Source organism: Oryctolagus cuniculus, chromosome 9, assembly GCF_051225735.1.
Source record: "Oryctolagus cuniculus isolate XC-2025 breed Fujian yellow rabbit chromosome 9, ASM5122573v1, whole genome shotgun sequence".
Lineage (NCBI taxonomy): Eukaryota > Metazoa > Chordata > Mammalia > Lagomorpha > Leporidae > Oryctolagus > Oryctolagus cuniculus.
Window position 1 is genome coordinate 67,902,023 of NC_142875.1, and position 288,358 is coordinate 68,190,380.

Consider the following 288,358-nt stretch of genomic DNA (forward strand, 5'->3'; position numbering starts at 1 on the left):
GTGGTCACTTCAGTTAGTGAAAGGGACATACGAGGAAGTCATTGTGGGGAAGAATCCATGCAATGGTTTAGATATGAGTTTGAGCGTTCCCCCAAAAGTCCATGTGCTGAAGCCTGGGTCTCTAAAGTCACATGCTAATGATTAATGGATTATGTTAGTGGTTAATAGATTAGGGTAGAAACTTGATCCAATTATGGTGTTTAGGAGGTGGCTGTGGGAGTCCTTGGGTCACTGGGGCCTTGCCTTGGAAGGTAGTTCTTGCTAGAGGGTTGGTTACATAAGGCAAATTTGGTCTCTCTCTGCTTCCTGGCTCACCCTATGATTTCTCTCCCACACAAGCTCCACCATAGTCATCTTCCAGCCTCACCAGACAGATAAACCAAGGACACCACCTGACCTTGCACTGTGAACCTCCAGAACCGTGAACCCAAATCAGCCTCCTTCCTTCATACGTAGCTTGTCTTAGGCATTGAGTTGTAGAAGCACAAGCTGACTGATACAAAGGAAGCCTCTGCTTGGAGTATGTTGAATCTGAGATGTTTGTGAAATAGGCAAAAAGAAGTGCTGTCCCATTGCAGGCTAAGGCTGGCGAGGAGAAGCATGGCAGGCCTGGGGAGGTCAGGGCCTTCAGCACTTCCTGGTAGCTGAGGTCAGAGGAACAAATGAGCACACTAAGAGCTGTGAGAACTGAACAGGAAAGAAGGCCAAGGACAGAACCTCAGGGAATACCAAACTAAGGGACAGGCATGGAGAACAGGAGGCTGGAAAGGTGATGAGAAGATAAGAAATACTGAAAAGATGAGAAGTGAATAAAGAGCTCACTACCAAGGAAGCCAAGAGCAAGATCAGTTTAAGCAGTGGTTGATGAGGGTGAAAAAGTGTCAGGGATTTAGCAACAAGAGGATCAGAGAGGTGGTGTGGAAGCCGACGGGCAGGGCAAGGAGTAGCAGCTGAGGCTGTGACTGCCATAATGGGAGAGGATGCTCTGAGCTCTACAGTAGATGCACGGGATGTTTGCTGGAGGAAAAGCTTGAGCCACAGAGGCATGCGTACATCTCTGGAGACAACTTTCATTCCCTCTCGGCCCATCTCCCTCATGTGACTTCAGGTCCTCCATGTGGGTGGCAAGAACCCAACAGCTTGAGCCATCACTGCTGCCTCCCAGGGTCTGATTAGCAGGAAGCTGGAGTCGGGAGTCAGAGCCAGCTATCAAATGCAGGCACTCTGCTGAGGGCTGTGCACCTTTCACCTTGGCTCTTAAAACACTAGGACAAACACATTCCTCTCACTCACTTTGAAACCTTCACTCCTGCCCTGACTTCTGCAGCCCTGAGGCCACGTGGTTTTTCATTTGCTGACTGCTCAGCCCATCGGAATACACTGTCAGTTCTCCCTCACTCTATTGTGGGTGCCCCATGGAGCCCCACCATGGTCCTCAGCTTGCCTCTTTTTACTCCCTCCAAGGATGCACCTGCAGAGGAGAGTCTGCCATGGTCTCCCTGTCCCTGCCTTCCAGATGTATCTTTAAACAGCTCATCTTTCCATATTTGCAAATAATTTTCTTCTCTGTTCTATCTTGCTCCATGTGACAGTCTCTTAGACAGGCTGAGTTGGCATTGTTTTTACAATTTTACAAATAAAGAAAAAGAAATCAGAGACCAGGAGACCTCACGGGGATTTCCTGAATTGTAACCTACACTATGTTCCCACTCTTTCAGTTGCCTACAGGATAGTCTTCCTTGAGGATTCCACTTCTACCTTAGATCTCACCTGAACTCATTCTTCTCGTCAAACCAGTTCCACTCAGCTTGTGACTACTGTTGTGATATTTTAATTCTTCTGCCCTTTACACCTCACATTACTACTCTGAACTGGTACAGTCATCTCCTTTGTTTTGCTTTGATGTGCTTGCTGGTATTTATCCATGTACACTGCACGTACACTCTTCCTGTCCTAACCTTGAACTTAATGGCTGAAGCTCTAAAACTGTGGGCGTCTTCTGACCTCTACACCATTGCTGGCCATTCTCACTTCACTGCAAACCAATAATTGTCCATCAGACAAAAATCAAGTGCCTCCATCAGAAATACAAGCCTTCCACCACTTGGCCCCCTATGTACTTGGATTCTCAGTCATGAGTCAGCACCAGCAGGTGCAGCCATGCAGTGTGTTGGCAAACAACAGAAAGAGCACAGAGGACTGGGGCCTGGTCTGCTGCTTTCTGACTGGGTGGCCTTGGAAGGGCCATCACTTAGCATCTTTGAAAAAGTTTACTCCAGGGGCCGGCACTGTGGTGTAGTAGGTTATGTCTCCACCTGCAGTGCCAGAATTCTATATGGGCCCTGGTTCGAATCCCGGCTGCTCCTCTTCCAATCCAGCTTCCTTCTAGGGCCACAAAAGGAGTGGAAGATGGCCCAAGTGCTTGGGCCCCTGGACCCACATGGGAGACCTGGAAGAAGCTCCTGACTCGTGGCTTCGGATTGGCTCAGCTCCGGCCGTTGCAGCCATTTGTGGAGTGAACCAACAGAATGAAGATCTTTTTCTGTCTCTCCCTTTCTCTGTCCATAACTCTGCCTCTCAAATAAATAAAACAAAATATTAAAAAAGAAGAGGTTTACTCCAAAATGGAAGTAACAATGCCCCAACGTCCTATCTATGGAAGGCTCTGAGAGGAGCATAGTCATGTGTGAAGCTGGCATTCCTGTGATGGTTTTCCTGCTCCTCAAGTCCAAGTAGCCCACTGCTGGGTTTCATCTTTGTGGTGTTCCTGTGCCTGCCACATGGCTCTCTTTAGTTCTGCCATACCACTTTCCCTCTCTCCCCTCTCCTCAAACTGGTAAGCTGCCTAACTCTTGCCAAGCCAAACTCTTTTCCTTCATGCATGTCAGCTTTGTCTCTGGGTGTTGTTCTACTCAACTGACACTTACCCATGGTCCCATCTGATTTCGTTGTTGTCATTCCTACAGCACTGGTGGATAAACTCCTGTAGGCCAATCTTAGCTCTGCAAAGGCATTGTTAGGTGTGTGTTAGGCAGATACCTGGGCTGACGTCTCCAGCTGGTCAGATTGGTTCAGAAGGGACAGTTTTCTACTAATTTGGGATATCCTATTCTGCCAAATGCATATTTGAGGGTGGTTAGCAAATCATCAGCACTAGACAGATGAGGGTTGGTTACCATAGCACACTCTTAAAGCATGTGTGTTAGACACAGAACCATGCCATTTGCTGGTCCAGGAGAATTCGTAGTCCCACTGCATGTTTCCTTCTCCTCATCACTTAGGTCTGGCTGCCCAGTCATTGGCCTTTCTTACCCTTCAGTTCATAGCAATGCTCTTCATGTTGTCTAGTAACTTTAACTCCCAGGACTACTGTGGAACTGCAAAGAGGATAGTCTTTTTATGGGTCACAGAAATGCCCAGAGGAGAGGGTTGGTGTAGGGTGATAGAGCAAAACCTGCCACATATCAGCTTCAGGACCTCAGGCAAGTGTCTTATTGTCTCTGGGTCTCAATTTCCTCTCCTCTACAAGGTGTAAGGAATGTGAAGTGTCTCACATGGGTTGAGCACTCCATGGTGTTAACTGGTGCATTAAATCCAAATTTGAGACTTCAGACAAGTATCAAGGAGGCAAAATCTGCCTAGAGCATCAGTAAAAATATAAAGGCAAGGGCTGAGACATAATTTACTGTTTTTAAAAAAATAGTGAAAGGGCTGGTGCTGTGGCTCAATAGGCTAATTCTCCGCCTAAGGTGACTTCAGAATTTCATGATCTTGGTTTCCCATTTTTATTCCCAAAACCAGATGACATTTCACAGGATACTGTAAGTTTTTTAGTTAGAACATTCCCGGAATCATAGTGATATGTACTCAGCTTTCCAATGATTTCTCCCACATCTGATCCTCAAATGCCGTCTGACTTCCATGTGCTTCCTTCTCTGTCTAGTACTTTCTCGGAATCCTGAAAAACTCAAAGGAGCTCCCAGACCCTTCCTTGCCTGGACCCTGCCCAAGGCTGCTGGGGCTTCCTGAAAGACTGACTGTTGGGCCCATCGCGGGGTGGGGCTGCAGCTGGCCTTCTTCCACTGAAAGGAGAACTTGCCCAGGCCACAGAAATCATGATAACGTGATATCCCGCACCACAAGTATACTACCTCAGGCATCTTCAGACGGAATAAGAGACAGCACAAGAAGATGTGTAATTATTGTGCAATGTCAGAGCTACTGTTACAGCAGGGATCTGCACGGGAGAAAAATGACAGCTTGGCAATGGTCTGCATGGCCAAAATGTCGGGTGCTGTAAGTATAGTCACATGTCAATCACATTTTGGTGAATCATGGTCCTGCAAAATCATACCCCCTTGTGACATCTCACTTAGTTTGGGTAACGAACTCTGTGATGTCTGATGTTCTGACAGAGATGAAATTAGCCAGGACATGTTTCCCAGAGTGTGTCCCATTGCTAAGAGACGCAGGAGTCAACTACATGAGCATCACTGGTATTTATACTGGTGTGAGTGGCACTGGTCTTCCTGGATTACCGGCTTAGCAAATGCTGCCTCTTGCTCTCTGCTGCTGACAACCCCTTCCCCTGTGTTGTCTTGACTGGTGACTTTGCACGTTCTCCACTGAAATTTCTTCCTTGAGAACTGCCCTGGGCAAAAAGGAGCCTGTGGGTCATAGGCACATTTGAGGATAACTATCCCCTTAAAACAGTAGTCTTTTCACAGTTCACTCTTTCCTGTGCTATTTTGAGGAGACAAATGCTCCCACGGAACAACTTACTCCCAGGGATGTGGCAGGGGTGGAAACCCGGCAGAAGGTTGGCACCCAAACGTGTGAGGTCACCTCTGCCTCCAAGAGCAGGTGCCCGGCCTTCTCTCCGACATCCTTCCTTCCACCTCGGTCTCTGCTAAGTCCCCTTGTTTCTTTCTCTATCACTCTCTAAGAGTCAGCCTTTTTTCCATGTTCATCCCTAACCACTAGCCTCCAGCTACCACAATAAACAAACACACAGAAATTCAACACAAAGGAAACTGAATGTGTATAGACAGCTCAGCTGCTTGGAGATAGGATTTCATTTTTTTTTTTAAAAAAAGCATTATTTTGACTAAGTACTGTCTTCTCTCTGGCTCTCATAACTTTGTTCAGCTCTCCTTGGTATGAGTCTTTGATGCTATGGATTTAAAATATGCAAAATACTCAACAATTTTTTCCAGTATTCTAAAGCATTTTATCAGTGTACTAAGGAAGTTTGAAGTGGTTATTAGGCCAATTCTGGATCTAAGTGAAGCTGCAAGATTGTTCTGCAGCTGGGTCTCTGACTCCCGGTTGTCTGCTTCTCCAGGCGGAAGAGGAAACACAGAAGATCAGCAAGTGCTTTCTTCAAAATTGTGATTTTGCTTGTTCAGAAAAATCTTCAGGGACTGGCCTGCATCAGGACTCTCCCTCTGCATAGACAAGGCAACTCTCCCCAAGCCCACTTATTCAGTTAAAACTGCCTCTCTTTCTCCTCTCTCCCTACCTAGGCTTTCCAATTTCACCATTAAATGCATTTCTTAGAGCAAAGGAATTATTTTCAAAGGTTGTTTGTGAAATACCAAATGATATAGAGGCATTGTGATATCATGAAACAAATCTTTGGAATAAACCTAAACTGGATCCAAATTCTCACTCTACCCTTCGCTAACTGTGTGATCAGCAGCAGCGAATCAGTCTCAGGGAGTCATGGCAAGGAGCAGAAGAAGTGAGACAGGTGCCAGCTTCAGGCACTGTGCTTGGTGCATACACATTCAATGTATGATCATTCCTGCTGCCACCCTGTTCCCAAGGAAAGAGAAGCCTAAGAATTCTTCGTGTGCCAGGTGTAAGATACTTATAAAGACTAGTTTAATGATGTCCAGAAAAATTAGAATCTAAGAGAATTGTCAGGGAAAGTGCCCCTGGCAGCTGCTGGTAGCATAGGAGCGTTTATCTACAACCTAAAGGCGAGAGGGATTTAGGCTGTTGTGTGCTGCTGTAACAGAAGACCCGAGACTGAGAGGTTTATTAAGAACACAGATGTATTTATTTTATTTTTTAGCTCTGGGGGCTGGTGTGGAGGGAGAGACAGAGAGAGAATGGAAGGGGTCAAACTCTCTCACCCATTCCCTCAGAGCTCCAGCTCATGACTGCTCTCTTTCACCCAATCTCAAGTTTCTTCATACAGAAACATTGAGATGAGAGCAGTACATGTTGCAGGGTCAACAGGAAAGGGGTCGGGCATCCAGGAGATGTGCAGTCAACCAGCTATTGTCAGAGCATCAGAGAGAAAGGCAGAAGTGGCTCTAACAGCCAGGGCTGGGCAGGGCTAAAAATAAGAGCCAGGCATTCCCTCTGTGTCAACAACATGGGTGGCAGAGTCCCAGATCCTTGGACCATCTTCTGCTGCCTTCCCAGGCACATTTGTAGGAAGCTGGGTAGGAAGAGGTGAAGCAAGAACTTGAACCAGCACTCCAATATGAGATGGTGGCACTTCAAGTTGGGGCTTATTGTGCTGCACCACAACAGCATGCCCTAAAATTTTAAAGTTGTTTATTTAAAAGCATAGATACAAGAGATTGCCCATCTGCTAGTTCATGCCTCTACTTCTCAGAACAGACATGGCTGGGGAAAGCTGAAGCTGGGAGCCAGAAATTCAAATCTGGTTTCCCAAGTGGGTTGCAGGGACCCATCACCTGCTGCCTCCAGGCTATGCACAGACAGGAGGCTGGAATCAGGAGTTGAGCTGGGACTTGAATCCAGGCACTCTTATAGGATGTGGGTGTCCCAAGTGGCATCTTAACTGCTATGCCAAAGCTGCACCATCCTTTAAATTTCTGATAAAAAAAAGACAAAAAAAAAAACCCAACATTCTATTAAAGTCTCCTCCTCGTGTCTCTAATGGGTACAGTTGTTAGAGCAACATAATGAGGAATAAAGGGAGGAATCCACACGGGTTATCCTCTTTAAGGTATAATGGCAATTCTTTTGCCAATTGTTATAAGCTCAATTTATAATAAACCAGAAAATCCTAAGTCACCATTCTTTATTGCCCTTACTCAATGTGATTATTTCAAAACTACATGAGACTCAACTGTTGCATGATGCTCAAGGTCCATGCCAGAGGACTGTGTTCTACGTTACAAAGAATTAAAAATACATCCGGAGTGTGATGATAATGTACTCCCTGTGAAGTTTAATATGAGTATGCTCAGTACCTTGAATATGACAGGTCCTTAATAAGTGCTGATCTACTTAGGAACAATCATCAACCTGTGCAAATGCAAGACACAATTTCTGGAGGCTCAGATACTTTAAAGTTGATTGACACAGCTATATGTAGGACAGAAGTTGTAAGATTCAGTAAATGTTAATGCACTAGATCATAGCCAAAAGGCCGAGAAACAATTAGATTCAGTAAGTGTTAATGAAGATAGCTAAGAAATAAGTCGTCTCCCATCTACATGTCTCTAACTCAATCAGGAAATCGTTTATGCAAAAGCATTTATTACTTCGATATGAAGGTTATTATTCCAAAGAACATTTTACCCATATATGGAAACTCATTCTGAATACAGAAGTGTTCTACTTTGGAGTTTTGTTCTGTGAGGGTGAAAAAATGATATCACCATACACTACAACCCAACAGGAAAAAATATTTTGAAAATTATTCAGGTTAGAGTTAAGGTGGTTACAATTGCATGTGGCATGACTTGATATTCATCACATCCAACCCTACTCTGCTGCAAATCTGTACTGGCTTGAGTGGCATCCCAAGTCCTATAAGAAGACAGCTGAAGGAACATCTGACATACACTCCTGTGTATGTCAGATGCACGCACATTTAATGGATTTTGAAGGCATATGTTGGATTTCATGCAGAATTTTTATCCATTTGTGTCTGGATATAAACAATCAATAATCTTTGATTCATCACATGAGCAAAGTCCTTCAAATTAAAGACTTTGTACTGGTCCTGAAAAGTGGCTCTTACTAAAGTATACAGTTTTGTCCTTTCAAACACTGTGTTTGTACTGGAGAATAAATGTTAGATTATTTTGTGTAAGTTTCTAAACATTTCTGTAACCTTTATATTTACATGCTACTTGGCAAAGCAGTTTTATAGTTATTGGGAAGTTGTTTAGCCAAAAACATCAAATTCGTCCTTAAACACAGTATTTTATTATTGGGTTTTATAAAAGATTCATTTATTGGAAAGTTCTGAGACAGCACTATGGTGCAGTGAGGTAAAGCCCCTGCCAGAGGAGAGGGAGAGGAAGGGAGAGCGAAAGGAAGAGAGAGGTGCATCTTCCATCCTTAGTTCACTTCCCAAATGGCTGCAATGGCCAGGGCTGGGCCAGGCTGAAGGCAGGAAATAGGAACTCCATACAGGTCATATAGGCAGCAGATGCTCAAGCCACTGGGCCATTTTCTGCTGCCTTCCCAGGCCATCAGCAGGGAGTTGGAGCAAAAGTGGAGCATCCAGGACTCAAACCAGCACTCCAGTATGGGATGCCAGCATTGCAAGTGGTGACTTAATCTGCTGCACCACACTGCCAGTACCATTATTGGGTCTTATTACACATCTAGCATCTGGTGGACTTGCCATCTATGCAAACAGATGTTTTATCAATCTTGGATGTCATTAATTCCATAAATGGAGATGTTAAAAAAAAGACTCAGTAGGGGCTGGCACTGTGGCATAGCGGGTAAAGCCGCCGCATGCAGTGCAGGCATCCCATATGGGCGCCGGTTCGAGTCCCGGGTGTTCCACTTCTGATTGACCTTTCTGCTTGGCCTGGGAAAGCAGAGGTAGATGGCCTAACTCTTTGGGCCCCTGAATCCATTTGGGAGACCCAGAAGAAGCTCCTGGCTCCTGCCTTTGGACCAGCATAGCTCCAGTCATTACGGGCATCTGGGGATTGAACCAGGGGTTGGAAGGCTTCTCTCTGCCTCTCCTTCTAGATGTAACTCTGACTTTCAAATAAATAAATCTTAAAAAAAAAGAGTCCGTAGCATGTTGTCCCTGAGGTACTTGATAGAGAAGATGAAAGTATTCTGCCTTGGGGGCCCACAATGTGGCTCAGCGGGTTAAAGCCCTGGCCTGAAGTGCTGGCATCCCATATAGGTGCCAGTTCGAGCCCTGGCTGCTCCTCTTCCGATCTACCTCTCTGCTATGGCCTGGGAAAAGTAGTAGAAGATGGCCCAAGTCCTTGAGCCCCTGCACGCACATGGGAGACCCAGAAGAAGCTCCTGGCTCCTAGCTTCGGATCAGTGCAGCTCCTGCCGTTGAGCCATCTGAGGAGTGAACCAGGGGATAGAAGACCTCTCTATCTGTCTATACCTCTCTCTGTAACTCTGTCTTTCAAATAAATAAAAATAAATCATAAAAAAGAAAGTGTTCTGCCAGAGATATGGAGGAATCCAACTAAAACACAAAAAAGGCTGAGGTTCTACATGTGGTGGGCAAGCGTTTTCATGAAGGCCAAGGGGGCTTACTGCAGGGCTTGACTGTTAGCTCTAAAATAGAATGTAATGTGTGCTTGCTTTTCCCCCTTAGGCTTTACCTATGAAGAAATGAACTGGACAATCCTCATAAACAAACAACATGGAAAATCTACGGCCCACGGTTTGCAGTGGAGATTCATTTTGATAAGATAGGAACTAGTTATGTTGTAGCTGGTACACATTTAACTGTACCTCGTCTTGTAGCATACTATCATACTTCCTAATCTGAGCCACACATTTATATTTTCCTAAGCCAGGTCTTTGTAAACCAACTTTTGACTATGTATATTGTACATAATTCTTAAGACATTAAGTATCAATGGTGTTTTCTTTCCTTTTTAACTTATTTATTTGAAATGCAGAGCAACACAGAAAGAATGAGTGAAAGAGAAAGAGAAGGAGGGAATATTTTCCATCCATTAGTTCACTGCTCAAATGGCAAGAGAGTCAAGGCCAGGAGCCCAGTACTCTATCCAGATTCCTATGTGGATGGCTCGGGTCCAGGCACTTGGGTCATCTTCACTTTCTTCCTAGGCACATTAGGAGGACGGTGGATCAGATGTGGAGCAGCCCGGACTTAATCAGCGCTCCAACATGGGATGCCAGTGTTGCAAGCCCCCACTGCACCACAATGCAGAGCTCAGTTTCCTTCCTTTTTGAAGGAATATACTTCATGCTGTTTCCACCCTGTATTGAGATAAATGTGGAACAGGGGGTAAAGGAGCATTGGTGTTTCATTTTGAATAACTTGAGATAATGAAACTTTCCTATCAAATGACTGATTTTAAAACTTTTCTCGCCCAGCTCAGCGCGTCCTCGGGCTCCACCAGTTTTCCAGGCGCGATGTTAACAGGCACAGCTGCCCCACATCCAGAGACCACGCCCTCTCAACTTGAGGTGGCCGCTGTCCAGGGTGCTCTCTTCCACCTCCTCACCTCCGGAGGCGGCCGCAGCCAAGACAGAGGGCGGCGGCGAGCCCTGGCCCCGCAGCCCTGGGGGAAGGCGGCAGCAGGCAGGTGTCTGAGGGACATGGGCTGGGGCTGAACGTTGCTTTGTGCGCGTTCTCGCCTCAGCGCCACGGGTGCACCCTGAAGTCGCTGATGTCGGGGCTGGTGGGGATGCGGGGCGGCGGCCGCGGCAGCTCCCCTGAGCCTCCGCACGCTGGCTTGATGGGGGGCCGTCCTGACTACGGAAACCAGCAACCGCTGCGGGGAGTCCTGGAAGATGATGACAGGTGGTGGCTGGGGCAGTTGTCTGGCATCAGCGCCTCCATGCCTCGGATCACCGCCCGAACGCGATCCGCAGCTCCAGCGGCCCAGGCTGCCCTACGGGAGCCTGGGTCTGGGCCCTCGCCACCCGACCGCGCCGCTCCGAGTCGCCGGCTCCGGGCCCGCGGAGGTTTCCCCGAATCCTTCGCGGCTACCTCCAGAGGAGTTGAGCGGCCGGGCGCGGGTCGGGAGCGGGAGGGCCGGGCCCCAGGTCAAGCCTGCCCTTAGCTCTTTGGACAGCCCCAGCGCAGTCTGCAGAAGCAGGAGCAGCCCACGGCCTGGCTTTTGAGTCTCACAAAACAGCACACGGGGCGCTCAGCCCCCCAAATCTCAACCTGTAGCCGCCATCCCCGCTGTTATTTTCCAGGGTTACGATTCGCGCCTGAGCGGAACCAATCAATGCGAGGTCCTTGTCGGATGGCCACAGCAGCGAGTGACATCTCCACAGCCAATGGCCGGGCTTGTCTCTAGGCGAACGGGGCGGGGCCGGGCCCTGAGCGCGAGTCCTTTCTGCCACGCCATTGGCCGCCGCTCTTAGGATTTTTTCTCCGGCTCGAGGGCCAAATGCGTTGGAAACTTCAGGGGAGGGGACCGCGTCCGCTTGCGCCCTGACACCCCATCGGGGCCCCCGCCCATTTCAGCACCCTCGCAGGCTGCCGGGGTGCGGCTCTGGAAGGGAGGTGAGCGAGGGGGTGATTGGAAAAGCGTCCGAGCGGGCGGGCCTGGGCCGTCGTTGGCCGGCGGCTCGCGCTCCGCTCGGCTCCGCCCCACCGGCCGCGGCCTCCTGAGGCGGTTGGGCTGCGGTGCCCGCGCGCCCAGCGTTTAAAGGGCCGGGGCCTGGACGTCTCCGGCCCTCGCCGCCCGCCGCGCCCCCTGCGGGCCAGTGCAGGAAGCGCTCTCCAGGGCCCGGCGCTGCGCACAGCGCCCCGCACCGCCTCGCCGGTTCCCTGAGCGTCTCCTCAGCGGGCCTTGCCCTCTGGTCAGCCCCAGCCTGCCCACGCCTGAAGACACCGCGCGAGGCACCGGCGTCGGTGCGGCGAGGGGGTCGGGGGTGGGGGTGTGCAAATGGCCAAACACCAGCCCGACGCAGAGACGCCCGTTAAAGGAATCCTAGAGGGAGGGAAGAGCCGACAGTTAGAACTGAATGTCTGGAACCAGGCTTCCATGTGCTTCAGAGGAAACAAACGGAAACCTAGGAGCACTTTACAAGATGTTTGTAAGGGGGCCGGTGATGTGGCGGAGCTGGTTACAGTCTCGGCCAGCAGTGCGGGCATCCCACATGGGCAGCGGTTCGAGTCCTGGCTGCTCTACTTCCGATCCAGCTCTCTCCTTATGCCTGGAAGGCAGTAGAAGATGACCCAAGTCTTGGGCCCTGCACATTTATTCCTTCAAAAAGGAAAGAAACGGAGGTCAGCATTGTGGTGCAGTGAGTGCTTGCAACAACACTGGCTTCCCTTGTTGGAGCACCGATGAAGTCCCTGCTGCTCCACTTCTGATCCACCGTCCTCCTAATGTGCCTTGGAAGGGAGTGACGGTGACCCAAGTACCTGGATTCCTGCCATCCACGTAGGAGACCGGGATGGAGTACTGGGCTCCTGGCCTTGACTCTGTGGCCATTTGAGCAGTTAACCAGCAGATAGAAGCTCCCCCACCCCGCCCACCCCACCTCTCTGTAACTCTGCCTTCCAAGTAAATAAATAAATATTAAAAAGACATTTGTAAGATAAAAAATTGGAAAAACAGGCAATAAAGTGAGTCTGTTCGTGGAAAATTTTTAAATGGGAGAAATAATAAATATGCATCCTCGCTATTTGGTGTATAAAGCACCTGACAAGATAGAGGAAACTGATATACACTACATCAGGTGGCTTCAAGGAAGGAAATAGTGGCTGGGGAGTGGAAATGAAAAGATTTCACAAGACACAATATGTAATTGCCCCTTGGGAACTTGGAACCAAATGAAAGCATCATTTCAAGAAATAAGACCATGTGTGACCTCCACAGGCCTGCTGTAATGGTAACAGCTGGCTGCTGATACATATATGGACAGTGTGTGCGAATACTCACAGTCTACCCTCAGAACTTTGCCAAGTAGGTATTCCTGTTTTCATAAAATCACAAAACTCACAAGAAATCCTTGGGAGGAAAGGCCGGCTCAGAAAACAGTCTTCAAATTGTAGTTTACAGCCTGCTGGAGAAAATGAGGGAAAGCCTGAAAAATCCCCCTCCCTCTAGATTTTGGAGTTCCATTTTTCATAGGTCTCCAATATTTATGAGAAAATCCATTTTGGAATTCAATAAATAGTTAACCTGGAAACATGAAAAAAAAACTTAAAAAACTTGTCTCATCTGGCCGGCGCCGCAGCTCACTAGGCTAATCCTCCGCCTTGCGGCGCCGGCACACCGGGTTCTAGTCCCGGTCGGGGCGCCGGATTCTGTCCCCGTTGCCCCTCTTCCAGGCCAGCCCTCTGCTGTGGCCAGGGAGTGCAGTGGAGGATGGCCCAGGTGCTTGGGCCCTGCACCCCATGGGAGACCAGGAAAAGCACCTGGCTCCTGGCTCCTGGCTCCTGGCTCCTGGCTCCTGCCATCGGATCAGCGCTGTGCGCCGGCGGCAGCGCGCCAGCCGCGGCGCCCATTGGAGGGTGAACCAACGGCAAAGGAAGACCTTTCTCTCTGTCTCTCTCTCTCACTGTCCACTCTGCCTGTCAAAAAAAAAAAAAAAAAAAACTTGTCTCATCAATACCCATTTACTTACATAGTTTTGGATATTTAACCCTGATTTGTTTCACATTTGTAACTTTAGATTTTCAAAAAGCTAATTTCTATTTTCTTCCTCTACTTCACTTGCAAACTCTCTGTTTCCAAACATCAGCTCAGCAGCAAAGACTAAAATTTAAACGCAGGGAAGAGAAATATTTCACACACAGCAGTCCCCAGCACTGACACCCTGTTCTCTTGTTCCAAGCACTGCACAGGTAGCTTATGTGACAAACTTCAGTTACACACACACACACACACACACTCACACAGCAGGAGGGTAAGAGAATCCGCTAAACACAGAGAATAAAAGAATTTTCACTAACTGTGATTTTTGTGTGCAAAAGACAAAAGCAGTACTGAATAATCTGTATTGTTTTAAAATCCATCAGCCCTGCTCAGACCAGCTTCAACCAGGCTTGGGGAACTCTGGAAGAAGACAGCCCTGTGGCTACAGGAAATCATGTTTTCTTGACTACTGTTACTTTAAATACATTCATTAATATTTATTGTATTTTCATTAAATTTTTAGTATGACATTTTTATTTACATTGTAGTCAAAGGCTTAATGATTCTACTAAATTAGAAGTTCAGAAAATATATAAGAATATAGTCTCGCAAGAAAATAGAAAGACCTCTAAACAATAACCAAGTGAAAAGATGTCCAAATTTGCTCATATAAAGCAAACTTTAAAAGTCACAAAAACAATACTGTTAGAGCATATAATTCTTATCAATCTGTTGGTCAAATGTTTAAAGCAGAGTTTGACAAAACACTGTATTTGCAGCAGAACTTATTCACACAGGTATATTTTCTTTTACACTTTCCATTTCCCTTCCTTTTCCTTCCTCTTCCTTCCTTTTTTTAAATTTTAGCTCCCACATAAAAAGGAGAACACGTGGTATTTATCTTACTATGTCCAGCATATTTGAATTAACATGATGTTTTTCAGTTCAAACCATTTTGCTGCAAATGATAGAATTTCATTCTTTTTTTAATAGCTGAATAATATTCCAGTGTGGGTATGTGCATGTGTAACACCTTTTTTCCAGTCATCTGATAATGAACACCTTGGTTGATTGCATATTTTGGCTATTGTGAACAGTGCTGCCATAAACATGATGGAACATATATGTCTGATAAAATGAGTTAATGTCTTTGAGGTATATATCCAGGAGCGTGATTGCTGGTTCCTAGGGCAAGTGTAATTCTAGCTTCTAAGAAAATTTCCATACATTTTCCACAGTGGCTGCAATAAATACATTCCCACAGACAGCATAAAGAGTTCCCCTTTCTCATAATCACCCCCAGCATTGTTGTTCTGTCTTTTGGGTAACAGCCATTCTGACAGGGGTGAGTTGATGTCTTATTGTGATGTTGATTTGCATTTCCCTAATGTCTAGTGATGTTGAGCATTTTTTCATGTATTTCTTGACAATTTATGTTTCTTCTTTTGAAAACTGTCTATTCAGATCCTCTCCCATTTCTTCACTGGATTGATTGTTATTGTTGAGTTTTTTTGGTCTGTTTGCCTTCTAAATAAATACGTAGATTTTTTTTTAAAAGATTTTGAATAAATGGGTATGTGAGCATGTACTTAGCATGTGTGTGTATTTCAGAAAGATTCTGTCTATATCAATGAAATTCAAACATAAGTATTTTGTTGGAAACATTTTTGGAACTTACATAAACACTTATATATGTATATACATACATCAATATTTCATCAAAAAGTACACAATCCTCTTCAAACACAAATTAACCCAAAATAATGATAGAAAAAATAGGGTTGAGATTTGTAAAACTTATTCTCCCTGGAAAACTAGTGGCTTAGGCACTCTCCAAATGTTACTGTAGGATCTGTGGAGTACTTTCTGTTTTCCTAAGATGCAATTACACATAAGACACACTGTTTGTACTTAGAATAACTGTAATGATTAGACAACAACAACAACAACAAAAAACTTGTTAAAATCATGCATCCTGGGGACAGCGCCGTGGTACAGTGCATTAAAGCCCTGGCTTGCAGTGCAGGCGTCCCATATGGGCAGCAATTGAGTCCTGGCTTTTGAACTTCTGATGCAGCTCTGTGCTATTATGCCTGGGAAAGAGGTGGAAGATGACACAAGGACTTGGGCTCCAACATCCACGTGGGAGGCCCAGAAGAACCTCTTGGCTACTGGCTTCAGATCAGCTCACCTCCAGCCATTGCAGCCATTTGGGGAGCAACAGTGGATTGAAGACCTCTCTCTCTGTCTCTACCTCTCTTTGTAACTCATGTCTTTCAAATAACTAAAATAAATCTTTAAAAAATAAAGGATTTGTCCCTTAAAAAGTCTCATGCATTGTTCCTGACAGTTTCCTTTTTCATTCATTATTGGCATATGAAACTCATTTCTGATGAGAAATAGCAATGCCATACAAATAGTTACATAAAATGGAACTTCCAGAACTTGTGAAAAATGTATTTAAAGATTTGGAACTATGTATAAAAGGGATCTTCAAAAGTTTAAGGTAAAAGCATGAGGAATATTATAATGCATGGATTTAAAAATTATTTTGTGCTAAGAAAACTTACCTATTAATTTCACTTCCACAATTTTTTTGACAGCGACTAAAACACATGGGTAAAAACCAAGAGAGGGAGAGACAGAAAGAAAGGTCTTCCTCCTGTTAGTTCACTCCCCAAATGGCCGCTATGCTGGAGCTACGCCGATCTGAAGCCAGTTTTTATCTAGAGCTACTGTAGTTATATGATACAAAAAATTTAACATCATGCCTTTATAACTATGTAATTTTATCTCTTGGCCCACACTCAAATGAACTGGAGTCTATATGTATGTTGAAGATGTTACGAAAGTGTGAGTACAAATTACTTCAGAAGATATGTATGTGAACCTGTAGACATTTGTTTATATAGGCAATTATACATGCATCTAGATATTTCTGTCAACACTCACCAAAAACATCACAGAATGAAAGATGTTGACATTTTAAAATTTGTTCTTGATAGTATCATTGGCAACACAGCATGCCTTTAACACTTTCTAAATCTTCTTACAGTGTGGCCTGTAGCAAACTTTCCTTTTTCTGAGTTCAAATTATACATAGGAGACATTGATCAAGAAAGGCATGCCTCTTCCAGGCAGTGCATTTGTTCCCCTTTGTAGCAGCAATCCCTTAGGAAATGGTCAGGTGTCTCATTTACTAGTCTCCACTGAATCATCCAGTGAAGAAAAGAATTTTATTTGGAGCAAAGACAGGCAGTAGTAGAAAGGGAGAAGTGGAGCCTTTCAAGACATGATAAGGAAGGTCTACTGGAAGGTGGAATTGTTCCTCAGCTTCCAAGCTCTGCCACCATGTGAGGCTGGTGCTCAGAATGCAGTATCATTTGGTGAAATCCTATGCTCAGGCCTGCAGCTATTAAATCCTATCTCGTGGAAAGAACAGAATTAAGAAATAAGAAATAAGGAGGTGGGGGCCGGTGCTGTGGCTTACTTGGTTAATCCTCCGCCTGTGGCAACGGCATCCCATAAGAGCACCTGGTTCTAGTCCTGGTTGCTCCTCTTCCAGTCCAGCCCTCTGTTGTGGCCAGGGAAGGCAGTGGAGGATGGCCCAAGTGCTTGGGCCGCTGCACCTGCATGGGAGACCAGGAGGAAGCCCCTGGCTCCTGGCTTCAGATTGGTGTAGTTCCAGCATAGTGGCAATTTGGGGAGTGAACTAATGGGAGGAGGACCTTTCTCTCTGTCTTTCTCTCTCTCTCTCTCTCTTTCAATGTCTAACACTATCTGTCAAATATATTTTTTTAAAAAAAAGAAAAAAAGTCGATGCATGGATTTGAGAGTTAGGACTTTAGACAGGATAAGAGGATTGTTTCCTATAACCTACAGTTAAACCTGAAATAAATGCAACAACAGAAATATTTCATACCTTGAGATTCAATTATGTTACATCACTACAGATACATTTCTAGTTTCACAGATCTGAGATATTCATTACCAATATATAAAGTCATTTTTAATAAAGAAGTCAAGAAGTTCAAATTATTGATACACATGGTGCATGTACATATCAATAGTTCATGGATAGTAGAATACTTTTAACTACTTGAATAAAAAATAATTTCAATTTACATTTTGTGTGTATATTTAAATTCTTTAGTATCAGCCAATATGAATTTATATCTGTCTCCTGGGATCAAGCTCCTACTAAAATATATGGCATAAATAAATAAATATATATAAATATATATATAAAAATATATAAATCAATATATATATGGATAGTTCACATTGTCAGATACATATAGATAAAAACTAATGATACGTACACATATATACAAGATACAAATAGGGACACTCACATAAGAAAATATACAAGAGAAAGGAGAAGATTGATATGTGGGAAAATTCTTAAAAACGGTATGGCAAGAATCTTAGACATTCTTTGAATTTGTTCTCACAGTAAGATATGTAGATACTTTTCCTATGTTCTTGCACAGATTTTGATAAAAGAGGAGCACGTCATAAGAGGAATACCTCTTCCTCCTGGTAGTATCAACTGTGTGTAACACATAAACAATGCTCTAAGGAAATTTTCAAAATGACTGTTTGTCAGACTTTACTGACAGATGAAAGGCACAAGTTTATTGAATAGGCTGTCCTTACTCCAGGGATTGGTTTTGGATCCTTGATCAAATATGAGTTGGCTGTAGATGTTTGGATCGATTTCTGGTGTTTCAATTCTGTTCCATTGGTCTATCCATCTGTTTCTGTACCAGTACCATGCAGTTTTGATTACAACTGCCCTGTAGTATGTCCTGAAATCTGGTATTGTGATGCCTCCAGCTTTGTTTTTGTTGTTAGATTTCCACGTGCAGAATCATGAAGCAAGACCCCTACCTTTCACCTTACACAAAAATTCACTCAACATGGATTAAAGACTTAAATCTACGACCTGACACCATCAGATTATTAGAGAGTATTGGAAAAACCCTGCAAGATATAGGTACCGGCAATGACTTCTTGGAAAACACCCCAGAAGCACAGGCAGTCAAAGCCAAAATTAACCTTTGGGATTGCATCAAATTGAGAAGTTTCTGTACTTCAAAAGAAGCAGTCAGGAAAGTGAAGAGACAACCGACAGAATGGGAAAATATATTTGCAAACTATGCAACTGGTAAAGGGTTGATCACCAGAATCTACAAAGAAATCAAGAAACTCCACAAGATCAAAACCAACAACCCACTTAAAAGATGGGCCAAGGACCTCAATAGACATTTTTCAAAAGAGGAAATCCAAATGGCCAACAGGCACACGAAAAAATGTTCAAGGTCACTAGCAATCAGGGAAATGCAAATCAAAACCACAATGAGGTTTCACCTCACCCCGGTTAGAATGGCTCACATACAGAAATCTACCAACAACAGATGCTGGCGAGGATGTAGGGAAAAAGGGACACTAACCCACTGTTGGTGGGAATGCAAACTGGTGAAGCCACTATGGAAGTCAGTCTGGAGATTCCTCAGAAACCTGAATATAACCCTACCATTCAACCCAGCCATCCCACTCCTTGGAATTTACCCAAAGGAAATGAAATTGGCAAACAAACACATTAATGTTTATTGCAGCTCAGTTCGCAATAGCTAAGACCTGGAACCAACCCAAATGCCCATCAACAGTAGACTGGATAAAGAAATTATGGGACATGCACTCTATCGAATACTATACAGCAGTCAAAAACAACCAAACCCGGTCATTTGCAACAAGATGGAGGAATTTGGAAAACATCATGCTGAGTGAAATAAGCCAGTCCCAAAGGGACAAATATCATATGTTCTCCCTGATCGGCAACAACTAACTGAGCACCAAAGGGGAAACTTGTTGAAGTGAAATGGACACTGTGAGAAACAGTGACTTGATCACCTCTTGTCCTGACGGTTGATGTACAATGTAATACTTTATCTATTTTAGTATTTTTTTTGTTCTAGTACCATTGGTTGAACTCTGTAATTAACACACAATTATTCTTAGGTGTTTAAATTTTAACTAAAAAGTGATCCCTGTTAGGAATTTGGAAAACATTATGCTGAGTGAAATAAGCCAATCCCAAAGGGAAAAATACCACTTGTTCTCCTTGATAGGCGACAACTAACTGAGCACCAAAAAGGAAACCTGTTAAAGTGAAATGAACACTATGAGAAACGGTGACTTGATCAGCCCTCACCCTGACTGTTGATGAACCACTTGATATGTTATCCCTCTTAGTATTTTTCTTGTTTGTTCTACTTAATACTTTTGGTTGAATACTGTAATCAATACACAATTCTTCTTAAGTGCTGAAACTTAACTGAAAAGTGATTGCTGTTAAATATAAGAGTGGGAATAAGAGAGGGAAGAGATGTGCAATTTGGGACATGCTCAAGCTGACTTACCTCAAATGGTAGAGTTAGAAACATACCAGGGGATTCCAATTCAATCCCATCAAGGTGGCATGTACCAATGCCATCTCACTAGTCCAAGTGATCAATTTCTGATCACAATTGATCATAATGATAGGACTAAGAACCAAAGGGATCACATAAACAAGACTAGTGTCTGCAAATACTAGCTGATAGAATCAAAAAGGGAGAGAACGATCCAACATGGGAAGTGAGATACACAGCAGACCCATAGAATGGCAGATGTCCTAAACAGCACTCTGGCCTCAGAATCAGCCCTTAAGGCATGCAGATCCGGCTGAAAAGCCCATGAGAGTATTACAGGCATGGAAAGCCAAGACACTCTGGAAAAACAAAAAACCTAAATGAAAGATATCCACGAGTGAGATCCCAGTGGAAAGAACGGGTCATCAAAGAAGGAGGTACCTTTCTCTGAAGGGAGGAAAGAACTTCCACTTTGACCATGGCCTTGTCTAAAAATTATCAGAGTCAGTGAACTCAGGGGGCTTCCATAGCCTTGGCAGCTCATGACAAGAGCCTAGGGTGATTACTGATGCCATAAACAAGAGTGTCAATTTGTTAAGTCAACAACAGGAGTCACTGTGCACTTACTCCTCATGTAGGATCTTTGTCCTTAGTGTGCTGTACATTGAGATTTAATGCTATAACTAGTACTCAAACAGTATTTTTCACTTTATGTTTCTGTGTGGGAGCAAACTGTTGAAATCTTTACTTAATGTATGCTAAAGTGATATTTCTGTATATAAAGAGAATCGAAAATGAATCTTGATGTGAATGGAAGGGGAGAGGGAGTGGGAAAGGGGAGGGTTGTGTGTGGGAGGGACGTTATTGGGGGGAAGCCATTGTAATCCATAAGCTGTACTTTGGAAATTTATATTCATTAAATAAAAGTTTTTTTAAAAAAAGAAAGGCACAAGTTTAATTTGGAGCTGGGAGGTAGTGCCAGTGGATAGGGCAAAGAGGAGCCTGTAGCAGAGAAGAATGGAGCATTTGGAGTCTGGGTGTGCTCCTCATCTTACAGATCTCTACCACCATATGAACTTGGTGCCTGAAAGCAAGCTTATCATCAAACTGGATGGAGCCATGCACACATAAATTTGCTTGACCATCCCTGAGGGGCAGGCAGGATAGCCATTTGGAATGAAAGTAAGCAAGTGAGGTGTGCTTAGGAAGCTCAGCATTTAATGAGGTAAGAGCAATGTATAACTATAAAGTGAAGTTGAATTTGAGATAAATTCTACCACAAAAGCCTTTTACACATTGGTGTTAAAAAAAAAGAACATACAACTGGAGTAGCCTAAGGAAATCATTACCACTATATAAACTCAATCTTTATTTTTAAAAGCCAGATTCAAATTAGTAACACAGAGATGTATATTAAATATCAACTTTTAGTATAAACATGATAACTCTACCAAAAAGTAAGACATAGTCACATGATTTGTGTCTGTGTGATACTCTTTAATCCTTTACAACCCACATGAATGAATTGACAGCAGATAGGTATGAAGAACCGAATAGTGAAATGTAAGTTATATATAAATTAAAAAAGATACTTGAAAAAATTTGAGGAAGGGGACAAGTGTTGTGGGGCAGAGGTAAGCTGCCACTTGTAATGTCACATCCTACATCAGAGTGACCTTTCAAGTCCTGGCTGCTGTGCTTCCAATCCAACTCCCTAATAATGCTAGCAGTGGAAAGATGTCTCAAGGACTTGGGCCTCTGCCACCCATGTGGGAGACCAGGATGGAGTTCCTGGCTCCTAGTTTTGGCCCATACTAGCCCTGGCTATTGTGTCCATCTGGGGAGTTAATCAGCATCTTTGTCCATATTCCCAAGCATCCAGAACACAAAACAGCACCCAGACTGCCTGGCAGCATCACAGGTGTCATCTTTACCCACTGTGCCCCAATGCTGGCCCCTGACTATATACTATTTTTTTATTCTTTATTTAAGTCATACAAGTTTCATATATTTCATACACATAGATTTAGGAACAAAGTTGGACTTGCCGTCCTCCCACTCATATTTCAACCTTTGCACCCATCCCTCTTGGATTCCCATTCTTAATTTTTATGATGATCTATTATCAGTTTACTTGGTGATCTTACAGTTAGCCCTACTCTAGAGGAGGTCAACAAATAGTATGAAGAGAAAGAAAACAAAAGAAAATTAAAACAAAACTAAACAATTGGGGCTGGGGCAGTGGTGCAGCAGGTTAACACCCTGGCCTGAAGTGCCGGCATCCCATATGGGTGCTGGTTCAAGACCCAAAGGCTCCACTTCTGATCCAGTTCTCTGTTATCCTCTGGGAAAGAAGTAGAAGATGGCCCAAGTCCTTGGGTCTCTGCACCTGCATGAGAGACCTGGAAGAAGCTCCTGGCTCCTGGCTTTGGATTGGTGTGGCTCGGGCTTTGCGGCCAATTGCAGACTGATCCATCAGATGGAAGACCTCTCTCTCTTTCTCTCTGCTTCTCCTCTCTTTGTGCAACTCTGACTTGCAAATAAATAAATAAATAAAAAGAAAAGTAAACAAAGATTGGTTCTCAGTGGAAGACACAAGAGCTGTAAATAATCATCAATTGTCCAAATGACTATCTTTCTCGACTACATTATATTTCAGATATTTTATTAGTTGCATCAGATCAGGGAAAACATGATATTTGTCTTTGTGGGACTGGTTTCTTTCACGAAGTGTAATGATTGCCAGTTGTGACCATCTTGTAGGAAAAGATATGATTTTGATTTTTTTAAAAGCTGAGTAGTACTACATTATGTGTGTGTATCTCTCTCCCTCTTTGTGTGTGTGTGTGTGTGTGTGTGTGTGTATTTCTTGATCTAGTCAGTAGTGGTAGAAATCTGTGTTGATTCCATATCTTGCTTATTTGCCCATTTCTTTACAAGGTTGTTTGATTTGTTGTTGTCGAATTTTTTGAGCTCTTTATATATTCAGAATGTTCACCCTTTATCAGTTACACAGTTTGCAAATATTTCCTCTCATTCTTTTGGTTGCATCTCCAGTTTGCTGAGTGTTTCTTTTACAGTGCAGAAGCTTCTAAGCTTATGTAAACCCATTTATCAATTTTGTATTCGATAACATGTACCTCTGGTATCTATTCCAAGAATACTTTGTCTATGCCAATGTCTTATAGAGTATCTTCCATATTCTCCAACACTTTGATGGTATCGGGTCATAGATTTAGGTCCTTGATCCACTTTGAGGTGATTTTTGTGCAGGGTGTAAGGTAGAGATCTAATTTCATATTTCTCTATGTGGAGATTCAGTGTTTCTAGCACTGTTTGTTAAAGACAGTTCTAAGCTCTACGGATTGGCTTTAGCTTTTTTATCATACATATATTGGTTGTAGATGCATAGACTGATTTTCCGAGTTGCTATTCTGTTCCGTTGGTCTGTAAGTCTGCTTTTGTGCCAGTATCAGGCTGTTTTGATTAGAACTGCTCAGTAGTATGTCTTGAAATCAGGTGTTGTGATGCCTTCAGCTTGTGTTTTGTGTGTGTGTGTGTGTATAAGATTGCTTTACCTATTTGGTAAACATGTTTCCATATGAACTTCAGCATTGTTTTCTCTAGGAATGTGAACAATTTCTTTGGTATTTTGATTGGAATCTCATTGAATCTGTAAATTTGCTCTTGGTAGTATGGACATTTTGATGATGTTGAATCTTCCAATCTTATGAACATGGAAGATGTTTCCATTTTTTTCATCTATCATTTCTTTAGTGTTTTGTAGTTTTCATTGTAGAGATTTTTGACATCCCGCCAGTGATTTGTTAAGATGGTCTGTCTCAGTGAATTGTTTTGTGCATGCCTGCAGGCCTCTGATTTAAAATGGCATTCCCCTAGCTTGGCTAATTTGCAGGTTCTATTTAGGATAGATTGGTTTGAATTAGCCATCCTCTTACTCCACTTCCACTAGTAGCACAGATGACTGCCATCAACTCTAGACTTGTGCCATTCTCTCTCTGTCTCCATGCCCACGGATTGGTTCAGACTGACCTCCCCATGCTATCTCAAAAATTCTACTGGCTCCAGATATGCACAGCAGCAGGTTTCTGAGTGTGTATTCTCAGCAACCATACAGGATTAAGATGTTTCCCCTCCCCTTCTGGGGCTTCCTGGCTGGTTTTTCTCCACATCTCCTCTGATCATGTACCTTCTACCCTATTCTCTGCACGGTTACCTCCTAGCCCTGTGAAGAATTTCACTCCACAATATGCCATTCCCCCACCCCACCCGGACTATATTTTTTTTTTTGACAGGCAGAGTGGACGGTGAGAGAGAGAGAGAGAGAGAGAGAGAGAAAGGTCTTCCTTTGCCGTTGGTTCACCCTCCAATGGCCACCGTGGCCGACGCACTGCAGCCGGCGCACTGCGCTGATCTGATGGCAGGAGCCAGGTACTTCTCCTGGTCTCCCATGGTGTGCAGGGCCCAAGGACCTGGGCCATCCTCCACTGCACTCCCTGGCCACAGCAGAGAGCTGGCCTGGAAGAGGGGCAACCGGGACAGAATCTGGCGCCCTGACTGGGACTAGAACCCGGTGTGCCAGCGCTGCAAGGTGGAGGATTAGCCCAGTGAGCCACGACGCTGGCCCCGGACTATATACTTTTATAATCCTTTAGCATACACCAAAATGTACTGACATCAGTAACCCACATGGTACCTATTAATAAGATATGCCACACACAAACACACACCCATACACTACAAACACAGTTCATAGGAAAGGGTCAAATTTTGGGTACAGAAATTGTCACCACTGGGGATGCTGGAACCCCTTAATATAGTGCCTAGTTTGCATCGTGTCACTTTCAGTTCAGCTTCCTGCTAATACATACCCTTGGATGTAGCTTGAGTTACTGCTGCCCAAGTGGAGACCTGGGTTGAATTCAGATTCCTGGCCTCAGCCTGGCCCAGTTGTGTGTGTTGTAGGCATTTGGAGAGTGAACCAGCCAAGAGAAGATGCTTTTCTGTTTTTCCCTCTTTCTGACTTCAAATTTAATGGAAAAAAATGGACTTGACGGATTGGGCATTTGACGCAGTGGATAACATATCACATGAGACCCAACTTCCCATGTGAAAGTGCCTGCATTTGGGTGTTGGCCCCACCTCTGGTTTCAGCTTTCTACTAATGCTGGAAGGTTGCAGATGACTGGTAGCTAGTTGGATCCTTCCAACCATGTTGGAGACCTAGATTGAGTTCCAGATTCCAAGCCTTGGCACAGGCCAGTTCTGGCTGTGGCAGGCACTGGGGGAATAAACTGTCTCTTTGTACAAAAACTGAATATGATCTTAAATAATTTTTTACAGGCCAAAGACATTCATTATAAATATACAAAGCTCATTTCCATGCAAAAGTGATATGTAAGTTTTCACATCATGGCCTTACATGGGAATAGATGTCAACCAGTGTACAAGTAACTGTAGAGGAATTTGAATGAAGAGTGAAGTCTAGGAAATCACATTGGTGTCTGAATATTGTCATTTTTAACTTTTAACAGTGTCCCATACGAATTCATATCAACAGCCTGGGAAGGAACTACCATTGACAGGTCAGATATAAATATACTGATAGATGGGGGCAAATGTTGTACAGCAGATTAGGCTACTGCTTGGGACACCCACAACCCATATTGAGGTGTCAGTTCAAGTCTTGGCTACTCTGCTTTCAATCTAGCTCCCTCTAATACTCCTGGTAACCAACAGATGATGGCTCAAGCGCTGGAGTCTTGTCACCCATGTGGGAGACCTGGATGAGTTACTGACTCCTGGGTTCATCTTGGTCCAGCCCCAACTATTATATCCATTTGGGGAAGAAACCAGCAGATGGAAGATCTCTCTCTCTCTCTCTCTTTCCTCCACACTGCTATTCAAATAGATAAATCTTAAAAAATAAAGATATGCAGATAAAGTTACACGATGGATATTTGTATTCACACTAGTTATATATGCATTTATACACAATGAGCATACATGAACACTTGTGCCCACACATATACACAGAGAGCAGAGCAAGAGGGGATTGAGTGATATGGGAAGTTCATAGTGAGTAGTTATGCTTTGGCAGTGGGTAACATATGCATTTACTAACATCTTATTGAATTGGTATCTTTATCATTATATAGTATCCTTCTTTGTCTCTTTTTACAGATTTGTCTCCAATTCAATTTGAGAAATTCAATAATTTCATATATTTTCATAATGATAGTTATCTATCTTTGTTTCAGTCTATAGAACTCTAAGCACTTTATAAAGCTGATCTGATATAGACAAGTTTCTTCTTTTTTGTCTTAGAATATCTCTATTTATCTTCATTGATGAAATATAGCTAAGCTGATTAAATAATCTGGTAGGCACTCTTTTTCAGAACTCAGAATATATCATTCTATTATTTCCTGGCCTGTATTGTTCTTTTGAAAAATATGTTACTCTTCTAATGGGGTTTCTCTTAAAGGTGACTTGACACTTTTCTCTTGCAGATATTAACATTCTTTGTGCTGTATTAGCCAGCACTGTGGTTCACTTGGCTAATCCTCTGTCTACGGCGCCGCCACACTGGGTTCTAGTCCTGACTAGGGCACTGGGTTCTGTCCCGGTTGCTCCTCTTCCAGTCCAGCTCTCTGCTGTGCCCCAGGAAGGCAGTGGAGGAAGGCCCAGATGCTTGGGCCCTGCACCCGCATGGGAGACCAGGAGGAAGCACCTGGCTCCTGGCTTCAGATGGGTACAGTGCACCGGCTGCAGTGCGCCAGCCATGGCGGCCATTTGGTGGGTGAACCAACGGAAAAGGAAGACCTTTCTCTCTGTGTCTTTTTCTCTCATTGTCTAACTCTGCCTCTACTTTTGAGAAATTGATTGTCATATGCCATTGTGAAGATCTTCTTTTTAGTCATCTTTATTTGAGGTGCTGTGGGCTTTCTATTTTTAGATGTCCATATTTTTCTCCAGATTAAAAAAAGAAATCTGGAAAGTGTTTAACCATTGTTTTAATGAGTAGATTTTCTTATCCATTAGTCCTTCACTCCTTTATAATTCTATTATTTCCAGACACGTAGTCCTATTTATATGATCACTTCAATGTTTTTTTCCTATCTATATGGTCACTTTGCAACTTAAACTTATTCATTTGATCCCTATCACACTTAAGCTGCTATTTTTTACCAGTGAGCTTAAGGGTATTTGGGGTTCTGTGGCAAGTTTTTAAACTTTACCCTTAGAAGTAAGTCCATAGGAATGTATGGAGAACTATACTCTTTGCAGTTACAAACTGTCGCTCCCCCTCTTCGTGGAGGAACGACACTAAACCCTGCCTAGGCTTCCTATCTGAGTCACGGCACCATTATGTCGCTCCCCGTCTTCGTGGAGGAACGACACAGGACCCTGCGCTATTCTTTCGTCTGCTCGGCCCTCCCCGGGTTTGCTGCTGGTTCTTCCCGGGTTGGCTACCGACCCTTCCACCTCCGTGGAAGGGCGGTTCCCCCTAGCCACTTTCCCCACTTCCGCGGGGGAGCGGCACACCGCCGGCCGGCTCTCTCGGGGGCTGCACAGGTGTTCCTTCAGATAGATGTTCCCTGATGCATGTTGTCTCTCTCCTCCTTTATAGTCCTCTTCCACCAATCCCAACTCTGCTACCCACACGCCGAGTATGCTGCTCTCCTCCAATCAGGAGCAGGTCCTACAGTTCACTGGTTGAACTGGAGGCAGCTGTGCAGAAGCTGTTTCCTCCTCTCCCAGCGCCATATTGTGGGAGAGCAGATGCATAGAATAAGTCTTAATTCCAGTAACTTAGTCTAGTCCGAGTTGCTCCCAGTTGCTCCCCACAACAAACTTCATACATTTCACATTTACAACTTCAGTATCTTGGTAATTCTTCCCATTGTGCCTGCCCTCCCACACACACTCCCACCCTTTCTTCCTCTTCCCTTTCTTAGTTTCACTCTTGTTTTTACTAAGATCTATTTTCAATTGACTTTATACACATATGATTAATTTTATGTTTAGTAAAGTGTTCAAAGATTAGTATGAAATAAAAAATTGTGAGGACAATAGGATAAAAGAAAGAAAATAAAAACAAAAAATCTTAAAAGAGAAAGGCTGTTCAATGTAATTGCTTTCAAAGTGTGAATATCATTTCTACAGGTTGCATTTTTTGTTCTCTATTAGTTATTGCAGATCAGGGTGAACATAAACATTTTGTTCCTATGAGCCTGGCTTATTTCTCTAAGTATGATGTTTTCAAATTCATTCACTTTGTTCCAAATGACCTGACTTATGTTTTTTATTCCTGTGTAGTATTCCATGGAGTACATATCCCATAATTTCTTTATTGAGTCTTCAGTTGACAGGCATTTGTGTTGATTCCATGTCTTTTCTATTGAGAATTGAGATGTGAAAAACACAGAGGTGCAGATTGCTCTTTTTTTTTTTTTTTTGACAGGCAGAGTGGACAGTGAGAGAGAGAGAGACAGAGAGAAAGGTCTTCCTATTCCGTTGGTTCACCCCCCAATGGCTGCTGCAGCCAGCGCACCACGTTGAACCGAAGCCAGGAGCCAGGTGCTTCTCCTCCTCTCCCATGTGGGTGCAGGGCCCAAGTACTTGGGCCATCCTCCATTGCACTCCCAGGCCACAGCAGAGAGCTGGACTGGAAGAAGAGCAACTGGGACAGAATCCGGTGCCCTGACCGGGACTAGAACCCGGGGTGCCAATGCCTCAGGCAGAGGATTAGCCTATTGAGCCGTGGTGCCGGCCAGTTGCTCTTTCATATGCTGTTTTCTTCTCCCTTGAGTAGAATCCCAGGAGTGGGATGACTGAGTCTTATAGTAGGTCTATATTCAGATTTCTGAGGTATCTTCATACTGATTTCCTAGTGGCTTTACCAATTTACATTATACCAATAGTGGATATACCAATAGTGGATTAGGATTCCCTTTCTCCCACATCCTCACCAGTATTTGTTGGTTATTGAATTCTGTATGAAAGCAAATCTAACTGGGGTGAGGTGAAACTTAATTGTGGTTTTGGTTTGCATTTCTTTGACAGTCAGCAATCCTGAGCATATTTTCATGAGTCTGTTGGTCATTTGAATTTCCTTTCATGAAAAACATCTAAGTCCATTGCCCATTTCTCCACTGGCTTGTTTTCTTGGTGTTATATTTCTTGATCTCTTTATATATTCTGGTTATTAATCCTTTATCAGCTGTATAGTTTGCAAATATGTTTTCCCATTCTGTCAGTTGCCCCTTCACTTTGTTAATTGTATCTTGTGCGTATAAAAGCTTTTTTTGTTTTTAAAGATTTTTTTATTTGAAAGAGTTACAGAGAAAGATAGAGACAGAGAGAGGGGTCTTCCATCTGCTGATTCAGTCCCCAGATGACTGCAATGGCCTGAACTGTGCCAATCCAAAGCCAGGAGCTTCTTCCAGGTCTCCCACATGGGTGCAGGGGCCCAAAGACTTGGGCCATTCTCCACTGCAATCTCAGGCCACAGCAGAGAGCTAAATCAGAAGAGGAGCAGCCGGGACTAGAACCGGCGCCTATATGGTATGCCAGTGCTTCAGGCCAGGGCTTTTTTTTTTTTTTTTTTTTTTTTTGACAGGCAGAGTGGACAGTGAGAGAGAGAGACAGAGAGAAAGGTTTTCCTTTTGCCGTTAGTTCACCCTCCAGTGGCCGCCACGGCTGGCGTGCTGCGGCCGGCGCACTGCGCTGATCCGATGGCAGGAGCCAGGTGCTTCTCCTGGTCTCCCATGGTGTGCAGGGCCCAAGGACCTGGGCCATCCTCCACTGCACTCCCTGGCCACAGCAGAGAGCTGGCCTGGAAGAGGGGCAACCGGGACAGAATCCGGCGCCCTGACCGGGACTAGAACCTGGTGTGCCGGCGCCGCAAGGCGGAGGATTAGTCTAATGAGCCACGGCACTGGCCCAGGCCAGGGCTTTAACCCACTGTGCCACAGCAATGGCCCAGATCTTTTCAATTTGATTAATCCCATTTGGCAATTTCGACTTTGATTGCCTTTGCCTCTGGGGTCTTTTCAAAGAACTCTTTGTCTATGCTGATAACTGGTATGGTTTCCCAATGTATCAAATAATTTAATGGTGTCTGGTCATGTATTTAGTTCTTTAATCCATGTGATTGGATTTTTGTTTAAGATGTAAGGTAGATGTCTTGTATCATGGTTTTACATGTGGCGATCCAGTTTTAATAGCACCATTTGTTGAAGAGACTGTCCTTACTCCAAGATTGATTTTAGCTACTTTGTCAAAGATAAATTGTTGTAAATGCTTAGATTTATTTCTAGAGTTTCTATTCTATTCCATTGTTCTAGCCATCTGTTTTTGTACCAGTGCCAAGCCGTTATGATTATAACTTCCCAGTAGTATGTCTTGAAATCTGGTATCATGAAGCTTCCAGGGATGCTATTTTTATATATGATTCCTTTAGCTATTTGGGATCTCCTATGTTTCCATATGAATTTCAACATTATTTTTTGCAGATTTAAGTAGAATGTCTGCTATTTTGATGATTTCACATGCTTTCAGTATGATGAACATTTTGATGACACTGATTTGTCCAATCCATGAACATATAAGATTTTTCCATTTTTTTGTTTCTTCTTCTATTTTTTCTTTAATGTTTTGCAATTCTCATCGTAGAGTAGTTTGACATTGATGGTTAAGTTTATTCCAAGGTATTTGATTTTTTTGGTGGCTATTGTGAATGGGATAAATCTTAGAAGCTCTTTGTCAGCTGAGGCAAAGGCTGTGTGTACAAAGGCTGTTGAAATTTGTGTATTGATTTTATACCTTGCTACTTTTTCAAACCATCCTATCAGTTCTAATAGTCTCTTAGTGGAGTCTTAGATTGCTGAGATATAGGGTCATGTCATCTGCAAATAGGGATAGTTTGACTTAGTCCTTCCTGATTTGTATCCCTTTGATTTCTTTTTCTTTTCTAATGGCTCTAAAACTTCCAAGACTCTATTGAAAAGCAATGCTGTGAGTGGGCATCCTTGTTTGGTTCCAGATCCCAGAGGGAATGCTTCCAACTTTTCCCCACTCAACAGGATGCTGGCAATGGGTTTTTCATAAATTCCCTTGATTGTGTTGAGGAATGTTCCTTCTATACCCAATTTGCTTAGAGTTTTCATCATTAAAGGGTGTTGTATTTTATCAAATGCTTTCTCTGCATCTATTGAGACAATCATATGGGTTTTCTTCGCAGTTTGTTAATGTGGTGTATCACATTGATTGATTTGTGAACATTGAACCATCCCTGCATACCAGGGAATAATCCCACATTGTCTGGGTGGATGATCATTTTGATGCGCTGTTGTATTCTATTGGCCAGAATTTTATTGAGGATTTTTGCATCTATGTTCATAAGGGAAATTGTTCTGTAATTCACTTTCAGTGTTGCATCTTTTTCAGGTTTAGGGATTAAGGTGATGCTGGATTTGTATAAAGAATTTGAGAGGATTCCCTCTCTTTAATTTTTTTGAATAGTTTGAGAATAATTGGAGTTATTTCTTCTTTAAATGTCTGGTTGAATTCAGCAGTGAATCCATCTGGCCCTGGGTTTTTCTTTGTTGGGAGGGCCTTTATTACTGATTCAATTTCTGAATCAGTTATGGGTCTGTTTAGGTTTTCTATGTCTTCATAGTTCGATTTAGGTAGGTTGTATGTATCCAGGAATCTATCCATTTCTGATAGACTTCTCAGTTTCTTGGCAAGCAACTCTTCATAGTAATTTCTGATGACTCTTTTTATTACTGTGGTGTCTATTGTTACATTCCCTTTTTCATCTCTGATTTTATTGATTTTGGTCTTCTCTCTCCTTTTTCTGGTTAGTTGGCCCAATGGTGTTCAATTTTGTTTATTTTTTTTACCAATATCCAGCTCTTCATTTAGCTGATCTTTTGTAATGTTTTATTCAATTCTGTTGATTCCTTCTCTAATTTTTATTATTTCTTTCTTAATACTAGTTTTGGGTTTGGTTTGCTGTAGTTTTTCTAGATCCTTGAGATGTATTGATAGCTCATTTATTTTGTGCCTTTCCAATTTCTTGACGTAGGCACCCATTGCTATAAACTTTCCTCTTAACACTGTTTTGCTGTATTCCATGTTTTGATATGTTGTGTTGTTATCTTCATTTGTTCCAGGAAGATTCAATTTCTCTTTCAATTTCTATGAACCACTGCTCATTCAAGAGCATGTTGTTTAGTCTGCATGTATTTGCATACGCTCTAGGGATTCCTGAGTTGGTAATTTCCAGCTTCATTCTATTGTGGTCTGATAAGATCCATGGTATGATTTTGATTCTTTTGAATTTGCTGAGACTTACTTTATGGCCTAGTATGTGGTCAACCCTAGAGAAAGTTCCATGCACTGCTGAGAATAATGTGTATTCTTGGGGCTGGTGCTATGGCACAGTGGGTTAACCCAACGCCCTTGTCTGAAGTGCCAGCATCCCATATGGACAGTGGTTCTAGTCTGGACTCTTCCTCTTCTGATCCAGCTCTCAGCTATGGCCTGGGAAATCAGTAGTAGTTCGCTCAAGTCCTTGGGCCCCTGCACCTGCATGGGAGACCTGGATGAAGCTCCTGGATCCTGACTTGGATTGGTGCAGCTCCGGCCATTGCAGCCAATGAGGGAGTGAACCTTCAGATGGAAGACCTCTCTCTCTATGCCTCTCCTCTCTCTGTGTAACTATTTCAAATAAATAAACAAATCTTTTTATTTTTTAAAAAGCATGTGTATTCTTCAACTGTAGATTGAAAAGTTCTGTAGATATCTCTTACATCCATTTGGTCTATAGTGTCGATTAAATCTGCTGTTTCCTTGTTGATTTTCTGTCAGGCTGATCTATCCATTGCTGAAAATGGAGTATTGAAGTCCCCCAATACTATTGTATTGGAGTGTAACTCTCTTTTTAAGTCTGCTAGCATATCTTTTAAATAGCCCAGTGCTGTGTAATTAGGTGCATATACATTTATAATAGTAACATCTCCCTGTTGAAATGATCCCTTAATCATTATATAGTGTCCCTCTTTGTCTCTTTTAACAGTTTTTGTGTTAAAGTCTGTTTTGTCTGATATTAATATGGCTATGCTCACTTTTGTGCTTTATGTTGGCATGTAATATTTTTCCAACCTTTCACTTTCAGTCTGCAGCCATCTTTGTTTGAAAGATGTGTTTCTTGTAAGCAGCAATTAGATGAGTTTTGTTTTTTTAATCCATTCAGCCAGTCTGTGTCTTTTAACCTGAGAGCTGACACCATTTAAATTCAATGTGACTATCGATAAGTAGTTACATTGCCCTGCCATTTTTCCAAATATATTTCTTTTTCTTTTCTTTCTTTTTTTTTTTTTTTTTTTGACAGGCAGAGTGGACAGTGAGAGAGAGAGACAGAGAGAAAGGTCTTCCTTTGCTGTTGGTTCACCCCCCAATGGCCGCCACGGCCGGCGCGCTATGGTTGGCACACCACACTGATCCAAAGGCAGGAGCCAGGTGCTTCTCCTGGTCTCCCATGGGGTGCAGGGCCCAAGTACTTGGGCCATCCTCCACTGCACTCCCAGGCCACAGCAGAGAGCTGGCCTGGAAGAGGGGCAACCGGGACAGAATCCGGCACCCCGACCGGGACTAGAACCTGGTATGCCGGCGCCGCAAGGCGGAGGATTAGCCCAGTGAGCCGTGGCGCCAGCCACCAAATATATTTCTAATATATACTTTGAACTTCCTGTGATCTCTTACTGAGAGAGTTTCTTCCTTTACCTTCTTCCATATTGATGACCATGTTTCTGTGTGTTAACACATATTTAAGCATCTTGTGCAGGATTGGATGAGTGGTGATAAATTCTTTCAATTTCTGATTTCTATGAAAGGTCTTTATTTCACCTTCATTCATAATGAGATAAAATATTCTGCAATGGCAGTTTTTTTCTCTTAGTACTTGGGCTATATCTCGCCATTCCCTCCTAGCCTGTAGGGTTTCTGATGAGAAGTCTGCTGTGAGTCTAATTGGAGATCCTCTGAGAGTAATCTGGCATTTCTCCATGGCACATTTTAGAATATTTATATTTCACTGTAGTGAGTTTGATTACAATGAGTTGTTGAAAGCATCTTTTCTGGACATGCTTATTGGGAGTTCTGTGTGCTTCCTGTACTTGGATGTCTCTTTCTCCAAAGCTGGGAAGTTTTCTGCTGGTATCTCACTAAAAAGTACTTCTAATCCTTTTTCTCCATGCCTTCAGGAACTCCCAGAACCTGAATGTTGGGTTTTTTAATAGTATCCTGTATATTCTCAACAATTTTTTTTTTTAGTTTTCTAATTTCCTCTTCTTGTCTTTGGTTTGACTATATACTTTCCTATGCCCTGTATTCTAAGTCCAATATTCTCTCTTCTGCCCCACCGAATCTGTTTTTATTGCTCTCAGCTGGAATGAATTCTTCATTTCATTTTCATTTCTCTTTAAGGTCTCAGTTTAATGGGAGAGATTTTCTTTCATGTCCTGCATGGATTTCAGTAGTTAATTTGTTTGTTTTTGATTACTTCTATGAAATCTTATGATCAATTTTTTTGATTTACCTTTTTGCATTTCTTCTGTCTTATCATCTTCATAATCTAGTATTGAAGTGTCATGTACTTTTGGGAGCATCAGAGTGTCTTCCTTATTCGTGTTTCTTGGATGGTTACGTTTGTTGTTCAGCATTTGTGAAGATACTCGTTGGATTCTTCCTTTTTCTCCACTGTGGTGGCTTTTTTCATTGTACTGTGACTCTGTAGAGAAGTGGACTGTCTGCTTTCAGTGAATCTCTAGAAGCTTGTGGAGGGTGTGCCTATAGACTGTTCAGTTCTTCAGGGTTAAAGGCATGCCTAAGGTGACACACCCAGATTTGGCATGGTATGTCTTCTCTATCTCTCTTATTTTTTAATCTGAAGGGATGTTATTCCACTCAGCTGAGCTCTTCTCCTCAATGGCGATCAGTGCCTGAGCACTAGCCCCAGTGGTTATAATATTTGTCTGTTCTGTCACAAGGACCATACAAAGGATCTGTGCAGACCTCAGTGTAATTTCAGATTCCCCTGCCACGTCTCCCACTGGGTAGCCAGGGCCGCCTGAGCTTGTGCCATCTTCCACCGAGACTACTCAAACTCTCAGCCACACCATGAGTTCTCCCACACCCCCTCTTTTTTTGTTTAACAATCTTGGTTCAGAAGCTCCACACAGTCACTACATTTTAGTCTCCTGTTATTATTCCCCACCAGAGTCAGGTTCCTCTGCTCTGCTGAATGCCAGGTACTGACAGCTGTTATGTGTGTCCAAAATGGCGCCAGCTCTATTGGCTCATATACCTTTGTAAGGTGATTGGAGAGACAGAATTATGTCCATACCATCCCTTTTATTTTTTCCCTCCTCTAGTTAGGCTAGTATACTTTCCCCATTGGGCTTCAAGCCTTGTCCCCTCTAGGCTCTTCATGCTATTATTCTACCAGTGTCTTGGGCTACTGATGTCTCGTCTCACCTCACTTTCCAGCACTGGTGCAGGGCTCTCAGCTGCTGGAGTCCCAAGCCATGGGCACCCATGCCCTCCACATAGGTCCACCATGTCCCTCTAATTATGGAAGAGTTTCCTCTGCAAATTTTTCCCTAACTGTTCCCTTAGACTACACTATCTCCACTTTTTTTTTAATCTCCACTTTTGTTATACTGTCTTCTCCTGGACTAGATCAGTAAGCTCCCTCTCTATTCTGCCATATTGGACTTCCAGAAATATTAAATAAATACATTTTTAATAAATTTTCATAGGTGGGTGACCAACTGCCTGTGTGCACATTGATGGGACATATGTCAGAAGGTTCTGACTCCCAGCAACTGGGCCTTTTTAGATTTTAGGAGGGCTTGGGATGAGGTGGGGGATAGGGGGCAGCAGGGGGAGGTAAATTCCTGGAACTGGTCTTTCAGGTGGCCCTGGGAGTAGGGGCTATGAAGGCAATAGTGTTTGACACCTGATTGAGAGACATCCTCAGTGGGCCTCCTCTGAAACCATCTTTCGTATCCTTCTAGATGGCTGCCCTTCCCACACCCTTGTTGTTCCATGCCACATCCCCTGAATTATCATCACAGTTGGCCCGCCATTTCAGCAGGTTCCTCAGCTGTGAACTTAGCATTTGTATTGTATTAGGTGCCATAAATCATCTAGAGATGAGTTAAATCATACAGGAGGATGTGCAAGTAATACGGCATTATGTACAAGGGATTGGAGCACCTGCCAGGAGTGGGTTTTGGAGCCAAACCCCCACAGACATCAAGGAACAAGAGAAAAGGTTTCTTCCTCCTCTGCTTGGACTGAGATTTCCCTGGGGTTGGTGGTGGTTTCTTTCACTTCTAAATGTCAAGGACTTAGTTTAGGTTGACACAGTGTCTCCCACATGGTAGGCGCTAAAGGAAACTTTGTTATTATACAATAATGACTTGTAGGGAGGAGTGAGGATGAGAAAGGCTGTTATGAGGTGGCTATGTCTTGGTGGATGGCAGGGATTTTATCAGGCAGAAATTATAGTGATCATCCTGCCCAATACAATATCGGGCTCATAAAATGATACTTCAGGCTCCAAACACAAAGAAAAGATAAGGAAATGCAAAGATTGTTTTCCTGGTATAGCTGGTTTAAGCTGTGTTTAGGTGTTGAAATGTTTCATCATACTCCTTAAAAAATGTGCAAGTATTACAGGTTAATCCACAATTTAAAAAAATGTAAGAGAAAGTTTGCAAGTACACTCACTTGCCTTCTAATTCAAAAAGGAAAAGAAAATAATACATCAAGACTTCACACCAAGAGCACCCAGGGGCAACAAGTTCTGGACGGTTTCTAAAGACCAGTTCTGTTGAGCAGGAGGGAAATCACCTGCCAATCTTCCTGTGCAGATGTCCTTAACTAAGCACAATTAAGCACATATCACAGAGAAGACACCAAACAGCAAACACCACACCCAGTGCTCGAGTGAACTATTCCAGGTCATGTGGGTTCTTCTGGCTGATTTGTTTCTCTAAAAATCATTTACTACCCCTCTAAAGCTGCCTGCAGCCTCCACTTCCCACCCCCTTAGGAAGACATTCTGTCAACTTCAACCCCTGGGCCCTTCCTTGGGACATATATTTTGGACTACCCTAGCCTGGAAGGGGAAATTCTCTCTCTTGCAGTTCCCTGCATTCCTGCCTGAGTGTGTACTATCCCTTTTCTTTCAATAAATCCCGATTTTCTGCTCAGCTTTACCTACATCTCTTGGTCGTATTCAGGAAAACAAGAACTTGGACTAAGCCTAGCTGGTGATTTCTCCAAGTACAGCAAGGGCTCTCGATCCCCACAGCAAGTGTTTTCTTTCTCTCCTCATACTGCTTGAAAACTACCAAGGAAAGTTACCTCTTTTCAAAATGCTGTTTGAGGGGCTGGTGCTGTGGCACAGTGGGTTAAAGCCCTGGCCTGAGGTGCCGGCATCCCATGTGGGTGCCAGTTCTAGTCCTGGCAGCTCCTCTTCTGATCCAGCTCTCAGCTATGGCCTGGGAAAGCAGTAGTAGATAGTCCAAGTCCTTGAGCCCCTGCACCCGCATGGGGAACCTGGAGGAAGCTCCGACCATTGCAGCCATCCGGGGAGTGAACCAGCAGATAGAAGATCTCTCTCTCTCTCTCTCTCTCTCTCTCTCTCTCTCTCTCTGTAACTCTTTCAAATAAATAAAATAAATCTTAAAAAAATAAAATGTCATTTGAACCACTCTTTCATCAGTTGTATATCACCCCTTTTATTCCACACAGACAGAAATCAGAACCTATATTTATTTCAAGTACAAATTCTACCTGATTCCAAAAAGGAGTTTAGCAAGTTTTCAACAAAACTTATGTTAGCACCCACAATCACTAATGGGAGTCAAAGTTTTTAGCCAACAGCCATTTTCTCTTCTTTTTCCTTAACTAAATGTACACTTGAATCAGAGATGTTCTATGGTTTTGACTTAATTTCAATTCCAAGAAATATTCTTTGTGAAACATACCTACCTGCCCTCTGCCACCACTCACTACAGAGCCAGTGGTATAGATGTCCCTAGCTTGTGCAGTCCAAGTACAGCAAGCAGCTACCTGGAGCAGAGATGCCAGTGTCTTGCCTTGTTTGCTGCTTTCAACCCAAGACTGAAATACTATTGGTCTGACCTACAAACAGCAGTGATTTGTCTCTAAAATGCTGTTCTCAAGAGGCCAAAGATTCCTAGATAATTTCCCCAGGACAAAGGTTGTGTGGACACTTTCTTTTTTTATTCCTTATTTTTTTTAAAGATTTATTTATTTATTTGAAAAGCAGAGTTACACAGAAAGGGAGAGGCAGAGAGAGAGAGAGAGAGAGAGAGAGAGAGAGAGAGAGGTCTTCCATCTGATGGTTCACCCCCCCAATTGGCTACAATAGCCAGAGCTGCACTGATCTGAAGCCAGGAGCCAGGAGCTTCTTCCGGGTGTCCCACGTGGGTGCAGGGGGCCAAGCATGGACTATCTTCTACTGCTTTCCCAGGCCATAGCAGAGAGCTGGATTGGAAGTGCAGCAGCCGGGTCTCAAACTGGCTCCCATAGGGGGTGCTGCTTCTTCAGGTAAGAGCATTAACCCATGCACCACGGAACCAACCTCTTTATTCTTTATTTTTATGGTTTTTAAAGATTTATTTGAAAGGCAGAGATACAGAGAGGCTGAGGCACAGAGAGGTCTTCCATCTGCTGTTCACTCCTCAAATGGCCACAATGACCACAGCAGAGCCGATCCAAACCCAGGAGCCTGGAGCTTCTTCCAGGTCTCTCACATGGGTGCAGGGTCCAAGGAGCTGGTCCATCTTCCTCTGCTTTACCAGGCACATTATCAGGGAGCTGGATTGGAAGTGGAGTAGCCTGGACTAGAATTGGTGCCCATATGGGATTCTAGCTCTTCAGTGGTAGCTTTACCTGCTGTGCCACAGAGCTGGCCCCTCTTTTATTTTTAAAGATTTATTTATTTATTTTAAAGGCATAGTTACAGAGAGAGAGACAGAGAGACAGAGAGACACAGAGAGAGATCTTCCATCCACTGTTTCACTCCCCAAATAACCAGACTGTGGCTGAGGATAGGCCAAATGGAAGCCAAGAACCAGGAGATTCCTCCAGATCCCCCATATTGGTGCAGGGATCCAAGTACTTGGGCTATTCTCTGCTGCTTTCTGAGGCATGTTAGCAGTTAGCAGGGAGCTGGATCAGAAGTGGAGCAGCCAGCACTCAAACTGGCATCCCCATGGGTTGCTGGTGCTGTATGTTTTACTTACTATGCCACAACATCAGCCTCCATACTGTCTCCTTTATTTTATTTTTTATTGATTAATTTTACAGACAGAAAGTAAGATACAGAGAAAGAGATCTTTCATCTGCTGATTCAACCCCTAAAAGACCTCAAAGGCCAGAGCTGGGGCAGGCTGAAGCCAGGAGCTCAGAACTCCATCTGAGTCTCTCACGTGGGAGACAGGGGGGTCAAGTACTTGGACTATCTCCAGCTGCCTTCCTAGGTGCATTAGCAAGGAGCTGGCTCATAAGCAGAGCAGCCAACCCTCAAACTGAGGCTCCACTATGCTGGTGTTGCAGATGCTGCTACAGCAGCCTTGTGGAGCAAAGTCATTCAAAGAGGTCCTTGATGTTGTTATTCTATGATGGGGATGTACAAAAGGTTAAGGGATTCACTAAAGGTCACAGGGACTTTTACACAAGCATCTGGGCTTGTGTTATAACCTATAATAGGAGAACTGGGGCCGTCCTCAGTTATATTTTGAGTCTCATTTTTCCTAGCCTGCAAAAGCCACGGCCCCAGGGCACAGGGCCAGGCCCTCAGCCCTCCAGGTTGCTATTAACTGCAGGTTCTACTGCAAGACCTCTTCCCTGCCTCTTAAGTTTGTCACATGTCACTCTGGGCAAGGCATCTAAAATCCCTGGTTTATTTCTGTGATTCAACCACTGTCCAGAAGCATATGTTCTGAAGCATTGGTTCTGATAAGGGCCACATTATCAGGCCCTGACTCCTTCATAGCATCACTTTGGACTAGGTCTTTTCAGTTGTGCAATAACTCAAGTCTGATATTTAAGTCATCAGTCTGGGCCAACATCATTTAAATTACATTGGCATCAACACAATGCTATATGCAAACAAGGCTGAAAGTTGTATAAGAAAATGACACCAGGTTTTAAGAAAGAAAACAGTTTATAGAATAAAATAAAAACAGGGCTTGCGCTACAGTGTAGTGGGTTAAGCTGCTGCCATATGGACTCAGGTTTGAGTCCTGGCTGCCGCACTTCTGATCTGGCTCCCTGCTAATGTGCCTGAGAAAGCAGGGGATGGCCCAAGTCTTTGGGCTCCTGAACGGATGTGAGAGACCCAGAGGAAGCACCTGGCTCCTGGCTTCAGGCTGGCCCAGCTTCAGCTGTCACAGCCACGGGGGGAGTGAACCAGAGGATGAATGATTTCTCTCTCTCTCCCTCTGCCTCTCTGTAACTCTGCCTTTCAAGTAAAATAAATAAAATACAAAATAAAAAATAAATAAAAAAATAAAAAAAATAATTAAAAACACAAAGGCCTAAGCAAAGCAATCGGAAGCCTGAGTATGAATGTGCATTGAGCAGCCCTCTCAAGTAGACTAGCCAATGTTAACTTTGTCTTAGGGCACTGAAGAAAATTAGTTTATTCCTGGTGTATAATAGCGTACTTGAATATTTTCAGTCATTTAATAAAAATACCAAAGAATTGTAGCTACCACCTATAGAATTCATGGTGAGGGGCCAGCGTTATGGCACAGTGAGTCAAGCCCCTGCCTGTGACACAGGCATCCCATATGGACATGGGTTTGAGTCCCAGATGCTCCAGTTCTGATCCAGCACCCTGATAATGTGCCTGGGAAAGCACTGGAGAATGGCCCAAGTGCTTGGGTCCCTGTAGCCATGTAGGAGACCCAGAAGAGGCTCCTGGCTTCCTAACCATTTGGGGAGTGAACCAGTAGATTGAATATCTCTCTTTCACTCTGCCTTTTAAATAAATAAATAAATCTTTTAAAAAATCAGTAACTAAAGCCGACTTGCAGTTAAAAGTTTTCAACAGAGTACTTTCTGGAATGTCAATGGTGTGTCAAGATTTCCTTTGGGGAGGGAATTTGGGAGTTACTATTAATTGCTGCAATAAGTGCATTTCTTTCTTTTTTTAAAAGATTTATTTATTTATTTGAAAGGCAGAATTACAGAAGCAGAAGCAGAGAGCTGACCTTCCACCTGCTGGTTCACACCGCAGATGGCTGCATGGCTGGAGCTGCAACAACCCGAATCCAGAAGCCAGGAGCTTCCTCCCAGGTGGGTGCAGGGGACCAAGGACTTGGGCCATCTTCCGCTTTCCTGGCGCGCGTGGGCATGGTGGGGCTCGCGTGTGGTGGCGGCCCAGGCGGCGGCAGTGGTGGCTGCAGGGGCCCTGGCCCTGCGGAGGCCTGCTCCCCCCAACTTCCCGGCTGTGGGGGCGCTCCAGCGGCTTGACTGTGCAGGAGGGCCTGAGGGAGGGCCGGCCACGAAGAAAGCGAGTGTTAGCGACCGCCCCAACTGTGGAGGGGAAGCCTAGCGCTGGAGGTGGAGCCAGAGCAGGATGGGGCCAAGAAGGCGCGGCTGCGGGGAGTCCGCTGTGAGGAGGGTGCGGAGCGCTAGGCGGGCCTGGGCGCCGGGCCACTTTAAGTTCCCGGGCGGCGGGGAGGCGGCCAGTCCTCTGCACACGTGCCGCGGGACCCGTGCGCTGGCGCCGGCGTGGCCGGTCGGACTCGGCGGAGGCGCTGGGCTCCTGGCGCTCTTCCCTCAGCGGCCAACTGGCTGGGGAGCGTCGTCCTCTTCTGCCCCCAGGAGGTGCAGCTGGGGTGCCCCGTGGCGCTTCTGAATGGAGATTCTCGCCTGCGGAGTGGGCTGCCAGGCACCGCTTTGCTTCCTCGACCTATTCCTCGCCAGTCCTCATAGGACACGCGCCTCGCTGGGCTCCATAGCGGCCAAACTGGTTTGCATCCCAGTGCTCGGGCGCCCAGCTTTGGCCTGAAGCTGGAATCTTCTCGCAGCACTCCGTGCCCCGTGGTGGGAAACTTCGACCTGATTGGGTTCTCCCATTGGATCAGTTCATTTCCCCATGGACCAGAGATACGCGTGGTCGCCAGCGCCTCTTACTGTCTCTCCAGAAGTCAGACAATGGAGAAGATTGCAAGCGGAGCAAAGGATGTTGAAAGGGTTGTTTTTCTATCAAGGGCTTGAGCCAACTCATTAGCAGTTGTAATACATGCTGCTCAATCTTGATGCCGCCACGCCCTGACTTGTCCAAGTCCTAGCTTCGCAGAATCTGAAGTTTTGCTCCCTTCATCTGGGTTGGTTAGCACCCATTGATGTCCTTTATAATTCTGTGATAATTATTGAAGGGTTGACCGTGTTTACCTGTGGCTTAAGGAAAGGGGTTGGAGTCACAAGGAACGTGTGGGTGGGTCTGATGTGCCTTTCCTTCCAAATTAAGAAGCGTCCAACCCACAAGATGTGAGCACATTGAGATTTATCTGAAGGCCCAGTGGCTGTCTGTGCGCGCACGTGGCAACCCAATTGCTTGCATTCTTTTTTTCTAAAATGAGGGCTGACTGCAGGACAGCACAAAGCACATGCAGCTTCAGTTTGAACAAGAGAAGTAGTGAAGCCATTAGTAGGGTGTGGAATGATGAGCATGGGACACTGTCCGTGTACTGGGAAGCTGCGTGCAGGTGCGCCTGTGTGCCTGGCTGGCTCCTGCCTCTTCCTGGTCTTAGGTTTAATTCTCTAAAGTGAAAAGGAAGTCCGTGTTGCAAGCAGTGTCTTTCTCCTGCAGGAAAGCTCCCCCGCAAGCCAGCTCTTCTAAGAAACCCATGTGTGTGAGAGTCTGCCTCAGCCCCTGGACAGCCCCCAGACAGCCCTCCTCACATCTTTCAGTGGCACAGAGCCTAGACCACCAGGGAGTAGGAAACCAGGACCAAGAGTGGAGGCCACCCTGATTTCCTGCTGATATTCAACACTGGTGAACCTTTAGGACCCTGGAATGTGGGAGGTCCCTTTGTGGTTTTGCTCGTAGTTTGGAGAAAGGTGGTAGGGGGCCTCTGCATAGGGCAGACAGGGGGCTTTTGGAAATCTGGAAGGGTGGTCCAGGAGGAACAGCAGGAAGCTGGCATTTAAAGGGTCAGGGAATCAGCTCAGGTCTTCCTGCTTGGGGAAGGATTGGCCACCTGAAGTGCAGACAGTGCTCTGTGAAGAGGAAACACTGTCAGGGCTGGGGTGGGGGTTGTGTCTTCTGAGTGTCCTGAACTCTCAGGCAAGTCTTCCTGGCTTTTTCTTACTCTTGAGCCTTCATCGGGCTGCAGGTTCAGAGTCTGCGGTGACCCACATGAGGTAGGATAACTACTTCTTTGATGTGTGTGCAACCCCCCGTGGTCTGGTCTGGGTTTGCAGCTTAGTCATTCCACCCAAAACACTTGAGTGTGCACATTTGCACTGCTTCACCTGCCCCTGGGGCCCTCACACCCTCTTCTTGCCCCTGTGTTGCTGAGGTCAAGGAGGTCATTGGCTGAACTAGCGAATCTTTACAATGCCATGACTTTCTGGTTAAAAATTTACCCTGAAAGTTCTGTGATGTGTATGGTTGCTCCAGGTTGGGTTTAGGGCATGGAGGAATGGCTTCAGAACCTATTTTATTTATTTTTTTGCAAGCATTTTTTTTACCTATTTGAAAGAGTGGCAGGGGAAGAGAGAGATGAGAGCGAGAGCAAGAGCAAGAGAGAAAGAGGTCTTCTATTTGTTAGTTCACTCTCCCAAATCTGCATCAAGCAGGGCTGGGCCAGGCCAAAAACCAGGAGCTCGTGCTGGGTCTCCCAGGTGGGTGACAGAGACTTGAGCACTTAGGCTCTCACCTGCTGCCTCCCAGGGTGCCATGAGCAGGAAGCTGGATGGGAAGCAGAGGTGAGACTCAATCCCAGACACCCCAGTATGGAATGTGGAGGTCCCAAGTTGTTGTTTGAACCTCTGTGCCACGATGCCTGCTCCAGAACCTGGTTTTACTTAAATCTTACCTGGCCGCTACACAGAAGTACGAACAATGTGTATTTTAGGGCAGTGTTTGTAGGACTCCGGGAAAATCTGTCAGTATTTTTGGCTTTATTTTATTTGCCACTGTGTGTGTCTTATCCTGAGCTGCTGTAACAAGACACTGTAGACTGGTGGCTTAAACAACAAGCATCTCTTAGCTCTGGAAGCTAGGAAGTGTTAAGATCAAGGCAGCAGCCAGCACCATGGTTCACTTGGCTAATCCTCTGCCTGTGGCGCCAGCACCCTGGGTTCTAGTCCTGGTTGGGGTGCCGGGTACTAGTCCCGGTTGCTCCTCTTCCAGTCAAGCTCTCTGCTGTGGCCCGGGAGGGCAGTGGAGGATGGCCTAAGTGCTTGGGTCCCTGCACCCACATGGGAGACTGGGACGAAGCACCCAGCTCCTGGCTTCGGATCGGTGCAGTGTCGGCCGTAGCAGCCATTAGGGGAGTGAACCAACAGGAGGAAGATCTTTCTCTCTGTCTCTCTCACTGTCTATAACTCTACCTGTCAAATAAAAAAAAATCAAGGCAGCAGCAGACCCTACTCCTGGTGAAGGCCCAGGTCCTGGTTCACAGACAGTGCCTTCTCTGTCTTTATGCAGCAGAGACTGAGCCAACTGTCTGCTTTCTCTGTTTTCTGTAAAGGTGAATCGTGTTGATGTGGGCAATGTATGTATTCATTTTTGACCAGGGCCTTGTCTCACACAGAGGGAGAAAACAAAGCAGAGACTGGTCTCATGTGCAAATGGGAATGGAGTTTATTCATAAGGGAGTAACGTACATCCACGTACGAGTGTGGGCTTCCCCACATTGAGAAATGCCCAGCAGGAGTGGGCCAAAGAATTGCCCATAAACTGCAGTAAAGAACAAGCAGAAATGGTGCCTATCACTGGGAAGTCCTGCCCAAGAGTACGGCCTGCCGAGGTGCACAGGAGAGCAGTACCATGCATTCCAGTGTATTCTGCGGTGGGAAGAGAGGAAAGGAGACAGTACCTCTGAGCAGGGTCCATGGCAGAAAGGGCTCTCTCCCCCTTCCACCTCTTTTTAGAAGAAAAGGGTGGTACCCCAATTAGATAGCAGACGAGGTGGGGTCTTGGCACGCGACCTGGTTGGGTTGGGACAGGGGCATCCTGGAGAGGTGGGTGTATCAAATGGACAATGAAAGAGACAGCATGGTTTTTCAGGGATCAGGAGTTCCAGCTCTTCACACCTAGATAGCCCCTTGCATTTACCCACAGCACCATGGTGAGGGCCCCACCCTCACAACCTCAGCTAGGCAGCCTTCCCTTGCTGTCACCTGGGGACTGGTTCCAGAACCCCTGTGGATACCAAACTCCATGGATGCCCATGTCCCTTGTAGAAAATGGTTTAGCACCCACACATAGCCTCCTGTGGACTCTTGAGTGAGCTCCAGATTACTTACAGTAAACTAATACAATATAAATATTATGTGAATAGTTGTCAACACTCTTAGGGAGTGATGACAAGAAAAAAAGTCAACATGCTCAGTAGCCATGATGTTCCCCCCACCCCCGGATATTTTCTGTGTGTGGTTGGCTGAATCGTGGATGAGAGGCCCCAGATGCAGGGGCCGTTGCACCTGATCGCTGCTCTAAAGCCATCGCCCTGTGCCATCACTCTGTGGGGTGGGCTTCACCACGGGAGTGTGCTGGGGGACAAGGACATTATCCTGTGTTGAACTCGGAGTCTGGACTTGGCAGTTGGGCAGACTCATGTAGGGATTCAAGCGCCGCCTCATGGTTGCTGTGGGACTTTAAACGCTGCAACTATCATCCACCATGTCCCCAGGTGGTGATAGGAGCCACAGCACACACCAGTGATCCTGGGTGTGCAGTAGAGCGTGAGGCGGTGAATAATGGGTAACAGGCCTCCTGTGCTTGCGCTTGCAGCGACCTGCGGAACGAGGCCGCTGACTCTTTCGCCTCCGCCTTTGCCGCGCTGGTGCTCTACTTTGTGGAGCTGGTGAAGTGCAGCCTCCAGGCCATGCAGGAGATGGAGACTTAGGGGAAGATTGTCAACAGCCAGAAGTAAGTGCCGCTCCCAGGAACCAGCTCCGGCTCTGTTGCCTTGGGGTAGCCAGTGTGGCTTTCACTGTGTTGTGCTAAAATGAAATCACACATGCGGAAGCAGATTGATCTGCTGTGAATCTAGATGCTGCCGCCCCAGTCCCAGTTGATGGCTTTCTGAGAGCTTGTCTCAGGGCCGTCCCAGCCCCTAGAATGTCTGAGGCCCATGTTTAACACCCCGGCAGTGGGGATTCACGAGCTCAGTTCCCCTTTGGGCCCCTGCGGTGCCTAAGGCACCATCCTGAACCAGAGACGAGCTGAGCCTTCCCAAGTGCCAGTTTAGAATCTGAGCCGGATATTCCATGCCCTCTCCCAAGTTTCACAGAGGGGTTCAGCCTGAGCACCCCAGATCCCATAGCTTTATCTCCCTCCCTCCCCAAGCCTTCCAGCCTACCTGCAAAGGGTCCGAGCTCTGAACACAGTCAGCAAAACCTTGGAAGTCTAGCAGCTCACTGGTGTTCAGATTGCTGCCCAACTCAAGTAGAGTGGGCCCTCATCACTTGCGAGGGTGCATGTGCCAGATGCAGCAGGACATCTGAATTAGAAAGTAGTTATTATCATTCCTAATCATAATCTTGACATCCGGCTGGCCAAAGTTCTGGTCAAGAACATTGCTGTGGCTAACTCGAAGCCTGCTGGGGAAAAGCAGTAGACAGAATGACAGACTGACAGCTGTCTATCTTCACCCAGCAGGAATGGGATTTGTGACGGTGCCCTGTTTTCTGCACCCTTGACATTCATTACATCCTCTTTGAATCTGTCCGTCATTGCTTGGAAGCCCAAGAGTGAAAGTCTTTTAAACAGTGCAGTACAGCATGCGGGCAGTGTCACAGACAGCCGTCACAGTGTGCAGTGCTAGCAATGTGACTTTTTAAGTGGTGCACAGAATAAGAGAGAGCACATTAACAGCACGCGGGTCCTGCTCTCAGGTTCCATGGCAGTGATTTGCAGATGAGGCAGTCGGCCCTAGGTATCTGTGGGGAAGTGGTTCCAGGACCCCCTCATAACACCAAAATCTGTGGGTGCTCTCGAGCCCTTACATACATGGCAGACTGTTTGCATAGTGCCTACACGTACCCTCTCAGTTGCTCTAAATCAGCTCTGGGTGGCACAATACCTAACACTATGGCAATGCTCCAGTACTTGCCATCTCACGATCTTGCATAGGGAGCAATGATGAGACCAAGAGTCTGTATGGCTGCCGCGGCCAGCGTGCTGCGGCCGGCGCACCACGCTGATCCGATGGCAGGAGCCAGGTAATTCTCTGGTCTCCCATGGGGTGCAGGGCCCAAGCACTTGGGCCATCCTCCACTGCACTCCCTGGCCACAGCAGAGAGCTGGCCTGGAAGAGGGACAACCGGGACAGAATCCGGCGCCCAGACCTGGACTAGAACCCGGTGTGCTGGCGCCACAGGTGGAGGATTAGCCTATGAGCTGCGGCGCCGGCCTCTATTTTTTATTTTTATTATTTTTTTATTTTTTTTTTATTTTTATTTTTTGACAGGCAGAGTGGACATTGAGAGAGAGAGACAGAGAGAAAGGTCTTCCCTTGCCGTTGGTTCACCCTCAAATGGCCGCCGCGGCCAGCGTGCTACGGCCGGCGCACCACGCTGATCCGATGGCAGGAGCCAGGTACTTATCCTGGTCTCCCATGGAGTGCAGGGCCCAAGTACTTGGGCCATCCTCCACTGCACTCCCTGGCCACAGCAGAAAGCTGGCCTGGAAGAGGGGCAAACAGGACAGAATCCAGTACCCCGACCGGGACTAGAACCCGGTGTGCCGGCGCCGCAAGGCGGAGGATTAGCCTAGTGAGCCGCGGTGCCGGCCCCCCACATTTTTTTTAAAGTTCTTACATTATTAGTGCAATTTCAGCATCCATGGCCCTTCCTGAAAGTAATAGTGTATTTCCACCAAGAAAGCTAATGTGGCAGACTGAAGTTGCTCTGATGCCCACTTTCATCACCCTTGTTTAATATAGTGTTGGAAGTTTGAGGCACAATTTGGGAAGAGAAATTGAACTTTGAAATTGCAAAGGAGGAAGTCAAAACAGCCATGTTGACATGGATGACATGTTGTTGTACATGGAAAAGCCTAAACACTCTAGCGAAAAGCATTTGAACTGATAAATAATACAGTCTAAGATTAGAAAACCAACATAAAAAAAGTAAATTTTTGTACATCAGTAATGAACTGGGCAAGAGGAATCAAGAAAAAGTCTCATTCACAATGGCCATCAAAAAATCAAATATTTAGGTATAAATTTACCAAAGAAGTGAAAAATCTCTACCATGAACATTATAAAATGAAAGAAATCATGAACACATACACACACACACACAAGTTCCTTGCTCATGGATAGAAAGAATCTTATTAAGATATCTGTACTACTCAAAGCAGTCTACAGAATGAACACAATTCCTATCAAAATACCAATGACATCATTTAAAGAAAAAATCTTAAAAATTCACTTGGAATTTTACAAAAGTCCCAGAATAGACAAAGCAATTGTGGGAAAAAAATGAAGTTGCAGGCATCACAGTGTCTCACTTCAAAGCATACTACAAAGCTATAGTAATAAAAGCAGCATGCTACTGGCATAAAAACAGGCACATAGATCACTGAAATGTAATAGAGAGACCAGAATTTAATCCCTATGAATACAGCCAGCTGATTTTTGACAAAAGTGCCCAGACCAGAACATAACATTAGAGAAAGGATAGTCTTTTCAATAAATGGTAATGGCAAAATTGGATATAGAATGAAGTTAGGTTCTTGTCTGTTGCCAGATACAAAACTCAACTCAGTTGGATTGAAGACTTAAATTTAAGACCTAAGACTATGAAATTGTTACAAGAAAACAAGGGAAATGCTTCAAGGTAATGGAGTAGTTGACAACTTCTTGAGTAAGACCTGAAATGCAGGCAACAAAAGCAAAAGTAAACAAAATGGGCTTGTATCAAACTCAGAAGCTTCTGCCCAGCAAAGGAAACAACAGAGTTAAGAGACATCCAACAGACTGGGAGGAAATATTTCTAAGCTACTTATCCAACAAGGGCTAGTATCTAAAATAGATCAGCAACTCTAAAAACTCAACAATAAGAAAACAACCAATTCATTGAAGAAATGGGCAGAGGATTTGAATAAACAGTTTTTAAAAAGTACAAATGGCCAACAAATAAATGAAAAAGTGCTCAGCATTACTAGCCATTAGGGAAATGCAAATCAGCACCACAATGAGACATCACCTCAGCTCTTTCATAATGGTTGTTATCCAAAAGAAAGAAAACAACAATGCTGGTGATGTTGACAGAGGGGCATTTTTTACACTGTTGGAGAGAATGTGATTAGTGCAGCCACTGTGGAAAATGTATGAAATTTTCCTTAGAAACTAGAAATAGACTTGCCGTAGGAACCAGCAATCCCACTCCTGGATATATACCTCAAAAACATTAATAACATTTTATCAGAGATACATGTTCCACCATATTTACGGCAGCACTGTTCACAGTAGCCATAATATGCAGTCAATCAAGGTTCCCAGTATTAGGGGACTGGATATAGAAAATGTGATAAACACACGCATATACCCAAATAGAATATTATTCAGCTATAAAAAATGAAATTGTATCATTTGCAGCAAAATGGTTTGAACTGAAAGACATCGTGTTGATCAAAATCAGCTGTATATAGAAAGATATATATCACGTTTGCCCTTATACGTGGGAGCTAAAGTTAAAAAAAGAAAAGGATGGAGGAGGAAGGAAAGGAAAGGGAAATGGAAAGGATTAAAAGAAAAATATACCTGTGTGCATCAGTTCTGTTGCAAATACAGTGTTTTGTTAAAGTTCGTATTAAATGTGACCAAAAGATTGATAAGAATTATGTGCTCCGATAGTATTAATGCTTCTGTGACTTTTTAAATTTGCTTTATATGAGTGACGTTGGACATCTTTTCACTTGGTTATTGATTATAGACCTTGCCTAATTTTCGGTTGCACTATGGTCTTTCTATTTTTTTTGAACTTTTTATTCAATAGAACATTAAACCTTTGACTGTAATATAAATTAAAAATGTCATCTCAAAAACTTTTAATAAAAGTACTTAAAGAAACAGTAGTCAAGAAAACGTGATTCCCTGTGGCCACAGGGCTGTCTTCTTTACAGAATTCTTCAGGCATGGATGAAGCTGGTCTGCGCAGGGCTGATGGATTTTAAAACAATACAGATTATTCAGTATTTCTTTTGTCTTTTGTATGCAAAAAGAAGTTACTGATAATTCTTTATTTGCTGTGTTTACCAAGATTCTGTTACCCTCCTGCTGTGTGTGTGTGTGTGTGTGTAACTGAAGTTTGTCACATAATCTACCTGTGCAGTGCTTTGAACAAGAGAATAGAGTGTCAGTGCTGGGGACTGGTGTGTGAAACATTTCTCTTCCCTGGGTTTAAATTTTAGTCTTTGCTGCTGAGCTGATGTTTGGTAACAGAGAGTTTGCAAATCAAGTAGAGGAAGAAAATAGAAATTAGCTTTCTGAAAAATCTAAATACTTCCCCAAAAATATGTAAGTAAATACATATTAATGAGACAATAAAATCAATCATTTGATATAAGAGTTTGGTATCTCAAAATTATCCAGAATGATAACCTAATGCTCCTTTGCCCTCTGTTCCACATTTATCTCATCATGAGGTGGAAACTTCTCATGAAGTATATTACTTGAAAAGGAAAGAAATATACGTCAGCATTGTGGTGTGGCAGGTTAAGCCATTGCTTGTAACTAGTGTCACCTATTGGAGTGCTGATTAAGTCCCAGCTGCTTCACTTCTGAATGAAGATAGCCTAAGGGAGTGAAGATAGCCCAAGTGCCTGGACCCCTGCCATCCATATAGGAGCCCTGGAAGGAGTACTGGGCTCCTGGCCTTGGCCCTGTGGCCATTTGAGCAGTGAACCAGTGGATGGAAGGTATGCTCTCTCACTCTCTCTTTTGCATACTCACTCTTTCTCTTGCTCTGTGTTTCAAATAAATAAATTTTTAAAAAATCACTATTGGCACTTTAATGTTTCATTTCTCAACTATATATAATTATATACATACACATAAGTTGGTCTATGTGCCTACAAATTGATAGCTTAGGAAAACATGTGTGGCACCAATTAGGAAGCATATGATGTGTGTTATAAGAGGAGGTACACTTAAAAGGGTACCAGCTACAGGATAATTACCTCATGTAGTATTGAAATAAATCTCAACTGCGAAACATGGACCATAGATTTTCCAGGCTTTTCGTTTGTGTGGGTTGTCCAATTCATTTCGTCTTAGATATAGCCTTGGGGGGAAAAGCAAGCACACATTACATTTTATTTTAGGGCTAATAGTCAAGCCCTGCAGTAGGGCCCCTTGGCCTTCATGAAAAGCCTTGCTCACCACATTTGGAACCTCAGCCTTTTTTTGTGTCTTCCTTGGCTTCCTCCACATCTCTCACAGAATACCTTCATCTTCACTAACAAGTACCTCAGTGACAACATACTACCAAATCTTTTAGCATCTCCTTGTATGGAATTAATGACATCCAAGATTGATAAAGCATCTGGTTGCATAGAAGACAAGTCCACCAGAGGCTGGACGTGTAATAATACCGAGTAACAGTGCCAGCATTGTGGTGTAGTGGATTAAGTTGCCACTTGCAATGCTGGCATCCCATATTAGAGTGCTGATTTGAGTCCTGGCTGCTTTGCTTTTGCTTCAACTCCCTGTTGATGGCCTGGGAAGGCAGCAGAAGATGGCCCAATGGCTTGGGCATCTGTTGCCTACATCATGCCTCTCCCTCTCCTTCTCTGTCTCTCTCTCCCTCTCCCTATCCCTCTCCCTCTCACTTTCCCTCTATGTCACCATTTCCCTCTCCATTCTCTCCCACCCTCTCCCTTGCCCCCTCTCCCTCTCTCCCTCTCCCTCTTCTCCCTATCTCCCCTCTCCCTGCTCTCCCTCTCCCTCTCCTTGGCAGAGGCTTTAACACACTGCCACAGAGCTATCTCTCACCTTTCAAAGAAATTAATCTTTAAACAATAATAAAACCCAATAATACAGTGTTTTTTTAAGAATGACATTGGTGTTTCTGATTAAACAACATCCTGATAGCTATAAAAACTGCTTTGCCAAGTAGTATGTACATGTAAAGCTTACAGAAATATTTAGAAACTTACATAAAAATGATCTAATGTTGCTTCTCCAGTATGAACACATTGTTTCAAAGGACAAAACTGTACACTGTAGTAACAGCCATTTTTTAGGAGTAGCACCAGGTTTCTCTATTTGAGGGACTTTGCTCATGTACTGAATCAAAGTTTATTGTTTGTTTATATCAGATATGAATGGATAAAAATTTGCCATGAAATCCAACATTTGCCCTCAAAATGCATTAAATGTGCATGCACACAGGAGTGTGTGTCTGATGTTCCCTCTGCTGTCTTCTTGTAGGGCTTGGGATGCCACTAGAGCCAGTTCAGATTTCCAGCAGAGTAGGGTTGGATGTGATGAATATCAAATAAAGCCACGTGCAATTGCAACCACCTTAACTCTAACCTGAAGAAGTTTCAAAATCTTTTTTCCTTTGGGTTGTAGGGTATGTTGATATCATCTTTTCACTCCCACAGAACAAAACCCCAAAGTAGAGCACTTCTAGATTCAGGAATGAATTTCCATATATGGGTAAAATGTTCTTTGGAGTAATAACCTTCAAATCCATTTAATAAATGCTTTTTAATAAAGTTTTCTGATTGAGTTGTTAGAGAAATGTGTAATTGGGAGACTATTAAATTATTTCTTGTCTCTCTTGATCCCTCTCTCTCTTATGCTCTCCTCCTCTCTTACCCTCTTGTGCTGTCTCCCCAGCCCATCTGGCTTCCCCCACCCAATAATAAACCTTTCCTCTAACTCTGGTGTCTGGTGTGTTTTGTGGCAGCCTTACATCAGTGCCATGACTCAGATCCAGGCTCCCCCATTGATCTTGCTCTCCCTTTGGGAGAGCCTCCAGAAATTGTGCCTTAGATTAGCACAGGTTGATGATTGCTCCTATGTGGATCAGCACTTATTGAGGACCTGCCATATCTTGAATTCAAGGTACTGAGCATAATCATATTGAATTTCACTGGGAGTACATTATTACCACACTCAGCATCTGATTTTAATCCTTTGTAACTTAGAACGTAGTCCTCTGGCATGGCCCATGAGGATCCTACAACAGTTGAGTCTCACATAGTTTTTAAATAATCACATTGAGCAAATGCAATGAAGAATGGTGGCTTAGGATTTTCTGGTTTATTATATATCGAGATTATAACAGTTGGCAAAAGAATTGCCATTATACCTTACACACAGGCATTGAAGGTTAAGCTATTTCTATTGGATTTATATTATATCCATACCTGTTGTTTTGTATGAAAGCTGTATTGAACCAGAAGAAGAATGCACATTTGTCATAATATTTGGGGAGATTCTAAAAAGACATGGTTAAAGAAAAAATGGTTATTTTCACAGTAAAATTGATACCAAGAACTAGTTCCAGAGGATAATCCCTTTGGATTCTTTCCTTTATTCTTCTATATATTGCTCTAACAACTGTACCCATTAAGTAGGCAGCACTCTACCCCTGATAATACACCTAGAGACACAAGGAGGAGACTAATAGAATGCTCTTGCTTTGTCTTTTTGTTTCTATCAGGAATTTCAAGGATGGCATGGGCTTTGGGCATAGCAGTTAATATGCCCCTTGGGACACCCACATCCTATATAAGAGTGCCTGGATTCAAGTCTAGCTCAGCTCCTGATTCTAGCCTCCTGTTAGTGCACAGCCTGGAGGCAGCAGGTGATGGGTCCCTGCAACCCATGTGGGAGATCAGATTTGAATTCCTGGCTCCCAGCTTCACCTTTCTCCAGCCATGGCTCTTGTGGGGAGTTGAGGCATAACCTAGAAGATGGGAAGTCTCTTCTCTCTGCCTTTCTTTTTTTTTACTTATTTGACAGGTAGAGTTAGACAGTGAGAGAGAAAGAGACAGAGGGAAAGGTCTTCCTTCTGTTGCTTCACCCCCCAAATGGCCGCTATGGCCAGCACTGTGCTGATCCAAAGCCAGGAGCCAGGTGCTTCCTTCTGGTCTCCCACGCAGGTGCATGTGCCCAATCACCTGGGCCATCCTCCACTGCCTTTCCTGGCCACAACAGAGAGCTGGACTGGAAGGGGAGGAGCCAGGACTAGAAACTCGTGCCCATATGGGATGCTGGCACCACAGGCGGAGGATTAACCAAGTGAGCCACGGCACTGGCCCCTTTTTTTGTTGTTTAATTTATTTGTTGAGGAATATAAATTTCATAAGCACTATGTTAGAAATATAGTTATTCTTCCCACCATACCCACCCTTCAACCCATACTCCCACACCACCACCACCTCCCTCTCCCCTTGCCAGTCTCATTCTCCATTAAGATTCATGTTCATTTAACTTTGTACACAGACCCACCATATGACCTATACTAAGTAGATTTCAACAATTTGCACACACACACAAACTGAGAACTAATATTATAGTTAACTCATAATGAAACTCATTGAGGCAGAAGTCCTACATGGGGTGTTAGTGTACAGTGACTCCTGTTGTTAATTTAACTACTAACACTCTTATGTATGATATCAGTCACCACCTGAAGCTCTTGACATGAACCGCCTAGGCTTTGGAAACCTTTTAAGTGCACTAATTGTCAGCATTTGGACAAGGGTGTAAGCAAAGTGGAAGTTTTCTCCATCCTTTAGAGAAAAGTATATCCTTCTTTGATGGCCACTTCTTTCTGCTGGAGTCTCACTCACAGAGTTCCTTCATGTAGAACATTTTTTGCCACAGTGTCTTAGTTTTCCATACCTGAAATGCTCTCATGTGCTTTTCAGCCAGACCAGGAACCTTAAGGGCTGAATCTGATGTCAGAGTGTTATTAAAGCATTGTCATTCTGTTAGTCTACTGTGTGGATTGCTTCCCATGTTGGAACACCCTCTCTTTTTTAATTCTATCTATTATTATTACCAGGCACTTGAACTTGATCCTATATATATATATATATATAGAGAGAGAGAGAGAGAGAGAGAGAGTTACTTTAACACTTACTATGATCACTTTAACAACTAAGATGGCATTTTTACCATCAAGCTTAATGGGATTTGGAGTCCCTTGACAAGTTTTTAAACTGTACCCTTACAATTAAGTCCACAGGAATGTATGTAGAATTATACAGCTTTACAGTTACAAACTTCCTCTTCCCTCTCTTATTCCCACTCTTATTTTTTACTGAGATCTATTTTCAATTGACTTTATATATATATACATATATAAAAATATATATTGTTAACTGTTAAGAGTTCAAAAAATAGTATGAAGGAAAAAAACAACAACAAAAAACTGTTTCTCGACAGTCAAGATTAGGGGAGCTCAAGTCATCTTCTCTTGAAGTGAATGTTGATTTCACTTGTACAGATTTTGTTTTAGGTGCTCTATTAGTTCTCACAGATCAGAGAGAACATATGATATTTGCCCTTTTGGGACTGGCTTATTTCACTAAGTATGATTTTTTCAAGATTCATCCACTTAGTTGCAATTGACCTGATTTCATTTTTTCTTTATTGCTGTGTAGTATTCCATAGTGTATGTATCAAATTATTTCTTCTTTTTAATTTATTTGACAGATAAAGTTAAACAGAGTGATAGAGAGACATAGAGAAAGGTCTTCCTTCTTTTGGCTCACCCCCAAAATTGCCACTATGGCTGGAGCTACACTGATCAGAAGCCAGGAGTCAGGTGCTTCCTCCTGGACTCCCATGCAGGTGCAGGGACCCAAGCTTTTGGGCCATCCTCCGCTGCCTTCCTGGGCCACAGCAGAGATCTGGACTAGAAGAGGAGCAACTGGGACTAGAACTTGGTGCTCATATGTGATGCCAGTGCTGCAGGTGGAGGATTAACCAAGTGAGCCACAGTGCTGGCCTCCCATTATTTCTTTATCCAGTCTTTGGTTGATGGGTATTTATTGTGATTGCATGCCTTAGCATTGTGAATTAAGCTGCAATAAACATGGAGGTGCAGATAACTTTTGTTTACTGACTTCATTTCCCTTGGGTAATTCCCAAGAGTCAGATGGCTGGGTCATATGTTAGGTCTATATTCAGATTTTTGAGGAATCTCCATACTGTCTTCCAGAGTGGCTTTACCAGTTTACATTCCCACCAACAAGGGAATAGGGTACATTTTCCCCCACATCCTTGACAGCATTTGTAGTTTGTTGATTTTTACAAAAGCCATTTGGGGCTGAGGTTAAAGCTCATGGATTTGATTTTCTATTTCACTAACAGCCTGATCCTTAACAATTTTTCATGTGTATGTTGGCCATTTTAAATTTCCTGTTTTGCAAAATGACTGTTTAAGTCCTTTTCCCATCTCTTAAATGGGTTGTGTGTTTTATTGTTGTGGAGTTTCTTGATCACTTTTTAGTTTCTGGTTATTATTCCTTTATCAGTTGCATAGTCTGCAAATAATTTCTCCCATTCTGTCAGTTGCCTCTTCACTTTGCTGAGTGATTCCTTTGCCATACAGAAACTTTTCAATTTGGTGTAATTATATTTGTTAATTTTGACTTTGACCGCCTGTGCCTCTGGGGTCTTTTCCAAGAAGTCTTTGCCTGTGCTGTTGTGAATGGGTTTGATCTTAGACGTTGAATATCAGCTGTGGCATTTTCTGTGTCTGCAAAATCTGTTGATTTTTGTGTATTGACTTTATATCCTGATACTCTCTATGACTTCCAATAGTCTCTTAGTGTTTTGGATCCTCTATATGTAGAATCATGTCACCTGCAAATAGGGATTCTTTTATTCCTGCTTCCCAATTTGTATCACTTTGATTTCTTTTTCTTGCCTGATTGTTCTGGCTTAACCTTTTAGGGCTATGTTGAATAATATTGGTGACAGTGGGCATCCTTGTCTGGTACCTGATCTCAGTAGGAATGCTTCCAACTTTTCCCTATTCATTTGGACACTGGTCATGGTTTATTCATAAATTGACTCAATTGTGTTGGGAAATGTTTCTTCTGTTTCCAGTTTCTTAAGTGCTGTCAGAAATTGCCTTGATTGTATTGAGGAATGTTACCTCTAAACCAACTTGCTTAGAGTTTTCACCATAAAAGGATATTGTATATCATCAAATGCTTTTTCTGCATCTATTGAGATAACATATGGTTTCTGTTCATCCTTTTGTTGATGTGATGTGTCACATTAATTGATTTGTGAATGTTGAACCATCCCTGCATACCAGGGATGAATCCAACCTAGTCTGGGTGGATGATCTTTCTAATGTGCTGTTAGATTCTATTGGCAAGAATTTTATTGAGGACTTTTGCATCTATGTTCATTAGTGAAATTGATCTGTAATTCTCTGTTGCATCTTTTTCAGGTTTAGGAATTAAGGTGATGCTGGCTTCATAGAAATAATGTGGAAGGATTCCCTCCCTTTCAATTGTTTTGAATACCTTGAGAAGAATTGGAGTTAGTTCTTCTTTAAATGTCTGGTAGAATTTGATATTGAAGCCATCTGGTTCTGGGCTTTTCTCTATTGAGTGGGCCTTTATTACTGATTCAATTTCCATCTTGGTTATGAGTCTGCAGTTATTCTGTGTTTTCATGGCTCAATTTAGGTAGCTTGTACGTGTCCAGGAATGTATCCATTTCTTCCAGGTTTCCCAGTTTGTTGGCATATAGCTCTTTGTAATAATTTCTGATGATTCTTTTTATTTCTGTGGTGTCTTTTGTTGCATTTCCTTTTTGATCTCTAACTTTGTTGATTTGGGTCTACTCTATCCTCTTTTTTTTTTTTTTGGTAAGCTGGGACAATCGTGGGTCAATTTTGTTTATTTTTTCAAAAGTAGTTCTTCCATTTGCTGATGTTTTGTATTGTTTTTTTGAATTCAATTTTGTTGATTTCTTCTCTAATTTTAATTAATTTTTCCTACTAGTTTTGAGTTTGGTTTACTGTAGTTTTCTAGATCCTTGAGATGCATTAATAGCTCATTTATTTGGTGCCTTTCCAATTTCTTGATGTAGGCACCTATTGCTATAAACTTTCCTCTCAACACTGCTTTGGCTGTTTCCCATAGGTTTTGATATGTTGTTTTGTCATCTTCATTTGTTTCCAGAAATTTTTTTATATCTCTGTTGATTATTCTATGACTCATTATTCATTCAGGAGCATGTTGTTCAGTCTCTATGAGTTTGCATATGTTCTAGAGATGCCTGGGTTGCTGAATTCCAGTTTCATTGTATTGTTGTCTGAGAAGATGCATGGTATGATTTCTATTTTTTTGTATCTGCTGAGACTTGCGTTATAGCTTGTATATTGTGAATCCTAGAGAAAGTTCCATGCACTGCTGAGAGGAATGTGTGTTCTGCAACTGTAGGATGAAAAAGTCCGTTGATATCTGTTAGGTACAGTTGGTCTATGGTGTCCAATAAATCTGCTTTTTCCTTGCTGAGTTTCTGTCTGGTTGATCTGTCCAATGCTGAAAGTGGAGTATTGAATTCCTCCAATACTACTGTACTGGAGTCTAAGTCTCTGTTTAGATCTCATAGCATTTCTTTTCCATAGCCAGGTGCCCTGTAATTAGGTGCATATACATGCTTTTATTTTTTATTTTTGACAGGCAGAGTGGACAGTGAGAGAGAGAGACAGAGAGAAAGGTCTTCCTTTGCCGTTGGTTCACCCTCCAATGGCTGCCGCGGCCAGCGCGCTGCAGCCGGCACACCACACTGATCCAAATGCAGGAGCCAGGTGCTTCTCCCGGTCTCCCATGGAGTGCAGGGCCCAAGCACTTGGGCCATCCTCCACTGTACTCCCTGGCCACAGCAGAGAGCTGTCCTGGAGGAGGGGCAACCGGGACAGAATCCGGCACCCCGATCAGGACTGGAACCCGGTGTTCCAGGGCCACTAGGTGGAGGATTAGCCTATGGAGCAGCGGCGCCAGCCCAGGTACATATACATTTATAATAATCACAGCTTCCTGTTGAATTGATCCCTTAATCATTACATAGTGACCTTCTTTGTCTCTTTTAAAAGTTTTTGTGTTAAAGTCTATTTTGTCTGATATTGGGATGTCTTACACCATCAGTTTTTTGGTTTCTTTTAGCATGGAATATCTTTTTCCATCCTTTCAATTTCAGTCTGCATGCATCTTGTTTGGTGAGATGTGTTTCTTATATGCGGTAAATAGATAGGTTTTGTTTTTAAATGGTTCAGCCAGTCAGCGTTTCTTATCTGGAGAGTTGAGACCATTTACATTCAAGGGGACTATTGATAAGTAACAACTTTGCCCTGCCATTTTTCCAAAAATATTCCTATTTTTTACTTTTAATTTCCAATGAACGTTTACTGAGAGATTTTCTTTCTTTACCTTCTTTCGTAGTGATGAGCGTGTTTCTGTGTTTCTGTGTGCAGCACATCTTATGCATCTTTTATAGGGCTGGAAGGGTGGTGACAAATTCTTTCAATTTCTGATTGTTATGAAAGGTCTTTATTTCACCTTCATTCATAAATGAGCACTTTGGAGGGTATAGTCTTCTGAGTTGTCAGTTGTTTTCTCTAATACTTGGAATATATCTCACCATTCTTTCCTAGCCTGTAGGGTTTCGGATGAGAAGTCTGCTGTGAGTTTAATTGGAGAAACTCTGAAAGTAATCTGGTTTTTCTCTCATGCACATTTTAGAATCTTTTATGTTTTACTGTGGTGAGTTTGATTTAAAATATGTTGTCGTGAAGATCTTTTCTGATCATTCTATTAGGTGTTCCTTGTATTTCTTGTACTTGAATGTCCCTTTTTTTCTCCAAATTAGGGAAGTCTTCTGTTATTATTTTACTAATCCTTTCTCTATTTCCACACCTTCATGAACTCCTAGAACCCATATGTTCAGTCATTTGATAGTATTGTATAGATTCCCAATGGTGTTTTTTTTTTAGTTTTTTTTTTTTTTATTTCCTCATCTTGTTTTTGGTTTCACTGTATAATTTCTTGTGCTTTGTCTTCTTCTTCTTCTTCTTTTTTTTGACAGGCAGAGTGGACAGTGAGAGAGAGAGACAGAGAGAAAGGTCTTTCTTTTGCCATTGGTTCACCCTCCAATGGCTGCTGTGGCCGGCACACCGTGCTGATCCAAAGCCAGGAGCCAGGTGCTTCTCCTGGTCTCCCATGCGGGTGCAGTGCCCAAGGACATGGGCCATCCTCCACTGCACTCCCGGGCCATAGCAGAGGGCTGGCCTGGAAGAGGGGCAACTGGGACAGAATCTGGTGCCCGTACCGGGACAAGAACCCGATGTGCCAGTGCCACAAGGCAGAGGATTAGCCTATTGAGCCGTGGCGCCGGCCGTGCTTTGTCTTTTAAGTTCGATATTCATTCTTCTGCTTTACTGAATCTGTTGTTTCAGGCTTTCCACTGCATTTTTATTCATTGTATTGAAGTCTGCATTTCATTTTATTTTTCTTTAAGATCTCAACTTTATGGGAGCAATTTTTTTCATGTCCTGTATGGATTTCAATAGTTCGTGCATTTGCTTCTGATTACTTCTATGTAATCTTATCATCATTTTTAATTCCATTTCTTGCATTTCTTCCATATCATTATCTTCACAATATTGTATTGAAGTGTTGTGTTCTTTTAGGTGTGTCACGTTATCTTCCTTATTCTTGTTTCTTCAATTAGTGCTTTTTTTTTTTTTTTTTTTTTTTTTTTTTGCTGTGATGGCCTTTATCTTTGTACTATGACTCTTTAGATAAGTGGAGTGTCTGCTTTCAGTGACTCTCTAGAGCCTTGTAGTGGGTGTGGTCAGGGAGCTCTTTTAAGTTCTCCAGGTAAAAGGACACATCTACGGTACATACCCAGGTATTGCCTGGTAAATCTCTCCCAATTATTTAATAGGGGAGGTTTATTCTGTTCAGATGAGATCCTCTCCTCAAAGGAGACCAGTGCCTGAGTTCTAGCCCCAGTGGGTATAATATTCATCTGCTCTACCCCTAAGAACACAAAGGATCTATGCAGTCCTCAGTGTAATTTCAGATACCACTGCATTGTACACCAGGTAACCATGGAGCCCTGAGCTTGTGGAGTCTCCTACTATAATTCCTAACCACACTGTAATTCCTCCCACACATCCTCAGTTTTTTTCCATAGTCCTTGCACAGAGGCTTCCCACAGTCACAAGCTCCTAGTCCCCATTAGTTCTCCCCACCAGAGTCAGGAGTCTCTAGTTTGCTGGTTGCTGGAGGTGGACACAAACTGGTGCATCTGTATGTATGTCCAAATTGGTGCCAGATCTATCTGCTTGTTACAGGATGGCATTCTAAAGTGATTGGGAAAAATGTGTCCCTCCTTTTTCTTTTTTCTCCTCTAGTTTGGCAGGTACACTATCACCCATGGGGCTCCAAGCCAGTTTCCTTCTAGGCTCTTCCTGAAACTTTATCACCAGCAGATTGGTTTGCTGTAGTCTGGTATCACCTCACTTTCTAAGACTGGTGCATAGGCTCTCAGCTTCTGGAGTCCTGAGTTGTGGGCATCCACGCCCTCCATGTCAGTCTACCATGTCCCTCTAATTTGTGTTTCCTCTGCCCTTTTTTTCTCTAACTCTTCCGTGAGGCTGAACTCTCTCCACTTTTTGTAAACTTTCTTCTCCTGGACTAGATCAGTAAGCTCCTTCCCTGCTACACCATCTTAGGACTCTTCCCTCTCTGCCTTTAAATATATAACTTTTAAAAATTTTAGGGGAATGGTGTTGTGGTGCAGCAGATTAAACACTGCTTGCAGTGCCACCACACCATGTTGGAGTGTTGCTTCAAGTTCTTGCTGCTCCTCCTCCTATCCAGCTTCCTACTAATGTGCCTAGGAAGGCAGCAGAAGATGGTCCAAGGATCTGCGGTCCTGCCATCCATGTTGTTGACCCAGAGGGAATTCCTGGCTTTTATTTGTATCATGTCCCTGACCTGGCTGTTAAGGCCATTACTGCCTCTCTCTGAGGCTCTGCCACCGGCTGGATGACTGAACATCTCCTGGATGCCCAACCCCTTTCATGTTGAAACTGCAAGGTATGCTGCTCTCTTCTCAATGGATCTGTGAATAATCAAAATGACTTTTGGGGTGGGCATTTAGTTTAATGGTTAAAATAGCTTCATCCCATACTGGAGTTTGATATCCATCTCTAGCTCCTGATTACACCTAGGGTAGACCCTTGAAACCAAAGTCATTCTGTTCCTGTCAAAGAATAGGAGACCTGGACTGACTTCCAGGTTCCAGGCTTCCACTCAGCCTCGTCATAGCCATTGTGGGCACTGGGAGCGTGAACCGCAAATGGGGCCTATCTGTCTTTCATATGTCTCTGCTTCTCAAATAGTTTTTTTTAAAAAACCTACTTCGTGTGTGTGTGTGCTTCCTCTGTTCTCTCCTGATCAACAGCCCTGGACTTTACTTTCAGTTGGTGTTCTCCTAGGGGGTTTCTATCTTGGTAGGACAAATTGGACAAAGTCCAACAAGAGCCACAAGGGCACTTGTCAGTGTGCTACTCAAGAGTTTTTAAAAAATGAATTCCTGTTGTATGCAAAAAAAATGGATGAAACTTGAAAACATCATACTTAATGAAATAAGCCCAGTCCCCAAAATACAAATGCCTTATGTTCTCCCTGATGTGTGATAACTAACAGAGTTCCTAAAGGTAATCTATAATAGTGAAATTGACACTTTGAGATGCAATGACTTTGAACAGCCCTTGTCTTGACTGTTGAGGAACACTTTTATTTTCCATACTAAATGTTGAACATTTAATTTAGTGTAGAGTTAATCAGATGAGTATAAAGTTAATTGAAAACAGATCTTAGTAAAAATTAGGAATGGGACTGAGAGGGAAGAGGAAGAGTGGTAGGAGTGTGGGTGGCCAAGCGCGTGTGGTGGCATAAATCACTGTGTTCCTGAAGTTGGAATTATGAAATGCATGAAGTTTGTATCCTTTAAATAAAAGATTCTGGGAAGAAAACAGGTTTCCTGGGAGAGCCACAGCTGCTGCTCACAGGCAGGCACTTAAGCATCAGGCATCTGCCAGGATAATGAAGCATCCTGTGAAAAGCACAGTGTAAACCTCCATGACCACCTCACCTGCAGACCTGTCAGGGCGGGCTACAGTTTACAGCCACCCTCCAGAGAGCCCTCAAGACCAAATTACTGGCATATTCAACAAATATCCCATTTCTATAAGGAACAGCTGCACTGAATAGTTAGCCCTACTTATTGAAGATGATACAGTGTTGATGATGATAGAAATATCTGACATTTTGAGTGCTTTCATAATCAAAGGCTGGATGTTACCCAAGTGCCCTGGGCCAATGACCTTTACACCATTGCTTCTACTTAGAAACCACTGTTTGAGTGAGAATTTAGAGCAGCTCCATTAGGTAGGAGGCCACCAGCCAGTGTGGTAACTACCCAGGTGACTTGTTTCAACTCAGTGACCACCTAAATACTTACAAATTTTTTCCAACAGGCAGCAATCAGGGGATGAAGGAAGGCACAAGAAATACATTTTAAGTGGCCCAACATACTTACCTGTTGGCAGTTCTGGTTGATGATTTCATAGGAAATTGAACTGAAACTATTGAGGATTATAAATTTGTTATGCAGAATAATATGCAAACACAACAATTTATGGCTGGTCAGTAGAAGTTATGCAGATATGTTCAAGTAAAGAAAATGAAAGGTATTCTTATTTCTTATAAGTTAAATATAGGCTTAATGTATACTATTTGTAATAAGCATCAATTTAGAGGAAAGCGAAGTCCCATTCACTTTATGGCAATGTATTTTAAAGGTATAAAACAAAGAAGTTGTCACTGCTATGTAGTAAAAACATATCTTTTTTTTAACACTTTGGTTTTTGGTTTTTGAATAGTAATATATATATATATATATGTACATATATATATATAAAGTAGAATTTAAAAACACAAATGAGCTTAATACATGTGAATTATATAGAATGTTTTTTTTAAAAGGGAAAAAAATCTGATTACATATGTTTTTCTTTTTTGAAAGTATGTTAATGATATGATGCTTTCTTCTCATTCATGGTTATAGATTGACATCTCTCATCTCTTCTCTTGGGATTTGTAGCAACAAACATCCTAAACCAAAATCAATCAAAAGAACAAACAAGTACAACAGCAGAAGTAATTTCTTGATTACTCACCCGAGAGAGAAATCTGACTTTAACGTCGTCATATAAGATGGGACAGTTCAACAATTCAAAAATGACTCTGTCAGTTTCGATATCATGAAATATCTGTGAATGCACACATGAAATTCAGAGCTAAAAAACTACCTGCTGATGGGATCTCTAAAACTGAAGTGTTTTCACTTATCCAGCCTTTCTGTATTTATCAAGTACTCTTAGCCTCATAGCAAACTCACTATATATATTAATAAATATAAACTGTTGGGGGCTGACACTGTGGCATAGCCAGTAAAGCCACCACCTGTGGTGCCAGCATCCCATATGGGTGCCGGTTGGAGTCCTGGTTCTCCACTTCTGAGCCAGCTCTCTGCAATGGTCTAGGAAAGCAGTGGACGATGGCCCAAGTCTTTGGGTGCATGGTTTCTGGGGAGACCCAGAGGAAACTCTTGGCTCCTGTCTTCGGATTAGCACAGATTGGCATTTACAGTTCCTAGGCTCATGAAAGAAGCTTTCTTATTGTTCCACAAAAGTCCTTATATAGTCTTAGGCATCACTTAAACATTTTACAAACCATTGACTACTAGGGTCCCATTGCTTTGGGTAAAAAGACTCCTCTTTCATCCATATGCTTGCATAGTTTCTCATAGTGCTAATCCACAGAACCGTTGAGTTAGAATCATCTGGAGCATTGCTAAAACTACAGATAGCTGAGACCTATACCAGATTTCCTGAATCATACCTTGGAGGCTCAGATGATGAATTTACATCTTTACAAACTCCTGGGAGATTTTCTGGTACACTACAATTTGAAATTTCAGTGCTGGACAGTAAAAGGTAAAATTACCAAGAGGAAAAAATATGGCTAAAAATAATTATAATCTGAAATGTTTTTTGACAGGCAGAGTGGGCAGTGAGAGGGAAGACAGAGAGAATGATCTTCCATTTTTCCACTGGTTCACCCCACAATGGCCGCTGTGGCCAGTGTGCTGCGGCCAGCACACCGTGCTGATCCAAAGCTAGGAGCCAGGTGCTTCTCCTGGTCTCCCATGCTGATTCAGGGCCCAAGTACTTGGGCCATCCTTCACTGCCCTCCCGGGCTACAGCAGAGAGCTGGAATGGAAAAGGGGCAACCGGGACAGAATCTGGTGCCCCAACCAGGACTAGAACCCGGTGTGCTGGCGCCACAGGCAGAGGATTAGCCTATTGAGCTGCAGCACCTGCCATAATCTGAAATTAAAATCTTGATAGATTGCTGGTTATATGCTCAACATTTTTGGGAACCTGAATGGCAAAGCCACAATTTAAAATGATATATATTTTAGAAAATACCCTGAACAAACCTTTTTTTTTTTTTTTTAAAGCAATTTGGTTATTTTAGCTCTGGTTTACATCCAAACTCTTGGTTTCCATGTTGGGTAGTAACTACAAAGCAACATAACATCTCCTTTGTGGTGAGTGATGGTTTGGGAAGGCCAACATGCTGATTTAAACATGAGCTTTAAAACAAACTTCAGAATTTTTACTTCATATGCTTTCTCTTACCTTACAGTTCTTAGAAGATGAGCATGAAAAGACTGTCTGTTGCATTGTTATGATTTGAATTTTTAGGTCACTTCCATCACCTTTCCCAACACCTTTATAAAATTAAAAAGATAGGCACACTAATGAGGAAACAGTAAAATATTCTAGCTGGTTCAAAGTACCACACACTGACAGGCAGATAGTAAATGATGCAGTGAACCTACAGCTAGATGCAAATGGGTCAGTAACCAATTGCAATCCACTGAGCATATCCAGGTTTCATTTCTTTGTACAAAAGTTGTTTGCATTATCACTTTTCTACAACTTACAAAGTAGTTGAAGAGCTCAAAGACAATGAAAGATGAAGATAATCCTAGAAAGCATGTAGTAACAGATAAGACATCACCCATTTCAAAGCCTCTCATTCTTTCTCCTCTCACTCTCCCCAGCTCCTCTCTCTTGTTGTCACAACCATTTGAAAGACTATTTTTATTCCAAAATCAGGCTGATCCCAGTAGGTCTGGCCTGGTTATCTACATGGGTGCAGGACAATTTTAACGTGCCCAACTGGCCTCTCTGAGTCATTCTAAAAGCTAAGACACATGGAAAGCTGAAACCTAGGGTCATGAAACCTCATATTCCTTTTTTTTAAAAAAATTATCTATTTATTTATTGTAAATGCAGAGTTACAAAGAGAGAGCGAGAGACAGAGAAAGATCTTCCATCTACTGGTCCACTTCTTCAAAATGGCCGCAATATCCATGGGTAGGCCATGCTAAGGCTGCACCCAGATCTCCATCTGAGTCTCCCACTTAGCTGCCAGGGACCCAAGCACTCAGGCCAACCTCTGCTGTCCTCCCAGGTGCTCCCACAGGGAGCTGGATTTGGACAAGCACTTACATGGATTGCTGACATTGTTGGCAATAGCTTAACCTTCTGTGCCACAATGCTGGCCCCTGAGATTGAGGTTTTTAAATCCTCTATTTTATGTTAGTCTGAAAGAAGGAAATCATGCCCATAAAATTCCACATGATTCACATCCACTAACTACTATTATAAATCTGGGCTAGTTCTTCTGTTTTCCAGATCTCTACCTTACACTTGTAAGCAAATCCAAAATAGTATTTTTGAAAGCTTTTATTTAATACATATAAATTTCATAGCTACAACTTTTTTTGTATAGCAGTTCTTCCCCCCACCTGCCCTCTTACCCTTACTCCCATCCCAGCTCCTACTCCCTCTCCCATCTCATTCTTCATTAAGATTCATTTTTAATTCTCTTTATATACAGAAGATCAACTCTATACTAAGTAAAGATTTCAACAGTTTGCACCCACACAGACACATAAGGTATAAAGTACTGTTTGAAGACCAGTCTTCATATTAATTCTCACAGTACAACTCATTAAGTACAGAGGTTCTACATGGGGAGCAAGTGTGCAGTGACTCCTGTGGTTGATTTAACAACTGACACTTTTATTTATGATATCAGTGATCACCCAAGGCTCTTGTCATGAGCTGCCAAGGCTATGGAAGCCTTTTGAGTCCACAAACTCTGAGATTATTTAGACAAGGCCATAATCAAAGTGGAAGTTCTCTCCTCTCTTCAGAGAAAGGTAACTCCTTCTTTGATGGTCCCTTCTTTCCACTAGGATCTATCACAGAGATCTTTCATGTGGGCCATTTTTTGCCACAGTGTCTTGGCTTTCCATGCCTGAAATGCTCTCATGGGATTTTTAGCCAGATCTGAATGCCTAAAGGTATGATTCTGAGGCCAGAGTGCTGTTTAGGCTTTGAGTTTTGAGAAACTATTCTCATTGTTCCTATGAGAGATAGGTGTTAAAACTTCATTAGGCTAAAATGCCCATTGACTTCCCTGAAATTGTTTAATACTCACCAGGATTTCTTTAGATACCCTAGAGTAAAGCTCATCTGTATACAGCCACCAGAAAATCTTCCCAAAGAATGGGAACATTGTCACTTCTGCCCAGTTTTTCAATTATACATAAAACACTTACTATGAATTGAATGAATGATGATTTTGTTTGGCTGGAGGATTTTTCTGGGTGGGAGAGTCCAGTGGTGGAGACGCTTCACCTTTTCAAAGTAGCCTACATATCTATGCTGCAAAGCAACAGAAGCTTCAAGTTAGATGGAGATGAAAAGCTGAAAGTCAGAAATTCCTATTGTGAGGGCAGGTCATAGAGCTTTGTAAGGGCAGCAAGATATTAAGGAAACACTTGCTGGATTCTGTTATAAAACAGGGTATTTTTATGTGTGTGGCATTACAACTGCATTAGGAAGCAATATTGAACTAAGTGCTATGGGAGGAAACCAGAAAGGAGTCAGGTCTGGCTTATAGGTTGATTATAATTATTATTGTACAACATATTGATGTGTGGATAGAAGCAAGGTTGTGACTGAGTTACAGGAAGCTTTGTGATTGGTGAAGAATTATCACTTGACATAAAGGAACCTCTGCCCCGGGGCCTTGCCAACAGAGTTCTCAGATCTGAAGTCTGCAAGTGAGTCCTTCTATTGCTACCCCAGTGAATCAGAAGATATTCAGGTGTAGCATATGGTATGCTAGTTCTGGACTAAAGTCTGGGAGACTGTGCATGACTACAGGAGAAATGGAAAAAAGGAGATGTATGGAGAGAGTCAGTGAAGGAGCTACATTTCACATGCCCTTGAATCCTGCTGCCAGATTCATGGCATGAGGACATAGTGTTGAAAAGCTGGGAAATGCAAAGGGTCTAACTGTGTTAGAGTATGGGATATGTGACAGCACTTAGTGGAGGAGAACATTTGAAAAATCCAATTGTAGAAGATCTTGAGAACCAGATTAGAACATAAATTTGCCAGGGAAACAGGGAGCCACCATGGATTTTGGGCATGGAAATGGTGTGATTAAAGATGGACTTCAGTAAGTTGGTATATTACTTTCAGCCTATGGTATGTGTGTATCTTGTTTTTTTTTTTTTTTTCAGCGTAGGTATGGGAGAAAAGTATTAGTGGGTAAGGCTGAATTCTTTTATCCTAACCAAAAACCTAGGGCAGGCAGTTACCATGTGCTGCTTTCAAAGCCCAGAGTAGCTATTCAGTTGCCATCACTTCAGTCAAAGAAAATCTCTCATTCACAGCTACATTCACATCTCCCTAAGAATTCTCAACCAGCTCTCATTTTGGTTTTAGGGGAACAATACAGAAGAGAAGCTGTCCACAGAATGGACTAAACTGGGCTTCAGAGTTTGAAAGATCCAGACTTCAGTACTTGGTTCCAGTGGTTAATTTCTCTGAACTTCAATTTCATAATCTAAAACAGGATTCATAATCACACCTACTCATGGAGTTATTGAGAATATTAAATGAGGAAATGAATATAAGGTTCTTAGCGTGTCTCAACAAAATCTAGACTGTTGTAAACTCCATCAGATAAATGCTTTGATTTCTGCAATAAACAAATCACAAGGAATAAAAATGAGATGGGAAACAGAAATGGAAAGAGACCTAAGAAAAGTGGTGTTCAAATGAAATGTCTGGGCCCTCTTTTATCCTAACTGAAACAGAGTTTTCTAAGACACTTAGGCAATTATGAAAATTTAAAAATAAGCTAGAAATTTGAAATTGTTAACTAAGATTTTTTAAGGCATGCCATTTTTAGATATGATAAATGGTAGTAAGAGTTTTGGATTCTTCTTGAGACCTTATGTTAGATGTCATACCAAAATACTTGTGAGATAAAAATGATCTGATGTCTGTAATTTGCTTCAGAATAACCCAGGTTTTGGGAAAGACAGCGTGGAGTAGGGTTGAGGAGTTTGAGTAGAGAGGGGAGGGAATGAATGAAACATGATTGGTTGGTTATGGGATAAAGTGATCATTGAAGTTGCATAATGAGTATAAAGGGATTTATTGTATAATTCTTTTTTGTATATGTTTGAAAATTTTCATAATCTTTTTAAAGCAAAAATATTACCAATCTCCACATGACTGTTAGGATTATTAAATGAGATACTTGTAAGTAGAGAATTGTTTGGTAGTTTTTTTTTTTTAATTTATGTATTATTTATTTGAAAGGAAGTGTCACAAGGAGGCAAAGGAAGAGAAAGAGAGGTCTTCCTTCAGCTCCTCCTCTCCAAATGGTTGGAGCTGGGCCATTGGGTGACCAGGAGCCAGGATCCTCTTTCCAGTCTCCCATGGGAGTGCAGGGGCCCAAACACTTGGGCCAAGTTCTGCTGCTTTCCCAGGCCACAGCAGAGAGCCAGATCAGAAGAAGAAATGTAAGGACCCAAACTGGTGCCCATAAGGGATGAGGTCACCACAGGCGGCGGCACCACCTGCTAGGCCACAGCACCAGTCCCAAAATAGAGGTTTTGAAAAGTGTTTATTTTCCTTTTTCTTTCACCTTCAAAATACAGTTTCTCCCTTTCCCTCCCCCTACACTCCCACATGGAAATCATCCAGAAGTAGTTCTTTCTTTCTTTTTTTTTTTTTTTGACAGGCAGAATGGACAGTAAGAGAGAGAGACAGAGAGAAAGGTCTCCCTTTTGCTGTTCGTTCACCCTCCAATGGCCACCGAGGCCGGCATGCTGTGGCCGGCGCACCGCGCTGATCTGATGGCAGGAGCCAGGTGCTTATCCTGGTCTCCCATGGAGTGCAGGGCCCAAGCACTTGGGCCATCCTCCACTGCACTCCCTGGCCACAGCAGAGAGCTGGCCTGGAAGAGGGGCAACCGGGACAGAATCCGGCACGCCGACTGGAACTAGAACCCGGTGTGCCAGCGCTGCAAGGCAGAGGATTAGCCTAGTGAGCTGCGGGGCCGGCCAGAAGTAGTTCTTGTGATGTGCTATGAGGGCTGAATTCCCCTGAGAGGGCTTGTGGAAAAACTCAGTTCTTCCTCAACAGTGAAATCAAAGGCAACTGACTTTTAGATAACCTTTAGGAGTCTGGAATCTTAGGTATTAGACTTGTCTATTACAGGAAAGTAATCAACTCCTGAACTCTGTGAAAAACAACAAATATCAAATGCTTTAGAGAGGACCCACTGCTCCTCAAGCCTGGGCAGCAACTGAGGTGCAGCTTTTGGTCCTGAGGAGGAGTTAAAGCCTGCTGCAGGACACCCAAGGGCCACTGCCTGATATCCAGCAGAGAAGAGTCTAAAGTGAAACCATGTGTCAAGGGCTAATCTTAACCCACTCCTCCCAAAGAAGTGCCCCCTTTAAAATGAAAACTTACTTGAGAGGGAGTTTCCACTCCTTGATATTTGGTGCTGGTGGTTTGATCTGTTCGTCGATGTCCAAAGAATGAAAGACTATCCTATAGAAAAAGGAACAATATAACAATGATTCATCTGCCACCTTCCCTTTCCCATAGTAGATGTTTTTTAAGTTTCTAAGGACAAATTATTTCCTTAAGGGAGCATTCTTTGAGGAGAGGTTGCTCAAAATAACAGTATTAAAAAGGCCACATCAGGCCGGCGCCCCGGCTCACTAGGCTAATCCTCTGCCTTGCGGCGCCGGCATACCGGGTTCTAGTCCTGGTCGGGGCGCCGGATTCTGTCCCGGTTGCCCCTCTTCCAGGCCAGCTCTCTGCTGTGGCCAGGGAGTGCAGTGGAGGATGGCCCAAGTGCTTGGGCCCTGCACTCCATGGGAGACCAGGAGAAGCACCTGGCTCCTGGCTTTGGATCAGTGCGGTGCGCCAGCCTCGGCGGCCATTGGAGGGTGAACCAATGGCAAAAGGAAGACCTTTCTCTCTGTCTCTCTCTCTCTCACTGTCCACTCTGCCTGTCAAAAAATAAATAAATAAATAAAAAGGTCACATCAAAGATATGTCTTCTTTGATTATTCCTACATGCATGGAATTTTAGAACTGGAAAACCCTTGGAAATTTGGTCCAACTCTTCTTCCTACACTTCCAATATACAAATGAGAAGACTGAGACCAAAAGAAAAACAAACAACCTGCTCTGGAGACAATGTGGCCAGTTGGATGCAGCACTAGTCCATGGCCCTCAGTCTAGGGCCCTGGACTATAATATTAATTTTTTAAAAAAATTTGAAACTCTGTGAGATCCCAGCAGAAAGAATGGGCCATCAAAGAAGGATGTACTTTTCTCTGAGGAGAGGAGAGAATTTCCACTTTGATTATAGCCTTGTCTAAATAAGGTCAGAGTTTGCGAACTCAAGAGGCTTCCATAGCCTTAGCAGCTCATGACAAGAGCCTTGGGTGATTACTGACATCATAAATAAGAGTGTCAATTGTTAAAACAACAATGGGAGTCACTGTGCACTTACTCCCCATGTAGGATCTCTGTCCTTAATGTGTTGTACAATGCGAATTAATGGTAACACTAATACTCAAACAGTACTTTATACTTTGTGTTTCTGTGTGGTGCCAACTGTTGAAATTTTTACTTAGTATATACTAAGTTGATCTTATGTATATAAAGATAATTGAAAATGAATCTTTTTTTAGGCTTTTATTTAATAAATATAATTTTCCAAAGTACAGTTTATGGATTACAATGGCCTTCCTCCCCATAACTTCCCTCCCACCTGTACCCCTCCCATCTCCAGCTTCCTCTCCCATCCATTTACATCAAGATGAAAATGAATCTTGATAAAGAATGGTATGGGAGAGGGAGTGGGAGATGGGATGGTTGCAGTTGGGAAGGAGGTTATGGGGGAAAAAGCCTCTATAACCCAAAAGCTGTAGTTTTAAAATTTATATTTATTAAATAAAAGTTTCAAAAATTATTAAAATAAAGGAAAATAGTTTGTCAGATGGAAAAACAAATTGAAACTATAATCCACATTAATAAACCCAGGAGACAGACAAGCACACACATAGACACACACACACACAGACACACACATCAAACATTGATATTTTCTATCTCCATTTTAGTAAGGAAACGTTACACACTAAGTTGCTTTTACAACTCACTGAAAAATAATGATGTTTGACTTAAACAGTGTCCTCGAAAACTTACTTTAAAACGTGTGTATCTTAAGTTATAAAGACAGAAGTGGCTAGATTAGAGGGCTGGCTGTTGTGCATAACCCTCAACTTGTCTTCTCTCTACTGCAGACCAGCAGACCAGAGCTGCTGGAAGTATGTGCGTAAGTGGCAGCTTCCCAACAATATCATGGCAGAAAATTAACGCTGCTTAAGACATGGGAGCAACTCACCTTGTTTTCTCAAGAGTTTCTATGTGTTACAGGTATTATGTCTATTGACTATGCAAAAATAATAACTAACCATTAGAGACTCAGTGGGAAAGCAAGATATTTTATCTATTTTTAGCATATTCAAGGGTAGCCAAGGTCCTCTGGAAAACTCATCTAATTAATCTTGATATTATCCCCATGAGGAAGGAAGAAGTCTCCCTAGTGGCAAGGATGCATCTCTTTTCCTGCAGTGCTCTGCATTTGTATAGTATGGCTTTTCTTACCTCACTAATCCTGCCCCTATTGGGACCCACCTGTATTTAAAAAGTTAATAGTATATACATCATGGCTTTTTAAAAAATTATTCTTATTTTTAAAATATTGCATTACAATTACCTTAACTACTGAGATTTTTGATATTCCCTTAAATTTTGTGCCTCACAAATTTCCCCCTAGTCCTGGTCCAGAGTAAGAAGTAGTCATTTATTAATTTCATAGTGGATATGAAACAAAGGAGCCAAAAAATACTTTCTAATGACAACCTCCCAATTACAGTTTCACTTAACCATAGGACTCAGAGAGTCACTGTAACATCCTAGCAGTGATGTTTCAGAACTAGCAATATCAGGCAGTACAAGACAGAGTGTGGCAACATCCTTCATACCTCTGCAGTACCAAAGAGCTGATTAGCAATGAGGCAAACACAGACCATGGTCCCAGTTCTCCCTAAAAAAGAAAAGAAGTTAAAGAAGCCAGTTCATGGTAGAACTTAGTATGAAAATACACTCAGAAGTATCCAGAGTGTGTTTTGCATTGACTTTTATACACCCTGAATGTGCTTGTTTAACCAAAATATTTAAGTTCAGTAATAGCCAAGATATTTCACTGTTTTGTGGCTGTATCTGGAATCTGATGCTGTAACTAGCCATGATACACATGAGCTCATGTGCACTTTTCTTTTTTCATGGATGATGGGAATCACTCTGGAGGCAATCAGTTCTGCCTAGGACTCCAGGGCTAAAGCCCCGCTTGCTAATTAGGAACTAATTCAACATTCTATGAACTATATGACATAAATGAAAGCACCTGTAAAAGTTAAAACAAGGGTCAGAGTTGTGGCGCAGCAGGTTAAACTTCTCCATTTCAGATCCAGCTCTTTCCTAATGAGTCTGGGGAAGCAGGAGCAGATGACCAAAGTACTTGGGCCCCTGCCACCCATGGCGGAGACCCAGAAAGTGTTCCAGGCTCCTGGCTTCAGCCATCCCCAGCCCCGGTCGTTGTGGTAATTTAGAGAATGAGCCAGTTGATAAACGATTTCTCTGCCTCTCCCTCTCTTTGTGTACCACTTCCTTTCAAATAAACATTCTTTTAGAAAAAGATTAAAATGAGGATCACAACTCAAAATGGCTTCTAGCATTTGCAATACTCATTGTTCCTTCCATAGAGTATTTCATTGTAGTACAAAAGTTTTCAAACATATGAAAGTACACAGAGCAGTATACTGAATCCTCATGTACTTTTCCTGATTCTGTAATTACTGGTATTTTGCTCTACTAGGTTAATTTTCCTCTCCTATTTCCTCCCTTTTCACCTACCCATCTCTTTTCTTCTTTTTTTAAAATAGATTTATTTATTTATTTGAAAGAAAAAGTTACACAGAGAGAGGAGAGGCAGAGAGAGAGAGAGAGGCCTCCCACCCGATGGTTCACTCCCCAGATGGCAGTAACGGCCGGAGCTGTGCCAATCCAAAGCCAGGAGCCAGGAGCTTCTTCTGGGTTTCCCATGTGGGTGCAGGGGCCCAAGAACTTGGGCCATCTTCTACTGCTATCCTGGGCCATAGCAGAGAGCTGAATCAGAAGTGGAGCAGCCAAGTCAGGAACCAGCACCCATGTGGGATGCTGGCACTTCAGGCCAGGCTGTTAACCTGCTGTGCCACAGCTCTGCCCCCAAAAGTTGAATTAAAAAATATGTTGCTTCTTTTATTACTGTAGCTTTTAACTTAGCCAACTAACACTGAACTGAATTATTTTATGTAATTCCAAACTTACTCATTTTACCTGAGATGCACAAAATTTTCTCTCATTTTAAAAATGTTTAATGAACTACTAAACTGCTTTCCCAATCTGTTATTGCAAACACTATTCTAAACCAGGTACTTCCAAAGAGGAGTTTTTCCACCTCTTGCAGGAAGTTTCCTGAAAAGGAGGTTACTGATCAACAGCTTGGCTGGCCCCTGACTCCAGCTTCCTCCTAATGCAGACTTTGGGAAGCAGTGGTGATGGCTCAAGTAATTTGATTACTGCCACCCACATGGAGAGACCAGCACTGTATTCCTGGCTCCTGGCTCCTGCTCCTGGCTCCTACAGGGGCTGATGTTGTGAGCATTTGGGGCATGAACCAGCAGATGCGAGTGCTAGTGCTCTCTTTTTCTCCTCTCACGTAATAATGTTAAAAAAGAGAGATCATGAATAAGCCAATAATTCGGTACTTTGAAAGGATTGATAAAATTGAAAAAAAAAAAAAAAACCTTGTGAAACTAATCAGAGGAAATAGAGACAAGGCATCAAGACAGTAACATCGGGAATAAGAATGGGAGCACACTATAGATATGAGAATGGTAAGATTATACTTTGAACAATTTGATGCCAAGATATTTTAAATTGTAGATAAAATGGACAAGTGCTTGGGAAAATACAATTCACTAAAATAGATATAAGAAATTGGTTTAAACAATCGTATATCTAATAAAATCTGATTTACAACTTGAAAGCTTCCATAGAGAAAACTGTAGGTCAATATGGCTTCACTGGGGAGTTCTAGTTTACATTTAAGGAAAAAATAATAACCAAGTTACATATACTCACTGTAATTTCATCACAAAACACACCAAACACTGGAGTAAGGGAAAGGGTTTTTTTGGGGAAAAACCAGCAGGCTGGAGGGAAGGGGTGAAGAAGGAAAAAGAGAAAATAAAAGAGAGAGAGAGAGAAGAGAGAGCGAGTGAGAGAGCTAGAGAGGAGGAACTGAGAGGGGAGAACAGAGTCAGAAGAGAGAGAAGAGAAGAGGAGAGAGAAGAAAGGATGAGCGCCCTGTGTTCAGGAACAGGTCCTTTTAAAATGTTGCCAGAGTGTGGGCAGGGAAGCAGGAACAGCGAATCCCATTAGGTTGGGGGTGGAGCTTGGCACCAGTGCTTGGGCCATGTGGCTACCTGGCTTTCAGTAATAGCGGTGGGGCCTAGGGCCTAGGATGTAGATCAGGGTGTAGATCGTGCCATAGATAAGACTGTGCCATTTTCCTAACACTCAGAGAATAAAAAACAAAGAAACACAACCTCACTCATTTTGTGAAGCCAACAGTTGAAATTAATATTATGAGAAAGAAAAAGAATAGCCAGTCACATCCATCCCAGAGGCAAAGACAGTCAAAGCCAGAATTTACAAATGGGATTACTTCAAATTGAGAAATTTCTGTTCTGTAAAAGAAGCAGAAAAGTGAAGAGGCAACTGACAGAATCAGAGAAATTACTTGCAAACTATGCAATGGATAAAAAATAACTAGAATATACAAAGAGATCAAGAAACTCCATAACAACAAAACAAACAGCTCAGTTAAGAAATGGGTAAAGGATTTAAACAGATTTTTCAAAACAGGAAATATAAATGGCCAATAGACATGAAAAAATGCTCAGGAACACTAGCCGTCAGGGAAATGCAAATCAAAACCACAATGAAGTTTCACTTTCCCCGTTAGAATGGCTTTCCTACAGAAATCAACAAAGAACAAATGCTGGTGAGGATGTGGAGAAAAAGGTACCCTAATCCACTCTTTATGGGAATGAAAACTGGTAAAACCACTAAGGAAGACAGTTTACAGATACCTTAGAAATCTGAATAGAGTCCTATCATATGACCTAGAGATCCCATGCCTGGGAATTTACCCAAAGGAAATTAAATCAGCAAATAAAAGAGCTATCTGCACCCCCATGTTTACTTCAGCTCAATTCACAATAGCTAAGACATGGAATCAACCTAAATGTCCATCAACTGAAGACTGGATAAAGAAATTATGGGATATGTACTCCAAGGAATACTACACAGTGGGAAAAAATAAAAAGGTGAAATCCAGTTATTTTTTGCAACAAAATGGGTGAATCTAGAAAATATCATGCTTAATGAAATAAGCCAGTCCCAAAGGGACAAATCACATATGTTCCCCCTGATATGTGATAACTAACAGAGCACCTAAAAGGAAACATGTAAAAGTGAAATTGACACTTTGAAAAGCAATCCCAGGAACATCCCTTGTCCTGTCTGTTGAGGACCAGTTTTATTATTATTATTTTGTTTTCTTTCTTAATACCATTAGTTGAACTCTTTACCTAACACAGAATTAATCATACGTGTATAAAGTCAAATGTAAAAATAGATCTTGGTTAAAAATAAGAGTGGAAATAACAGAGGGAGGAGGAAGCCTGTAGCTATAAAATTGCATAATTCTGCATATAATTCTACAGACTTGCTACTAAGTGTACCATTTAAAAACTTCCCATGGGACCCCAATTCCATTAACCTGGTGGTAAAAATGCCACCTTAAGTGTTAAAGTAATCATATTAACTGTTAAAATGATCAAATAGATAGGATTAAGTGTTAAAGGGATCAAAGAAATAAGATCATGTGTCTGGTAATAATAACAGATAGAATCAAAAAGGAGACAATGTCCCAACATGGGAAGCAGTCCACAAAGCAGACTGATAGAATGACAATCACTTTAAAAGCACCGTGGGGGGCGGAGCCAAGATGGCGGAATAGTCAGGGCGCGCACCGATAGTCCGGGAAAATTTAGTTTAATAAAAGGGGAGTTACGGTAGCCTCAGAAAAAAGAACCAGGAAAATATTGCAGACAAAACTCTTCTGGATCCAGTGGGCATGAATCGGAGGACCTACTGGGAGAACAAGGTCGCCCACTGCGCGCGAAAGCCGAACCGCAGGACCGAGCCGCGGGACTGAGCCGCGGAAGCCGAGCCGCGGGACTGAGCTGCGCAAGCTGCAGGGTCTGCGCGCAAGTGCTCGAAGGGGAGTGCAACAGCAGGGAGACTTGGGAAGTCCAGGGCTCCGAGTCCACACATCGGCGCTGGAAGGGGAGCAGACCTGCGTGGAGAGCGTGGGAGCCCACAGTTCGGGACACCAGCGGCAGACTCAACACACCAGCGCTGGAACGCGAGGTGAGCTGAACCTCAATAACCCGAGACACCGGCAGGCAAGCGGAGAGAGGAGACTAGAGGGAACGACCCCCGGGGCGGGGGGGACTTCACCAAGCTAACTGGAAGAGAGAGAGAGGGAAAAAAAAAAAAAGGTGACTGGTATGGACACGGGTTTCTCTCTCTCCGCTCACCTCTCAAGGGCGAGCAAGACAAAGAGCAGGCGCCATCTTGGACATACGTCATAAGCAGAGCGCCCTCAGGTCTGCACCGGCCCTGAGCCTAGCAGTAAAACCTGACTCTGGGTGGGGCGAATTAACAGGAGATTAGGACTTAGTAAATTTATGGTGCTACTGAACTGAGACTGTGAAAAAAGAGACGGTGGGGGAGAGAACTCACGGAATTCACGTGAGCACTCTCCAGAGACGCTACAATTCCGTAACTTTGGCAACCCAGTGGGAGACTGAAGGAGAATTTGAGCCCACTCTAAGGGCCGAACAGATTCCCTGTGTGGTCCTTGGGAAAGAGCTTCTGATCTCTGGCTCCTGTGGGTATATCATTTGCCTGCTAACTACCTCCAACTTTGTTCAGCTGTGCAGAATAACTTCCCTGTTGAATCAAAAAAAAGAGAGAGAGAGAGAGAGAGAGAGGTTTACCACGCCTAACCTGGGAGTGTCACCTTTGGCACACCAAACAGAGCTCTCAGGCCACACCCATCTCAAGCCCTAAGGCTCCATCAAAAACAGATAGTCCACTTAATCTAGAGTCATAGTATAACAAGAAAAAGCACCACAGTGAAGAAACCAAATATCTCCAATATGACAAATAACAAACGCAAAAACCAAGGTAATAAAAACAAGGAAGTCATCATGAAGCCCTCAAATGAAAAAGACACCCCAATTCAAGATTATGAGGATGATGACATAGAAGAAATGCAAGAAGCAGATCTCAAAAAATTGATAAGAACATTAAGAAGTTCTCAAAAACAAATTCTTGAACTACAGAAATCCTTAATGGACAAGATAGAAAATCTCTCTCGTGAAAATGAAATATTAAGGAGGAATCAAAATGAAACGAAACAACTAGTACAACAGGAAACTGGGATAGTGACTGAAGTGAAGAATTCAATAGATCAAATGAAAAACACAATAGAGAGCCTTACAAACAGAATGGGTGAAGCAGAAGAGAGAATATCGGACTTAGAAGACAGAGAACAGGAAAGGATACAGTCAGACCAAAGAAAAGAAGAGGAAATTAGGAATCTAAAACATATTGTCGGGAATCTTCAGGATACTATTAAAAAACCCAACATTCGGGTTCTAGGAGTTCCTGAAGGCATGGAGAGGGAGAAAGGATTAGAAGGCCTTTTTAGTGAGATATTAGCAGAAAATTTCCCAGGTTTGGAGAAGGACAGAGAAATCCTAGTACAGGAAGCTCACAGAACCCCTAATAAACACGACCAAAAGAGACCCTCACCACGGCACGTTGTAATTAAACTCTCCACAGTGAAACATAAAGAAAAGATCCTAAAATGTGCAAGAGAGAAACGTCAGATTACTCTCAGAGGATCTCCAATCAGACTCACAGCTGACTTCTCATCAGAAACTCTACAAGCTAGGAGGGAATGGCAAGATATAGCCCAGGTACTAAGAGAGAACAACTGCCAGCCCAGAATATTATATCCTGCAAAGCTATCATTTGTGAATGAAGGTGAAATAAAGACTTTTCATAACAAACAGAAATTGAAAGAATTTGTTGCCACTCGTCCAGCCCTGCAAAAGATGCTTAAAGATGTGTTACACACAGAAACAAAGAAACACGGTCATCAATATGAAAGAAGGTAAAGGAAGGAAACCAAGGAAGGAAAGCTCACAGCAAAAGATCACAGGGAATTCAAAGCATATATTAGAACTTATCTTTGGCAAATGGCAGGGCAAAGTTACCACTTATCATTAGTCACATTGAACGTGAATGGCCTGAACTGTCCAGTTAAAAGACACCGTTTGGCTGATTGGGTTAAAAAACAAAATCCATCTATTTGCTGCTTACAAGAAACACATCTTTCCAACAAAGATCCATACAGACTGAAAGTGAAAGGCTGGAAAAAGATATACCATGCCAACAGAAATGAAAAAAGAGCAGGCGTAGCCATCTTAATATCAGACACCATAAACTTTACCACAAAAACCATTAAGAGAGACAAAGAGGGACACTACATAATGATTAAGGGATCAATTCAACAGGAAGATATAACAATTATCAATGTATATGCACCTAACTACAGGGCACCGGTTTATCTAAAAGATTTGTTAACGGACTTAAAGGGAGACTTAGACCCCAATACAATAGTACTGGGGGACTTCAATACTCCACTCTCAGAAATAGACAGATCAATAGGACAGAAGATCAACAAGGATACAGTAGATTTAAACGACACTATAGCCCAAATGGATCTAACAGATATATACAGAACTTTCAATCCTACAGCTAAAGATTATACATTCTTCTCAGCAGTACATGGAACCTTCTCTAGGATTGACCACATACTAGGCCATAAAGCAAGTCTCAGCAAATTCAAAAGAATTAGAATCATACCATGCAGCTTCTCAGACCATAAAGGAATGAAGTTGGAAATGAACAACTCAGGAATCCCTAGAGCATACGCAAACACATGGAGATTGAACAACATGCTCCTGAATGAACAATGGGTCATAGAAGAAATCAAAAGAGAAATCAAAAACTTTCTGGAAGTAAATGAGGATAACAGCACAACATACCAAAACTTATGGGACGCAGGAAAAGCAGTGTTAAGAGGAAAGTTTATATCAATAGGTGCCTACATCAAGAAATTGGAAAGGCACCAAATAGATGAGCTTTCTATTCACCTCAAGGATCTAGAAAACCTACAGCAAACCAGACCCAAATCTAGTAGGAGAAGAAAAATAATTAAAATCAGAGAAGAAATCAACAGGATTGAATCAAGAAAAACATTACAAAAAATCAGCCAAACGAGGAGCTGGTTTTTTGAAAAAATAAACAAAATTGACACCCCATTCGCCCAACTAACTAAAAAAAGAAAAGACCCAAATCAATAAAATCAGAGATGAAAAAGGAAATGTAACAACAGACACCACAGAAATAAAAAGAATCATTAGAAATTACTACAAGGACTTGTATGCCAGCAAACAGGGAAACCTATCAGAAATGGATAGATTCCTGGACACATGCAACCTACCTAAATTGAACCAGGAAGACATCGAAAACCTAAACAGACCCATAACTGAGACAGAAATTGAAACAGTAATAAAGGCCCTCCCAACAAAGAAAAGCCCAGGACCAGATGGATTCACTGCTGAATTCTACCAGACATTTAAAGAACTAACTCCAATTCTTCTCAAACTATTCAGAACAATTGAAGAAGAGGGAATCCTCCCAAATTCTTTCTATGAAGCCAGCATCACCTTAATTCCTAAGCCGGGAAAAGATGCAGCACTGAAAGAGAATTACAGACCAATATCCCTGATGAACATAGATGCAAAAATCCTCAATAAAATTCTCGCCAATAGAATGCAACAACACATCAGAAAGATCATCCACCCAGACCAAGTGGGATTTATCCCTGGTATGCAGGGATGGTTTAATGTGCGCAAGACAATCAATGTGATACACCACATTAACAGACTGCAGAAGAAAAACCATATGATTCTCTCAATAGATGCCGAGAAAGCATTTGATAAAATACAACACCCGTTCATGATGAAAACTCTAAGCAAACTGGGTTTGGAAGGAACATTCCTCAATACAATCAAAGCAATCTATGAAAAACCCACAGCCAACATCCTATTGAATGGGGAAAAGTTGGAAGCATTTCCACTGAGATCTGGGACCAGACAGGGATGTCCACTCTCACCACTGCTATTCAATATAGTTCTGGAGGTTCTAGCCAGAGCTATTAGGCAAGAAAAAGAAATTAAAGGGATACAAATTGGGAAGGAAGAACTCAAACTATCCCTCTTTGCAGATGACATGATTCTTTATTTAGGGGACCCAAAGAACTCTACCAAGAGACTATTGGAACTCATAGAAGAGTTTGGCAAAGTAGCAGGGTATAAAATCAATGCACAAAAATCAACAGCCTTTGTATACACAGACAATGCCATGGCTGAGGAAGAAATTCTAAGATCAATCCCATTCACAATAGCTACAAAAACAATCAAATACCTTGGAATAAACTTAACCAAGGACGTTAAAGATCTCTACGATGAAAATTACAAAACCTTAAAGAAAGAAATAGAAGAGGATACCAAGAAATGGAAAAATCTTCCATGCTCATGGATTGGAAGAATCAATATCATCAAAATGTCCATTCTCCCAAAAGCAATTTATAGATTCAATGCAATACCAATCAAGATACCGAAGACCTTCTTCTCAGATCTGGAAAAATTGGTGCTGAAATTTATATGGAGGCACAAGAGACCTCGAATAGCTAAAGCAATCTTGTACAACAAAAACAAAGCCGGAGGCATCACAATACCAGATTTCAGGACATACTACAGGGCAGTTGTAATCAAAACAGCATGGTACTGGTACAGAAACAGATGGATAGACCAATGGAACAGAATTGAAATACCAGAAATCAACCCAAACATCTACAGCCAACTTATATTTGATCAAGGATCTAAAACTAATTCCTTGAGCAAGGACAGTCTATTCAATAAATGGTGCTGGGAAAATTGGATTTCCACGTGCAGAATCATGAAGCAAGACCCCTACCTTACACCTTACACAAAAATCCACTCAACATGGATTAAAGACCTAAATCTACGACCTGACACCATCAAGTTACTAGAGAACATTGGAGAAACCCTTCAAGATATTGGCACAGGCAAAGAGTTTCTGGAAAAGACCCGGGAGGCACAGGCAGTCAAAGCCAAAATTAACTATTGGGATTGCATCAAATTGAGAAGTTTCTGTACTGCAAAAGAAACAGTCAGGAGAGTGAAGAGACAACCGTCAGAATGGGAAAAAATATTTGCAAACTATGCAACAGATAAAGGGTTAATAACCAGAATCTACAAAGAGATCAAGAAACTCCACAAAAACAAAACCAACAACCCAATTAAGAGATGGGCCAAGGACCTCAATAGACATTTTTCAAAAGAGGAAATCCAAATGGCCAACAGGCACATGAAAAAATGTTCAAGGTCATTAGCAATCAGAGAAATGCAAATCAAAACCACAATTAGGTTCCACCTCACCCCGGTTAGAATGGCTCACATTCAGAAATCTACCAACAACAGATGCTGGCGAGGATGTGGGGAAAAAGGGACACTAACCCACTGTTGGTGGGAATGCAAACTGGTCAAGCCACTATGGAAGTCAGTCTGGAGATTCCTCAGAAACCTGAAGATAACCCTACCGTTCGACCCAGTCATCCCACTCCTTGGAATTTACCCAAAGGAATTTAAATTGGCAAACAAAAAAGCGGTCTGCAGCCTAATGTTTATTGCAGCACAATTCACAATAGCTAAGACCTGGAACCAACCTAAATGCCCATCAACGGTAGACTGGATAAAGAAATTATGGGATATGTACTCTTTAGAATACTATACTGCAGTAAGAAACAACGAAATCCAGTCATTTGCAACAAAATGGAGGAATCTGGAACACATCATGCTGAGTGAAATAAGCCAGTCCCAAAGGGACAAATACCATATGTTCTCCCTGATCGGTGACAACTGACTGAACACCAAAAAGGAAACTTGTTGAAGTGAAAGGGACACTATGGGAAACGGTGACTTGATCAGCATAGCCCTGACTGTTAATGAACAACTTAATACATTATCCCTCTTAGTAGTTTTTTTGTCTGTTCTACTTAATATGACTGATTTAATTCTGTAATTAATACACAGTTATTCTTAAGTGTTGAAATTTAACTGAAATGTGATCCCTGTTAAACATAAGAGTAGGAATAAGAGAGGGAAGAGATATATAATTTGGGACATGCTCAAGCTGACTTGCCCCAAATGGTAGAGTTAGAAACATACCAGGGGACTCCAATTTAATCCCATCAAGGTGGCATGTACCAATGCCATCTCACTAGTCCAAGTGATCAATTTCAGTTTGCAATTGATCATAATGAAAGGACTAAGAGTCAAAGGGAGCACATAAGCAAGTCTAGTACCTGCTAACACTAACCGATAGAATAAATAAAGGGGAGAGTGATCCAACATGGGAAGTGAGATACTCAGCAGACTCATAGAATGGCAGATGCCCTAAATAGCACTCTGGCCTCAGAATCAGCCCTAAAGGCATTCAGATCTGGCTGAAAAGCCCATGAGAGTATTTCAGGCATGGAAAGCCAAGACACTCTGGCAAAAGATCTCTGTGAGTGAGATCTCAGTGGAAAGAACAGGTCTTCAAAGAAGGAGGTACCTTTCTCTGAAGGGAGGAGAGAACCTCCACTTTGACTATGACCTTGTCTAAACAAGATAAGAGTCGGAGAACTCAAGGGGCTTCCATAGCCTTGGAAACTCATGACTGGAGCATAGGGAGATTACTGATGCCATAGACAGGAGTGTCAATTGGTAAAGTCAACAACAGGAGTCACTGTGCACTTACTCCTCATGTAGGATCTCTGTCCTTAATGTGCTGTGCATTGAGATTTAATGCTATAACGAGTACTCAAATAATATATTTCACTTTGTGTTTCTATGGGGGTGCAAACTGTTGAAATCTTTACTTAATGCATACTAAACTGATCCTCTGTAAAAAAAAAAAAAAAAAAAAAAAAAAAAAAAAAAAAAAAAAAAAGAAAGAAAAGAAAAGAAAAGAAACTATCAACTCCCAACTTGACTCTCACTGGGATTAAACATGACAATAGGTCTGATCTGATTGCATCATCATTAAAAAAATCATCTATTATTTTTCACTTTATGTTTCTGTGTGGGAGCAAACTGTTGAAATCCTTACTTAATGTATACTAAGCTGATCTTCTGTATATTAAGATAATCGAAAATGAATCTTGATGTGAATGGAAGGGGAGAGGGAGTGGGAAAGGGGAGGGTTGTGGGTGGGAGGGACGGTATGGGGGGGAAGCCATAGTAATCCATTATTCGTACTTTGGAAACGTATATTCATTAAATAAAAGTTAAAAAAAAAAATAAAAGCACCGTGGACCTCAGAATCAGCCTTTAAGGCAGTCTGGTCTGGCTGAAAAACCTATGATAGCATTTCAGGCATAGAATGCCAAGACATTGTGGGGGAAAAAAGTGTCCTACATGAAGGATCTCCATAAGTGAGACCCCCAGTGGAAAGAAGAGGCAATCAAGGGTCCGGTGCTGTGGCATAAGGGCTAAAGCCAATGCCTGCGGTGCTGGGATCCCATATGGGCAACAATTGGAGTCTCAATTGCTCCACTTCCCATCAGCTCTCTGCTATGGACTGGGAAGGCAATAGAGGATGACCCAAGTACTTGGGCCCATGCACCCGCGTAGATCATTTAGATTGTGAATTTGCTTCTGATATCTTCTAAGTAATCTGACAATTTTCAGAATTCTATCTCTGCCATATGCTCGATCTCTTCATCTTTACCTTCTGTTATTGAGGAGTTGTAGTGCTCCTTTGGGATGCTCACAGTTTATTCCTTATTCCTATTTAGGATTTGTCCTTGCTTTTTGGGATTTGTATGTGTGTGTGTATATATATATACATATATAATATATATATATATATAATTTCTTTTTGGGGGGGAATTCTCTTGTGAGGCTTTTGTCGGTTATGAGCTGCTGCGTGTGTTTCACGTGGAAGCACAGAGCGCCATCTACTGGAACCCTGTTTACTTGTCAATCATGATGGAAACTGTAGGAGCTCCAGTTTACTTAGCCCCGCCTACAGGGGGGTCAGGCTCACTTCTCAATAGTTGATGGAACGGGCTCTAGTTTTCGATATTCAGGGCTTTTACTTACTGTTCGGCTTGCGTGGTGGAGAAAAAATTCTTCTGAAATATTGTGGACCTCATTCCTGGGTGGGGGATGTAGTGGGGTGGCCCCCGCTATTGATGGGTGTGTGCTCCGGAGGCTAAGGCTTACATTTGGATATGTATACATTCAAAATGTCTTCTCTCAACCAGCTACAGGTCCGGGGGGGGGGGGTGGAGTGGCCAAGGGAGATGGTCCACGGAGTGCCCGACCTCTCTGCTTTTCTGTACACCTCCCACCCCTTCCCCCACGAGGAACTTGAAAAGCAGTTTACCAATATCCCCCTCCCACTACTATTCGCTGCTCTGTGGGCTCCCAATTTCCCAACTAACCTGGACCACTGAGGGCTGAGGCCAGCTGCCCGGAACCACACTTCCTCTATACCATCGCTGTTTCCCTTTCTTATTTGGTCTTTCAGCATGGACCTGCCCAATCCATGTTGGTCTCCTGGGCTTTGTGTCTTGAATTTCCTGTAGCTCTATGTCCGCATGTATCTTCTCTCCTTGTTTAACTATCTCTTTTTACCCCAGGTGACTTGGATCACCCTGTGGCTATGCCACCATCTTTAAGTTCCTCCATTTCATTTTTTAAACTTCCAATATATAAGGGGCTGGTGCTGTGGTGCAGCCGGTAAAGCCACTGCGTGCTGGTGTTGACATGTCATACGGGTTCGGGTCCCAGCTGCTCTACTTTGATCTAGCTCTCTGATAATGAGCCTGGGCCCTTGCATCCATGTGGGAAATCCAGAAGAAGCCCTGCCTCCTGGCTTTCGAACTGCCCAGCTCTGGCCATTTCAACTAAATGGAGAGTGAACCAGTGGATAGAAGACCTCTCTTTCTGTCTCTCCCTCTATCTGTAACTCTGCCTCTCAAATAAATAAAACTTTAAAAAATTCTAAATTTTAAAACTTACTCATATTGTTTGATAGTAAGATGAATCTGTTTTATACTTTTATATACCTTTTGAGTTTATTTAGAAAAAAAGAAAAAGTGCTATTACCTTTGCCGCCTTTGCAGTGAATCACTACGACATTTTCCTTGTCTTGAGCCAGCCACATATTTACTTCTTTGGCAAACACCACCATCTCACTGATTTTAAAAGTAAGACTTTTAGCTGAATTAAAATATTCCCCATAGAATAAAGCCCAATGCGTTTAACCCTCTTCTGACAGCCAGTGTGGCATAAAACTTACCTGAGAGTAGGGACGTTATGATCATCAATCATGATTCTTTGGACTCTGTTATGAAAATATTCAGGATCGTAAGCTTTTTCACCTAAAATAAATCATACAGATGTCATACCTTCATACCTAATAACAATAAATGATGAAGTTACAAATAAGTTAAAGTTTTCTTTTGGAAGTTCCTTATCCACTCTCAAAAGGAGCTATCTGAGTGGCTCTAGCTGCTCTAAAACAAACTTAAGGGTCTCCAAAACATAAGAATATTAATGAATTATCCATTTCAGGTTATCTAAATCCAGTTTTGTTCAACAGGCTTTACTTTAGCTTTATAGCAGACTATTCATTATACTATTGTAGGATATTTGGGAACAATGGGGCAAAGGGAATGTAACTGGCCAAAATTCTTTCCCTCTGAAAATATCCATTTAATAAACAAATAGAGGAAAATATCAGGAGAGACAAGAATGGTAACCTAAGGATATAACTTGTTAATTTTATTTAAAGGTATTAGTTTCCTTTTTTTATAATTTTATCCACTCTAACCACAGGAGTAATTCACTACTAACCACAATATACAACAAGTAAAAAGTGAGAAGACCACAGTTCCACAGGAGTATAAACAAAGGCTAAAAATGACAATCTTCCTCACCCCCACCTTGAGCTCTGCTCCCATCACAACTCATTTCTAGTTGTTTTTAGAGAATTCTTCCTTCCTTCCTTCCTTCCTTCCTTCCTTCCTTCCTTCCTTCCTTTCTTCCTTCCTTCCTTTCTTTCTTCCTTCCTTCCTTCCTTCCTTTCTTCCTTCCTTCTTTCCTTCCTTCCTTTCTTCCTTCCTTTCTTCCTTCCCTCCTTTCTTTCTTTCTTCCTTTCTTCCTTTCTTCCTTCCTTCCCTCCTTTCTTTCTTTCTTCCTTCCTTCCTTTCTTCCTTTCTTTCTTTCTGCCTTTCAAATAAATGAATTTTTCCCTTCCTTCCTTCCTTCCTTCCTTCCTTCCTTCCTTCCTTCCTTCCTTCCTTCCTTCCTTCCTTTCTTCCTTCCCTCCTTTCTTCCTTCCTTCCTTTCTTCCTTCCCTCCTTTCTTCCTTCCTTCCTTCCTTTCTTCCTTCCTTCCTTTCTTCCTTCCCTCCTTTCTTTCTTCGTTCGTTCCTTCCTTCCTTTCTTCCTTCCCTCCTTTCTTTCTTCCTTCCTTCCTTCCTTCCTTTCTTCCTTCCTTCCTTCCTTCCTTTGTTTCTTTCTTTCTGCCTTTCAAATAAATGAATTTTTCTCTTTCTTCCTTCTCTCCTTCCTTTCTTCCTTCCTTCCTTCCTTTCTTCCTTCCTTCCCTCCTTTCTTCCTTCCTTCCCTCCTTTCTTCCTTCCTTCCTTCCTTTCTTTCTTTCTTTCTGCCTTTCAAATAAATGAATTTTTCCCTTCCTTCCTTCCTTCCTTCCTTCCTTCCTTCCTTCCTTCCTTCCTTTCTTTCTTTCTTTTCTTTCCTCTATGCAATCTGCCAGAGGAAAATAGAAAGTCTTCTTAACCCTGAAACCACTGGAGTGGACCATCCCTAAAATGGTTCACCTCAACTTCTGCCTCCTAGGTTCTAACAGGCCTGCTTCTGTTGAAGGGCACTCTGTGCTGCTGAGCTCAATCTTCCTATTAAATGAACCTAAGAAAGATCAATAATTTTGAACTCACTCTCCTCACTGCCACCAAATGCTTATGATTTAATCACATGTAGAAATGAAATTTTCGTCCAATATACAGAATTGCTTTCTATCTATAGTAGCAAAATATCAAGTCATGTACATACTGCATAGATTGTAGACTCGGTAGTGGTTTGGATGTTTGGTATCCAGGAACCTCACAACTTCCTAAAAGAGACAGACACATATCTTACTATCCAGCATAACCTAGGAATGACCTAGGAGTTAGTTGCAGGAACACAATGTCTGTTACTTCTGTTTGTCTCTCACTCATGCTTTCTAGGGGATATTCATAGAATATGAAGGTACATGCAGTCCAAGTCATGTCTAAGCCATGGATGGTTTTCAGACAGTTCACCAAATGTGCCTGGCTACTCAAATTATTCTCTACTCTAAATGTGCATTGTTTACTGCCACCAGAGGAGGAAATTAGCTGATTAGCCAGCTTTATTTTATGTATTGTCCAAATAATTAATTTCCAGTTGACATATAGTTCTTATTTAATTCTGATTCTGAATAGATATCTTTTAGATAACATTCTGATTATTATGGAATAACTAAGAATTACATAAAAATGCAAAAGTACATAGTATTATTGTGTGTATACATGAAAGAAAAAGATAAATTCTATCAAATTTTAGATAAGTCATGGCAATATGGAGATATTTGATTCATTTCTTTTAAAAATGAATATATATTTGTGTATATGTAATTTTAAAAATAAATAATAGCTGTTACTTAAAATACAGCGAAAATACATGATATCAATCCATTATGATATTTTACCTTAGAGAGTAAGATTTCAGAGGAATACTAACAAACCTGGGTCAACAGTAAACTGTGACTCCACATCTGTGTACGCAGAGAAATGAGTATTTACTAGATAAATACTCTTACCTTAATTGGATTCCTGTAGAAAGACTGTTTACCAGAAGATGGAAATGACATGGCGATTATGCGATCTGAAAGTCAAAATAGTCATTGTTATGAATGTGATTAAGGATGTGAAATAATACATGAAAATTCATTTTAAGTATATTTAGATACTTTTTTAATAGAAAAGAACTTTCAATGGGTTAGCCTAGTGGTATATTGGGGTAAGCGGCTTCCTGTGAGGCTGACATCGTATATGAGTGTCAGTTTGAATCCCAGCTGCCCCACTGCTGATCCAGCCCCCTACTAATGCATCTGGGAAAGCAGCAGAAGATAGCACAAATACATGATCTTTTGCCATCCATGTGGGAGACCCAGATGTAGCTCCTGGCTCCTGGCCTGGCCCAGCCCCAGCCAATGCAGCCAACTTGGGAGTGAACCAGTGAATGGAAGATATTTCTCTTTCTCTCCCTCTTTCTCCTCCTCTCTCTTTTCCTCTCCCTCTCTCTGTAACTCTACCTTTCAAATACAATAATGGAAACTTTGAAAAAACAATTCAAGATTGAGGTTCACAGAAAAAAGCTAACCCAGACTCAGGATAATCAAGAGAATATACTAAATCATCCAAGGTAATGACCAATAAACTGTCATGGCGAGCTAAGACTCAGTTGATTCTAATAATATGCCAGAGCACCCTGTGAAGCACCAGAGGAAAACTGAGAGGTCTGGGTTCCAGTGATGGTGGGAATTTCCAGGGTTTCAACACTCCTGACTCAAAAGACTTAAGACCTACAAAGCAGTGGCCTCCATCTCTGGGGTTCTAGGAAGAAAAGAGGACTCTCTGGAATCTGTAAGACCCAAGAGAACTATCAGAACTCAATAAATTCTCAAGAAACTCAAATGGCATCAGAAGAAATCATTCAACTTTCTGTACAGCAGTCAAGTATCCCTGATTTGGTATGATATGGTGATCTTCTATTGTGAGAATTAAACTACGGATATGTCATACCACACAACTGGCATATGTGTTTGTGGGGAAAAGAAAAACTGGGAAGAAAATGGCTTAGAAAGGGTAAAAGAAAAAGAAAAATTTAATTGCACACAAGAAAAATAGGACATTAATGTAAGTAAATTGACAGCTAAGCTTCACAAACCAGTTACGTAAGTGAGATCCAGGTCAAATCCATCTCTGTTGTATCTCCTTTTGTTTCCTGAAACCTGAGAGTTCAAAACAGTCATTAACTTATTTGTAAAACACAAATCAACTTAGAGGTAGAGAACATTATGCAGGTATCTACAACCCTTGCCATTATGTCCCCAAACTCATGTTTTGCCCACTCACCAATCTTCTGGTCAGCTTTTCAAGTTGTCTTTTTTGGTAAGCCAGATGGAAAACTCTTACCAAAATTAAGAGGCGTAGAGGTCGAAGCAGAACAGCCAGCCTAACAAACATTTAAAAGATCAATGTTTTGTTTCAGAAACAGGATTTTATCAGGATGGACAAAGTCTGGAGCAGTGGTTCTTAACCAGGGGAACGTATGCCACCTACTCCTGGCCACCCACCTAGGGGAACCTCGCATTGGCTGGAGACATTTTGGATTGTCACAGCTGCTGGTATGGGGTGCTACTCACATCTAGTGGATAAAAGCCAGGATTGCTACCAAATACCATACAATGAATAAAATTGTCCTCTTCCCCATAACAAAGAATTATCTGACTTAAAATGCCCATAATGATAAGTTGAGAAATTCAGCCTAGAAAAATAGTAATAAGTTCTTAGAATTTGTTTATTCAACATTTACAGTTTAAGAAATATTCAAGTTTTCCCCATCAAAACAAACTTACTATTCAACAGTGTTATTCTCCTCAGTAACATAGGTTCACTACCACTGCTAATGAACGTCAGGCAGATAGCAGATTGACACCCTTCCCAAGTGCGCTAGCTGGGAACTGATCTTCTGGACTAGTACTTCTCTAACTTGGGCACACATAAATGCATCATCTGGAAGAGCTTGTTTAAAGATAGACTGCTTGGGTGCCAGAGCCACAGATTTAGTAGGTGTGGAATGGGGATCAAGGTGTTTTTCTCCTAGCATTTCTAGTAAGCCCTCAAGTAATGCTCAGGTTGCTTATAGAGGACCACATTCGCTCATGCTATTTTCTTCTATTAAATTCTATTTAAGCTGTAAAATGTTCATATGTTTCAAATATACAGATTTAGGAATATGGTGGCACTTTCCTCCCACCCCTCCCTCCACAGCTTGTTATTTTCAAACAACTCCAAAGCCTAACACATAACACAGTTAATTGGGTCTGAACTGAAGCCTTATCAAAGCTGGAGTATAGAAGAAAGCCAGCTATTTGACTAATGGATAAGCCTGGTGAGCTCCCGCCTACTATATGTGCATCCCAAATCATATTTGCTTCTTTTCCTCATTGCTCCAGTAAAAAAGAAAAATTCCTAATCCTGAACGGTTCTAACTTTGCCTCAACTTTCCTCATTTCTATGATAACTGTGCTGCAAAACCACCTCTGCATTGCTATCCATATCACTTCTGGGTTTTCTGTTTTGTTTGCTGTTGTTTAAGACTCATGATTAAAGTCATTTGAATTTTGCCTATGCTAAAATCAAAGGTTTGAAGTATGTGGAAATTTATCTAAGATTTCATTTTTAAGTAGCTTATTTAGTACAGAATCAGAATATTCCAAGTTAAAAAGACTATATGGAATAAATGCTACAGAAAATACAAAAAAATTTAAAAACTGAGAGATATATGTTTCATACCTTGGTATGTCTTTCAGAATTCTTAGGTCAAAAAAGAAGTAAATGGTATCAATCACGAGAGTTATTGCAATAATGACAGTATCTAAGGTGTTAAATAGATCAGAAAAATATTGCTTCCTCCTGCAATATAAAAAAATAGTTTGTCCCTCACAAGGGAAGATAGGAATATATTTAAAGTGCATATTATTTGACTCATTCCAATTAAGCAATCTACTTTCAATAATTATTTAAAATGTAAGTTCTAGTTTCAATTTCGATAAAAATGAAATGTGAATGGCAATTTTACATACAGAAAATTTATATTCATTATGAGATTTGTATATATAACTAAAGCTTTAATATGGCAGTTTCAGTGTAGTAACAGATGGAGGAGAACCACAGAATAAGAGGCAAGCATTGATTTCATGTAGGTGACAGAAGAAATGTGGGGTGTTGGGCAATGGAAGGTGAATATTTCACAGCATTAGAGCACCTGGAGCTGTGAGGAGTTATAACAGAGAAGCTTATGAGAGAAAGAAGCATCACTATTTAGACCAGCAAACTCATGGTCTGGCTCTGAACCGACACTGGAATACCTGCAGGCTTGTGTAGCCTCCTTTAGGCAAAGATGAACTCCATCCACCACAACTTCTTTCTCAAAGTGGCTCCTTCAGACATGGGCACTTGTTCTCCAGGGAATGCTTCTTCTGAGTCAAGGAGGCCCCTTTCAGGGACTGAGAAACCTGACTTTGGGCAACTATGCTTAGTTCAATGGCATGAGGATGGGGAGTCAACAGAGAGGAGACATACTGCCTTCTGAGATCCTCTGGATGAAAGGAGGCTGGAGAACTTAGTCCTTGACTCCCCTATTGGTCATGTCCAAGGCTTGCCTCATACCACACACTTTCTCAGAAAGCTGGCAGAGAAAAAGTGACCGCTGCTTCACTGCCCTCTAATGGGAAGAGCATGCTTCATGTCTCCGCTTCACCTCACTAAAATTATTTTTTTAGAGATTATTTACATGAAGGGCAGATATATATATATATATATATATATATATATATATATATAGAGAGAGAGAGAGAGAGAGAATCTGCTGATTCACTCCCCAAATGGCCCAACCTGCTACGGCTCTGACAGGCCAGAGCCAGGAGCTTCATTCAGGTCTCCCTCATGAGTGCAGTGGCCTACGGACTTGGGCCATCTTCCACTGCTGTCCCAGGTGCATTAGCATGGAACTGTATTGGAAGTAGAGCAGCAGGAACTCTAACTGCTTGCCATATGGGATGCTGGTACTGCACTTGGCAGCTTAACCCACTGCACCACAGTACCGACTCCAAAAATTTCATTCTGAGATAAGACACAGAGTTATTTATTATTTATTATATAGTACTTAGTATACTGTTAAATGTCGATTATAATTCAATTATTTTTTAAAAATATTCATTTTTTTGAATGGCAGAATGACAAAGACACAGTGACAGAGAAACAGGGACATTAACAGAGAGACAGAGAGAGAATGTCTCATCTTCTGGTTCACTCCCCAAATGACGGCAATGGCTAGGGGTGGGCCAGGCCAAAGACAGTAGCCAGGAACTCTATCCAAGTCTTTCATGTAAGGGCAGGGTCCAAATACTTGGGCCATCTTCCACTGCTTTCATAGAAGTATAAGCCGAGAGCTGGATAAGAAGTGGAACAGCTGGGACTTGAACTGTTGCTCTGAAATGGGATGCTGGCATTGTAATGTGGCAATCTAGCTCACTCAGTCACAGTGCCAGCAACATGAGTCAACTCTTTTTTTTACATTTATTCATTTATTTTAAAAGCAGGGTTACAGAGAAGCAGAGAGAGAGAGGGAGAGAGAGAGAGAGAGAGAGAGGGAGAGAGGTCTTCTATCCACTGGCTCACTTCCCAGTTGGCCACAATAGCCAGAGCTACGCCAATCTGAAGTCAGAGGTCAGGAGCTTCTTGTTGGTCTCCAACACAGGTCTTCCACTGTTTGCCCAGGCCATAGCAGAGAGCTGGATCGGAAGTGGAGTAGCCAGGACAAGAACCGGTACCCATATGGGATCAGCACTGAAGGAGGCAGATTTACCCACTACACCACAGTGCTGGTCCCATGACTCAACTCTTAATAAAAGTATCAATATTTGTACTCATATATGTATTCTTATTTCTTTTTGAATATTTTGTTATTTTAATTGTACATATTTATATTTACTTTGATAAGTTGATACATGTTTTTAATGTGTGATTATAAAATCAGCTTAGGTAGAATTTTACCTCCTTAAACATCTTTTCCAAATCTTTATTATTATCATTATTATTATTTATTTGACAGATAGAGTTAGACAGTGAGAGACAGAGAGACAGAGAGAAAGGTCTTCCTTCCATTGGTTCACCCCCCAAGTGGCCGCTACTGCTGGAGCTACAATAATCTGAAGCCAGGAGCCATGTATTTCTTCCTGGTCTTCCATGTGGGTGCAGGTGCAGAAGCACTCTCTCTCTCCCTCTTTCTCTCTCTCCCTCTCTCTCCCTCTCTCTCTTGCTCTCTCTCTCTCTTCACTGCCTCTCCTTCTCTCTCTGTTTAACTCTGAATTTCAAATAAATAAATAAATCTTTAAAGAAAGAAATTGATAGGGGGGCCGGTGCCACGGCTCAATAGGCTAATCCTCTACCTTGCGGTGCCGGCACACCGGGTTCTAGTTCCGGTCGGGGCACCGGATTCTGTCCCGGTTGCCCCTCTTCCAGGCCAGCTCTCTGCTGTGGCCAGGGAGTGCAGTGGAGGATGGCCCAAGTGCTTGGGCCCTGCACTCCATGGGAGACCAGGATAAGTACCTGGCTCCTGCCATCGGATCAGCGCGGTGCGCCGGCCGCGGAGGCCATTGGAGGGTGAACCAACAGCAAAAGGAAGACCTTTCTCTCTGCCTCTCTCTCACTGTCCACTCTGCCTGTCAAAACAAGAAAGAAAGAAAGAAAGAAAGAAAGAAAGAAAGAAAGAAAGAAAGAAAGAAAGAAAGAAAGAAGGAAGGAAGGAAGGAAGGAAGGAAGGAAGGAAGGAAGGAAGGAAGGAAGGAAGGAAGGAAGGAAGGAAGGAAGGAAGGAAAGAAAGAAAGAAAGAAAGAAAGAAAGAAAGAAAGAAAGAAAGAAAGAAAGAAATTGATAGGATATCATTCTTTCTTATGGCTGAATAATTTGCCATTGTGTATATATGTCACATTTTCTTTTTTTATGCATACATTTATGGGCACCTAGGTTGATTTCACATCTTGGTATTGTGAATAATGCAGCAATAAACATGAGATTGCAGGTGTTTTTATGACATGCTGAATTACTTTTCTTTGAATTTGTGAAGTGAGATAACTGGATCATATGGTGTGGTACATATATTATTTTAAATATCTATTTATTCACTTATTTATTTTAAAGACAGAAATAGAGAGAGGGAGAGGGAGAGATCTCCCATCTGCTGATTCACTCACTCCCAAAATGCCTACAACAACTGGGATTGGGCCAGCTCAATGCTAGGAGTCAGGAATTCAATCCAGGTCTCTTCTGTGGATGGCAGGGACTCACGTGCTTGAGTAATCACTTACTTCCTCCCAGGAAGCACATTAGTGGGAAGCTGGTTTGAAGTGTGGAGCTGGGACTTGAACACAGGCACTCTGGTGTGGATGTAGGTGTGTGAAGCAGTGGCTTAACCCACTGTGCCAGGACTTGCCCCCAGGTATATCTGTTTTATTTTCTTGAGGAGCCTCCACACCTGCTGTACTAATTTACATTCCCTTCAACAGGGTATATGAATTGCTTTTTCCCACATCCTGACCAGCCTTTATGGGTTTTTTGTCTTTTTGGTAATAGCCTTTCTAACTGGGATGAGATAATATCTCATAGTTTTAATTTGTATTAACTGATGAGATTGAGAAATTTTTCATAAATTTAGCCATTTGAATTTCTTCTTTTGAGAAATGTCTAAATGTATCATTTTCACATTTTAAAATTAGATTTTTTGAGGCCAGCATTGTGGCATAATGGGTTAAACCACTGCCTACAATGCTGGCATCCCATATGGTCACCAGTTCGCATTTGGGCTGCTCCACTTCCAATCTAGCTCCCTGTTAATGTGAAGTGGAGAATGATCCAACTGCTTTGGCCCCTGAACCCATGTGGGAGACAGATCAAGCTCCTGGCTCCTGGCTTTGGCTTGGTCCAGACTTGGCCATTATGGCCACTTGAGGAATGAACCAGTAAATGGAAGATCTCTCTCTCACACTCTCTCTCTCTCTCTCTGACTCTCACTTTATCTCTCCACAACTCTTTCAAACATATAAATTTTTTTGGAAATGTGAATTTTTCTATAGACATCTTTTAGTTCTTTACATATTCTGTATATGAATCCTCTGTCAGATATATAGTTTACGAATATTTCTCCTATTTTGTAGTTTGTCTATTCACTGTGTTTATTGTTTCTTTGGCCATGCAGATGCCTTTTAGTTCAATGAAATCCCATTTGTCTATTTTTGCTTTTTGTTCATTGTACTTTTGTGGTCTTATCCAAAAACCCATTGCTTATATTGATGCCTTTATGTGTTTCTCCTATGTTTTCTTCTAGATGTTTCACAGTATCAGGCCTTATATTTAGGTTGATCTATATTGAGTTGATATATGTATAGGGTGAGAGGTAGGGAAGGGTGATGTTTTAATCTTCTGTCTATGGATATTCAGCTTTCCCACCATCATTATAGAGGACATTGTCCTTTTTCCATGGTATATTTTTCGTGACTAAGTTGAGAATCTGTTGGTTATGGATGTGTGGATTTATTTCTGGGATCTCTACTCTGTTTCATTGTTCTATGTGTCCTTATGCCAATACCATGATATTTTGGTTACTATCACTTGATAACATGTTTGTGTTGCTTCAAGCTTCGTTCTTTTTGTTCAGGATTACTTTGGCTATTTGGGGTCTTTCGTGCTTTTGTGTGAATTTTAGGATTTTTTTCTAGTTATGTAAAGAATAATTGTATTGAATCTGTAAATTGCATTGAGTAATGTGGACATTTTAACAATCCTAATTCTTCCAATCCACAAACATGGGACCTCATTCCATCTGTATGTGTATGTATTCTTCAATTTCTTTTATCAATGTTTTGTGATTTTCATTGTAGAGGTTTTTCTAATCTTTGTTTAAATTTATTCCATGATGCTTTTTAAAAATTGGATATTGTGAATGAGACTGCTTTTATGATTTCCTTCTCAGCAAGATCCTTACAGGTATGTAACAAGGCTGCCAGTGCCATTGTGGTGCAGCAGGTTAAGCCACCACTTGGGACACCCACATTCCATATTGGAGTGCCTGGTTTGAATCCCAGCTACTCTGCTTCTGATGCAGCTTCCTAATAATGTGTCTGGGAAGGCAGCAGATGATAGCTCAAATACTTAGGCCCCTATCACCCATGTGGGAGACCAAGATGGAGTTCCTGGATTCTGGCTTCAGCCTGGCCTAGACCTGGCCTAGACCTGGCCTAGACATGGCCTAGACATGGCTGTTGGGGTAGTGAACCAGCAGGTGGAAGATCTTTCTCTCTGTCTCTGCTTTTTGCTCTTTCACTCTGCTTTTTAGATAAATAAAACTTTTTAAATGCTATTCATTTTTCTAGGTTGATTTGGTGTACTCCAACATTACTGAATTTATTATTTCTTTTTTTAAAAAGATTTATTTATTTATTTGAAAGTTAGAGTTACACAGAGAGAGAAGGAGGGACAGAGAGAGAGAGAGAGAGGTCTTCCATCTGCTGGTTTACTTCCCAATTGGCCGTGACAGCTAGAGCTATGCCAATCCAAAGCCAAGATCCAGGAGCTTCTTCCAGGTCTCTACATGGGTGCAGGGGCCCAAGGACTTGGGCCATCTACTACTGCTTTCCCAGGCCATAGCAGAGAGCTGGATCAGAAATGAAGCAGCCAGAACTCAAACCAGCACCCATATGGGATGCCAGCATTGCAAGCGGTGGTTTTAACCACTATGCCACAGCGCCAGCCCCATCTGTTTATTATTTCTAACATTCTTTTGGTGGGATATTTAGGTGTTTCTGTACATTGAATTATATCATCTATAAATATGTATAATTTGACTTCCCCTTCCTATATGCCTTTTTTTTTTTTTTGACAGGCAGAGTGGACAGTGAGAGAGAGACAGAGAGAAAGGTCTTCCTTTGCCATTGGTTCACCCTCCAATGGCCACCGCGGCTGGCACGCTGCGACCGGTGCACCGCACTGATCCAATGGCAGGAGCCAGGTACGTCTCCCATGGGGTGCAGGGCCCAAGCACTTGGGCCATCCTCCACTGCACTCCCGGGCCACAGCAGAGAGCTGGCCTGGAAGAGGGGCAACCAGGACAGAATCTGGCGCCCCAACCGGGACTAGAACCCGGTGTGCCGGCGCCGCAAGGCGGAGGATTAGCCTAGTGAGCCGCGGCACCGGCTCCCTATATGCCTTTTAGTTTTTTCTCTTGCCTAATAAATCTGGCCAAAGCTTCCAGTGTGGTAGTGAATATAAGTACTGAGAGAGGACATTACATTGTGTCATTCTGGATCTTAGAGGAATGGCTTTCAGCTTTTCCCCATTCAGTGCAATATTGGCTATCAGTTTTTCATCTATAGCCTTTATTACTGAGGTACATTCTTCATATACCTAATTTGTTCAGAGTTTTCATTATGAATTGGTTGGATTTTACTGAGTGTTTTTTCTGTATCTATTAAGATCATCAGGATTTTATCCATTACTTTGATGTGGTATATAATTGATTGACGTTGTTTCCATCATCCTTGCATCCCCAGGATAAATCCCATTTGATCATGATGAATGATCCTTTTGATGTGCTGCTGGATTCAACTTATTCATATTTTGTTGGGAATTTTTGTTATCTATATTCAGCACATGTTCCCCCTGTTAATGTGCATATTGACACATCAGCTGCCCGGTCCTATTTTGCATTCTCTTTAAGCTTTATCTGCCATAGAAGCTTCTAGAATGCACTGTTGGAGAATATATATTATTAACATGCAATCAATGAAAAACTGGGATTAGAATTATTATTTCTGTATGGGCTGTGCCTTCCAGGAGAATGATTCTGATAAAGAGGGACAAATTTGTTTGGACTAACCTACTAATTATTTTGGGATATGTCTTACGATAATATAAAATTATTTTGTGTGCTAAGAAAAAAAGGAATCAAACTTACCCCTCAACATATATTCTGAGTAGAACATCAAAGAGAAAAAAGAATGCAATAGCCAAAGAAGTTGAACGAAATTCCAAAACCATTGTGTTATCATTGAAAAGTACATCTGACACAATGAGAAATATGTCCACAAATATGAGTAGAATTCCAAATATTCTATAATAAACAAAATGTAAATAATGATTATGCAGATAAAGATATTTTTGTTCTACAGTTAGACTATATTTAGTTTAACAATATGTAATTATTTAGGATTAAGCTGTCAGATTAAAAGGAGGACTATGCTGCCTCAGAATCTCAAAAATATTACTCGGTTTTCACCCAACCAAAGCAGTAGCTGGTGAATAAAATTCTCACCAGCCCATTTTACAACATGTTATTTTGTCTTTTTATAGGATGCATATCAGACTAACTCCTCAAGACACAGCAGGAAAACAATATTAGAATTATATGTCTCTGTTTGTAAATTATGCTTGTAATTTGAGAATTTCATAAGGAGTAGCTATGAAGTTCCCATAAAATTTAAACCTTATTAATCTGGAGAATATTTAAGAATTTGGTAATAAAAACTAATTTCTGGGCATACTTAACATTAATGTCTTCAAAGATGAACTTTGACTAGTAAGATTATTTTATCAGTATTTTTTTCAACAAGTACATGATTACATATTCATGGGTACTTCTGACCCAGTAATTCTCACATAAGAAATAATTCAATTCTATCAGTATTTTGATTGTTGAACTTTAAAGTGCCTCCTATGTCTTTTTCTTATAAATTCTAAACACATTCTTTAGAAATTGATTATGTTTTAGTAGTATGTGAAGTTGAATTAATCTTCAATGTACTTTGTGATAATTCCAACTTAAATGAGAATATTAATTTAAAAGGAATTATATTGTATTAATCTGTATGAAGTCTTCCTCTCCTCTTTGTACAGAAGAGGAACTAGTAAAATGGTTCCAAAATTAAAAAGTAATTCTAGTGTGTATGGTATTTAACAAAATGCTCTATGGAATTTTATCTTGTATGCTTCATTATTTTCACTTTTACAGAAAGAAAAACTTACCAGTATATTACTGTTAGATTTAGGCAAATACTAGTTCTTTGCAAGTCCTGATGTCTAGCTTAAGCCAGAATTCCAAGACAAATTAGATTGCATAAAAGCAAAGCACATGGTATATTTAACAACATTTTTTTAAAAAAACACATATAGTTTATGAGTGCTTTAATGCGGCAATAGCATAGTTATTTAACAACTTATTAATGGTAAAATATTTTTGTTTTGTTTACATATAATTTTCCATTAGAATAATGATATTAAATGTCATACATATTTAATTACATTCTTTTTAAAAGTATCACCTGAATGCAAAGGATGATACAATTAAGCGAGCAATGTTCTTTATCCTGCTGCTGCAAAAAAGAAGGAAATACACAATCAATCACAGATTTCCATTAAAATACATTATGATTTTAATTCAGGAAGGCACTTCGAACAATTTTACAAGAAAAATTTTCAGAAGTTGTAAAACAAAGTCCATTTTGCTAATAACTGAAATGTGTTTAGCTTTCTGCAGCATCAGGTTTTGTGTGTGAGTAGAACACCAAGCTTTGGATATTTAGTAACATTGCCCTTAGGTATAAAGCCCTGACTCTAACTAAATGGTAATATTAAATGTGGGGACATCAACTAATGCACATAGTATGGACAAGAAAAGAGTGGTAAGATAGAACTATTTTCTTACATCAACTCTTCCATGAATGAGCTAGGGCATTGTGGGCAGGTCACCAGATTCAGGATAGACCTCAGGATCCACAGCAGTAAGAGATTTCAGGGATGGGCATCAGGAATAAATGGTATTCTTATCCCATAATGTTCATTTGTTGCTACTGGATTTCCAGTGAACAGATAATCATTAATGAGAGCTACAGTTGGAGTTGCAAATGTACTTTGGAGGTAAGGAAGTTAGGCACGTATTTCCAAGGAAAAATGTCCTAAAGACTGAGCACCTTCCATTCATGACAGGAACAAAAGCCTGGTTGATGTAGTCTCTAGTGATGCTTCATTTTACCACATGGCTACAGACAAGGTAACTACTGGGGACCGATTTCCTACCCTGCTGAAACCTCCAATGCAAGACTCAAATTCCATCCCAAGTGGAATCAATCACAACACAGCTCTGACAGCCTGTGCCCAAAACTGGAGAATGGAGACAACAGATACCGAGTAGACCTTAGGACATGGATGAATGTTGTTAGGGTAACCTTAATTATAAGAAAGCTCCAATACTTTTAATATCCCCTTAATCTACCTGCACCCACCTTTTCCACTCAGGCTTAAAAAGCTAAGACTTAGGTAGATGGGCAACTGAATGATTAAAGAAGTAAAATTTACCTTGAGGTAGGCATCCTCTTATTACAAGCCCTTTCTGACTCCTGCAGTGCACTGGATCTCCAGGAAGCAAAGAATTGTTACAACCCTGAAATTGCTTAACAGTGTGGCCACAGAGAACCATGCTTGACAGAAACATGGAGGCACAAAGGAGTAGCTTGGAATGACACTAGCCTCTCTATTCTTTTTCTGCATCTTTTCAAAACTATCCAGAGTAAATATACAATTCAGACTATTTTGTTCTTATCAAAATATGCAATTTAAGTGCAGCTTCAAACAGTGTTGGAGGGAATGCAAATCGGATGCAAAATATGATGAATATTCCTCAAGAAACTAAAAATAGACCTGCCATATGATCTTGCTATCACACCCCTGGGAATATATGCAAGGCAAATGAAATCAGTATATGAAAGAGGTAGCTGGACTCCCATGTTTATAGCAGCTCAATAATTGACAATAGCAAAAACATGGAAGCAACTCAGATATCCATCAAATGGTGACAGATAATGAAACTGTGATGCCATTGTCTTTTAGTAAAATGTTCAGAAAAAGAAAATGTGGGCCGGCACCGTGGTTCACTAGGCAAATCTTCTGCCTTGTGGCGCCGGCACACCGGGTTCTAGTCCCGGTCAGGGCACCGGATTCTGTCCCTGTTGCCCCTCTTCCAGGCCAGCTCTCTGCTGTGGCCCGGGAGTGCAGTGGAGGATGGCCCAAGTGCTTGGGCCCTGCACTCCATGGGAGACCAGGATAAGCACCTGGCTCCTGCCATTGGATCAGCGCGGTGCGCTGGCTGCAGCGCGCCGCCGGCCATTGGAGGGTGAACCAACGGCAAAAGAAAGACCTTTCTCTCTGTCTCTCTCTCTCTCACTGTCCACTCTGCCTGTCAAAAAAAAAAAAAAAAAGAAAGAAAAAAAAAAGAAAAAGAAAATGTGGCATATATGCCTAATGGAGTATCACACAGTCATAACAAAGAATGAAATCCTGACATTTGGAACAAGTGGATAGGACTGGAGATCATTAGATTATGTGAAATAAAGCAGACCAAGAAAAACAAATATCACATATTTTCTGTTGTTTGTGGAAGTTAATATACAGGGAGAGTATAAAAATTGTATGGCTGTCATCATTTGGCATATAGTTATTAAATATTGCTTCTCTCATTCATACCATGTACATGACACTATCTCCTTCTTTCTTCACATTTTGATCATGATCATAAATACCTCACTTTGTCATATTAATCTGTTTTCAAGAAAAAATAGTAGGAGCTGGGCTTTGGCACAGCAGGTTAAAGCCCCTGCCTGTAGCACCAGGATCCCATATGGGGGCCAGTTAAAGGCCTGGCTGCTTGAATTCCGATCTGGCTCACTGCCAATGTGCCTAGGATAGCAGTTGAGGATGCCTGCAACCACCTGGAAAACCCAGAGGAAGCTCCGGGCTCCTAGCTTCAGATCTCCTCAATGCTGGCCGATGTGATCATTTGGGAAGTGAACTAGTGAATGAAAGGCCTCTCTCTCTGTTTCTACCTCTCTCTGTGACTCTGTCTCTGAAAGAAATAAAATAAAACTTTTAAAAGAAGAACAAATAGTATATATGTATGTGTATATAATCTCCACATATGAAGTGAATGTGGCAAAATGTTAACAATTAATAAATTTTCAAGCTGAAAAAATAATAAACTTATAAAATAGAAAGGTACCTACAGATAAAAGGAGACTTTAGAAAACAATGTCGGCCGGCGCCGCGGCTCACTAGGCTAATCCTCCGCCTAGCGGCGCTGGCACACCAGGTTCTAGTCCCGGTCGGGGCCCCGGATTCTGTCCCTGTTGCCCCTCTTCCAGGCCAGCTCTCTGCTGTGGCCAGGGAGTGCAGTGGAGGATGGCCCAGGTGCTTGGGCCCTGCACCCGATGGGAGACCAGGAAAAGCACCTGGCTCCTGGCTCCTGCCACCGGATCAGCGCGGTGCGCCGGCCGCAGCACGCTGGCTGCGGCGGCCATTGGAGGTTGAACCAACGGCAAAGGAAGACCTTTCTCTCTGTCTCTCTCTCTCACTGTCCACTCTGCCTGTCAAAAAAAAAAAAAACTATGTCAAAGACATACTGTATTGTCACTGATGCTGCTAATCAGAACTTCTCAAATCTCCATCTCTCTGTGTATGTCTGTGTGTGAGTGTGTGTGTGTGTCTATTTACATGTGTGTTGGTTTACATATACAAATAAGGATTCATTTATAGAGAGCTCACGTTTCATCGATGCCTTCATCAACAGATATTGCTGTTGACTCACTGAAGGTGGTGCTGGAGGATTAAAAATGTGTATATCAGATACAACATAATTTCCTAGATTTTATCTTAGTTCAAGTATTTATAATTACTCATTAACTTATAAACTGGTTTATCTTTAAAAAAACAATTTAAAAAGTTAAACTGTAGACATGTCAAAAAGTTAACAACTACAGATTTAAGTATAGTTGTTTACAGTTGAACCTAACCACAATTTGTAACAGTATTTATTTCAAAATTCACCCTGAGTTTGCAGGTACCTATTTCTCTTGCTCCATCCAATTTCATGATTCTCAAGTACAGTCACCATCTCAATCTCCATGATCATAACATCTCTACAGCCCCTCAGGTAAGGTCAAGCAGACCTGAAGTGGCAGCTCCTTTTAACGTGATGGTGTGTTTGTGGGTAGGCACCAGCCTCACATGGTGGCACAGCTCTGGAGAGTGAAGGATACATCCAGGATGCATTAGCTTTATTCTTTTCTGCTGAGGGCACCTCAGCTGCTGTCATTGCCACTTCCTTGTTCCATCCCGATGGCTTTCTCTGCAGCCTTGGCCTGCTCTAGTAAAGTGTCATACTTTCTGATACTTTCCTAAAGGTTTTGGCTGCTACAAACTAAGGGTGAAGTAAGCAGTAACAAGAGAAGTAGGTGAAGTAAGAAGCAAGAACAAGAGAAGTAGGTGAAGTAAGAAGCAAGAAGACTCCCTTCTCAAACTATCATTATTGTTTTTATATGAAGATTAAAAACAAAGAGTATTACATACTGAAGAAAAGAACATACATACATACATACATACATGAAAAGTATATTAGGAATGGCATGGAAGGAACTCTGTATTCCCATGGATGCTCCTGACAGTGACTATCCCAAATTCTCTCTCTCTCTCTCTCTCTCTCTCTCTCTCTCTCTCACACACACACACACACACACCAGTTCACTTTGTGGGGAGCAACTGGGAGCAACTCGGACTAGACTAAGTTACTGGAATTAAGACTTATTCTATGCATCTGCTCTCCCACAATATGGTGCTGGGAGAGGAGTAAACTTCTACACAGCTGCCTCTCGCCAATTTGATTGACTGAGCTGCAGGAGCTGATCCTGCTCCTGATTGGAGGAGAGCAGTGTACTCGGCGTGTGGGTAGCAGAGTTGGGATTGGTGGAAGAGGACTATAAAGGAGGAGAGAGACAACATGCACCAGGAACATCTAGAGGAACATCTATCTGAAGGAACATCTGAGGGAACATCTGAGCAGCCCCCGAGAGAGCTGGCCGGCGGTGTGCCGCTCCCCCGCGGAAGTGGGGAAAGTGGCTAGGGGGAACTGCCCTTCCACGGAGGTGGAAGGGACGGTAGCCAACCCGGGAAGAACCAGCAGCAAACCCGGGGAGGGCCGAGAAGACAAAAGAACAGCTCAGGATCCTGTGTCGTTCCTCCGCGAAGACGGGGAGCGACACACTTATATTTTATTACCTTGTATTGGTGCATTCACTTGGGGATGTTTTCAAGTCTGACTGGACAGTACTAGAGGATTAAAAAGGTACATAGTAAGATGCCATGTGACTTGCATAATTTGCTGTTTTACTTCAAAATGGTTACAATAACTCTTCAACTTATAAACTGGCTGACCCTTAAAAACTTCATATATAATTTTGGAATAGAATATACCATGTTCCTTAAAAATGATAATTTATATCACTGTATTAAGTACTTTAGTCCTGTCAAAAATGTAATGGTTCAGTATTAAAGTGCAGTTTCTTACTACTGAATCTGAAGCAATGTGTAAAAACCTTCTGTGATGGAATTTATTTGAAATTCAACTTTAGGATGCTTATTGCACCTAAAGCCCTGCTTCCTAAGCCCCTCCTTCACTTTCTTTAATTCATCAGGGTGATCTTGCTTCCCTTTAGACAGGGTCTAGTAGCTGGTAGCATGAGTCAGGGTTCCCTCCAATATGCTGTTATTTTTAGCCTCAGGGTACCTGCCTTACTAGGATGAGGGACACATCCAGGCACCATTACCACCTCCCCTTTCTGCTGAAGATTTATCTGCTCCCTCCCCATTTCTCCAAATATGACCTTTTCCTACTTTCAGCCAGTCCAATAAGGTCTCATACAGAGGATTCTGAAGATATCCTGATAGTTTGGCCAGTGATGCCCAGGGTATGAATAACATGGGGAAGAGGAAGCATTCAACTTGTAACATTTTTCTCTCTTATCCAATCCACCCCAAAAGAAAGGTGCCTACATAGGCTCCTTTTAATTTGGGATTTGGTTTGCTCTTATTTTTATAAGTCCTTAAGATTTCACATTAGATTCTTTATTTGATATCCTTCTTTTTTGAAATATAAGCATTTAAGCACTGATGCCAGATGAAAAGATGGTAGACATGCAACCAGCCATAACATGTTTTCAGAGCACTCAAGAGGTGACTTTTCCAGGGCTGTTAGCTTTTTGTTCCTCTTTTTTGCTTAAAGTTCCTTTGCTCCCTCTTCACTACTCTTTGTTCCAAATAATACTGAGTGCCCCAACCCCCTATGCTTGGCCCACTTTACTAAAATCTCATACACAAAACATTTGAGTTTCCTAAGTGTTTTCCTGTAACTAATGGTGATAATACACTAACAGGAAGAAGCATCTTCCATGATCTATTTTTCTTTTATCCAGTACAATCTTTGAAAGATGGAAATTTACCTACAGATGGTCTAGTGTGAAGGTCTCACTCTCCATTGCTGTGGCTTCTCCTGACTGTGAAGTTCCTATATCTCTTTTTTTAAAGATTTATTTATTTATTTGAAAGTCACAGTTACACAGAGAGAGGAGAGGCAGAAAGAGAAAGGTCCTCCATCCAATGGTTCACTCCCCAGATGGCTGCAACGGCCAGAGCTGTGCAAATCAGAAGCCAGGAGCCAGGAGCCTCTTCCTGGTCTCTCACTTGGGTGCAGGGGCCCAAAGACTCAGGCAACCCTCTACTGCTATCCCAGGCCATAGCAGAGAGCTGGACAGGAAGTGGAGCAGCTGGGTCTCGAACTGGCACCCATATGGGATGCCAGTGCTCAGGCCAGGACGTTAACCCACTGCACTGCAGTACCATCCCCAGTTCCTATATCTCAATCTCCACCTATGTGTGTGTATGTGTGAGTCCATAATCAATGGATGTGTGTGTGTGTGTGTGTGTGTGTGAGATAGAGAGAGTGTGTATGTATGTAGAAGTTATATATCTTATCCATCTATTTGTATTTATTTTTTTCTCAGAAACCTTTTATTTAAGAAATACTAACCATATATTTCATAATTACAGCTTCATAGATAAGGTAATTCTTCCCACTGTACCCACCCTCCTACCCAGTCTCCCACCCCTCTTTCTCCTCCCTCTCTTATTTTTTTAACTAAAATGTATTCAATTAGCTTTACACACATATGATTAACTCTATGTTAAGAGTTCAAAAAATAGTTGAAAAAACCCGTTCCTTCTGTAATTATTTGTTAATGTATCTTTATGTATTCATTTATGTCTCACATTTCATTGATAACTTCACCAAAAGGTGCTGGTCCATGTGAAGGAGAGCTAAAGAATTTAAAATACATATAATCAGATGCCACTTAACTTCCTAGGCTTAACTTTTTGGCTCAAATTAGATATAATTTATATACAATTCATAATCCTTCTGCTTATTGCAGGACAAGAGTCAATATACAGAATCAAACTAAATATCTATCAATAAATGAATAAAGTAAATGTGGTATATCGATATATACACAAAAGATGGCTACTTAGCAATTAAAAAGATAAATCTTGTCATTTGCAATGACATTAATGGAACTAGAAATATATTAAATGAAAAAGCTGGTCCATAAAGACAAATACAGTAAAACCTCATTAATACATAGAATCTAAAGACGTCTAGTTCATAGAGGTAAAGAGTAGAATAGTGCTTATCTGAGAACTGAGAAGGTAGGTGGGAATGGGGAAGAGCATTTCAGCAAGTTAAAAGTTACAGTCAGAGGGTGTGGTATTATGGCACAGTGAGGTTAAGCCACTGCTTGTGACACCCACGTGGCATATTGGAGCACAGTTGAGTCCAGCTTCCTGCTAATGTGCATATGAAAGCAACGTAAGATGACTGAAGTGTTTGGGCTCCTGCCAACTATGTAGGAGTGAAAGGGTTCCTGGTTTTTTACCTCAACCTGGCCCAGACCTGGCTTTTGTGGACGTTTGGAGAGTGAACATGGATGGAAGATTTTCTATCTCTCTCTCTCTCTTTCTCTCTCTGTCTCTCTCATGCTCTTTCATATGAATAAATAAATCATTTTTTAAAAAGGTTACAATCAGCAGTAATAAGTATTTTGGTTTTTTTTTTTTGACAGGCAAAGTTAGTGAGAGAGAAAGACAGAGAGAAAGGTCTTCCTTCCATTGGTCACCCCCTAAATGGCCGCCACAGCCAGTGCACTGCGCCAATCTGAAGCCAGGAGGCAGATGCTTCCTCCTGGTCTCCCATGCGGATGCAAGGCCCAAGCACTTGGGCCATCCTCCACTGCCTTCCTGGGCCTCAGCAGAGAGCTAGACTGGAAGAGGAGCAACTGGGACAGAACCAGCACCCCAACTAGGGCTAGAACCCAGGAATAAGCTTTAATATTCTATTGCAAGTAGGCTTATTACTGTCAATGATAATACATCATATATTTCAAGATAGTTAGAGGAGAGAACTTTAAATGGTTCAGCATAAGGAAATAATGCGTATATTAATGAATGTTATTGGCTCTGATGTGCTGATTATATGAAATATAATGCATTGAAGCATCGTATTGTACCCTGTGAATCTATACAATTTAAAAATGTGTTAAAGGCCTTCGTTGTGGCATAATATGTTCAGCCATCATCTGCAACACTAGCAACACATACAAGTACTGGTTCTCACTCTCTCTCTGTAATTCTTTTCAACTAACTAAATAAATTTTTTAATTTAAAAATATAAAAATATATAAGCATTTAAAATGCATTTGTATTTCTGAGGGAGGGAAGGAGAAAAAGAGAGAGAGAGAGAGAGAGATCTTTCATTTGCTTGTTTAATCCTCACATGTTTGCAACAGCCAAGGTTGGGACCCGCTAAACCCAGAAGCTCAGAACTTATTCTAGTTCTCTCACATGGGCTGCAGGGACTTAAATACTTGAGCCATCACCTGCTGCCACTCAGGGTGTACATTAGCAGGAAGCTAGAATTGGGAGCAGAGCAAGGACTGAAGCCCAAGCACCTTGATTTGGGATGCAAGCATCTCAATTAGCATCCTAACTGCTCCACCAATTGTCAGTCTCTGTGCATTAAAAAAATACTCTACTTGTCATAGAAGCTCCTGAAAGTGAGACTCGGAAATCTCAGTCTCCCTGTGTCATTGCCTTATGTTTTTTAGTGTGTGAGTATATGTGCATGTGTCTTTGTGTATATAGATAAATACATCTACTCACATTTCATTGGTTACTCTGTCATGGGTTACTTTTGTTGCTTCACTCAGATTTGGGATAAAGGATTAAAATGGTACATGTTTCTTTTTGGGTCTATGAGATTTGATCTAATGTATCTTTAAATATTCATGTGCATATCACCAATTTGGATTGGCATGTCAGTTCTAAAATTAGATTGAGTTTTTATAGAACAGTACTGAATATCCTAGATTTGTGAAATAGTAATACATCCAGACTAAGTAACTAGACCTTTTACATTTTTTAAAATTTATTTTCATTTCATTTGAAAGGCAGAGAGAATGTGAACTTCCATCCACTGGTTCACTTGCCCAAAAGGCCACAATAGCCAGAGCTGGACCAGGCTGAAGCCAGGAGCCTGAAAGTCCATCTGGATTTCTCATGTGGGTTCCAGGGACTCAAGTATTTGAGCCATCACCTGCCACCTCTCAGGATGCAGATTTTCAGGAAGCTGGATTGGAAACAGAGGGTCTTTGACTCTAACTAGGCACTCCAATATGCAATGTGAGCTCCCCACTATGAGATGAGAGTGTCTCAATTGATTACTTAGCTGTGACAAATGCCCACCTCATGTAAGTAGGTCTTCATGCTAAAATATAATCCTCATTTGCCATGAAACCTACTTGAAGTTCAATTTCTGTTTTTAGGTCCCTATACTTTTGCTTCCTCAAAATTCTTGATTCTCCATTCCCTCCATTACATCTTTAATTTCACCTATCATGGTTGTATTTCTTGCCCAACGGATAGGTTTGAGAAGCTGCAGCCCTGAAGCAGGGACTCTATCCAGTGTGAGGATGTGTGTGGGTTTGGAGCATCAGCTTTGTATGGAGGCAGAGCTGTAGAGGAGGAGGGATAGACAAGCTTTCATTAGCTGAGGATTCCTCTGCTTTCTGCTCACTGCTACCTCCACCTTGCTTCAAACAGGATTCGCTCCTTCCTTTCACTCCAGTACAGTCTCTGCCTGGTAACCAAAGGTAATAAACAGTAGGAATAAGAAGTTCCCCTCTGTAAGTTGTTCTTTTTTCTACCTTAATCCAAAAGACAAAAATATTCCACGCTGAAGCTTACCATGAGAGGAGGGTAGAAGCGACCCTATTACAAGGAAACCCCATTACATGGATGTTCCTGACAATGAATAATCAAAATCCCAGATTTCTGTGTGCTCTTTGTGTGAATGCATGGATTTGCATGCATGTATGTATGTCTATAGAAAGAAAGAAACAGAGAAATGCAGACAGACAGACAGACAGACATAAATGTTTATTTATTCATTTATATCTTACATTGCTTTGGTTTTTCTCCCTGAGGATTCTGACTCATACAGGACATTGCTAAAGGATTAAAAAGGTACACAGTGAGATACCATATAACATCTTAGACTTACTTTTTAAGCTTAAAATATTTACAGTTACTTTTTAATTTATCAACTAGTTGTCCCCTGAACAAGTCACCTGTAAATCAGTTATTAGTTCTTCCCTCCATCACCTCTCCTTACTTTCACCCATCAACAGTTGTTTTTCTTCCTGTGAGGTATAATCAAGTATCTGCATGCCTTCCATCCAATGTAATGGTGAGTTTGGATTTTGGCACCAGCCTTAGATGGTTGCAGAGATTCGGAGGGTGAGGACTCCCCCAGGTTCCATTAGTTCTGTTCTTTTATGCTGAGGGCTCTGCTGCTTGCTGTCCACTGCTACCTCCAACTTATTTCAAAAAGTAGTCTCTCTTCTCTTCTCCCACTCTAGTAGCATCTCATACGCAATGAATCTGACAGTTTCTCAAGAGGTTGGCTGCAACTAAGAATGACAAATATGCCAACAAAGAGAAGCACCCCTCTTATGACAGATTCCTCTTTAACCAACTCAACCTAAGAAACACTGGAAAGCTACCAACAAATGTTACAGTGAAAAAATTTCAAGAGTATCAAGAGGTACCCTGTATTGCCAAGGAGGCACCTAAGAGTAATTTCACAAATGTTTATCTCTTTTTTTTGTTCACCTTTTCTATAGTGTGTTTTTGTATATGTGGGTTTCCAGAAGGATGTGTTGATACATATTTATTTTTCTGTGTGTGTGTGTTTTGTGTTTATGTGTGAGCTAAGGGATTTTAAGAGTGTATAGTTGAAAATTAATTAATTAATTAAAAAAGAAAAATTTAAAAGAAAAAAGAGTATGCAGTTGAACCTGAGGTGTAATTCTAAATTTATTTTTATTTGGTCAGAAACCTATTATTACTCTACATAAACTGGTTGATCCTTAAATTTCATGTGTACATCACGGTTTGAACTCAGCCTGTCATTTTTGTGAGAAAGAGGCTTTCTATGACGGTAATCAGTACCTTAGTCCTGAAAATATCTGCTTCAAGATTTATGTAAAGCTCTTTTTTATTACTCTAGTCCCAGTGAGGGTCAGCCTTTTGTGGTAGAATTTATTTCAAATTCCACTTCACTTTGAGGCACTATCATCTCACCAAATTTCTGATTCTCAAATCCCTCCATTGCCTCCCTACTTTCAAATCTGTGTTTTTCTTATCCATGAGATATGGACATGGTAAAGTAACTCTAGGCCTAAGTCAAAATCATAATGCGTTTCAGAATGGGTTTGGGTCACCAGTCCCACGTGGTAGAAGACTTTCCTGCAGGATTCGCTGTTACTAAGAATGACAAATATACAGACTGCAAGAATCATGCCACTCACAACTGTCCTCTCGTCCAGTGTGATCTAAAAAAATAGAAAATTCACTACATTTCTGACAGTGAGAACAGATGATGCCAAAGTTATCATCAGTTGTCAAGGATACTCCCAAGAGTAGACTTACAAATTTCAACCTAATTTTCTTTTTTTGTGGTCTTATTTGTGTGTGTTTTGAAAGAAATACATTTGTGTATAAACATACATAGGGTACTGCTAATAGTTTTTCAGAAAACAATTAAAATTAGCTATAAATTTTGGAAATGAATTCATAGTTTTATAATAGTAGTCATATTCTAAGAACTTTTAAAGATCTCTCTCTGCTTGAATTTCAGCATAAGCCTTGATTTTAATTCCTTTTCATGAAATTTCTAAAGTTCTCTCCTATATCTAGTCATGAATGTGTATACATGGGCTTGGTATTACACACACACACACACACACACACATATATATCTTTTAACATTTATTTATAACTCACATGGTATTGGGTACCTCCTCATGAGTGTCTGATGCCCATTCTTCTGTATTTAGTCTAAAGAATTGAAAAGTAAATAGTGATATACCTACGTTATGAGATCTTATCTTTTTGTGTCAACTAATTACATTCATTCTAAAAACTGATATATATATATATATAATATATACACACACACATATATATATGTCACTGTTTTTGAATTGGATTTTTAAAAATTAGAAATGAAGTTCTTTGTGGTGAAAATGAATGTATTAGGTTTGTGAAGGCTGTAATATATACAGATTTAAGAACCTATTGTCTTAGCACCAACTTGTAAGAGTCTTTTGAAGGGGCATTTATTTCAATCTCAACTCACTTACCATGTCTAGATTCCTCTCTCTTATGTCCCACTTTCCCCTCTTTATTTTCGCCAATCATAGTTATCTTCCTTGAGTATCAAATAGAATCAAGTGACTATGCATTTGGAGTGTAAAAGAGTTCTGCCATACTCCTCACTAGAAAGTTCCCAAATCTCAATTTCCTCCCTTTCTCTATGTGGATATGTGAGTATGAGTGTTTGTGTGTATATGTGTGTGTGTGTGTGTGCACGTGTTTATATACATATATTGCACCTATTTTCTATATATAATTAACATATATTATTTTGCACTTGTGTGTATTTATACATATACCTTATTGTTGTATTTATATCTTACATTTCACTGATAGCTCCTTCCCAGGAAGTTGACGTGAATTCATATACCGTGGTGCTAAAGAATATAAAATTCAAGTAGTTAGATACCAATGTGACTTCCTAGACTTCACTTTCAGTTCAATCTACTCTATAATTTGTATACTAATTGACATCAATTTACATGTAAGTTGGTTATTTGGAAACTTACATATCACTCTTCCAAGGAAATGAACGTTATTTGTGTAAAATGAGTATCATCAAATGACTCAAGATTCTTGTTCAGGTCTGGTGCTGTATTGTAGTGGGTTAAGTTACCACCTGCAGTGCCAGCATCTCATATGTGTGCCAGTTCGAGTCTCAACTGCTCCACTTCCAATCTAGCTCTCCACTAATGTGCCTGGGAAAGCAGCATAAACGGTGGACCAAGTCCATGATGGAAACCCAGATGAAGCTCCAGGTTCCTGGCTTTGGATCTGCCCAGCTCTGGCCCATTGTGGCCATTTGGAGAGTGAACTGTCTTTCCATCCCTCTCTCTCTCTCCACACTCTATCTTTCAAATAAATATAATAAATTGGGGCCAGCACTGTGGTGTTGTGGGCTAAACCTCTGCCTGTGGTGCTGGCATCCCATATGGGCACCAGTTCTTGTCCTTCTTGCTCCACATCTGATCCAGCTCTCTGCTATGGATTGGGAGAGCAGTAGAAGATGGCACAAGTGCTTTGGACCCTACATTCACATGGGACACCTGGAAGAAACTCTTAGCTCCTGGTTTCACATTGGCTCAGTTCAGGCCATTGCATCCATTTGGGGAATGGACCAGCAAATAGAAGACTTTTCTCGCTGTCTCCCCCTCTCTCTGTGTGTAACTCTACCTCTCAAATAAATAAATAAATAAATAATTCAATATTTTTGAAAAATAAATATAATAAGTAAATAAAATAAATCATTTTTAAAAAAGATTCCTGTTCAATTTTTAGTGTTGAAACTAACAGAGCTCTGGAGACTAAGGGACTCTTCCAGGGTTGTTAGCTCTACTTTTGGTCCATCCTGCCCCCCAAAATTTCTCTGCTCCCTGTCCACTGCTGCCTTCTTCTGGCACCAAAAAGGATTCTCTCCTCCTTCTGCCAATCCAGTAAGGTTTTTTTTTCCAGTATGATGGGTTTTTTTTAAGATTAATTTATTTGAAAGTCAGAGATACATACAGAGAGAAGGAGAAGCAGAGAGAGAGAGAAAGAGAGAGAAAGCCTTCCATCCACTGGTTCGCTCCCCAGATTGCTGCAATAGTTGAGCTAGGCCAACCCAAAGCCAGGAGCCAGGAGATTCTTCGGCATCTCTCAATGGATGCAGGGGCCCAAGGACTCGGGCCATCTTCTACTGCTTCCCCATTCCCCAGGTCATCAGCAGAGAGCTGGATTGGAAGTGGAGCAATCAGGACTCAAACTGGTGCCCATATGGGGATACCGGCATTGCAGGAGGTGGCTTTATTTGCTATGCCACAGCGCCAGCCTTGCAGTAGTCTTTTTTTTTTTTTTTTTTTGGACAGGAAGAGTGGACAGTGAGAGAGAGAGACAGAGAGAAAGGTCTTCCTTTGCCGTTGGTTCACCCTCCAATGCCCGCCGTGGCCGGCACGCTGCAGCTGGCGCACCACGCGCTGATCCGAAGGCAGGAGCCAGGTACTTATCTGGTCTCCCATGGGGTGCAGGACCCAAGCACTTGGGCCATCCTCCACTGCATTCCCTGGCCACAGCAGAGAGCTGGCCTGGAAGAGGGGCAACCAGGACAGAATCCGGCACCCTGACTGGGACTAGAACACGGTGTGCCGGCAGAGGATTAGCCTAGTGAGCCACGGCACCGGCTTGCTGTATAGTATTCTATAGAGTACATGTCCCATAATTTCTTTATCCAGTCTACTGTTGATGGGCATTTGGGTTGATTCCAGGTCTTGGCTATTGTGAAATGAGCTGCAGTAAACATTAAGGTGCAGACTGCTTTTTTGTTTGCCAATTTAATTTCCTTTGGGTTAATTCCGAGGAGTGGGATGGCTGGGTTGAATGGTAGGGTTATATTCAGGTTTCTGAGGAATCTCCACACTGACTTCCATAGTGGCTTGACCAGTTTGCATTCCCACCAACAGTGGGTTAGTGTCCCTTTTTCCCCACATCCTCGCCAGCATCTGTTGTTGGTAGATTTCTGAATGTGAGCCATTCTAACCGGGGTGAGGTGAAACCTCATTGTGGTTTTGATTTGCATTTCCCTGATTGCTAGTGATCTTGAACATTTTTTCATGTGCCTGTTGGCCATTTGGATTACATCTTTTGAAAAATGTCTCTTGAGGTCCTTGGCCCATCTCTTAAGTGGGTTGTGTGTTTTGATGTTGTAGAGTTTCTTGATTTCTTTGTAGATTCTGGTTATCAACCCTTTATCTGTTGCATCGTTTGCAAATATATTTTCCCATTCTGTTGGTTGCCTCTTCACTCTCCTGACTGTTTCTTTTGAAGTACAGAAACTTCTCAATTTGATGCAATCCCAAATGTTAATTTTGGCTTTGACTGCCTGTGCTTCTGATATGATTCTTTATTTAGGGGACCCAAAGAGAGACTACTAAGAGACTATTGGAACTCGTAGAAAAGTTTGGCAAAGTAGCAGGATATAAAATCAATGCACAAAAATTAACAGCCTTTGTATACACAGGCAATGCCACGGCTGAGGAAGAACTTCTAAGATCAATCCCATTCACAATAGCTACAAAAACAATCAAATACCTTGGAATAAACTTAACCAAGGATGTTAAGGATCTCTACAATGAAAATTACAAAACTTTAAGGAAAGAAATAGAAGAGGATACCAAAAACTGGAAAAATCTTCCATGCTCATGGATTGGAAGAACCAATATCATCAAAATGTCCATTCTCCCAAAAGCAATTTATACATTCAATGCAATACCAATCAAGATACCAAAGACCTTCTTTTCAGATCTGGAAAAAATGATGCTGAAATTCATATGGAGACACAGGAGAACTCGAATAGCTAAAGCAATCTTGTACAACAAAAACAAAGCTGGAGGCATCACAATATCAGATTTCAGGACATACTACAGGGCAGTTGTTATCAAAACAGCATGGTACTGGTACAGAAACAGATAGATAGACCAATGGAACAGAATAGAAACACCAGAAATGAATCCAAACATCAATGGCCAACTTATATTTGATCAAGGATCCAAAACCAATCCCTGGAGTAAGGACAATCTATTCAATAAATGGTGCTGGGAAAATTGGATTTCCACGTGCAGAGTCATGAAGCAAGACCCCTACCTTTTACCTTACACAAAAATTCACTCAACATGGATTAAAGACTTAAATCTATGACCCTACACCATCAAATTATTAGAAAGCATTGGAAAACCCCTGCAAGATATAAGTACTGGCAAAGACTTCTTGGAAAATACATATACATCTTTAAGTGTTTATTTTATAACTCACGTTTCATTGGTGGCTCCATCAGAGGCAACTGGCATCAACTCATTAGAGGGTGGCCTAAAGAAACAACACATAATTCTAAATTATTTTGAGGGTCACATAGTTAAAACTATGGTACTACCCATGAACTGATTGACATTTAAATGCACTTGTACAAATCACTGATCACCAAAGGGGAAACTTGTTGAAATGAAATGGACACTATGAGAAACAGTGACTTGATCAGCTCTTGTCCTAACGGTTGATGTACCAGCCTTATGTGGTGGCAGAGTTTGGAAGATGAGGCACAAATCCAGGTTCCATTAGCCCTGGTCACTTCTGCTGAGGGCACCAGAGTTTCCTGACGACTACTTCCTCCTCTTTCTCCAAATGGAAATCTCTCCTTCTTCAGCCCACTCTAGCAGAGAGCCACAAATGGCAAAACTGAGTTTCCTAAAGGACTGTTTGTCCCAAACTAAATAAAAGTTACAAAGATACTGACTGGAAGAGGCATGCCTTTCATGACTTCTTTTGTTACCAAATTTGACCTAAGAAAAACAAAAAGTTCTCTACAGGTATGGAAATGTTCTCAAGGACCTTCCTCACAGTAAATTTCACAAGACTCAACTGTTTTCTTTCATTGTATTATGTTTCTACATGTGTGGTGTTGATAGAAATATCTATGTGTGTATGAGAGCAATTAAAAATATTCATGGTGGCTGGCGCCATGGTGCAGTAGGTTAATCCTTTGCCTGTGGTGGATCCCATGTGGGGGCTGGTTTGAGTCCCAGCTGCTCCTTTTCCAATCTAGCTCCCTTGCTATGGCCTGGAAAAGCAGTAGAAGTTGGCTCAAGTACTTGAGCACTTGCAACCCCATGGGAGACTGCGAAGAAGCACCTGGTTCCTGGCTTTGTATCAGCGCAGCTTTGTCCATTGCAACCATTTGGGGAGTGAACTAACGGAAGGAAGACCTTTCTCTCTCTTTGTCTCTCCCTGTCACTGTCTGTAACTCTACCACTCATTGCCATCTCACTGGTCCCAGTGATCAATTTCTGTTCACAATTGATCATAATGATAGGACTAAGAGCCAAAGGGATCACATAAACAAGACTAGTGTCTGCAAATACTAACTGATAGAATCAAAAAGGGAGAGAACGATCCAACATGGGAAGTGAGATACACAGCAGACCCATAGAATGGCAGATGTCCTAAACAGCACTCTGGCCTCAGAATCAGCCCTTAGGACATGCGGATCTGGCTGAAAAGCCCATGAGATTATTTCAGGGATGGAAAGCCAAGACACTCTGGGGAAAAAAAAAAAACCTAAATGAAAGATCTCCACGAGTGAGATCCCAGTGGAAAGAACGGGTCATCAAAGAAGGAGGTACCTTTCTCTGAAGGGAGGAGAGAACTTCCACTTTGACTACGACCTTGTCTAAATATGATCAGAGTCAGTGAACTCAGGGGGCTTCCATAGCCTTGACAGCTCATGACAAGAGCCTAGGGTGATTACTGATGCCATAAACAAGAGTGTCAATTTGTTAAGTCAACAACAGGAGTCACTGTGCACTTACTCCTCATCTAGGATCTTTGCCCTTAGTGTGCTGTACATGGAGATTTAATGCTATAACTAGTACTCAAACAGTATTTTCACTCTATGTTTCTGTGTGGGAGCAAACTGTTGAAATCTTTACTTAATGTATACTAAACTGATCTTCTGTATATAAAGAGAATTGAAAATGAATCTTGATGTGAATGGAAGGGGAGAGGGAGTAGGAAAGGGGAGGGTTGCGGGTGGGAGGGAAGTTATAGGGGGGAAGCCATTATAATCCATAAGCTGTACTTTGGAAATTTATATTCATTAAATAAAAGTTAAAAAATATAAAATCTTTAAAAAGTCCATGAAAATGGAATTGAGTGTTAAGCTTATTATAATGCAAACATTTTTAAATACAGGCATAGTTATTTCATAACTTATATTTCCATTCATTTTGGTTTTAAAAAAGATTTAGTTGAAAGGCAGAGTGATGGAGAGAGTGGAAGAGAGTGAGCAAGATATATATATATATATATATATATATAGAGAGAGAGAGAGAGAGAGAGAGAGAGATAGCTGGCCTTTACTTATTCACTCCCTAAATGGCTTCAATGACTGTGGCTGGACCAGGCCAATGTCAGGAGGCAGAAACTCTATGTCAGTTTCCCTTGCAGGTAACAGGGCCCAACACTGGATCATCAGCCACGTCCTTCCCAGATACATTAACAGGAAGTTGGATTGGAAGGGGTACAGCCAAGACTGGAACAAGCATTGTAATCTGTGATGCCTTAGCTGCAAGTAATATCAACCTGCTGCACTACAATGTGGGCTGCTCCATGAGTTTTTTGATGATTATTCATCCACCCACCTAAACACATACACACATACCACATATGCATATACAGATAAATATATGTAATCTGACATAAATGCAACCCTTATAGATTAGGGATTAAAAGAGTAGTTAAAATTTCATTCTGGATATATTTCTGTTTTAATAGTCCTGAGATATTCATTATTGTCATATGAAGCTTCATTTTTAATTTTCAAAAATACCTACCAAGTTCAAATTAGTGAAATGCACATGTGTATTTAAATATCAGTTCACAAGCAGTAGCTTAATTTTTTTTTTAAAGGCAGGAGTGGACAGTGAGAGAGAGAGAGACAGAGAGAAAGGTCTTCTTTTGCCGTTGGTTCACCCTCCAATGGCTGCCGCAGCCGGCGCGCTGCAACCAGCGCACTGCGCCGATCCGATGGCAGGAGCCAGGTGCTTCTCCTGGTCTCCCTTGGGGTGCAGGGCCCAAGCACTTGGGCCATCTTCCACTGCACTCCCGGGCCACAGCAGAGAGCTGGCCTGGAAGAGGGGCAACCGGGACAGAATCCGGTGCCCCGACCGGGACTAGAACCCAGGGTGCCGGCGCCGCAAGGCGGAGGATTAGCCTAGTGAGCTGCGGCGCCGGCTGCAGTAGCTTAATTTTAAGGATTGTATATACTTACCTGTGTCTTGGGGAATTCATGTATACATACACACATATTGAATTTGTTTTTCACTCACTTGTCCCTGATGGATTCCACATCAGTAATGGATTTTGAGTCTTCTGAGTGTGAGCTAAGGGAATATAAAGATATATATAGTCAGAAATTACACAGGATTTTATCTTACTATTTTTGCTCAAATGACAATAGTTACTTTGAATGTGAACTGGTTAATCTTCAGATGGTCATGTTATATCACTGTTTGAGCTTGGTATGTATTTTTATTAGAAATGAATCTTTATGGGGTGTGGCTGGGACTTTGGGCAGTCACTCTGGGAGGCTCCACATGCTCAGGGATCCCAGGTTCCCTGGTGAGGGACATTGCTGGGGAATCTGAGCTTACACTGAGGACTGAACAGATCCTTGGTGTGTTCCTAGTGGCAGCATGGACAAATATTATACCCACTGGGGCTAGCGTCCAGGCACCAGTCTCATTTGAGAAGAGGTGAGCTGAGGCTATGTCAACAGAGCAGAAAAAATTTCCCCTCAGATTAAAAAAAAAAAGATTTTCCATGCCCAACCTGTGTGTCACTTTAGACACTGCCTTCACCCTGGAGTACTGAACAGAGCTCGCTGACCACAGCCACCATACACCTCTAGGTATTCACTGAAAAAATAGACACTCTGCTAATACAGAGGCATAATCCAAAGATAAAAGCCACCACAGCAAAAAGACAAAGAAACCAATGAGTATCTCCAGAAATGCTGAATAATAAATGCACCAATTCAAGAAACAAGAATAAGGAAAAAGCATGATGCCTTCCAAAAGAATACAACACTTCAATACTAGAATATGAAGGTGAAGAGATTGAAGAAATGCCAGAACTGGAATTCAAAAAATTTATTGTATGATTACTCAGAAGTAATCAGAAGCAAATGCACAAACTAATGAAATCCATACATGAAATGAATGAAAATTTCTCCCATGAAATTGAGATCTTGAAGAGAAATCAAAATGAAATCTTGGAAATGAAGAATTCAATAGAACAAACAAAAAAATGCAGTGGAAAGCCTTAACAAGAGCATATATGAACTAGAAGAAAGAATACCCAACTTAGAAGACAAATTGAAGGAAATTATACAGTCAGACCAAAAAGAACAAGAACAAATTGGAAAACTAAAAAGCACTGTTGGAAATCTACAAGATACTATCAAGTGATCAAGCATATGGGCCCTAGGAGTTCCTGAAGGCATGAAAAGAGAAAGTATTAGAAAGCCTTTTTCATTTAATAATAGAAAACTTCCCATTTTGGAGAAAGAAAGGGACAATGAAGTAAAGGAAGCACATAGAACTCCTAATACACATGACCAGAGAAGATCCTCCCCATGACAACACATTTTAATCAAGCTCTCTACAGAAAACCATAAAGGGAAGATTCTAAAATGTGCATGAGGGAAATGCCAGATTACTTTCAGAGTATTTCAAATTAGACTCACAATAGACTTTTCATCACAAACATTACAGGCTAGGAGAGAATGGTGAAATACATTCCATCTTGAGAAAAAAAAAAAACTGTCAACCCAGAGCACTGTACCTGGAAAAGCTATAATTTCTGAATAAAGGTGAAATAAAGACCTTCCATAACAAACAGAAATTCAAAGAATTTGTCATCACCCATCCAGCCTCGCAAAAGATGCTGAAGGATGTGCACACACAGAAACACAGAAAAATGGTCATCCCTACCAAAGAGAAGATAAAGGCAGAAAACCCCCCAGTAAAAACACAAAGGAATCCAAAGTAAATAAAAATAGGAATATTAAAGGAAAAATTGCAGGCCAAAGTCATTACTTATCAATAGTCACCTTGAATGTAAATGGCCTCAACTCTCAAGTTAAAGGACAGAGACTGAATGGGTTAAAAAACAAAACCCATGTATGTGCTGTCTACAAGAAACACATCTCACCAACAAAGATGCATGCAGACTAAAAGTGAAAGGAGAGAAAAAGATATTTCATGCTCCTTTTGATGATTATTCATGCACACACCTATACACATACACACAACACATATACATACACAGGTAAAAACATGTCATCTGACGTAAATGCAACCCTTATAGGCTAGGGATTAAAAGAATAGTTATTTCACTCTGGATATACTTCTGTTTTAATAGTCCTGAGATATTCATATGAAGCTTCATTTTTAATTTTCAAAAAATGCCTTCCAAGTTCAAGTTAGTGACATGCACATGTGTATTTAAATATCAATCAGTTCATAGTTAGTAGCATAATTTTAAGGATTGCACATAATTACCTGTGTCTTTTGGGGGATCCATATATACATATACACACATTGAATGGGTTTTTCACTCACATGTCATTGATGTATTCCACATAAGTAATGGGTATTGTTTCATTTGGGTTTGACCTAAGTGAATATAAAGATATATAGTCAGAAATCACACAGGATTTTATCTTATTACTTTTGTTCAAATGACTACAATTACTCTGGATGTGAACTGGTTGATCTTCAGGTGGTCATGTTATATCACTGTTTGAACTTGGTAGGTATTTTTTATTAGATATGTAACTTTATGGAGGCTGATGTAGTGGCATAGGTTAAGCTGTAACCTAGGATGTTTGCATCCCATTGGGCACTGCTCTGCTCCCCTGCTGCTCCACTTCTGATCAAGCTCCCTTGATGTGTGCCTGGGAAAGTGGCAGAAGATGACCCAAGTTTTTGGGCCCATGCATCCACATGGGAGACCCGGAAGAATGTCCTGGATTCCTGGCTTTGGTCCAGCCTCATACCAGCTATTGTGCCAATTAGGAAGACTAACAGCAGGTACCAGGAGAGTGCAGGACTTCTGCAATCAGCTGTGTGTGGGCCTGCCACAGGACTGAAGATGGGAGCTATGCTCCCTTGCAGCCCTCTCCTCCCATCAAGCCCTCTCTTCCCCATCTGTGTGAATTCTGCTTTTGGAACTGAGGGTGGGTTCTACAAGTGCCCCACATTCTGTCGGGTGGCCAGCTAAAGCTAATTCCTCCAACCGAAGAGTACATCCTGATGGTGTCAGAAGAAATATTCATCCTGATTCATGTGCTACCACTTCCATTACAGGAATGGCCTAACAGTGGAGACCTCGCCCCTCACTACTGTGTGTTCTGCTCAGGTCTAGAGTATCTTCACTCTGGCATGACCCCTGGAAATTGTAAGTTACTCTGATTCCAACACTGTAGGCATTGATTACAGTCAAAGAAATGATAACATCATGCTACAGTGCCCAAGTGAAACCAAAGCCAACATTGCCTGCCAAATTGACATACCATGTCAAATCTTGAAAAGTAGATTATCATGAAGGCTAATCAATAAGAGAACGTAGAGACATCTTATCTACCAGATATGCAATTCTCAACGTAGGTTCACAAGTAATATGAAAAAATAAGGTGCCATGATGCCTGAAAAGGAACAGAATACCATTCTTGTATCAGATCTCAAATAAAAAGTGATTGATAAAATGACTGAAGAATTCAGAAGAGGGATTATATGGATTATCAAAGAGATACAAGTGAACACAGACAAATAGTTAAATAAAATCAGAAAATAATGCATGATATCAATGAGACATTCAGGAAGGAGTAAGACATCTTGAAGAAGAACCAAACAAATCTTGGAAACAAACTCAACAGATCAAGCGAAAAATAAAGTTGAAAACCTCAACAACAGACTTGATCAAATGGAAGAAAGAACATCTGAATTTGAATAAAAATCATTTGGAATATCACCTCAGCCAGATCAAAGAAAAGAAAAATGTAGAGAAAGAAAATGAAGACAGCCTTGAGACATTTGCGAAACCATCAAACAAATAAATATCCAAATTCTGGGAATTCCAGAGAGAGGAGAGAGGATTAATGGACTAGAAAATCTACTCATTGAGATAATGGCTGAAAACTTTCCAGGTTCCTTTTTTTTTTTAATTTATTTGACAGATAGAGTTAGACAGTGAGAGAGAGAGAGAGAGAGAGAGATCTTCCTTCTGTTAGTTCACCCCTCAAATGGCCACTACAGCCAGAGCTGTGCCAATCTGAAGGCAGGAGCCAGGTGCTTCCTCCTGGTCTCCCATGTGGGTGCAGGGGCCTAAGTGCTTGGGCCATCCTCCACTGCCTTTCCGGGCCACAGCAGAGAGCTGGACCAAAAGAGGAGCAACTGGGACTAGAACCTGGCACCCATACAGGATGCAGGCACCGCAGGAGAAGGATCAACACAGTGAGCCATGTCGCTGGCCCCTCCAGGTTCCTTTTTTAATTTGGAGAAAGATAATGAACATCCAAGAATAGAAGGCCCACAGAACCTCAAATAAAATAACCAGAAATGATCTTCACCATGACATACGACTGTCAAACTCTCAAAAGTACAACACAAGGCTGGCGCCACAGCTCAATATGCTAATCCTCCACCTGCGGCACTGGCACCCCGGGTTCTAGTCCCAGTCAGGAGCGGGATTCTGTCCCGTCCAGTCCTGCTCTCTGCTGTGGCCTGGGAGTGCAATAGAGGATGTCCCAAAATGTTGGGCCCTGCACCTTCTTGGGAGACCAGGAGAAGCACCTTGCTCCTGGCTTCAGATCAGCGTGGTACGCCGGCCGCAACGGCCATTGGGGGGTGAACCAAAGGAAAAGGAAGACCTTTCTCTCTGTCTCTCTCTCTCTCTCACTGTCCACTCTACCTGTCAAAAAAAAAAGTACAACACAAGAAATATTAATATCTGCAAGAGAAAATTATCAAGTGACCTTTGATAGAAACCCCATTAGAATAGTAACCAAGGTTTCAATAGAAACAGTACAGGTAGGAGAAAATAGAATAATATATTCAAAATTCTGAAAAAATGTCTTTCAGAATACTTTAACTAGGTTAGCTATATTTCATAAATGAAGGGAAAGATATTCTAAGACAAACAAATTGAAGAAAGTTATCTATATCAGATCAGCTTTACAAACAATGCTTTAAAAAGTTCTATAGATATAAACAAAGGAATATAACTATCTTTGTGAAAATACACTTTTGCATTAAAATTGCACGTTGTATATTTGTTATGAGTATCTGTTCTGTAGAATAAAATGACTCAAGATTCATGTTCAGTTTTTCTGCAAAGTGACAGCCTCCTACCTATCAGTTTACTTCACCTGTGCCTGCAACAGCCAGAACTAGCCTGTGCCAAAGCTTGGAACCAGGAACTCAATCTGGTCTTCCAGATCCTTGGCAAGGATCCAACTACCTGACTTCCTTCTAGCATGCACATTAGTAGGAAGCTGGCATCAAGGATGGGGCCAGCACTAAAACACGGACACTCTGACATGGGAAGTTGGATCTCAAATGACATAGTACCCACTGTGTCAAATGCCCAACTCTCCAAGACCCCTTTTTTCTCCATTTTATTTGAAGGCAAAAAGAGAGACTGAGAAACAAACAGAAGGATCTTCTCTTGGTTGGTTCACTCTCCAGATGCCTGCAACACACACAAGAGGTGCCAGGCTGAAGCCAGTAACTTGAACTCAGTCTAGGTCTCCACTTGGACAACAAGAAAGAAGCACTTCAGCCATTACTTGCTACCTCCAAGGGTGTGTATTAGCAGGAAGCTGAAGTGAAAGTGAGGAGCCAGGAGGCAAACTAGGCACTCTGTTAAGGGATGTGAGTGTCCCAAGTGGTGACAATCAATCACTGCACTGAAATCTGATCCTTTCCTGTGAAATTTTTGAAGTCTGCATGTGTTAGTGTCTAACATATTTTATTAACAGGCTCCACATAGTTTATTGATGTCAGTTCATTCAGGTGTAAGCTAGGGATTATAAAATATATAGTCAGGGGCCAGCATTGTGGCACAGTGGGTAAAGCCAACACCTCTGACGCTGGCATGCCATATGGATGCTAATTTGTGTCCTAAGTGCTTGCTAATGGCCTGGGAAAAGTGGCAGAAGATGCTGGTTTCCTCCCCAAATGGACAAAATAGCTGGGGCTAGTAAGGCTGAAACCAAGAGCCAGTAACTCCATGTTGGTCTCCCACATGGGTGCCCGGGGCATTAGTAGGAAGCTGGATAGGAAGTGGAGCAGCTGGGACTTGAATTGCCACTCCGATATGGGATGCGACATTACAAGTGGCAGCATATCCTGCTGCCCCAAACACTGTTCCTCTTCATTAAACTTTTTTTTTCCTCAAACTTTTTGAAGTATATTTTTCCATTAATTTATAACTTACATTTCAATGATGGTTTTTCATAGATCTCTGATGTCAATTCATTCAAGGGTGAGTAAAGGATTAAAGAATAGAATGTAGGCATAAATCATGTGATTATGCCTTACTTTTGGTCAGGTGATCACATTATTCTAAAACTTGATGCTTTAATATGCATCTCTATGTTACTCATTTGAAACTGGCTTTTTTACAGAAAGCTTTTATTTAATAAATATACATTTTGTAAGTACAACTTTTGGATTATAGCTGCTCTTCCCCCCATAGCTGCATGAATCTGGCTTTTAAAAATTAGGGATGAGTTTATATGGTGGTAATGATTTCCTTAGGCTGGTCCAGTTTTATGTTCTGAATATCTTAATATTGATGTGTAAAAGGCTTTTGTGGTAGAATTTATTTCAAATTCAACTTCACTTTATGATTATACATCACTCTTACTTCATCAAATGCTGTGCATCCTAAGTACACCTATTACCTCCTTACTTTCATTCCAAATGGCCGTCATTCCTGCCCCTCAGAGAAGGTTAAGTAAATTTATGTGTGAGTGGCTCTATTAGTGTGATGGTGAGTTTGTTTTCAGGCACCAACCTCATTTGGTGGCAGAGACCTGGAGGATGAGGAACACACCCAGGTTCCATTAGCTCCATTCTTCTCTGCTACAGGCTCCTCTTCTTTCTATCCACTGGCACCTCTTCCTGGCTCCAAATAAGACTCTTTCTTTTCATCCGCCAGTACAATAAAGTCTAACCACAGGCGTTTTTGAAAGTTTCCTTACAACTTTGTCTAGGGGTTACTCAATGTGAATATTACCAGGAGGAAGAAGTATTCCTCTTATGACATGCTCGTCTGTTATCCAAATCTGTGCAAAACATGGGAAAAGTATCTACATATGCCATGGTGAGAACATTAAAAGTGTCAATGACTCTCTTGCCATGCTCCACTCAAGAAGTTTGCCTCACTTCTCTCTTCTCCTTCTTCTGGTATATTTGCTTTTGTGAGTGTCCATATATGTATCCTCTATATATGTGTACATATCATTAGCATATATCTATATTTATCTGGCAATGCATATTTGTCCATATATCATAGTTGATTTATTTATGCCATACTATCTCTGGGAGCTAGATCCCAGGCACCAGATGTAAAATCATACTGGCTATTGAAAATTTAAATACAAACACAAAATGTAACTCAAAATTACTTTTTGAGCAAACAGTTAAAAATTATGCTACAACCTATGAACTATTGATATGTAAATGCACTTGTGTATATCATTCACTTGAACTTGTTGACCCTTTTTAATGAAAATGAGACTTTATATGTTGGTAATGAATGCCACAGGTCTGTGAAAATAGAAATGTTTCCATAATGAAGTAACTTATTTGAACCCCAAGGTATATAAGCCTTCTAAAGTCGCATTTATTTCAGATTTTCTGTAGGTTACAGGAAACAACCCTCTTACCCTGTCTAATGTCCTGATTCTCAAGTTCTTTCATCATCTCCTTATTTCACCCATCATTGTCTTCTGTCCATGAGATAGGGTTGAATGGCTGCAGCCTTGAGCAGGGTTTGGGGAGGCAGCCTCACATGGCAGAGCATGGACAGTGAGGCACACATCCAGGTTCCAGTAGATCAGATCATTTCTAGGAGGGCCCCACTGCTGCTTTCTGCTATTTTCTCATCTTCGCTCCAAATAGGATTCTTTTCTTCACTGGACTATTCAAGTGGAGACACTTTACATTTTCTTAGGTTGACTGTCTACTACTAATTAAGAGTGAGAAACCTACTGACTGGAAGAGGTATGCTTTCCATAACCTGTGTATCTTATGTATAATTTGATCTCAGGAAAATAAAAAGTTCTCCACAGATCCACAGTGAGAAGATTTAGAAAGTATCAGGACAACCTGTATTCCTAAGGATATTCCTGAGAGTAAATTCTACTAACCCCAGCCTTATTCCTTCACTGTACTATGCTTCAGCAGGTGATGACAGAAATATCTATGTGTGATTACGTATATATATATATATATATATATATATATATATATTGTGTATATGTATATCTATTGAAGTTTATTTGAACTTCAGGGGCTGTATCTTGGTGTAGCAGGTTAAAACCCTGGTCTGCAGTGCTGGACATCCCACATAGGTGCTGGGTGAAGTCTTGGCTGCTCCACTTCCAATCCAGCTCTCTGCTGGTGCACCTTAAGAAGGCAGCAGAGAACCCCTGAACTCATGTGGGATACCTGGAGGAAGCTTCTGGCACCTTAGTTCAGACTGGCCCAGTTCCAGTCACTGCAGCCATTTGGAAAGTTGGACCAGTAGAAAAAGACTTCTCTCTCTCTCTGTCTCCACCTCTTTGTAACTCTGTCTTTCAAATGAATGAAAATAAATCTTTAAAAAAATTTGAACTTACCATTCATTAGGGTCTTCCACAGTGACAGAGTCCAGTTTGCCCTGATTTGGGCTAAGAGATTATAAAGCAAAAGAACACAGTCAGAAAGGATGCTGATTTCAAGCTAAGTTTTTAGATGAAATCAGTACAGTTATTCTAGGTACAAATGGATTTTTACTCATACGTTTGAAGGTCCTTCCAAAAGTTTGTGGAAATGAAATGAAAAGGTAAGTTACTTTAGTGCAAAATAATATATTTTTATTTATTAATGATGTTGATTCATTCATGTGTGACCTAGTAGATTATAAACTTACTTTTTGGGCCAGAGAGTTATAGGTACTGAAAAACTAGGTGGTCTTTAGTCACTACTTAAACCCAGTGTTGATGTTATTAAGAACAAGACTTCATATTTCAGGTATAAAACTCTTAGCTGTATGCACTTAGACTTGCTCTAGATATAACTAAAACTACTATTAACTTAGTCCCAGTGAGTGACAGCCCATTGTGGTCGCATTTACTTCAACTTAACTTTAATTTGTAGGGACACATCACTCTCACCTCACCTAAATTCTGGGTACTCAAGTCTCACCTTCACCTCCTTACTTTCACCCATGTTTGTGGTTCTTGTCCATGAGATATGGTCAGGTAGCTGCAGATCTGAGTCAGAGGATCATTCATCCAATAGTGGGTCTGGCATGGGTTATGGGTATGGTGAGGATTTGGGACATTTCTAGGGTTTATCAGTTCTGTGCTAAGGACTCTTCTTCTCCGTGCTCAATTTTACCTTTTCCTTATTGAAATTGGATTTCTCCTCAATGGCTTTATGTTATAGAATGAATATTGTCCCCTAAATTTGATTGTTTGTATCCTAAGCCTTGTAACTCACAACGTGAGCTGATGTGCTAATAGGCTCACTGGAAACTAAGCAGCTAAGACGAGGTTCTATTGGCATAGAGTGAGCTCCTAATCCAATATGACTGGTGTCCTTATAAAAAGAAAAAAATGTGAATTCAGGCACACATAGAAAGCCTGCCATATACAGATGTGAGCAGAGACCTGGGTAAGGAATCTAAGTACCAAAGAATACCATAGATGGCCAGCAACCAGCAATAGCTAGGAGAGAGGCATAGAACAGATTCATTGTTACTGACCTCAAAAGAAGGCAACCCGCACAAATTCATTTTCTAGTTTTAACCCCTAGATCTGTTACATAATAAATTCGTTTAAGACACTCAGTTTGTCATATGGTGTTACAGTAGCTCTAGCAAATGAATAGTCTACTAGAGTTGCAAGCACAAGTGACCTGATAGTTTTCCAAGAATGTTGGCTACTAGTCATCAAGATGGGAGGAAGTCTGTTTCTTCTGACCTGTTCCTCTTTTATAGAACTTGATGTCAAAAAGAAAAAATGTTACATACAAAAGCTGGCACTGCCAATACTTTAGAAAGAGTTTTGAAGGAAATTGACATTTAATATGTGTTTAGACATATATGTATATATCTGTATACAAGTAGTATCTGACCTTTCATTTTTTACTCCACCAAAAGTGGATACTGCTTCATTTAGAGCAGGGCTAAGGATTAAATTGCACATAATCAAACACCACATGAATTCATGAACTTCATTTTTTATTCAAATTAGCTATAATTGACCAACAACTTTAATTTGGTTAAACCTAAAAAATTCACAATTATTTAATTGGAAACAGTTATCTCTTTTTTGTGCAAAGAAAAGAGTTTTATATGGTGGAAACTAAATTCTTAGGCCTATAAAATAAACCTTAATACATTAAGACTTTAAAAATTTTATTAACTGTAATAATTTCATTATTTATGGGTATAGTAATATTAAAACAAATGTATATAGCATACACTGACCAAATCAGGATAATTAGCATTTTCATCTCATTATTCTTCCGTTATATTTGGAGATGTTGAGATTCTCTCTTCCAGTTCTTTGTAAAATATGTAATAGGCTATTGTAAACTATTGTCACCCCACTGTGCTGTGGAACTCTAGGACTTTCTCCTTCTAACTTTCTTTTGATACCCGTTGTGCAGCCACTCTCTGTAACTGCCTCCTAGACCTCTTCAAGTTCTAAGTACCTATACCTCTTGTCCCATCTGATTTCCTGCTTTATCAGCCTCCCTCTCACCATCTCCTTGATTAAACCCATCATGGTTGCCTTTCCTGCTCCATAGATAGGGTTGACTCACTGCAGGCTAGAAGCAAGAGTTCCACCCAGTGTGATGGTGGGTTTTGGGCTGAGTGGATTAGCCTCACGTGGTGGCAGTGCCCTGGAGCATGAGGGATTAATCCTGGGAAGATTAGCTCCTTTCTTTGCACTGAGGCCTCCTGTGCTCCCTGCCTACATCTACCAAGTGTTTGCTTCCAAAATGGGTTCTCTTCTCCCTTGTGTCACTGTGTATCTCACACAGGTATTTTGATAGTTGCCTGGGTTCTGAATTGTGATATCTAAAGTTCAGAATCACACCATGAGTACATATTGTTTGACCTGGTCAACTCTTTTATCTAGGTAGAAAACACAAACAGGTTACATACAGACTCTGACAGGCTGTAAATTAACTGTGTGTTGTGTGTTGTCATAACAACTCCAAAATGGTTTCCCATGCAGATAACAGAAAACAAACTCACCTATTATTGACATTCTGGCTAGGGACCACCAAAATGTCTGTCAATGGATTATCATCCCTGTGAAAAGAAAAAATATCACAAAGATTACTATCAGATGATTTGGGAGAAATGATGTTCTTTCCTGACAGGAGTTTCAGGGAACAAAGAATAAGTCATACATGCGAAAGCCTAGGGACACATGATGGGAACGAAAGCTACAGTTTAGGATCATGGCAGTGAGACCTGTAAGCCTGCCTCCAAATATGCTTGTGTGTGTATGTGAGGGTGTGTGTGTCCATATGTGCTTGTGTATGTGTGTGTGTGTCCTTGTGAATGTAATTATTTACTAGAAATAGGAGAAAGCAAGTGGAAGCACCAATGTGATGATGAAGCATTCTTCCTTATGTTCTATTCTCTGTCTTGTTCTGGTCAATGTCATATAAATTTGGGAAATGAGAGGGATATGACACTGTAGGGATAGGGAAATCCATATGGATATTAAGTTCACATAAGGTTACAAATAAAGTGGTGGGGGAAATGCTGGAACAATTACAGTTTGAATTTCAAAAATTAGTCCCTGGTGGCTATTTGGTTAGCCTGAAACCAGTAACATAGGTCAACATCTACCTAAACTATAAGATTTTATAAACTGAAAACAGAGCATGAGATCAGAATTGTCGCTCCCCCTCTTCGCGGAGGAACGACACAGGACCCTGCGCTGTTCTTTCGTCTGCTCGGCCCTCCCCGGGTTTGCTGCTGGTTCTTCCCGGGTTGGCTACTATCCCTTCCACCTCCGTGGAAGGGCAGTTCCCCCTGGCCACATTCCCCACTTCCGCAGGGGAGCGGCACACCGCCGGCCGGCTCTTCTCGGGGGCTGCACGGGTTCCCTTAGATGTTCCCCATAGATGTTCCTGGTACATGCCGTCTCTCTCCTCCTTTATAGTCCTCCTCCGCCAATCCCAACTCGGCTGCCCACACGCCGAGTACGCTGCTCTCCAATCAGGAGCAAGTCCTACAGTTTATTGGTTGAACTGGAGGCAGCTGTGCGGAAGCTGTTTACTTCTCTCCCAGCGCCATATTGTGGGAGAGCAGATGCATAGAATAAGTCTTAATTCCAGTAACTCAGTCTAGTCCAGTTTGCTCCCCACAAGAATGATTATTTTTATTGCACTTTTTTTTCTAGTACACCTTATTTTTTAGAGGAAATTTGTTTGTGGAAAAATTAAAGTACTAAAAGTTCTTATATACGATTTTACTCATTCCATCTCAGACAGTTTCTTCTATTCCTAACACTTTATGTATTCTTATGATTCACTTGCTACAACTAATATTAATCTATTAACTAAAACCCATACTTGTGGTTCATTCATTGTTTTCCACAGTTCAATGGATTTTGCTAAATGCATCATGTCATTGTCCATCATTACAGCCTCATACAGAATAAATCTCCCTGCCCTAAAGAGTCCCTGACTCCTACCGATTCATTTGTTTAATCATCCACCAATGCCTGGCAACCACTGATGATTTTTCCTGTCTCTATACCTTTCTAGACTGTCATATAGTTAGAATCATATAGTAAGTAGCCTTTTCATATTGGCCTCTTTAATTTAGCCACATGCATTCATAGTGTTGACATGCTTTTTGATGGCTACACAGTTCATTTATTTTTAGTGCTGATAAATGTGCCATTCTATGTACATACTGGTTTGTGTATACACTCCTCCTGAAGCCAGGAGCCAGGTGCTTCATCTAGGTCCTTCACATGGATGCAGGGGCCCAAGTACTTGGACCATCTGCTGCTTTCACAGGCACATTAGCAAGAATGCTGGATCAGAAGAGGGGCAGCTGGGACTTGAACTGGCACCCATACGCAATGCTAGTGCTGCAGGTGGTGGACTTAACCCACTGTGCAGCAGCACCAGCCTCAGCACATTTCTCTTATAAATATTTTGCATCTCTAAAAGGTGACCAGAATATGCTGTGGTTCCTGACTTATTTGAACACAAACCTCTTTCTGACAAAAATGTAAGAAACACATTACAGAAACTGTCGCTCCCCCATTCGCGGAGGAACGACACCAGACCCTGCGCTGTTCTTTCGTCTGCTCGGCCCTTCCCAGGTTTGCTGCTGGTCCTTCCCGGGTTGGCTGCAGACCCCTCCACCTCCGTGGAGGGGCGGCTCCCCCTGCCACTTTCCCCCGCTTCCGCGGAGGAGCGGCACACTGCTGGCCGGCTCTCTTGGGGGCTGCACAGGTGTTCCTTCAGATGTTCCCGGTGCATGTTGTCTCTCTCCTCCTTTATAGTCCTCTTCCACCAATCCCAACTCTGCTGCCCACACGCCAAGCACGCTGCTCTCCTCCAGTCAGGAGCAGGATCAGCTCCTGCAGCTTATCAGTCAAATTGGTGAGAGGCAGCTGTGTAGAAGTTTACTCCTCCCCAGCGCCATATTGTGGGAGAGCAGATGCATAGAATAAGTCTTAATTCCAGTAACTTAGTCTAGTCTCAGTTGCTCCCCACAAGAAACAGCATATTAAATGCTATTTATTTGTCCTTTAGCAAACCAGTTTTTGACTCTGAACAATAGATCAAAACTCTAAGACCAGACAGACATGATTATTATGTTGTTCTTTGACTGTTTAGAAAGAAGGACTATAGTCTGGATTTTCCAATCATTTTTGCCAGGGCTGAGGGTCCATGAAAGGAGTCTTTCAAGTTCTAATCTGGTCTTCTGATGTCCTTGAAGCATGGCTGATAGGACTTTAGAAAAAAATGACTTTTATAAAAAGAAAGATATCAATGGGTATCTGCTATCTCTCAACAGGAATACCAAAGGGATGTGTTGGGGATACAGCAATAAATCACCTTAGGGAAAAAGTTCAGACTACCAAAAGTGGCAATATGAGTTTTTGATGCAGGCAGCCCCATTGAATGATTACCAGGTTTTCCTGATAGGTTCTACTAAGGAAGAGAACTGGTTAATATTCAAGTTACCCCTCAGATCCAGCTGACAGACTAGGACAGCCAATCATTTTTCTTGGGGCACCAATCTACCTGGGCATGAAACATCCATACAATAAATGGGACATATTTCCAATATTCAGGAGGCAAAAACTCTCTTAAACAAATGGCTGCAGATAGAGCCACCTAAAGGACAAGTCTCTGGTATACACTTACAGATCTTGCTCAGATTCTTAAATTGTGCTTATACAAGGCAGAGCAATCTGTATAAACATTCATCTGATCCACAGATTTTACACACTTGATCTTAGCCAAAAGGCCGAGAAGCGATGATCCACAGATTTTAATGTTCATACAGTTTTAGCATTTTCATGCTAAGTTGTAAGCCCCCGTGTCACTAATAAAAACACATTCATGACCTTTACTGTGGTAATTAACAACATTTCAGGTGTTAATCAAGACAAGACAACTGAAGCCCTTGTGGTGGCCTCTATGTGGAATGGTTTCCTGAGTTGGACCTAGCTTATCATTTCGGAATACATCATCCTCTGGTAGGGCAACCAAATTTCCCATAGGAAAAGCACAAAGTGATTGGCACATGCATGTTATCACAGCAAAAAAAAAAAAAAAAACCACCTTAAAAACTAGTGTTTTTAAGGACATTTCAGGCATAGATTAACAAGGTCTTTATTCTGTGAGCTTGACAAATTTCATCTCTATACAGTTTATATTTAGCAAGGAAGAATGTGCAGATTGCCTATCACACTAACTAAAGTTGAAAGTTATGTTTAAGATTCAATATATTTGAATAATATCACTTACGTATTAGTATTTTTCTTTCGAGAGAACCAGCGATACTGACGATTCTTTTTGAATCTCTTCATATCACCATGCGGTTAAATTCAATCCAAAATCTAAGAAAAGTAAAAGCACTTGTGAATTTTATATCCCATGTCTTTAGACACCTTTCATATCCTTCAAATTAGGAAGACTCACATAGAGCTTATTAGGAATGGATCAGCATTTCTAAGGTACTGAATCCATAAACATAGGAAATCTACAGTACCATGTAATTTGATCACTCATGTGGAACACGCATTCTGTATTTGTGCTTGGTATTTTAGTTCCAAAAGAAGAAAAAAATTTTTTTGAATATTCAACAACATGTAAGTTTACCTGCAGTACATTTATTTTTGAAACTTGCTGGTTGTTTTTAAAAGATTTTTTTTAATTTCTTAGAAAGGCAGTTATAGAGAGAAACAGAGAGACAGAGAGAGTGAGACCTTCTATCTGCTGGTTCACTCCCCAAATAGCTGCAATGGCTGGAGCTGGGCTGATCTGAAGCCAGGAGCCAACACCTTCTGGATCACCCACATGGATTCAGGAGCCCAAGCATTTGGGCCATCCTTGGCTGCTTTCTCAGGCCATTAGCAGGGATCTGGATCGGAAGTGGAGCAGCTGGGATTCAAAATACACCCAAATGGGATGCTGGCACTGCAGGCATTGTCTTTACCTGCTATGCCAGAGCAGCAGCTTTACCTGATATGCCACAGAACTGGCCCCAGAATACACACTTTTAAGATCACCCAGTTGCTACACAGAATGCAGAAAGTGAAACAAAATCTATTATATCTCAATGTCTGTATAATCATAGTGACTTATGATATTTCCATCCTGAAATATTCTGCAGAATAAATCAAAGATGTGTGAGAAAAAGAGATGTATCCCTCAACATTACACCCAGTGGCTTTGTGTCGTGTAAGAAAATTGGAAGTCACTGGAAAACAAGACATTTCCGATCACATTGCCAGGGAAAAACAACCAGTGACTACACTTAGGCAGCCAGAATTGTGCCATAAGCCCCTAAACTCTTAGCAAGGAGAGAAAAATAAAAAGTAATAGAAAAATAATTTTTTAAAAAAATAAATAGTCCAATTTGGGCATAAATATCAATTTTGAGTTTTGGACCTATGCCACAGGCACCTGTAACTTTCATACTTCTGAGAGGATATCAACTCATCGGTAAAGGAGGTAGAAATCCCCAAGCTCCCAGTCTACAACCTGGTGATACAGAGATGCGGTAGAGTCACATCTTTAGATGTGAACTAGGGTCAGCCAAGGCAAAGTGGGATTTCTAAGAATCTTCTCTTTCTTACTAAGGCTCAGAAGAGGCTAGAAACAACAGATTACAGTAGGTCTCGGTCTTGGGTACTCCTGCAGATTCCCCTAAAAGGGAGCCAACTTTTTTTAGATCTTGATTCAAGTTTATTTTCCTACTATCTTTCAGAATACCTGTTTCCCTTTTTTCATATTTTCTTGTGTGTGTATATATATATTTTTTTCTGGTATTTAATTTTCCCAAATCCAAGTTTGTTAAGTCAAATCTTTACTCAATTGCTTGCCAGCAACAAGGTCACTACTACTTAACCAATATCGACTTAGTCGTTCACTGGTCCCAGATGGTAAGGGAGATTTGGGAGGTCCCCCAGAGGGTAGAGAATGGTGCTCTTCTCATCACTGGGCTCAAGGCTGTCTTCCCATCTATGAGCCCTGAAGACTGAGCCAGTCCCCACTCTCTTCCCTCCCTTTTCTCCAGCTATACACCTCCATTGTTTTCATGAAAATGAGAAGGTAGGGGATAGAATAGGGGGATCTTGCTCAGAGATCCTTACCACCATGTCCTATGCCTTTGGCTGCGAACATGCCAATGAAGGAACAAAAATTCCATGTCATGGCAACCACAGATTCTGGTGGTCCTGAGATCATTGTGAGGAAAGAATGGAATGAACTTGGTCCCAGACTGCAAAGATTTTTTTAAAGACAAATGCTGTTTGTTTTACAGTTGGGTGATAGAGTATACCAACATCAAATACTCCAGAAGAATAATCTCAAAGCAGAGATTATTCAATCTGTTTTTTTTCTCTTGTATATAATGGAGGGGATTCTTATATACATAGATACTTCAAAAACTAGCTTTATCTTCTTCGTGGTTTGGAAGACTCAATACAGTTAAGATGTCAGTGTTGGGCACCAAAAAATATGTTGTGCCCAGATCATTAGATCCCTGAAGAGACCCCCAGAGAGTCGATCACACCGAACTGCAAAAGCAAGGTTTATTCAGGAGTACAAGCCGCGACAGGGACCCCATCCAACCAACCGGCACAGCAGAGGAAGGAGTGAGGCCCCGGTCTTTGTTTGGGAGAGTTTTTAAAGGAAAAAAAGGGCTACATCAGCAGGAAAAAAGAGTTACATACAGTAGGGATACTTCGGGTACAGGGAGTTACTTTGTTTAGCAATCTCTACTGTGCTGTCCTTGGCCTACCAAACTAGCTGTCCCTGGTAAGCTTTGACATCTCCGGAATGTCTGAATGCCTGCTTTTACAAGGACTCGGGTCTGCTATGGGAAACGGAGGCTGCTTTTTTTATTGTTTTAAAATGGAGTCACTTTGGTTCTTTATCAGTTCTTCCTCAAAAGAGTGTACAAATTCAATGTAATCTCAATCAAAAATTCCATTAGGCTTCAAGAAAATTTTGGTAGAATTGGCAAGTGTTTCTAAAATTCATGTGGAAATACAAAGGAATTAGCATAAACCAAACAACTTTGAAAACAGAACAAAGTTGGAGGGCAAACATGAGTTGATATTGAAAACACGTTTCAAAACAAGTTTCATATAAACAAAACAGTATAGGACAGACTGAAGTAAAAATAAATCAATTAAACAATCAAAAGAATAATAAAGAATCAAAAATCAAGGTATATACCTACACAAATAGCCAACAGAGATGGAAAGAGAAGTCAGCCACACAGAGTAGTGTTTTCAAAAAATAGAGGATTATTGATTGGAAAAATAACTTCAGTATATAAGTCTCATCATACCAAAACCCAGAAAAATAAATGTAAATCTAAAAATCAATCAAATTTCAGGAGAATACTCTATGGCCTGTGTTAAGCAAAGTTTTCTAGACACAACCCCAAAAACACTATCCACAAATTAAAAATTGGCAAATTAGGCTTCATCAAATTTTTAAACTTCTCTCCAAAAGACAGTTAAGAGAATGAGAAAGGATTTCACAGCCTGGAAGAAAATCATTCCAAAGCATATATTTTAAAAGAGACATCCAAGGGACTCCAAGATGGTAGAATGGGAATGGAAATTACTGCTCTAGTCAAGGGCAAGATAGTTAAAAAAAAAAAAAAAAAAAAAAGAGAGAGAGAGAGAGAGAGTGAAATCTCAGGGAACAGTTAAGAAGAAAACTGCAGTGGGAACTCCATATAAGTTAGAAGGATGCTGTAGATCTAAGTAGAGGGTGTGGACATGCAGCATAAATACAGACACAACACAGGACCCCAGCAGCCAAGAGCCTCAGCGACAGCTTTGGAGAGTGAGGTGAGAGCCACAAAGCTTTGAGTAGAGCCTGGCATGAGTCTGGCTTGGAGCCCTGTGAGGGACAGTGTACCTACCATTCTAAATAAAAACAAAGGGGCCTGTTTCTCTCTCCTCCTGGCCACCTTACAATGGCATCCTGTAACTAGCTGAGAGAGGGTAGGTGCCATTTTGACATAGGTAATTGCTGCACCAGCTTGTGTCCATTCAACCAGTAGCCACCTGAGAGGAGACGTCCTGAGTCTGGCTGGGAGAATTGACAAGGGGCTGGGTGCCCATGACTGTGGGAGCCTTGTGTTCAGGGACAGTGAAAAATTGTGGCTGTGTAGGAGGGCACAGGTGTGGCTGGGTCTCTGGGCAGTTGCTGTGGGAAGCTACACACACCCCAGGCTCCCTGATTGCCTTGGGAGGGCCATTGCTGAGAGATCTGTGCTCACATTGAAGATGGCATTGATACTTTGTGTGGTTCTTGTGGCAGCATGGATGAATACTGCCCCACTAGGGATAGCACCCAAGGCATTGCCTTGGAGGAGAGGAGTTCAGTCTGAGACTATACCAGTAGAGCCGATCAAACCCTCACCTATAATAATAAAAAAAGAGGGCTTTTAGCATGTCCAACTTGGTTGTGACCTTGGACATTCCCCTCACCTTGCAACACTGAACAGAGCTCTCTGTTAATACCCTTCATACACCTCTGAAAGAGCAGAGACTTCACTAAGCCATAGAGGCATAGTCCAAAGATAAAACCCATCAAGAGGAAAACAAAACTACAGATATCTCCAAAAATGCTTAAAAATAATTGCAGAAATTCAAGAAACAAACATAGACTACATGACCCTCCCCCAAAGGAACACACACACACACACAATAAAAACACATCAATACCAGAATCTGAAGAGGAAAAGTTTAATGAAATGCCAGTAACTAATTTTAAGAAATTGATTATAGGATTACTTAGAAGTAACCAGAGGCAAATTCAGGAATTACAGTAATCTTTATGTGATATGAATGAAAATTTTCCCATGAAATTAAAGGGGAATCAAAATGAAATTTTATAAATTAAGAATTCAATAGATCAAATAATAAATGTGGAAAACTTTAACCAGACTCGGTGAGGCAGAAGAAATAATATCTGAGTTAGAAGACAAGTCTCTAGGCCGGCGCCGCGGCTCACTAGGCTAATCCTCCGCCTAGCGGCGCCGGCACACCGGGTTCTAGTCCCGGTCGGGGCGCCGGATTCTGTCCCCGTTGCCCCTCTTCCAGGCCAGCCCTCTGCTGTGGCCAGGGAGTGCAGTGGAGGATGGCCCAGGTGCTTGGGCCCTGCACCCCATGGGAGACCAGGAAAAGCACCTGGCTCCTGGCTCCTGCCATCGGATCAGCGCGGTGCGCCGGCCGCAGCGCGCCGGCCGCGGCGGCCATTGGAGGGTGAACCAACGGCAAAGGAAGACCTTTCTCTCTGTCTCTCTCTCTCACTGTCCACTCTGCCTGTCAAAAAAAATAAAAGAAAAAGAAAAAGAAGACAAGTCTCTAGAAATTTTACAGTCAGACCAAAAAAAGAAGAAATCAGAAAAATTAAAACCAGTGTTGGATATTTATGGGATACTATCAAAGGACTCAATGTATGGGTCTTAACAGTTTTAGAAGGTGTGGAAAGAGAGAATGGATTAGAAGACCTTTTTATTGAACAAATTACATACAACTTCCCCAATTTGGAGAATGAAAGGGATGGCCAAGTACAGGAAGCACATAAAACTCTTAATAGATGTGACCAGAAAAGATTTTCACCAGTAAACACTGTAGTCAAACTTTTGAAGTAAAACATAAAGAAAAGATTCTAAAATGTGCATGAGAGAAATGCCAGATTACTTTCATAGGATCTCCAATTAGACTCACAGCTGACTTATCAGAAACCCTACAGTCTAGGAGAGAATGAGACATATACCATGTGGGACATGCCTATTTGGGTACCAGCCAGAAACATCAACCTGCAACTGTCAACCAGAACCAGCTGAACAAGACTGAGAGTCCTCCTTTTTAGCAGGCACACCTGTCCTATCATCTTGCCCTGAGGAACTGCCCATAGCCACATCCACTACTGCTTTATACTCCACTAGCTCTGGTCAGCCACTCAAATGGCCCACAGCCTGCGTGCAGTCATGCCATTCCTGATTACCATTGCTCCTCATTCCTACCCCATCTGAGCAAGCACTCCTGTGGTCTCCCATTTTGAGGGCTGGTTAGTCAAAGACGGGTAAGATCCCCTGGGGGACAACCTAAGATAGGCATAGCCACGTACAGAGACCCCAAGGAAACAGGGTCAACAATGGTATGGCCAAGAATCATGCCGCCCATTGCTCAAAAAATAAACGAATAGGTGGAAATGTGATGGAATGAGGGCCATGCCAAGATGGCCACTAGCAGCAGAGCCTGCCTGGCAACAGGCTGCAGTTGAATGGCTTTGGATACTGCCTGGCAACAGGCTGTGATTGGTTAGGGCATAAACCACCCCTTGATCAGATTGGCTGCCTTGGCTACATAAGCAGCTGCCAACTGAAATAAACGAGTCTGCAGGCTGCTCGCCTCTGGCCTGCTTTGTCCTGACTCCCGGGGTCTGTGTGGTGACTGCATGCCTCTTGCCCCCACTACGCTCCTCCTCTCAGAATGAATCCACAGCAACATATTCTTTCATTAATTTTTCCTGTATTTATAGGATTCTGATCCCACCTTGCTGAATTCTAGTGTCCTCCTTTGAACAATCACCACAAGATGTAGCTATCTACCAGTTCCTTTAGTTGTTTGTAGGGCAGAAGTCAGTGGAGCATCTTGATGCAGTCATCATGGATATGTCTTTTACAGACTCTTTCGTAAAAGATTTATTTTATTTATTTGAAAGACAGAGTTACAGAGAGAGGTAGAGACAAAGAGGTCTTCCATCCACTGATTCACTCCCCAGATGGCCACAATGGCTGGAGCTGCACCAATCTGAAGAAAGGAGCCAGAAGTTTCTTCCAGGTCTCCCACATGGGTGGAGGGGCCCAAGGATCTGGGCCATCTTCTACTGCTTTCCCAGGCCATAGCAGAGAGCTGTATGGGAAGAGGAGCAGCCAGAACTAGAACCAGCGCCCATATGGGATGTCGGTACTTCAGGCCAGGACTTTAACCCAGTGGGCCACAGTGCTGGCCCCTTCTACAGACCTTTGACATGCCCTCCTTTGTGTATACATATGTACATGTATGTAAATACAGACATGCATATTTGAGGCCTTGAAATGGTTAATGGAAAATGGAATTAGAATATAATGTACATTCTTCATGAAATTTTTGAAGTGATCTGTACAAATCTTTTATGTACACACATCAATAGATACACATTTTTACACAAACTTCTGTTCACAGCATGCACACACGCAAACACACACACAGACACACACACAATGTAGACAAAGGCCATGAAAAGAAAGAGAGGTCAGGATATGTAATATTCACTGTGAGGAGTATCCTTAGCAACATAGACTCTATTTGACACTATCTAAACCTTTTCACTATAGGATCTGTAAATAAATTCAAGTATATTTATTAGATCTAATTGAGTAAAAGAGGCATAAATCATGAATGGGATGTTTACTGCTTGGTGTGTTTGTTATTGTTAGTAGCATCCAATTCCTTACAATACTGTCTAAAGTTTTCCATTTATGATCTATACTACAGTGAGCCATAGAAAGAAAGAAATCTATGGGGAGAAAAAAGGAGGAAGTAATGGACAAGCAACAGAGACATTCTTAGCAGAAATGATCAGAGCTAATGGAACCTGGAGGTGTCTCTCATCCTCCAGAACTCCGTCACTATGTGAGGCTGGTCGCCCAAACCCAACCTCCTTTTGGAGGTTTCCCATGACTCAAGCCTGCAGCTGTATGACTGTATGTTATATGAAGGAAAGTGAAATCTGTATGAAGGCAGGAAGGTGATGGAGAGACTTGAGAATTGGAAATCTAGGTGGAGTGGAGTGATGCATGCCTAAAGTAAATTTGAATTCAAAGAAAATGCTGAAAAGTAGAAAAGCCGTTGGGACTGGTGTTGTGGTGCAATGGATGGAGCTGCCAGTTGCAGCACTGGTATCAGACTTACAGTTTGAGCCTCACCTATTCCTATTCCAATACAGCTTCCTCATAATACACCTGCAAAAGAAGTAGATGATAGCCAAATTACTTGAGTTTTTGCCACCCACATGGCAGATCCAGATGAAGTCACTGGCTTCTGGCTTCTGCCTGGAATAGCCCTAGCCATTGCAGGCATTTGGGGAGTGAATGAGTAGCTGGAATATCTCACTGTCTCTCCTCTCTATGACTCTTTCAAATAAACAAAATAATATTTTTTAAAAAAGATTTAAGACCTCAGTCACTCATAGGGACTTAGGTAATAACCAAGAGTTCACATCATCTGGAAGCATTGCTGATTTCACAGGAATTTGCTTCTCCTTAGTGGAAGATAAAGTTTTATTTCCTTTAAAAAAAAAAAGAATTTGTTTCTTCATTTGAAAGGCAGAGGTACAGAGAAGAGGGGCAAGACAGAGAGATTTTCCAGTCACTGGTTCACTACCCAGATGTCCACAACAACTGGGATGGTGCTGGGCTGACCCAGTAAACCAGGACTTCTTCCAGGTCTTCCATGTGGGTACAGGGACCCAAGCACTTGAGCCATCTTCTGCTGCTTTCCCAGATGTATTATCAGAGAGCTGGATTGGAAGTGGAGCAAAAGTCATGAAAGGCATGCCTCTTTCCAGTCAGTATCTTTGTCACTTATAGGTGATAGCCACCAATCCCTCAGGAAACTCAGGTTTCTCATTTGTGGGTCTCTGCTAAAGTGGGCTGAAAAAGGAGAGATTTCTATTTGGAGCAAAGAGGAGGAGGAAGTAGTCAGGGAACCACTATGCCCTCAGCAGAAGTGATCAGGGCTAATGGAACCTGGATTTGTGCCTCACCATCCAGTTCTCTGCCAACATATAAGGCTGGGGACCCCCTCTCAGCATCATTTAGGAGAGAGTCTCTGACTCAGGCCTGTAGCTACTTGACCATATTTCATGGGCAAAAAAAGACAATGATGCATGGAAATAAGGACGTGGTGGAGGGACTTCAGAATATGAAATATAGTTAGGATAAAAGGGATGTTTCCTATAACTTATAGTTAAATTTGACATAAATGTAACCCTAAAATACTTTTACATCTTGGGATTAAATATAGCTTACTTCACTCTGGATAAACTTCCATTTTCATAGACCTGAAATGTTTACAACTGGTATATAAAGCCTTACTATTAATTTTTAAAAAGACCTTCCAAGTTCAAATAAGTGATTTACACAAGTGCATTGACATATCATTCAGAAACTAGAGTAATAATGAAGAGTTTTACATAAATCTTGAGGCACATTTTCTCAGGATTAAGATATTGACTACTGGTGTAGAAAGCCTCATTTTTTAAAATTTATTTGACAGAGCTATAGACAGTGAAAGAGAGAGAGACAAAAAGAAAGGTCTTCCTTCCATTGGTTCACCCCCCAAATGGCTGCTATGGCCAGTGCTGTGCCGATCCGAAGCCAGGAGCCAGGGGCTTTTTCCTGGTCTCCCATGTGGGTGCAGGGTCCCAAGCACTTGGACCATCTTCCACTGCCATCCCAGGCCACAGCAGAGAGCTGGACTTCAAGAGAAGCAACCAGGACTAGAACCCAGCACCCATATGAGATGCCGGCACCACAGGTGGGGAATTAACCAAGTGAACCATGGCACTGACCCAAAAGTCTCATTCTAATTACAATGAAACATTGAGTTCAAACAGTGATACATACATGGAATTTAAAGATCATTCAGTTTATGTCTATAGGCTTTTGACCCAAGAAAAATATAAGATTGAAAAAAATTCTCTCAAAACTAAAATATTGATTACTAACATAGAAAACCTCATTTCTAACAAAAATGGCACAATGAATTCAAACAGTGATATATACATGAATATTTAAAGATCACTCAGTTATGTCTGGAGTACTTTTAGGTTTTTTACCCAAGAAAATTAAGTTCAGAATTACACCTCAAGTTCAACTATATACACTCTTTTTTAAAAAAAAAAAAAAGGTTTATGTATTTGAAAGTCATAGTTACACCCAGAGAGAAGGAAAGACAGAGACAGAAAGAAATAGAGAAAAAGAGAGGCGAGAGAGAGAGAGAGAGAGAGAGAGAGAGAGAGAGGTCTTCCATCCTCTGGTTCACTCCCCAATTGGCTACAATGGCCAGAGCTACACTGATCTGAAGCCGGGAGCCTCCTTTGGGTCTCCTATGTGGGTGCAGGGGCCCAAGGACTTGAGCTATCTTCTACTGCTTTCCCAGGCCATAGCAGAGAGCTGGATTGGAAGTGGAGTAGCTGGGACTGGAACCAGTGTCCATATGGGATGCCAGCATTTTAAGTGGCAGCTTTACCCACTATGCCACAGCGCTGGCTTCTCAAATATATACTCCTAAAATCCCTTACTTCAAACACACGCACACACACACAAATTAATATATATCCATATATCCTTCTGGAAACACACATTTACAAACATACACTACAGAAAAGGTGAACAAGAAAGAGAGAAACAATTGTGAAATTACTCTTAGGTGCCTCCATGGCAATACAGCATATCTTCTGATACTTTCGAAATCTTTTCACGGTAACATCTGTCGGTATCTTTCCAGTTCTTTTAGAAAGAGTTGGTTATAGAGGAGTGTATTATAAGAGGGATGCTTCTTCCTGTTGGTATATTTGTCATTCTTAGTTGCAGCCCACCTCTTGGGAAACTGTCAGATTTCTTGTGATGAGACTCTATTGGAGTGAGTCAAGAGAGGAGAGGTTACTTTTTGAAGTAAGGAGGAGGTAGCAGTGGATAGGCAGCAGAGACCCCAGCATAAAGGAAGAGACATGTGGGAGTTCCTCACCCTGTGAATCTCTGTGACCATGTGAGGCTGGTGCCAAAATCCAAACTCACCATTACACTGGATGGAACCCCAGTCCCAGGCGTGCAGATACTTGATTATACCTCATAGGCAAGAAAAACAACTGTTGATGGAGGAATGTGAGGAGAGGTGATAGAGGGAATAGGGGGCAGGATATTAGATGCAATTAGAGTTGAGCATCTACAAACCCCACTGGTATTTGAAATAATATAAACCAAAAAGGCTGTTATGTGTTTTATCAGTTTCAGTAATAAGGAGCTGTACTTAAATCATGAATTGCTTTTTAGACATAAATATACATTTTGATCACAGAAAGTGTCATTTCTAGTACTTGAGCCATTATTGTGACACATCAGATTCCAAATAGCTAATAATTGATTTACAGGTGAATTGTTTGGAGGACATCTAGTTTATAAATTGAAAAGTAACTATAAATGTTCTAAGCTTAAAAACTAAGTCAAGGGGACCAACATTGTGGTGTAGCGGGCTAAGCCGCCACCTCCAGTGCCGGCATCCCATATGATAGGGCGCCAGTTCAAGTCCCGGCTGCTCCTCTTCTGATCCAGCTCTCTGCTGTGGCCTGGGAAAGCAGTAGAAGATGGCCTAAGTCCTTGGGCCCCTCCACCAACATGAGAGACTCAGAAAAAGCTCCTGGGTCCTGGGTTCGGATCTGTGAAGCTCCAGCCAGACCTGTGCAGCTCCAGCTGTTGCAGCCAATTGGTGAGTGAACCAGCGGATGGAAGACCTCTCTCTCTCTCTCTCTCCCTCTCCACCTCTCTCCCTCTCTCCCTCTCTCCCTCTCTCCCTCTCTCTCTCCCTCTCCTTTTCCTTCTGTGTGTAACTCTGACTTTCTTACTGTGTACCTTTTTAATCCTTTAGCACGGTCCTATATGAATTGAAACAGTCAGGTAGACAAACCAATATGATATAAATGAATAAATACACATTTCTATCTGTTTCTCTCTATAGACATACATGTGTTCATGAAATATAAGCATGCACACAAACAGCATACAGAAAGACTAGGATTTTGCTTATTCACTGTCAAGAGCATCCATATAATAGTGTTTCCTTAATGTAGCTTTTACCCTCCTCTCATGGTAATCTTCAGTATGGAATATTTTTTGTTTTTTTTTTTTGGGGGGGGGGGTTAAGGTAGAAAAAGGAAGAAAAACTTATTGAGGGGAACTCATTATTTCTACTGTTTATTACTCCTCGTTACTGTGCAGAGACTATACTAGTGTGAAAGGAAGGAGAGAATCCTGTTTGAAGCAACATGGAAGTAGCAATGACAGAAGGCAGAAGAGACCTCATCTAATTAGACTCTTGTCTATCCATTATCCTCTACAACTTGGCCACCATACAAACCTGATTCTCCAAACGCACATGCATCATCACATTGGATAGTGTCCCTGTCTCAAGGCTTCAGCTTCTCAAACCTATCCTTTGGGCAAGAAATACAACCACAATGGGTGAAATTAAAGATGTGATGGAGGGAATTGGGAATCAGGAATTTTGAGAGAACAAAAATATAAGGAATAAAAATTGAAAGTGAACTTGAAATGGATTTCATAGGAAAACGGTGTTATGCTTTGGCATTAAGATCTACTTACATGGGGTGAGCATTTTGCACAAAAGCTAAGAGATCAATTGGGACACTCTCATCTCATAGTGGAGAGCTCACATCACATATTGGAGTGCCTGGTTAGAGTTGGCTCCTCTGCTTCCAACCCTGCTTCCTACTAATGCACATCCTGGAAGGCAGTCAATAATGGCTCAAGTACTTGAGTACCTGCAACCAACATAAGAAACCCAGATGGAGTCTCAACGTCCTGGCTTCAGCCTGGCCTACCTCTGGCTCTTGTGGACATTTGGAAAGTGAACCACTGGATGGAGGTCACTTTCTCTCTCTGCCTTTCAAATAAAATTAAATAAATAAAAATTTAAAAATTCTAGTTATTTAATCTTGCTGTATTAGTATTTTATGAGTCTGGGATATTCAGCATTGATGTATAAACCTCATTTCTAATTTTAAAAAGGACATGCCAATCCAAATTGGTGATATGCACATGAATATGTGAAGATAAACTAAGTCAAAACTCAAAGACACAAAGTGTAAGCTTAAAATTACATAGCATATTGAACATGTACCATTTTAACCCGTTATCTCAAATATGAATGACCCAACAAAAGTAACCCATGGCAGAGTAACCAATAAAATGTGAGTACATGTTTTTGTCCACATACACAAAGACACAGGTACACATACTCACACAAGAAAACTCTAAGACAATGACAGAGAGAGATTGAGATTTCTGAGATTTTCTTTCTGGAGCATCTATGGTAATCAGTGTCTTTTAAAAAATGTACAGAGGCTGCAGAGGCTGACATTTGGTGGAACAGTTATGCTGATTGAGATGTTTACTTCCCATATCAGGGTGCTTGGGTTTCAGCCCTTGCTCTGCTCTCAATTCTAGCTTTCTGCTAATGCACAGCCTCAGTATGGTGGCAGCAGATGATGGCTCAAGTATTGAGTTCTCTGCTACCCATGTGGGAGACCTAGAATGAGTTGTGAGCTTCTGAGTTTACCTGTCCCAGCGTAGGCTGTTGCAAACTTCGAGGATTAAGCCAGCAAATGGGAGACCTCCCTCTCCCTCTCTCTCAAATAAGTACAAATATATTTTTAAATGTTTTTTTTTCTTTTTTTAATTTTTTTTTTTATTTTGACAGGTAGAGTCATAGACAGTGAGAGAGAGAAACAGAGAGAAAGGTCTTCCCTCTGATGGTTCACTCCCCAAATGGCCACCACAGCCGGTGCTGTGCTGATTCGAAGCCAGGAGCCAGGCGCTTCTTCCTGGTCTCCCATGCAGGTGCAGGAGCCCAAGCACTTGGGCCATCCTCCAATGCCCTCCTGGGCCACAGCAGAGAGCTGAACTGGAAGAGGAGCAACCAGGATTAGAACCTTGCGCCCATATGGGATGCCGGTGCCACAGGCAGAGGATCAACAGAGTGAGCCACGGCGCTGGCCTCAATATTTTTGTTTTTTCAAATTATATAAAAATATTTATTTGAAAGGAAGAGTTCCAAGGAGAGAGGGAGTAACAAGTCTCACATGCTGGCCCCTAAAATATTTCTTTTGACATATTTATTTTTTATTTGAAAGGTAGAGTTATGGAGAGGCAGAGAGAGAGAGAGAGAGAGAGAGAGAGAGGTCTTCCCTATGCTGGTTCACTGCCCAGATGGTCTCAATGACAGGAGCTGAGCTGATCCAAACCTAGGAGCTTATTCTAGGACTCCCAAGTGGATTGTTGAGCCCCAAGGATTTGGGCCATCTTTCGCTTTCCCAGACCATACTAGAGAGCCAGATTGGAAGCAGAGCAGCAAGGATTTGAACCAGCACTCATATGGAATGCTGGCATGACAGGTGGCAGATTTACCTGCTATGCCATAGTGCCAGCCCTTCTAGAAATATTTTTAAAGTTGTACAGATTCATGGAGTACAATGTGATGTTTCAATACATGTATATATCACATAATGATCACATCACGGTAAATAACATTCTCTGGGGCTAGCGCTGTGAACCATTGGATGGAAGACCTCTCTATCTCTTTCTGCCTCTCCTCTGTGTAACTTTGACTTTCAAATAAATAAATAAATCTTTAAAAAGAAACATTCATTGACACAAGCATTATTTCTTTGCGGTGAAACAGTCCTCTCTTCTAGCTAGTTTGAAATATATGGTGTATTATTATTATTATTATTATTATTGGCAGGCAGGGTAGACAGTGAGAGAGAGAGAAAAAAAGGTCTACCTTTTCAGTTGGTTCACCCTCCAATGGCCGCTGAAGCCGGTGCACCACACTGATCTGAAGCCAGGAGGCAGGTGCTTCTCCTGGTCTCCCATGCGGGTGCAGGGCCCAAGGACTTGGGCCATCCTCCACTGCACTCCCAGACCACAGCAGAGAGCTGGACATGAAGAGGAGCGACCGGGACAGAATCCGGCGCCTGACCGGGACTAGAACCCGGGGTGCAGGTGCCACAGATGGAGGGTTAGCCTATCGAGCCGAAGCGCTGGCAGTTTTTTTGTTTGTTGTTTGCTTTGTTTTGTTTTTAGAGCCCCACGCAGCCCAAGGCGGGGGCCTGGTTCGCGGCACAGGTGCAGCAGGGACACCGCCAGCGCCACTGGCTCAGGGGCCACCGCCCCCGTCTGCACCGGGCCGCAACACCACCATGAAGCGCCCGGGCACCCGCAGCAGCCGCTCCAGGGCGTTGACGTCCGGGCCCCACCGCAAGCGGCGCCGCAGTTCCGTCAGCTCCAAGGAACCCCAGCAGCGCACAGCACCTGGGTCACCTCGGCGACCGCGGCGGGCTGCGCAATGGCCGCCGCCGTGAGGGCGTCGAGGGCGTCGGGCTGCTGGGCCCCGAGCCGTCGAACCACGCGTGCTGAAGCGCCGCCAGCGGCTCGGGCTGCTCCCGCGAGGTGGAAACGCCGGCGGGAAACGAAACCCCTATTGTAGTTCCATTCTTGATGTTTTCAGGAACCTAAAAACTGATTTCCAAATGGCTATATTAATTTACATTCCCGCAAATAGTGTTTATGGATGCCTTTTTTCCACATCCTTGCCATCACTTGTTACCTTTTGCCTTTTTAATAAGAACCATTTCAGCTAGGGTAATGAAAACTCACTGTTTTCTTGATTTGAATTTCTCAATTATTAGTAGTTAAGCTGAATTTTTTCAATATACTGGTTGGTCATTCATGTCTTCTTTCAAGAAATGTGTATTCAGGTTTTTTGTCTATTTTTAAATTAGATTATTTGCTTTATTTTTTTTTTTAATTGGGAAATCAGTAGGTGACACAGAATCAGAGAAAACCTCCATCTGCTGACCAACTCCCCAAATGCCTTACAATGACCATGGCTGAGCCAGGCTGAGCCAGGAACTCCATTCGGACTTCCCACATCAGCAGCAGGGACTCAATTACTTAAACTATCACCTGCTGCCTCCCAGGGTACGCATCAGCAAGAAGCTGGATTTAGGAACAGGGCTGTGACTTGACACCAGGCACGGTGATATGGCAAGACAGTATCCTAACCAGTGGCTTAAATGCTAGGCATTTTACTCTTGAGTTGTTTGAGTTCTCATATACTTGTATTTTTTTTTTTTTTGTATTTCAATAACTTTTTTGAAAGGTATATCACTTAGTACCAAAGATAATGGTATTTAGTTAGGTTACCTCTGCCAACTCAAAGTTCACACTAATGTATCAAAATAACTGAAATACTGCTAGTCTTTTGGGAAAACTAAAGTTACCCATAAAACACAGGTTATAAAATTGAAGGATAATATATGCTGCGATTCTTTGATTTTTATTTTCTGTATTGTGTATTTGTCCACAACATCATGTCAAAATTGATTACAGCCACTCTGAATGAACTCAGGCTATGTACTGCTCTGATAATCATCCATAGCACTGTCACACTGTAGACCTCCTTGCATTCACTGACTGAAGGATGTTTCTTGAACACTGCCTCAGTGATCTATTTATGAAGGTGTCTACTTACTGACTTTTCTTAAGATGCAGTAATGGCATTAGTGAAAGCAAATTCTTAGAATTTTATTCTAATCTAAATTAGAAGCAATGGCAATTTTATAAAAATAATAAACAACTTCTGGAGTGTTAAATCTAGTCTGAACTCACTTTAGTGGAGTAAAATAAGTTCTCAGAAGGATAATTTGAGCAACTAATAAAATAAAAAGCAACTTCCTGTTTTTTTTTTTTATTTGACAGATAGAGTTAGTGATGGAGAGAGATAGAGAGAAAGGTCTTCCTTCCATTGGTTCACCCCCCAAATGGCCACTACAGCCGGAGCTATGCCAATCCGAAATCAGGAGCCAGGTGCCCCCCACCCCCTGTTAGTTGGGCCAACGGTGTATCAATTTTCTTCATTTTTTCAAAAAACCAGCTCTTCATTTTGTATTTTTTTAATTCAATTCTGTTTATTTTTTTCTCTAATTTTAATTATTTCTCTTCTCCTACTAGTTTTGGGTCCGGTTTGCTGCAGTTATTCTAGATTCTTGAGAGGCATTTATAGCTCATTTATTTGGTGCCTTTCCAATTTCTTGATATAGGCACCTATTGCTATAAACTTTCCTCTTAACACTGCTTTTGCTGTATCCCATAAGTTTTGATATTTTGTGTTGTTATCTTCATTTACTTCCAGAAAGTTTTTGATTTCTCCTATGACCCACTGTTCATTCAGCAGCATGTTGTTCAGTCTCCATGTGTTTGCATATGCCCTATGGATTCCTGAGTTGCTTATTTCCAGCTTCATTCCATGGTGGTCTGAGAAGATGCGTGATATGATTTTGATTATTTTGAATTTGCTGAGACTTGCTTTATGGCCTAGTATGTGGTCAATCCTAGAGTAGGTTCCATGTACTGCTGAGAAGAATGTGTATTCTTTAAGTGTAGGATGAAAAGTTCCTTAGATATTTGTTAGATCCATTTGGTCTATAGTGGCCATTAAATCTGCTGTTTCCTTGTTGATCTTCTATCCTATTGATCTGTCTATTGATGAAAATGGAGTATTGAAGTCCCCCAATACTATTGTATTGTAGTCTAAGTCTCCCTTTAAGTTCCTTAACATATCTTTTAAATAAACCAGTGCCCTGTAATTAGGTGTATATACATTTAAAATAGTTACATCTTCCTGTTGAATTGATCCCTTAATCATTATATAGTACCCCTCATTGTCTCTCTTAACAGTTTTTGTGTTAAAGTTTATTTTGTCTGATATTAAGATGGCTACACCAGCTCTTTTTTGGTTTCTTTGGCATGGAATACCTTTTTCCAACCCTTCACTTTCAGTCTGCAGCCATCTTTGTTGGAAAGATGTGTTTCTTCTAAGCAGCAAACAGATGGGTTTTGTTTTTTAATCCATTCAGCCAGTCTGTGTCTTTTAACTGGAGAGTTGAGGCCATTTACATTCAATGTGACTATTGATAAGTAGTGACTTTTCCCTGCCATTTTTCTAAAGATATTTCTAATATATGCTTTGAATTTCCTGTGATCTTTTACTAGGAGGTTTTTTTCCTTTACCTTCTTTTGTATTGATGGCTGTGTTTCTGTGTGTAACACTCTTTAAGCATCTTTTGCAGGGCTGGACAAGTGGTGACAAATTCTTTCAATTTCTGTTTGCTAATAAAGGTCCTTATTTCACCTTCATTCACAAATGAGAGCTCTGCAGGATATAATATTCTGGGCTGGAAGTTTTTTCCTCTTAGTACCTGGGCTATATCTCGGCATTCCCTACTAGCCTGTAGGGTTTCTGATGAGAGGTCCTCTGTGAGTCTAATTGAAGATCCTCTGAGAGTAATCTGACGTTTCTCACTTGCACATTTTTAGAATCTTTTCTTTATGTTTCACTGTGGTGAGTTTGATTGTAATGTGTCATGGTGAGGAGCTCTCTTGGTCATGTTTATTGGGGGTTCTATGTGCTTCCTGTACTTAGATGTCTGTCCTTCTCCAAACCCGGGAAGTTTTCTGCTAGTATCTCACTAAAAAGGCCTTCTAATCCTTTTTCTCTCTCCATGCCTTCAGGAACTCCTAGAACCCGAATGTTGGGTTTCTTAGTAGTATGCTGTAGACTCCCAACAATATTTTTTAGATTTATAATTTCTTCTTCTTTTCTTTGGTTTGACTGTCTACTTCCTGTGCTCAGTCTTCTAACTCTGATATTCTCTCTTCTACCTCACTGATTCTGTTTTTAAGGCTCTCAAATGTGTTTTTCATTTGTTCTATTGCATTCTTCATTTCATTTTGATTTCTCTTCAATATCTCAATTTCATATTCTACTAAATTCCTCATTTCATTTTTATTCCTCCTTAAGATTTCATTTTCACATGAGAGATTTTCTGTCCTGTCCAGTAAGGATTTCTGTAGTTCATGCATTTTTTTGAGAACTTCTGAATGTTCTCATCATAAATTTTTTGAATTCTGTATCTTGCATTTCTTCTATCTCATCAGCTTCATAATCTTGTATTGGAGTGTCATGTTCATTTGGGAGCATCTTGATGTCTTCCTTGTTCTTGTTTCTTCAGTTTTTGCATTTGTTGTTTGGCATTATGGAGATATTCTTTGGTGTCTTCTTTTTTTTTTTTTCTGTGGTGGCTTTTCTCATTATACCATGACTCTAGATTAAGTGGACTGTCTACTTTTGGTGAATCTCTAGAGGCTTGTGGTGGGTGTGGCCAGAGAGCTCTGTTCAGTTCTTCAGGATGAAGGGTGTGCCAAAAGTGACACACCCAGGTTTGGCATTGTAAATCTTCTCTCCCACTTTTCTTTTATTATTCAGAAGGGAAGTAATTCCACTCAGCTGAGCTCTTCTCCTTGATGGCAATCAGTGCCTGAGCACTAGCCCCAGTGGTTATAATATTCTTGTGCTTTGTCCCAAGGACCACACAAAGGATCTTTCTCTAGCTGGGTGGCCAAGGCTACCGAGTTTGTGACATATCACACCAAGACTACTCACATCTCTGCCATACCATGAGTTCTAGCACACACCCTCAATTTTCTTTTTCACAGTCCCAGTTCACAAGCTCCACACATTCACTAGGTCTTAGTCTCCTATTATTACTCCCAACCAGAGTCAGGTTCTTCTGCTTGGTTGAGCTCGGGCACAGCCCCGAGCTCGCACAGATGTTATGTATCTCCAAAATGGTGCCTGCTCTATTGTCTCACACGCCTTTGTAAGGTGTGTGGAGAGAGAGAATCGTGTCTGTACCATTCTTTTTTTTTTCTCTCCTTTAGTTAGGCTGGTGTACTTTCCTCCATGGGGTTTCAAGCCTCGTTCCCTCTAGGCTCTTCCTGCCACTTCTGCCAGTGTCTCGGGCCACTGTGGTTTCACCTCACCTCTCTTTTCAGCGCTGGTGCAGAGGAGAAGATTCTCAGCAGATGGGCTCCTGAGCTGTGGGCGCCTGTGTCCTCCACATAGATCTACTGTGTCCCTCTAATTCCAGAAGAGTTCCCTCTGCAGTTTTTTCTCTAACTCTTCCCTGAGACTTCACTATCTCCACTTTTATTAAACTATCTTTTCTTGGACTATCAGTGAACTCCCTCCCTATTCTACCATCTTGGACCCCCCCCAAAAAAGCATTTTTAGGGGCCAGAGCTGTGGTGCAGTGGGTTAAAACCCCTGCCTGCAGTGCCCAGTATCTCATATGGGTGCCAGTTCAAGTCCCAGCTGCTCCACTTCCAATCCAGCTGTCTGCTATGGCCTGGGAAAGCAGTAAAAGATGGCCCAAGTCCCTGCACCCCTGCACCTGCATGGGAGACCTGGAAGAAGCCCCTGGCTCCTGGCTTCAGATCGGCCCAGCTCTGGCTGTTGCTGTCATTTGGGGAGTGAACTAGCATATGGAAGACCTTTCTCCCTCTCTCATTCTACCTCCCCTTATAACTCTGTCTTTCAAATAAATAAATATTTTTTTAAAAGTTTTAAAAAGTAAATAAATTTTAAAAAGCATTTTTACAAAATGTAGCAAAAGAATACCTAGAAAGAAAAAAGGAAGGTTTCTACAGATAAACAATTTAATATATAATGTATATGAACATAAGGATAGTAATTAAATTTGTGGAGATTAGAGATATTGACTTTATAATCATTCATACATCTGAATTACTCAGTTTAAACTCTATGAAGGAATTATATGGGCCTGAAGCTCTTAGATGGTAAAGTAGAACAAAGACACAAATGGCCAAGAGAAAGATGGTGACTATTCACCTCACCTATGCAATGGCCTCACCTATCAATGGCATGGGCCTTAATTCAGATTCCTCACCACACACACACACACACACACATACATAGTACACACATCTCCTTCATGAGTACAACACCCAAGCAGGTCCCAAAGGAGGCTTGAAGTACAGAAGAAAAATATGTTTGTGCAAAGAGCAAATGGATACTAAAGCCATTTGTCTTCACCATTTCTCTTCTCTTAACAGCCACTAAAATTAAGTAGACATTGTTAAGATCTTCCATCTTCCCTAACAGAGTAGGATAGCTATTTTAAAACAGAATGCCAAATGATAAAAGGAAAGAGTGAAACTATAAATATGTCACATTTCAAATAGCTAAGGAGCATCCACAGTCAGATGCTTTTTAAGCCAGGAAGATTTATCTCAGAGGCATCCTAAGTGAGACTGTCCAAAGAGACTATCTTTTCTCAAGAAGATCTCATTGCTCAGAAAAGGCAGAGTTCAAGTTCAATTGCAAACATGTTTTGGTCTGAATTTTCCAAGAATATTGATCCACTGTTTCATATTTCAAATTTATGACATTATAAATGTAATCCTTCCTCACCACATATAGATTAAACAGCAAATTAGAAACGATTTTACCTGATCTTCACTAAGTAACACTCCCCGCTGTCTGCTGATCCTTCTCATGAGATCCCCTCCATCACAATATTCCATGACAATAAACAGCCGATCTTTTTCTGTAAGAAAAGGCGTCATTTGGTGCTGGAGGGGTTCAGATATTTATCAGTCATTTGCTTGCTAAGTTCCAGAAGGTGGAGGATATAACAGAAAAAACACCATATAAAATAGTTCACAACTCTGGCTGTGGAGTCAAGATGGACTGCATTCTACGTCCACTTGACCACTGAACATTTCTTAGCTCTGTAACTCTGGGCAAGTCACTTTCTTTGTGTCTCAGTACCTCATCTGTGAAATGCAAATAATTCAGAAACATCCTACTAGGATGGCTGGAAAGATCAAATGAGTTCATCCATGTCAGATGCATAGAATAACATCTATATATGAGAGTGTAGTGAGAGCTATTATGATTAATACATTACTATAAGGATTAGAAATCTGCTGGAAAAGTAGCAGCTGTGAATCTCTCCTAGTACCCCAAGAATTTAAAGCTCCTTCTTATGTTGGGGTATAAATGTGCATTTATTTTTATTTATTTATTTATTTTTTGACAGGCAGAGTGGACAGTGAGAGAGAGAGACAGAGAGAAAGGTCTTCCTTTGCCGTTGGTTCACCCTCCAATGGCCGCCGCGGCCGGCGTGCTGCGGCCAGCGCACCGCGCTGATCCGATGGCAGGAGCCAGGAGCCAGGTGCTTTTCCTGGTCTCCCATGGGGTGCAGGGCCCAAGCACCTGGGCCATCCTCCACTGCACTCCCTGGCCACAGCAGAGAGCTGGCCTGGAAGAGGGGCAACCAGGACAGAATCCGGCGCCCCGACCGGGACTAGAACCTGGTGTGCTGGAGCCGCTAGGCGGAGGATTAGCCTAGTGAGCTGCGGTGCCGGCCTAAATGTGCATTTATTCAAACATGTTGTTGAGTACAATAGCAACTGCTCTTTCTGGTGGACTTCTCTTAACCTACTCAGTAGGATGCTCTCCTGTAGTGTTGCCCACTCAAGGTCATCACTAGTGGCTTCTGGGCTCTCTGTTTTTCTACACACTTCTGCTCCCACCAATTACACTGATGCTTACTGAGACCCTTGTGTTTTCCCAAAATCTTCTTATGCCACTTAATGTTTGTCATTGTAACTATTATATAGACTGATGTAGTAGGAATAGAAAAAGAAATATAGGATTATTTCTATAGAAGACTACATTGAATGTTTTGGAGGACTCAGGAAAATTGACTAAAGAAAAAAATGCCATTTACCTAAACATTGGATGAGACAATTAAAAAGTTAGAAAAGTTCTAAGAGGATTGTGAACACAGATTATTCAGAAATTCTTATTCTATGCTAAAGAAAGGAAACAAAATTCTTAATAAGAGGCAGAGATCACATAAGAAAGAATATTCAGAACTCTAGGTCCATGAATTCAATGCCTTGGTCTTGCATCAAAAGTTTGATAATATGTTGTGTTTTTATCTGTTAAATTTGTTTGTATGTATGGAGTTCTGGCATAGCAGATTAAGTCATTGCTTGTGACACGAGCATCTCATTGGGGTGCCCTGTTACATCCTGACTATTCTGCTCCAATCCAGCTTCCTGTAATACTCCTGGGATGCAGCAGATAGTGGCTCCTGTACTTGAGATCTCTGCCATCCACCGGGGAGACCAGGGAGATTCAGATGTGGTCCTGGCTCTTGGCTTCAGCTAGGGGCAGCTCTGTGTGTTATGGCCATTTGGGGAATGAACCAGTGGATAGAAGATCTCTCTGCATCTGTCTCTCTGTCTCTCTCTTTTTGTCACTCTGTCTTTCAAACATGTAAAAATAAAAATTTTTTTGCATTTTTGAAAAACTTTTATTTAAGTTATACAAGTTTCATGTATTTCATATATACAGATTTAGGAACATATTCAGTTCTTCTCATTCCCTCCCCTCCCTCTCAATACACATTTTTGCAGAAATTTTGAAGCCCTAACATATATTATATCACTTAATATTTAAAGAATATTTACTCAAATTTGAAATACTAAAGTATTATTCCTCCTTAACTCCATAGGTGAGTACAAAAAAATCTTTTTTTTAACTTTTATTTAATGAATATAAATTTCCAAAGTACAGCTTATGGATTACAATGGCTTCCCCCCCATAACTTCCCTCCCACCCGCAACCCTCCCCTCTCCCGCTCCCTCTTCCCTTCCATTTACATCAAGATTCATTTTCAATTATCTTCATATACAGAAGATCAATTTAGTATATATTAAGTAAAGATTTCAACAGTTTGCACCCACATAGAAACACAAAGTGTAAAATAGTGTTTGAGTACTAGTTATAGCATTAATTCACAATGTACAACACATTAAGGACAGAGATCCTACGGGAGGAGTAAGTGCACAGTGACTCCTGTTGTTGACTTAACAAATTGACACTCTTGTTTATGGCATCAGTAATCACCCTAGGCTCTTGTCATGAGTTTCCAAGGCTATGGAGGCCTTTTGAGTTCACCGACTCTGATCATATTTAGACAAGGCCATGGTCAAAGGGGAAGTTCTCTCCTCCCTTCAGAGAAAGGTACCTTTTTTTTTTTTTGATTGCTCGTTCTTTCCATTGGGATCTCACTCACAGAGATCTTTCATTTAGTGTTTTTTTGTTTTTGTTTTTGTTTGTTTGTTTGTTTTTTGCCAGAGTGTCTTGGCTTTCCATGGCTGAAATACTCTCATGGGCTTTTTAGCCAGAGCCAAATGCCTTAAGGGCTGATTCTGAGGCCAGAGTGTTAACACGTTGCTTTTCAAAAGTGTCCCACTATAATTTTGAAACGTTACAGAAATTTATAGAATTGCAACTTTACAGAAAAGACAGTTAATATATATTTTTTATTTGACAGACAGAGTTAGACAGTGAGAGAGAGACAGAGAGAAATGTCTTCCTTCCTTTGGTTCACACCCTCAATGGCCGCCACGGCCAGTGCTGCACCAATCTGAAGCCAGGAGCCAGGTGCTTCCTCCTGGCCTCCCAAGCGGGTGCAGGTGCCCAAACACATGGGCCATCCTCCACTGCCTTCCTGGGCCACAGCAGAGAGCTGGACTGGAAGAGGAGCACCCGGGACTAGAACCTGGTGCCCATATGGGATGCCAGCGCTGCAGGTGGAGGATTAACCAAATGAGCCATGGCACCGGCCCATTTATATTTATTAACACATATAGTTATTGGGCTATGAGACTAAGAGAACTTAATAAATATAGAAAGGATGGATAAGTGAAAATCAATTTCAGTTTTACAGATCTTATCAGCAGCTAGATTTTTAGTTCTGAATTTTATGTGTTCATCACAGATATTTCATGATATTGAGACAGAGTTTTTATTGATTTGCTCAACTGTCCAATTGTATATGATGATGTAAAAGTGAGATTTCTCCCTCGGGTAAGTGATCAAGAAATTACTTCTGCTGTTGTACTTGTTTGCTCTTTTGATTGATTTTGGTTTAGGATGTCTGTTGCTACAGGTCCCTATAAGAGGGGAGATGAGAGATGTCAACCCTTAACCAGAGATGGGAAGAAAACATCACATCCATAACACATTTTGGAAAAAAGAACAACATATGTAATCTCAGCTTTTTTTTCCTGTTTTTTTTTTAAAGTTCTATATAACTCACATGTATTAAGCTGATTTGTGTTTTACTAAATTCTACATGGTTTTTATATGTATATGTTAATCTTCAAAAAACTCACAAAAAAACATGGTGTTAAAAAAAGGATGTTTTACTACATGGCAGAGATAACTTTTTTGTTTTATATGTTTAACAACATGGGTGACAGGACCCCAGATCCTTGAAACATCTTCTGCTACCTTCCCAGGCACATTAGTAGGAAGCTGGATAGGTGCAACAAGAACTTGAACCAGCACTCCAATATGAGATGGTGGCACTTCAAGTTGTGGCTTAATGTGCTGCACCACAACAGCATGCCCTAAAAAAAAAAAAAATTAACTTTTATTTAATGAATATAAATTTCCAAAGTACAGCATATGGATTACAATGGCTTCCCCCCCATAACGTCCCTCCCAACCGCAACCCTCCCCTTTCCCACTCCCTCTCCCATTCCATTCACATCAAGATTCATTTTCGATTCTCTTTATATACAGAAGATCAGTTTAGCATACATTAAGTAAAGATTACAACAGTTTGCTCCCACACAGAAACATAAAGTGAAAAATACTGTTTGAGTACTAGTTATAGCATTAATTCTCAATGTACAGCACACTAAGGACAGAGATCCTACATGAGGAGTAAGTGCACAGTGACTCCTGTTGTTGACTTAACAAATTGACACTCTTGTTTATGACATCAGTAATCACCCTAGGCTCTTGTCATGAGCTGCCAAGGCTATGGAAGCCCCCTGAGTTCACCGACTCTGATCATATTTAGACAAGGCCATGGTCAAAGGGGAAGTTCTTTCCTCCCTTCAGAGAAAGGTACCTCCTTCTTTGATGACCCGTTCTTTCCACTGGGATCTCACTCGTGGAGATCTTTCATTTAGGTGTGGTGTTTTTTTTTTTTGTTTTGTTTTGTTTTTTTTGTTTTTTTTTTTTTTGCCAGAGTGTCTTGGCTTTCCATCCCTGAAATACTCTCACGGGCTTTTCAGCCGGATCCGCATGCCTTAAGAGCTGATTCTGAGGCCAGAGTGCTGTTTAGGACATCTGCCCTTCTATGGGTCTGCTGTGTATCTCACTTCCCATGTTGGATCGTTCTCTCCCTTTTTTATTCTATCAGCTAGTATTTGCAGACACTACTCCTGTTTATGTGATCCCTTTGGTTCTTAGTCCTATCATTATGATCAATTGTGAACAGAAATTGATCACTGGGACTAGTGAGATGGCATTGGTACATGCCACCTTGATGGGATTGAATTGGAATCCCCTGGTATGTTTCTAACTCTACCGTTTGAGGTAAGTCAGCTTGAGCATGTCCCAAATTGCACATATTCCCTCTCTTATTCCCACTCTTATATTTAACAGCGATCACTTTTCATTTATTTAAAGTCAGAGAGACAAGAGTTTGCCCATCTGCTAGTTCATGCCTCTACTTCTCAACACAGACATGGCTGGGGAAAGCTGAATCTGGGAGCCAGAAATTCAAATCTGGTCTCCCATGTGGGTTGCAGGGACCCATCACCTGCTGCCTCCAGGCTGTGCACAGACAGGAGGCTGGAATCAGGAGCTGAGCTGAGCTGGGACTTGAATCCAGGTGCTCTTATAGGATGCGGGTGTCCCAAGTGGCATCTTAACTGCTATGCCAAAGCCCACCCCATCCTTGAAATTCCTCATAGAAACAAAAAGACAAAAAAACCCAACATTCTATTAAAGTCTCCTCCTTGTGTCTCTAAGTGTATTATCAGGGGTAGAGTGCTGCCTATTTAATTGGTACAGTTGTTCGAGTATCATATAGAGGAATAAAGGAAAGAATCCACAGGGATTATTCTCTGGAATTAGTTTCTGGTATCAATTATAGCATGAAAATAACCATTTTTTTCTTTAACCATTTCTTTTTAAAATCTCCCCCAAATACTATGACAAATGTGCATTTTTCTTCTGGTTCAATACAGCTTTCATACAAAATAACAGGTATAGATATAATATAAATCCAATAAAAACACCTTAACTTTCAATACCTGTGTGTAAGGTATAATGGCAATTCTTTTGCCAACTGTTATAAGCTCAATTTATAATAAACCGGAAATTCCTAAGTCACCATTCTTCATTGCATTTACTCAATGTGATTATTTTAAAATGACCTGAAACTCAACTGTTGTATGATTCTCAAGGTTCATGCCAGAGGACTGTATTCTAAGTTACAAAGAATTAAAAACATATCTGAACTGTGGTGATAATGTACTCCCTATGAAGTTTAATATGAGTATGCTCAGTACCTTGAATCAAGATATGGAAGGCCATTAATAAGTGCTGATCTACTTAGGACCAATCATCAACCTGTGCGAATCTAAGACACAATTTTTGGAGGCTCTGCTACTTTAAAGTTGATTGATACAGTTATATGTAGAACAGAAGTTGTAAGATTCAGTAAGTGTTAATGCACTTGATCATAGCCAAAAGACCAAGAAGCAATCAGATTCATTAAGCGTTAATGAAGACAGCTAAGAAATAACTTGTCTTCCATTTACACATGCCTCTAACTCAGTCAAGAAATCTTTTATGAAAAAGGATTTATTAACTGGATTTGAAGGTTATTATTCCAAAAAACCTTTACCTGTTTCTGGAACTCATTCCTGAATCTAGAAGTGCTCTACTTTGGAGTTTTGTTCTATGAGGATGAAAAAATGATACCAACATAGCCTACAACCTAAAAGGAAAAAATATTTTGAAAATTATTCAGTTTAGAGTTGAGGTGGTCACAATTGCATGTGGCATGAGTTGATATTTTCACATCCAACCCTACTCTGCTGCAAATCTGTACTGGCTCTAGTGGCATCCCAAGTCCTTTAAGAAGACAGCTGAAGGAACATCTGACATACACTCCTGTGACACAAGCACATTTAATGGATTTTGAGGGCAATTATTGGATTTCATGCAAAATTTTTATCCATTTGTGTCTGGATATAAACAATCAATAATCTTTGATTCATTCCATGAGCAAAGTCCCTCAAATAGAGAGACTTCACACTGCTCCTGAAAAGTGGCTCTCACTAAAGTGTACAGTTTGAAACACTTTGTTCGTACTGGAAAAGAAACGTTAGATAATTTTTGTGTTTCTCAAGATTTCTGTAAGCTTTACATTTGCATACTTCTTGGCAAAGCAGTTTTTATAGTTATCAGGATATTGTTTAGCCAAAAACATCAACTTCATCCTTAAAAACACAGTGTTTTATTATTGGGTTTTATTAAAGATTCATTTATTGGAAAGTTGAGAGTGCTGTGGTACAGTGAGTTAAAGCCCTGCCAGAGAGAGCGAGAGGGAAAGAGAAAGAGAAAGGCGCATATTCCATCCCTAGTAATCTTCCCAAATGGCTGCAATGGCCAGGGCTGGTCCAGACTGAAGGCAGGAAACAGGAACTCCATCCAGGTCATGTAGGCAGCAGATGCTCAAGCCACTGGGCCATTTTCTGCTGCCTTCCCAGACCATCAGCAGGGAGTTGGAGCAAAAGTGGAGCATCCAGGACTCAAACCAGCACTCCAGTATGTGATGCCAGCATTGCAAGCAGCGACTTAATCTGCTGTACCACACTGTGGTCTTATTACACATCTAGCCTCTGGTGGACTTGTCATCATCTATGCAAACAGATGTTTTATCAATCTTGGATGTCATTAATTCCATACAAGGAGATGTTAAAAGACTTGGTAGGGGCTGGCGCTGTGGCATAGTGGGTAAAGCCTCTGCCTGCAGTGCTGCATCCCATAGAGGTGCCAGTTTGAGTCCTGGGTGGTCCACTTCTGATTGAGCCCACTACTATAGACTGGGAAAGCTGAGGAAGATGGCTGGATTGGAAGAGGAGCAGCCAGGACTTGAACCAGGACCCACATGGGATGCTGGTGTTGCAGGCAGCAGCTTCACCTGCTATGCCACAATGGCAGTCCCAGCAGAAATTATCTTCAAAACCTAGTTCCTGTGATGCCGTTTCTTGGAGTGACAAGGGATAGTGTAAATGGCTTCTGTATGGTCAGCTTGTTTCCTGCACAGTGCTGATTCCAGCCCCGGGGGTTTCCTGTTACAGACTGCATGCTTGTACCCCCATTCCCACTCACAGGTTGAAACCTTGATCTCCCTGGATGGTATCAGGAAATAGGACCAGTGGGAGCAAAGAGGTCTTAAGGAATCGGGGTCCTCACAGGAAGATACAGGAGAGTGCTTCTTCCCTGTCTCTCGTGTGCTACTGGAGGACGAGAAGGCAGCTGTCTGTAAACTGGGAAGAGAGCCCTCCCCAGAAACCCGACCATGCTGGTGCTCTGATCTGGGGCTCCCAGCTCCAGAACTGTGAGGAAATAAATATTTGTGAGTGAAGCCACCTAGTCTATAGTATTTTTGCTATAGCAGCCAAATTAATAAAGACACACCCCTACCTCACCCAACTATAGAAGTCCTTCTCTTTCCCCAACTTGGTGAGACCGCTGGAGTGTGCGCTGACAGCGTGGGGTATGACGACAGCCGAGGAGCACTGGGGTTTCATGGCTGCTCCATTTGACCCCTGGAATTCAGAGACCCAGTTCCTCAGCAGGGTGTTGCCAGGACTGAGTATTGCTTGGGGGAGCACCCTTTCCCTCCCCTCTTCACCGGACAGCCTTGTGAGGCTGCTTTGGCCTCTCACTTGCCTCTTTCTTGGCATTGGGCGCCAGTAAGGGTCGTGGTTCCCACTTGTGCCTTCACCTCTTCGTGAGTGCACACGGCAGGGTGTGTGTCCTGTCCAGGATGCTGACAGCATTGTCCCGGCCACCTGGCTGACAGGTCATCAGGGAAAAGACTCCTGTCTGCTGGGGCAGCTTCTCAGAGCTGTCGCAGACATGAGCTGTGGAAAAATCCTTTAACAAACGTTGCTTAGAGGCCAGAGCATTTGAAATTTCATAACTTTGTAAAGTTACAGGGTTTAATGGTAAGGGGCCAAGTGGGGGAAAAAAAAACATCTGCACATTGTCCCATCTTACTTAATTTTCCTGCGGTTGACATGAGCTAAGTGGGGAGCTAGTGAGTGAACAACAAAGCTAAGAGGCTGCCAGCTGCCTCTTCACCACTAAAACAAACTCCACTCTTTCCAGGCCGATTGGACAGGGCCACTTTCCCGTGATGCTCCTGAGCCGCCTCCAGCATGCACAAGACACCATAATGACCATGTGTCTGCTGAGTTTTACTTGGAGACACCATGAAAGCTTCCCTCGTACTGACCCCACCCAAGCTCCACCCCATTAGGTCACTGAACCTGGCTGGTGGGGGGAGGGTGCTTCTTCCTCTTGAGGCTGCCCGCATTCACTTCTGAATGTATATTATCTCTCTTAAAAAAAAGATTTATTTATTTATTTGAAATTCAGAGTTTCTTTCCTCTAGAAGAATCCAAGACTCAAACCTGAGCAGGAAATGCCAGCCTTTAGGTCTGGTTTCTCCACTCTTATTTTTCCTGGGGTGTTCAGTGGCTATAATTGCTTTCATGCAGTCACTGAAAGTCAGATTTTATTTTTATAATCCTTTTTTGGGTGGCAAAATCAATCCACCGTCTTTGGTGAACAAAGATTGCAAACCTGCAGAAGATATAGGAAAACTCGACACCCTGCCCGCCCCATCTCTGCCGTTGCTCTGAGCTGATTACTGAATGGACAGTTGAGGCTGAACCCTAATGTTTACCATACACGTTACCGTCTTGTTTTCTACCTTTCACCAAATTTCTGCCTTTTCTCCGCTGGATGACATTGTGTGTCCTGAGGGTGCCTACAGGGTGTGATTGCTGGTGCGACAGCAGCCTGGTGTGAATCCACTGTCTCCAGCAGCACCCTGGTGCACCTGCCTGTGGGGCGGGCAATCAACCCATCCTTTCATGGATGGTTCTAGTCTCCTCACTGACCTCAGAAAATACTTCTCTTTCACTGGAGACTTTTTTTTCTTTTTTAATCATGGAACATTTTTAATAGGAGGGTAGGAGAAGTGGAAAGAAAAACTCTGTCCTTGGAATAAATAAATGAAGCCTTCTCCCTTAGGAACACTGTTTCCACAGGTGATAGCTTGTGGGGCTGCTTATGCAATGCTGCTGCCCTTTAAATCATTATGTAAACAAACCTTAAATCATTATTTCAAACAAGGTTCATTGGGGTTTAGCTTTTCAGCTTTCCCTAAGGGATTTGTCAGGGTAGCTTAGTGTTTTGATTAATTAACTTAAAGCTAGGATTCTATATAAATTCTAGGATTCCATATAAATGCAAATCTGCCCGCACCCAGAGTCCCTTCCAGGCACAGAAATGGGAAAGAGCTGAGCAGTTGGAATTTCCTGGCTGGCTGTGGCTTCATCTGGATTTCCTCTGGGTGGGGGCACGGCTTGAGGAACCAATGCCACATTCACAGCACAGCATTTGCAAAAAGGAGCCCCTGAGGTGGGGAATCCAGCCTTGCCACCAGGTGGCAGCACAGTACTAATGGATAGGAACACTGGGTAGGGAGGTGCTGTGCGCTGAATTCAGATATTGAAATATTCAGCCGTCGAGGTGACAGTATCTGGCAGGGGCGCCTCTGGGAGGTGATTAGGTCATCAGGGCAGAGCCCTCCTAAACGGGATGAGTGCCCTTGGAAGAGAGACCCCGGAGAGCCCTGGCGGCCCCTCTCTGTGTGAGGACACGAGAAAGCACCACCTATGAACCAGACACCGGGCCCTCAGCAGACACCAACTTCTGCTGGCACGTTGATTCAACTTGTTGGCCTCAGAGCTGCAAGAAACCCACTCTTGGTGTTTGTAGGCCACCCAGTTTATAGGATTTTTGTTACGGCAGCCTGAATGGGCTAAAGCACAAGGGGGGAAATGTCACAAAACTCGGATCTTTGTAGACACAAAGGAGCACCTGTTCATGGAGCTTAAATGTGCAGGGGAGGAGCCAGCGTTGTGGCACAGTGGGTTGCGCCACCTCCTTCAGTACCAGCATATGAGTGCCCCTTCATGTGCCAGCTGCTCCGCTCCCTGCTAATGCACCTGGGAAAGCGGTGGAAGATGGCCCAAGTCCCTGAGTCCCTGCAACCCATGTGAGAGACTCAGAGTTCTAGGCTCCTGGTTTTGGCCTGGCCCAGCCCCAGCCCCAGCCTTAAGGCCATTTGAGGAGTGAACCAATGGATGAAAGATCTCTGTGTCTCCTCCTATCTCTGAAACTCTGCCTTGCAAGTAAATACAATACAGCTTTAAAATAAGAAAAGTACCTTGGATTCTGACCACTCCCATATCGATCACCGATGTCTATTTTCCATGCATGGCGGGGTGTGGGTATGGCAGTGGGATTCAGGGGCTGACAGGAACAGATGCGGCCCTCACCCACCCCACAAGGGTGACAGTCCTGGTTGCACTGACAGGCAGGCTCAGCAGTCACAGATCTCTGGGCTGCCCCTGCAGGCTTGGGCAGATGTGGTAATGAGACCTAACCTCTTGCTCACTTGATGTCCATGGACGTGAAACCCAGCTCACAGAAAGGAGACAGAAAGTCGTTGAGATGTGTTTGCAGACTGTGTAGCATGGTGCACGTAAGGAATGCTTAACAGACATCAGGTAGTATTCTACCTCTGGATTTGACACATGCGTCTCAGGGCCTGCAGAGGGTAGCAGAGCTCTTTGCTCAGATTCCCAAAGCACATTTCCCAGTTGCAGGCACACTGTTCAGGACTGTCAGATTCTTAATGTCCACAAAACAGTTTTAATTTCTTTTAAAATCAGGAGACAAAAAATAGAATATCAATGAATACATAATAATGAATCTAGCTCGTATCATATGAACCTTTATACCATTACAGTTACTGTAATTATTTTTAATTCAAGTACAATTTTAAATATGTTCTTGTGAAGGAAGAGGCCACAAAGGCATAAGTGCCTTGAACAGGGGCCAGGGGCTGAAGCCATAGCTTACAACGCTGGCCTCCGATATCAGAGCAAGGGTTCGAGTCCTGGCCGTGTGGCCTCTCATCTAGCTCCCTGCTAATGCACCTGGGAAGGCAGTAGGTGATGGCCCCAGTTTTAGGTCCCTGCCACCCATGTGGGGGACCCAAATGGAGTTTCTGGCTGCTGGTTTCAGCCTGGCTGTTGCAGCTATTTGGGGAGTGAACTGGATGGAAATGATGGAAATATTTGCCTCTCTCTCTCTCTTTCTCTCTTTTGTTCTCTGCCACTCTCCCTCCAAATAAATAATTAATAAACAGAAACACAAGAGTCAGCCTGGCGGCCTGGGCTCAGGTGTCAGGACAGGTGGTGCCTGAAGGGCCTCTAGGGAATTTGGTGAGCAGTGCTTATGGCCAGGGCATAGGGCGTGGCTGGCAGGGGTCATGTAAGGACATCTCTCTTTTTTTTCCTTTTCTTAAAAATGTATTTATTTGAAAGGCAGACAGGGAGAGAGAGAGAGAGAGAGGGAGAAGGAGAGAGGGAGAGAGGGAGAGAGGGAGAGAGAGATCTTATATCAGTTGGTTCACTCTCCAAATGGCCATAACAGCCAGAGCTGGGCCAGGCTGACCAGAGCCAGAAACTCCATCCAGGTCTCACATATGGCTTCCAGGGGCCTAAGCACCTGGACCATGTTCCACTGCTTTCCCAGATGCATTAGCAGGGAGCCGGATGGGAAGCAGAGTAGCTGGGGCTCCATCCAGCACGCCAATATGGGATGCTGGCATTGCAAGCAGCAGTTTAACCTGCCGTGCCACAATGCCAGCTCCCGGAAATTTTTCAAAGAGCTGAAGCTTACATCAGAAGTCCTGTTCGGGCTCAGATACCCCAAAGTGCAGGCCTCTTAAGTTGGCTCGGAAGCAAAATTCCTTCTGACCGTCCACTGCGCTCTGGGCTCTTTTCCATGGAAACGGGAGTCATCAGAGAGGCTGCCCCTGCTTGTCTGTCGGGGAGCTGGCCAGAAAGAGGGTCGTGCCCCACCCACAGCTGCGGCAGGAGGTGGTGCTAGAGCTGAGGGGTCAAGAAGAATCCCTTGCTGGGTTTGCCCACTCACTCCGTGGTCATTGGCTCTTACCGTTTTGTCCAATCGCACAGTTCTATGCCGCTGTCCCTTGCTTCATTGTGAGACAGGGAGGAAGAGGGTGCGGCTGAGCCACCCAGGGCTCCTATCCTCTCAGAGCCTACAGGATATGGGCATGGTTCCCCTCACTCACACCAGTTTAGGGGAGCAAGGCTGATCCAGACTGATCCACAGCTCAGAATACACTCATGGTAACACGTTAGCACGCTGAAGACATCCTGACCAGCCACTGCGACAGGAAATGTTGCACCATTGAAAGAACAAAAAGGGACAGGCAGATTTCTGGAAATCTCCAACTACTTCCCAGAGAAACCACGGATAACCCTCCCCCTTATTGGAACATACCCTCCCTTTCATTAAACGACCCATGATTTTTTTTAAAAAAGATTTATTTATTTTATTGAAAGTCGGAGTTACACAGAGAGAGGAGAAGCAGAGAGAGAGAGAGGTCTTTCATCTGCTGGTTCACTCCCCAGATGGCTGCAACAGCCAGAGCTGTGCCGAATCTGAAGCCAAAAGCCAGGAGCTTCTTCTAGATCTCCCACGTGGGTGCTGGGTCCCAAGTACTTAGGCCATCTTCCACTGTTTTCCCAGGCCATAGAAGAGAGCTGGATCGGAAGTGGAACAGCCTGGTCTCTAACCAGCACCCATATGGGATGCTGGCACTGCAGGCGGCGGCTTAACCCACTACACCGCAGCACCAGCCCCAACCCACATAATGGTAAATACGGTTTGGAGATGGGGCCACTTGTCTCCTGCTGAGCCCACATGGGGCTGTGCTGTGTGTACTTTCTCAAGAAAACGCTTGCTGCTTGCTAGTCACAATTTTCCCACTCACTCCCAGATTCTTTCTTGTGGCAAAGCCAAGAAGCTGGCTACCCCGCGGTGGTTGCTGTCCAGTACCAGCTGACCCTAAGCAGAAAACCAGAAAGCTGCCCTCGTGTCTCTGGGTCTTCGTTCAGATGCCTGCTGTGCCACATAAAACTCTAATTAAATGATGTGCTATGCTTTCCTCTTGCTGACTTGCCTTTCATTACAGGGGTGTCAGCCATGACCCTTTGTGATGGGCAGGAAAAGGAACCTCCCCTTTTCCACTTCTCCTTATAGTGCCCTGCACTCTCTAGCGTGATCTGTACATTTCTAATTTCCACCAAAGGGATGTGCAGACACGTATATGCTGCACATATGTATGTGTACACGCAGATACATTCATGTGAGGACATTTTAAAATTTTGCAGAACATGGAATAAGAGGTTGTTTCTTTTGGTGTAAAAATGTAAATTCCTATTCAGTTATTTCATAATAGGCCTTTTCCACAAATGTTTTGAAGACCTCACTGTGTGTGGATTTCAAAACTTCTTTGCACTAAAATAAACTATCTTTTAATTCTATTTTCCAAGAATATTTTGACGTATCCATTCTATGTGTGTATAATATTTTAAAAAGCAACATAAATGATGGGGTTTGATATAGAATAACCCGAAAACTAGCTGGAGGAGTTACCTAATTGGGTCTCCTTGTCCAGCAGACAGTGGGAGAAGTAGGTATTCATTGCAATGCACAGAGCAAGGAGGCAGCCAGGGCTCAGTTCCTGGGCACCAGAAGGGAATCAAGGCAGTGGCTCCTGCAGTTCAAAGTTGGGGGAATGAGGGCTGTGTGTCCAGGCTCCTGGTTGGCTGGCAATGCTCCTGGCCTTCCTCGATTGGCCAGCAATATTGCGTTCTTTATGATGGAAAAATGGACTTCAGCCAATCTGGGAGCTCCATGCAGGTGGTAGCTATTTCCTGCCCTGGGCCTGGCATTCCCTGAAAAGAAGCCCCTTGAGTCCACACTGACCCAGTTACACCACTTACTCAATTCAGGGAGCTAATTTTAGTAGTTGATTGGCGCTCATAAGTGAAGGGCAAGGACACCGTAAGGCAAGGCAGGGAGGCCGGGGCACTGGGTCCTGGTGGCATCCACCACCTGCACTCAGGGCCTTGTGTGGGGGCTCAGCTTCAGGCAGAAGATGTGGTATCCCAGAATGTGGCTCTGCGAGACCAGGAGCCTGCCACCTCCAGCTAGGCCTCATTGGTATTAGTGCTATTTTCAGCTGCTTATTTTAAGAAACTGCAGATGTAGGAGAAATTCTAAGAACAAGAGCAGACATTACCATTTGTAAGAAAAATTCTCTCTCTAAAGTCTGCACCAAGAAAGGGAAGAATGACTCTAAATCCTCAGACACTCTTATAAAAGGAGACGGTACTGACTTCAATCTACATACGGATCCGCACCTTTATTGGGGGTGATATCCCGGGCCTTCTCCCCCTATAGCCTTTCTTCAATACCCTGGTGCTTAAATCTGAAGTCAAAACCACCTCTTTAAAGAGTTACTCATTCTCTGGTATCTCCCATGTAAACACCAGGAATACATGTCAATGGACTCCTGTTTGCTTTTCTCTCATATTTTAGAAACATTTCATTTTTATTATTTCTGAAAGGTGGGGAGGGGAGAGAAGCCAGGAGCCAGAAACATAATCAAGGTCTCTCTCGCTGGAGGCAGAGACATCACTGCTGCCTCTCCTGGTCCAGGGTCTGAAGCAGCAGGAAGCTGGAGTCAGAAACTGAAGCTGAGACTGGAACCAGCTGCTCTGATAGAGGATGCAGGCATCTTAGCCTGTGTCTGGACTGCTAGGCCAAATGCTGACCCCTTTGCTGGTGTTTAACACCATATTATTATTAAATAATTATTTATTAAGGCATAGTTATAGAGAGAGTGGCAGAGGCAGAAAGAGAGAGAGAGAGGTCTTCCACACACTGATTCACCCCTCAAATGGCTGCAATGGCCAGGGCTGGGCCAGGCCAAAGCCAGGAGCCAGGAGATTCATCCGCTCTCCTGTGTGAGTGGGTGGCAGGGGCCCAAGGACTTGGGTCATCTTCTGATGCTCTAGGGACTTGCTCCAAAGTGCACAGCTTCAGAAATTGGCCATAGGACACCCAGACACCCTGAGCTGGATGGCAGAAGCAGCATTTTCAGAAGTTAAGTGGAAGACTTGGGGCTAAGAAGGAATGGGCACCCAAGCATGGGAAGCAGTCCAGCAGAAGGCTTGTGGGGTAACAGCTGCTTAAACCTTGCCTGGTGAACTCAGAGTCAACCCAGGAGGCATTCTGGTCCAGCTGAAAATCCCACAAGAGGGTGTTTCAGGTGTGCAAAGCCAGGACATGGTGCAAGGAGTGGCCCTCCGATCCGTGCCTCCACCAGAGAGAGACAGTCAGTGGAAGAGGGAGGAAATGGGTCCCATGTCACTCAGAGCTTTGTCCCAGGACTGACTGGACCCAGGGTCTCAGGAGCTTCTACAGCTCAGGCATCTCACATCCAGAGTTCCAGATGCTTGTTGATGTCGCAGATAAGAGTGCCATGTGTCTCACTTCACACAGGAGGCACTTCATCAGTTACTAACTTGCCATGTTGGACCCCCATCTTCAAAGAGTTGCATTACTATGGGACTTGACAGCCAACCTTGCTCTCACTCTGTTGTGAGTGGAGTAGCAGGGATTAGCTCTGGGGACACTCACTCAGAAATTGGGTCCACTTTCACAACCAGTGGGCTACTTTTCTAAGGAACTAGATTCAGCAGCCGCAGGAGGGCCTGCATGCTCTTGGTGGGAGAAACCACCACGCTGACTTCCAGACAGCCTCTTGAAGTTCAAACTCTGCAGCAGGTGCAAGGAGTTCTAGAAATAAAGGACAGCAGTGGGTAACAGGAGGATGACTTGCTAAATTCCAGGCTCTTCTTTACTCACCTGAGGTCACTGCCAAGGTAGGCTAAGTCCCCAGAGCAGCTGCTCTCCTGCCATCTGAAGACACTGATAGGTTACCCCACACTCACGCAGAGACCACAGAGCAGGTTTAGTTCAGCAGCCCTGATCTATGAACATCTGGAAAATCCAGGTGTCAAGTGCTTCACTGATGGCAGCTGTTTCATATTGGAAGGAATTAAAAAGGCAGATTATTCTGTAGTGGATCATACTCAGGTGATAGAAGTGCAGGCAGCTCAAAAAACCAAACTTATTGCTTGAACTAGATCCTTAGACTGAGAGAAAGGCCAAAGAATTAATATTTACCCAAGCTCCAAATATGCTTTCCTTGTGTTACACGCACATGCTGCAATTTGGAGAGAAGGAGGCCTAGTGACCACAAAGACCTCTCCCATTAAACATGGCAAGGAGATATTAGCTCTCCTTGAGTGGTACTGAAATCTCTGGAAGTGGCTGCCGTGTACTGCAGGAGACACCAAAAGGAAAATGGCCACATCAGCAAGGAAATGCACTAGCAGAGAGAACATCAAAAAAAAAAAAAAAAAAAAAAAAAAAAAAGGCTGCTACTTGCTGGTGGGGAGGGGTTGTTAACATGGCTCTCATATCTCAGCATGAAGAAGCAACTAAAGATCTTTCCATACCATGCCTGAGATAGCATGGGCTCAGCAACAAGGTTGCAGTAAAGATGCTATTTTGTGATGGACTTCAAATCATAAAGTCATGCTCCCAAAGACCTCCCAGTGAAAAATTATTAATGAAATGCATGTTCATACTCATCTCCGGAGAAGAACCCTAATACAAATAGTTCCTCAGGTATTTGGAATGAAGGATCCTCTTCTGACCAATTATAGCCTGAAAGGCAAGGACATTCCTGGATGCTACTTAGCACTCCTACTTCAATGAAATTACACGGACTTTTAAGCTGTGTACATCTGTGAAGCATTGAATCTTTACTGTTGAGTCTTCATGGGTGCATGCAGAGAGCAAGTCTGCCTACTCTTGTGAACCAATTAAAGACCTCCAATACTTCTTCAAAAAGCAAGAAGATAAGGAAAATCTTTGCTTTTGTCATAACAAGGCTATTGTACTTTACGGTAGATGTATGTTATCTATCTTTTCTCCTGATTCACTCAGGAAGCTGCTATTGGCAGGAAAACTCCCTGGTGAGCTCTTCCACCATAAAACAAAAAGATTCTTTTATGCCTCATAAAGTCACTTAAAAAAAAATCTACTGCCTGGGACAGATTAGCTCCAACTACAGGCCAGATTTTAAAGCAAGCACTCAAATCTGTGGACATACTAGCTAAAGTAGTTGTGGACAATGGACTAACCCTAGAGTACACAGTGGTAGAACAAGGTGGAGCATGCATGGTAATTAATGGATTCTTTTACATTTACTTTAGCAATAGCAGGCTCACTGAAAGAAACATGACAAGGCTGCATACCCATACTAAATGGTTCTATTATTCGGGCAAGGAAAGTGTATCAGTGCCCACAGATATTTGGAAAACAATATGGTCTCCCTTTCCTAAGAGAGATCCCACCCGCAATCTGTCTTTTACAATTATGCTCATCCTGGTTGACAAATTTGAGATTCCAGCAGCTTTTCAAAGCAATGGTGACTACAGAGGAACCATGGCCACTGGCAGCAACTGATGGAAATCTCGCAGCTCTTGAGATGTACCCACTGGAGCAGATGGGCAGAGATTTCCACTCCTGGAATAGGCAACACCTATGACCATGATCAGTGTGAAGAAGTTTCAGAAGAGTGACCTTTCTCCTTCAGCCTCCCTTTAAGATTAAGGGATGGAAATCTCTGATGGGGAATGATATGGTGAGAATAGACATGCAGCTAGTTAGGCCTAGGGAAGCCGGAATTCTTGCTAGCCTTGAAATGTGTCTGTGCACCTGTCGGTCTAAAACTTTCCAGGATGAACTTGTGTCTCATCCGGGAACAGGAAGGGGGGAGACACCATGGTGACCATATGGAAATTAAACTCTACATGGAGGCACCATAAGATGCCCTGATGGCTCCTCACACACCCTGGCACCACCTCTTACTTTGTCAAGAGGCTGAGAATTAGGAAGAGCTGTCATTTTGCCCATGGCCATGGTTGGGAAAGCTATTCAGGCTTTTTCTCTCTTGTGTGAGAAATCCTCTGGCCCACTCATGGCAGGGTGGCCCTCACTCGCATATGAGTGCATGTTTTCTCACTCACCATAAAACCTCTGTCCTCACTGTGTGCACCTATGTGCTTGTAATTCTTTTCTCTGTGAGGGGCAAGAACCTGGATTGAAAGTTAACTTAAAGCACAAGGCCCACAGCATTAGAGACCAACTACTGGAGCCATCACCTGCTGCCTCTCGGGGTCTGCATTGGCAGGAAGCTGGAATCGGGAACCAGGCTGAGAACTGAACCCAGGAACTCCTATATGAGACACGGATATCTTCACTGGCATCCTGACTGATAGGCCAAATGCCTGCCTACTCCACCCCACCCCAATTATTTTAAATGCATTGTATGCTTCTGCCTCATAACACAGGAGCCCAGAAAAATTTCACATTTTCTTAGAGTCAGGGTCATTATTGGTAATATCTATTAGTGCTCTGGGCTATACAACCCAGTGGTTCCCAAAGTATCACCCCTGGACCAGCACCAACAGCATCATTCCCTGGGAATTTATTATAAATGCTTATTCCCAGACCCCACCCCAGACCTGAGTCTGAAAACTCTGAGGATGGGGCCCAGCACCCTGTGCTTTAACAAAGGGGGATTCTGGTGCTCCCCCATGTTGGACAAGGGCTGATTGAGAATTGCCCCCACGGGCCAGGGAGGTGGCAGTGCCTTGGCCCAGCCCCAAAGCCTACTTTGCTCCTTTGCCTCCTTTCCATAGGTTTCTTCTCACTTTGGTCATCAGTGACTACTCCTGAGTGCTGTCATCACTACGTCCCAGTCTAATTTGCATCTTCTCATCTATTCGGTACTGAGAAACCAGAAATCAGCTATTACTTTATTATTTACTAATTATTATTATGTCTTGGTATGCATGTTGGAAATCAAGTGACTTACCCATTTTTTTAACCCCTGAACAAGTTTGCTGATGAAGATGTTGACAAGGGTGAAATGACCCAAACAGATGAACAGACGTATGATCAAAAGCCAGCAGCCTGTTTCTGCTGGTGACGGAGCACCATCCCTGCCGTGTGTTCAGGGTGTGCACTGTCTGTCTTAGAGCACAATGGCTATTTTGTCTTTGAGATTACCGCTTGGCACTATGTGCTGAAAAGAATGAATTCTATCTCAAAGCAAACAAAATAAAGACCCCTGCGGAGTGTGCTAGCTCTGGACAACTGGAGAGAAACTGATACTCGCCACCATTCAACCACTCAACCAGCTTTATTTTTGCTGAGACTAAGACTTTTGATCAACCTGAAGGAGTGCATTATAATTCTAGTTGCAAAATAAATCCCCTGTTGAGGTCACTGCTGCTTGTCTTCCAGGGTCATAGCTTTTGTTTTCCAGGGAGTTGCTCAGTCCCGGGGTTGCCTTCCACTGAGCCTCTCAGCTCAGGGAGATTGTCCTTTTATAATGACCCAGCTGTACTCCGTGTGCCAGAGATTGTAGAAGCTCCAACACAAATACTGTCTATTATCAGCTGTCAGGGATCTGTTGTAGATAGGGAATAGAAGAAGGGGCCAGCATTATGGTGCAACTGATCAAGCCACTGTTTGCAACACTGGCATCCCATATCAGAAGGTTGGTTTGAATCCTGGCCATGAAGCAGTGGAAGATGGTTTAAGTACTTGGGCCCCTGCCACTCGCGGGAGGTCCTGATGGAATTCTGGCTTCCCACTTTGGGCCTGTGTTAGGATCTAGTAGGCCACTGGTGCACAGATAGTTAAATCCAAAACTCTGGTAAAATTGGGCACAGATATCTAACCCTGGAGTTTAGTGGAATTTCACCGCCCGGTATTCCACTGGTCTAACACTGACTTTTAGGAGTGCCACAATAAACTGACAAAACCACACACTGTAGAGAAACGGTTTCAATAAACAACAGCCAACAGGCTTTCTACAGGCTCACACCCACCTTACTGCCGCCTTCTCCCATCAAGCAGCTTCAGTGGGACCTCTGCCTGCTGCCTGGCAGGCTGAAGCCTCATTTCAGGACCCCGCACCCCCACTGCTAGCCGGGTGGGCTGAAACTTTACTCCCCCTACTATGCTGTCCTTTCTACGATAAAAGCCTTATCTGCCTTAACAGGCGGGCTCTGCGACTTCTTCAGACTTGAAACCCCTAAACTGCAGAGCCTGGACCAGCACTGGCCACTGTGGCCACCTGAGGAGGAAACCAGCAGATGAACAATCTCCCCGCCCCCACCACTACTCTGCTTGTCGCACAAATAAACAAATCTTTCAAAGGGGAGAGAGAGGAGGGAATGCCTGTCTCTGAAATGGTTTAGATCGACTCAGACACACGAGTGTGGGGCAGGCTGTAGCAGGAGCCACCCTAGCAGAATTTACTGTCCTCAGCCTCAGGAGATTGCACAGTGTGCTGATGGAGAGCCCAGGTTCACTGCAGGTTTTGCAGCCATGCTCACTGATGGCCTGAGGGAGCAGTGGGGAGCAGCTCTGTTTCCAAGTGTCATCTGCTCCTCATTGAACACGTAGGATGTGCAGTGCCCCGCGAATGTATTGAGGGGACAAGGGAGTGTAAGGATGAGCGTAGAAAGGCACCAAACTCACTTTAATGGATTTGATAACTCAGTAGAACTTTGGCCGGAACTGAATGTTGAAGGAAACGTGCATCGGGACAACAGAATGATGGGCTGTTATTAGATAATAGTTCCAGTGTCCAGGGGTCTCCAGGGTCACCCTCAGGTTCAGAGATTCATGAGGAGGACTCAGCGAATTCGACAGAGCTGTTACAGTCATGGTTATGCTTTGTTATTGTGAAAGGACGTAGGTTAATATAGAGAGAAGGGACAATCTAGTCATTTTCCCCCAGCAGGGATACACGGACACTGTTTAATAATTAATCCACACAAAGCATTGCCAACAGGGAAGCTCACTCGGGCTTTGGTGACAGGGATATTTTTTGGGTGTTTTTGCCTAGGTGTTTGTCACCCAGACATGACTTTCTGTCAGTGTGGCTGACCTTACTCCAACCTGTCCAGAGATGAGATTGAACCAGATAGCCCAAGGCTCCCAGTGAACAATGACACTCTTACCAGAAAGGATGGTCCAAGGGCTTCTGCTATTTCCCTGGAGCTGAGCGAGGGCCAAACCAACCAAACTTTATTTCTTTCTTTCATTTATTTAGTGGGGAGGGGGGAGAGAGAAACACACCAGTACTGATTGACTCTCTAAATGGCTGTAACAACCAGAGCTAGGTCAGGATGCAGCCAGGAGCCAGGAACTCCACCCGGCTTCCCACATGGGTGTCAGGAACTCAAGTACTTAAGTTATTACCTGGTGCCTTCCAGGGCACATTAGCAGAGAGCTGGATAGAAAGAGGGGTAACTGGGATTCAAACCGGCACTCATCTACAGGACTAAGTGTCCCAGGCAGCAGCTTAACTTGCTATGCTACCAGGGCCAAATCTTTCTTTGCTATGTGCAGTGTTTGGACAATCCAGACTTACCAAGATACTTCTTTACCATGCAATCCCCCAATCTTCATGTTAAAAACATTCAGACACTCTCCGTAGGTGGGTCTGGAGCACCACTCCCCATATCAGCAGCATCTTTATAAGGGCAGTGTTCACCTGGGTGCTGGTCCCGGAAGCTCTGTGGAGAGTGGATGGCGGCTCACTCACAGGAGGGTTTCGGCTCCTCATAGGGAGAGGGACGGTACAAAACAAACAGCTCTAGACCAGCCTCCCACACGCTCTCTGCAGAACACACAGAAGGACTCGGAGTTCCCAAATGCCCGCTACGTTCCACTTGAAAACAGATAAATGATGGGAAAGTTCGAATTAAACTCTCCTCTCAGGAAAAGACAACAACTGAAGAGGCACTTGTCCTCAAGCCACCTGCAGGTCCAGAGTGGCTTGTGCTGGCTCTGATGTGGGCACACAAGGAGGAGGGCCATGTGAAGAGAATAGGCTGATATGTCCATGAGCCGAGGAACACTAAAGATCACCAACAGTCACAGGAAACCAGCAGAGATGCAGAGAAGGATCCTCCCTTCAGGCTTCTAGAAATAACCTTGCTGACACCTTGATTTCAGATTCTGGTTTCCAGAACTGTCAGAGGCCATATTTCTGTTGTTTAAAGCCACTAAATTGTGGCGCTTTGTTGTGGCAGCCTTAGAAGAATAATGCAGTGATCTGTGGCACCTTCTGAGTTTACGTGGTGCATGGTTTTCTCATCTATGAAATGGGACTGCCCACGGCCAGAGAGGGTTAAGTGAAATAACGTACACATAAGAGTGAGAGACCTTTTCTTATTTGAAATTTCTATTTGCCTTGAAACTTTCAAATGCTTTAGCAAGGTACTTCTTTCAGGGATTCCAGGGTATAGTTTATATTTATCGACCTTATGTCCCCGAACTCAATGGAGGATGAATTTCAGAGAAAGGTTTTATGAAATCTTCAGGATTTCAATACAAAAGAATAAGAAAAGAGAAATGTGAGTTGGAGCAAGTGCCAGCCACTTAAGAGCTGTGTATTGATCTGCTTCCACTGAAGAGAGCCGTTGCTAAGAGTGTTCACTGCCTCCCAGAAAAGATGAGTCCCAAGGGCCAGGAGACTGCGTGGATCTGCGACTCACTGTGCCAGTGCACGATGGTGAACACCGATCACCATTTCCTGTCTCTGCTCCCTGCCATGTTGGTGCTGTGCTTTGAGACAAGATGCCGGAGGGCACCGAGGAGCAGGTGTTAAGTCATCAACAGCAAAAATTATGCCTTCAACCAGGGAGAAGGCTTGCTGCAGGAGGCCAGAGATTGTGTAACAAACCTCTGTGGCAGTGCCTCTCAGCACGTCAACGTGTCGCTGTTTGCCCACAAGTCCAGAAGTCATCTGTGGTGCAGGCACTGTGGCTGTCTGCTGCTCTTACCCCTGTCACTAGGAGGGCTTGTACTAGGGAAGCCCCCAACTCACTCCTTCAACATAATCAAATACCAGACTTGCTGTACAGGGAAAGAGAAACTGAATCCATTAGGTGTCTATTCTGTGCCAGGAACTGTGTTAGCCGCATTTATAAACATTTGCTCACCTACGCTTCATTTAATGGATTTGGAAAGATCCCAGCTTAAACTGGATATGAGGGTATAACCCAAAGATAAATGGGCCAAGGAATTCTGTCCTACAGCCAAGAGTGAGGAGAATTATCTGCCTTGAAAAGATACCTTTTGTTTAAAAAGTTAGTTTTGTTCCAGAAGAATTATTTATTCATTTAACAAGTGTTTACTGAGGGTGTTCTATGTCAGCTTTAATGGGCAAAATGGACAGAAATTCCAAGCCCATGGAGCTGGGAGTCCATCTTGGTGAGAAGACATAATAGATGGGTAGATGCTAGGACGTCTAAGCAAATGTCAAGGGAGATGGAAAAGCAGAGATGAGTAAAGGGGTTTGGAGTAAGGGAGTTAGTGAATTGCAGTTTTTAAGAGATGTACTTATTTATATTTATTTCTTTATTCGAAAGGCAGAGAGAGAGAGAAAGGGACACACACACACATACACACACACACATGCACACACACACTGGTACCTTCGATCTACTGGTTCACTCCCCCAAATGCCTGCAACAGCCAGCACTGGGCCAGGCTGATGCCAGGAACCAGCAACTCCATCTGGGTCTCTCACACAGGTGGTGGGGACCCAAGCACTTGGGCCATCACCTGCTGCTTTTCCAGGCATATTAACAGAAAACTAGATTAGAAGCAGAGTAGCCAGGACTTGAGACAGAGCTCCAACATGAGATGTCAATGTTGCAAGCAGTGGCTGAAGTGGCTGTGCCACAATGGTTGCTCTGGGTTGCAATGTCAAACAGGATAGTCAACGTCGACTCCCCTGGGAAGGTTGAGTTGAAGCAGGGAGGGGAGGAGACATACAGGGAGCTGGAGCAGAGCCTCCCAGGCAGAAGCAAAGACCGTGTAAGGGAGAGTGCTTGGTGCATTCCAGGGACAGGGAGGAGGCCTGTGTGTCCGGTGGGGACAGTGACAGGGGAGGTGAGGTGCAAGAGGACCTCAGCAGCAGCTGTAAGGACTTTGACACAGAAGGCACTGGAGGGTTGACGCTGGAGGAGTAACATCACCAGACTGCCTTTTTGAAAGGTGGTCCTTGGACCCATGTTGCTGCAGACTGAGTGCTATATTCATTTTGGACGGCAGCTGTAACAAAGCACCGCAAACCAGGAGGCTTAAAACAACAGAAATGTGTTCTCTAACAGTTCTGGAGGCTGAAAGTCCAAAATCAAGGTCTTGGAAGAGCCACACTCCCTCCAAAGGCTCCAGCAGGGAGCGTTTTCTTGCCTCTTCCAGCCTTTGTTGGTCATGCTGATCCTGGATATTCCTTGGTTTGCAGCTAAATCCAATCTGTGTCTCCGTCTTCACCTGGCCTCCTTTCCCGTGTCTCCAAATCTCACTGTCTTTAAGATATTAGTCAGTGGATAAGACCCTTCCTGACCCAGGATGGCCTCAAAGACCCTATTTCAAAAAAGAAAAAAAAAAAGAATCAAAAGGATCACATTCACAGGTACCAGGTGTTAGGACTTCAATGTTTCAACTTCCTTTTTTTGGAGGACACATTTTAGCCACAACAAGAGGGGCAGGTATGGAAGCAGTGAGGCCAGCTAAGAAGTGATGCCAGCAGACCGGATGAGAGATTGGTAGCTTGAACCTGAGTTTAGGCAGAAGAGTAATGAGAAGTGGTCTCATTCCAGATATATGTTTGCAATCCGAATCAATGGTACTTTGAAAAAGATTGAGTACATGAGAGAAACAGAGACATCAAGGACAGCTCAAGGTTTTTCATCTGAATACTTGCAAGCTTTTGTGCTGTCATTGATTGGAGTGGGAAAGGCTGCAGGAAGAGCAGGATTGGGAGATGAAGAGTAGGTGTTGGAGCTGGAATATGTTTAAGATTCTTTTTAAGGCTGGCGCCGTGGCTCACTTGGCTAATCCTCCGCCTGCAGCGCCAGCACCCTGGGTTCTAGTCCCGAGTGGGGCGCTGGATTCTAGTCCCGGTTGCTCCTCTTCCAGTCCAGCTCTCTGCTGTGGCCCGGGAAGGCAGTGGAGGATGGCCCAAGTGCTTGGGCCCCTACACACGCATGGGAGACCAGGAAGAAGCACCCAGCTCCTAGCCTCGGATCTGCGCAGCGCCAGCTGTGGCAGCCATTTTGGGGGTGAACAAACGGAAGGAAGACCTTTCTCTCTGTCTTTCTCTCACTGTCTATAACTTTCTCTATGTCTCTCTCTCTCTCACTAACACTGCCTGTCAAAAAAAATTTTTTTAAAAGATTCTTTTTAAAGATTGATTTATTTATTTGAAAGTCAGAGTTACACAGAGAGAGGAAAGGCAAAGAGAGAGAGGTCTTCCATCCAATGGTTCACTCCCCAGTTGGCCGCAACAGCTGGAGCTGTGCCGATCCGAAGCCAGAAACCAGGAGCTTCTTCCAGATCTCCCACAAGGATGCAGGGGCCCAAGGACTTGGGCCATCTTCTACTGCTTCCCAGGCCACAGCAGAGAGCTGGATCAGAAGTGGAGCAGCCAGGACTCGAACTGGCACCCATATAGGATGCTGGTGCTTCAGGCCAGGGCGTTAACCTGCTGTGCCACAGCGCTGGCCCCTAATTTAAGATTTTTTTAAAAATACCCAGGTGGAGATACTAAGTAGGTAACTGAGTATTTGAATATCAGCAATTTGGAGGAGAGGCCCAGGCTTGAGATATATTGTGAGCCATGGGTATACAGACAGTGAACTCCCTGCTTGGCCAGTCTACTGACATTCATTCTATTGGAAGAAATATTTATGTGAACATTACAGCTTGACATCTGGAAGATATTCTGATTTTGAAAAAAGATGGTGAAAGAGCAAAAACATTTATTAGATTTCTTATTATAACCTTAATGTCACGCTCCCTTTTGTGGAAATGAACAGGACAATGAAACTTGGATAACTGAATGATAACTAACATTTATTGAGCTTCTACATGACAGATTTATTTAAGTTTTTTCACTAAATACTTAAAATAACCCTTCTGAGATTCGCATTGTAGATAGCCTCAAGTTACAGAGGATAAAGCTCAGAGACATTCAGCTGCCAAGTTGCAAGTGGAGATTCCATGTTTACCTGATAGTACAGTTGGAGATGTTAACTACAGTGTTATTTAACCTCACAAGCTTCTGTACTTATTTAGAACTGTCCAGTTACCTCCAAGTCCTTCTAGTTTTGTCAGGCCTAAGCATCACAACTCTGTTTGTTATTATTTCTTTCAAGAACTCATTTATTTATTTGAGAGACAAAGAGACACAGAGTGAGCTCCCATTTGGTAGTGCAATCCCCAAATGCCTGCAATGGCAGGGCCGGGCTGGGGCTGAAGCCAGGAGCCAAAAACTCAATCCAGGTTTCCCACATGGGTGGCAGGAACACAATTACTTGAGCCATCACTGCTGCCTCTCAGAGTCTGCATTAGTAGTCAGGAGTTGGAGCTGGAAATCAAACCCAGGCATTCTGATGTGGGATGCAGGCATCTCAACTACTAGGTTAAGTGTGCAACCCTTGCTTGATAGCCTTTTTTTAAGATTTATTTTATTTATTTGAAAGGCAGAATTACAGAGAGAGAGGGAGAGACAAAGAAAGATCTTCCATCTGCTGGTTCACTCCCCAAAGGGTTGCAATGGCCAGAGCTAGACCAGGAGCCTGGAACTCCATCTGGGTCTCCCACATGGGTGGCAGAGGCCCAAGCACTTGGGTTGTCTTCTGTTGCTTTCCCAGGCAGAATAGCGGGGAGCTGGATCGGAAGTGGAGCAGTCAGGACTCGAACAGGCACCTATATGGGATGCTGGTGTCAAAGGTCACAAGTTAACCCTCTGAACCACCATGCCTGCCCCACTAGTCTTAACTTCTGACCCCCTCCAAGTCCCTTTCTGACATTGCATCTGCATTTCCCATGGGTGAATTGAAACTTTTTTCTGTTCAGAAAGTAATGCTTTCTATGCATCATGTGGGGGCCATCGCCTTCCAGCTGCAGCACTTGGCCAGGGCTGCCCAGATCCAGATAGCCAGAGAGGGCTAGCCTGTTCCCTGGCCACATAGCCTGTTCTCAAAGTGCTTCTGCAACCCCACAGCAGGTGTTAGGGAATCAGGTCAGGCTAAAGTCGCTTGGTCTGGGGCCCAGCCCTCCAGCATGTGGATACAAGAAAGATCAATGCAAACATTGCAAGTGTTCATCTGGCATGTGCTGGTTCGGCCACTCTGATACCGCAGTCCTTGGACTTGCTGCACACTGCCTTCTGCCTCCATCAGTTCCAGGGTCTCTTTATGGCAGATTCAGTTGGGTTTTCTCAGTCTAATTTTTTACTTCAACTGAATCACAGTGTATTTTTTTTTAATCTCCTGTTGCTCATAGCTGTTCCTTTCCCATGACGTTAGTCTGAGTTCTCCAGTAAACAGTCAATAGATAGTGCATACTTATGCACACATGCACGCACACAAGAACATGTATAAGGACTTGGTTTATGCAATTGCAGAAATGCAAGCTGTGCAGCTAGCAAGATGGAGATCCAGGGGAATTAAGGCTGATCCCCAAGGTCTGAGGACAGAAGACTAGTGTCCCTGCTGGAAGACAGCCAGGTGGAGACTGGTAAAGACTCCTTCTTAACCATTCCTACTCAGGCCTTCAGTGGAGCAGGGCAAGCTCACCCACACTGAGGAGGGCCATCTGCTTTGCTCAGTCAACTGATTTAAATGCTAGTCTCATCCCAAAACACCCTTGTAGACACATCCAGAAAAAATATGAGCCAATTATGGACCCACTGGTTGGTCCAGTCGAGTTGACACATAAAATGCCCATCACACTCCCCTCCTGGAGAAAGACACCCTGGGTTCCAGTCCCAGCAATCCTATCTTGGGGGGCTTTACCATAAAAGGGTATAACCATCTTGGGTTGTTGTGAAGCTTAAAAAAAGTTATCCTATGTAAAGCCTTTAGCACAAGGCCCACACACCCTAAACACTTAATAAATGTTGGCCATTGTTATCATCATTATAATTTTCATCCCCTTAAACTTTTTATGCCCAAGGCAAATAAAACCAGATTCTGACTGTTTCTGAATTTTTTTTGTTGTTGTTGTTTTAACTTTTATTTAATGAATATAAATTTCCAAAGTACAGCTTATGGATTACAATGGCTCCCCCCCCATAACGTCCCTCCCACCCGCAACCCTCCCCTTTCCCACTCCCTCTCCCCTTCTATTCACATCAAGATTCATTTTCGATTCTCTTTATATACAGAAGATCAGTTTAGCATACATTAAGTAAAGATTTCAACAGTTTTCTCCCACACAGAAACATAAAGTGAAAAATACTGTTTGAGTACTAGTTATAGCATCAAATCTCAATGTACAGCACACTAAGGACAAAGATCCTACATGAGGAGTAAGTGCACAGTGACTCCTGTTGTTGACTTAACAAATTGACACTCTTGTTTATGGCCTCAGTAACCACCCTAGGCTCTTGTCATGAGTTGCCAAGGCTATGGAATCCTTTTGAGTTCACCGACTCTGATCATATTTAGACAAGGCCATGGTCAAAGTGGAAGTTCTCTCCTCCCTTCAGAGAAAGGTACCTCCTTCTTTGATGACCCCTTCTTTCCACTGGGATCTCACTTGCAGAGATCTTTCATTTAGTTGTTTTTTTTTTTTTTTTTTTTTTGCCAGAGTGTCTTGGCTTTCCATGCCTGAAATACTCTCATGGGCTTTTCAGCCGGATCCGCATGCCTTAAGGGCTGATTCTGAGGCCAGAGTGCTGTTTAGGACATCTGCCATTCTATGGGTCTGCTGTGTATCTCACTTCCCATGTTGGATCGTTCTCTCCCTTTTTGATTCTATCAGCTAGTCTTTGCAGACACTATTCTTGTTTATGTGATCCCTTTGGTTCTTAGTCCTATCATTATGATCAATTGTGAACAGAAATTGATCACTGGGACTAGTGAGATGGCATTGGTACATGCCACCTTGATGGGATTGAATTGGAATCCCCTGGTATGTTTCTAACTCTACCGTTTGAGGTAAGTCAGCTTGAGCATGTATCAAATTGCACATCTCTTCCCTCTCTTATTCCCACTCTTATATTTAACAGCGATCACCTTTCAGTTAAGTTTCAGCACTTAAGAATAATTGTGGATTGATTCATTTCACTTTAACAGGTTTCCTTTTTGGTGCTCAGTTAGTTGTCACCTATCAGGGAGAACAAGTGGTATTTGTCCCTATGGGATTGGCTTATTTCACTCAGCATAATGTTTTCCAAATTCCTAACAGGGATCACTTTTCAGTTAAAATTTAAACACCTAAGAATAATTGTGTGTTAACTACAGAGTTCAACCAATGGTACTAGAACAAAAAAAATACTAAAATGGATAAAGTATTACATTGTACATCAACCGTCAGGACAAGAGCTGATCAAGTCACTGTTTCTCATAGTGTCCATTTCACTTCAACAAGTTTCCCCTTTGGTGCTCAGTTAGTTGTCACCGATCAGGGAGAACATATGATATTTGTCCCTTTGGGACTGGCTTATTTCACTCAGCATGATGTTTTCCAAATTCCTCCATCTTGTTGCAAATGACCGGGTTTCGTTGTTTTTGACTGCTGTATAGTATTCGATAGAGTACATGTCCCATAATTTCTTTCTCCAGCCTACTGTTGATGGGCATTTGGGTTGGTTCCAGGTCTTAGATATTGTGAATTGAGCTGCAATAAACATTAATGTGCAGACAGCTTGTTCGTTTGCCAATTTCATTTCCTTTGGGTAAATTCCAAGGAGTGGGATGGCTGGGTTGAATGGTAGGGTTATATTCAGGTTTCTGAGGAATCTCCACACTGACTTCCATAGTAGCTTGACCAGTTTGAATTCCCACCAACAGTGGGTTAGTGTCCCTTTTTCCCCACATCCTCGCCAGCATCTGTTGTTGGTAGATTTCTGTATGTGAGCCATTCTAACTGGGGTGAGGTGAGACCTCATTGTGGTTTTGATTTGCATTTCCCTGATTGCTAGTGATCTTGAACATTTTTTCATGTGTCTGTTGGCCATTTGGATTTCCTCTTTTGAAAAATGTCTATTGAGGTCCTTGGCCCATCTCTTAAGTGGGTTGTTTGTTTTGATGTTGTGGAGTTTCTTGATCTCTTTGTAGATTCTGGTTATCAACCCTTTATCTGTTGCATAGTTTGCAAATATATTTTCCCATTCTGTTGGTTGCCTCTTCACTCTCCTGACTGTTTCTTTTGAAGTACAGAAACTTCTCAATTTGATGCAATCCCAAATATTAATTTTGGCTTTGACTGCCTGTGCTTCTGGGGTGTTTTCCAAGAAGTCATTGCTGGTACCTATATCTTGCAGGATTTTTCCAATGCTCTCTAATAATTTGATGTTGTCAGGTCATAGATTTAAGTCTTTAATCCATGTTGAGTGAATTTTTGTGTAAGGTGAAAAGTAGGGGTTTTGTTTCATGATTCTGTACATGGAAATCCAATTTCCCCAGCACCATTTATTGAATAGATTGTCCTTACTCCAGGGATTGGTTTTGGATCCTTGATCAAATATGAGTTGGCTGTAGATGTTTGGATTGATTTCTGGTGTTTCTATTCTGTTCCATTGGTCTATCCATCTGTTTCTGTACCAGTACCATGCTGTTTTGATTACAACTGCCCTGTAGTATGTCCTGAAATCTGGTATTGTGATGCCTCCGGCTTTGTTTTTGTTGTACAAGATTGCTTTAGCTATTTGTGGTCTCCTGTATCTCCATATGAATTTCAGCATCATTTTTTCCAGATCTGAGAAGGTCTTCGGTATCTTGATTGGTATTGCTTTTGGGAGAATGGACATTTTAATGATATTGATTCTTCCAATCCATGAGCATGGAAGATTTTTCCATTTTTTGGTATCCTCTTCTATTTCTTTCTTTAAGGTTTTGTAATTTTCATCGTAGAGATCCTTAACATCCTTGGTTAAGTTTATTCCAAGGTATTTGATTGTTTTTGTAGCTATTATGAATGGGATTGATCTTAGACGTTCTTCCTCAGCCATGGCATTGCCTGTGATTTACTCCACTCTTTCCGTTCTGCTGGGAGACGGAAAATGAGACTTTGCTCCGTGGTGTGGATGGGTGTGCTGAGCCTTCAACCATCATGGTGATAGGATTTGGGTAGTGCGGGTGCTTGGGTGTGGGCGGTCCTTAGCTCCTTGCCACTTCCTGGCGACCTGCCTGCCCATGTCAGGAGCACTTTTAACACCATGTTTTCCTACATCTTAAAACTGCAGGCTGCATGCAGGAGTCCTTTCCCAGCTCCTAGTCTACTGGGAGTGTTAGCCATTTGCTTATTTAGCAAGGTTGACTACCTTCCACACACACCCAGCCCCTCTGGAAAGGGCTAGGAACACAGCAGAAAGAACAAGGGGAACCTGTTCAGCCCTCATGGAACCGACAATTGGAGCAGATGCTAAAGAGACAGGTGTAGCACTACCTGGGATGGCTGCAGGTTGGCCTGGGCCTCTGGCCGACAGGAGCCAGTGCTTACGTGAAGAGTGTGGGTGTGGAGGCAGCGGTCAGGGGTTCTCAGAGAAGCAGAATCAACAGGATGTGTATTTATAGCGAGAAAGGGATTTTTTTTTTGAGGAACTGGCTCACGAAATTGTGTGGGCCTGGAGAGTCCAGAGTCTTACAGGAGAGGTCAGCTTGCTGGGGAGTCAGAAAGAACTGCGGCTGGAGCTGAAAGGCCAGCTGCTGTGGGAGAAGACAAGGCCCTGAGAGCAGGTGGAGCCCCAAGGCCGTCTCCCACGGAATCCCCCTGCCCAGCCTTTGGTCGCATTGAGGCCTCTGCACTGCAGACCACCGTCTGCTTCCCTTCAAGTCTGCAGATTTCAGTGTCAATCTCCTGCAGAACCACAGAAACATCCAGAATAACGCTTGACTTCATATCTGGGCACGGTGGCCCAGCCGAGTCGACACATGGAATGAGCCATGGTGAGGGCTGTCTGTGGCTTTTGGATAGCTGCCCTGAGCAGGGGATGTGAAACTGGGGAAAAGAGACCAGGCATGCAAAGAGTAGGGGGGAGAACATTCCAGGCAGGGGACACTGGCCTCAGGCTCAACTTTTCTCTGTCCTTTGCCGTTCAAGGTCAGTGAAAAATAAAGGGGAACATCAGCGGCTTCTTTGGTTGAGACAGTGACAAAGCAGTCATTCTACTTCTGTTCCAAAGTGGGGGATTTTGCCCACTTCCCAAGGCAGGGAAAGGGGAGAAGTGAATGGGAAAAAGGAAAAGGAAACTTTCAAAACTTCCAGAGAAGATGATTAGTCCTTGGGGACTCATCTAGTCATTTCCTTGGAAATCTAAAACTGCAAACAGTTCTTGACAGGGATGCATCTATTTCTGGAACAGCAGGGCCTGCACTCAGAGGCCTGCAGGAGGCCTCAGACTCAGGCTCGTCCTAGCCTCCTGCTGCCGCTGGATGCTGTCTTCCACCATTCCCAGGGCCTCTGGCTTGGACACATCTGATTACGCATTCACCACACTCCAGTCCATTGGATTTTAGAGTTCTAGGGAAATGAAACAAAGCAATACAAACTCCTGCCAGACGTGTGTTCCTTTTCCATGCAGCCAGAGGGTGAGCAGGCTGCAGGACCTGGTAGTCTGTCGTCAGCTGATTCTCTGAGCTTCAGGTAGCTCTTGCTGGCCCCTGCTCACCTGACCTTGTGTTTTATGTATGGACTCAAGCTAAATGAAGTTGACTATTTATTTGCCTTTCTGGCATGTCTACTTAGTAAGAATGAGTGTCTTTTTCCTTGGGTTCCCTAAGGATTTTCCTCTCCCTCTTCCTTTCCTCACTCTCTTTCTATTAGACACAGAACATCTCCATGACACAAATACAAGCTACTATGTATTGCTTTGTGCAGTCCTCTTCAGAAGGAATAGGACTCCACCCTTCCTTCTTCCTGAAGCTAAGAATCGGCTCACCTGTCACATGTAAATTTATTCACCAACTAAATTATAACAGCTTCAGAAACTGGCCCTAAAGCTAGAAGAGCTTGTATGGTTTGAAAATACTTGCATGAATAATTTAAATTCTAGCAAAAATGTTAGGTCTCATATGGATGATAAGGAATGCATTCTAATAAGCCAAAAAAAAGAGGTCATCGGGCCCCTTTGGCCTTTCCTGAAATAACAACAATAATAAACTAACAAATGTAACACTGAATTGTGTGCCAGACTTGGTTCTGATATTGCAGCCTCGCACAGACTCACGAGATAGATACTGTTACCCATATTTTCAGGCAAAGGTTTAAGAAATTTTCCTAAAGGAGTGGCAGAAACCCAGAGAATTGCTCAGAGTATACCCACACAATTTTAAAAGAAGTATCAAAGGCCGGCCAGCGCTGTGGCGTAGCCAGTAAAGCTGCAGCCTGCAATACCACCATCCCATAAGGGTGCCGATTGTATTCTGCTTGCTCCACTTCCTATCCAGCTCCATGGCCTGGAAAAAGCAGCAGAAGATGGCCCAAGTACGTGGGCCCCTGCACCCACATGGAAGACCCTGAAGGAGCTCCTGGCTCCTGGCTCTGGGTTGGCTCAGCGCTGGCTGTCTCGGCCACCTGGGGAGTGAACCAGCAAATGGAGAACCTCTCTCTGTGTATCTCCCTCTCTCTCTGTCTCTCCCTCTCTCTCTCACTGTAGCTCTGCCTTTCAAATAAATAAATAAATAAACCTATTTTTCCCCCTAAGGAAGTATCAAAGTGTTGCGAACATGACCTTCCCAAGGAAGGAGATCAGAAACAGGAAAGAGAGAGTGCCCTGAGTGAGGGTCCAGTGGACAAGTCCCCAAGCAGGAGGCCCTGTTGGAGTAGCTGTTGCAATGGCTGCAGCTCCCTCACTTTCCTTTTCTGCCTCAGGATTCAGGCAGAGCCCTGGATGCTTGTGAACCTGCACCCTCTCATCTGCAGGAAGCAAATCTTGCTGCTCCGCCGTGTCTGGAGCCGAGCATCTGCAACCAGGAGGTGCAAAGAATCACCTGGGATGCAGATGAAGTGCAGGTTCCGGGTGGGGCCCGAGGCTCTGCAGCTCTGACTGTCCAGGACAATGTTGGTTCCTGTCTTGCGCTGAAGAAGACTGCCACGAGGCTAAGGAGAGGGAGCAATGCAGAAGTCTGACTGAAAGCAAGCAGCCTCCTGTTGTTGCAGTCAGGAGTGGGCGCCAAGGGAGGAGTTGTCAAAGTCACTCGTAAGTGAAGGCTTTTTTTTTTTTTTTAACCACACAAAGTGGGGCGGAAAAGAGTGTCTTGCTCTTTGATCAGCTAGTTTAAAGGATTGAGGCGGTGCACTCCCCGCAGGGTAGAAAGGTCGTGGGAGTTGACACTTTGATTGGTCTGTGAAGGTAACGGATTCCAACCAGCCAGGGAGGCGGGAGTAGAAATGATGGGCAGTCAGCGAGCGGCAGGTCTCAGTGCTTGCCGCCGGGGTCAGGGGACCATTCCCAGGCTTCTCTCCAGGAGCACCCAGTTCTTTCTCCATCCTTCATGATGAAGCCAAGTGCTCCAAGGGCAGTGCCCAGGAATAAGCAGGCACTTTTTCCCACTCTCGCAGGGACCTTGCTGCTTGCTCACCTCGACGGGGCCTTACCAAACTGCCTATTAACCCCTCTAACTCCTTACATCTTGGGCTCCCGGATGATGTCAGTGGACAGCGAAGCAAAGACGGAACATGCTGCTTCCTCCCTGGAAGCACGTGGCCCTTCACTGACTCAGCTACATGGAAATTCACTGAGAGTTAGCCCTTCCGATGTGAGCGCACATTCAACCCGGCTCCTGCAGTCTCTGCTTTTAATTACTGGCAACAGCATTTCCATGTGGAAGGCTGGTATGGGCTGCTTGTGTCCCTGGTTGTGATTCATAAGCTGAAGCCATAATCCTCAGGGCCTCAGAACGTGACTGTCTTTGGAGATGGAGCCTTTCGAGAGGCAATTAATTTCAAATGAAAGGGCTGGTGTTGTGGCACAGGGGGTTAAGCCACTGCCTGCCATGCTGGCATCCCTTATGCACACAGGTTCAAGTCCTGGCTGCACCACTTCCAATCTAACTCCCTGCTAATGTGCCCAGGAAAGCAGCAGATGGCTTGAGAGCCTGAACCCCTGCTACCCACATGAGAGACCCAATGCAGTCCTAGGCTCCTGACTTCAGCTTGATCCAGTCCTCTCTATAATGGCCATTTGGGGAGTGAACCAGCAGACAAAAGACCTCTGTCTATCTTTCCCCCTCTCTCTGTAACTCTGCTTGTGTGGGATGCTGGTGCCACAGAGAGAAGCTCAACCCCACAACACTGGCTCTTGGGCTCCATCTCAAAAGTTTCTACCAACGCAACACTACCACTCTAGGGACCACACATCCAGGATATGAACCTTTGGACAACCCACTGAAACCAGATCCAAATTATCACATTCTCTTTTAGGATGTCCTTCTGTGCCTATCTCATCACTGTGTTTTGGAAGCACATAACTTACCCGGTTTCACAGCATCTTAGTTCATTTTCTGTTGCTAAGACAGAATGTCTACAACTAATTTATAAGGGAAGAAGTTTATTTTGCTTCAAGGCTCTGGGGGCTGAGAAGTCTGAGAGTGTGGTGCTTGTATCTGCTCGGCTTCTGGCCAGGGTCTTCTGCTGCTTCAACCCATGACAGAAAGCAGAAGGGCAATCGGACATGTACAGAAGAGAGAGAAGCGAGCTGAACCGTGTAGCTAATCCGTTCTCATAAGAAAGACATTAATCAGTTCACAGGGGCTCTGCTCTGTGACCCCAACACCTCCACCAGGCCCCGCCTTCTAACACACGAGCTTTAGAGGGCACCCTAAAATCACAGCACACAAGGTCACTGCTGCAGAGGAATTTTGCCTCATCCTGAATCATCCTCCCGCAGACCTGACTTGGAGGAAACTTGGACGAGACTTTGGGCTTAGAGATCATGCTGAAATAGGTTAAGACATCGGGACTTCTTGGGATGGAGTGGATGGATTTTGTATATGAAAAATAAATGAATTTTAAGGGACCAAAGGGCAAAACATTATGAACTGAATTATGTTCTCCCCAAATTTTTATGTTGAAGCCGGGTACAGGACCTTTGAAGAGATAACTAAGATAACTCCTCCTGAGGGAGGAGCTCCTATTCAGTGATGGTGTCCTTATAAGAAGAGGTAGAGGTGCCATGTGATGCACACGTGCAGACAGAAAGGGTCATGTGAGAACGCGCCCAACAGGTACCCCTCTACAAGCCAAGGAGGGAGCTTTTGGAGGAACCCAACATGATAACATCTCCATCTTGGCCTTCCAACTTCAGGAACTGTGAGCAAATGGCTTTATTGTTTAATCCTCCCAGCCTTGTAACTGAATGTCAAGTTTTTTCTTCCTCAGAATTGTGCTTAAAAACTCCAGTCCCACCAGCCTCTTTGGGTTTTTTCCTCTCTTAGAGCTCCCCCTCCTTGCCACTCTGGCTGGAGATTTCTGACTCTAATAAATCTTGCTTTTAAATCTCAAAAGAAAAAAAAAGATATTTGCTAAGATGCCCACATCCAATATTGGATACCCAGGTCCCGTACTTCCTGACTCTAGCTTCTTGCTAATGCACACTCTGGGAGGCAACAGTGATGGCCCAAGAAACTGGACTCTTGCCACCCATGTGGGAGACCTAGATTGAGTTCCTGGCTCCTGGTTTTGGCCTCTGACCAGCTCTGGCTGTTGCAGGCATTTGGGAGTGAACCAATGCATGGGGGTGCTCTCTCTCTTGCTCTCTTTCTCTCTCTCCTGTATATATCTCTCTGTCTCTGTCTTTCAAATATATAAAATATTTTTTTTAAAGAGAGAGAATGGGGCAGTGTTGTGGCCCAGGGTGGGTAAGCCACCGCCTGCACTGCCCTCATCCCATGTGAGTTCTGGTTCAAGTCTTAGCTGCTGCACTTCTGATCCAGCTTCCTTCTAGTGCATCTGAAAAAAGAGTGGAAGATAACCCAAGTGCTTGGGCCCTAACACCCATGTAGGAGACCAAGATGGAGTTCCACACTCCCGGATTTTGCCTGGCTGAGCCTTAGCCATTGTGGCCATTTGGGGAGTGAACCAGTAAATGAAAGATCAATCTCTTTCTCTCCCCTCACCCCCACCTTTCAAATGAACAAATAACTAATTCTTTTAAAAAAGAGAGAAAAAATACACCTCGGACTCAAAAATAATTTGGCAAAAGTGGGTGGGAATAAGAGGAAATAAGATTGCTCATGAGTTGAAGCCGGGGGATGGGAACCATTTGCTCTGTGCTGCGTATCTTTATCCATGTTTAAGACTTTATAAAAGAACACAGTGAGCAGCCACTCTAGGATAGCTATGGGCATCCTACGGTGTCATGAAGGAGCAGTGGTCAGCGAGCAGGGATGCTGAGGGCAAGGAAGAGGAGCCAGTGACTTGACCTTTGGATTTGACAGAATACCTGTTGCTGGTGACATGGTTAGGATCATTCAGTGGGTTGCTGAGGACAAAGCCTGTTTGGAGGAGGTTGTATAGAGCATGGAAGACAAGGGTGTAGAAAAAGCTTGGTAGACAACCATCTTGTTCGGAAGGAGAACAGAGAAATATAGGAGACCGGCTAAAGTATAGCATCAAGGAATTTATTTAAATGAGTCATATTAAGACACATGGAAGGCCGGCGCCGTGGCTCAGTAGGCTAATCCTCCACCTTGCGGCACAGGCACACCGGGTTCTACTCCCGATCGGGGTGCCGGATTCTGTCCTGGTTGCCCCTCTTCCAGGCCAGCTCTCTGCTGTGGCCAGGGAGTGCAGTGGAGGATGGCCCAAGTGCTTGGGCCTTGAACCCCATGGGAGACCAGGAGAAGCACCTGGCTCCTGCCTTCGGATAGGCGTGGTGCCCCGGCCGTGGCGGCCATTGGAGGGTGAACCAACGGCAAAAGGAAGACCTTTCTCTCTGCCTCTCTCTCTCTCACTGTCCACTCTGTCAAAAAAAAAAAAAAAAAAAAAGACACGTGGATGCATTCATTTAAAAAGACTTAATTATTTCTTTGAAAGGCAGAGTTACAGAGAGGCAGAGGCAGAGAAAAGAGAAAGAGAGAGAGAGGTCTTCCATCCACTGGTTCACTCTCCAGATGGCTGTAATGGCAGGAGACGGGACAATCCAAAGCCAGGAGCCTGGATCTTCTTCCAGGTCTCCCACATGAATGTGGAGGCCCGTGCACTTGGGCCGTCTGCCACTGCTTCCCCCAAGCCATAGCAGAGAGCTGGATTGGAAGCAGAGCAGCCAGGACTCAAAACAGCACCCATATGGGAAGCCAGTACCGCAGGTGTCGGCTTTACCAGCTATACCACAGTGCCGGCCCCCACATGGATGCTTGATTGGAATGGTCCAGAAAGGGAGAAATGGAAGCTGCGGGAGCCAGGCCTTGGGTCGGGAGAGATGGCTGATGGATGGAGAGCACCAAGAGAGGGGCTGGCCGTGGGGGAGGAGCAGGGAATTTCCTTCCTTTATATCAAGGCAGAAGGCAAAATATGTGGGTGCAGACACAGGTTTCTGGGGTGGGTGGTGGGAAGATGAGGTCGTTCTCATCTGATCACAAGCATTTTCTTAGCAGCATTTCTCAGCACGAGAAAGCACGAAGGAAAGGTTTTTAGAGGTTTGCTGAGGAAGAAGAAGGAGCCAAAGAATGTCCTTGAAGAAAGGGGACTGGATTTACCAGGCAGATGTAGCACCCAGATAAGAACTGCCATGACTTTAAAGTGCAAAGCAAGCATTAGGATGCTTGGTTGACTTTTCCAATGTTACCCATTGAAGTGCAGCCAGGAAGGAGGCAGATGGTCAGGCTTCACCGCGGCTGGCATCTTGCCAGGTTAATTCCATGGTGGGAGAGACAGACAGGGGTCTGAGGGTGTCTGTGGGAGGCAGCCTTCGAGCAGTGGACCAAGGCTCCCAGCTGGAGAATCAGGGAACTGAGCAGCTCTCCGCAGAGCAGGGTGCATGCATGCAGCTGCCCACTGGGGATCAGGTGCCTTATGCCTGGGCACAGGTCAGGTGAGTGAGTGGGAGGTGAGGAGGCATTGGCCAATAATGAGTGGGCAGTTCGCAGCAGAGACTGTGGTGGGTGTGGTTTGCAGGTGGAGACAGAGTCCAAGTTGTGCCTGAGAGGCCAGCTGGCTGAGAAGTATGGAGTAACCACTGCAGTTAGAGACCAGGAGGTGGGAGCTTGCCTTCCTCCTCCCCTCTCGCCCCCTGGCATCAAGCACAGGACTCCTTAATCATGGCTGATTAAATGTTAGTCCCGGTGCCCGGAACAGAGGGAGCAGGGAGCAGGAGTGCATTTAATAATGTCTGCGAAGGAGATGGAGGAAGAAGTGCGAGGTCAGAGCCATCTCCAAATGGTCTCGTATCCCCCTAGGCTCTGCCGTTTGTGGGAGTTTCCAGACTCTGATGGAGCAATCGGAGCTCCATCTCAGAGTCCACTCAGTTCAACCTGGTGGACATTCGATGAGCACCTCCTGTGTTTAGGGTGGCAGACTAGGCTCCGTGAGTGCCTGGGCAGGCTTCTGATCGAGCTGCACAGAGGACAGAAAGCATATTGACTTCAGGCAGCTCCTGCTGGGTGCTGAGCTGCAATTAGTTTTGCCTCCTTATGGCCGTGAAGCGAATTCCTTGCGAGGTCTGTTGAACTGGAGCCTCAGAAAAGCCTGCTTCAGTGCAATGGGCAACTGAGACCCAGAGGCCACAGTCAAACTTGGGAACCGACAGAGCTGCATTCTTCCTTTGGTTATTATCCTCTGTGCCCCTCCTGTGAAATCTTTCCCAAACCATGCTGTCAGGGGTTTCCCGAAAAGCAAAGCCAATAGCACACATGTGTGCATGCACACACACACACACACACACACGCACACATACACACACATATGTGTGCACACATACACAGAGGCTGATTTTTTTTTTTAAGGAATTACTCACTTGGTATTAGAACTGGTAAGTTCAAAACCAGAGGGCAGGTGGAAAGCTGGGGACATCAGCAAGAATTGATGTGGTCTTGAATTCGGATCCCAAGGCACTGGCCTGGGGAACTCAGGCATAGCTTCTAGGCTGAAGTCTGGAGAATTGCTTCTACTGAGGAACCTCTGTCTTTGCGCTTAAGACCTTCAACTGATCATCCTGTAGAGATTCATCCATTTGCTCAACCTAGTGTCTACTGTGTTAAGTTTTTTTAGAGATATATTTATTTATTAGAAAGGCAGAGCTACAGAGAAAGGAAGAGAGTCAGAGAGAGAGAGAGAGAGAGAGAGAGAGAGATCTTCCATCCACTGGTTCACTCCCCAAATGGCTACAATGGCCAGAGCTGAGCTGATCCGAAGCCAGGAGCCAGGAGCTTCCTCCAGGTCTCCTATGCAGGTGCAGGGGCCCAAGCACTTGGGTCAACTTCTACCGCTTTTCCAAGCCAAAGCAGAGAGCTGGATTGGAAGTAGAACAGCCTGGACTAGAAGCAGCACTCATATAGGATGCAGGCGCGGCAGGCCAGGGCTTTAACCCACTGGGCCAGGGTGTCAGCCCCATGTATATAGTCTTAAGAGCATAATGATACTTCCCACCCTATCCTGTCTCCCTCCCTCACTCCCTCCCATCCTCCCTTCTCCTTGCTTTCTTATTTTTCTTTCAATTTTTACTATGACATACTTTCAATTTACTTGATAATCACAAGCTTAACCGTCCACTAAATAAAGAACTCAGCAGGTAGTAAGTAGAAAAACCACTGTTCCTCAGGAATATAGACAAGGGCTGTAACAATAAGCAAAGCTTAAGATGTCAATTTTGCTCATATACATCACTCTTTTTGTACTCTATGTGTTAGTTACCACACATTAAACAAGTCCATGATATTTTTCTTGTGGGGTCTGGTTATTTCACTACACATGGTGGTTTCCAGTTGCACCTACTTTGCTGCTCCACCTTCAGACCTAATTACCTCCTAAAGGCCACACCTCCTAATATCATCATGTTTGAAGTGAGGATTTCTTTTTTCTAAATTCAGCAAGTATTTTTATTTTCATTTTATTGGAGGGGAACACAGGCACACACACACACACACATCCATCCAGAGAAATCTCCCATCCCCTACAATTCCTGTAACAGCTGGGGCTGGGCGAGGTGGAGCCAAAATCCAGGAACTGCATCTGGGTCTCCCACATGGGTAGGTAGCAGGACCCTCCCAGAGTGTGCATTAGCAGGAGGCTGGAGTTGGGCATGGAGCCAGGGTTTGAACCCAGGCACTCTGGTACGATGCCATCATCCCAAGCAGTGTCTCAACTGCTGCATCAAGTGAGAATTTCAAATATGAATTCCCAGGAGACACCTTTGGTGGCAGAGAGGGTGAGTCATGTATACACAGAGCTGGAAACGGTGACATGGGTTAGAACCCCCGTTGGCCTGTTGTTGCAGCCCAGGTGGCCAGCCTGCAGAATGCCCCTGTGTTTTTTCTGTGAGTTCCTCTGCTACCAAGGCCCTCCCTCCACTGAGCCAGCTCCTGCCCCACTGCCTGTGATAAGCCTTTTCTGGTGTGCTTTCCCTTGGGAAGAGCTGACCAGGGCCACCAGGACAACACTGCCTCTTGCGCCCTGGACGGAGGCAGCAGAGGCACGGAAATCCAGTACCTGCTCTGTGGCAACTGCTAAGCTCTGGCCCCAGGCTGCAGCTAATTGAGGAAAGGCTACCTTACTTTTCTAACACCCAGAAGAGCCAGCTGGGCCCTGGAGTTGAGCACTCCATCCTCAGCCTCCAGCAGCGCAAGCCTTCAGGAGTGTTTGCCTCCTGCCTCTCTCTCTGTCTGTGAGGACAGAGCCCGTGTCCAGGGTGTTATCGTGTACCCCTATGAGCATGGGGAGTAGCACACCCCGTCCTAAGGTTCATGGAGCAAACGGATGGAAGGAAGAATGACGGAAGTGAGAAACCTAAGTGTACTTCCTGAACTTGGCAAAATGAATTCATCCCCACCTTCGTCCATACGACAAATATCTATTGACTGCCTACTCTGTGCCAGGCCCACAGTAGACACTGGGAGATACAAAGTCAGCTAAGATGTCCATCTCATTAATTCCTTTTTGCCACTTCAGACAAGGTCAAGTTGGTGCCTTAAAGCAGCCTCTAGGTTTCCTAGCGTTTCTTCCCTCGGGCCCCTAATTACTTACATATGTTCATGATCCCATGGGAAGGATTTGATAACCAGTAGCACAGCCAGCCAGAGTGTGAGAAATTGGGGTTTCCACGTTTGCCATCTATGTCCTTTCCTAAAGCACTCACTGCAGCCCACTAGGACACACCAGACTGGCCTCTTGGGCAGAGCCTTCTCCCCCCACGGCACCTTCCTGCTTCCCTCCAGGGCACAGGGCAGTGCTAATTGTATCCTGGACACCATCAACAGGAGCCTTGGGGCTCCTGCAGTAAGAAGCAAAGTGAATTGGCTAGTCTGGGCAGGTCCTAAGTGGCTTGGTTCCTGGGACCTCCCTAATGATTCACATAAAGTAATGCAATTTCTTGGGCTCTGTGGAATTCTCAAGCCTCCAGCTATTAAAGCCACTGCAAAGCACTCTTTAGATACCAGATGTACGATCCAAGTTTTGGTATTGTCTTCTCAGACCACCGGCTTCTACTCATTCCATTGCGCATGTTCAGTGTAAGAGGCACCTGCTGCCCTCTACGGATGTTAATTAGAGGGAAGCCAGATAAGCCAAGGAATTAGTGGAACCTAATTAATGTGACTGTAATGTTAAAGCTCAGCCATGCTGGAGGAAGCCCATTGTTTCTATTAGAGGGTAGAAATTTCCTACTATGGTGAAATAAATGTATAATGTGAAAAGAAATCTATTGTTTGTACCCAATGCATTTGCTAGTGGTAGGAGGATGTGCAATTACTCAGCATATTAGCAATGTAGTTTCCTCATTGTTTAGATGCTGTTGTCAAAAAGGGCAGTAGCTAATGTGGAGAGTCATTGCAATGGCTGAATGAGATATGTGTGAGATGCCCAGCACAAGCCTAGCACACAGAAGGTGCCCAGTACTGGCTGTTGGGGCTTTTGCATGTGGAGAATGTGTACCTCTCACGAGGGAGAAGCTCATCAGGGTAAGCCATCTCTCAAGTCAACAGGCCTGGAGTAGATTCCAAATATTTATGGGAAGGTTTGCACAGGTGACAGAAGAGAGGGGACAAAGCTGATTGATGTAACAACAGAGATTAGCACAGTAGGAGCTGTTATCACATCTGAGCTGCCGGGGCATGGGGAAGAGAGGGTGTTCCCCATGTCCAGGGATCACCCCTACGAAATCCAGGGCCCTGGCAGGCCAGGTGGACATGAGCTGTGGCCACAGAGGGCACACAACTGCCCTCACAAATGCCACCTGCCGAGCAGACGGGGAGAAATGCACCAGCTCCTTTCCTAGTTTCCTACACCTTCCCACCTCCCATGAGTGCCCTGTCCAGCCAGAAGCTAGGCCAATGTGGGAGTCAGAGCTTAGGGGTGAGTCCTCCATGGCACAGAGAGCAGGGCAAGGGTGAGGGGAGGGGGGAAGGGAGCAGAGAGCAGGAGGTCAAGACCACTCAGTGTTGGGGCCAGCATGGTGGCATAGCAGGTAAAGCCACTGCCTGCTGTGCCAGCATCCCATATGGGCACCAGTTCGAGGCCAGGCTGCTCCACTTCTGATCCAGCTTCCTGCTAATGGCTTGGGAAAGCAGTAGAAGATGGCCCAAGTCCTTGGGCTCCTGTACCCATGTGGGAGACCTGGAGGAAAGCTCCTGGCTCCTGGCTTTGGAATGGCTTAGCCCCATCCATTGTGGCCATCTAGAGAGTGAACCAGTGGATGGAAGACCTCTCTCTCTCTCTCTCTCTCCCTCTGCTTCTCTGTAACTCTGCCTTTCAAGTAATTAATAAAATCTTTAAAAAAAAAAAAAAGACCACCCAGTGGGCTTCAGCGCCTTGATGATGTAGGTACCAAGTGAAGTGGTCTAGTCTGGGGGTGGATCTTCAGCTGAGTGCTTGTTTGCAACGTATCTCCACTCCTTCTCTTTAACCTTCCCCAAGCCTCACTATTTCACAAATATTCCCCAGGTTTTCAGCTCAGGTCTGGGCCATTTGCCTATCTACATATAGGAACTAGGAGAGACCACCAGGGCCGTTGTCTTGGTGACTGCTCTTTTGTGGCATGCTGTGCTGCCCAGGGGAGGCCAGGGGCCACTGCACATTTGCCCTGCTGAGAACTGGACACAAATCCCTTGCGGGCTTTCTCAGGGAGCCTGGGGCATTTAACCCCCAAGCCTGCATGCCGGGGTGCTCTCACGGGAGTGATGTCTCTTTGGGTCACCTGCATTCATGCTCACAACGCTAGCTTTGAACTCAACCTCAATCCAGGGAAGGTAAAGAATATTCGTATTATTATTTTTTAAAAGATCTTATTTATGTATTTTGAGAGTTACAGACAGTGAGAGGGAGAGACAGAGAGAGAGGTCTTCCATCCTCTGGTTCACTCCCCAGGTGGCTGCAATGGCCGGAGCTGCGCCAATCCAAAGCCAGGAGTCAGGAGCTTCTTCTGGGTCTCCCACGTGGGTGCAGGGGTCCAAGAACTTGGGCCATCTTCTACTGCTTTCCCAGGCCATGGCAGAGAGCTGGATTGGAAGAGGAGTAGCCGGGACTAGAACTGGCGTCCATATGGGATACCGGCACTGCAGGTAGAGGATTAACCTACTGCGCCACGGCGCCGGCCCCAGAATATCCGTATTATTAATACTATTAAAGAAAGCATCCGACCAGGGGTAAGTGAGGGTGGGTGTCACATGACCAATGCACAGCACAGCTGGGCTGGAGCGGAGTGGCCATTAAGGCTCCCTCCAGCCTCAGTATCTCCCCAGAGAGCTGACGCTTCCGTGGAAACAAAGCTGTTCCTTTTGAAGGCAGAATTAAACATGAGTGATTGAAAACAAAAGCAAAAGGGTGAATGGCTCCTATGAATCAGTTCATGCTTTTGGATGTTTCATGGCCGCCAACCGACGTTCCCTGAATTTTTGGTCCTCACGATGGGGAAGGTTAGGTAGGTGAGCTCCCTAGAACAGCCACAGGAAATTACTGCCAACTCGGTGGCTGAAATGAAAGCAACAGAAATTCACTCTCTCAAGCTCTGTCCAGAAGTCCAAATTCAAGGCGTCTGCAGGGCTGTGCTCCATACGGAGGTTCTAGAAGGACTGCTTCCCTATTCTAGAAAGACTGCTTTCTTACAGCTCTGGTGATGTGGGTGGTTCTCTATGTGGCTTATTCATGCAGCTGAGAAGGCACTGGGGCCAGGGCTGCTGGGAAATCTAGTTCTAATATGGTTAAATCAATGGGAATTCATACTATGCAAATATTATGAGATTACCATCTTTTTTTCTCTTTAGGAAGAACAGAGCTTGAAAGACTATTTAATTTTACAACCAATCACTATGTATTTGCATTCTGTTACAATCAATCGACTGGTGTTGATATCATTAGAATAAACAAAGTAAAAAGTATTTCAAGTCTATAGTCTCAGAGCTAACTCTTGCATGTCAAGTTTTGTAAGAGAATCACACAACATGTTTTAAGAGTGTTAGAAAGAAAATGGGAAGGGGGTGAGCATTTGGTACACTGAGTAGGATGTTGCTACTGAGGGGCCCAACTGAAGGTAAGATCACCACCTTGTCCTGGCCACAATCATTGCTAGAAAATTATAAGGCAAGCATGCAGTGGTTCTGGGAGCTGCCTTCCTCTTCATCATTGCAGTGGCCCAGAATTTCCTAGGAAGGCCTAAGAGGCATTTGTGGGAATGAGGAAGGATTCATAGGGTTGGCCCTTGGCACCAGGAGGACAGAGAGAGGGCTGGGAAGGAATGGGGCAGAGCCCTGGAACCAGTGGTTTTCAGGGTTGGAGACCTGGGGAGGATATAACAAGAGTCAAGTCTCTCTTTGCTTGGCCCTTGGGCCAGCTGAAGATGCTGGGAGAGTCCTGGTGAGGTGGGATGGGCAGCACTCTGGATTGTTGGCGAGCTCTTCGGTCCCTGCCCGGCCTCCAGGCCCGTGTGACAGTAACTGACGGTGCACTGGCAGGGAGCTTCTCACAGACCGAAGCACCTGCTTCTTCAATGCAGCGTGCAGGGGTTGAACTACCTGCTTACTAAGGTCTGAACCAGTTCCAGAAAACAAGCTACACACAAGGAAAACAAGGAAAGATGCCCTTGTGTACTTTCTTTTTATTTTTTTAAACATCTATTTTATTTATTTGAAAGCAGAGTTATAGAGAGGCAGAGAGAGAGAGAGAGAGAGAGAGAGAGAGAAATTCCATTCACTGCTTCACTTCTCAGAATGGCTGCAACTGGCGGAGCCAGAAGCTTCTTCCAAATCTTCCACATGGGTGCAGGGGCCCAAGGACTTGGGCCATCTTCTGCTGCTTTCCAGGTACATCAGCAGGGAGCTGGATTAGAAGTGGAGCAGCTGGGACCCAGTGCGCCAATATGGGATGCCAGCATGGCCAGCGGTAGCTTAACCTGCTGCGCTGCAATGCTGGCCCCTATTTCTAGTAGTTTTAATGCCACATTTTAATTATAATTTTAAGTTAATAACTTTAATTTCTACAGAAACCTAGGAAATAAGGAATAGTGAATTCTCTGTTATACCCTTAGATTGGCAAATCTGTGACGATGTCATTTTAGGATTTCTAGAAGCATGAACTTCCTCCTAATAAAATTTTTCCATGTGCCACATGCCATATTTGCTAACAGACCTAAATATTTTAGTTCTTTTATAATGTAAAATAAAAGTGGATAATATTTATTTGCATCAATTAGTGTTTCAGTATTTTATCACATTTGGAGATGATCTGGATAGTCAATGAATATTCACCATTTAATTTACTTTCCTTTTTAAGATTTATTTTTATTTGAAAGGCAGATTTACAGACAGAAAGAGAAGGAGAGATAGAGAGAAATATCTTCCAGCTGCTGGTTCACTTCCCAAATTGCTGCAAAGGCCAAGGCAAGGCCAGGTCAAAGCAGGAGTCAGGAGCTTCATCTGGGTCTCCCACATGGGTGCAGGGGCCTAAGCACTTGGGCTATCCTCCGTTGCTTTTCCTAGGCTTATTAGCAAAGAATGGGATCAGAAGTGGAGCAGCTGGGACTCGAACCAGCACCCACCTGGGATGCCAGCATTATAGGCAGAGGCTTTACCTGCTCCTCCACAGCGGCAGCCCCCATTTCATTTAACTTAACAACACTCTAAGAATGGTAAATTGCCAGAGATTTGAGAAGCTATTTTTAAACTGATCTATTATAAAACATAATTATAGTTAAGAAGTTCATTTATAAATTTTTATTCTACTTACATCTATCGAATTCACTTGTTCTCAATAATTACTCTTAGATTACTTATGAAACGTTCATGAAATATTGGACAAAGCTGGCCCTCATATCAACTTACTTCCTTCTTAAACATCTTTACTGCACATGCATGTTAGGCAATCATAACAGAAGCAAGAACCTAAATATATGTTTACTGCTGTGCTTGAAAACGCAATGCAGCCTGCATTTTCACCTTTGTTCTTAGGTTGGACTCATAGTTTTAATATCTTAAACACCTAGTTTATTTTATTTCCTTTCTTTCTTTTTTAAAAGATTTATTTATTTATTTGAAAGGCAGAGTTACAGAGAGGAGAGGCAGAGAGAGAGAGAGAGAGGTCTTCCATCTGCTGGTTCACTCCACAGATGGCTGCGACAGCTGGGGCTGCGCCGATCTTAAGCCAGGAGCCAGGAGCTTTTTCTGGGTCTCCCACATGGGTGCAGGGGTCCACGGACTTGTGCCAACTTCTGCTGCTTCCCCAGGGCATAGCAGAGATTTGGATCAGAAGTGGAGCAGCCGAGACTTGAACCGGAGTTCCTATGGGATGCTGGTACTGGAAGCAGCTGCTTAACCCACTATGCCACAGTGCCGGCCCCTATTTCTTTTCTTTTAAGATTAATTTTTATTTGTTTGAATGGCAGGGTGACATGGAGAAGAGAGAGAGAGAGAGAAAGAGAGACCTTCTATATGCTTGTTCACTCCCCTAAATGGCTGCAATGGCCAGGGTTGGGCCAGGCTGAAGCCAGGAGCCAGGGACTTCATTCAGGTCTCCCAAGTGGGTGGCAGAGTCCCAAGGACTTAGGCCATCTTCAACAGCTTTCCCAGGAACATTAGCAAGGAGCTGGATCAGAAGTGGAACAGCCAGGACTTGAACCATATGGATTGTCAGCTTCATGGGGGATAGCTTATCCTACTGTGCTAGCCAGCCCCAAGCACCTAGGTGCCAGAGAGTGTAAGCTTACATGACTAGCAAACCAAGGAAGAATGAAAGTCATATGTCTACATTACATTGAATACCAACAACTTGAAAGTATGCTTATTTTAATTAAGCCAATAGACTTAAACTAGCTTTTATTTACTAAATTCTCCCTGGTTATGATGCAACCATTCTGAATACATCTCCCTTTTCCTTTTCATGTTCTGATGAAGGACACTAACTAGTGAGATTAGGACCATTTAGAGTGTCCATTTGATTCAACAGATAGTGCTTGCTTGAGAACTGAAACTGGCCTGGGGGTGGCTGGTTGGAGCCGCAGAGTAAGGAGGCCCTCCCAGGTGAGCATGCCCTGAGCCCTGGATTTATGACTGCAGGACAGAAGGAAGCAAGCACTGTGACTCCAGCCAGCCTCTTCTAGCCTGGCCGGGGCCAACAAGCGGCTGGCTCTATCCTTTGCTCCCCTCCTTCTTGACTCTGTTTATCTTTATGTGCCTTTAAGTGTTCCTGGGGCCAGCATTGAGGTGCAACAGGTAAAGCCACCACCTGCAACACTACTAGTGACATCGCCATCCCACATGGGTGCCAGTTCGAGACCCAGCTGCTCCACTTCTGATCCAGCTCCCTGCTAATGGCCTGGGAAAGCAACAGAGGATGGCCCACATGCTTGGGCCCCTGCACCCATGTGGGAGACCCAGATGAAGCTCCTGACTCCTACGTTGGCAGGAGACCTGGAAGAAGCTTTGGCTTCAACCTAGCCCAGCCCTGGCTGCTGTGGCCATTTGGGCATTGAACCAGGGGGTGGAAGGTCTCTTTCTGGGTCTCTCCCTCTCCTTTCCTTCTATAACACACCTTTCAAATAAAGAAATGCATCTTTAAAAATTTTTTTTCCTGGCTGGCGCCGTGGCTCACTAGGCAATCCTCCACAGGCACACGGGTTCTAGTCCCGGTCGGGGCGCCGGATTCTGTCCTGGTTGCCCCTCTTCCAGGCCAGCTCTCTGCTGTGGCCAGGGAGTGCAGTGGAGGATGGCCCAAGTACTTGGGCCCTGCACTCCATGGGAGACCAGGATAAGTACCTGGCTCCTGCCATCGGATCAGCGCGGTGCGCCGGCCGCAGCGCGCCGGCCGTGGTGGCCATTGGAGGGTGAACCAACGGCAAAGGAAGACCTTTCTCTCTGTCTCTCTCTCTCTCCCTGTCCACTCTGCCTGTCAAAAAAATTAAAAAATAAAAAAAAATTTTTTTCCTGTGAACTTGCAATTTGGGGAGAACGTATTTTGGGGCTAAAGTCATCTGCTTTCCCCCAAGAACACTAGTTTCTTGAAAAAAAGCTGTTCCCTTGCATTAACTCTTAGCTCTGAAGTACTGTTTTTTTTTTTTTCGACAGAGTTAGTGTGTGTGTGTGTGTGTGTGTGAGAGAGAGAGAGAGAGAGAGAGAGAGAGAGAGAAAAGGTCTTCCTTCCATTGATTCATGCCCCAAATGGCTGCCACGGCCAGTGTGATACGCTGATCTGAAGCCAGGAGCCAGGTGCTTCCTCCTGGTCTCCCACGCAAGTGCAGGGCCCAAGCACTTGGGCCATCCTCCACTGCCTTCCCGGGCCACAGCAGAGAGCTGGACTGGAAGAGGAGCAACCAGGACAGAATCCTGCGCCCCAACTGGGACTAGAACCCTGGGTGCTGGCGCCGCAGGCGGAGGATTAGCCAAGTAAGCCGCAGCGCCACCTGAAGTACTGGTTTTCAAGTAGCCAGCCCCAAAGGGATTTAAGCGAAGGTTTCATTGCATTCTGGACTGTGAAACAGTCTTCTGGTTTTGCCTACAGCTGCCAATTGCTAACTTCTCTCATCTCCTCCCTCCATATTCTAGCTCTTGTAATTGAATGCAGGACACAGCTCAGAATTTTTCTTTTGTCAAGACATGGACAAATAGAAGCCTACAGACAAAGGAGTGAATCTTACAAGTTTCATTCTAAAATTTCAGCCATGTGCGGGGTACAATAATACCTAACCTAGCAGTTCGTAAAGGTATATCTAGGTCTAAATTGTGTTGCTGGCAGATGGAGCAAGTTAAGATTCACCTGCCAGATGGCTAAAACTTTTAACTAATTGTGAAAAAGACTTTTAAGACTTTTTATTTGCCTGATTTCCAAATTGCTTTTTTTTTTTCCTGATGAGGCATCTCCTCAAAATATGCATATCACAGAGATAACTCTCAGGTCCAACAGGAGATAAGGTAGAAAATTTAATTCGCACTTCAGGCTCAAATGTCATCATCTGCCAAGGTAAAGAAAGAAAGAAAGGTGTGAGTGAAGCTGCAGTGAATACAAGCTGTCCAGGAAGAGCACATTAAGAGAAGGTGAGGTTTGCCATGGGGATTGAAGTCCATGCCTTCTCCCTTCTCTAGTGAATTCATTCTTACCAAGCCTGCTGCAGAGGGAGACAGCCTTACCCACGGAGGTCTTGTTTATAAATGTCGCCTTCAAAAGGGTTTCAAAATAGCCAGCTCAAAATAATCCTTATGCCAGAGAAGCATATTTTGAGAGCTTATTCAACTAGATTAAAGACTTCCCAATCCAGCTTTTCTTTTTTAGCTGCATTACTGAATTCAGGGTGGAGCATGTTAACCAGTAGGACAAGCTTTTCTATATCTGGACTTAGCACGGACAGAACAGAATTTTAAAAAAAATTTTTTTAACAACCACTACACTTCAGCAAGCATTAGTACTCTTATTTTTTGATTGTTTTGGAAAGGCAGAGTTACAGAGAGGCAGAGAGAGAGAGAGAAAGAGAGAGCGAGCCTGGTTCACTCCCCAAATAATTGAAATGGCCACAGCTGGGCAGAACTGAAGCCAGGAGCTTCTTCTGGGTCTCCCACACGGGTGTAGGGGCTAAGGACTTGGGCCATCTTCTACTGCTTTCCCAGGCTATAGCAGAGAGCTGGATTGGAAGTGGAGCAGCTGGGACTTGAACTGGCACCCAAAAGGGATGCCAGCACTTACAGGTGGTGGCTTTACCTGCTATGCCACAGTGCCAGCCCCTAGACCAGAATGTTTTATAAATAAAACCTGTAATCTTCCTTGTAAACAAACAGGTTCATCCTGTTTCCTTAGTTGTTTAGAAGATTGAAGACAGAGCAGTCAGTTTCTTGAGTAATTCCCTTGGGGTGGACCTTTTTAGAAAGAGGTCATTTGCTGTTTTCCTAGCCCCCTCTGATCCACCCCAGGAAGATTCCGTGGCTAGATCTTTAATAATAATAATCTTATTCAGATTGAAAGGCAGAAAAGGAGAGCCTTATTTTAAAGAGAAGCAATCTATAGATTGAGGAAAAGCCAATCTGGAACAAATGTGTACACCCCCTTGGAAAGACAAACACAAGAATGTTAGAAGAGGGAAGTTTGTATATTCACAGACATTCTAGTAACTTAGTCTCTTGGTATAACGAGAGATAACTGAGCAGGTGCAAGTAAGATACAATTCCACACATTTTAAGTGCAAACACAGGGACTGGACAGATACTAGTATAGAGGAAATACGGCCACAACCAGAGACAAAGAAAGAGAAGCAGACCCCGCATCCCAACACAGACCTTGAAAAGTGGCTGCTCACAATTAACTAGTGAAGCAGCTGCCCACTGCTATCTTGTCTAGGGAGAGAAGGAGTCCTCAGTTCTACTTCTGTAAACTCCAGTCATAAATCTGTCCTAACAAATCTGCCCCTGGTGTCTCTTCTACAAACATAACAGGCCCACCAACCATTGGAAATGTGGTTCTAAGTCTTGTAGGCTGCAATTTAAACCCACCATGTAGGCTGCAATTTAAATGATGCTGATGAACCTATAAATATTGTAAAAAAAACTTGGGATTGTTGCTCAGTTCTCGGGAAATTATTCCAGCTGAGCCCACTGGTGTAATAAACTACTTCAATCCTCCACTGTCTCTGGTGCCTGTTTGAACAAAGGGAGTCTTCCCACCTCAGATGTCTATAACATTAGTGTGTGATTTTATGCCAATGTGACATCAAAATGTTATTCTTAGGGCCAAGTGGTTAACACTATGCAGTCTCTGTAAACTGACCAGAACTGGCTGGGCGTCCACCGCTGTTATGGGAAAAGTACTGCCAATTCTATTTCTTGTCCATTCAGAGCCTGAAGATATGGGACGTGACAATTCCTTGCAAAAAGAAGGAAGTCAGCACTTTACGCGTGAGGGCTTCAGGAAGTTTCTGTCGTGGTTTCTGCAGCTGTGTTTATGAACTGGACTGCAACCACAGGTAAGTTAAATTTTATCCCCTAAAGAAACTTTTTATTTAAGGAATACAAGCTTCATGTATTTCATAAGTACAACTTTAGGAACATAGTGATTCTTCCCACCATACCCACCCTCCCACCCACTCTCCCGCCCCACCTCCTCCTCCCTCTCCCATTCCCAGTCCCATTCTCCACTAAAATCCATTTTCGATTAACATTATACATAGAAGACCAACTCTATACTAAGAGTTCAACAATTTTCATGAAAACAAAACAAAATAAAACAAAACAAAACCTGTTCCTCAACAGTGGAGACAAGAAAGGGCTGTTCAAAGTCATTGCATATTGAAGTTAATGTCACGCCCCGCCCCCCCTTTTTTTTTAGAACAAAGTGAAATTTCTAGTCCTCTTTTCGGCAGGAGAGCCCAAATCTTACCAGGTCTTATCTTATGTTACCAGCTTCTACGTTGTTTTTCTCAGGGACCTCCCGTTGGCTTCAGCCATGCACTCATGGGCTTCACGGTATCCCAGCACCATGGGAATAAAGTGGTGACAATCAGGGAATTCCCGATCATGTGCTCCAACGAGAATTCTGACCTCCTCAACCAAGGCATAAAGACGGTTTAAGAAGCCTGCCAGGGTGAACTGAGGGACTCGTTTTATTAGGCGCTTGTCTCACTGCCTTTTTTCATCCTTGGAATAGAAAGTTAACTGGGCAAAAAGGTTAGTAGACTGAGAACAAATAGGACGGAGGAAAAAAGGGGGGGGGGGGAGGTTTTACTGGGTTGAGTTTCTGTTTACCCACATGGGAGACCAGGACTCTGTAGGCTGCCTCAGCCTAATGACCACCTAATGAATTATTTTTTTTAAAGACTTTATTTATTTATTTGAAAGTCAGAGTTACAGAGAAGAGAGGTCTTCCATCCTCTGGTTCACTCCCCAATTGGCTGCAATGGCTGGAGTCGTGCCAATCCAAAGCCAGGAGCCAGGTGCTTTTTCCAGGTCTCCCACATGGGTGGAGGGGTCCAAAGTCTTGGGCCATCTTTTACTGATTTCCCAGGCCATAGCAGAGAGCTGGATGGGAAATGGAGCAGCCAGGATTCGAACTGGTGCCCATGTGGGATGTTGGCACTGGATGCAGCGGCTTTACCCACTATGCCACAGCACCAGCCCTGTAATGAATTATTTTAACAAGCCTCTCCCCAGCCCCTGGCAAGCACCATTCTATTTGTGTCCCTATCAGTTTGACCAGTCTGCGACCTCACAGTACTTGTCATTTGGTGACTGACCGTTTCAATTAGCACAAAGTCTTCAAGGTTTATCCACATCCTAGCATGTGTCAGGATTTCCTTCCTTTTTAAGGTACAATAATATTCCATTGTATGCACTGCATTGCTTCCACACTTTGCCTGTCGTGAACAATACAGCTCTAAATGTGGGTGTACAAACATGCTTTTGTTCCTGCTTTCAATTCTTTTGAGTATATTCTCAGAAGTGGAAAGGCTGAGTAATGATGGCACTTCCATTTTTGTTTTGATGTTTTGGGAAACTGACACACCATTTTCCATAGCAACTGCACCATTTTATGTTCCTACCAGCAGGGCACAAGAGTTCTAGTTCCTTCACATTCTTTTAACATTTGTTATTTTCTATTCTGCTTTGGTTTTTAAAATCAAAACTATCTTAATGGGTGTAAAGTGGTATCTCATTTTTTCTTTGCATTTTATCTTTCTTTGCATTTACTGTTTCTTTGAATTTTATTTTCATGGCATCCCCCTCCACCTCCTTAGATCCTAGATAGAGTAGGTGCATCCTGGGAAAGGGAGAGTTTTGATTGACAAGGAGGAGGTAGAATTACATTTGGGGACCTATCTAACTGCCTGCCTATTCACCCCACATCACTTTGGTCCACTCCCCAAATGCCTGCAACAGCTAGGGCTAGCCCAGGCCAAATCTGGGAGTCCAGAATTCAAATTGTGTCTCCCACGTGAATGGCAGTCACTTGTGCCATCTTCTGCTGCTTCCAAGGATGCAATGGCAGGAAGCTGGACTGGAAGCAGAGTAGCCTGGGCTGAAACTTGTACGCTAACATGGTATGCAGATGTCCCAAACAGTAGCTTAACCACAGTGCCCACCCTGTTAGGAGTATTTTGATGCACAAATGTTTTTAATTGTGATCAAGTTCAATCTGCCTAATTTTTCTTTTCTTTTTTTTTCCTCTGTGCCTTTGGTGCCATAACTAAAAAATCATTATCAAATCTGGTGTCATGAAGGTTTTCCCTTATGTTTTCTCTCAGGAGTTTTATAGTTTAAGCTCTTATCTTTAAGGTTTTTATTCATTTTGGGTGCCTTTCATGTATGGTGTTAGTTGAAGGTTCAATGACTGTGGCTATTCAACTTTCTCAGCACAACTTGTTGAAAAGACTGTCCTAGAGTAGCAGTTCAGATACCCACATCCCATACCAGAGTGGCTGGGTCTGATTCCTGCCTCTGGCTCCTGACTCCAGCTTCCTGCTAAGGCACACTGTGGGAAGTGCTGGTGACAGCTCAAGTGATTGGGTTCCTGCCACCCGTGCGGGAGAACTGGACTGAGTTCCCAGCTCCCAGCTATGGCCTGGCCCAGTCCCAGTCATTGCAGTCATTTGGGGAGTAAACTAGCAGATGGGGGCTGTCTCTCTGTGTCTCTGCCTCCCAAACAAATAAAATCAAACAAGGAAGAAAAGATTGTTCTTTCCCACTGCGCAGTCATGTTACCTTTGTTGAAAATCGTTTGGCCGTGTATGTGAGGGCTTGTTTCTGGGTTCTACATTCTATTTCATTAACCTACATGGCTGTCATTTTACCAAGGCCACGCTATTTTGATTATTGTGGTTTTGAAGTAAGTATTGAAATCAGGAAGTGTGTGAGTCATAACTTGGTTGCTTTCCAGTATTATTTTGACTTCAGAGATCCTTTTAGATTTCATATAAGTTTCAGGATGGATTTTTCATTTCTGTAAAAGATATCATTGGACTTTGATAGAGATTGTCTTGAATATGTAGATCAGTTTGATATTTTTAGAATACTTAATATTCTAATACACTGATATTGATATTTTTAGAATATTAAGTCTTTCAGCCCATAAATATGTGATTTAAAAAAATTATTTGTGTCTTATTCTTTCAGCAATGTTTTATAGTTTTCAGTGTATACGTCTTTTACTTTATTGATTAAGTTAATTCCTAAATATTTCATTCTTTCTGATGCTTTTGTAAGGGGAATTGTTTTCTTAATTTCCTCTTTGGATTGTTCATTATTGTTGTCTAAACAGGCAACTGGTTTGTGGGTGTTGACTTTGTATCTTGCAGCTTCAATCAATCTATTATTAATTCTAGCAGTCTTCTCATGGGACCTTTGAGTTTTACACATCTAGGATCATATTATCTACAAACAAATAGAATTTTACATCTTATATACCATTAGGATGCTTTCCCCACTGCCTAATATTATTGAAGATTTCTATTTAAGAAATGATAAGGGTCTTAACAGGGATGAGGAGGTGAGAAAAAGTTGGATTTGGAATATATTTTGCAGGTAGAACAAAAGTAATTTGTTTGCTTGAATGTGAATTATGGGAGAGAGGCATTAAGGATGACTTCTAGGTCTCTGAAGTAACTGATTAACAGACTGGATCACTGTGGTACCATTTGCTTAGATGAAGTAGATTGGGGGAAATGAAGGGTTGTGAAGGGAAGAGAAAAGTTTTATTTGGCTCATAATAAATTTGGCCATAGTTGTGGATAAGGTAGACAAAAGCAAAAGGAAGTAGACAGCTGGAGAAAGCTCACACTTAGAAAAGCTGGGGGTAGAAGCAGCATCAGCCAGAGCCATCTCAGAGGAGAAAAACAACTGGAAAGGCCAGAGAAACAAGGAGGAGAAAGTTTTAAGGAAGTGGCAATTTTTCAGACAAGAAGGCATGGAGGATGGGAACTGAGACACTGAGCAATGCAGGTCACTGGTGACCTTTGACAAAGCACTTTCAGCAGAGTTGAAAAAGCAAGTGGGTGACCAAATACCCCAGGAACTCTTTTTTTTAGAAAGCTTTTATTTAATGAATACAAATTTCATAGTTACAGGTTTAGGAGTATAGTGGTTCTTCCCCCCATACCTGCCATCCCCCTCCCCACTCCCGCCCCAACTCCTACTCCCTCTCCCATCCCATTCTTCATTAAGATTCATTTTTAATTATCTTTATATACAGAAGATCAACTCTATACTAAGTAAAGATTTCAACTGTTTGCACCCACACAGACACACAAAGTATAAAGTACTGTTTGAGGACTAGTTTTACCATAAATTCTCACAGTACAACTCATTAAGGACAGAGGTCCTACATGGGGAGCAAGTGCACAGTGACTCCTGTTGTTGATTTTACAATTGACAGTCTTATTTATGACATGACCCCAGGGACTCTTAAGTGCGGATGGAAGGCAGTGTTGATATTATTCGTGTCATGTAAATGGAAAACAACTTAGGAGAACTAAAAGCCACTTAAAATCCCCAACTCTAGCCCATCTATCCTCTTGCTGTCTTGTGAAAGATGCAGATACAGACATTAGCAGGGCAGGGCAGGTCCAGAGAGATGGTCTCTAACTGGAAATCTGCCCCCTGGTTCTCCAGAAGGAAGCCAGGGCAACTCCCACACCAGCTTCTGCAGAACGATGACCCTCAGATCAAAAGCTTCCTGGTTTTCTCGCTATTGGCTGACACTGCTCATAAAATGTAATTTGCTGTTTCGCTTTTCTCTTAAATGAGCCAGTTGAATTGGTTGGTGGAGAAAAGCAGGAGAGACAGAGAAGACAGAAGACTAGGCAGCTGGAAGGCAGAAAACGTCAGGTGGGCAATTTCACTTTTGGTTTGTGAATTCCTCATCCAGAATTGTGCCTTGATTATCACTTCATTGTCAGAGGAGTGAGTTTTGAAAAGTAAATTTATTTGTTTTTGTTGTGTATTTTCTAACATATATGTGTTAGTTTAAAAATATTGGGAAAAGTACAAAAAAGTAGAAGGGAGCAAAAAAAAATTACCAAGCCTGAATTAACATTTTGGAGTGTTTTTCTCCACTCTTTTTATGAAAATGTGTGTATAATTTAGTTTGATTTTCATAACTGTGTCTATCCAGTACAGTTTCTTTCCATTTCTTCCCGTATAGCCTATGTTTTTTCCATATTGCTCTAAATTCTTCATAATCATAATGTAAAATTGCTGCATAATATTGCATTGGGTTTTGTCATACTTTACCCAAACATTCCTCTATTTTTGGCCAGATAGCATCATTCCCATTTTTCACAGATTGAGTTATTTTATTGTATAATTTTATTAAATTTTTTATTATGTAATTTTTTCCCATTCAGGGTCTTGTTAAATTTGAGAATTTGTATTTCAAATTCTTGGTCCTCTGAGGGACCAAGAGAGAGAAAGAGTATGTGAGAACATGAACTTGTAATCAGGTCATAACCCCATTGGAACCAAACTCTGTTTCCCAACTCTGGCTGAACATTCAGCCCAAATCACCTGATTTTGAGAAGACAGAAAAATTACCCCAGAACAATTGAAACTGACCTTTGGGGAAATCAGCCAACCACCTGCAATGTTGTTTCAAGTTCCAAAAGCTTCCCAGGGACTCTAATGAGTAGTCAGAATAAAAACAGTTGCCCTTGGTCATTGAAGATATTTTTCTGTCTCTGGCAAATACCTGAAAGCAATATTAAGAGAGAGGAAGAACAATTTCAGGCAAGCTCCCCAAATCTCCCTGTTAGTGATGTACAAATAATGAAAAATGTAGTTTGTGGGAAACATAAGACTTCTAGAAACTTCTATCCTCTGTCTCAACCATATAAACTCTCAAAAAGGTAATCTATTTGAAAGTCTCAGTTTCCTGATGCTTTAGAGAGACGGTTTTGTTTCCAGTCCTCTGGTGGTCAGCAGTTAGAAAAGATGAGACTCCAAAATGTGCTAAATGTATCAGAACTGAGCCCAGTCCCTGTTAGTACCTGCCAAAGCAGCCGGATGCTTTCCTTTAGTAACCTCTTCAAGATCAAACACAAGGTGTGCATTCAATGGCTCACCAGTCACTAACACCACACAGGTACACAGAGATGGGTGGGGTTGGGTTTGGTGGTAGGAGGTGGCTTACCCTGTCTTTTCAGGAATACCACTGACATGGCACTTACCATCTCTGCACACCTACCTAGTTATTTCTTTCTCTCTTTTTTTTTAAGATTTATTTATTTATTTTGAAAGAGTTACAGAGAGAGAGGCATAGACAGAGAGAAGGAGATCTCCCATTAACTGGTTCACTCTGCAAATAGCTGCAACAGCCAGCCCTGGGCCGGGCCGAAGCCAGGAGCCAGGAGCCAGGAGTTTCATCCAGGTCTACCACATGCGTGGAGGGGGACCAAACACTTGGACCATCTTCTGGTACTTTTCCCAGGCCTTTAGCAGGGAGCTGGATTGGAAGTGAGTAACTGGGACATGAACTGGTACCCATATGGGATGTTGGCACTGCAGGTGGCAGCTTTACCTGCCATGCCACAATGCCAGACCCTGCACCCCTTGTTCTTGTAAGGAAAGTGGACAGAGTTTATACCAAGGTTATGTACTAATTTTTCTCATAAGGAATGAGAACAAAACCAGTGCAGGTGAACCAGGTTGCAGCTGCGCTCCTGGCCTCCAGGGAGCTGTACTTTTTTTTTTTTTTTTTAAAGATTTATTTATTTATTTTGAAAGTCAGAGTTCAACACAGAGAGGAGAGGCAGAGAGAGAGGTCTTCCATGCGATGGTTCACTCCCCAATTGGCTGCAATGGCCGGAACTGCGCTGATCCAAAGCCAGGACCCAGGAGCTTCTTTTGGGTCTCCCACATGGGTGCAGGGGCCCAAGGACTTGGGCCATCTTCTACTGCTTTCCCAGGCCATAGCAGGGAGTTAGATCAGAAGTGGAGCAGCCGGGTCTTGAACCAGCACCCATATGGGATGCCGGCGCTTCAGGCCAGGGCGTTAACACGCTGAACCACAACATCAGCCCCATGGGCTGTACTTTTGATCAATGGCATGTGAATAAAATTCCTTCTTTTTTTGACTCAGTGCAGGGGAATTCTGGCTTAGCTCTTTCTGTGATGAACAGAAATATTCATATAGTACTTTACTACTTACACAATAGTCCGTTTGCTCCACAGCAGAACAGTAAGCATTGGAGGATGTAATTCTTACTTTAAAGATGAGGCACCAGAGAACATGGGATCTTTCTTAAAGTGAAACCAGAATGGGCCCCATCTGGTTGATCTCAAGGCACATGGTCCCTTCCTTCAGTGTCAGTAATAGCTATTGTAAGAAATTGGTTAAGCGGATTTTGTCATGTCTGTGTCATGGAATTCTCTTTGGCTAGTTAAGTGATAACATTGATATTTAATAGCTGGCAAAGAAAGGTGAACATGACACAGCGATCAGGAAAAAACAGCATTATAATATGCATCAAGTTTTGTTGAAACATATCTGTTTATATTTGAAGAAAGACAAAAAGGAGCATATGACAAACAGATATGCCTGATTAGTGGTAACATTTGGGTTTTTTTATTTTAATTTTTTGATAGGCAGAGTGGATAGTGAGAGAGACAGAAGAAAGTCTTCCTTTTTCCGTTGGTTCACCCCCCAATGGCTGCTGCGGCCAGCGTGCTGGGACCAGTGCACCCTGCTGATCTGAAGCCCGGAGCCAGGTGCTTCTCCTAGTCTCCCATGCAGGTGCAGAGCCCAAGGATTTGGGCCATCCTCCACTGCACTCCTGGGCCAGAGCAGAGAGCTGGACAGGAAGAGGAGAAACTGGGACAGAATCCGGCGCCCCGACCAGGACTAGAACCCGGTGTGCCAGTGCCACAGGTGGAGGATTAGCCTATTGAGCCACGGCGCAGGCCCTAGTGGTAACATTTGTAATTGAAGTTTATTTCAGTTTAGATCATCTTGTTATTTTTTAGATCAGAAGTGGAGCAGCCAGGACTGGAACCAGCGCCCAAATGGGATGACAACACTGCAGGCGGTGGCTTTACCCGCTATGCCACAGTGCCAGCCCCCACCTTGTTATTTTTTAAATCACAGACACGAACTACTTGTGTAGTAAAAAAAAAAAAAAAAAAAAAAGTAAATTAAAAGAATGGAGTTGTTTGTGTCCTCTGGTTGGCTCTTCAAAAAAAAAAAAAAAAAAATGGTCCAAGTCCTTTCACTTGGCCACAAAGAAGCCTCCTATTGACTTCTCTGAGTTTTGTCCATGATCATCAGCAGTCTTACTATGATTGTTAGCCAGCCCCAACAGCACTGAGCACCTGTCAGGCAGCAAAGTAATCACCTCGCATCCATTGTTGTCATGGATACTTACTCCAGGTCTCTCTGCAATTTTGCAACTGTGACCAAAAGGCAGAGCTGAGATTTGAGTGCAGGTCCCTTGTAACTCAAAGGCATAATGCTCTCATTCATTATGTCGTTGGTATGATTTTGCAGGACCACTGTCCATGATTCACCAAAATGTGATCGACACATGACTATGCTTACAGCACCTGACGTTTTGGCCACGCAGACCATTGCCAAGCTGTCATTTTTCTCCCGTGCAGATCCCTGCTGTAACAGTAGCTCTGACATTGCACAGAATTACACATCTTCTTGGCTGTCTCTTATTCCATCTGAAGGTGCCTGAGGCAGTAAAGTTGTGGTGCGGGATGTCACGTTATCATGGTTTTTGTGGCCTGGGCAAGTTCTCCTTTCAGTGGAAGAAGGCCAGCTGCAGCCCCACCCAGCGCTGGGCCCAACAGTCAGTCTTTCAGGAAGCCCCAGCAGCCTTGGGCAGGGTCCAGGCAAGGAAGGGTCTGGGAGCTCCTTTGAGTTTCTCAGGATTCCAAGAAAGTACTAGAAAGAGAAGGAAGCACATGGAAGTCAGAGGGCATCTGAGGATCAGAATGTGGGAGAAATCACTGGAAAGCTGAGTACACATCACTAGGATTCCGGGAATGTTCTAACTAGAAAACTTACAGTATCGTCTGGGTACTGTGGAGTGTCATCTGGTTTGGGAATAAAAATAGGAAACCGAGATCATGAAATTCCGAAGTCATCTTAGGGGTTCTTGAGCTTTCTCTGGAGCCAGGATTTGGTTGGGAGTCAGGTCAGAGAGACCAAGCTAGCTAACATCTGAGCAGTCCCTCCTGTCCCCCATCCTGGTGGGTCCCCAAGGAATCAGAGGAGGGAAGGCAAGGACAGGATAGGATGGTTGCTCATAAAGAATCAATTAGATCTGGTAACTATAAGTGCATGTGGTCCTCGCACAGACCCTGGCCTATTGTGGGAATTCCCTGTGAAGTCACTCTGGCCCTACTGCAAGGGTTTGCTCCAATTCTCCCTCAATGGAAAGCAGTGTTTCAAAGACTCAGGACCTGCAGAGCCCAGTGTGGGATGCGCTGTACTTCCTGTCTGCCAGGTTCTGGGGACTGCTCAGGCGCTGTCTGCCTGGGATCCCACAGGAGACACTCTGTGACCTTGCAGACCTCTGAAAGTGGTGTCTTCAGGAAAGAAACTCTGAGGAGGAAGACAGAAAAGGAGACCATGAAACTGCCCAGGCCACCTCCCTGCAGGGTGAACTGCCAGCCACCCCCCTCCCATTTCCCCCACAATCTGGCTGAGAAGTCCTTCCCTGCCCAGGGCCCTGAAGAGGATGCCTGCAGTGCAGAGAAAGCACATGGGAGAATTCCCTCCTCCAGGAAGAACTTCCCATCATTGCTGAGTTAATGGGTTCTGGTTTACAGCACATCTGCCCGCAAACCTCTCACCAGTGGCCAGGGTGCTTACTGCACAGTTACAGGATGTTAGCAGAAGTGAATCGCATCCAGAAACAGGAGTTCGTTAGCCTGGGGCTTTTTGAGACACTTTACAGGTGACAGGGCAGAGGAAGAAGCCAGCAGCAAACTTTTCCAAGGTGCTGAGTCCATGGAAACAGGGCCCTGTGGGGTTCACTGCCCTCCACCCACCTCCTCTGGAAGCCGGGAGATGAGCTCAGTTCCTCGTTGGCAGATGTTGCAATCTCAGTTGCTTTCATCTGTATTTCTGTTTTGATCTCCAAGGACTTTGTTTACTTTACGTCTTTGAAAATACTCCGAAAGCACAAGGCCATTCATGGCGGGCCAGAAAGGTCCCATTGCATGTCCAGTGTGACATCGGGGCTGTGGCAACCGAGCTCTGAGTTAGCAGCCTGGATTTCAAGACTAGACTCTCGGTGTTACCTCCTGTCTTTGGGGCCACCCGGGTCCTCTGAGGGTCTGAGTGACAAGTGTGTTATAGAGCCATCTGCTCCAGTGGGCTCTGTGTGGCTAATTCTGTGAGATTTTGCTTTTCCATGGCACCTTATCTGGGGTTTACTGGGGTCTGGGCCTTGGCACCAGTGCCATTCGTGCATCGTCTCACTTCTTGATTACAACAACCATATGCAGTAAGGCATGGTATTATCATTACCCCCATTTCGTGGGTGAGGAACTGGGCGCCAAGGAGATAAGGTTGCTTACCCAAGGTCACAGGGCAACTAAATGAAAGTCCCGGGATTCAGATCCTGAGTTTGTGTTCTGCCTGGCAACTTGGAGCAGCCACTGTTGTGCCTTTCACTATTTTTTTAAAAACAGTAAATCATGTCTCAGCCCTTGCATTTATATTTTTGCTGATGCTCTAGGCAGATTTTGCCTCCTTGATACTTGTCTGAAGTCTCGAATTTGGGATTTAATACAACAGTTAACATCATGGAATGCTCAACCCGTGTGAGACACTTCACATTCCTTACTCCTTATAGAGTCGAGGAAATTGAGACCAGAGACAGTAAGACAATAAGACACTTGCCTGAGGTCCTGCAGTTGGTATGTGGCAGGTTTTGCTCTATCACTCTACACCAACCCTCTCCTCTGGGCATTTCTGTGACCCATAAAAAGACTATCCTATTTGAGTTCCACAGTAGTCCTGGGAGTTAAAATCCAAGTTATGTTGTAAAGTTACTAGACAACATGAAGAGCATTGCTATGAACTGAAGGGTAAGAAAGGCCAATGACTGGGCAGCCAGACCTAAGTGAGGAGGAGAAGGAAACATGCAGTGGAACTACGAATTCTCCTGGACTAGCAAATGGCATGGTTCTGTGTCTAACACACATGCTTTAAGAGTGTGCTATGGTAACGAACCCTCATCTGTCTAGTGCTGATGGTTTGCCAAGCACGCTTGAATATGCATTTGGAAGAATAGGTATGCAAAATTAGTAGAAAACTGTCCCTTCTGAACCAATCGGACCAGCTGGGGAGGTCAGCCTCATGTATCTGCCTAACACACACCTATCAATGCCCTTGCAGAGCTAAGATCAGCCTGCAGGATTTTATCCACCAGTGTTGTAGGAATGACAACAACGAAATCAGATAGGACCGTGGGTAAGTGTCAGTTGAGTAGGGCAACACCCAGAAGACAAAGTTGACATGCACGAAGGAAAGAGTTTGGCTTGGCAAGAGTTAGGCAGCTTGCAGGCTTGGGGAGAGAGGTGAGAGATAAAGTGGCAGGGCAGAACTAAAGAGAGCCATGTGGCAGGCACAGGAACACCACGAAGAGCAAACCCAGGAGAGAGAGTTCTCCCCTCTGCTGGTTCACTACCCAAATGGCCACAACAGCTGGAGCCACAAATCAGGAGATTCTTCTGGGTCTCCCATATGGGTGCAGGGATCCAAGCACTTGGGCCATCTTCCACTGCTTTTGTAGGCCTTAGCAGGGAGCTGGATTGGAAGAGGAGCAGCCGGGACTCCAACCAGGGCCCATATAGGATTCTGGCACTGCAGGTGGAGACTTAACCTACTGCACCACAGTGCCGGCCCCTGGAATAAACGTTTTCAAAGATGCCAAGTGATGGCCCTTCCAAGGCCACCAAGTCAGAAAGCAGCAGACCAGGCCCCAGTCCTCTGTGCTTTTTCTGTTGTTTGCCAACACACAGCATGGCTGCACCTGCTGGTGCTGACTCATGACTGAGAATCCAGGTACATAGGGGGCCAAGTGGTGGAAGGCTTGTGTTTCTGATTGAGGCACTTGCTTTTTGTCTGATGGACAATTATTGGTTTGCAGTGAAGTGAGAATGGCCAGCAATGGTGTAGAAGTCAAAAGATGCCCACAGTTTTGGGGCTTCAGCCAAAAAAGTTCAAGGTTAGGACAGCAGGAGTGTACGTGCAGTGTACGTGGATAAATACCAGCAAGCACATCAAAGAGAAACAAAGGATACGACTGTACCAGTTCAGAGTAGTAATGAGAGGTGTAAAGGGCAGAGAATCAAAATATCCCAACAGTGTCACAAGCTGAGTGGAACTGGTTTGACGAGAAGGATGAATTCAGGTGAGGTCTAAGGTAGAAGTGGAATCGTCAAGGAAGACTATCCTGTAGGCAACTGAAAGAGTGGGAACATAGTGCAGGAAATCCCCGTGAGGTCTCCTGGACTCTGATTTCTTTTTCTTTATTTGTAAAATTGTAAAAACAATGCCAACTCAGCCTGTCTAAGAGACTGTGTCATACAGAGCAAGAGAGAACTGACAAGAAAATTATTTGCAAAGATGGAAAGATGAGCTGTTTAAAGGTAGATCTAGAAGGCAGGGACAGAGAGACCATGGCAGACTCCTCTGTGGGTGCATCCTTGGAGGGAGTAAAAAAAGGCAAGCTGAGGACCGTGGTGGGGCTCCATGGGACACCCAAAATAGAGTGAGGGAGAACTGACAGTGTATTCCGATGGGCTGAGCAGTCAGCAAATGAAAAACCACGCGGCCTCAGGGCTGCAGAAGTCAGGGCAGGAGTGAAGGTTTCAAAGTGAGTGAGAGGAATGTGTTTGTCCTAGTGGTTAAGAGCCAAGGTGAAAGGTGCACAGCCCTCAGCAGAGTGCCTGCATTTGATAGCTGGCTCTGACTCCCAACTCCAACTTCCTGCTAATGCAGACCCTGGGAGGCAGCAGTGATGGCTCAAGCTGTTGGGTTCTTGCCACCCACGTGAAGGACCTGAAGTCACATGAGGGAGATGGGCCGAGAGGGAATGAAGGTTGTCTCCAGAGATGTACGCATGCCTCTGTGGCTCAAGCTTTTCCTCCAGCAAACATCCCGTGCATCTGCTGGAGAGCTCAGAGCATCCTCTCCCATTATGGCAGTCACAGCCTCAGCTGCTACTCCTTGCCCTGCCCGTCGGCTTCCACACCACCTCTCTGATCCTGTTGTTGCTAAATCCCTGACACTTTTTCACCCTCATCAACCACTGCTTAAACTGATATTGCTCTTGGCTTCCTTGGTAGTGAGCTCTTTATTCACTTCTCATCTTTTCAGTATTTCTTATCTTCTCATCACCTTTCCAGCCTCCTGTTCTCCATGCCTGTCCCTTAGTTTGGTATTCCCTGAGGTTCTGCCCTTGGCCTTCTTTCCTGTTCAGTTCTCACAGCCCTTAGTGTGCTCATCTGTTCCTCTGACCTCAGCTACCAGTAAGTGCTGAAGGCCTTGACCTCCCCAGGCCTGCCATGCTTCTCCTCGCCAGCCTTAGCCTGCAATGGGACAGCACTTCCTTTTGCCTATTTCACAAATATCTCAGATTCAACATACTCCAAGCAGACGCTTCCTTTGTATCAGTCAGCTTTTTGCTTCTACAACTCAATGCCTAAGACAAGCTACGTATAAAGGAAGGAGGCTGATTTGGGTTCATGGTTCTGGAGGTTCACAGTGCAAGGTCAGGGGTGTCCTTGGTTTATCTGTCTGGTGAGACTGGAAGATGACTATGGTGGAGCTTGTGTGGGAGAGGAATCATAGTGTGAGTGAGGAAGCAGAGAGAGACCAAATTCGCCTTATGTAACCAACCCTCTAGCAAGGACTACCTTCCAAGGCAAGGCCCCAGTGACCCAAGGACTCCCACAGCCACCTCCTAAACACCGTAATTGGATCAAGTTTCTACCCTAATCTATTAACCACTAACATAATCCATTCATCATTAGCATGTGACTTTAGAGACCCAGGCTTCAGCACATGGACTTTTGGGGGAATGCTCAAACTCATATCTAAACCATTGCATGGGTTCTTCCCCACAATGACTTCCTCGTATGTCCCTTTCACTAACTGAAGTGACCACTGTCTCCTGCAACATGCCTGAGAGGGCCCTTGCCTCTCCTTTCCCCCGACCTTCCATACCTAGTCTTTCCACTGCCGGATCCACTCACACTCCTCTGTAGCTCCAACCCCATCCAGCTCTGTTCAGCGCCCCTGCCCTGGACAATCACAGGCACACCCTATCCATCTCTCCGCACACTCTGGCATTCATTCCTGCAATTCTCCTCTTGCCTAATGCCAGTTTGATCTCCCTCAAATACAGAGACTCCCCCCACATTCTGGGGTTCTTATTACCCCAAAGATGAAATCCAGATTCCTCAGTATGGACTTAGGTCTCCCTGGAACCACTCTGTCTGCCTTGTACTCCTTTGCATATTTCTCCTAGGCTCCACTCTGTTCCTTGCACTTCTCTGACCTTGTCTTTTGCTCTGAGCTCTGGGTCTTCATAATTCTGCTCCCTGCCTGGAATCCCTGACCCTCTCTCCTAATCTAACCTCTCATTTCAGAACTTCTCAATATTCTCCCTGGTTCCCCCAGGCCATCTGCAGACCTTCCCACATGTTCTTTCTCCTCCCTCCCTCCCTCCCTCCCTCCCTCCCTTCCTTCCTTCCTTCCTCTTTCTCTTTCTTTCTCTCTCTTTCTTTCTTTCATTCTTTATTTCTTTCCTTTTCTTTCTCTCCAGATCAATTTATTTAAAAGGTAAAATGACAGAGAGAGAGGGAAAGGGAGGTGGAGAGAGAGAGATAGTCCATCCACCGATTCACTCCCCAAATGGCCACAAGAGCCAGGACTGGACCAGGCTCAAGCCAGGAGCCAGGAACTCTATCCAGGCCTCCCTCTAGGGTGGGAGGGTCTCAAGTACTTGGCCCATCCTTTGCTACCATCCCAGACACAGTAGCAGGAAGCTGGATCAGAAGCAGAGCAGCTGGGACTGCAATCAGCACTCCGATATGGGATGCCAGAGTGCCCTAGTTGCAAGCAGCAGCTTAACCTGCTGCACCAGAACACAGGACCATTTACATTTCTTTCTGAAAGCCCTCCTCACTGCACAGCTCTGTGTTAACATTCACCACCTTGGAGCTTTGTATGGGCAGAGACTGTGTTTTCTTCACATGTGTACAAGACCTAGTATATGCAGCTGAAGGAGAGGTAGGATGCCAATGTGATTGCAGTACAGCCGCCCCCCACCCCTAACTGACAAATGAACTTGGCCACACAAGCTATTTTATGTCTCTGCACTTGGGTCTTCTCATCTATAGCCTGATCAAATCAGAGTGCCTAGAGCTATTATCAAATAGCTCAGATACAGCATGTCCATTTGTGGTTGCTGCTCCCCGATTCTTCTTTGTGTTTTAATTACCAGTAAAGCTGCAGGAGATGAAGCTTAATTCTCACTTTTCTCTGAGCTCCTTTGCAGTACAGTAAGCTCTGCACAGGCTCACCCCTGTCCTGTGAAGGTGGTAGAAATTATGCTGTCAAATGCTTTTCCAGTTCCCCTTGAAGCTACCTCTCCATATCTTTTTCAGCTTCCTGTCACACACTTAATTGGTCTGGCTGATTTGTATGGTCACATGTAGCAGGCAACTTGTTTTATTCCTTTTGTTTTTTCCTCTGTCTCTCACTCTTTTTCTCGTTACAGTATAGTGAAAGGTTGTGGTGCATTATAGTGTAATTATTTTATATGGGCAGGGAAGAACACTGAAAACATTTGAAAGGTTTCTCAAGACAAAATATTGAGCTAAATAAAGCTTGGAATGTGGGCTGCATTTGCCTGTGCCCTTTTGCAACATGAAGTTCCTAGAAAAAGTCATTGTGCATTTTCTTGGTTTAGCTTCCAGGGAATAAAACACTGGTGGTGTGGAAGTCCCCAGCTCCTATAGCTATCCTCTCCCTACAAGCAGGGCTGCTTGAGGGCCAGGGGCCACACCAGTCCCCTCACCTCCCCCTCAGCCATCCCCTCTGGGTCCCAGAACCAATTCCAACCCCAGGCAGGGGAACAGAAGTAACCATGGGACTCAGTGTTCCCCTGAGTGTTGATCTGGTCCTGAACTTGTGCCCTGATGCGAAAATCAGGCTCCTCTCTTGTATCTGAGATTCATGGAGGGAATGGACCTTAGTCTTGGCATCCTCGGTATGGGTTTGTGCCCAGGGCCTTGTTTCACACCCAGGGGTTTCTAAGGTCTGCCTGCCTGGCCAGGCTCCTCTCAGATTCAAATTCCTGTCCTTGTGGTATGGCCCGATGGTGAGGATCCGCTGGTTGCAGACAGAGCTCCGTGCTGAGTTTGCCTTCCTTACCACGTGCACAAGGAGGCCCTGCTCCTCGGATCATTGCTGGTCTCCCTGCTTTCTCTCATCTTCGTGGACCACCTCTGCTATTTTTTTCCCATGGCCTCTTGTCTTAATCATATCTGCTGGATTCAACCTTTTGACCTTCATGCCAGCATTTGTAGCTGAGTGTCCTGAGGCATGCCACCCCCCTGGTGAGGGAGGAGCCTAGGACTGGGTCCCAACCCTCCCAGGCCATCCTTGTCACTGTAATTCATAAGCCCGGGTGGTCTTGAGATGGAACAAGTAGTTGCCTTTGTGGTCAAGGTGCTTAAGGACTTCATTGCTTTTTGGTCTATTTCCACCTTTTCAGTCACTTCTCCAGCCCCTGAGACAGAAGCATTCCCTGGGAGCCTAATAGAATCCTGGCTCTGCAGTTTTTAGACTGAAGTGGGTTCTGTATGGCCACATGAATGGGCAGGACTGTTTGTTTTCAAATTTAAAAAAGGCCATTGTAATTGAACCTTATTCTGAGAATTCCTCCAGCTTGATTCCTGTGCCTTGTCTCCTTGTTCCCTATGCTTTGGTGCTAATTCTAGTTCTGGGGCTCTGCCTATCCACTGCTTGCAGGCAGCTGTAACATTAATCCAACTCTACGTTTGCTTCATGGACTTGTTTGTGCACCTTGCCTATACCACCTCTGGTATTCCAACTTTCCGATTTTGTGTTTAGTCCTTTCATATTGCATCTTATCATTTTGCTATATTCCTTTTGCTGAGCCAGGCTCCCTGGACTCTTACCCTGAAATGCATCTGCAACCCTGGCCTGTCTCCTGAGCCCTAGAGTGTGTGCTCCCATCCCAGCCAACAGCCTCATCATTCCCCTTACAGTGTTCATTACAAACCAGATTTGCTGTTGAGATAGATCAAATGAAAAGAGCCATTATCCACATAATCAGAGCTAAGGCCCCAAGGGTCGTCTCAGAAACAGGACTGGGCCCTCAGCTCTGCTTTTGGAAAGTGTCATCTTACTGCTTCTCCAGAAATCAACTTACACTCACAAAACACACAGGGGACTACTTTCCTTTGATCTCTCTCTCTCTCTCTCTCTCTTTCTCTCTTAAAGATTTATTTTGAAAGGCAGACTCACTGGGAGGTGGTGGTGGGAAGAGAGAGAGAGAGAGAGAGACCTCTTATCTGCTGGTTCACTTCCCGAAATAGCTGCAATGGACAGGGCTGGTCCAGGTTGAAGCCAGGAGCCAGGAAATTCATTCAGGTCTCCCACATGGATGGCAGGGACCCAAGCATTTGGGCCATCATCTGCTGCCTTCCCCGGGAACATTATCAGCAAGCTAGATGGGAAGTGGAACAACTGGGACCTGAACTGGCACTCTGATATGGGATGCCAGCATTGAAAGTGGCAGCCTAATTTGGTGCACCATGATGGTGACCTGAAGACTAATTTCTAACCAAGATTTAAAGTCTGTAACAGGGATTATAATGAAAGGTTGGCGTTTTCCAGTAGGCAACACACAGTCCCATTTTGCAGACGGAATTGCCTTTGTAGGTGGGTTATCAAAGGGTTCCGTGGAAGAAATAGAATCAGAACAAAGGAGTGGAGTAGTCTTGAGATATTTCCATTATCAAGAATCAGAATAATCTGAGAGTAATCAGTTTCTGTGGAGTATTCCTTTCCAGCAAACCCCAAGAGGAGTTGACTTTTTATAGCTCATGTGGCTGTGTGAGTTGCTATCATCAACTCATTCTGGTGTCTATGGGATGACAGCTATGGAAGTTAGAGCATCCTTCAATTGTTCGCAAAGGTGGGATGGCTGAGCAGCATCTGCCCAGGACTGAATGCTCTGTGGAGCACGCACTCTCTGTCTGCCATGTAAGCCTTACAGCAACTCTCTCAAATCAATGGTCTATGTTCCTGCTGTGGGTTGAATTATGTCCTCCAAAACAGCATGGCCAAACCTGTGAACACGATCTGTTGGAAATAGAGATTTTACAGATGTAATGTTAAGATGAAGTCACAGTAGGTAAAGTAGATTCTAAGCCCAATAAAGACCAGTGTCCTATGAGAGCAGGAGACACAGAGACACACAGAAAATCTGCTGTGAAGACACAGAAGGAAACATGCTATGTGATGACTGAGTCAAGAGAATGAAATGATGTGACTACAATCCAAGGAATGCAGGGGCCTGCACTGTGGTGTAGTGGGTGGGGCCGCTGTCTGCAGTGCCAGCATCCCTTGTAGGCGCTAGTTCGAGTCGCAGCTGCTCCACTTCCGATCCAGCTCTCTGCTGTGGCCTGGAAAAGCAGTGGAGGATGGCCTGGGTCCTTGGGCCCCTGTGCCCATGTAGGAGACCTGGAGGAGGCTCCTGGCTCCTGGCTTCGGATCAGTGCAGTCCAGCCATTGTGGCCATCCGGGGAATGAACCAGCAGATGGAAGACCTCTTTCTCTCTGCCTCTCTTTCTCTGTAACTGTGTCTTTCAAATAAATAAATAAACATTTTTTAAAAAAGCAAGGATTGCTAATGACCACCACAAACTAGCAGAGACAAGAAAGGTTCTTGCTAGAGCCTTTAAAGGAACCATGACCTTGCTGACCACTTAATTTCAGAAATGTGAGAAAATAAGTTTTTGTTGTTTCAAACCATTTGGTTTGTGGCACTTTAAGGTATTCACAGAAAACTATTACAATCTTCATTTTACAAACAGAATACGGGATGCCCAGAAAGACTAACTTACCCAAAAGCAAGCACTTAAGAGCTCCTGACTCTCAACACCTGACACATTGGGTAGGGCCCCCCTTTTTTCTTCTATCAAAGTTACCTCACAGAGGAATTACATAATGTCATCAGCATCTCACAAGTAAGATTGTGTGGAACATTAGTTCCAAGATGTGTAAGCATGTGTGAATGCAGAAATAAGTTTTCAGGATTTAAAAAAAAACAATGATGGAAATTCTGGAGAAATCGGATTTCTCGCTGCAGGAACCCACTGAGCTATAAAAAGCATTGTGAGTCTCCCAGAGCCAGATGCTGGAGTCTGCTGTGCTTCTCAGCTGATTTGATCCTAGAGGCCTTTTCTTTCACAGAGCACCTAATAGGATTTGTGTTCTGTTTAAGATATTTGGGAAACATTGAATTTAAAAAAATAGAAGCTTTTCTTTTTATGTCATCATTTACATGATTTCACATAGAGCTCCAAAGGAGAATTGAAGAACATCCTTGCTGCATCAGAAATATGATTACACACCAGTGCTTTGGGTAAGTTATAGTAACTAATGTTTCACTTTACTTCTTTTATTGCTTAGGTCATTATGTAGATTCACAGGTTCAAGGTCTTCCAGTCAAAAGCTGTAAGGATTCTGCTGTGGTTGAACAAAGTTGGGTTTTATGGGCTTGCTGAGTTCAGGGAGAATGAGTGAATGCATGCCATTGGTATGGTAAATCCTTGTAAGTTTATGTTGTTTCTGTACCCATTTCAAATACAAGTTTAACATTTCTTACCAAAAAGTCAGGCTTAGTTGCCCTTGACGCAGTTTCCAGTGCTACACCCATCTTCCTTCCACTACCAAGTCCTCAGTGAGGTGAGCTGGACAGCTGCAGTATTCACCTTCTTCCTGGTAACCACCATCCTCTGAAACAGTTATATACCACCTACGTGACAAGACTTACTGACCCCTACACCCATATGAGCTGTGCAGATGTGTCACAGTAGCTGTATCACAGGCACATCATGACCTAGAACTTGTGTCTGTTTTAAACCTATGAACTAGAGCTCCCCAGGGGAAACCCTGGACCCAATAGAAGCATTGGCCCATTGGTTCTTTTTTCTCTCTGAGCGCTCTGTGTACATTCAAGACCTGTAAGTAAATATTATTTCTATCTTATGTCTTTTTAAAAAATATTATTTTATTTATTTGAAAGACAGAGTTACAGAGAGAGGTAGAGACAGGGAGAGAGGTCTTCCATCTGCTGATTCACTTCCTAGATGGCCACAATGGCTGGAGCTGAGCCAATCTGAAGCCAGGAACAAGGAGCTTCTTCCTGGTCTCCCACATGGGTGCTGGGACCCAAGCATTTTGGCCATCCTCCACTGCTTTCCCAGGCCATAGCAGAGAGCTGGATCGGAAAAGGAGCAGCCAGGACGAGAACTAGAGCCCATATGGGATGCTGGTGCTTCAAGCCAGGGATTTAACCCACTGCACCACAGTGCCAGCACCAATTGTGTCTTTTTTCTTAAAGAATCATTTATTTATTTGAAAGTCAGAGTTACAATTAGAGAGGAAGACACACACACACACACACACACACACACATATGCACACAGAGACATTTTCCATCCACAGGTTCACTCCCCAAATGGCTGTAACAGCTGGAACTGGGCTGATCTGAAGCCAGTAGCCAAGAGCTTTATCTGGTCTCCCACATAGGAGCAGGGGCCCAAGCACTTGGGCCATCTTCCACTGCTTTTGCAGGTGCATTAGTAGGGAATTGGAAGTGGAGCAGCCGGAATTCAAACTGGTGCCCATATGGGGTGCCAGTGCTGCAGATAGCAGCTTAACCAACTAAACCACAGCATTGGCCCCTTGTGTCTTTCTTATTGAAGAGATGCCATCTTTTTTTTTTTTTAACAGGCAGAGTGGACAGTGAGAGAGAGAGACAGAGAGAAAGGTCTTCCTTTGCTGTTGGTTCACCCTCCAATGGCCGCCGCGGCCGGCGCACTGCGGCCGGCACACCGCGCTGATCCGATGGCAGGAGCCAGGAGCCAGGTGCTTTTCCTGGTCTCCCATGGGGTGCAGGGCCCAAGCACCTGGGCCATCCTCCACTACACTCCCTGGCCACAGCAGAGGGCTGGCCTGGAAGAGGGGCAACCGGGACAGAATCCGGCGCCCCGACCGGGACTAGAACCCGGTGTTCCGGCGCCGCTTGGTGGAGGATTAGCCTAGTGAGCCGTGGCGCTGGCCTTTTTTTTTTTTTTTTGAAAGGCAGAGTGGACAGCGAGAGAGAGACACAGAGAGAAAGGTCTTCCTTTGTCGTTGGTTCACCCTCCAATGGCCGCCGCGGCTGCTTAGCTGCGGCCAGCGCACTGCGCTGATCAGATGGCAGGAGCCAGGTACTTATCCTGGTCTCCCATGGGGTGCAGGGCCCAAGCACTTGGGCCATCCTCCACTGCACTCCCTGGCCACAGCAGAGAGCTGGTCTGGAAGAGGGGCAACCAGGACAGAATCCGGCGCCCTGACTGCAACTAGAACCCGGTGTGCCAGCGCCGCAAGGTGGAGGATTAGCCTAGTGAGCCGCGGCGCCGGCCAAGATGCCATCATTATCTTAAAGACTCTATATTAAAATAATTGAAAAATAGGCTGTCTCAGGAAGAGGATGATAAAGGAATTATTACAGGATTTGTGCCTGTGTTAGGTAATTTGGGAGTAGGATTCAAGGAAGCAGAACTTTACAGAAACAAACACAAATAACCTCTGCAAACAGGGAGTCAGATGATCACACCCAGGCCATGAAAATATCTCCCCCCAAATCCTGCTGTTCTTTTCCTGACATCCAGGAGGCTCCCCATCATGGTCGTGAACTATCGATACTATTTATACAGGTACCGCAAGAAAAGTTTACTCCAGCGTCAACCTCTTTTTGGCTAAAGAAGAAGTTAGGACAATATGATTGTCCATGACGATTCTGCCTAAAGAATTCAAATTTAAGCCTAGGCTTCCAGAGCAGAAGTTATGTAATTTATGACTTTTACTAGGGCCAGGCACAGGGTTAGGATGAGCCTTTCTGGTTGCGTTATCCCAGCTGTGCCAGTCATTGCTTGCACAGCATTCAGCACATGGAGGCAGTTCTCCCCTGGGCACTCTCTGAAGCAGCGTGGGCTGCACTTTTTATTATTATTTTTTAATTTACTTATTTACTTATTTGAAGGGCACACAGAGAGATACAGAGAGAGATCTTCCACTTGCTTATTCATTCCCCAAATGGCCACAACAGCAAAGGCTGGACCAGGAGGAAGTCAGGAGCCAGGGATTCCATCTAGGTCTCCCAGGCTGGTGACAGGGGCCCAAGCTCCTGGGCTGTCTTCCACTGCCTTCCCAAGTGCATTAGCAGGGAGCTGGAGCAACAGCAGCTGAGCCTCAAACCAGTGCTTTGATATGGGTGCTGCATCACATGGCTTCTTTTGGAGGCTTTTTTTTTTTTTTTAAGATTTTATCTATTTATTTGACTGAGTTAGACAGTGAGAGGGTGAGACAGAGAGAAAGGTCTTCCATCAGCTGGTTCACTCCTCAAATGTCCGCAATGGCCAGAGCTGTGCTGATTTGAAGCAAGGAGCCAGGAATTTGTTCCAGGTCTCCCACATGGATGCAGGGGCTCAAGCATTTGGGCCATCTTCCATTGCTTTCCCAGGCCATAGCAGAGAGCTGAAAGAGAGGAGCATCAGCCCAGTGTCCATATTGGATGTCAGTGCCACAGGTGGAGAGTTAACGTACTGTACCACAGCGCTGGCCCCTCTGTCTAGTTTTTAGGGAAACATATTTCACTAGAGGAGTAATAGTTTTGAACATCTGAAATTGTCTAACATTTGTCCTGACTACACCAATTAAGTTAGTGGGGGACAGATACATGTAAGTCCAGTGTCCATGTTGAGACTGTCCTGGTGGGTAGACTGTATTTTTGAATAAATTATTTGGGAGGGAGGGAGGAAGGGAGGGAGGGAGACAGAGAGAGGGAGAGGGAGAGAGAAAGAGAGAGAGAGAGAGAGCGTACACTCTCATCTGCTGGTTCACTCCCTAAGTGCCTACAATGCTGGACCAGAACTGGAACCAGAGCCAGGAATTCAAGGTGACAGACCAGGACTCAAGTACTTGAGCCCTTACCACTGACTCCCAGCATCTGCATTACCAGGAGGCTGAATTCCAGGGCCAGAGGCAGGACTCACACCCAGACACTCAGATATAGGGACCCAGGTGTCCAAACCAGTGTCTTAACCACTAGGCCCAGCACCCACCCTGGGGGAGACTGTTTTGATATTGGGAATTTAAGGATCATTGATCACTACAGGAAGGAGGTTTTCTCGGTACTTGGTGGCAGCTGTCTCGAGAGCCAGGCAGATACCTCCAGTGCAGACAAACATGCAGAGGAAAAGAAGTGCCTCTTGTTTTAAACCAGGAGAAGTCCAATCTTCGCTCCCACTCATAAAGGCTTAGGTTGTGCCCGAAGGGTTGTTGTACCAGTGAAATGTGTGAGTTTATTATGGGAGGAACAAGTTGGGATTTCCCAAATTGGGGCTATAAAATGAAGCGCTGTTTCCCCTACTGTTACAGACAAAACTCTCCAGCTAAGAAAACTCTTCTCGCAGTCTGGGAATGAGCATCAGCAGCTGGAACACACTCACACTCAGAAACCGACAGTGTTCAGAGGAGCCTGAGGCACTGGACGTCCCCCTGTCCCAGGCCGACAAGGATTGTGGTGATGCAGGTAGGGCATGCGAGAAATGAGGTGAGCCCACCTCCATGGGCTCAGCCTCATCGCCAGTGTGTCTCTGTTGTAGGACTATCATGAGGCAGTTTTTGCTAAACTGTACTTTAAAATTTATTATCATTTTTTTTGTTTGAAAGGCATAATAAGAGATAGAGAGAAAGAGAGAGAGAGGAGAGAGAGAGAGGAAGAAAGATCTTACCTTCACTGATTTACTCCCCAATGCCCACAACACCCAGGGCTAGACTATGTCAAAGCCAGGAGTCCAGAACCAAATCTGGGTCTCGCATGTGGATAGCAGGGACCCAAGTACTTGAACCATCACCTGCTGTCTCTCAGGATGTTGGATTGGATTGGAAGCAGAGGAGCTGGGACTTGAACCAGGCATTCTGATATGGCATGTGGGTGTTCCAAGTGCCAGTTTAAGTGCTGAGGCCAATACCCGCCACTAAATTCTACTTTTATTATAAATTTCATTTTAGGCATAACAAAGCATCTTTAATTTATAGTCTACTTTACAGATTTGACAGTGTCAAGGGATCTCCATTTCTGAAGCATTTTGAAGCTATGAACTAATACAAAATCATATTCCATGTATCAGTATATGCATCTGTTCTTTTATCTTTTGTGAGCTGGCAGGTCTGAATGAGGCAATTTATTTAGGCGTCTGAACTTACTGTATCCCTAGGAAGAGCTGGTATTTCAAGGGTCTATTCAAGTCAGTGGTAAGATAACCTGTTTTGGCAATTTTTAGCTTTTCTTCTTTAGTATGAAGCCACAACCAACAAAATGAAATCAGGGGTAGTCCAAGGAGACTCTAGGAGTTCCTTACAAGGCAGGGATAGTTCCCTAACAGGTGCATTCAGTCCTGGGCTTCCTCTGCAGATGAGGGCAGCAGGTGGCTAGGGTGAGGATGTCACAGCAGTGGATCGTGATGTTTGGAGGGAAGTTAGCACAACTGCAAAAGAGATTAGGGGAGTAGCTGAAAAGTCCTGAATTATTTCTATCAATGAGAACATTGGAAAGCCATTAAGTTTAGTGGAGACTCTAGAACTAAGTTAACTAAGTTGACTTACGGCTTCTGTAAGCCTTGCAGCAGCCACTGCTCCTAAGCAAAAGGCTGCTAGACCTAAGGAAAGGCTGAAATAAACAACAGGTCCCTGACATTCCCCAGGCAGTTAAGTGACAGCAGCAGGTGTGCTTGTTCAGACTTCCCAGGGCACAAAAGAAAATGGGCTTGTGAATCTAGAGTCCCGGGAAACATTCTTTGGTACGTAGTTATTACGGTAATCTTTGTGCTTCAGCAATAGCATACTTCTTTTAACTTAAAAATGGGGTGTACAGTGGGGAGCAGCAGGTTAAGCTGTTGCTTGGGACATCAGCGTCCCCTATTGGAGTGCCAGGCTTCAGATCTGGCTCTTCCACTTCTGTTTCAGCTTTCCTCTAATATGTCCTGGGAAGGGGCAGATGATGATCCAAGTGCTCAGGCCCCTGCCACCCACATAGGAGACCCAGGTGGAGTTCCTGGCTCCTGATGCAGCTTTAGATGTTGTGGGTGTTTGGGGAGTAAACCAGTGGATGGAAGATCTCTCTTTCCATCTCTGTCTCTCTGTTCCTCTGCCTTTCAAGCAGATGAAACAAACAAAAAAATATGTAATCCGTCCAAGTTTTTATAGTAGTATAATATACTTCAATATAATTAACTGAGAAAAAAACCTTTATTTTTAATTTATCAACTTTTTGTTGCTAAGTTTGGTTAAAAAAAAGAGCTCTCATAATAATTTTAAATTAATTAAAACTCCAAGGGTTATTTAGAATTGTAATTCCCATTGTCTTTTGTAGGATGAAGAACAATGCTTTTTTAAAAAGATTTATTTATTTTATTTATTTGAAAGGCAGAATTACAGAGGCAGAAAGAGGCAGGGTGGGGAGAGAGGTCTTCCATCCTCTGATTCACTCCCCAAATGGCCACAATGGCTGGAGCTGCACCAATCCAAAGCCAGGAGCCAGGAGCTTCTTCCAGGACTCTCACGTGGGTATAGGGGCCCAAGCACTTGCTTTCCCAGGCCATAGCAGAGAGCTGGATGGGAAGTGGAGCCGGGACTCGAACCGGCACCCACACAGGGTGCCGGCACCGCAGGAAGAGCACCAGCACCAGAACAGCACCAGAACAGCTCTTATGTTAGCTAATGACCACTGTAGGAAATACAAAGATTTAAGTTTAAGCTCAAAAGACGTGGTGATAGCTTGATTATTCTGAATTGGAAAAACAATAGTTAGTTGTTCAAGGAGACAAGTTGTAAGTCACAAGTATCTAGATTCGAAAAATAAATATAGGCAACATCATAAAAAACACAGTAATTAACACAAGTTATTAGGAACTTAATCTTTTTTTATAATGCAATGAATTGTAGAAGAAAATTTAGAAGTATGTCAAAAGCACCAAAAGGTAACAGAATACTTTACTGAGAAACATAAATCTGTACTAATGCAGGCATTAAAAATAACTTAATTGTTTTATATTTAAAAAACACAAATTCTAGTTTTACTTTTTGTACATTATTCATGTAACAACCCTCAGTATTTATTGATATGCCTTTACATTTTTAGGCTTATGTAGACATGTAAATATACCAACAGGTTATAAATTTAAAGAACTTAACTATAGCCCTAAAGTTAAATCAATTAAACGAAATAATAGGTATATCAACAATATTAGCCTTTGAACAAACTATTCCAACATTTCAAAAGTTCCTAAATAAACAGAAAATCATACTTAAGCTATACAAATATTTGTATCACCTTGTATTAATCATCTATATTATCATTTCTAAGAAAGTAATTGACATTACTTTTTTAGCACAAAAGAAATAGGAGAGAAAATCCAAATTATTGAAATATTCTTTTATCTGTTAGCATTTATTTCATACAATTTAAACAATTTTAACATATAAATATATCATTCAAAAACATTTGATATTTTGTAAATCTATTGTCATTTTAAGAAATTAAGTTAAAAACTATATTTAATGACTGTATTTATGTCTGTTTCACATGTAGAAATAATTTTGGCATTAAAGATTATTATTAATTAGTTATTGTCTAAGGTCTTAAAAATAGTTAAGGATAAAAAAGTAACAATTTTAGTTAACACATTAAATCCTTATAATTTCCAGCATTATAAGAATTTCATAAAATTAATCCTTTTATGCATTTATTATTACTGTACACTTTAGTTGAATATAATTTCAAATTTTATAAAAGTTATAAAATAGATATATAATTTATAATTATATGCATAATTTTAAATTTTAAGCAAGTAATGGAAATAATGAAATCTTGCTTAATTCCTACAACCACTCTAGGGAACTCAGTTTAACCGAAAGAAATTTAGATCTGGCTTTATCCAAAGTGAAATGTTGCGCTGACACTAGCTTTCAAATTAAAGTAATTTTTTGAAGAAACCGAAACATGTCAAAATTCTCATCTTCTTTTGACTTGAAGATAGTGCTTTGTCTTCTTTTCTTGTAATTATAATGATAAAGGCTATTATGTAAATGTACTTTCAGTTTCCACAAAAAGAAACACAGTTTAATAACCTGTTTTTTCTTTCTCTCAGATGTTTTGACTATTTATCTGGGCTAGATATTCCTAGACTGTACATATTAAAAGTGAATAAGTCTTTTGATAAGGTAATCGCTAATTTCCTAAAAGAGGAGAAATGAGGGGAAGAATAGAGAATAAAAAAGAAAGAAAAAGGAAGCCGCTTCACTTGCATATGAAATTAACACTGAAACAGGCTAATTACGTTCCCTTTGAAAAGAGAGGAAAGAAAGTTCACATATAAAAAAACAGACTTCGAAAAACATCAAAAAAGAGTGACATCAGAATTGGTTGAAGTCCTTGGCAATTTTATCAACTTATCTAATTAAAGAGTTGGCACTCATTAACCCCCAGAACACAGGAATAAAATAAAGCTTTACACACAAATCTCTCTCAGACACAAGGCAACCTCTCTTGGAGGTTTCTTCACCTTGTGGTCTGAAGTGCCTCTCACGTAAGCCGTCTTGTTCCCGTCATCAAGTTCCCTAAAGTGCCATGGCCCGTCCAGACTGCCTCTGGTGAAACGGAGCCAGTTGTAGAGGTAGTCACGCACCCAGGCCTTACAGAGAGGAGAGCTGAAGGAAGCAGGCACCTGGTCTGGGAGAGGGGCTGAGTGGCCCTACGAGAGGGCAAGGGGTTTGTAAGGATGGCCCCGGTCTGACCTGTGTCTCTGGAATTTAGGCAAAGTTCAGTTGTCTCCTATCAGAGCTGAAAAGTGAAATAAAGTCATTCTCGCAGTCACAAACTTGATGGAGGAAGCCCTGATAAGTTGGTGACAGAAAGTTTATTCAAAGGACAAAATTTGTCCAAAGAGTGATGGTTCTTCTAACTGATCTGTGCCTGGGATGAGTCAGAGGATAGACTAGTGGGGCTCCCACCAGTCTTTCCCCTGTAGACTTTCCCCTGTGGAGACAACACCCAGGACAACAGACAGACCATGGAGCTGAAGTTAGAAGGTTAGAAAACAAGTTTCCCACTTTACCAATTTACAAATCTGATCAGATAACTAAGAAGCCTTGGAGGACTGGGAGGACTTGTTACTAGGAAAACAACAACAACAACACACACACACACACACCCACGCGCGCGCGCGCAAGCGACTAAAGGTGTTTCACAGAACTTAGAGCCCAATCCAGTGGAACTCAGCCCCAGCCGTATTTGCTCAAGGCAGCAAGGACTTCAGATAAATCTTGGTGAAACTCCATTTCCATCAATGCTCCCAGCCCAAGACCACCAGAAACACACTTAGAATTGAGCAGTTTGGCTTGATCTCTAATGGCAACAAGGCTACTGAGATCTTCCTGTTTTCCCTGGGATCACCCCTCTAGATGTGCACTGAAGACACATTGGGAGAGATATCGTATGTGGAGAAGATCTTGTGAAATCTAAGGGTTTTCTGAAATACAAGAACTGTTGAGTAGTTCTTTCTAGATGGAATTCTGTGGTCTTCCCAGGGTATAGTGTCCAAACCACACCTGTTTTTTTAAGATTTATTTTATTTGAAAGTCAGAGTTACACACAGGGAGAAGGAGAGGCAGAGAGAGAGAGAGAGAGAGAGATCCTCCATCCACTGGTTCACTCCCCAAATGGTCACAATGGCTGGAGCTGCACCAACCAATCTGAAGCCAGGAGCCAGGAGCCTTCCCCGGGTCTTCCCATACGGTGCAGGGGCCCAAGGACTTGAGCCATCCTCCACTGCCTTCCCAGGCTACAGCAGAGAGCTGGACAGGAAGTGGAGCAGCCGGGACTAGAACTGGCCCCTATATGGGATGTCAGCTCTGCAGGCAGCAGCTTTACCCACTACACCACAGCTCTGGCCCCGCACTTATTTTTAAATTAAACTTTTCACTTGCAGATAATTGTAGAGTCTCATGCAGCTGTGAGAAACACTAGAGAGAAGGCTATTGTACACTTTCCCCCAATGATAACATCTTGCAAAACTCTAATATTTATCAACCACGTTATTAACACTGGTGCAGTTATGCTACAGAACACCTCCATCACCACAAGGCTGCCTCAGGCTGTCCTTTATCACCACATCCACTTCTCCCTCACCTGCACCTCCTTCTTAATCCCCAGCATCTACTAGTTCTCCATTTCCATAGTTTTGTCATTTCAAGGATGTTATAGCAATGAAATCATACTATATGCAGTCTCCTCAGATTGGTTTTGTTCACATGGCATAATCCCCTGGAGATTTATCCAACTTATGTACACATAGTTGATTCTTTTCATTGCTGCATAGTAATCCATGATATGATGTACCACAGTTCACTTAACCATTGAAGAATAGCTGGCTTATTTCCATTTTTGGCTATTACAAATGAAGCTGCTCCACTCACTCATGTATAGGTTGTTGTGTGAACATAAGTTTTTTTTTTTTTTTTTTTTTTTTTTTTTGACAGGCAGAGTGGACAGTGAGAGAGAGAGACAGAGAGAAAGGTCTTCCTTTTGCCGTTGGTTCACCCTCCAATGGCCGCCGCTGCAGCCGGCGCACCGCGCTGATCCTGGCAGGAGCCAGGAGCCAGGTGCTTTTCCTGGTCTCCCATGGGGTGCAGGGCCCAAGCACCTGGGCCATCCTCCACTGCACTCCCTGGCCATAGCAGAGAGCTGGCCTGGAAGAGGGGCGACCGGGACAGAATCCGGCGCCCCAACCGGGACTAGAACCCGGTGTGCCGGCGCCGCAAGGTGGAGGATTAGCCTATTGAGCCACGGCGCCGGCCTGAACATAAGTTTTTTACTCCCTGGAGTAAATGCCCAGGGGAGCAATGACTGGACTGTATCATAGTGGAATATTCACTTTTTAAAGAAACTGCCAAATGATTTTCCAGAGTGACTGGATCAATCAGTGAGGGATCTCATATTTGGTATTGTCACTCCTTTTATTTTGGTCATTCTAATAGGTATGTGATGATATCCCATTGTAGTTTCAGTTGCATTTTTCCAGTGGATAATGATGTTGAGCAAATTTCATGTGCTTTTTTTGCCATGTGTATATCTTCTGAAACGTCTTTTTCTGATTTTTGAATTGGATTTTTAAAAAAGATTTATTTATTTGGGCTGGCACCGCGGCTCAATAGGCTAATCCTCCACCTAGCGGCGCTGGCACACTGGGTTCTAGTCCCGTCGGGGTGCTGGATTCTGTCCTGGTTGCCCCTCTTCCAGGCCAGCTCTCTGCTGTGGCCAGGGAGTGAAGTGGAGGATGGCCCAAGTGGTTGGTTGGGCCCTGCACCCACATGGGAGACCAGGAGAAGCACCTGGCTCCTGCCTTTGGATCAGCGCCATGCGCTGGCCACAGCGCACTGGTTGTGGCGGCCATTGGAGGGTGAACCAACGGCAAAAGGAAGACCTTTCTCTCTGTCTCTCTCTCTCACTGTCCACTCTGCCTGTCAAAAAAAAAAAAAAAAGATTTATTTATTTGAAAGGCAGAGTTTACAGAGGCGGGAGTGGGGAGAGAGAGAGATCTTCCATCTAGTGGTTCACTTCCCAAACTGCCAGGAATTAGGAGCTTTACTGGGGTCTCCCATCTAGGTGCAGGGGCCCAAGTACTTGGGTCATCTGCTGCTGCTTCCCCAGACACATTAGCAGAGAATTGGATAGGAAATGGATCAGCTGGGTCTAAATCAGTGCCCATATGGGATGCTGGCATTGCAGCCAGCAGCTCAACCTGCTACATCATAATGTCAGCCCCTCTAATTGGACTTTTTTAAAAGCCCTTGATATTAATAGAGCCATTTCTAATTTCCTTCTATTTGAATGACCTATATTTTTTCCATCCTTTTATTTTCAACCTGCCATTATTGCTTTTTGAACTGATTTTTTGTAGACAGTATATAGTTGGGTCATTTAAAAAATATTCCATTCTGCCAATCTGTCTTTTAATTGGTATCTGTAGACTATTTATATTTAGCATAATTATTTATATATTATGGATCAATCTGCAATTTTGTTTTTGTTGTCTGTTTGTATTATCTGTTTTATTTTTCCTGCCTACCTGTTAGTTACCTGACTACTTTTTAGAATTCCATTTTGATTTGTCTGTACTGTTTTTTATTGTATCTATTTGAATAGCTTTTCAACTTTCACTCTAGGCATTGCAACATTACTTGTCAGTCTATTAGCATCAACATTTTGCTAGTTCAAGTGAAGGGTAGAAAACTTACTTCTATTTATGTCTCTTTATCTTCTCTTATTTATAAAATAATTATCTTAAATAATTTCTCTACATCCACTTAGAATCACATCAGATTGTATTATAATTTTTGTTTCAACCATCAAATATAAGACTCAAAAAGAGAAAAAAAAAGCTTATGTATCTACCCATATTTTTACTTACCAAGTTCTTTTTGCTTTTCTGGTGTTCCAACTTTCCTTATTTCATCAATTGTTCTCTGTTTAGAGAATTTTCATTTAGTCATTCATTTTTTGAAAATTTATTTATTATATGAAAGAATTATAGAGAGAGGGAGAGAGAGAGACAAAGAGATCTTCCATCTGCTGATTCACTCCCTCAAATGGTTAAAACAGCTGTGGCTGGGCCAGGCCAAAGACAGGAACCTACATCTTCATCCAGTCTCCCACATGGGTGCAGGGACCCAGGCATTAGCAGGGAGTTGGATCAGAAATGGAGCAGCTGGGTCTCAAACCAGCATTCATATGGAATGCCAGCCATCATTGCTGGCAATGGCTTAACCTACTATGCCACAATGCTGGCCCTTAGTCATTCTTTTTAAGGCAGATCTACTGGCAACAAATTCTTAGTTATCTATCAACTGAGAAATTCTTTACTTGCCCTTCTTACTTGAGGGATGTTTTTGCTGGATATAAAACTCTAGGTTGGCTGTCATGCCATTTCTTTCTGTCCGCCATGGTTTCTGGTGAGGAATCTGCTGTTTAACAGATGAGGCTGCAGCATCACAGGAAGACACTCATGTCAACATGGGCATGAGGCCAGCACTTCCCTACATCTGAGGCTTCAGCATCAGCCAGATGAATGATCGATTATTCTGCATCCTACAAATGAGGACATTTATCATGACATAGGAAGCAATATATAATGACAACTTAACCAATATTTTTAAACTCAAGTTTCAAACAGAATAAACTAAAATTTCTCCCTCTTGCATTAAAATCTAGAAAGATGGACTCACTGAGCAGGGAGAAAAAGGAAACTCACAGCAGGCGGCATCACAGTACAGCGGGTAAAGCCACTGTCTGTGATGCTGGCATCCCATATGAGCACCTATTTGAGTCCTGGCTGCTCTGCTTCTAATCCAGCTCCCTGCTAATGTGCCTGGAAAAGCAACAGAAGATGGCTCAAGCACTTGGGTCCCTGCGACCCATGTGGGAGACCCAGATGTAGTTTTAGGCTCCAGGCTTCAGACTGGCCCAGCCTGGGCAGTTGCAGCCATTTGGGGAGTGAACTAGCAGATGGAAGATCTCTCCTCTCTCGCTCTCGCTCTTGCTCTCATGCTCACTTCTCTGTCTGCAACTCTGCCTTTCAAATAAATTTTAAAAATCTTAAACAAGCTAAAATGCACAAAGTAACTTTTTGTATCTGTTTGTTTTTAATGCAGCATGGAGAGAAAACTCATGCCCATGCCTCTGTCCAGCTCCATATCAGAAATGGAACCAAATAGCACCCTGAGCAGTTACAACAGTAGCAAGGACTGCATGATTGATAACTTCAAGCAAGAATTTTACCCAGTCATATACTTGATAATATTTGTCTTGGGAGCCTTGGGAAATGGCTTTTCCATATATATTTTCCTGCAGCCTTATAAGAAATCCACGTCTGTGAATGTTTTCATGCTAAACCTGGCCATTTCAGATCTCCTATTCACAAGTACACTGCCCTTCAGGGCTGACTATTATCTTAGGGGCTCCCACTGGGTATTTGGAGACCTGGCCTGCAGGATTATGTCCTACTCCTTGTACGTCAACATGTATAGCAGCATTTACTTCCTGACGGTGCTGAGTATCGTGCGTTTCCTAGCCACTGTTCACCCTTTCCGGCTTCTCCACATCACCAGCATCAGGAGTGCCTGGATATTGTGTGGCGTCATTTGGATTCTCATCATGGCTTCCTCAATCGTGCTTCTGGGTACTGGCTCTGAGCACAAGGGCAACGTCACATCCTGCTTTGAGCTGAATCCTGGTAAGATCAACAAACTGCAGACCATGAACCACATAGCCTTGGTGGTGGGCTTCTTGCTGCCGTTGTGCACCCTCAGTGTCTGTTACCTGCTCATTGTTCGAGCCCTATTGAAGGTGGAGCTCCCAGAATCAGGGCTGCGGCTTTCTCACAAGAAGGCACTGATCACCATCATCATAGCCTTGATCCTCTTCCTCCTGTGTTTCCTGCCCTACCACGCACTGAGGACCCTGCACCTGCTCACGTGGGAAGTGGGGAAGTGCCAAGAAACATTGCACAAAGCCGTGGTCATCACACTGGTCTTGGCAGCTGCCAACAGCTGCCTCAATCCTCTGCTCTACTACTTTGCTGGGGAGAACTTTAAGGACCGACTAAGGGCTGTGCTCAGAAAAGGTCATTCCCAGGAGGCAGAGACAAAGTTCAGCTTTCCTGTTTGTGTGTGGCTGAGAAAGGAAGCAAAGGTGTAATGAGTTACTGGGTGATGCCTGCTCATGCACCATTGTGTCCACCTCCATGCACTTGACATCTCCAAATGACCTGGTGTTTACAGCCTTCCCAACAAACATCCAATCCCAACATGAACTTGACCATGACTTTTGTTGATAAGACCTACTTCAAAGTGTCATTAGGTATATTTTCAGTGGTTTGGGTCTGATGAGGGATACAGGAAGGAAAAGTCCTACAAGTCTTGCTCCCTGAAATGTCAGATTGGGAAAAAGTGCCAGGAACAGTAGGTCCTGCTTTTCATCAGATCCTGTACCAGATCTCTGGCCCTTCGAGCCTTCTACATTCGCAACCTGAAGGCATACTCTATATCCAGGGTTCTCCCACTCCCCTTCCCTCCTCAACCCCTTGAGATACAGCCAAATAAGAAGCCCCTGGAGGCCCCAGTGCAGATAAAATGTGCTTCCTAAGAATACAGGGACAGACTTCGACTATGAAAAGAAAGGCTGCCCTAGAACAAAGCAAGCCAAGGCCCCAAACAAGGACAATGAGAGGGAAAGGGTAGAAGGATTGAGGCAAGAGAAAGCTGGTTGATTGTAAGTAGGGGAAGGAGGACTTCCATTTGGCTCTGGAAGGTAAGAATGTTCCCTTTGCCACTCTTTTGTCTGAGGAACAGAAGGGATAGGAGGAGTAGAAGACAGACCAGGGCATTTATCTAGGACCGGAATAGGGAATAGCTGGCCCTGCCAAAGCAAACACAAGCAAGACTCAAAATTCATTAAATCTCTAGCAGGCTAATTTTCCAGTTGATCATTTTGTATGGTCCTTGAATGATGTTAGAAATATCCAAATGGCCCTTGGCAAAAGTGTTTCCCCACCCTGCCGTAGGGCATGGAGGCATTGTGTGTGGAACATGGGAGATGGAGGGTCGAGGATGCACATTGCCATTCTGCTTTCAGATTTGGGTTTGGACTGACTTTGCTGCAGTTCTAACTCTTGCCAGTTAATCATTTGTGATGGGGGTCCAGAAGGCTCTAAGGGTTTGGGTTGGGCACAACAGGAAAGGGTAGGAAGGAGAACAAGTTACAAAGGTTGTTGTACTTCTATAAACATTTTGAGTAGTATGATGATACCTTCCCTTTTGATAGAATGTAGAAAAGCAATAGGTAGTGGGAGGAGATCTTTTTGTGCACTGTCACAAGGATAAGGACACCTCCAACCACCAACACCATGACATTAGATTAAATCAAGAGGGAGGACAACATGGCATAGGAGAAAGGGGAAGAGAATTCCCAGATGTTAGTGTGTAGCAGGGTCACACAGGTTGGAGCAGGAATCCAAAAGGACTGTAGGAGGATGTCTCCAAGGAAAATAAGAAAATACTTGATTTGCACACCTTCAGAGTGATTTATATTTCTTTTGGAGAGTTCGTGATGAACTAGTGATCAACACAGAAAAGTAAGCAACTGAAAATTTAATGCAGTTATCAGATACAAAAGAAAAAGAAATTGCTGTATAACAGGGAACATTTAACCATACACACTAAATGGATGAGCTGTGAATAATATTTACAGAGAATAATGTCAACAGGGAAACACTATAATATTTTTCAGAAAATGAGGGGAGGAGATTGTGTTGAGGGAGAGGTGTAAGAAACCTAAGTTCCCATCTTCCATCATCAATAACGCATAACTAAAGCTGGGATGATGCAGAGTTACACGGGCAAGTATGTAGCAATAGGAGGAAAACACCAGAAGAAGTAGCAAAAAGAGTGGACAGAGATTGCCTCTGGAGAGGAAGCAGGGATGGGAAGATAGGATGCAGACTCTCTTTTCCCTTTTAGAGATGTTTAGCTGTCAACCTTGTATTGCTGAAGTTAAATAAAAATTCAGTTAAAGCTAAAATCAGCTAAAATTCAAATTAGTAGACCAGGATAAGTACCTGGCTTCTGCCATCGGATCAGCGCGGTGCGCCAGCCGCAGCGCACTGGCTGCGCCGGCCATTGGAGGGTGAACCAACGGCAAAAGGAAGACCTTTCTCTCTGTCTCTCAATCTCACTGTCCACTCTGCCTGTCAAAAAATAAAAAATAAATAAATAAGTAAAAAAAAAAACACACACAAAGGTGCTGGTGCTGTGGCATAATCGGTTAAGTCACTGCCCATAGGCTCAGCTGCTCCACTTCTGATCCAACTTCATGCTAATGACCTGGGAAAGCAGTGGAAGATGGCCCAAATCCTTGGGCCCCTGCACCTACATGGAAGACATGGAAGAAGCTCCTGGCTCCTGGCTTCGGCCTGGCCCAGCTCCAGCTATTGCAGCCATTTAGGGAGTGAACCAGCAGATGGAAGATTTCTCTTTCTCTCTGCCTCTGCCTCTGCCTCTCCTTCTCCCTCTATGTAACTCTGCCTTTCAAATAAATAAATAAATCATTTTTTTAAAAAAGGAAGAAAATAAAGGCTTCTGGAAATGAACATGGAAGACTGACAGGAGAAAGGAAAGTAGACAGGACTACAGTGGGTTTGGGCCCTCAAGGAGAAGGGAGGGAGTCCTCCCTGGGGTGTTGGGAGTCACTCCCTGCAGTCAGAGGTGGTTTGCTATGTCACTTAGGATGTTTTTAGTTTCAAATAACAGAAAACCCAACTCCAAGTGGCTGGCACAATAAAGGTATTTCACAATCCTGTGTGGCTGAGATATATGAAGGGAAGTGGAACTTCAGGCTCAACCCAGGCAGGCCTCTCAGGCTTTGCCACATGGCTGAATCCTCTTAGGGGAACAAGCTGAGAGCAAGCAGCCTAGGGCCAGGTCTTGCCTTACTTGTTTCTAGAAGAAACAGGTGTCTCCTACCCAAATCATTTAGCGAAAGTCCATGGTTCCCTTTTGATTGAGCCTACTGAGATAACACACCACTCCAAAATTAAACCAAAGAAGAAGGGGTTACCATGCTCCAACAAGGATAATAAGTCCACACTTGGAGAAGGGCTTGGGATTAACCTGACTGGAGCATCACCTGGGAGAGGGTGAGATGAGGTTTGCTGAGGCCACACATTAAGCATGGCAAGGGAGGTGGGGAGGGAGCTGCCAAGCAGCCAGGAAAAGCTGTAGGCATGGTCTGCAGCAGGTGCAGCGGCTCAGAGAGATGCAGGAACAATGGGTTTGAGGAAGAAGGGTGATAAGTGATTTAGGAGTTTCTATTGTGATGTCATAGGGATTTCCAACTGACAGAATCCTCAACGACCTTCCAAGGGGGAAGTGGCCCAGGCAAAGCTTTGTTTTGGAAAAATACCCAAAACCAGATGGAGGTGTTGCTGTAGAACACTCAAACCTGGGTCTGCTCACTGAGCTGCAGAAAGCCAATCACTGACATGGGGTGGCGGAAGAAACAAAGTGCAGAGCAAGGAGCCCACAGCTGTTGCTAATTCCTGGGATCCCTGAGTAGTTAGAGGGGAGGGTTCTTATGGACTGAAATTGATGCCCATCAGCTCATGTCCACGTTCCTGGTTGATCAGTGAAGCTCATGACCATCCTTAGATTGGTCAGTGGTGCTATACTCTGTAGGCAGTTTATGATGGCCAGGTGGGCTTCAGCTGGTCTCAGGGGGCTACAGGGTTACATGTAAGTTATCTTGATATGTCCCTGTCTGGACCTGGAATTGCCCCCAGACAACCTCTTCCCCATCCAGACAACACTGACCATCAAGCTTTTATCTATTGGAGAAGCAAATGACTTCTTGAGTCCAGTGATTTCAACTTTGTAGGGCCATCTGGATCACTCCCTCTATTCAGTGAATTCCTTCTGACAAAGTATAGGCAAGGACACCCTGGGCTCAGGGAGACAGGTGAGAGTCTGGGTCCTGCCTTTACGTTATAGGGCTTCTCTCTCCCTGGGGATGAGCAGTCATGGAGAGAGAGTACTGTGAGTTATTAATGTTGTTAAGTCCATGGGGTGTGTGTGTGTGAGAGAGAGAAAGAGAGAGAGAGAGAGAGAGGAAGGAAGGAAGGAAGGAAGGAAGGAAGGAAGGAAGGAAGGAAGGAAGGAGAGAGAGAGAAAGAAAGAAAGAAAGAAAGAAAGAAAGAAAGAAAGAAAGAAAGAAAGAAAGAAAGAAAGAAAAGAAAAGAAAAGAAAGAAATTAATTTATTTTCCCTTTTTGCAGCCCGGGGAAAGCCTCTTGTCCTGAGGGAAGGAAAGGAATGGAAGTCTTTATTTACAGAAGTGAAAGCCAAAACTGTCCCAGGGTTTCAGACACTGCTTTTCTTGTTTGAGAGAGGAGAGATTTCCTCAAGCAAACACAAAAATTGTTCAACCAGGAGGAAGGATTTTTTGCTGGGTAAACTTTGGTGGAATTGTGATACTCTAGCTATACTTTTTCAAAGGAGACCTCAGATGAAAATATCATTATCTTTTGTAACTGTGTTCAATCTTTTGTTTTACATTTAATAATTGCAATTAATTCTCAAGTGGAGACACTGTTAGATGGGCAGAAATAGGTTAGGAGAGGAAAATGGCAAGGAAGAAGGCTTTCTATAGAGAATTCAGTTTTCTCTTAGAAAAGTTTTAAAATAGAAACCCAGCTAGGGAACAGGATGGGGGTAGGGAGTAATCCAAAGGATATGGCCAATGGAAGAGCTTTACTCCAAAGACATTCTATCCACAAGTAGACGGAGGCCGCTGCTTAAGGCTGATAAAAGCCTTTAGGAAAAATAGAGTGAGAGAGGAATAGCTAGAATGTTAACATGTATTTTAAAGCTCTAATAATGAAAGGGTGGCACTGGCTTGAGGATACACAGAGAAATGAGAGAAACACAGCTTGAAAACAGAGGCTAATTTGTGCAGGGAGTTGGAAAAGGCTCAGAAGGGTTAGGTGCACAACGTGCTGAGAAGACAGAGTTCTAAAACCAAGGACCTCCGGCTCCCACCCCTGTATGCCAAGTGCGTGGTAGACACAGCATGCCTGCTGCACACAAAGAGAACCTGCAGCCTGGGCCAGTGGGCCAGTGGTTGATGGCCAAAGGATCTCATGCAGGACCTCAGGACCTTTGCATAACCTTCAAGTTATGATAAACCAAAATGTTGTACAGTTCTCAAATTAGGGAACTCTTATGATGACTAGGACTGAATTTCTCACTAGCCTGGAGGGATGGATGCTTAAAGCTAGGTATCAATTAACATTCTTAAAATTGCATTTCATTCATGAAGCCATATTGAAGAGAAGTTCACACTTTTTTTTCAGATATATTTTGTTTATTTGAAAGTCAGAATTACAGAGAGAAAGGAAGAGACAAGAGAATGAGAGAGATCTTCTATCCACTGGTTCACTCCCCAAATGGCCGCAACAGCCAGGGCTGGGCCAGGCCAAAGCCAGGAGCCAGGAACTCCATCTAGGTCTCCCATATAGGTGTTAGTGGCCCAACTTCTGCTGCTGTATTGGAAGCAGAGTAGCCAGCACTCAAACCGGCACTCTGATATGGGCTGCCAGCATCCCAAACAGCACTTGGCCCTCGTGTGCCACAAAATCTACTCCTCAGCTTTATGTTTTTGCAATCCAATCATGATATTACCTTTGGATGATTGCAGCACAATTTAATTATCCATATTTCTGCTAATGGAGACTTAGGTTCTTGCCGGTATTTTGTCTTCAGGAACAGAGCTGCTGTGAGTACTCCCATGTATGTCTCTCAGGGCGCACATAAAATCTCCTCCAGATACACGCTGAGGAATGTGCTCATGACAACGTCGCCAGTCATAGCTAACTGCTTCCTACACTGGCGACCGAGTCACAGCCCTGCAGGCAGGGAGTGTGAACTCCTTGGAAGCATTTGAGGTTTCAAGTGACTTTCTTTATGGCTTTCATATAAATAAACCCTTCCTAAAGGCAATTGCAAAGGTTGTACTCTTGGCAAAAAGAAAAATGACAACAAAGAGTCTGAAATGTAAGAAGGAACAGCGAACAAAGATTTGGATGAATCTGTGTATAAATCCCGAGTTCCAAGCTGTTGGCTAGGCTAATGCTCTTCTCTTTGTTGTTGCTGGTAAGAGCCTGGCTATCCAATTGCCATTCCTCTAATAGCAGTAGCTAGCACTTATTCCTGCTACACATTCTTCCAGCAAATGTGTGTGCATTTTGAAAGAAATTGAAAATACCATTAACTGTGTTTTATGGGTGAAGGAACTGAAGTTTTAGAGAGGTGAGATAATTTGCCAAAACATGCTTGCAAACAATGTACTCAGTATTGAAAGCCAGCTGGTACAGCTTTGGAACTCACGCTCCCACCAGCCACACTTGACACTCTCATCATAACTATGACACCACACTGTGGTGTGATACTGCCTCACAGATGAGCTGCTTTTCTTTCTGGTTGGCTTTAACATCTCTTCTTTGTCTTTTGGGTTCTAAAATGTTAATGTGATGTGTTGAGGTGGAGTTTCTTTTTCTTTAGCTTGATTTGGATTCAGCTGTGTCTAATCCATCATTTTGCACTTAATTATTTCACTTTTCATAATGCATTTTTTTAGAGTGGCAGGTTGTAGTTCATGGTTTTTTGCTCTTGTTTATCTCTACTATCTCATTTTCTGTTGTTGAAATATACTTGCTTTAGAGCCGGCGCCGTGGCTCAATAGGCTAATCCTCCACCTTGCGGCGCCGGCACACCGGGTTCTAGTCCCGGTTGGGGCGCCGGATTCTGTCCCGGTTGCCCCTCTTCCAGGCCAGCTCTCTGCTATGGCCAGGGAGTGCAGTGGAGGATGGCCCAGGTGCTTGGGCCCTGCACCCCATGGGAGACCAGGAAAAGCACCTGGCTCCTGGCTCCTGCCAGGATCAGCGCGGTGCGCCGGCTGCAGCGGCGGCCATTGGAGGGTGAACCAGCGGCAAAGGAAGACCTTTCTCTCTCTGTCTCTCTCTCTCACTGTCCACTCTGCCTGTCAAAAAAAAAAAAATAAAAAATAAAAAAAAAAAAATAAAATAAAATAAAATAAAAAAAATAAAAAAAAAAAAAAAAAAGAAATATACTTGCTTTATTCTGTGTATCCAACAACTTCATCACGAAGTCTTTGCCAGTCTGGTTCTGTTGTCTATCCCCTCTGCTGCCTCTCACCCATGCAGACTTGGCATGTTGTGTGATTTTGACTATGGGCCCCTGTTTACTGAAGCAGTCAGCGGGGATTTTTAAAGCTTACCTGACTTTAGCCCACAGAGGTTTTATGTTTATTTCTGCCAGCTCTTTGATGTATTACAATTCTGGACCACATTAAATTAAATTCACCACTAGATATTTTAATACCACATAAGAAGTACAAATTCTGATGATTACTTCCCCAATAAGCAGCTTGTCATTCTAAATTTCCAGGACAAATACTTTCTGTCTTTACCTAATGGGAGGATCTAGAAAAAAGTGAACTGCTGCTCTCTTCTGTATGATAGATGTGTTTGTAATATTCCTTTGTACTGAGAATAGGACCTACAGGGTTCTAGCTTTATGCAAAGAGTACAGTAGATTTTATTCAAAAATGGTAACTATAAATTCCTTCTCTACCCATAACTGTATGATGTTCATCACATCAAGAAGTAGAAACTAATTTGCCCCCTCTTGAATATGGGCTAATGGCTTGTTTGGCTAATCGGATACAGCAGAAGTGACATTCTGGGATTTCTATGGTTAGGTCCTAACAAGTCTTGAGGCTTCTGCTTGCCTCTTTACATCCAGCTCTTGAGCTGTTCCCTCTCAGAACTTAAGCACCATTGGTGCAAGGACACGAGCTACCTGGAGAGTTGTATATAGGTACTTTGATTGACAGCGGCAGCTGAGCTCCCAGTCAATAGCCAGCATCAACTGCTAGCTGTGGGAGTGAACCTTCTGGCAGACAAACCAGCTTGTAGAAGAGTCCAGCCCCAGCTGCCCCCTGCTGCAACTCCACAACACTCACCAGCACAGCCCAGTAAACCCACAGAGTGAACAATGCATTGTTGATTTAGTTCATGAAGACTTGGGGTCTTCAGTTAGAACTTCTATCCCACATGGAATCCAGAGTTAATCTCCAGTTTCCCTCATCCTTTGGGGTCATCAAAATAGCAACACAAGGGTACTGCAGTTCAGTAAACACTTTCTTTTTTTTTTTTTTTTTTTTTTTGACAGGCAGAGTGGACAGTGAGAGAGAGAGACAGAGAGAAAGGTCTTCCTTTTGCCATTCGTTCACCCTCCAATGGCCGCCGTGGCCGGTGCACTGTGGCCAGCACACGGCGCTGATCCAATGGCAGGAGCCAGGTGCTTCTCCTGGTCTCCCATGGGGTGCAGGGCCCAACCAACCACTTGGGCCATCCTCCACTGCACTCCCTGGCCATAGCAGAGAGCTGGCCTGGAAGAGGGGCAACCAGGACAGAATCTGGTGCCCCAACCAGGACTAGAACCCGGTGTGCCGGGGCCACAAGGCAGAGGATTAGCCTAGTTAGCCACGGCGCCGGCCAGTAAATGCTTTCACAGTGACTGTGATTGCTGGCCCTTCCTTACATCACAGGAGTTATACTTTTAGTTAGTGGTTTTTTTTGTTTGTTTTGTTTTGTAATCTCTCTGCACTTTTAACCTTTATTCTGCACTGTGTAATGTGCTTTAAAATTAAGGTCATATACTTTTTTTTTAAAGATTTATTTTATTTATATGAAAGACAGTTACAGAGAGAGGGTGAGACAGAGAGCGAGGTCTTCCATCTACTGGTTCACTCCCCAGATGGACACAATAGCAGGAGCTGTGCCGATCTGAAGCCAGGAGCCAGGAGCTTCCTCCTTGTCTCCCACATGGGTGCAGGGGCCCAAGGACTTGGGCCATCTTCCGCTGCTCTCCCAGGCCATAGCAGAGAGCTGGATCGGAAGAGGAGCAGCCGGGACTAGAACCGGTGCCCATATGGGATGCCGGCACTTTAGGCCAGGGCTTTAACCCACTGCGCCACAGCGCCGGCCCCAAGGTCATATACTTTTTATAAAAAAGATTTATTTATTTATTTGAAAGGCAGAGCTACAGAGAGGGAGAGAGAGAGAGAGAGAGAGAGAGAGAGAGAGCGCTCCATTCCTGGTTCACTCCTCAGATGGCCACATAAGAAGCCAGGAGCCAGGAGCTTCCTCTGGTCTCCCACACAGGTGCAGGGGTCCAAGGACTTGGGCCATCTTCTACTGTTTTCCCAGGCCATAGCAGAGAGCTAGATCAGAAGTGGAGTAGCCGGGACTAGAACTGGAGCCCATATGGGATGCCAGCACTGCAGGCAGCGGCTTTACCCGCTGCATCACAGATCCCAAGGTCATATAGCTTTTATCAAGCCAGAATTTGAGGGAGTAACCTCCTCCATAGAAATTAACACCTTTAGCAGTTTGGCATAATGGCACAGTGGGTTAAGCTACCACTTGTGCCACCAACATTCCATCTTGAAGCACTGATGAGAGTCATGGCTGCTCAGCTTCCAACCCAGCATCCTGCTAACTCCACTTGGGAAGACAGCAGAAGATGGCCATAAGGGAGCCCAGGATAGAAGTCCTGGCTCCTGGATTTGGTCTGGCTCAGATCTGTCAATGGCAGTCATTTGGGGAATGAGCCAGAAAATGAAAGATCTCTCTCTCTCTCTCTCTCTCTCTCTCTCTCTGTATGTGTATGTGTGTGTGTCTCCCTCTCTTTCTCTGCCACCTTTCAAATAATTAACTCAATAATTCTTTAAAAAGAAATGAAAGCCTTTAGTTTCTTTTCAGGAAAGGAAATAAGGTTCTGCAATATTTGGAATTTTGTTATGAATTTGATATGAATGTGTAGCATGCTTTCCTAGTGATAATACCTATCTCATTCACTCTTCTATCCTGTCCAGTCCAGTTTCTGTTTCTAACACTGCACACAGACTGGCTTTGCCAAAGTTCCTAATGACCACTATGACATCAGATCAAATGGTTCCTTCCATAGCCTCAACTTAGACCATCTCTGCTGTGTTAACAGAGTTGACCACTATTTAACACTTCTTAGGCCTTGATTCCCCTCCTATGTCTCTAGATACTTCACCAAACAGGCTTTGATTTAGCGCTCTCGCTCTCTCTCTCTCTCTCTCTCTCTCTGTGTGTGTGTGTGTGTGTGTTTAGTCTGTTCATCAAGGAGGAGCTTAGGCTGGATTGAAGTCCATGTCTTTGATACCCCATTCCCTGCTTACCTTTGGATTCTCCCAATTTCGGCAGCTCAGTTTTGCCTGATTTCACTTATTCAAAAGTAGCTAGGGATCCTAGTGATGGGAACATGTTTTATTTACTTATTTATTTATTTTACCATTTCTCCATGTTGGCCCGTTTTCTCTGCAAACTTGAGTATCTTGTACCAAGTGATCTATGGTGTCAACAGAGGCACCCTCCTCCTTCACCAACCTCAACAACCTGATCAGTTTCCCCAGTCACCCACAACAAGCTACAACCACTTCTGTCTGCTTTTGGTTACTGTTCTAGTTGTTGTGGTTGGCTACAAGGCAGAAAAAAATTAAAAAGAATTTCATTTTCTCTCATGACAGACTTTTAAGGGAAGGCATCATAATTTCATTGGAAATGAACTTCCAAAATATGAGAACTATCATTCCATTTATCTCAAATCATTTTACTGGGTACTCACCAACTATGTGTCAGACACCATGCTGGCCATCTGAGGATATGAAGATGAGTAAGACATGGGTCTGGCAGAGTGCTCAAAATAGATTTATAATGCAGCAGAATGTGACTCAAGATATGACTCAAAGTGTTACAAATGAGGTATAGATGAGGCATCCATGGAGCACGGAGAAGGGAGACTTCTAGTTCAAGTGATGACTTTGTGGACAACAGGCTTAAAGAAAGGATAGACTTCAGCAGGCAAAGACTGAGGACAGGGTGGGTGTTTAGTGGTTAAGATGCCTGTCAGGATCTCCCCCTTCGGGAACTGGCCGGGTTGCCGCGAAGGAAGAGTCCAGGAACTGAGGAAGGTCAAGCTAAACACACTTTATTGATACTCTAGGCGACTAGGAGGATAGATTGCTCAAGCCTACTCCTGCGGGCACTAGGCACTATGGACCGGGAGAGAGAGGCTGAGCAACCTCTGGTTTACAGCGTCTGAGGGTCCCCTTATATACAGTTTCTTGAGGCTAGCCCCGCCCACATTCCGACCCCCCAGGGTCCCGTCGTCATGGCAATGACAGTTTGTGGTTAGGCCATCTAGTTAGGCCATCCACTTTCAAATCTTACCAGCTAGGGTGGCTACTACTTTACTTTTCCTTCAAGCTGCTCATGTGCGCAGTTACTTTCTTTCAAAGGGCGCTACAGTTACTTTGTTTCAAACCGCGCTTGTTTCAAACCGCCCTACCATTACTTTCTCCATGAATGGTTCCCTAACAATGCCAGACTGGGAGCCCATGACCCACACTGGAGTACCTGGGCTTGATGCCTGACTGTGGCTCCTGACTCCAGCTTCCTGTTGATGCAGACCCTGGGAAGCAGCATTGATAACTCAGGTGACTGGGTCCTTGCCACCCACATGGGAAACCTAGATTGAGTTCTTTGCTCCTGGCTTTAGATAGGACTGGCTGTTGTGGGTATTTGAGGAATGAGTCAGCAGATAAAGGCTCTCTACCTCTCTGCCTCTCAAACAAATACTATAAGAGAGAGAGAGAGAGGCAGAGACAGAGAAGGGCATTTCAGATAGAGCACATGGACAAAGATCTACATGAAACCTAGGGCTTTAGGAGACTGCAAGCGTGGTGTTAGGGTCATATAGATGTTAGGAGGGAGAAGAGGGCACAGCACAGAAGCTGAAAGAGCAGGTTGGGTGGGCTGCCGGAGGAGGTGAGCACCATGCTAAGAGCTATGTTGCCATGCACCGAGGACCCAGGGAAGACCTCTGAGTAGAGCCATCTATGAGGAACATCGCTCTGGAAGGAACACAGGCTGGAATTCCAATAGAAATCTAGAACCATGCCCTCAAGCTAAATAAAATTCCTCTTGATTATCTTCAATTGCATATGACTCATTGTCTCTTCTCTGCTAGATGAGATAAGCACAAATTAATTTAAGAACTTTTGTCTGCTTTTTAAAAATCTGTGACTCTCTGCCCTGGTCCCCAGGGTGTCTCACTCTGGTCCCATTGGTCTCATGCTTTTCTTTTTAACTGAATCAACTCGAGCTTAAACCAAACCAAACCAAACAAAATCATGCTTAAACATTTTTAATGAACATATCTGTAGCCTGGTCTACATTTGTAGTTGTTGTTTGAAGTGTGATGGATAATTCTGGGCCAGAGAATGTCCAGGTGTCTGGTTACTCATTATTTCTGGGTATGTCTGTGTGGGTGTTTCTGGAAGAGATGAGCATTTGAATCTGTGGATTGAATGAGACAAATGGTTTTCCCCAGAGTGGATGGGCGTCATCCAACCCACTGGGAACTCAAATAGAACAAACAAAGAAGAAGGGGGAATTTTTCTCTACCTGACTGCTGGAGCTGGGACGCTGATCTCCTGCCCTTATCCTGGGACTTACTCCATCTGTGTTTCTGGTTCTCTGGACTTCAGACCTGCACAGAACTATACCCAGCTTTCCTGGGTCTCCTGTCTGAGCAGCAGGTGTAGGATTTCTCAGTCTCTATAATTGTTTGAGCTGATTCCTCATAATAGATCTCCTGTACGTAGACAGAGAAAGTGTGACAGGTTCAGGAATATTCTACGTATTCTATTTCTCTGGAGAATATAGACTAATACCAAAAGCTTCACTGGCAAGTCCATAGTATATATTTTTTATTTACTTCAAGATGTATTTATTTATTTTGAAAGAGTTACAGAGAGAGAGGGAGAGACAGAAAAAGAGATTTTTCATCTTCTGGTTCAATGACAAGCGCTGAGTCAGGCCAAAGCCAGGAGCCAGGAGCTTCATTCAGGTCTCCTACATAGGTGGCAGGGGACCAGACACTTCGGCCATCTTCCGCTGCTTTTTCCAGGCCGCTAACAGGGAGCTGGATCAGAAGTGGAGCAGCCAGGACTCGCAAATCAGCACCCATATGGGATGCTGGTGCCACAGGCGGCAGCCTAAACTGCTGCACCACAGTGCTGGTCCCTGGTTTAGCTTCTGACACTCTCAGGCGTTCGACTTAGACAAAAGACTTCACTCTTTACTGTAGCTTTCTCATCTGTAACATGGGAATATTACTATTTGCCCCATGTTACAAAGACAGTCACAGAACAAAATTAATTGGAAACCCTACAGAAATGCTGCCTATCATATATACTACTTGCTATTTTGTATGAATAAGGTTTTCATTATTCAAATTACATGTTAAGTGCCTCTGAGGAGCTTACCATACAAATGAAAGCATCAATAAATCTTAACGCAAACAACTGTTTTGTGTTGCGATTCATTCTCTAATCTGTCTGTCCTTTGTGCTTGAATTTTGTGAGGCTGAGTGTTCTGAAAATAGAGCACTCTCGTGACACCACTGAAACGACTATACCGATGACGCGGAGTAGAGAGCAGCACTGGGCAGAAGGGAGAGGGGGCATCCTGGACGGCTCCAGGTGGCCCCTCGAGTCTCCTGGAGCAAATGACTGATTCTCTGAAGAAGAAGGGATGTCATGGAAGCCAAACTCATCATGACTCAAAGCAACCCTGGGTCTCTTTAACCTCCTCTCAAATGCAGCTATCTATAAACAGCTCCATATATAAATAGATTTATGCAACTTTCAGAAACACGGGCATGAAGCTGTATGCTCCTGAGAGAAAGTTGAGACTATCCAAGCGGTGTGCTGGAAAACTGAAGCAACTCAAACTTGGCTGAACTGCGTCCTGGCCACCTGCTCCTTAGAGATGGCAAAAATCCATCATCTTAAATTGAAAGTTGAGAGTTTTATTTTGTGTTGGTTGTGGGGGGGGGGGGGAATGGCTTCACGCCATGTGGTGGAGCCCCTAAACTAAAGGCAACATGAGCCCCCACCAGCTCCACCCAGAAATGCAAATCACCTACCTGAGAAAACCTGTTGCACCATAGCAAACTCACCCTAACTGAGGAAATACTGCAGTTACAAGTATGCTTCCTGGACTGTATTGCAATGGACAGCTATACTGTAACCACCCTGGCTGCTGCTCCCTTGCCAGTCTGTGGCAATGGTCATCCTAATCAAGAAGGGGCTGCTGCTACAGGTGTGCCTCACAGTCTATGTTGCAGGAGTCACCCTCTACCTGTCCCATTTGCCCCCTGCTTCTTTGCAGTGTGTTCAACGATGCCAGCTCTGCTTACTCTATCTGCCTTGGTGAATTCTCTCACCATCTGCAACTCAGGCCTCAATCGGTTGCTTCCCGTGACATGGGTTAGTTTGTTTTTTATTTCACAACAGTGCTGCAAGAAAGAGAAAGCCACAAGAACTGAGAACGAGGCTACGGCTCCATGAAATACATGAGGCTAAGCATTCTGGGAAGTGGTTTAGTGTGATGGGGGAACTTGGCCTTGTAATCTGGGGGACATGAGTCTTAACTCTGGCTCTATGTTTCTCCAGCAAGAAGGCCATCTCTCTCAGAAAGAGTAAAATCTTCCTTACAGTGTTGTGAAGATTAAATGAGGTAACTTGTAAAAGCAACTAGCAGAGGTTGGCTCTGTGGTGTAGAAGGTTAAGCCACCACCTGCAGTGCCGGCATCCTATATGGGCACCTGTTCCAGTCCTGGTTGCTCCCACTTCTGATCCAGATCTTTGCTAATGTGCCTGGGAGAGAAGATGGCCCAGGCCCTTAGACCACTGCAATGTGGGAGACCTGGAGGAAGCTCATGGTGCCTCACTTCAGCCTGGCCCAGAAGATTCTTTCTCTCTCTCTCCCTCTCTCCCTCTCTCTCTCCCTCTGTATTTCTGCCTTTCAAATAACTAAATAAATCTAAAACTCTAGCAAAGTTCAGAGTAGGCACTCAATAAATTCTATTTATTTTCATAGGGCATGGGAACCACAGGATCCGAAAATTTGAAATATTATAAGAACGGAAAATAGCTTGAGAAAGAAAACCAAAAAACATCCCAGCTCAGTTCTACAGTGGCATGCCTGTGTGGCAGTGAGGTCATTTGTAGCCAAAGGGAAACATCTGGAGCATGGGTGGATTTCACAACGGACGGTTTGGTGGTCTTTCTGAGATGCTCTGTTCTAAGTACGCCCGTTCTCCATCTATAAACACTGCCTTTTCCTGGAATGTTAATTTTATAAACTTCCAATGGAAGTTCCCAGAAGAGCAGCCTCTGGTGTGTTTGGATGGAACTGCAGAGAAAGTGGCTTCAATTTATTCATCTTATGCATTTGATTGCACATTTACTCCTGTAACATCTATCAAGCCAGGCAGTCTTGTCGTCCAGTTGGAGCACGGGGTCATGTTCAAAGAAACGCAGCCTGGAAACCGAAGAGTGATGAATAACAGAATCTTTATTATATCACAGAAGTGCCCAAGAGGAATTCTTCTCTAAGACACAGCAAAAACTTTTTCCTGTCTTCTCTCTGTTATGATCTCTCACATCTGGTGACTGCCCCAAGATCTCTCTCCATTTCCTGACTGACACTGTTACCAGATCTTACCTCTGTCCCATTTTTTGCTGTTCTTACCTTGAGGGAATGTATAATGTAGTAATCTTATGCATGCACTTACCAAGTCATTAGCATTTCTTTGAACATTAAACAATCAACAATTCTCTCAAGTGACTTACATCGTGAATAAATCAAAATACATAAATTAATAAAGCAAATTTTCCTAAATACTTAATTATTGCAATCCTAACCCAACACTTTTCAGTTGCATTCGCAACTATGCCAGAGTCTTACAGATGTGTTAGTAGTTAAAGAGAAAATGCTTAAAACATAACAGGCTGACTTCCCTTAGTGTTTTAGGTTTTGGATTTTTGGGGATTTAGGAATATGGGCATGGATTTTGCTGGCTGAGCGTCCTTAATCTGAAAATCTGAAATCCAAAATCTGAAGCCTATTGATATACTGTTAGTGCTGAAAAAGTTTCAGATTTCAGAGTATTTTGAGTTTGTGAGTTTCCAATTAGGCTTTTGCAATCTATATCACTATTATAAAAAGCAGCACATTTTCATTACACAGGTAATAAGATTGTTAACGTTATTTTTTAAAAACCTCCTTATTTCAAAATGCCACATTCCTATAATGCTTTTCTAACTACCTGATGCATACATCCTTTATCATTGAGAAAAACTTCGCATGAGGACTACGTACACCTTTCTACCTTTCTCAGTAAATCCATAACTTACCCCAAGAAGCACCAGTTTTATTTTCCCCTATGGTAAATGAACAGAGGTTTAAACAAGTTTAAGCATCTTGGATTCTAACCGCTGCTCTCCAACCTGTCCCCAGCCCTCTTGCAAACAAAACTGTCTGTCCTACAAGTCAGAGAGAACCCTGCTCCCCAAGTTGATGAGAAGTGGGCCAGGCCTGCTAGACATCCAGTGATGCAACAAGAAACACAACCCAGAAGTGACTCACTGGCGAGTGGATTCGCTTCCTCGGACGGCTTCACCACAATACAATACCACATAGATACAGAGCTGGACACAGAGCTCCTGTCCACTAGCCCACTGCCCAGTGCTTGCAACAAGGGTACTGGGCTTGGGCTGGAACCATGAGCCGGCTTCTGTGGTTTAAGGTCTTGGTCTTTAAAAACATGTGCAGGAGACAGCATTATGGCACAGTGGGTTAAACTGCTGCCTGTGAGGCCACCATCCACATGAATGCTGGTTCAAGTCCCGGCTGCTCCACTTCTGATCCAGCTCCCTACTAATGCACCTCGGAAAAGCAGTGGAGGCCGACCCAAAGTGCTTGGACCCACGTGGGGGACCCAGATGTGGTTCCTGGCTCCTGGCTCTGGCCAGGCACTGCCCTGGCTGTTGTGGCCATTTGGGGAGTGAACCAGCAGATGAAAGATATATCTCTCTCTCTCTGTAACTCTACCTTTCCAATAAATAAATGAATATTTTTTTAAAAATGTGTTACGGTTCTCACAGTCAAATGAGTTAGTTACCTGGAAAAAACAAAACAGGCTTTGTAGCCAAGCTCTGTAGTCAATCTTGTGCACACCATTTATAAAGCATTTTATATATCATGCTTTGTTTGACAAATAATATTTGAGTTTATTTTGTTTTATAAGGTATTATTTTGCCTTTTTAAAGTTTTATTTATTTGAGAGAGAGAGAGAGAGAGAAACTTCCATCTGCTGCCCAACTGTCCACAACAGCTCCCAGCTGGGGTTGAGGCAGAAGCTGGGAACTCAGTCTGGGTCTCCCACTTGGGGGGCAAGAATCCAATCACCTGAGCCATCATTGCTGCCTCCCAGGATCTGAATTAGCTGGAGCTGGAGCTGGAGCTGGGTATTGAACCCTAGGACTCTAATGTGGGATGTGGGTAGCCTAACTGGTGTCTCAAGCTTTAGACCAAAGAGCCATTCCCCCAACAGACATGTGTTTTCTCACAGCTTTGGTGGCCAAGGTGCTGTCGGGGCCAGTTTCTGGTGAGCACCCTCTCCTGGCTGTCTCACTGTGCCCTCACAGGGTCCTTCTGCTGTGGATACCCCTGGAGAGAGAAGAGGGAGAGTGTAGAGAGTTCTCCAGTGTCTCTTCCCTTCCTAATAATGATACCTGTCCTATCCAATTAGGGCCTGGGCTTTGTGATTTCATTTAGCCTTCATTCTTCCTGAATGGCTCTATCTCCAAACACAGTTACAATGGGAGTTAGGTTGGAACATGAATAGGGCAGGGTGGGGGCCCCACATTCAGTCCACAACAGCAATACCACACTGAAGGCAGAGTCCCCAGGGGCAAGGTGGGCTTACTCAACCCCAGGGCTCTGGGCTCTTTCTGATGGCAGACTGCTCACCCCTCATGGGCCACATGGACTCAGAACTTGGGGTCCACCTCTGCAAAGAATAGGGGAGGTGTTAGGAACTTTTGTCTCTTATATTCCTGATCTTGTGGACAAACTTAGTGCTACTTGCTGATTGGCTCATAAGTAAACTGAAGTGAACACAAATGCAAGAGAGTCCAAATCATTTTTTCCCTTCTCCAAAACTAGATTATCTCTTAGGATCAGCTTTAAAGAAAAAAAAAAACTTACTCATTTATTTTGCGAGGCAGATTAACAGGAAGAGACAGAGAGAGAAAGATCTTCCATCTACTGATTCACACCCCTAATGGAACAAGCCAGGAGCCAGGGACTCCTTCTGGGTCTCCCACTAGGGTGGCTGGGGCCCAAGCACTTGAGCCATCCTCTGCTGTCCTCCCAGGCACATTGGCAGGAAGCTCCATCAGAAGTGGAGCAGTTGGGGCTGGAACCAGCATTCTGATATGGGTGCTGGCATTGCAAGTGCTGGCTTAGCCCCCTGCACCACAATGCCGGCTCCTAGGCTAGCACTTTGAAGTTGCAGTGTGGGTTCAAATTCCAACTGCTTACTCACCAGGGCTCATAAAGCCCCAAGTGATCGAGGCAGTGCCTTTACTCCATTCAGCAACACTAACTTACTGCTTCTGCTTAAAACCAGCCGGCACACCGTACCTCACAGGCTTAGCAGGAGCCATGTCCTCTGCCAGGAATGCTCTCCCTCAGACATTCACCTGGACATTTCCTTAATGCATTTAATACTTCAAAGGCCACTCCTTCCAGAAAGTTCTCTGACCTCGTCAACCTCTCCCCAGACATTGCTTTATTTTTCTTTATAATATTTACTACCATCTGATGATAGCATGTATGTTCATTTGTTTATAGTTTGTCTTCTCCAACGCAACACAACACAAACTCCACAAGGACAGGTTCACCAGTTGCGTGACTTTCTCATGCCATCGTATGCGCGGTATGGATGTGGAAAACCAGAGGCACTCATGGCCAGCTACAATGATCTTAAATGCTCACAACAAAATGGGAGGTGGCAGCAAAGCAGACTTCAAGAGAGGGACTCGCCAACGACAAAGCACAAAGCAAAACTTTGTCCCATCCACAAAACTTTGTCCCATCCACAGCTGCCCAAGAGACATATGCTTCCGGGAAGAAGGCACAAGACAGCACACAAAGCAAGGGAACCCGAAAGAGCCCCAACATCTGTGCAGCAAGGAGGATCCTAGCCACTGCCGCTGACAAGTCCTGCTCACTGCTCGTTGCCCAGGGCCTAAGGCACTTCACAGGCACTCAGTCTACTGAAGATGCACTTCGAGGGCACGCTGTAGGTGCAGGTGTTGGGTGACACCAAGCCAAGGGAAATGCTGGAAAGCGGGTGAACAGTAGCAGGGTTAAGTGAGGAAGTTACTTAAAAGAGACTCCAGTGATGAAAGTCACACCCACTCCACCCTTTCCCCTCCATGGCTGGCTACGGAGAGCAGGGCAAAGGGCTCAGTTCCCTTGCGCCTTCTTTTTCTCACCTGAAAATTTCTACATCTGGGTGTAATGTCACTTACATTACAGAAAGCCATGCCTGTGATGCCAACATCCCATATGGGTGTCAGTTTGTGCTACACCTGCTCCACTTCAGATCTACCTAGCTCCCTGCTAATCTTGGGAACAGCAGTGGAAGATGGCCCAAGTGACACCCACATGGGAGACCTGGATGATGCTCCTGGCTTCTGGCTTCAGCTTGGCTCAGTCCTGGATGGTGAAGCCACTTGGGGAATGAATCAGCAGATGGAAAATATCTCTCTCTCTCTCTCTCTCTCTCTCTCTCTCTCTCCCTCCCTCCCTCCCTCCATCTCTGTAGCAATGCCTTTCAAATAAATAAATAAATAAGCAAGCAAGCAGGGTTGGGGTGGGTTGGTGTTTGGCTTAGTGGTTAAGGTGATTGCATCCCATATCAGGGTGCCTGGGTTCGAGTCCCAGCCCCACTCTAGACACCAGCTCTTGTTAACACCCTGGGAGGCAATAGGTGATGGCTCAGATAGTTGGGTCCTAGCCACCCTAGCGGGAGATCTGGATTGGGTTCCCAGTTTCAGCTCCCCAGGCTGTTGCAGGCATTTGGGGAGTGAACCAGCAGATGGAAGGGCATTCTCTATCTGTCTCTGCCTCTCAAATAATTTTTTTAAGATTTAAGAAAAAAAATGTCCGAGCACCCAGCATCCCCCAGTCTTCCAGGGATGGCCAGAGCCCGGCAGTATAGGAGGGGCAGGAAGAGGACTCTGACGACCCAGGTAAGAGACCCTCAGCAGAGACCCAGGGACATGGTCTGCCCAGTGCTGCTGCTGTAGCATCCACTGTGCCAGCCAGAGCTATCCTCAGCAGAACGTGGCTGGGGGAGCCTCCATGCCCTCTGGGTACCTGGAGTTGCCTGTGCGGACCAGGACAGGGGGCAGGGCTCTGCAGGAGGCTGCAGTTTGCTTGTCAGCACAGGATTTATCCGGCTTGGATACCTGCTGGGGAGGAGATGGGAACACAGCAGATGAATCCACACAGGAAGGAAAGGATACAATTTGGAAGTCATTGAAAGGCAGTCTTTATGTTAATTTGAAACAAAGCGTTTGGTTAGCAGACAGCTGTCTGGGGATTTTGTGTTGAGGATGGATATCGACTTAACTGAAGGTCCCTGACCTCAGGTTCCTTCCCACTGTGCTGGGTCTGATTCATCTCCCCAGTTACCCCATCTGCCAGCAGGCTCTCGCATCCTCATATCAGAGTCTTTCCCCAGGGGGGCCCGGGGAGGGGGGGTCTCCTAGCTTGTGCTGTGTCACAGGCCTGGACTTGCCACCCAGGGATTTGAGATGAAGCCCACCTTCCTCGAATAGTAAGGCATCGTTTGCCTTTTCAATCCCCGTGTTTCATGTGTGTATGGTGATTGGCCAGAGGCTACACGATGGGTGCTAGCACAACAGGCTGAATGCAGAAACGAATCCAGCTCTCTTCTCTTAAGCCAGACATTAAAGAGGTTTGCAAAGTGCTGTCACTCTTCTAAGCAAGTATTTTTTGAGAACAGAATTATTTTTCCTAGAAATGTGTTTTTATGTCAACACGTGGTAGGCTTTTTTAAAACTAGTCACATATGTTTTTTTATGAGAAATTTAACTGAAAAATCGATTTCCATTTTCAGTGCAGAAAGCTGATGGTTGCAACATCTGGGAACAAAAGGCCCCTGAAGATTTTTAACAACTGCAAATTGATCCCGTTCTCGCCTTTTCTGCAGGTTCTCTTTAGTCTGCAGAACACACCTGGGAGGCGGCCGGTGATTGGCCGCTTACAGAAGGTGCGGAGAGAGGCTGGGCTAGGACTTGCTCACTCTCTCTGTGATACCCGGTTCTCTGCACTGCCTCTTAGCAACCTGTGGCGAAAGGAAGAGAAAGAGAAGCGTGAATATAAATTTTTGCAAGGGCAACCTTCCTTCTCCAATGCCTTCTGAAAAATGTTCTGTGTTACTTGGTCTCAAGGGAAGGAAACGGGTTTAGTTCAAAAAGAACTGTCCCTCCGCCCGGGGTTAAGCTATAGGGCTGCAGCTCCCGGCACAGCTGGGACTGTATTGGGCCTGGTCCCTGGGAAAGATCAAAGCGCACTACGTCTGTACAGCGCCCTCTGCTGGTCATTCTTAGCTCCAGGCGCTGCTTGGTCTCTCCTGGCAGCTGCGATGGGCTCTCCTTTCTGGGCAGCGCCTGGGGCACCGTCAGCAGCTTTACCAGGGCATGGGGATTCCTCTGCTGTATCCAGGCATCTGTATGAACAAACAATCTGGCCTTCAACAGTCAGCTTGCTCTGGGGGCCTCTCCAGGTTTGCGGCTCCTTTTTGCCTGCATTATTCCCCTTATCCTAAACTCAGAGCACACACAAAGAACCACATCCATGCCCCATCTCTTGTCTTTTGAGGAGGAAGCCTGGCATAATTAGCTTTGGGTCCCTACAAGCCTAGATTTGAAGCCAGGCCCTCTGCCTTCTACTGGGCAAGATACTGAACATCTCCGAGTTGAATCTTCTCAGATTTCAAATAGAAAGACTAATGTTTGCCTCGTGGGGCTATCTGGGGGCCAGAAGCAAGGTGTCTGGAAGCAATTGGCGCAAAAGGGGTGAACAGAGCTGGTTTCTGGTTCCCCACTTCTCCTCTAGGCTGCCAGAGGAGCTGCCCATGGCAAGTGGAGTCAGTGCCCCTGAGAGTGACCTGCAGCTGCCGGGACCTCACCACCTGTTTCCTCCTGGCCTTCGGCTTCCTGCTCCCACTAGGGACCAGGCGCTTGTGCATCTGGCAGGATGAAGAGGAAACAAGAAACGGTGCCCCCTCTCAATGGGCTTGTGGTTTAGTGCAGCGGTCCCTAGCCTTTTTCAGAACATGCCATAAGTCCCTTCAAAGACTTTTTTGAAAATGCCATTTTCAAGAGCAGTTTCAGGTTCACAGCGAAGTTGAGCAGAGAGTACCAATGTTGTGCCTGAGTGAGTGCAAAGAGAGGAGCACTACTCATTGATAAAATTTGCCAGTCCTTTATTGCTGACGGTGAAGAGCAGGCTCATGCCCCTAAAAACTCTCTGCCTCAAAGCTCAAAGCAACCGAGTTTACAAAGGCAAAAACCACAGGAAGGGGAGGGGAAATACATGGTTGCTAGGGCTGGGGGAAATACTTGGTTATTGGAGTCAAACTGACCAAAGGCCTGTGCAAGACCAAGATCAATTATAACCTTGACAACAGACAAACTACAATCTTATTAATCCAGGTGCAGCCTCTCTGTTTTAAGCTTGAGCGATCATGCTAGGGAGTGTCTATGTTCTGCCAAGTGGAATGCAGCGTACTGTTATTGTCTAAGTTTTAGACCACAGTTAGTTTCAGACCAGAGTCTCATGGTAGGGGTCCCCGAGTGTTGGGTGCTCTAAAACGGAGTCCCTACTGTGGAGGCGTCACTTCACCAGGAGTTCCCAGGACGCCCTGCCCCTACACACACACAGCTGCCCAGGTGGTGCATTTGGTACAACTCCACAGCTTACCATCAGAGTCCCTGGCATAGATTAAGCTTCATTCTTGGTGTTACACAATCTGTGGGGTTGGACAAATGGATCATGACATGTGCCCACCAGTAAAAGACTTTACAAAATGCAAAGCTGGGTTTCACTCCTTTCCCCTATGGGTGAGCAGGCAGCATGGTGGGTTGAACCCATGTTCAGCCTGATGCAGTCATGGGCCCGTGATACACCCCAAGGGACCCAAGGCAGGGAGGCCTGTTCTGGTTGGCTCTTATGGTGCATGGTGCCTCCCAGCTCCTAGACAGGTGCATGCCCAGTACAGGAAGAGGGCACTGTCATAGCACCCCCCACCCCCAAAGATGTCCATGTCCTAACCTGGCAACTTGCATGGCAAAAGGGACTTTGCAGATGTGATGATGTTAAAGAGAGGAACCTGGATTATCTGGGGTCCTCAGTCTCATCACAGGGGCCCTGATACGTGACATGGGGGAGCAGGAGAGTCAGAGAAAGAGCTGTGATGACAGAAGCAGGGGTCAGGGCCATAAAGAGATCTGAAGTTGTCAGGCTGCTGGCTTTGCATGTGGAGCAGGGGGACACGAGCCAGGAACGCAGCCCGCTTCTGGAACTGGGAAAAGCCAGGAAGCAGATTCTCCGCCAGACCTCTGCCGACACCTTGAGGTTAGCCCAGGGAGTGCAACTGTCCTAAGTGTGTGTTGTTTGAAGCCACCAAGTTCGGGGTAACGCGTCACAGCAACCACAGGAAACTAACACAGTCTCAGAGAAGCATTTGCCTCTGGGGCTTAGAGCAATGCCAGTGGGGAGAAGTGTGCGAACAGACCCAGTGGTGAGAGGCCAGAGTCTGCAGGGAGCCACGGAGGATGCTGGCCACACTGGGTCAAGGTCATTGACATCCCTGGGGCAGTTGCTTAGCTGCAGGGTGACTCATGGCTGGCTGGCCAGTTCGATGAGCTGTGCTGGCCTCCAGGGAGGAAGCCGGTGTCAGTGATCTGAGTTCAGGCAGTCTTCCAGGTGAACAGTGGTGCTGTGAAGCCCAAGGAGCAGCTGCAAGGATTACAGTTCTTAGAGAGGTGATAGAGGGGAGCCGGGTGAAGACCTGGGAGGGGACAGGGCTTCACTGGCCATTACCAAAGGTGCTGCATGGAAGCAGCATGGGTACGAGCAGAAGCCATGGCGGGCATTCACTGGGCGTTCACTAGAACCTGTGGCCACGTGAAGCAGAGCCCACCTTCTCCCACTGATTCTGCACAACAGCTCCAAGAGGTGAACACTACCATAGGTTGAGTGTTCCTGTTCAGAAAACCCAGAGTCCAAAATGCTCCAAAACAAAACGGTGTCAATGGTACCCGTGGGAAATTCCATGCCTGATCTCAGGTGGTGGGTTGCAGCCAAAACGCAAGCCTTCTAGAAATGTATGAAGGTGGGGCCAGCACTGTGGCATAGTAGGCTAAGCCTCCGCCTGTGGCGCCAGCAGCCTGTATGGGCACCGGTTCATGTCTCAGCTGCTCCTCTTCTGATCTAGCTCTCTGCTATGGCCTGGGGTAGCAGTAGAAGGCGGCTCAAGCCCTTGGGTCCCTACACCTGTATGGGAGACCTGGAAGAAGCTCCTGGCTCCTGGCTTCAGATCGGCACAGCTCCAGTTATTTGCGGCCGTTTGGGGAGTGAACCAGTGGATGGAAGACCTCTCTTTCTCTCTCTTTCTTTCTCTGTATGTAACCCTACCTCTCAAAAAAATCTTTTAAAAAAAAAATGAAATGTATAAAGTTAACCTCAGGCAATGTGAGTAAGGTGTATATGAAACATAGATGAATCTTGTGTTTAGACTTGCATCCCACCCCCAATATACCTCATTTTGTATTATGGCAATTTTCCAAAATCTTTATTTAAAACACTTCTGTTCCCAAGCATTTCAAATAAGAAGTATTCAACCTGTATTATCCTGACTTTCCTGGTAGAGCTCAGGTGCTCCAGCCACGCTCACAGCTGTTCCTGCCAGTGGTGTGTGGGAAGCAGCCTCAGCAGAGGCCAGCCTGGACTACTGGTGGTTGTGGCCAGTGGATTCCTGTGTGGCATGCTGTCCTGTCTGATCACCAGGAGGAGCCGAGGCTGCAGGCTCCCTAGAGGGTCCCAAGGAAATCAGAAAAGACCGCTGGTCTGAAACCTGAAGCTGGGATCAGCAGGCACCTGCTGGAAGCCCACAGCAGGGGGCGCTGTGTGAGCATCCGGGGCCTCCCCTTCCCATCTTCCACCTTTGAATCCAGCTCTGAGACAAGCTTGGTAGCTCCTGGTCTCTGGCCCTGGAAAAAGAGCCAGAATCCAGCTTTTCATTGTCATTTATGCCATTTGTTTCATAAACTTGGACTTTTGCAGGTCAGTAATCTTCAATGTGAAGCACCTGCGTCATTGGAATCATTGGGAGTTCTTTATCACATTATCACATTTGAAGTGATTACACTCCTTCATCCAATTCAGTTTAATTAATTTTCATATTTCAAGAGCTCGATGGCTGCTAACTATATCCACTTGGCCAACAGCTCCATAAAACAATCTGGGTTGCTCCCTCTTGCATTTATTTGCATCCTAAAAGGCTAGATTTACTTCTCTAGAGTAAAACTGCTGTGTATGCCAAGAAACAAACTCTCTGGAGGGAAGCAAATCCGCTGCTAAAACACAGCCCAGGAGCCCGTGGTGAGCAGATGAGCACTAAGAACACTGTTAGAGCTGATGGAAGTGGGGAGAGGGTGCAGGCTTCCTGGCAGGGAGACACACCTTGCGCTTTGGCCCCTGGAGGTGGTGTGGCTGCCAGACCCTGGGGGGCAGAAGCAGTTGCAAACAGTCCTGCTCACAAGCAGCCTCAGAGGCGCTTGGCACTCTGAAGCCCAGCCTAGCTTATTTGTCTAAGGAAGCTTGCACAAGGCTTGTCCATATCTGGGTTCCTGTTGCCTTGGGCGCGGAGGGGCTGTGTCTAGGAGTACTTTCATGCTGACGGGCTACTTCAGATCGGATCTCCCATTTGAGGATGCGCTACCTTCAGGGAAACAGAGACCTTAAAACTCCGTGTGGGCAGTTGAGGGCCTGGCCTGAGCCACCGTGTTTTATTTTCATATGTTCGCATAGATAGCAGTATTTATTCCCAGACCGGCCCAAGGGTAGTGCTGGAAAATGCTTCAAAACAAAAGGATAAACCTATTGCTGGCTTCATGTGGTGCATAATTAGATAAGTATCATATATTATTATACACATTTATAAAATCGGTGTGTCTATTTTCATGCATACCCACTATCAGAGATGCAGTATTGCAGTGCAGTTGCTTTACAGCTCCAGCAAGGTCTCCCTCAAAACTCCTGCACTGGAGCTGGCACTGTGGCTCAGTGAGTTAAGCTGTCGTCTGCAGTGCCAGAATTCCACATGGGCACTGGTTAGAGTCCTGGCTGTTCCACTTCTGATCCAGCTCCCTACTAATGGGCCTGGGAAAACAGCAGAGGATGACCCAAGTGCTTGGGAGACTCCTGGTTCCTGGCTTCTGCCTGGCCCAGTTCCAGCCATTGTAGCCATTTGTGAAGTGAGCCAGAGGATGGAAAATCTCTCTCTCTGTCTCTCCTCTCTCTATTTGTAACTCTGCCTCTCAAATAAATATTCTTTTTAAAAAATCTATAATCAATTCTCTGATCAATAAAGTGATAATGGCAACCTAAGGCTACTTTTGTACTCACCCTGGACTTTCCAATGTCCACCACAACCAAATATTGATATATACTTTCTCAGGTTACAAAACATTTTCACTTGCGTTATTTTTTGCTCGATTCTCACAACAGTGTGGTTTAAAAGTAAGAAGTTTAAGGCTAAGAGGGTGAGTGACGTACCCAAGATTTGGGAACTACAAATCGCTGGAGCTGCGGTCAGCCACCACGAATGCATGCCTTTCCCTGTGATCACACCTTACGGAACTCAGAAACACTGAGACGCTGTGATGGTTCTGAACAGAATGGCTGGGCACTTGTGTGCACTTCCATGTCTTCACTGTGCTCCCTCTTAGAGAAAAGGAGCTTCGCTCTCTCCTCCTAGGTGAAGACTCCGAAGTTCAGCACCGTGAGCCAGCAAGCCCAGGGTCACACAGCTCACAGCAAATGAAGCCAAGTTTGAACCTGGCTCTGTCTGACCACGAAGTCCGTGTTCTTTCCATGCGGTTAGGTTACTTACCTACCAGTCATGTCCACTGTAGTGAAAATTCACGCCAATGCTGCTACCTTTTGTACAGGTACTCGTGTTTTATTACATCTCTAATTGTAGAATGAAAGGACTTCTCTCTGTTCTTCAAAAACGCTCCAAGCATAGATGGGACAGAGAATCTAAGCAGCAGTAGGAAGCCCCCCAATTGTCTCTGAAAGGGGCACGAGAGAGCTGGCTGGTGCCAAGGCTACCGGCACCACAACTGCAACTCTGCAGGAGACAGCTGGGCTCCTCTGGCGGGCTTGGTGTTGATAACACACGGGGGGAGGGGGACTGCCCTTTAGGAGCTACGCGGCCTTGACGACTTCCTTCTCCTTTTGGGGACTTGGCTTTCTTCTTTGGAAAGCAGGGATTAAGTTAGTTACCACACAGAAAGGCGTTCCTCCGTGTTCTCCTGCAGAGTCCTCTGCCTATGCGATTGCTGAAATGGGCTGGACGAGTCCCACGCTGTCATCTCATCACATCCTGTTCTACACGAGGCTCTGTCCGCCTGCCTCTGCTCTGTGACCACTGGCTGCCACCTTCTCCACCTGCAGGGAGACGGATCCCCTTTGCTGAACCCTGGCACTTCCGGTCTGACTGACGCCCTGGAAGTGCAGCTCATCTGCATGGGTGTCAATCACTGCAGGTGCCATTTTCTGTGGTCTCATTAGAGTCTGTGTGACTGTGGGATGAGATTAGAGAAAGAATGAGACATGAGACAGCGCTGGTCTCCGGATAATGTCTATCGCTCAGGCACGTAAGTGAGCCAGCGTCACCTCCCGAGCTCTGGCTACATGCAGGAGACTGTGCTAGGTGAGATGGCGAATAGAGTTGGCCCTGCACCCCACAGGGCCTGGTCCCAGGGCCCCCTCAGATCCCAGAATCTGACCATGCTCCAGTCCCTTATATGAAACCACATAGTGTTTGCATAGAACAACACACATCCTTCTGTACACTTTAAAACACCTTGATTACCCATAATTTCTAATGCAACGTAAATGATATGTAAATAGTTGTGATACGGGGCTAATATTGTGGCACTGTGGGCTGCGATGCTGGCATCACCTATGAACTCTGGTTCTGATCCAGCTGAGAAAGCAGCAGAACATGGTCTGAGTGCTTGCGCCCTGTACCGACACAGGAGACCCAAATGAAGCTCCTAGCTGCTGGCTTGGGCCTGGCCCAGCCCTTGTCATTGTGGCCATTTGAAGAGTGAACCAGCAGATGGAATACCTCTCTTTCTCTCTCTCTCTCTCTCTCTTTCTCTTTCTTTCTCTCTCTGCAAATTTGCCTTTCAAATAACTAAAATAAATCTTTAAAAAACAGTTGTTATACTATATTTTTAGGGAATAATCTCAAGAGAAAAAGTCCACACATAGTCAGTCCCAATGAAAATTTTCCCCAAATATTTTCCATGTGCAGTTGGTTAAATCTGTGGTTGTGTAACTCACAGATACAGGGGGTGCACACACACACACACACACACACACAGAGACATACATAAAATGATCAGAAATGGAGAAACTAAACCCAGTTTAGTTTCTAATGCAGCAAATATGAGATACATCAGCTTATGTGCAGGTTCAGAGAAGGCTCCTCAGGGTTTAGGATTAAGCAAGGGGCAGTCAAGAGCCCACAGGAGTCACGGAAGCAGAACTGGGGATGCCTCCTGGGTGGAAGAAGCAGCCACAGAAAGGCACAGAGGTGGGGATTTGTCCAATGTGTTTAAGGCACTGACAGTGTGTCTGCCTATCTGGTTTCGTTATTACAGGAAAATCATATTTTTTAGGAGGCTATTTTGGGAGTCAGATTTGTCAAGTTGGGAAGCTGATGTCTAAGCTGAGGAATTTGGGCAAATCCCTGAGAGAGTGAAGTCACTGCCAGCTTTCTGGCACACGAGTGGCACCGTGAGGGCGCCGTCTGAGCAAACACCGGCAGCTGTGTCCAGGCGGGCAGCCATAAGGAGCAAAGAAGCCGCCTGGGGCAGAGGGAACGGCTAGAGGACTGTCGTGAAGGACTGATACCTACTCGTAAGAACTCAAACTAAGATGACCATAGAGGGAGGGCAAGAGAAATCCAGGACCTGCAAAACACAAATTGAAAAGCAAGCAGGAAGCAGACTTGAAAGAGAGACAGGAGAAGCAACAGCAATCCAAGTCAGAGAGAGAAAATCCAGAATGTTTGCAGGATGCGTGCTAAGCTTTGTTTGCCTAAGCAAGTTAAATCTGAGGCCTGACAAGGCAACCAGCAAGTGCAAGGTGCAAATGACTGGTGCAGTGCTGGAGACTGTGGACAGGTTGGGCGTCAGGCTGAATTCCCAAGTGCTCACATGAGATTTAAGGCAGAGGGGATGGCTCAGGAGATACTTCAAACCCTCAGAGAGATTAGGGAAAACTGAAAAAGCAGGGCTGAGAAGTCAGGAAGGACAGGATGAAGAGATCCGACCAGGGTTTACTATTTTATTTATTTTATATATTTCTATTTATTTATTTAGCAAGGGAGAGAGAGAGAATGAACTTCCCATCTGTTATTCACCCCCCAGATACCCTCTAACAGCCGGGTGGACCACGTGGAAGCTGGGAACCAGGAACTCGATCCAGGTCTCCCGTGTGGTTGGCAGGAACCCAGCTACTTGGGCCATCACCTGCTGCCACCAGGGGATGCATTTGCAGGAAGCTGGGACTGGGAGCAGAGCAGGACTTGAACCCAGGCACTCTGATAAGGGACCCAGGAGCCCCAAGCAGGGTTTTAACTGAATGCTCACCCCCAAGGCTTTAATCTTATGGCAGGGCTCTGCAGGAAGCAGGATGAGAGGGACGGGGAGAGGGATGTGTAAGTCAGAGAAAGACAGGCTGAGCAACTATTTTGGCTTTCTGGCTGGCTTCCCTGTTGTCACGGTGATCTCAAGACTGATCCAGGCTGATGTTGACACAGAGATGTCTAAGCAGGTGAAAGGGGACAAGACCCATGTATGCAGAAGGCTGAATTTCAAAAGTCTTGGCTTCAGAAGCTCTGACCCATGGAAACAGAAAGAATTTGGGACTTTAAACAAGATCAGAGTTCAGGCTGGGAGCAGAGTCAGGCGACAGCCAGGGATCATGAGATGTTGGACAATTGTTTCTTTATACCCTAAGTCGAATGACTGATAGAGATGCCTCCAGGACCACTGAAGAGGCAGCCTGGGGAGGGATGGGGGCTCCCAGCTCCTCACTTTCAGTCAACCTGAGCAAGTCTATGTTTTTTTGTTTTTTTTCACTTACTGGCTCTTATAGTAGGATTGAATTTGCAGAAAGGGCTCCATGACTGAAATAAAACTTGAAAATCAATGGTGGGGGATTTGATCTACCGGAAATAAAAGCAGAGGCGGGGCCAGCGCTGTGGAGCAGCGGGTTAACATCCTGATCTGAGGTGCCGGCATCCCATATGGGCAGCAGTTCGGGACCCAACTGCTCCACTTCTGATCCAGCTCTCTGCTGTGGCCTGGGAAAGCAGTAGAAGATGGTCCAGGTCCTCGGGCCCCTGCACCCAAGTGGGAGACTCAGAAGAAGCTTCTGGCTCCTGGCTTTGGATCGGCACAGCTCCTGCCATTGTGACCATCTGGCGAGTGAACCAGCAGATAGAAGACCTCTCTCTCTCTCCTCTCTCCCCTCTTTCTCTCTCTCTGTCTCTCCTCTCTCTGTGTAACTCCAACTTTCAAATAAATAAATAAATCTTAAGAAAAAAAAAAGCAGAGGTGTTACTATCAGAAGTGGCAAAAGAACTAGGGATGACCTGCAAGTCCACCAGAAAAGAAGAATTGAATCGACTGGCACATAGCCACTGTGTGAGCTACAATCCCCAGCAAGGTCCATGCTATAAACTAACCATACATGAGGGGGTGCTTGTGTATGTTGATGAGGGCCACAGCAAGCCTGTGAGACACAGAGCTGTAAAACGAGCAAGAATCAGAAACCTATGCCTTTCTGTGGGTGTTGATAGGAGAGATAAGGAAAGCTCCACATAGGACTTGGGCATCACCAGGCACTGGAACTGAAAAGCACAGTAACCCTCTCTTATTCAGATTTCCCACTCCATGGTTTCAGTTACTCACAGGCAACTCCAGTCCAAAACACTTCCATGGAAAATTCTAGAAGCAAACCATCCAAACGTTTTAGATTTTGCCCCATTCTGGGTGGTGTGATGAAATGTTGCGCCATCCTGGGCCGTGAATCCTCCCTTTGTCCAGCATGTGTTCTCTGCCTGTGTTGGGCTGCTGTCTGTTGTCGGATCCAGCATCACAATACTGCAGCACTTGTGTTCAAGAAACCTTCATTTTACTTAACAATGGCCCCAGAGCTCAAGAGTAGTGGGGCTGACAATTCAGGTATGCTAAAGGGAAGCTGTACAGTGCTTCCTTTAGGTGAAAGGGGGGACGTTCTCACTTAATGAGGAAAGAAAAAGTCATATGCTAAGGTTGCTATGATCTGTGGTACCAGCAAGACTTAGTACTTGGTACTATCCCAGGTTTCAGATGTCCACTCAGGTTTTGGAACGCACATTTGACAGGTAAGGCATCACTACTGGACCACATCGTTTAGAGACTTCTGTATTATATAAGTGGTTACCATGAGCCTGTCTTTTCTTTTGTAACTTTTATTTGAAAATAGCTATAGATTCAGCAGAAGTTGCAGAAATACTGCTGTGTTCCCTTCACCCATATTCTTTGAAGGTAACATCTTACACAATGATTGCAGGGATACCAAAGCTGGGAAATGGAGTTCAACACAATCTATAGGTATTATTTAGATTTTACTGGTGTGATACTCATACGCACTTGTGGCTGTGTATATATAGTTACATGCAAATTTATAGCTTGTATAGCTTTATGTAACCATCACTGTAATCAAGATACACAATGATTCCATCACCATGCAGATCTCTCACACTGTTACTTTGCTGTCACATGCATCCCCTGTTCCCTAGCAACCAGTAATCTGTTCTCCATTTCTAGAATTTTCAAGAAGGTTATATCAATGGAATTATACAGTATGTAACCTACTGAAGTTGGCTTCCCCTCCCCCCCCCGCATTCAGGCTAATTTCCTTGAACTGCATTCAAGTTGCTGCATGAATCAATAGTTCATTTCTCACTGAGTGGTTTGGTGTTCTTGCTAAGGAGGTATCTCTGTTTGTTTCATCATTTACCCATTAAGTGCACAGAGGTTGTTTCCAATTTGGGGCTATTACAAATAAAGTTGCTGTGAACCTTGGTGTAAACATCTTTGTGTGGTATAACTTCTCATTTCTCTGGGACAAATGCCCAGGAGTGCAATTGCTAGGTTATACGGTAAGTATATGCTTGCTGTTTGTTTTTGTAAAGAAACTGCCAAACTGTTTTTCCAGAGTGATTGGAGCATTTTACCTCCCTACCAACAATGTATGGGTGGTCCAATTCCTTGGCATCCTTGCCAACAACCAATATTGTCACTATTTTTTGTTTTAGCTGCTTTAATAGATGCATTATGGTATTTAATTTGCATTTCCCTAATGGCTAAAGATGTTGAACAAAATTTCAAGGTTTATTTATATTTTTTCCATCTGTAGATGCCCTTTAGTGGAATTTTTTTGCCCATTTGGATTTTTTGTGCTTTTAAAATTTTCTTTATGTATTTTAGATGCAAATACTTTGTTAAAAATGTGGATTGCAAGTATTTCTTTTCAGTCCAAATCTTGTCTTTTTATTTTTAAAATAGTCTTTGTCATAGTAAAAGTATTTCATTTTGATAAAGTCCAATTCATCAATATTTTTCCTTTATGAATGATGCTTTAGCTATCACATCTAAAGACTTTTCACCCATCTATAGGTTCTGAAGATTTCTCCCTGTTTTCTTTCAAACATTTTGTAGTTTTATGATTTCTATTCAAATCCATGATCCATTTTGAGTTAATTTTAATTTAAAATCTCAGGTTTAGGTCAGTTCCTTTTTCTTTCTTATGGATGTCCAACCGCTTCAGCACCAGTTGTTACAAAGACCAGCTCTCCTCCAATGAGTTACTTTTGTACTATTTTCAAAAGGCAGTTGATTGTGCATCAAAAGACTCTATCATAACAGTAAAAAGGCAACTCACAGAATAGGAGAAAGTATTTGCAAACCATTGATCTTACAAAAGACTAATATCCATAATATATAGAAAACTCCTGAAATTCAATAACAACCAGAAAGCAAAATGATCAAAAATGAGGAAAGCATTTGAATAGATATTTCTTCAAAGAAGATATACAAGTGGCCAATAGGTACATGGAAAAAGCTCAACATCATCACAAAATGCAAATACCATAATGAGATACCACCTCACACCAATCAAGATGATTACCACCAAAAAATCCCCAAACAAACAGATAAAAAGTGTTGGTAGGGATGTGGAGAAATCATAACCCATGATAGGGATGTAAAATGGGATAGCCACAGTGAAAAAAAGCATTGGTTTTCCTCAAAAAGTTAAAATACAATTGCCATAGGCCGGCGCCGCGGCTCACTGGGCTAATCCTCCACCTAGCGGCACCGGCACACCAGGTTCTAGTCCCGGTTGGGGCGCCGGATTCTGTCCCGGTTGTCCCTCTTCCAGGCCAGCTCTCTGCTGTGGCCCGGGAGTGCAGTGGAGGATGGCCCAAGTGCTTGGGCCCTGCACCCCATGGGAGACCAGGAAAAGCACCTGGCTCCTGGCTCCTGCCACTGGATCAGCGCAGTGCGCCGGCCGCAGTGCGCTGGCCGCGGCGGCCATTGGAGGGTGAACCAATGGCAAAGGAAGACCTTTCTCTCTGTCTCTCTCTCTCACTGTCCACTCTGCCTGTCAAAAAAAAAAAATACAATTGCCATATGATCCTGCAATCCCACTTCTTGATATATACCCAACTGACTGAAAGCAGTGTCTAAACACGGAAGCAACTCCAGTGTCTGTCAATGGATGAACAGATAAGTAACATATAGAATATCTATCCAGTGGAACATTATTCAGCCTTCAAAAGGAAGGACATGCTACAACATGGATGGACCTCAAGGACATTTTGCTAGATGTCATAGATCAATCACAGAAAGACAAAAACTGCATAATAAGGACTTAGAGGAATCAAAATAATAGTGACAGAAAGTAGAAGCATAATTTCTAGGGATTAGATGAAGGATGTTACTATTTAATGACTATTGAGTTTCAGTTTTTGAAAATGAAGAGTTGGGGAGATGGATGGTGGTGAGAGCTACATGAGATTGTGAATGAACTTCATTCCACTAAACTGCACTTAAGAATGGTTAAGACTACAGATTTTGTTCAGTATATTTGATTTAGCACAAAAACTCAGTTGAGCATTTTAATTAATTAATTAACTAATTAATAATAAGAGAGGCACAGAGAAAAATGCCTACAACAGCTGTGGGACAAAAGCAGGAGCTGGGAACACCATGAAGTCTCCCATGTGAGTGACAGGAATCCACCTACTTGAGCCATCACAGCCTTGTCTTCCATGGTCCCTCTCAGCAGGAGGCAAGAACCAGAAGCCAGGGCCTTGAACCTAACACAGACACTCAGACAGGAGATGCAGCTATCCCACCTGCTGTCTTCACGGCTAGGCTAACTACCTGCCCCTGAGTAGTTTTGTACAAGTCTATTTCTCAATTCTTTATTCAGTTCCACTGATCTATATTTTTTACCCATTTGCCAATATCACACTGTCTTGATTACTGCAGTATGTCTAAAAATTGAGTAGAGGTGGCGTGGGCATTTGGTGCAATGATTAAGACGCCAGTCAGGACACCTACATCCCACATTGAGTGCCTGGGGTCAAGTCCTGGCTCTGGCCCCTGATTCCAGCTTCCTGCTAATGCAAATCCTTGGGGCCAACAGGTGATGCCTTAAGTAGTTGGGTCCCTGCTACCCATGTGGTAGTCTTGTATTGGGTTCCCAGCTCCCAGGCATTTGGGAAGTGAGCCAGCAAATGGGAGGTCTCTCTGTCTGTATCTCTCTGTCTCTCTGCCTCTTAAATAAAATAAATAAAAAATTTAAAATCTGTTTTAAAAATTTTGCATAGAGTGATTCTTTTCACTTTATTATTTTTCAAAATTATTTTAGCCATTTTAAGTCCTTTACTTTTCCCAAATGAATTTTAGAATAAACTTGTTGATTGCAATTTTAAAAATCTTGCTGGGATTTTGAGAGGAGTTGCATTCGACCCATAAATCAGATGACTTAGTAAGAATTGACATCTTAGGGCTGGCGCTGTGACTTAGTGGATAAAACCACCACCTGTAGTGCCAGCATCCCATATGGGCACTGCTTCTAGTCCTGTCTGCTCCTTTTCTGATCCAGTTCTCTGCCATGACCTGGGAAATCAGTAGAAGATGGCCCAAGTCCTTGGGCTCCTGCACCCACATGGGAGACCCAGAAGAAGCTCCTGGCTCCTGGCTTCAAATCGGCGCAGTTCCGAAGACTGACCTCTCTCTCTTTGCTTCTGCTGCTCTGTAACTCTGTCTTTCAAATAAATAATCCTTAAAAAAATTGAAATATTTATTATGCTGAGTCTTCTGATTCATGAGCATGTGACTCCCAATTTATTTAGATATTCTTTAATTTCTTTCATCAGCATTTTGTAGATTCCAGCATACATGGGTACTTCAAAAAGCCCATGGAAAATGAAATTAAAAAATAAGCTTGTTTTGGTGCAAAAACTTTTCTAAATCCATGCATAGTTTTTTCATAATATGTGTTTCCTATTAACTTTTTGAAGATTCCTCATACAAATCCTGTACATATTTTATTTTCCTTTGAAAAAAATTCAGCAATTTTTAAATCATTGAGATAGAAAGAGGTTTCAAAATGGAACCATATATGAAAAGAAAATGCCACATAGTTATCTTTCCTTCACCCCTTCACCCCAGGGAAGTAAAAAGAGAAAGTTAGGGCTTCCAAGAGTGAAGCCTGACAGCGTCATGCTCTAGGCAGCAAGAGACTTTCCAGGAGCAGGAAGCCCCGTGTGGGTGGAGGGTCCCTGAGAGGGGTGTAAGGTAACCCAGATGGCCTTTGCCAACTTCATAGTGCTGCCAAGAAGCACCCAGGGCCCCAGCCAGCTCAGAAGGAGGCACAAGATCCACAAACCCTTTTATTAAGAAGGCTGTGGGTGAGTTTTCCATCTAACTACAGGAAGATAATCAACTCTCATTTGAAATTACTCAAGAAGTAGAGATTCAGTTCTAAAAAGTGTGCTCATGGCAGCCTGCTCAGATATCACATCCTGTGTGCTAATGCACTCTTCTTAATCAGCTCAGAGTGTCTCTGCTTAGGCCAAACAGATGTGGTGTGAGCAAAGACAGAGAATTCAATTACTTCTATTTTCCCAATCAAAAAGTCAGCAGGATGTGTCTTCTAGTTAAGTCTATCACGGTCATTTCCACACAGGTCATTTTGCCTCTTACACCTGTTGCAAATATAAAAGAAAAACTGAACTCAACTATTAAGAATGTTTGTCTTAAGTTCTCATATTTTGCATGATATAACAGAGAGACCTATATCAGAATTCAGAAAAACCAACATGAAAATGCAATAGCCATGAAGAATGAGACAAATCAAATTATATTATACCTGAAAGAAATAGTGTTTTGTTTTTAAGGAAAATAAGATCTTTCTCTGGAGGGATATAATTTTTGGCTCTTTTGCCACAAACAAATGACTGAGAAACAATAGCATTTTATTATTGCACAAAGCAATTCCTGAAGAGAAGGAAATGATGAGTGTGTCATGTTAGGCTTTTGCTCAGGCTTATGGAATACATTGAAAACCACCAAGGCAAACATCTATCCAAACTGTATTAAAAAACCTATAGACAGGTGGAGCTGACTCCAAGGCCAAAAAGTGTAAAATAATGCACAGCAAAATGTTGATCCATGAGCCTAAATTACAAACTTAATCAGAAATTAATTTAATACAAATTAGTTGCTCTGGCCACTTGAGACTACTTGAAAAGATCCAGAATTAGCACTAGAAGAAGGAACATATACAACAGCCTGCTGTGTCTCCAGCTGGGTATATGGAGTGAGACCCTAGAGAAAGACCCAGTGGGATTTCATTGAGGAGGAGGAGTGAGCCAGAACTAGTGTGTCCAGTGACTTTCCTGCTTCCATATGGGCTTCCTCATATCTTCAGGAAGTGGCTAGGAAGGAATCTATTTCCCAAATAGATGCTGCGAATATCTCAGTAATTTGAAGAAAAATGGTACCTAAATAAATGGTGCTTTCGTCATGGTTGGAGGGATGACAGGGGGTCAGAAAAGAGAGCCGTTACTGACCAGCGAGAGCAAACTCTAAACAGAGCTGAACTTGGCCAAGCTTCTTCCCAGTGCTGTATGCTTGCCCACTCATTAATCCTAAGAACAACCCCAAGAAGTCATTGCTATGATGGTGTCACTTTACAGGTGAAAAAAAAATGAGGCAGAAAGATCTTGAGTAAGTGATTCAATATCATCCAAATTAGCCAATGGCAGAACTGGAATCCATGTTCTTAAGCTCTTAACTAACTTAAAGAGGCTTAAAAGGAAGTTGTGTGTCAGGTGGAGAATAGGAATTTGGTGCTCCTACCTTCCACAACAAGGTGCCATAGCAATTCTCCCTGTTAGGGATTTGGAAAGTGGCCCCTGCCATTGCCTAGGAGTCTGGGAGACTGCCCTTGCCAGATCTTGTCACAAGGACCTAAGTAATGGATGAGATCTCTGGGACAGAACTTCTCTGTGTGGAAAGAAAGACCCCGAGAGGGGAAATGTGATGAGAAGACATAAGAAAATGCTGAAGCAGCAGCAGACTGGGACTCAGGAAGCTCTGCAACAACCTTTTCAACCAGAACTACATGGTTACACTTGAGAAATCCAACAACAAAGTCTAAAGTGTCTCCAAGAGCCCCAACAAAGGGACCCAGTTAGACTACCAGTAAGCAGAAGAGACAAAAGTGATCAGGCAATGGCCCAATCATTGTGGGAAGCCAAGCCCAGGTACCATAAATCCACTGCATAAGCATACTTTACTTTCTTTGTGGCTCATGCATCATTTGGTAAAATGGCTTTGCCCATGAAACATGTGGAGAATAGAGTTGTGCTGGAGACCATTAAAGGGGTGGTCCCTTAGGGATACAAAGGGAAAGGTGGTCTTCCCAATGTGCCTCACTTCAGAAAAGAGCCCCATTGCCTTCCTACCATCTCTGGAAGGTACCACCAGCACCCAGGGAGCCTTCTCTTCCATCTATTCCATTACTGTGGTTTCCTTGTTCTCTGGGGTTATGTTTAACAGGAAAATAAGATTCTTCCTACCAAATTTTGGCTTGAGGTTGCACCAGATTGAAAGATGTGGCACCATGATATTCTGACCATGCAACACTGATCAGTGCACCAGCACAAGCATGGCCAAGGCTGTAGCTTGCAAGGAGCATCTTTGCCAGGCTTCCCACTGGGGGCCAGGAAGATGCCTTCCACCCCAACCTCCCTCTCAGAACCTCTCCTGTGTAAAGCAGTTCTCCTTTCAGAACTGGGGAGCCAGCATCCTGGTGTCCAAACAAGACAAAAGTCAGCACCCAAATGCTGCAACTCCTTGACCCCTCCCTGCAACTACACAGTCACAAGACAGCTTTCCCAGGACCCAGTGCCCACCTGGGACCTCTGGTCACCTGCACCTGTTGCTTTATTCTGCCTAAAGTGTCCTTCTCTGCCCTACTCCTTCCTTGGACTGTCTAATCCACATTCATCCCATAGACATTCCCTTGGCAACCTCCAGAAAGTCAACCTTCACCACTCCAAGGTTGCAACGAAAACCGCTGTCTAAATAGCCCCTTGGCATCTTGTGCTCATTCCTCTATAGAATTTGTTGAGCTGTATGAAGATTTCTTTTTTACTTTTCTTCCTCCTCCCATCAGATTATAAGTTCCATGAAGGAAAGGACTGTGACTGGATCATGACTTAACCTTGGGCCTCAACAAATGTTTGCGGGATGAACTGGTGCTGGGATGGAGCAGGTGAACAGAAGCAATGAACATTGCCCAGGAGAGGAGTGGTCAAGAGCACAGCTATTGATATCAGACAGCTGTGTTACAATTCCAGCCCTTTGCGCCCAAGTGATATTAGACCAACCTAAGCCTTAAATCTCTCATTCAGGAACTAAAAGCCACCTCAATGATGTCAACTGATAATATTCATTGGTTTTGTTATCAGTCTAGGACCTACCTGAGGATTGCAGTGAGAATTAGATGAGCTATTCTAAGCACTTACAATAGAATTTAGCACATTCTAAAGGTTGGGCAATATTACTAATGCCTCTTCCTCTTGGCTAGTGCCAGTCCTAGGGCACATCTGGAAGAGAAAAATCATTAATATGTTGAGAAAATCCCAATATTTCTATTTGATGAAAATGAAATGAACTTGTTTGTCAAAGGCAGCCTGTGGCCAGTTGTCTCTCACAGGGACGAGTGAGTATCGCACTGTCATCTGCAATGACGCACAGCGGCACGGGCTCGGTTCCCAGGGTGCTTTCCAGCTGTTTCTCAAGACCCTGTGTTACTCATCACAAAACTTGCCATTAGGTGGCAGCTGAGCCAGGGCCCCTCCAGGAAGAGGGCGACCTGACCCTTGAAGGCGGAGCAGCCGCCGGAGGCCACTCACAGCTGAGAACAAGTAGCTGACTCACACCGCCACCGGAGCCTTAGCCTGGGAAATGACAGGGGCTTACTTGAACTGCGTGCAAAACAGAGCATTCCTGTGCGGGGGGAGTACTGCAGACCCAGCAGACCCGGCAAACCCGGGGGCCCTCCTCCCAGGGAGAAAGGAATTAGGCTGGTTGACAAATGAAGACAAGAAGGCTTATAAACTATCCTAGGCACTTGTAATAAATTTGATCCCAAGATAATTAAGTGACATTGCCAGAAGCCTCATCTACTCGTGTATCTTCGCTGCTTAAAAGCCTTCAAGGACCCCTGTTGAATTTTTTTCAAACAATGTGTGTGGGGGTTAAGATTGGTGTCAGATTCCCCACTGGAGCATAATAACAAAAATTCAATATACCTCCTCTTTTCCTAATACCAACTGCAGAAAAATCAAGCTTGGTGGAATCTATTCTAATGGTGACAGAGAGGATAGAGGGAAAAGGCATTGATAGGGCACAGGTTTTTAAAGAGTGTTTAGAAACATGGGCATAATTATAACAATAACAATAGCATAGTTATCATTTATGATCATTAATACTTCTTAGGCACTAAATATGCACAGGGCTATGCTGCCTTCCTTGTTTTGCCTCATTTAGTCCTTATAACCATCCCACAAGACAGGAATTATTAATACTCCCACTTGACAAATAGGGAAACTGAGGCTTAGAAAGATGAAATAATTTGCTGCAAGGCACACAGCTGGAATCCAGAGACAGGAATCAAGACTCTGCTGTCTGTCCCTGCAGCTGCCAGGAGGAGATCCAGGGTGCATGGCAGGGCTCCCGAATGCTCTGGAGGGTTCTTTCCCACCTCCTTTCCACCCAACTGCACCCAGACCTCTCTGTGAACTAAACCGGCAGTGTCTGGGGTGGGGTTGCATGTACAGGAGCTGGGTTGCCAGCTGAGGATACACAGAAGGTAGGAAGGAATGAAAGACACACAGCTCATCAGACAGGTGCTTGTTGCCAGGCCTCCCTGGCTGCGTACCCATCAAGACATTTGCGGTCCCAACAAGGAACTTCCAAATTTGGAAACTCCCAGCCCAAACAGTCTTCAACCCAAAGTTGCTGAAATACAAGTGCCACCTGCCTGGAGGTGGTGGGCACTCTCCCTTCTCCACCTTCCTTCTTTCAAGGGCACGACCCCACGTTCACCATGCTCTCTCACACTCTCAGACGTGGCACGGGTCCTTGTGGCCAATGGTTGTCATGGCAAATTTACCCTCCACACACAGCTCAGACGCTGTCCCTGCTTCAGGACCCTGCTGGCCAGTGTGGGAGTTCCAGAGCTTTCTTCACTCCCAGGGGATTCTGGAGTGCTCCCCAAATGGAGGGATTATCGAATACTCTGCTCTCAGGCTGGTGGAACATCTTAGACCCTAACATGTTTCCCCTTGGAAAGCAGGAGCAGGCACTGTGCACGGCCAGTTCTCGGCTCCAGGTCATAGCCCTTTAGAGCTGGGACTTGAGCATCTAGGTTTGTAGTCAGGACAAAGCCTGGGAAACACGCTCTGGCACTGAGGTGGTTAAAGAAGTCTGGAGGAGCTGGCACTGTGGTGCAACGGGTTAACGCTCTGGCCTGAAGTGCCAGCATCCCATATGGGCACTGGTTCTAGTCCCGGCTACTCCTCTTCCGATCCAGCTCTCTGCTTTGGCCTGGGAAAGCAATGGAAGATGGCCCAAGTACTTGGGCCCCTGCACCGGAGTGGGAGATCTGGAAGAAGCTCCTGGCTCCTGGCTTCGGATCAGTACAGCTCCGGCCCTTGCGGCCAATTGGGGAGTGAACCGTCAGATGGAAGATCTCTCTCTCTCTCTCTCTCTCGCTCTCGCTCTCGCTCTCCCCCTGCCTCTCCTCTCTGTGTAACTCTGACTTTTGAATAAATAAATAAATCTTTAAAAAAAAAGAAGTCTGGAAACACCACCCATGAGCCTTCCTCAAGCACCTATGGGTGCTTGAAGTGAGGAGCCTGGGGGTTGCGAGGATGCAGGGGAGCAGTCCTGCCCACCTCCGCGGTGGCTCCCCGGGTTTTCCCTGGAAGGTCTCTGCCCACGGGCTGCGCAGGTTAATCATAGTGAACCTCTGGTTCCTTTGTATTCCTTTAGCTGTCTGACTGCAGGGCTTGAGCTGGGATCCACTCTCCTAAATCCCTCACAGATACAGATGCACACAGCTTTCAACCATACAGAGTGATGTGACTGTTTAGTGTCAGCTCAATGCTACAGTGTCATTTTAGTTTTTTTTCTTTGGGCACAAAACCACATCACTATCTTTTTTTCTTTTATAAGACTTATTTTATGTATTTGAAAGGTAGCATGGCAGAGAAGGAGAGGGAGAAAGAGGGGGGAGAAAGAGGGGAGAGAAAGAGAGGGAGAAGGAGAAGGAGAGGGAAGGGGGAGGGAGAGAGAGAGAAATTTTTCATCTGCTGATTTACTCCCTAAATAGCTGCAACAGCTGGGGCTGGGTGAGGCTGAAGACTGAAGTCAGGAGCCTGGAACTCTATTTGGGTCTCCTACACAGTGGCAGGGACCCAAGCACTTGGACCATCCTTTTCAGCTGCATAAGCAGGAAGCTGGATTGGAAGTGGAGCAGCAGGGACTTGAACCGGTGCTGGGATGTAGGATTGCAGCATCACGAGCAGCGGCCTAACCACTGGACCACAGTGCCCAGCCCTACCACCAGTGTGTTGTCTCGAAAGAAATACTTCAGAAACCAGGCTCCCCTGAGGTGCTACCCTGAGTTTAGAGAAAATTCCCATAAAATTTCATGCATCCCATAAAAGCATAATAAAATGCATATTCCTGGGCCTTGACTTGCCAAAAATTTCCAACCCATATTGTTAATATTTTCTGCATCTAGTAAAGCAGAGAGTAAGATAATAAACATCTGTTCTTCACCACCCAGCTTTGTCACATGTGAACATTTTGTAATATTGCTCCCAGGTTATTTTCTAAAGAAGTAAAGTACCATTTTGTTCCTAAACTGGAGAATTAAGCCCTGCACAACTGCAGGCTCCTGCGGAGAATTTGACAACCACATCCCCCTCTGTCTCCACTGTTTTGAATTTTGATGTTTATCATCGTCAATGCTTTTAAACATTAACTATATATGACGATCCACTAACATATAATATTGTTTTGAAGTATTTTAGTCGTATAGAAATGACATCTGACTACACTGATGCTTCTGTAAATTGCTTGTCTTCATTCAATAACATTTGTGAGATTTAAAAATACGCATAGAATGAGTTCATTTCAATGTCCAGAATGTAGGACCAGACCCTTACATTATCTGTGGTGGCTGATGGGTGTTTAATTGATCTCCATTTCTTCTCTGTAGAAACAATACCACAGACACGTCTACTTGTGGGTTTTGTTTTGTTTTGTTTTGTTTTGACACGCAGAGTGGACAGTGAGAGAGAGAGACAGAGAGAAAGGTCTTCCTTTTGCTGTTGGTTCACCCTCCAATGGCCGCTGTGGCTGGCGCGCTGCGGCCGATACACCGCGTCGATCCGATGGCAGGAGCCAGGTACTTATCCTGGTCTCCCATGGGGTGCAGGGCCCAAGCACTTGGGCCATCCTCCACTGCACTCCCTGGCCACAGCAGAGAGCTGGCCTGGAAGGGGGGGCAACCGGGACAGAATCTGGCGCCCCGACCGGGACTAGAACCTGGTGTGCCGGCGCCGCTAGGCGGAGGATTAGCCTAGTGAGCCGCGGCGCCAGCTAACTTGTGGGCTTTTGAAAAATGCTTTAGGGCCAGCGCGGTGGCGCAGCAGGTTAAGAGGCCACTTATAACACTGGTATCCCATACTGGAGTGTCAGTTCAAGTCTCAGCTGCTCTGCTTCCAGTCCAGTTCCCTGTTAATGTACCTGATAAGGTATCAGAAAATGGCCCAAGTACTTGGGTCCTTGCCACCTGCCACCCACATAGGAGACCCAGATGGAGTTCTGAGCTTCTGACTTGGGCCTGGCCCAGCCCTGGCTTGTTGCAGAGATGGAAGATCTCTCTCTAGCTCTCTCTCTCTCTCTCTCTCTCTCTCTGCCTCTGCCTCTCTCTATATCTATGACCCTACCTTTCAAATAAATAACTCTTTTTATATATAAAAAAAAGTCTTAAGAGATACTCAGTGGTTTGTAGAATTAGATAATTAGGCATTACCAAATTGTTCTCTAAAGTGGTTGGGTCAGTTTATATGGTCAATAACAATGGCAAAATTTTTACTTTCTGTGTCCTTGTGGCTTCTTCATGAGAAACATTTTAAATTGCCATAGTAGTAGAATGAGCACATGTGCATACTTCTTACAGACTCAACAGTTGTTAACATTCTATTACATTTACTTTCTCTTCCTCAAATTTCCTTGGCCTTTATTTTTCCATATTTCAACATGTATGCATATATTAAAATTTATATTACAATCTATGTGTCATCAGCCAGGACATTCTCCTACATGAGGTAACGCAATCACAACAATGAGAAATTGTACATTAATATGATTCTACTACTTATTTT

The 288,358-nt window shown here is 43.6% G+C and overlaps 2 protein-coding genes across 7 annotated transcripts; one reads left to right on the forward strand and one right to left on the reverse strand.

Annotated features, from left to right (window-relative positions):
- Positions 1–51,486: 51,486 nt before the first annotated feature.
- LOC108175444 (phosphatidylinositol 3,4,5-trisphosphate 3-phosphatase TPTE2) lies at positions 51,487–164,794 on the reverse strand. The gene is made up of 24 exons (XM_089303303.1): positions 164,688–164,794; positions 163,405–163,477; positions 150,548–150,738; positions 131,894–131,950; positions 129,261–129,311; positions 122,974–123,027; positions 120,679–120,732; positions 104,774–104,827; positions 101,503–101,553; positions 100,140–100,295; positions 92,924–93,043; positions 91,481–91,580; positions 91,293–91,356; positions 90,163–90,227; positions 89,373–89,433; positions 87,596–87,677; positions 87,403–87,491; positions 73,891–73,952; positions 71,294–71,374; positions 68,074–68,179; positions 66,077–66,168; positions 64,550–64,642; positions 53,685–53,755; positions 51,487–51,589 (listed from the first exon to the last, which is right to left on the reverse strand). Exons 1-24 carry the CDS (start codon positions 164,792–164,794, stop codon positions 51,487–51,489), a joined length of 2,037 nt encoding a protein of 678 aa, XP_089159429.1.
- Positions 164,795–209,793: 44,999 nt separating this feature from the next.
- On the forward strand, positions 209,794–246,127 carry CYSLTR2 (cysteinyl leukotriene receptor 2). 6 transcript variants are annotated; one of them, XM_089303670.1, is made up of 5 exons: positions 209,794–209,931; positions 214,707–214,783; positions 216,259–216,406; positions 229,530–229,596; positions 242,994–245,919. In XM_089303670.1, exons 1-5 carry the CDS (start codon positions 209,910–209,912, stop codon positions 244,036–244,038), a joined length of 1,359 nt encoding a protein of 452 aa, XP_089159796.1. In that variant the 5' UTR covers positions 209,794–209,909; the 3' UTR covers positions 244,039–245,919. The 6 variants fall into 6 exon arrangements, with proteins under 6 accessions (XP_089159796.1, XP_051688206.2, XP_051688204.3 ...); XM_051832246.3 differs by lacking the exon at positions 216,259–216,406 and adding an exon at positions 233,661–233,814 and having other exon boundaries at positions 209,867–209,931; positions 242,994–246,127; XM_089303673.1 differs by lacking the exon at positions 209,794–209,931 and adding an exon at positions 233,661–233,814 and having other exon boundaries at positions 214,696–214,783.
- The last annotated feature ends 42,231 nt before the right edge of the window (positions 246,128–288,358 follow it).

Excerpts from the sequence above, each read along its gene's own strand:
- LOC108175444 (XM_089303303.1), bottom strand. The coding sequence starts at position 164,794 with ATGAAACCCCAGTGCTCCTCGGCTGTCGTCATACCCCACGCTGTCAGC. Across the intron at positions 104,828-120,678 it reads GTGGAATCCATCAGGGACAA|CACCACCTTCAGTGAGTCAA; the intron begins GTGAGTGAAAAA and ends TTAATCCTCCAG. Across the intron at positions 100,296-101,502 it reads GTATCATCCTTTGCATTCAG|AATATTTGGAATTCTACTCA; the intron begins GTGATACTTTTA and ends TGTTTATTATAG.
- CYSLTR2 (XM_089303670.1), top strand. The coding sequence starts at position 209,910 with ATGAACTGGACTGCAACCACAG. Across the intron at positions 209,932-214,706 it reads GAACTGGACTGCAACCACAG|TTGAATTGGTTGGTGGAGAA; the intron begins GTAAGTTAAATT and ends TAAATGAGCCAG. Across the intron at positions 214,784-216,258 it reads TGGAAGGCAGAAAACGTCAG|CTGCAACAGCCAGCCCTGGG; the intron begins GTGGGCAATTTC and ends CTCTGCAAATAG.